Here is a 288,358-nt window from a genome sequence, read left to right on the forward strand (position 1 = left end):
TTCTGGTATGAGAAAATTGGCTGTCTGCAAGGATGTTGCACAGTGGACGCCTGGATGTTTTGATGTTTTACCACCCTTGTGGGAGGCTTCTCTCATGTCCCTGCTAGAGCTGACAGAGGGAGCTCATCCGTGCTTTCCCTAGAGTCGAACCTCTGACCTGTTGGTCTTCAGTTCTGCTGGCAGAAGGGTTTAACCCACTGTGCCACCGGGGGCAATGAATTTGTTCAAGTTATATTGGATACTGCCACCCATGCCACACACACAACCCAGCAGTACTCAATCAAAGTGTTTCTGTGTCCCTGCAGAATTACATCCACATCATTCCCCCTAGTCATGGAGGTCCTTCCACAATTGCGTGTCTCAATGCACTCTGGCACAAGGAGACTACTACAGTCATTTCCCATCTTCAGCTCCTTGGAAGATCTTTGAGTTGGGGCTCTGCGAGGCTGAAAAGGTGGGTTATTGGTGTGTGTGTGTGTGTGTTGGGGGGGGGGGTATTCGGTTGTTAACAATCATAAATATGAATTTCCAGGAGTTGCAAGATTTATTTCGTGTCAAAAGCATTGCATACATAAGTATAAAACTGACAAAAATAGAAAGAGCACAAGGGGTTAAATAATTTTTGACCAAAACTGGGAAACAGTGACCACAGGAGACGTCAGGAGAAAAATTGCCTCCAGAACATGGCCATATAGCCCGGAAAAACCTACACCAACCCAGTGATTCTGGCCATGAAAGCCTTCGACAATACAGTGACCACATTGTCTGTAGCTTTAAACCAGTGGTTCCCCATCTGTGGTCCCCAAGAACAAAAATATGGTCTGCGGCCTCACCATTACTACACCATTGCCTCAAAACCACATGGCAACGAGAGCCACTGGTCTCTCAAAACCCTCTTATAGTGCCGAGGCAACAGGGATGTCAGGAGAGAGAGGCTGACTACCCACAAAAGATTACTACTACCACATAAACTCTAGATTATTAGATATGGTTTTCTGTAGGCGAGCAAATGGCGACTACTGGGTGGCATATGTTCTGTATCAGAAAGTAGAACTGATGTGGTCTATTCAATGCCATTTTCTGAATCAGTACCCCAAATAACCAAACCAAATCTAAAGTTGACCAAAAACTGATTTGTAACCCATTTGGTACTAATGTTGGAGAGTGGTCCCTGGTCAAAGTGGCCCCTAGTCAAGTGGTCCCTGGTCAAAAAAAAGACTGAGAACCACTGCTTTAAACAATTATTCCTTGTACATGAGGCAGAGCATAGTTGCAAGATGAGAAGTTCAGCTTATGACCTTGTATTTACTGAACAGGATGCCGGGCGAGACTCTCTGGGGAAGGACCTTCCCTGTCTCATTGCATCTGCAGCCATAATGATGATCCCAAGATCTTTTGCAGTGAGCAAATTCAGCAAGAGGCAGGTCTCACACATAATTGAACCCCAAGCCATTTAACTTAGACAGAAACAGTGCCCCCCTTGCCCTGGTAGAAAAAAGGAACCACTTCACGCCATACAATTATAGCAGTATTATTCCACTTTTAACTAATATTCCTTCATATAGAATCCTGGGATTTGTAGCTTAGCAAGACAACTAGAGCCCTCTGGCTGAGAATTCTGAATGGTATTCCCTAAACTACTAATTCCAGAACTAAGCCATTTAAAGAATAATAGTGCAGAGCACTTAAGAACCACTTCCTTTCATTGGCAAAATCTAGCTGTCACATAGTCTTTTGGATATTTTGTTTTAACTTAAACACTTAACATACCACAATATTATAGCACTATATTCCACTTTAACTGCTATGGCAACAACTTGTAGGATTCTAGGGTTTGTAGTTTAATGAGGCCCAAGAGCTTCCTGGCTGAGAACTCCTAAATGCCCTTTCATAAATTACAAATCCCATGATTCCATAGGATGTTGTCCTGGCAGTTATATAGTACCATAATAGTATAATTCTATTTTTAAGTTCACCTTGTGTATATTTTTAATTCTATTGTGCTGTTTGAGTCCCAGGGGTTTTTGTTTTCTTTCATTCTTCTTTTTTTGGGGGGTGGGTGGGGGGGGGGTGAAGGATGATTATGATTAGAGCGACAATGATATACCAGTGTAGGAGGAATGGTTGTCCCATGCCAAATAATGTTCTAATCAGTGTTGCGGTGCACATTGGCAGTGTGCGTTTTGTGGCCACCATGTCCTCAAGTGTGCTTCAAACTGCATTATATTGTCAGTGTTGAGGGTCACATGGTCCCTATGTGAATTGAATCACTTTAGTGTGTATCCACCCTACAGTTACAGTTATTCACCTCCACTTTACATGCCATAGCTTCATTTGTAGGTTTACAAGGTCTTTAGCATTATCTGCCAAAGGGTGCTGGTGCTTCACCAAACTACCAGTCCTAGGATTCTGACAGATGGAGCCATGGCAGTTCAAGTGATGTCAAATAGCAATGATTCTACAATGTGAATACACTTGTACCTGTCATCATAGAAGATTCTGACCCAGAACTGTGATAGACCTACAATTACTGTTGTTCTTAACTACTTTTCACTGTAATTATTTACTTCTAAAAATACTCACAAAGCACTGCAAAAGCCCTCCTCCCCCTTATGCATCTGCCATAAAGATTAATGGTGCATGTGTGGTGAAGAATTTCCCAGAGGTCTGTATCACCGCAGTCCATTCTGTCATTACACATATTTGGCATTTTGCAAAATTTCTTCTTACTTCCTCATCTGCATTTCATGACCCTACTATTAACTCTGTAATCAGGCTGCTGGTATTTTTTGTTTCAGACATCTTAAGATTATGAATTAGGTCACAAGAGGATGAGAAAAAGAATTGGGATCAAAGATTAATTGCTTCTTTTGCTGTTTTACTTTTCTGTGGTAGGGAGTGGTATAGAACTATAAATCAGAGAGAAAAGAATGGAAGTTTATAGATTTCAAGCTTTTGTGCCTGCATTGTTCTACTGTTTCCTCACTTAATGCTTTGTTACAGTATCTTGGAAGCTGTTCATATTCTGATCAATAAGGAAATGGGGCAAAAATCCATTTTATGCATAGAACATATGCTGAGGACATAATGACGTCACTAGGAATGGTGTCACCCAATGCAGTAACTCATGGTGCCACCCCCACAGAACCTCTCCTGTACCAGAGCAGACCCCAATATTGCAGTAAAATATCAGAAAACCTTACAAAATCAGTAACCATAAAACCCAGCAATAATGAAAATAACAGCATGTGCTTATAGGGTGTGCAGATGAAAGCATTTATTTGAAGTGTCATTGTTTTAGGTGTGTTGACACAGTACATATAATCTGGTCTTTAAAAATGTTTTTTTGTGATTATATCTAACTACAGGGATAATAAGAAGACTGCACAATGTTATAGACCAACATGGGCAAACTTTTTTGCCTTGGGGCCATATGGGCCAGGAGGGAGGGAAGCTGGGCATATGCTGGGTGGGATGGGCCCGGAGGGGAGGGACTGGGAAAGGGCAGGGCCGGGAGGTGGCAGGGCAGGGCCCAGGTCATCCTCAAGTTGTCCTCCTGGCATAAGGATGGGGCTGCTCACCCCATTCTTATGTTGCGGGGAGAACGAGGCATGTGGTGACTGGCCCAATCCTCCTACCCGATCCTCCTCCCCCAATCTTTGGGCTGTTCTCTTGGTATTATGGCAGGAGGAGGGCAAGACAGAGGACGGACAAGAGTGCTCCAGAGGGCTTCAGCTGCTACATGCTTTCTTTGGGCCATTCTCTCAGCATAAGGACGAGATTGCTCACACCATCCTTATGCCAGGAAGAGGGCAAGACATGCAGTGGTTGAGAGCCCTCCAGGGGGCTCTCAGCTGCTGTGTGTCTTCCTCCCTGGTACTTTCGGCATAAGGATGCAACCGGCCACATGATGCTGAAAGGACAGGGAAAATGGGGAGAGCCTGTGGTAAGCACCTAGAGGGCCACATTTGCCCCCTGGGCCTTAGTTTGCCCATGCCTGTTATAGACAGCAATTTTAATATCACCTTGTGTCACCCAGTACAATCTGCACTCTTTTAGTGATGCCACAGCCAAGATAGGATTTTTCTTATGTATGTCTTTCTCTGTGTAACAAGTCTCAGACTTCTAACTGTGCCCTCTCTCACACTACTTGTTTTTGCAGCTTGAACAAATAATAAACAATTATTAGTTTATATAATAAACTGCATGGCACAGCTTCTGTTGATAATGTAGAGTAGCAAAGAATGATGTGAGCTTCTGCCTGGATCTGGAGAAATCTTCCTGAAGCCCACACCTGCAAGTCAAATTCACTCACAGTTTCCCCAGCTCTTTACAGACTAATTTTGCACACGTAACTGCTCGAAACCCTTAAAAAACATTAATTTTTTTTCTGTTTACTGAATTGATACAAATATGCAGCATAAGCATTCTACCCAAATAGCGGAATGCAAATGAAGGCAATCCTATCAAGTGTTTACAATATTAATAAAATCCCAGTAAAACACCTGAAAAGCTATATATTTTAAGTTCATAGCCTAATACATTTATGACCACTTTAATTTACTTCCTCCTTTTTGAAAGGTAGTAACAAAAGCTGCCATTTTTCTCAAGGAAAAAAAGAATACTGTGTCTTTGATTTAAGAACACAATTTGTTTATATGAAAACGCTTAACATAATGAGCTCTGGAGTGGGCTGGTCCGTGAGGTCATAAGAGTCAGAAGTGACTGACTGAATGAATAAACAACAACAAAAAATGATATTTCCTATGGAAAAACTTAGTAATATGACAAGACAACAAAGTGGGAATTTGTATTCCAGCAAACTAGAAGTGCACCAGATTGCTGTTTGTTCTGTCGACACTCAAAATGTTGTAGCAGGGAAAGAGATCATCTGTGAGAAATTGCTTCTCTTTTTACCCTGAACTTAGAGAATCAACCCTCAAATATTGGGCATCTCTATTAGCAAGATATGCATGGGAAGATCAACATAGCATTAACTGTCCCCAAAACACAAAAGGGAACATTATTTTGCAAATGCTATATTTGAAAGTAGACCTGGAGGCTGGTTAGTTTAGATTGTAGACAATCACTGTGACCTCATATTGTGTGCTTGCAGGTAAACTGACTCTAATTTCAATAAATTGGCTTGACTAAGTAGAAGTAGCAGGTGGTATCTTTCGCTAACCTTGAAGCTGATTAGCATGGAAACTGTGGTACCTTGAAAAAATAGGCCGATAACCAAAAGCCATTTGCATAAATGCTGTTTAAACAGAAATATCAAGACTCTCCTGCTGAAACAGTCAGTGCTAAAGTTAGCCTAATGTTTAACTCTTTGCTAATTCCTAGACACACCACTAGAATTATCATGATACTGTCCCTGTGAGTCCATTTTCACACAGTGAAAGTGACATACATGCCAATAAATCTTATTGCTAGTCCCAGCTAAAGTCATTGAACCAATTGGATTTACCTACACATTGTACCAGGTACCAGCTTGGGCTTGGTGTGAAATAGGTACCAGTTTGGGCTTGGTGTGTGGGCAGTCACTGGCAAGAAGGGGTGGATGTGTAACTCTTCAGCACCCCACTCATTAGCACTGCAGAATTACATCCCTCAGTGCAACTGGCTGGATTTTGATTTAAATTTTGTGGGGCAGATAAAGAGGCAGATTAAAGTCAAAACATTGTGACTTCTTGTCTGATAAGGGAGCCCCCGGTGGCGCAGTGGGTTAAACTACTGAGCTGCTGAGCTTGTTGACTGAAAGGTCGCAGGTTCAAATCCAGGGAGCGGCGTAAGCTCCCGCTGTCAGCCCCAGCTTTTGCCAACCTAGCAGTTCAAAAACATGCAAATGTGAGTAGATCAATAGGCGGGAAGCTAACGGCTCTCATGCAGTCATGCTGGCCACATGACCTTGGAGGTGTCTACGGACAACGCCAGCTCTTCGGCTTATTAATGGAGATGGGCACCAACCTCCAGAGTCTCCTAGTTGATCATTTTTCAAGTAGGGTTCTTTGTGCTTTATTTATTTTCTTGGCTGCAAGTAGATTCTACTTTCATTGAACTGTTGTGTCACTTGTGGGAAAGACAAGCATTCACCAGGTTTGAAGAGAGCTCATTGCGGAGTCATATTCGTTTTGCCATGCTGAATTGTTTGGTGCTATCTGCAAACCTGGCTGCCTCATTGCTCACAACCACTTCTAATTCATCTAGGAACAAGTTCAAAAGCAGTTGCCCAGTACATAGTCTTCACAAAATCCCACTCCTTACACCTCTTCATTCTAACAATGGTCCTTTTATTCTTTCTCTCTCTCTGTTTTTGTTCTTTAGCCAGTTTCTCATTCATAAGAGGATCTTTTCTCTTATCCCCTGAATGCTAGATTTATTCAGGAGCCTGTGGAAAGGGAGAAAATGCTTTTTTGAAAATCTAAGTTTGCAATATCCACTTACTGAGTTGTCCTAGGCTTGTACTTGTGACTCTTACAACAAATTGTAGAAGGTGAGTGAGACAAGATGTACCTTGACAGAAACCCTGGTGACTCTTCTTCAGTAACACTTTTCTTTCTATTTGAGTCAGGCAGCTTTTCTGGCCACTTAAGAGTTGGGTGAATGGCAAATAGAGCGACATATATTAGTGTGCAAATGTTTTCTACTTTTTTATTGTACTGTGTGTTTATTTTATGCATTGTTTTAGGCACTTGTGTAAGCCACCCAAGTGCCTTCGGGGAGATGAAGGTGGGGTACAAAAATAAAGTTGTTGTTGTTGTTGCTGTTATTAATATGCATGTACACACATCCAAATATTGTACACTTGTTGCCTGTCCCCATTCATAGCTTTATGGGAAGTATCATTCTCTTTTCCTTGTCTACTGAAAAAGTGGGAGAGAATAGCTAACATTTCAGAACGACATTTGTTTTCCTTTTCTTTTTGAGTAGCAGATAGCAATCTGTGTGAGGATTATCTGAGACACAGTAGGAACAGAGTCAGTGGTTCCCATGATGTATGGCAGGAACACTTTTAAGCACCATTAAAGCCTTGGCAGACCGTGCAAAAAGAATCTGCTAACCCCACCTCCTCCAAGATGAACTGAACCACCTCAACTGGGCTCTCCAGGCCAATGGATACTCCACCTCAGACATCAGAAGAGCTGCAAGACCAAGAACAAGCCACGAGAGTAAAGATGAAGATCCACCCAGAGGAAAAGTGTTCCTGCCATACATCAAGGGAACCACTGACCGCATAGGGAAGCTGATGAGGAAACACAACATACAAACAATCTACAAACCCACCAAAAAAATCCAACAAATGCTACGTTCAGCAAAGGACAAGAGGGATCCTCTCACCTCTGCAGGAGTCTACCGTGTACCATGCAGCTGTGGACAAGTCTACATAGGGACCACCAAACGCAGCGCCCAGACACGCATCAAGGAACATGAAAGGCACTGCAGACTACTTCAACCAGAGAAGTCAGCCATAGCAGAGCACCTGATGAACCAGCCTGGACACAGCATATTATTTGAGAACACAGAAATGCTGGACCACACCAACAACCACCATGTCAGACTACACAGAGAAGCCATTGAAATCCACAAGCATGTGGACAATCTCAACAGAAAGGAAGAGACCATGAAAATGAACAAAATCTGGCTACCAGTATTTAAAAACTCTAAAATTACAACAGCAAAACAACAAAGAGGAAACAACCAGGCACAGATTAACACCTCCCAGCAAGAGAGTTTCCCAGACTCAGGCAAGCCTTCAAATGCTAATGAAGGTGATCAGCTGAAACATTCACACCTAACTGCAGCAGGGAAGAGCTCCTTGCCCCACCCCAGCCATTCCACAGATATATAAACCCTTTGTCCTAATTCCAACAGACCTCACTACCTCTGAGGATGCTTGCCATAGATGCAGGCGAAACGTCAGGAGAAATGCCTCTAGAACATGGCTCTATAGCCCGAAAAAACCCACAAGAACCTAAGTAAGGACTCCTGGCCCAACTTTTCCAGTCTACCTTAAAGCCAGCAACTGTATTAGGTGAAGGAGGTCTGCCAGTCAAGGTGCAAGGAGGAGGATGTTTCCACCAGCCTCCATCCATCAAGAAAGGATGCAGCAATCAGGAGCAGGGCCCTTGTCACAGCCTCACTCTCCTACAAGGGGGTTAGTGGAAATGTTATTCTTCTCGTCACCCAATCTATTGGAAGCTGAATGGGATTCCTTTATCTGATTTGGTTGATAGGTCTCAAGATGGACTGGGAGGCCATTTATGTGGTTTTACAGTAGGACTACAGAGAAGTTATGGATCTAACTCTAGGTGATGAACCTATAACTAAAACGCTGAATGCCAACCAATGTCTTTATAGTGCTTTCTACAATTTACCCAGAATAGAAGTTAAATCAATTGGTCTATAATTTCTAGAATCCTTTCTTAGGTACCTGTTTAAAAACCTTTTGGTCACTTTTCGTTCCATGAGATAAGATTTTAGAGATAAGATTTTATTTAGTTCCGGCCCAGCTTACCTGTTTGAATGCATCTTCCCCTATGAACTATCCCGGAGATTAAGACCATCTAGGGAGGCCTTGCTTTCGGTCCCTCCTCCTTCACAGACGTTAACATTAAGAAAAGGGAGGCTACTGAGGATTTAACTCAGTGGTGGCCCCTCAGCTGTGGAACCCCCTTCCCAGTGACATTAGATCAGACCCCTCCCTCTTGGCCTTCAGAAGGAAAGTGAAAATGTGGCTTTGGGATCAAGCCTTTGGAGTGCAATAACTGATATGGAATATATGCAATGAATTCTGGAATGGCCCTGGATTGCGATTGTGGATGGCATGATTTGTAATGTTTAAATGTTTAAATATGTATTAGTTTTCATTTTTATTTAAATGTTTATTTTAATTTTATGTTTGTTTCAAGACATTGAATAGTTGCCTATATGTAAGCCACCTTGAGTCCCCTTCAGGGTTGAGAAAGGCGGAGTATAACTAGGGCAAATAAATAAATAAATAAATAAATAAAAGTTAGGTCAACATTTCAGTGTTTTCAGTTCCGTAATAACAATAGATATAATTCAGATTAGATTATTTATTCATTCTCATTTTGTTGATAAGATCTAAAACAATTTGTCCCAGCTGAAATAAAATGCCAGCTCAAGCACAGGTATATTCTGCAAGGAGCTAAGAGCAAAACATTCATTTGGCTTGTCTGCAACCTCAGTAGCCTCCCTTTTGTTAATTTTAACTGTTTTCTCATCCAAAAAGCTATTTTCCTGGCATCCCGAATATATTTAAATATTCTTTTAATGTTTACTGTTTAAGCAATGCATGCCTCAAAATCATTTCCAGTATTAAAAAATGTCAGAAATTCCCTGATATTTTCTCTCTCAATGGAAACCAAGTAGTGTTCCTGGAGCAATGCTTACATATTCTTGGCAGAGGGTTGGACTGGATGGCCCAAAAGGTCTCTTTCAACTCTGTGATTCTATGATTCTATTCCCTGTACGTCTTTTCATTATGTTTTTCACACCATGGCAGCAGATGGTAAGAGTCGGATTCTGTTTGGTCATGATGATATCCTGAGTTATCTGGTCATGATCCTTGGATATTACTGTATATTTTGCATGGACTTAACTTGAGGTTCCTGTCCCATTTCCATGTTTCTAAATTTTCTGATGGATCAGCAAGTCAGAATTTGTAGCAGCTTGTGTGCTTTTAATTTCTCTTCCCAGTTTCAGCTCGTGAAAGCAGAATTAGCTGTATGGGGTTACTGTCTCCCTAGCTCCCATGCTATGAAAAATGTATAACACCACCACCCTCTCTGTTTCCCTTCCCTTTTGTGTCCATCATCCAGAGTAGCTACACTGCCAAAAACAGCTCCCCAGCGTCATGTCAGCCAGGCAAATCGTATTCTTGTGAGGGCTCATGTTCTGAAATTTGAAAAGGTCTGTTCAAGCAGAGGTGCATAAATCAGCATTGCATAATCCTGGGCCCCACTGTAAAATTAAAAGGTGTTCTAATTTGAAAAATAACAGTGCCGACTTTTTGAGGCACAAGGACTGAGAAGCAATCTATTCAGCTGTAGCAAAAATAATGCAGACAGGCATTATTTTTGCCCAAAAATGGCAAGTTTTTTTTGTTTCATTTTCTTTCGTTGTGTATAAACTGTCTTAGCACAACATATACACAAACCAGCAAAACTATTTGTCTTTTTTTGACACACTTGTTACATTCCAGTCCCTGCTTGTTCCTCTTGCAATGGTGCCAAATATTTGTAACAAGCTCCCACTGAAAAAACATTCAAGCATTCATCATGTGAGCTAAGGCCACTTTTAAAATCCATATAATTTATGTATATTACAGTTTTTTATGTTCTGGAAATATTTTAACAAACAGATGTAAAATTGCATTGTTGTGAGTTTTCCGGACTGTATGGCCATGTTCCTGAAGCATTCTCTCCTGATGTTTTGCCTGCATCTATGGCAGGCATCCTCAGAGGTTGTGAGGTCTGTTGGGAACTAGGAAAATTGGGTTTATATATCTGTGGAATGTCCAGGATGAGAGAAAGAACTCTTGTCTGTTTGGGGTAGGTTTGAATGTTTCAATTGGCCACCTTGATTAATATTTGGCCTAGCAGTTTCAAGGTCTGGCTTCTTACTGCCTTTTGTAAAATTCTCATTTCTCTCTGCTTTAAACCTCCTTAGTGCCTCCTCCTCCCCCTCCCCCACCTCCTCCTCCTCCTCCTCCTCCTCCTCCTCTTCTTCTTCTCCAAAACAGTTCATCTTTGAATAGCACATGTGTCCCAGCTTTTTTCCTAGATCTTAAACAGATAAATCTGAAGCCCAATATCTGCTCTTATTTTAATAACGTGACATTTTTATACAGTGCTTTAAAAATATATCTGTGGCTTTCAATGTGCTAAAGAAGCAATCCAACCAAGGTGTGTGAGTGGGAAAGGTAGAATTCATTTCAGCTGCCATGAGATGAAGTGTAACTGGAATTAAATTCTGCAGAGCAAAAGAAGGAAAATATTATGGGGCACATGCAGCCAATGGAAAGAATATAGCTTGGCTCCAATGATAGCTATTATCAGCAGGCATGTCTAGGATTTGGGGACACATGGAGACTCCAGTAAAGCAAAATCCATAGAGGATAATTGGTTCACACTGACTAGGCTACTTCGCATTGCAACAAGAACAATATAATTACTGAAGTAATAGAAAGATTTCCAACAGTATACAACATCTGCACAAAGACATAACTCAGATGAGATAAGATGGCACATTCGAAAGCTAAGGCTAAATAAGAGCAGAAGAATGCCTTGCAAAATTCACTGGCCATACTGCATGTGTATCCACAGCTCATGACCATAGAGATACACTAGGATTCCTGGATTCAGAAAATGTTACAGCTGACAAACAGTGAGTGGAAGCATTTAGATATTATCTATGTTTTCTTGTTTCATATCATGTCCTCTTTCACAGGAGCCCCTGGTGGCGCAGTGGGTTAAAGCGCTGAGCTGCTGAACTTGCTGACTGAAAGGTTGCTGGTTTGAATTCGGGGAGCAGCGTGAGCTCCCGCTGTTAGTCCCAGCTTCTGCCAACATAGCAGCTTGAAAACATGCAAATGTGAGTAGATCAATAGGGATCTACTTCCAGTGGGAAGGTAACAGCACTCCATGAAGTCATGCCGGCCACATGACCTTGGGGGTGTCTAAGGACAACACCAGCTCTTCAGCTTAGAAACGGAGATGAGCACTAACCCTGGATATGAGTGGACTTAATGCCAGGGGAAAACCTTTACCTTCACCTTTACTCTTTTTCACAATTCATGTTCCAAGGTGATACATGCACATAGATTTATTGTTATTATCATCATAAAAATAAAAATAATTAAGCAATTCTATTAAAATCAGCTTTAATTTGTAACTCTTTGAATACATCTAAAACATAACAATAAAAGTTCAAAACTACTCATTCAAAGACCCTTCCTCAGCAAAAGCTTGTCCAATGCCAGAATAATCCTAGATTCCAATGAGACTCGGCCATTCAAAATGTCCTCTCATATAGATCCTTACGTGCCTATGACTGTGATGGAACCAAAAGAAAGAATCTCAGACTTGGACAAGCTCATATAGGGAGATGCAATGCTTAGTCTTAATGCCAGCCATATTCTGCCCAGAAAGTATGTTTATAATCAGTCAATTGGACAAATGGGACATTAGAAGAATGAATTATATCACCATTAGAAAAAGCATGCTTATGCATATGTACAAAGAAATCATGCCTCTTGATTTTAATCGATGCGACTTCAGGTATCAAATGTTGGACGACCATGTGCTGGAAGGACATAAGTGAAGCTAGAGTTGGAAGATGGTGGAGGCTTATCATGGCATGCCAGGAAATACTTCAAGAAATGTCATTTCTCAAAACATCAAAAGCAATGCTTGAAATGGCAGGCATTAGAAAACATTAGAAACATCAGGCATTAATTACATAGACGTAAGCCTTTTGGCATGGCACCATTTTGCACTAATATATCCCTCTACCTGGCTGCCCATTTATATTTCAAACTGAGTAGTGCTGACAGCCAAAGTTGAAGAATGGCAGGAGATCTGCTAATTAATGGAATAATGGAGCTTTGCCTGATCCTTTGACTTGGCAACTCCACTCCTTTATATCAGAACACATTCCACTAGGCACCTGCAACACAATAGCCAGAAACCTGTTGATGGCATATGCTGATATAACTGTGCTGCTGAACATATGTGGATGGAAGGCACTTTTCCAGAGGAGTGGAGCAGAAGAGACCATCATTGTTAGGAGAAAAAACTACCCAGTTGGCTTTAGGAAGACTCAAGAGCTAGCAAAGCACATTTTTCTTCCATTGATGGTTATGTTGGTAAATAGGATCATGACTGTTAAAAAAAATAGTACTGTGTCTGATTAGCTGACAAGAAGCATCATTTTTGTTTCATTCTACCCAGATCCTAAGCAGCAGGAAAGATAACAATGAACCCAGTGTGTTTCCTTTAGGGTGAGGAGTGGAGATATCTGTGGGCCAAATGAGATATGATGTAAAATGATGTAAAATGTGGGAATACATTAAGGCCCTTTCTTTATTTAAATTAGGTAAATAGCACTGGGGAGGAAAGTTTAATGCTTCCTTTCCTTGCCACTGCCCAACAAAAACTTACCCATCCAATAGAACTGCATGCATTTTTAGGGAACCTCATACATAATGTCAGTGGAGGCTTTTTCTGTAAAGGAAATAGCATGTTTGCACATGTAATTTGTTGGAACACTCTGATTTTAACATGCTTATTTGTAAATATAAGGGTATAATAAAGAACAAAGGTACTATACAGAAAACCAAAGTTTAATTATATTAGGCTCTCTGAGCTTGCCTTTAGAGCTCCTCAGAATTGCCTCTTGAGAGTTAGTCTTGTTTGTCTTTCTCTGGTCAGATTCGAATTAGAGAAAAAAGTATTTATTTCTTTAAACATGTGATTTTGTAATTATTACATTTCTATATCACTTCCTACAGGCTCAAGGCAGAATGTGTGATTCTTTATCTGTTTCCTATTTTATCCTCATGGTTGTCCAGTGGAGTAGATGAGGCAGAGAGGGAAAGCAAGAGAACTACCCAAGATCAACCAAATTGAACCTGGATCTATCCAATCCAGTTTTTCCAACCACTACACCACACTGGTTCCCAACTCCAAGGAGGAGTGCGCGATCTACATTTTAAAGTCAGGCAACTGATTAGTGCCCATTAAGAAAACATATTAAAAGACTGAGTCATACAAAGTACACAAAAAGTTATGCCGGCACATTGTACAAGGGACTAGATAAATAGACGGATGGACGGACAGACAAACAGACAGACAGAGATATAATCTATTAGAGTGACTAACTCACGAAAAATATTTGAATATATCCATATTGACTCAAGTCTAAAACACCATCAAATCTGCTGTGCACCTTATTTTTCAAAATCCTAAGATGCTGAAAATTTATCATGTGCTAAAGTCCGAGGTCTTGAGCCTTCTCTGCCAAGGAATGCTGATGCCTCACCAAACTAAAAATCGCAGGATTGAACAGTATTGAATTAGAGATGACTTTCCTCAAAGAGGAGTCCCAGGTGCAACTCCTGAAGCACCTTCTCCTTTTGCTTTGGCTCAGCACTAAGATGTGACGTGACTCTAATGCTCACCCTAATTTTTGTCGATGTAATTTAGCCCAAAAAGGTGAGCGTTAAGCTCAAGTAAATACAGTATTGAATTAATTAAGATTGATTGGACTACAAATACTGAGATAATGGCTAGTTTATTTTACTATTATTTTTATAACTCTAATAATAAAATAACAAATGGATCATAGAACAACAGTCATAATCTGTCTGGCAAACTACTAATTTATAGGTAACTAGCTGTCCCCTGTCATGCGTTGCTGTGGCCCAGTCTTTGTATATGTGTTTTATGTGTGTACAGGTGTGTGTGTGTGTGTGTGTATACTTGTGTATATTTTTTAATTTTATTTATATTATTTGTACCCTGCCCTTCTCAACCCGCACAGGAGGACTCATATGGAAATTAGCACCAACCCTCAGAGTTGGATACGACTGGACTTAATGTCAGGGGAAATCCTTTACCTTTTCCTATGTGTATATACTGTATGTGTATATATGTGTGTTTGTGTATATATATGTGGTTTTGTGCATGTCTTGTAATTTTTTGTTTTTGGCTTTTTAAGTCCCTTCTATTGTGTTTTTCAGTGTTTTTATGAGTGATGGTCACTTGTTGGTCTGATAGGTGTATTGTATCCAAATTTGGTGTCAATTCATCCAGTAGTTTTTGAGTTATGTTAATCCCACGAACGAACATTACATTTTTATTTATATATAGATTATATTATTTATTTACTTCGCTTGTATACCGCTCCTCTCAGCCCTTAGGCGACTCGGAGCGGTTTACAACAATTCAACAGTATATATAGTACAGTTAATAAGCATTTAAAACAACAGTATCACAATAAAAAAAACAAAGCATCAATACAAAATTACATCAGTATCGCAAATCCATCAGGTCTCATCATTAGAATCAGTATCCAATGTCGTTATCCATTATTCCGTGTTCCAATAATCAATCCGTCACACTGCTTAGCCAAATGCCTGTTCGAACATCCAGGTCTTCAATTTCCTCCGGAATACCAGCAAGGAGGGGGCCGATCTAATATCTGCAGGGAGAGCATTCCACAGCCGGGGGGCCACCGCTGAGAAGGCCCTATCTCTCGTCCCCGCCAGGCGCACTTGTGAGGCCGGCGGGTCCAAGAGCAGGGCCTCCCCAGACGATCTTAACGTCCTAACTGGTTCATAGGAGGAGATAAGTTCGGACAGGTAAGTCGGGCCAGAACCGTTTAGGGCTTTAAAGGCCAATGCCAGCACTTTGAATTGTGCTCGGTAGCAAATTGGCAGCCAGTGGAGCTGGCGCAACAGAGGAATTGTATGCTCCCTGAGTGCCGCTCCTGTTAGCATCCTGGCTGCCGAGCGTTGGGCCATTTGAAGCTTCCGAGCAGTCTTCAGAGGCAACCCCACATAGAGAGCGTTGCAGTAGTCTATACGGGATGTGACTAGAGCGTGGACTACCGTGGCCAAGTCAGACTTCCCAAGGTACGGGCGCAGCTGGCGCACAAGTTTTAACTGTGCAAATGCTCCCCTGGTCACCGCTGAAACCTGAGGTTCCAGACTCAGTGATGAGTCCAGGATCAGACCCAAGCTGCGAACCTGCGTCTTCAGGGGGAGTGTAACCCCGTCTAACACAGGCTGTAACCCTATGCCCTGTTCGGCCTTACGACTGACCAGGAGTACCTCTGTCTTGTCTGGATTCAATTTCAATTTGTTCGCCCTCATCCAGACCATTACAGCGGCCAAGCACCGGTTCAGGACCTCAACAACCTCCTTAGTAGAAGGTGGAAAGGAGTGACAGAGTTGGACATCATCTGCGTACAGGTGACATCGTACCCCTAAACTCCGGATGATCTCTCCCAGCGGCTTCATGTAGATGTTAAACAACATGGGAGATAGTATAGAGCCCTGAGGAACTCCACAAGACAAAGGTGGTGGAGTTGAGCAGGTATCTCCCAATAACACCTTCTGGGATCGACCCTCTAGGAAGGACCGGAGCCACTGTAAAACAGTGCCTCCAAGGCCCATTGCCGCGAGGCGTCCCAGAAGGATACCGTGGTCGACGGTATCGAAGGCCGCTGAGAGGTCCAGCAGAACTAACAGGGACACACTCCCCCTGTCTAGCTCCCGGCGGAGATCATCGACTAAGGCGACCAAAACTGTTTCAGTTCCATGTCCCGGCCTAAAGCCAGACTGTGCCGAATCCAGATAATCCGTGTCTACCAAGAATACCTGGAGTTGTGAGGCCACCACACGTTCCAAGACTTTGCTCAAAAAGGGGAGATTGGATACTGGCCGATAGTTGACGAATTGAGTGGGGTCCAGTGATGGTTATAGAGTAAAGATTTATATGAAAATTCTTATTAATTGATCTATGTGTGCATATATAACAACATATACCAGGTGATAATAAAGAAGCCTTTGCTTGCTGAATCGTAATATATGAGGTGGGAAGTTATGTTTAATCATAGAATTATGTACACATCCACAATAAGGGGAATCAAAATAGTTCAGGACTCAATTTATCAGGCTATCTTGCGCTTGAATGGTTATGAATATGAAGTAAATATCTGCAGTCAAAAGCCAGACATTCCATCCTCTTTTTCTACTCATGAATCTTTCTAGCCTTCATTGTGTGTTTCCTCTTGCTGTTTTCTCAATGTGCCAGCCCTTCTTCATTCTCAGTCTGCTCCCTTCTGCCCAGATGTTCTGCTCAGTCCTCACCCCATCAGTATGTGAGGTCTCAATTCCAGACACATTGACAGTTTCCTTTTCTTTCATTGAATGAAATACTAGGCTGCAACATAAGCACAGTAAATCAGTGTCACGGGCTTCAGTGTCACAAGCTTAATAAAGTATATACAGCCTGTGCTTCTAAACTTGGTCATAGATTGCACTTCTTGGCACATGATAGAAATGTGATGGTGATAAAGTGAAATATATGCAATTATGACTGGAACAGCTTTTTGACTATGGTTTTCAGATTGCATTATTTTTAATTAATTGGTTTTAAAGTTTATATACTTTTTAATTGATGTGTTATTTTATTACATGTCTGTATTATATGGTATTGAATTGTTGTCTTTTGTAAGGCCGCTCTGTGTCCCCTTCGGGGTGAGAAGGGTGGAATATAAATACAGTAAATAAAGTCCCTGTTCATATAATTAGCCAACAATTTAATTAACTGTAAGAGTGTTGTGTTTCTACATTTCTACCTACCAACCATCCCCAGATAGATAAGGCAGCTTGACATCTGGTTTAGCTGGTCATGGGAAAGATATTACTGATTTCTGCTAATGGTTCTGAAATGTAATAATAATACTGCAATAGTCAATACACTGCTATAATTTTTACTTAGGAAAGTGTTTGAGCCAAATCCAAATAATTTGCAAGCCAATTGACAATTATTTTGGTTTACTTAGCTAACCATCATCAATAAACTACCCATTTAATTTTAATCCATGCCTTATATTTCTCTTAGCATTGTGAACAATATGCCTGAGGGCTGTTATAGCGATATCTATAATCCTGGGCGATGTATCCTGTTACTCATCTGTTTTTAAAAATATGTTTTCCAGTTGCTAGTCACTAAATACTTAATCTTCTCAACAGCTGTGTATTTTTGCAATGTGTTGGCATTGTTGTATTGTTCCATTTCTTTTGTTATTACACAGAGATGTGTATAAGACATTTCAAATTGCTGAGCTGCCAAATGTTTACTCTAAGTGGCTTTGGATTCCTCCTGGAATTCCAAAGAGATTTATTTGAACTGATGCTTTGCTGTTTGCCTTGCATGTTAATTTCATGCAGCAGTCATTTGGCAGCAAAGTATGTCAATGAGACAGTTTTATTGGATTAAAAATGTCGCCAGATGCAAGCCGAAATGTTTTGCAAAGCGGTTTTAATAATACACCAGCAAGCTTGATAAATAATCTAGTATTTTACAACTGTATTTTATTTTTCACCCCACAAGATTACCATTGTCTGACCTAAAGTTGCTTGTAAATTGCAGATGGTTTGCCCATAACTACCAAATGCAAGTTGAATTTAATATTTTTTGAAAAACTCTTTGGCGCTGAACTGCAATGTTTGTACCCGCCACAGTTTAGTATTGTTTCCTAAAGCCAAACAGAGAGTGTATGGGCAAGTGTTCAGGTTTTACATAGTTCTAGTTCAGATATTACCACATGATATTCTGCTCTCCCTTCTGTTATCCAGATGTACCAGAACGAACAGCCTGTGTTTTGGTTAATTGTTGATTTTAATTATGTTGATTAGTTGCTATACAAGAGTGAAACTGCAAAAACACTTTTGGGAAGAATGTGGAGACACAGGAAAATATGGGATGATCAGCCTGATTAAACTGATGAAAAGAAGTAAGAGTTGCTGTTTAATGTTGAAACTACTTTGGACTTGCTGGACCATCGTTTCACCCTCCATGTCACTACCACTACTCCTGGCTGCTACAGATGTTATACTTTTCCCAATGTTGGAGGTAGATTAAGCTTTCAATGTGCATGGAGTTGTCCTAATGTAGTAAAATATTTTGGCTACCCCTGCTTAGACACATTTTAGACACAGATTTTATATTTTATTTACGTAGTTTAGACCCAAATACGGTTAAAACTGCCTTAGAATCGGTCTGCTTGATAGGACTATGGTGAGGCAGACTCTTTCCTTTATCCTGTGCTTCCTTGGTTTCTCTCTGTGTGAGTCACATAATGTTGAGCAACAGGCCATTGGTTGTACACCATGGTAGGATTGTCAGGTTGGGACTATCCCAGGCCCTGAGATTACAGCACCATAACATGACCCAAGTAGTGGTCGTTCAAAGATGGGGTGGTTGGTATGGTCCGCACAGGTTACAGGCAATAAGACATTGCAGGCATTGTCTCTGAGTACAAGAGAAAATGGGGAGGAATCAAGGTAGGCTTGGTTGGCAATGTGGGCGCAGGTATTGTTGGCTGGTCCCAGAGCTCCTCTCTGCAGCAGTGGCTGTAGCAGTGCCAATCTGATGACAGTATTTAAAATTATCTGCTCTGGTTATCTATGCTGGGTGTCAAATATACTGTGATGTAACAAAAGCAGCACCTCATGATGGTGTGAAATATAATAATATGTCAAGCATCAGCCATAGCTGCACAGATTATGTCATTCAAATTATGATTACTATTAATGTATTTATTTATACCCCGCCTTATCTCCCCTGAGGGGGATTCAAAGTGGCTTAACATAAAAGCATTAGCACACAATTTAAAATATTCAAACATTAAAACAGCATTAAATATAATCAGTTATAAACAATTGTATTTATAAAACCACAAAACAGTTAAAATCCATTCAAATATATTCAGTGCATCTCCTGACTGGATCTTAAAGACTTTCATCTTAAAAGCCTGACTAAATAAAAAGGTTTTAAAATGTAAAATCAACATTGAAAATACATATACATGAGCCATCCTGTGGTATCGGAAAGGAGGGCCAGGCCTTTAGATCAGGGAAACTTATATAGGGTAATCTTATGGCCAAAAATATGTTAAGGCCATAAGGTTTTGTTTTTGTCAAATGTTCTAGCATGGTTTGTTTCTTGGTCTCCCTGTATGTGTTTACTCTGTGTTTTTTGCAAGGAGTGGTTTAGGCACTATTTTTTCCAAGCATGGGCTCCCCTGTGCTTTTTTTTCACCATTGATGTCTACCTCATCATTCTGTACAGCCGTTCTTGTTCTCTTGTCCAAAATTAATACTGAAAGCTTTTGCTGCTTGGATTCGGATTGTGGGTACTTTGCCTCCTGCTTATTGTGGCTCCTAACACTAAATGTAGCCAATGCAACTAATCCAACAGAAGTATATTTTCTTTCTCTCATTTCTTGTAGTGCTTGAACAAGCAGGACTCCCTTGGATCAGATTTTAATTGTGCTATGATGGTATGTAGACATTTGTTCATTGATTATGCTGGTGATTTTTGTTCCTGTAGTCCCAGGGTGAGGACACCTTCACCAGGTCCTGGGCATGTTTGTACATGAGTTTTGTATATCTCTTTGTCAGGAAATTAATACATTCACGTAATTTTTCAAATACACTAAGGCATTTCCAAATGCTATAGATCCATAGGTATGTAGGTACTCCCAGTCTGATCCCCAAATACTTAGGGTTCTGTTTTCCTATCAATTGGTAATAATAATAATAATAATAATAATAATAATAATAATAATAATAATCTTTATTTATATCCCACCAACATCTCTCCAAAGGGACTCAGGGCAGTTTACAAGCCACTCCAAAGTGCAGCATATAACATAAACAGTGCACGAGTATAAAACAATATCACATTTTTAAAAATATAAAAACAACCACTATCGATGCATATAATGAAATAAAATTACACAATTTTAAAATGCTGGTAAGCAGCTGACTGATGTTTCGAACACTTATCCTGTGAGCAGTCTCCATTGGAACAGACAGCAACAAGGTCCTTGTCCCAATTCTCCAGCCCCTTCCACACATCTGAAAAAAATCCCATATTATCTGCTTTGAACTGGAATATATAGCAGTGTGGGCTCTGATAACCCAGTTCAAAGCAGATATTGTGGGATTTTCTGCCTTGATGTTCTGGGATACAGGGCTGTGTGGAAGGTCCCTCTGTCATGTTGGAGCTCATTTGTGTATGCAAGTACCGTATATAAATGTCAGTCAGCTGTTTCCCAATCAACAGTTGATCAGAATGGCTGATGCTTGTTATGTGGAAATTGGTGGAAATTCATATAGTATAAATCCCTCACTACAGTTCCACATTCACTTATCTGGGCTTCCAAAAACACTTCCCGCAAATGGCTAGATCAGGATTCATGCTGAGCCATCCATAAACAATGTATCCAAAAAAGTTGAGACTTTTTCACTTACAATGCACACAGTCTGTTTCCCTCTGGCCAAATGACGCCCATGATCTTCACTGCTTGGTTCAAAATGAGTTTACATGACTAAATTCTAGAACAGCTGGGCTCTGTATAATGCACAGCACTCACTTTCGTATTGACTTGAATCTCTAAAACTTTAATGCTTTTTAACTTTCATGACAGTGGAATGTCTCTAAGCAGATAAAACTATGAATGCCAGACTGGGATTAAATCTGAGAAGAATTTAGAATTTCAAAACAAAGTACTCCTTATAGCTAACTTTTCATAATGAGTATTTGAAATTTGCTTTTACAGGATGTGCTGATGGTGGCCATTTGCTTTAAATTGTAGGTTCTAAGTTTTAAAGCTTGAACAGTATGAATTTCAGGGTATTTTCTGACCTCAATGAAAGCTCCAGTTCATTGTGGGGGTATATCCAATGTCTGAAGAGGTGTTTGTGTATGCCGATCAAGTGTATTCTTCCTAAACAGAGCCAGAAAACACAAGATGAAATAAAATCAAAAGAATACACACACACTTCCTGGGTTGCTGGGTATTTCCAGTGTGGGTGCTGGTGGAATGGTTTCCCCCCCAAGAGAGTTAGTTGATAAAAACCAAAGTGTGTAAGTTGTTTTTATTGTTTTAATTTATGTTCTATTTATTGTTTTGATTATTGTTATATGGTTGTTATATGTCGTGGCATCAAATTGTTGGCAAATGTAAACCGTTCTGAGTCCCCCTTCAGGGATTGATAAGTATGGGTTAGAAATACTGGAAATAAATAAATAAATAATTGTTTGCCACTGCATTATAATTTGCCTAAAATGGCATGGTGCATTTATTTTGTCCCAGAAGTTTTTGAAACAGTTCCACAAAGGGCAAAAATTAATGTATATATAGGAAAAATTGTACATGGTAAGTGACTAGAACTGGGACACATTACAACTATGTAGGGGCCAAAGTCAAAGAATACGTACATTGTAGGTCGAGTTCCGTGTGAGTTCTGCAAAATTTGGCACAGGACAGACATGGTAGTGGAAAACTCTTCATTTATTCATTTTAAACATGAAATAACAATGTGACATAGTTAAGATAATGTTTCAATTACTGGTAATATATTTGAAAGACATATACCCTCTTGTAATTTAATTTGAAGTGCTCATTAATTGAAAAAATGTATTCCTAAGGGCCTTTCCAGACAAATGTACAATTTTAAAGAAAACATGTTCTGCTTGACCATTTGTAATTATTACATTAGGTTTGCATTGTAATGAGTGAAAATTAGCCCCTTCTATGGTATAATATTTAGAAATGCTCAGTACCAGCACATGGGGAGAAAACTGGACTATAATTCCCAGAATCCCCCAGCCAATATGGCACTGAGACTACCAGATCTGGTCCCAATCTCTGCCCAGTACAGCAATCCCATCACAATGATAAGCATTTTCCTGCTTGTTTCATATAGTTAAGTGTAGGTGGGAAATTCACGTTGTGATGTCACAGATCCATATTGTAAAGACCCTCAGATGTAGCAGTTGTGAAGAAAATGACTTGTCCTTAAAAGATTGTTTATACTGTGCTATTGTGGTAATTGTAGCACACAATTTGATTTGAAACAAGGTATTTGTTGATTCTATTTATTAGATGGTGGCTACAAAAATTCCAAATCCCCTTCCACAACAGGTTAACATTCTTGTTGAGAGGAAATTTAAGTTAAGCTACACTGAGAGATTTAAAGAGGGCTTAGAGAAATTCAAGGAACAGAAGGCTATTAATCATACTTAGTTTCCAGTATCATATTCGGTCTGTCTTGTACTCCAACTGAAATTTTTAGTTATTTTCTGGGTCATATGATTCTTCTTCTCCCCTACGTGTTTTGACTATGAATGCATCTGGTGGTCTTGATGTTGCTGGGGATTAACACAGCAACCCTATTCATCACCCCCAGAAATTTTCCCTCTCCGTCCACGTCGATCCTGGCAATCCTGACATGATCACCATTGATAGCATGCCGTTTTTTGAGATCAGAGAAAAGAGGAATAGCAGGTTGGGTAGTATAACTGGTAAAATCAAAACCAAACTTATAAATTGAAAAGAAAGAAAGGCAAATGTTTGCAACTGTTAGAAAATTAAAACCAATAGCAATATTAATTTGGATCACACAAACGTCCTTGCTAATATTTAGAAAGAAATGAAAGGATAAATCCAACACAAAGCAAATTGTACCTATTTTCCTCACCCATTTCCTTTCCCAGGTTGCTTAGTGACAAATAGACCCACTTCAGCCAGAGTGGGTATTAATATAGTGTACTTCTTGTGCACTGGTGCTATGTGCCTATCAAAAATACCCTTGATATTTAGCTATAATGGCTTATTCTAATTCATAATCTTGGCATTTTGTGGGTATATTTGGATGATAGATTTCCATGATTCTGTAAGCATGTATGAAGGGAGGAATCCATTAAGGTCCTACGCACACTCATACTATCTCCCTGGATAGTCTCCTTACTTAAATAGCCTACAGTGTAATTGAGTATGAGTAGATAAACTGCAGGAAACAGATATGTGCTGGAGTTACCTCTGGCTCCTGGATACACCCAGTTTACGGGGTGACCCTCCCTACAAGGACACAGGCTGTTATCAGGGAAGGCGTAGATGCCCCTCTGCACCACCTTATTCTTACATTGAACATTATTTAGTTTGGCAGTGCATACCTTCATATATTTATCTTTCCAATCAGTAAGCAATTGTGAGAACTCCCGTTTGTCATACTACTTTACTCCACAACAGGCCTAGTTAGAGTTCTGTAGGAAGCTTCATCAGTTGTATTCTTAATTGTAGCTTAACTTACAGTCTGGCTGTATTCTTTCTTGGTAGTATTGGAAACCAAACAATAATCCTATGTTTATAAAGTTAATATCAGAGTAGATAATTTTAATTGCTGAGATTTATTTTATACATTAAACTATGATATGAAACTATGATATATGATATGATATGATATGCTTGTGTACTGCATACTTTCCCAAACTGTGTACCATGAGTTGTTAATGCCATTATATTCAAATTATATTCAAATATTTAAATATGTTACAAGATACCTTACCAAAAATGTAAACAAGCAAAAGATAATGGTTGGAACCTTGTTGGGCAGTAATTAATGCATTATTATTTGAAGCACAACAAGATGAGTCCACAGCAGACACTCTGCTGGCTGTTGTATTGGATCACACGTCGGATCCAAGGAACTGGAAGATAGTAACCAATCTTACTCTGGAAGCATGGTACAGGGAGGTATGGAACATAGCCTTAATTGACAAACTATCAATGGAAAATAGGGTGTTCAGGGGGAAATTAAAATATTAGAATTTGATTCATATTGGTTGGGTTTCATTAAATATATTTTAGAGAGTGATACAGGAAAATAATACTACCTTGTTGGACAGGAATTTTGGATATGATGTTTGTTTACTGGTTGACTTATATATTTATGACAAAGGAAATGATACTTGTTCAAGCCTTGGTGGTGGGTTTATGTGTTTGTAAAATGTTCATTGTTTTGCATTCAGGACCAGAGCCTGCTTTGCTAAGCAGCAGAGGCAGCCAGAGGGTGAGAACTCTACTTTAGAACTTCTTCCAGGGACCAGCCTCTCCAAAAATACTGGGCACAGCCCCCATAGCTGTGCAATCTCACCTGAAGCAGCTGGCAAGGAAGAGGTGAAAAGGAGGGCAGGAGACTTCGGCTCCTCCCAAGTGGAAGGTGCAGGCTACAGACCAACTCCTCTCAGCGACAGCTACACTCCGCTGCTGCCCCCACTCCCCACCATCCTCAGTCTACTGGCAAGTGATAGTTCACACCTGACTTATGACACCACAACTGATAAAAGCTATGTTCCTCTGGACTATGTAGCCTACTGCCATTATCAGATAAGACTCTCCCCCTTTTCCCCTCAAGGACCTCATATCACATTTACCATCCCCCAAAAGGCCCAAGATGTTTTTTACCCTCCCCATTCTGTATTCGATCTTTACCTAAAGAACTTTGTGTCTTGTGGGATGGGGGGAAGGAGGAGAGAAGGGAGAGTATACAAAGAAAGGCTGAAATGCTATGGAGAGTGGGGGAGGGGAGAGAAGGGGTCTATGTTGTGAATTGCAGCAATAATATGTTTCATGCTTATGCCTATGTTTGATGTTTTTAGTTTTAATAGTTTTAATCTACAGTTATATGTTATTGATTTAGATATGTGATTTTATATATATATGTGAGGCATTTAATTTGCTGTTTATTATGTTATAAACCTCTTTGAGCCCCCTAGGGGTATGTTTTGCCTAGTTGGAATGCAAAATTCATGATCAAATATCAAATGTTGACTGGCATGTTGTTCAGTAGTCAGGAGACTGTAAGGCAGATATATGGGTTTTTTTAATTCATCATTGCTGTCACCATAGGTCACTGGGCATTGTTCTGAGTTTTAAATTGCTGTTTTTATATGCTATAGTTTTTACTTTTTATTATACGGTGTGTTTATTTTATGCTTTGTCTCAGCACCTTGTGCCATATGTAAGCCACCCTGAGTCCCTTCGGGAAGATGGAGGCGGAGTACAAAAATAAAGTTGTTGTTGTTGTTATTATTATTTTACTGACACAAAATTATTATTATTATTATTATTATTATTATTATTATTATTATTATTATTGGATTCAGATTTATGAACTGAATATGACTTCTAAAATATACCTTTATTAAAAAATCCAGTCAGTTGAAGAGTTTCCAAGGCATTGATGATCAGCGTGCTGGAAAATTTCGTTTGCAATGCTTTGAGAGAAGTATTTGCAGCAGAACATAAAAGGATCTCTCCAACTGTCAATTTTCAATGTGCACCATGATTATGAGAGCAATGACAAAGCTCTGGCACTCTAGTTATATCTATGATGCTGGATTTCAGCCATTATCTGCAATCTGTACAGAAGGCAGGATGTATAGCACAAGTCCAATTGAATGTGTTTCAACCTTATAAATTCCCAAGTAATGGATCATTCACTATGTGATCAATCAATAATTCAATAATTTATATTATGCTTTTCTTTTAGCATAGGACCAAGACTGTTTAAAACAAAAATGAAAACAGATATTATTATTATTATTATTATTAAATAACAAATATGGTTGAATGATTAAGTAATAAAAATTAACCGATAGAAAGTGCAGCACACTCTACTTAAAGACTATCTACCACAACCAGTTGCAGTCCATCCTGTCTCTGAATCATAATGGAAAGAAGAGTCAGTTCTACAGGAGATGGAGGTGAGTTGTGGAAGTAAGTAGGAAGCAAAGAAGAGTGAATAGTTCAAAAAGTCTCATTTAAGAGGCAAGGGAGAGAGGCTTGAGAGAGGAAGGGTATATAGTAGGAGAAAGGGGGAGTGAGCTGTGTGAACAGCAGCATGCAAGAAACAAGGGGAGAGGCATTGCAAGAGTGTATGGTGAAATGCGGGAGGGAAGATGAGAAGTGCAAACTGCAGCATGTAAGAAGTAAGACTGAAGGAGTGAAGGAAAAGTGAATGAAGCAGCAGAGTGCAAGAAGTAAGTGGGAAGCACTGTGAAGACATTAGAAGTGAGGCAGGTCTAGGAGATAAGGCAGAGTGTGCATTGTCGGTGGCAGAATCACAGGAGGAAGCACTGCAGGGGTGGGAGGTGAAATGATTACAAGAGAGGAAAGGGGAGTGATCTGTATAATGTGTAGAAGGAAGTGGAGTGAGATGAAAAGCAGTAGGATGTAATGAAGTAACGGATGTGACTGGTGAAGAAAGGAGATTTTATTGACCAGACAAAAACCTACAATGTTCCAATTTTGGGCAAGGTACTGGAGTGCATGATAATCCCTAGGCCTGGGTAACAACGGAAAAATTTGTTTCTAAACTTGCTTCGTTTTTAGGGGTCCATCGCGTTTCGTTTTTTTTAAAAATTCAGAAATTTTGTTTTTAAAAATTTCGAAATTTACGAAATTTCGTAAAATTACGAATTGATTCGTTAATGGTGGACGCGATTGCGCAATATGCTAAAAAAACCTCCAAATGGGACAAGGGGAACTTCTGAAGCTTCCCTCTCCCTCTGTTGTTGACTGTTGGTGTGATAAAACAAACAACAACTATAAAACTTGCACCAGACATGCGAAAATAATTACGAAATAATTTTGAAATAATTATGAATTAATTACGAAATAATTATGAAATAAATTGAAAAAAATGTTTCATATCTAATTTACTCCTCACACTATTCCTGCATGGCTCAATATTGGATCGTAAGCTAATTTAAATACGAATTAATAACGAATTACGAAATTAATGAACGAAACCGCCCAAGCCTAATAATCCCCCCAGATCCAGGGGTTTCTGGGTGAAGTAGATTATCTAGAACCATTTCAGTCTGGCTTTAGGTCTGATTTGGAAATTGAGACAATTTTGGTCATCATGGTGGATGACCGAAGATGGTATTGCTTCCGCTGGACCTTTCAGTGGGTGATGCCATTGACCATGGTGTCCTTTAAAACTGCCTTACTGGAATGGGAATTAGGAATGCTTTTCTGCAGTGGCTCCAGTCCTTCTCCAAGGGAAGAAGTCAAAATGTGGTGCTGGGTAATGCCTGTACTGGAAATTGGTATGTGGTTTCGTTTTGTTCCCTATGTTGGTCAACAACTACATGAAACTACTGGAATATGTTATGTGGAGTTTTGGAGTATGCTGGTGACCCACAACTCTATCTCTTCTTTCTAATGTCAAGGAACCTGTTATAGTGCTAATCCAATATCTGTTGTCAATAACTAACTAGATGAGGGTAAACAAATCAAAACTTGTTCCAGACAGGAGAGAAGTGCTCCAGGTCAGTTGGAAGGCAGATCAGGGAATTCAATCTGAACAGAGCTTCCTCAGAAATCTCAGGTTTGCATCTTGGGTATAATCCTCAACTCAGATTTAAATGCTCAAGTTTCAACAGTGGCCAACATCCATTCCTCAAGATGTTGGATTTGGCCATGATAATATACACCCAGATAACAACCCAGTTGCGATACAAACCACTCCGTGTGGCACTGCCTTTAGAAAAACTTTGTGTGGGCACAGATGTTAAAAAACTTTAATAGATCCAGAATGTTGTGACCAGGCTGTTTACTGGACCTGGTTATCAGGAACATAGGCCTCCCTGTTGAAAGAGTTTATCTGGCTTACTGGCCTATTTCTAGGCAGAATACAAAGTGCTGACTGTGGCTTGGGTCCAGAATATTTGAAAAATCACATCTCCCTATATGAGCCTGTCCAAGCTTAAATATCTCCAGGGGAAGGCTTTCTCTCAGCCCCACTACCATCACAAGTATGTTTGTTGAGGCCAAGAGTGTGTGGCTTACCCAGGGACACTCAGTGAGGTTTCATGGCGAAGCAGGGAAGTGAAGCTTGGTCTCCAGAGTTGTAGTCCAACCCTCAAACTACTCTATCACTCCAGCTCTGTAACTTTAGAAGAAATGATGAAGATATTGAAATGGTTCAATAGTTTCCATACTTTGACTCAGTCATTAATCAGAATGGAGACTGAAGTCAAGAAAGAAGACTAGGACCTTTTTTTGTATGTGTGTACTTCAGCTTTCTCATATAAACCTTTGCCAAATAGATCATGAAATATATTTTCAAATAAGTATAACAGGAAAATAAGGTAGGAAATGGAAATGGACAAAAAATACCATATAATTATTGCTGACTGGGCGCAATAGTAATTTTCTGCTAGACAATCTCATAAATGATAGATTGCGAATAGTTGATATCTCTACATATTAAAGATTTAATGGCATTTAGTGGCAAAACAAAATATGTTGCTTTTTTTGCAAAACAAATAATATAAAATATATCTATTCAGATGATAGGACAGGGTAGTAATTGTAACTAAGTCTTTAGAAACACAAATGGAATTAGCTTTATTAAATTATCATTGTGACTGAATGACTCAGTATGTAAATCCAAATTAAAATATACAAAAACAGAAGACATTTAATAATTTACACTGATTCTGACAATGTGTTAGAGCTCTCTTTTTAGTTTTTTCTGTTCAGTAACTCAAGCTACCATCGTCACTGCTCACATTGTCAATATGCTATCAGGATAGATAAGTACTTTTTTGAATATGTATCCGTGATCAAAATAATCAGCTGTCAGGGGTTTTGAATGATTAGAAAGTGGTACATGGGGATTAGAATAAAATGCATTTGAATGTATTGTCGAAGGCTTTCATGGCCGGAATCCATGGGTTGTTGTAGGTTTTTCCAGGCTATATGGCCATGTTCTGGAGGCAATTTTTCTCCTGATGTTTCGCCTGCATCTATGGCAAGCATCCTCAGAGGTAATGAGGTCTGTTGGAACTAGGAAAAATGGTTCCAACAGACCTCATTACCTAGTTCCAACAGACCTCATTACCTCTGAGGATGCTTGCCATAGATGCAGGCGAAACGTCAGGAGAAAAATTGCCTCCAGAACATGGCCATATAGCCCGGAAAAACCTACAACAACCCAGAATGCAGTTGCTTTGTTCTTGTAATTTCTTATAGAGCTGAAGCATACAGAGAGCCTCTATGGACTCTCCCTATTCCTTATCACTACTCCTAAGCTGTCTGTTTTGTGTTCATTTAAAATATTACAGTAATATTTGTCCCTTTTTGTTGCTGTTATTTATTGCTGGAACTGTGAAATGGCTTAAAGCTCTTTTAAAAATTATTGATCAGCAAAAACATAGAAAGGCAAGGTTACAAGGGTAAGTGAGAGTATGATCACAGGGTGAGATTTTCAGATCAGCACAAGAGGAGCAATATTGTAGGTAGGCACCTGCCATCTATCATAGTGCAACAGTGATAAAGTTCTATGCCGTCATAAATTTCAGTGATGTTAGATGTACACATACATTTTTAGTCCATACAAATCCGCTTTATCAACTTAAATAAAATGGTCTGAAGCATGCAGCCACACTGTTTACAGTAATTTAATACACAAGGCTTTGAATTGGAGAAGGAGGCTTGTTTTAGAGCAGTGGTTCCCAACCTTTTTTTGACCAGGAACCACTTGACCAGGGACCACCCCTCAACATCAGTACCAAAAGGGTTATGAATCAATTTTTAGTCAACTTTAGATTTGGTTTGGATATTTTGAGTGCTGATTCAGAAAATTGCATTGGATATATCACATCAGCTCTAGTTTCTGATGCAGAACATATGCCATCCAGTAGTCGCCATCTGCTCGCCCTCTGAAAACCATATTTAATAAGCCTCGACACTACAAGAGAATTTTCTGAGGCGAGTTGCTCTCGTTGCAACAGTGTAGTAATGGTGAGGCCATATTTTAGTACTTGTGGGTCACTGGTGATCCACGGACCATAGATTGGAAACTACTGCTTTAGAGAAAGCCCATACCAGTATGAATACACCCGATTTTGACTAATTTTGGAGCCTAAGAGAAAGATTGGATGTGTTTTTTAATCAAACAGGACACCATCAGGGATTTCCACATACAGCTAGGAAAGATTTAACAGTACTGGGCTTGATGGATCAGTGGTGTGATTCAGTATAAAGCAGCTTCCCATGTCCCTGTGTAAACTCTCTGGAGTAAATTGTTAGTGGAATTCAATGCAAACTACAGCTTCTAATAGTATTTTTTAGTTTAATCAGCAAGGCATCAATATATTTGAAAGACTATCAGTATTCATTGGGAGGTTATAAGTACACATGCACAGTTATATATTAAATGCTTGTTCTAATAGTGCATGTTAGATTGAAGTCATCTGGAAAATATAAGTAGGCACATATTTTAGTAGATTAAGTGGCACTATTTAATTAGGGGGAAATCATTTTCATTCAAATAAAACAATTCAAAATGTCTCTGGGACTCATTGTTTGTATTAATAAACCTATTTATTATGTTGTCTGCTTTGTCAATCAGTTTGACAAGTCCCTATTTTTTAAAGCAGGAACAAAAGGTGAAATATGTGTATAAGTGCTGTAAATTATAGAATTCAGCTCTGCGCCCCACTGGTCTATTCTATTATACTAAATGCTCACGTACAGAATCTATTTTTGGCCTTATGCATGGAAAAGAAACTATAGAGATTTAAATGAAAGTTTTAACAAAATGTACATAGAAGTTTCTTGTAACTCTCCCTCCAACAATAGTGTCCAATTGATTGATACATCAGACACAATACCTAGTTTTTACAAACATCATACTGTCCATTTTCACACTAATCCACCTCTATTTACACACAGAGATGCGGATTACATATATAATTTTATTCGTACTCAAACCTAACAACTGGCAATCCCAAGAATAGTGTGGTGACTATTAGCCTATGTATCTCTTCCCCCAAACAATCCGAATTTTCTTCTGACTTTGTATAGACATTTTTCACTCCTTATCTATTACAATGTTCTTTAATCCACACAAGCATTCCTGGACAGCAGAAATTATCTGCAGGATGAAGTCTTTCTTTGACCTTTAGACATTAACAGTACCACAATAATGTAGCTACCAAGAAAGGGGTAATCAGATCTGTAGACATGATTCACCATCAGTTTTTAAATTTTTTACCACCATACATATAGCTGCTCTTTGATAAATTGCAAGATGGAGAAGGAGAAATCAGTTCACATAATGACATATTTCCCTCCTTGGAAAGCCATACTAGATGTCCAGGAGGACCTCTATGAGGGTGGAGAAAGTAGTTTGAAGATTGCAAAGGAACTGTGTGTTGGTAGAAGAGACTTCCAATTCTGTTTTCAGCTTACAAGATTTTGATAGAGATGATGATGCCTCTTGACTTACCAAGTATTAAGTCTCCCATGATATTTGTGCTTTTTTTTTAATTGCAGAAGAAGGAATCCAGAACCTCCTTGCAAAATGTCACTATTTTCTGCAATTTTATACTGACAATGCTAGATGACAATGCTGGTCATTGATTTAGAAGCAGGGAGCTCCTGGGAACTATTTGGTTGTAGGCTTGTATCTTCAGGGAAAAAAACTCTGACACTTTCTCAGATTTCCAGTTTTCTCACTTGAGGTCCAGAAGAGTGCTATTTCCCCACTCCCCACATCGCAAACTTAGCAAATGCTGATAAATGGTTCCTGGAATCTCCGCACCCCCCTGACTGGCAGTACACAGCTGGCAACGGTGGAAGTCCAGTGGACATGAACTAGTGGAAAGGTACTTTTTGCCAGCAGCACTGTTGGATCTCAGCTATTGTTGCCAGGTTTTCAAAGCAGAGATAAAAGACAGTGACATTCATGACAAACAAGGAAAGCTATTAACAGGTTTCTGTTCTACCTAAACACAGAAAGAAAAAAAATGAGTTTAGTTATCCATATGTTTCTTCGTAAACTTGACACACTCATAAATAGCATGATGTACTAATTTCCTTTGCGTTTTCACTGGAATACATTACAGCTCCTCTAAGTTAGCCTATCTATATGTGTTTGACAAAAAATCCAGTAATCCCAGACCATTGGCTATGATAAATGAGGCTGAGAGTTACTGTGGGTCAAAACAGTTGGAGAAACAACACATATTGATATCTATAGATGAATCTTATCTGCAGTATCTGACACATCCTGTATTTTTTTTTTTTTGGAGAACCAAAAAGTCCCCACACCATTTACATGCATTTAGTTTTTTAAAAAATCTGAAAGCAAACATTGGAAATGCTTCCTCTTCATAGATAATAAGCCCACCTCAATGAAAGTGTGATGCTGTACATACTTACCTGGGAGGGAGCCCTGCTGAATGAACTTGAATTAATTTCTGGATAGATTTGTACATGTTAATACTGTTCACCTTACATTAAGCTCAAGTCAATTCCACATTCAAAACATTTTCCCCAGACACCTCTGTTATCAAAATAACCTTTCTAACTTCTTCCAATTGTCTTTGTTGTTCCAATTTCTATTAAAAATTTGACTCATTCTGCTTTTGTCTGTAGGCAGTTCCCACTCATTGAAGGTGACCGGTTAACTTTTTCGTATCCCTTATCATCTACTGAATGATTACTGATGTATGAATGGAATCTATGACAAACGGCATTGCCCATGTTTATTAACGTTTCAATTCATTTCATTGAACAGAAGCTGTAGAATATAGTCTACAATGGAAAAAATGAGAAAATCCTGTAGGGAAATTAATGGCATAATTGTTTCAGTCAATCTGTATGCAGCCTGCAGTTGTATGATACTGAGCAAGGATATAATGCTGTTTCTGTCCTTACTTTGCTCCTCAATTTCTGGTTTATTTATGTTAATGGTTAAATGTCATTAACTGTTGCCAAGAGAGCCATCAGCACATTTTTAGTCACCTTGATTCAAAAAGTCTGGTTTTTATTTTACAAGTATTTCAGACAGGGCCGTAGTCAGAAAATTTTTTCGGGAGGATTTGAAATTTTCAGGGGGGGGGGGGGGTTTGAAAATTTCACCGGGGGGGGGAGGGTTGAAACCTGCCTCCTAGCAAAGAGCACAGCAGGGGGCAGAGCAGCCTTCAATAGCCTGCAGCTCCGCCCCTGTCAACCACCTCCACCAAGTCTGGCCTCCTTAATGAGAGCATTCAACACACACACACACACACACACCCTATTTGGTTGCTTCGCTACATCGGCTATTGCTACAAGTAATAGTGTGAATAAATTGTCAATATTTGCTTGAGATAGTGCTTGCAGTTCTGGAGGGACTCTTAATTTTTTGCATCTCATAGACTTAGCATGGGGTTCTATGAAGCCACCTGAGAAACCATTATCCCAAATCATGCTAAATATATATCCCAATTCAGCTGTTTCCGACTTAAACTTTCTATGAAGTCAATTTTGGGTCCACAACAGCCAGTTTAGAGTGTCCTGAAATGCCAAAGTGTTCTGCTACTATTTTTATGCAGTGTATTGCCATTTCTAGTGTCAGGTGTGTCAATTTATTCCCTTGCCTAGATTTTCCTCTTTGTTTCATAAAGAAGGCAGAAGTTCACTAGCAGAGGTTACTTTATGGTGTGTTAGAGCATGAGCAAATCAATTAACTTGTGATTTTATGGATAACATTGTGAGGTTTTGTAATGAGCCTAATGAAAATGTTCCATGGGAATTTTTATAAATGTGCAATAAAAAAATTAGTTCAAGAAGTAGTTCAAATAGGTCAATCTTGTCTGATTTTTATTTTTCAATAGTACTTTATCTATGGTACTTTTCTCATTACAGTCCTGGATGTTTACACCCTTTCAAGACATTTTGCCCTTCATTACTGCTTCTGGAAGACTATTTTTATATGCAGAATTATTAAATTATTTTGTGAGCGATTTCCAAGACCCTTCCACTTCCAGAGGGCCCTGTGATTCCCACTGACTACAGCTCTGGACCAAACTTGGCACACAGAGCTCCTCATGACCAACAGAAAATACTGCAGGTGATTGAACCTGGACAATGGGAATTATAGTCCACCCACATCCAGAGAGTCCTATGAACCCCACACCGATAAAGGATTTGAACCAAACGTAAAATAACAGACCCATCATGTACATCAGGTGGGGTTTGGGGGGAACTGACCCTCGTTTTTGCGATTTGTAGTTCACCCATAATCAAAGAGCACTGTGAACCCAAGTGACAATGGATCTGGACCAAACTTGGTACACACACCTAACTTTAAATACTAGTGAGGGTTGGAAGAAGTTGACCCTGGATGTTGGGAATTATAGTTAACCCACATCCAGAAAGCAGTGTGAACCCAACTGATGATGGATCTGGACCAAACTTGGTACACAGACCTAACATGGCCAACTTTGAATACTGGCATGGTTTGGGGAGAACTGATCCACGATGTTGGGATTTTCTAGTTCACCCATAATCAAAGAGAACTGTGGACCCAACTGATGATGGAATTGGACCACACTTGGCACACAGACCCAACATGACCAACTTTGAATACTGGCACAATTTGGGGGGGGGGGGGATTGATGAATGATGTTGGGTGTTTTAGTTCACCCACATTCTTATGCAACCAATAAATACCACTACAAAAGACCTAACCCAGGCATCACCAGGTACCTAAGGTAGGACATTAATCTGAATAAATAAACAGTATTTATAAATGCATAAGATATCAACTAAAACTGATACTTGAACTGTACATTGTTGAATAACACACAATTTAGGTACTCTTTTTTTAAAAAAAAGTCTCCTTGTGAGGTTAAAGAGCTCTACTGATTTAAACTGTCAATACTGATAAAAGAATTTAGTATCTTTGAGTGAAAGGAAGGCTTAAGTACACATGTGCCAGAATCAATAGTTTAAAGTAATTATCCCTGGAAAGATGGGTAGTTTGCATTTTAAAACAATCTGCTGCTGGAAAGTTTAGAATAGCTTACACATGCGACTGCAAACAGTCTGATGACTTATAGAAATTCAATCTCTTTTGTACTTCTGAAACATATTCCAGGCAGCCGACAAGATGACTAGAAGTTTGATGCTAATGAAGGAAAGGAGTTTGAATTATCTGTGTAGTGTTACAGATAAACATATGTATAGCTGAGTCTGGATCACAGTACAGGAATTAAAATAGGTTTCAGACATTTGGTGCAGGATTTTTTTTTCATGTCAGGAGCGACTTGAGAAACTGCAAGTCACTTCTGTTATGAGAGAATTGGCCGTCTACAAGGACAATTACCCAGGGGATGCCCAGATGTTTTGAAGTTTTACCATCCCTGTCAGGGCCATAGCCAGAAAAAATTTTCAGGGAGGGTTGACAATTTGGAGGGGGGGGGGTTGAAAATTTGTGGGGGGGGGGTTGAAAATTTCGGGGAGGGTTGAAATTTTTTTGGGGGGTGGGTGGGGTTGAAACCTGCCCCCTAGCTCACGCTGAAGCAAAGAGCACAGCAGGGGGCAGAGTCTAGTGGAGGTGGTTGACACCTCCTCCTTAATGAGAGCATTCAACACACCCCCCCAACTTGGTTGCTTCGCTACATTGGCTATTGCTGCAAGTAATGACAGTGGGAATAAATTGTCAATATTTGCTTGAGATAGTGCTTACAGTTCTGGAGGGACTCTTAATTTTTTGCATCTCGTAGACTAAGCATGGGGATTTGGTTAACCAGTTAAAATTCATGAGTAAACCAGGGTTTTTTTAAAAATCTGAAACATTTCGGGGGGGGGGGGGTTGAACCCCTAAAACCACCCCCTCGCTACAGGCCTGATCCCTGTGGGAGGCTTCTTTCATGCCCCTGCATGGGGAGCTGGCTCTGACAGAGGGAGCTCATCTGCGCTGTCCTTGCATTCAAACCTTCAACCTGTCAGTCTTCAGTCCTGCGTGCACAAGGGTTTAACCCATTGTGTCACCGAAGGAAGGAATGAGCGTTGGAAGCAGGAAGTATGTGTGCCAGTTGTAGGAGTGATGAATTCAGAGGGTGACTCACCGTTCAATAATTACTTGAGTTGGTCTACTCTCTTTGGGTCTAACTAACAGGATGACAGCAGGCATTTGAAGCAGAAGCAGCAGATAGGATGGTGATCATTGTGGATGGTGGTTCTCACCCTTTTGTCCTCCAGATACTCCACACCCTCCAATATTTCACAGATTAAAACTAAGACACATGTGGCTAACACTCTAGCATGGTCAAGATGGCAAAAGTTATTAATAAGGAAGAGGACACAAGCTGGGAGAGGAGGCAGGAGTTGTTTTTGTTTGAAACTATTGGGAAGGGCAAAAATTTGCTTCCTTCTCTCACCTCCTACTTAGTAAGTTATTAGAGCAGAAGCTACCTTTGCACTTTGAACTAGGACATTTAAAAGTAGCTGAAAAAGTGGGAAGAAAAAGGACTGTTCCTGTCAAATCAGGAAAATTGGAAACTATTATATTTTTTATTTTATCATGCAAAAACTTGAGCCATTGGTCATGCCAGCGGGGGCTTCTTGTGTCTTATAAATTGAAATCACAAACATCTGGAAGGCTAAAGATTGGGAATCATTGGTTTGTGATAGTTTTATGATTGGGACAAATTATGACACTATAGGAGCCTCATAGTTTTGAAGTATGCAGAATAAGTAATACAGAAATAATACAATACTGGTTCTACACCAGATCTTAATCCAAATATATTTAAAAGTTGTGTGGCAATTCAAACGTCAAGTAACAGGAAAGGTTAGCAGGCTTTTATAGCTCTGTACTTATGGAACTCTGAACTAGGGATTGACAATACACTCTGAAAACAACTGCAAAATGGTTTATGTGAGAGTTCTGAATATCAAGTAACATAAGCAATACCCAATAGTTTTTGAAGAACTGTAATACAGGAAACAATAAATGTTTTATATAGTTTGGTCAGCTCATGAGATAAGGAGCTGCAGTGGCACAATGGGTTAAACCCTTGTGCCAGCTGAACTGCTGACCTGAAGCTCAACGGTTCAAATCCACAAGACAGGGTGAGCTCCCATCTGTCAGCTTTAGCTTCCCATTCGAGGATATGAGAGAAGCTGCCCACAGGATGGTAAAACATCTGAGCGTCCCCTGGACAACAACCCTGCAGATGGTCAATTCTCTCACACCAGAAGCAACTTGCAGTTTCTCAAATCGCTTCTGACACGATAAAAAAGCTCATGAGATGGTTTTCTTCATAAAGTAGCATTTAAAGTGCTGTTTCTGATTTTAGATGTGGAGAGTCGGCATCCCTCAACTGGAATTCCAAAATCAGAAATACTCCAAAATTGTTCATATAGGTTGCTGAGATAGTGACAGCTTTGCTTGCTGATGGTTTAATATACACAAATTTGTTCAATGTTTCAAAATTATTAAAGATATTATGCATTAAATTCCATTTAGGTATGTGAATGTATGTGTATGGTGTGTTTATGGCATAGAAATTAATTTCAAATTTAGACTTGGGTCCATCTCTAAAACATCTCTTCATGTATATGTAAATGTTCCAAAATCTTCAGCCTTTTCTGCCTAAGGGGTTCCTAAGACCATCAGAAATATGTTTTCTGATGGTCTTTGGCAACCTCTCTGAAACCCCATTGCAACCCCCCCCCCCCCCCGGGGTCAGGTTGAGAAACGCTGATCTATGCCAAAGAATATGTTAGCATTCAGACTATAAAAGAATGCCAATACTAGGTACTTATGTGTTTTCCCCCTATTTGGGGGGGGGGGGGGGGAGAAACCTCTCTCTCACACACACCTTCTCTCTCTCTCTCTCTCTCTCTCTCTATATATATATATCTCAAAATAGAGTTTTTGAACAAAGTTAAAAAGTAGCAATTTTCTAAAATGATAGGTGTTTCAAAACAGAAAGGGAAATGTTTTATCTATTTTCCCTTACTAATCTATTTAAATGACAATTTTCTCTGTATATATCACTTTTCACAGGAATAGAAGCACGAGTGAAACAGAAGCAAGAGATAAACGATTTTACAAAGAAAGAAGTATGTCATTGTATCCTGGAAGAACTTTGTATAGAAATAGGTCAAATTGCAGCGGATGAGCAGACATGTATCCTACTCTATGAATGTTAAGAATTAATGCCTGACAGAACTAACTAGGAGGCAAATTCTTTCTAGCTCATAGGCTGCCTTTTATTTCTGACCATGTTGCAAAAGAATAAAAAAACAACAACAAAACAAATTACTTCCAAAATAATAAATCATAGTTTAACATTAATTGCATCGATAATTTTGAGAGAAAGCAGCAATTTTGATTAAAATATATATTAAAATTTCATTCATGTGGTGAATGGCAGAAGACAATTTTGTAAGATGGTCAAAGTAATAACAATGAGTGAATTCAAACTTGCAGGCCTTTATTTATAATTTATTTATTTATAATTTATTTACGGCGGCTTACAACACAGGCAATAATTCAATGCTTTAAAAACAATATACCTCCAATACACAATTAAATAAACATTTCAATTAAAATTTAAATGAGATTAAGAGCATTAAAACATATAAAACATTGCAATTACAACTATAAAACCACATTATCCGCAATCATAGTCAAGCCGTTCCAGTAATCATTACACATAAATCCAAGTCCATCTATTGCACTGTATTATTTGCCATGGAGAAATTGGAGAAATTTTGCAAAAATTATCTGTTAGGAGGAAACACCTCAGAATAGTGGAGGAGTGTGAATGTTATTCCCATCTTCAAAAATGGAAAAATAAGAACCTGGGTAACTATCATAATCAGGCTGACATCAATAGAATGAAAGGTTCTAGAAAACATATGTAAACAGCCATTCTTGAGACAAATGTGGGATAAATAATGCCGCTGTTAAGTGGTACTTTTTCCTGAAATTTTCCTTTTTTCTGAAAAAAAGATTTAAAAACTCTTCTCTCCCATGGCTTAAACATTTCCAGATATTTTATATTTGAAATAATGACAAGTTAGAAAGTGTTCAGAGGATGGCTAAGATAGTGAAAAGGCCTGGAAATCAAAACCTATGAGGAATTGCTAATGTTTCACTTGCAGAAGAGTGAAAGGTTGTTTGACAGCCATCTTAAAATATCTGAAGGGATGTCATGTAGAAAATGGAGTGAGCTTGTTCTCTATTGCTCCAGAGATTAGTACATGAATTGATGGACTCGAATTACCAAAAAAGGAGATAAACCAATGTAGGAAAATCCTCCTGATGGCTAGAGCAGTTTGACAGTGGAATAGATTACCTCAGAAGATAGCAGACTCTCATTTTTGGAGATTATTAAACAGAAGCTGTAGGGCCATTTATCAGGAATGCCTTAGCTAGTGATTCCTGCATAAAGATAACCTCTTTGGACCCTTCCAACGCCATGATGAGATGCTTCTGTGAGCGTTCTAGTAAAGATGGATGAAACAGGAACTTAATTCATCCTTAGGGTTTATTCTTATTCTTAAACTAGTACAACCTGAATAAACAGTGAACACAAATAGTTAATTACTCTAATAGTTAGTCTGTTATATTTGTGTTTGAGAATTTGTCCACATGGTACACTGAAGAGTAACATCCTATGGCAATGTTAAATAATTCAGTAGATTTTCCTTGTGATATTTTATTTATTTATTTAACAGCATTTTTACCCCGCCCTTCTCAACCCACCCCCCCGGGAAGGGGGCTCAGAGCGGCTAACAAAGGCAGCAATTCAATGCCACAATCAATAACACAGTATAAAATCATAAATACATACAAAGTTAAAACCCATTTGCCATGTTGATTAGCATTTAATGGCTTGCAGCTTCAAGGTCTGGCTGCTGCCTGGGGGAATCCTTTGTTGGGAGGTGCTAGCTTGCCCTGATTGATTCTTGTATAGGATTGTGCCATAGAGATGAATAAAAGTTAGAAGCAACAGGTTTCAAGATAACATTCACAATCCTCAGAATAGGATGCAAATTGTGCAGTCCTCCAAATATTACAAAACTGCAATGCTTAAGCGGCTGAAGGGGGAAAAGGAAGGGGCCTGAGGCTGTGAGGAATGGTGGGAGTTGAAGCCCAAAACAAGACACTACACTTGGAGGACTATTACCCTTGGGCTATGAGGGATTGCCTAAGTAAGTATGTGTCAATGTAGCAATTTGCCATGTTGATTAGCATTTATTTCAAGGCCTGGCTGGTTGCTGCCTGGGGGAATCCATTGTTGGGAGGTGCTAGCTGGCCCTGATAGATTATTGTATATGACTTTTCCATAGAGATGAATAGAATCAACAGGTTTCAGGAGAGCATTCACAATCCTCAGAATGGGAAGCTAATTGTGCAGCCCTCCAAATATTGCTAGACTGCAATGCTTAAGTGGCTGAAGGGGAAAAAGGAAGAGGCCTGAGGCTGTGAGGAATGGTGGGAGTTGAAGCCCAAAACAAGACACCACACTTGGAGGACTCTTATCCTTGGGCTATGAGGGATTGCCTAAGTAAGTATGTGTCAATGTAGCAATTTGCCATGTTGATTGGCATTTAATAGCCCGCAGTTTCAAGGTTTGGCTGGTTGCTGCCCGGGGGAATCCTTTGTTGGGAGGTGCTAGCTGGCCCTGACGGATTCTTGTATATGACTGTGCCATGGAGGTGAATAAAAGTTAGAAGCAACAGGTTTCCGGAGAGCATTCACAATCCTCAGAATGGGATGCTAATTGACTGAAGGGGGAAAAGGAAGGGGCCTGAGGCTGTGAGGAATGGTGAGAGTTGAAGCCCAAAACAAGACACAACACTTGGAGGACTATTATCCTTGGGCTATGAGGGATTGCCTAAGTAAGTATGCATCAATGTAGCAATTTGCCATGTTGATTAGCATTTAATAGCTTGCAGTTTCAAGGTCTGACTGGTTGCTGCCTGGGGGAATCCTTTGTTGGGAGGTGCTAGCAGGCCCTGATGGATTCCTGTATATAGAATCATAGAATCAAAGAGTTGGAAGAGACCTCATGGGTCATGCAGTCCAACCCCATTCTGCCAAGAAGTGGCAATATTGCATTCAAATCACCCCTGACAGATGGCCATCCAGCCTCTGTTTAAAAGCTTCCAAAGAAGGAGCCTTCACCACACTCCGGGGCAGAGAGTTCCACTACTGAACAGCTCTCACAGTCAGGAGGTTCTTCCTCATGTTCAGATGGAATCTCCTCTCTTGTAGTTTGAAGCCATTGTTCCGCGTCCTAGTCTCCAGGGAAGCAGAAAACAAGCTTGCTCCCTCCTCCCTGTGACTTCCTCTCACATATTTATACATGGCTATCATATCTCCTCTCAGCCTTCTCTTCTTCAGGCTAAACATGCCCAGCTCCTTAAGCCGCTCCTCATAGGGCTTGTTCTCCAGACCCTTGATCATTTTAGTCGCCCTCCTCTGGACACATTCCAGCTTGTCAATATCTCTCTTGAATTGTGGTGCCCAGAATTGGACACAATATTCCAGATGTGGTCTAACCAAAGCAGAATAGAGGGGTAGCATTACTTCCTTAGATCCAGACACTATGCGCCTATTGATGCAGGCCAAAATCCCATTGGCTTTTTTCCCCCCGCCACATCACATTGTTGGCTCATGTTTAACTTGTTGTCCATGACTGTGCCATGGGGGTGAATAAAAGTGAGAAGCAACAGGTTTCAGGAGAGCATTCACAATTCTCAGGATGGGATGCTAATCGACCGAAGGGGGCAAAGGCAAGGGCCTGAGGCTGTGAGGAATGGTGGGAGTTGAAGCCCAAAACACCTGGAGGGAGAGGGAGGGATGGCCCAAGTTGGGCGGGATATAAACAAAGTTATGATGATGATGATGATGGTGGGGAATGGTGGCGCCGCGCGCGCGCGCGTTCCTCCGCGTGGCCTGTTGGGGGCGCTGCGGGGGCGCGCGGGGCACCAAGGAGAGGCGCGCGCCCTCCCTCCCTCCGTTCTCTCCCTCTGAGGAGGCGCGCAGGGCGGCGAACATGGCGGCGGCGGAGGCTGAGGCGGCGGCGGTGGTGGGGCGGGACACTCTACCTGAGCACTGGTCTTATGGCGTCTGTCGAGACGGCCGCGTCTTCTTCATCGAGTAAGGAGGGGGAAGAGGGTGTGAGGAGTGTGAGGAGGGGGGGGGGAAAGGCTCTCCTCCTTCCCTTGTTTCCTGCCCGCCTCACAAAAGGCGCCACTCACTCAGAGAGTGACTGACTAACAGGTGCATGTTGTTGCCGCTTCTCTCTTCCTTCCTCCTCCTCCTCCTCGTCTTTCTGTAGCGACCTGGCGCGCGCCACCACCTGGCTGCACCCCCGCACCGGCGAGCCCGTCAACTCCGGACACATGATCCGCTCAGGTGGGACCCCCTAATCCCCTCGCCTTGGACCCCCTTTCCCCCCCATTGGGAGCCCTCCTTTCCCTCCTCCTCCCGCCTGGGATTTGCCCTCGCCTTTCTTGTTCTCTCAGGGGAACACAGAGGGAGGGGAGGGGGAGATGGGGATAACGACCTTTGTGTGGCTGGGATTTACCATAAAGACCTCTCTCCTCCTTCTCCTCCTCCTTTTTCTCCTTCCCCCTCTTCCCCACTTTCTTCCCGCCCTCTTTCTTTTTCTTTCTTCCAGACCTTCCCCGTGGATGGGAGGAGGGTTTCTCAGAAGAAGGAGCCAGCTACTTCATTGAGTGAGTATCACATCCCTTCCCATTGGGAAGAGCTAGTCAGAAGGAAGGGACCTCTTCTCTTCACATTGTGCTCTTGTTGGTCTGAGTGGGGGGGGGGGGCACCTCCTGGTTTTTCAACACTGTCTCAGGCTCATGTGTGTGTGTGTGTTGGAATAGGCAGCTAGAAGGAAGTAATCCTTTCGCCTTCTCGTGTATGTTCTTGTTTGTCTGAAGTGGGAAAAACACCTCTTGATTTTCACATAAATGTCAGGAGAGAATGCTTCTGGAACATGGCCATACAGCCTGGAAAACTCACAGCCACCCATTCATTAAACCTCTTTTTAAGAGAGTGGGTGCATCCAAAGAGGGGAATTTAACCTCTTTTTAAAAGTGATTTGGGATTCTGGAAGGAAAAGACGCCTGTTGCATGAGCAGGAACATGAATCCATGCCCTTTTGTGTGGTGCTTTTTCCTTTATTTTTTCCTCGAAATTGTTTTAATTATCGCAATGCTAAAGTGATTTGGGATTCTGGAGGGAAAAGGCGCCTGTTGCATGAGCAGGAACATGAATCCATGCCCTTTTGTGTGGAGCTTTTTATTTTTTTCTTTCTTTCTCGGAATTGTTTTACTCATCTGTGCTTCCATACGCCAAGTTTCACCTTTGTGGCTGTTTACATTGCTCCTGGATTTCCGTGGTGCTGGAGAGAGAGAGAGAGAGAGGTTGGCTGAATGTCAGCCAAACTTGGCTGCGTGTCTTACTAACACACTGGCTGGAACCTGTTGCTCGCCGCTGAGTGAGTTGAATGAACGGGGGTGGCAGCAAAGAGGTTGCCCCAAGGCAAGCCAATGGCATTTTAAGGTGTGAAAGATTGCCACCTTGTCCTGGGCATAAGGCGTTTAGAGCACGTAAAACAGTCACGACTCCATTATACCGTGGGTATTTATATGAGGCATACTCAAGATATAAACAGCTTTGTAAAAAGCAGTGGCACCATCACGATTTATGAGTTCTGACAGGGGCTTGTTTTGTTTCATAGAAATACATGCAGTGGATCATTGGGTATATTTTATGAGGTGTACTGAAAATACAAACAGCTTTGCAAAAAGCAGGGCTAGTGTCACACTTTGAATATATACCAGTTCGAACAGTGGTTTTGTTTCATGGAAAAACAAATAGATTCTGTCTTCCTAATCTTGTAGCTTTCCTGTGGCATTGTTTTCAAGTGAAGTAACATTTGTGACACTAACTGTTTTCTGGGTTTGTATCTTTTGAGAATCTCTTTTTCTCGGCTTCATTCTGAAAACAGTGGGAATGTTGTTCTTGAGCCAGATAACTAATAGCCAACTATTATAGCTATTATAGCTGTGTAACTTTTGTGGTCTCTAATTCTGTCTTCCACTTTTTCAGAAATGTGCCTTTGTTGTGTTTTTTAAATTTTTTTGATTAGAAATGATACAAATACATTTGTATATGAATAACATTCTAAGCATTTGAGGGAGAGTAACAAATTGTTTTGGACCATCGGCTAAAGGAAGGAATTCCTGCCCTGATGCATTAAATTTGAATGGTTAAGATGTCACCACAACAAATACTTTGAAAGGCATGAATGGTGCAGAGTTACAATAGCTTAGTACACCTGTACAGTATATAGTATTACTTTAGAAGACCTCATATTTTTCATGGCTGTAAAAGGAAGATGTAGTAGAGGCTTCTTCTTTGGAGGCTTTTAAACAGACTGGATGGCCATCTGTCAGGAGTGCTTTGAATGTGATTTTCCTGCTTCTTGGCAGGGGGTTGGACTGGATGGCCCACGAGCTCTCTTCCAACTCTATGATTCTATGATTCTAATTTGGGATAATTTTAAAGATAACTGGAGTACTGCAAGTAATGGAGGCGGATTTAGTATGTGGAATAAATACTGTTGGATTGGCATACCAGGAATATGACTGTTTAAAAAAGTGGTTTCCATTTTGTGTTGAAGAGAAATTAAATTTTCTTTTATAAAAAGCTGATTTTCTAGTATACCATGCCTTTTATCATATTCCAGTGCATTCTATACCAAATTCACCAGGTACCAATAGCAGTTTCTAGTTCTGCTACTCCCCCACCCCCCATACTACTGTGGAATGTAGTTTAAGGCAATCTGTTTCTTCCCTCATTTGTTCCCTTCTACCTTAATTTGCTTCACTTCGTGATTTAATTGTTTATTTTTCTTGCTTAAAAAGATTATCCCAGTAACAACAAAGATGAATTTCCTTGGGTCTGCCTTCCTGATTTTAAATTAATAAAACCAACACGTTTGAAGCTTTACTAGATTGCCAGCATTTCTGCCCACGTATTAAAGTGTGATTTGCTCTAAACCTATTCAAATTCTTAGCCCTGCCTTGTGAACTAACATTTTGGTAAAAAGTGTATTTGCACTGCTCCTGTAAATCTGTTGCATTTTTGTATTCAGTGTCATGAAGATTATACCTTCAGAAGTTAAAATTAAACATAATATTAAAGTTAAAATATTTTAAATGTATTTGGAATAAAAGTTTTCAATGGCTGTTGGCATCCCCTTGTATGAACCTGCCCGGGCCCTGAGATCTTCAGGAGATGCCCTTCTCTCAGTTCCACCTCTATCTCAAGCTCGGTTGGTGGGAATGAGAGATTGGGCCTTTTTTCTCGGTGGTTGCCCCTCCCCTTGACTCTGGAACTCCTTGCCCAGGGAAGTCAGAATGGTCCCCTCCCTGCTGTCCTTCTGATGGCAGGCTAAAACCTTTTTATTCAGGCAGGCTTTTAAGGAAGAAGGTGTTTAAGATCATGTCAGGGGTTGGTGTGGGTTTTTAATGGATTTAATTTGAATTGTTGTTTAATATTAATGATGTTTAACACTGTTTTAATATTTGTATTTTTGTATATTTTAAATTGTATTGTAATGCTTTTAATGTTTTGGATCTCCCTATGGAGAGAAGAAGCAGGATATAAATAAGCATAATATCAAGAAATTATTACATTTATTTCCTTTCTTCTGATCAGTAGGAAGCTAGCAACAGTTCAGTGGAATTCAGTGAAATTTATTCTGAATAGATATGCATAGATTTGTGTTTTAATTTCTATCCCATTTCAACAACTGCATAACTGCTTCAATACCTGTGACTACAACAACACATCTGAAAAAGTGGATTGATATCCATGGAAGTGCATGCTAAAAATAAATTAGTCTTAAAGGTGCTGTTAGATTCTTTCCCTCATTTCCACCTCATCTTTTCTTTTCATGTTTAAATAGTGTAACATAGTTGTCTCTTTCATAACTTGTCTTTATACTCAGATTGGGATGGCTTCTCTAGCTGAAAATGACAATTGACTTTTTTGTTCAGAGGGCACCACTACTGGGGCCCTGTAGGATCTTCTCTACATACATGTTGTCTGTGTGTCAAAAAAACCTGGAAAAACTGTCGTTTGGGCTGTTTTCTATAAAATTGCAAATGCTAGCTTACTGGCAGGAGTCAGATTGTCATATGGGAATGTCATTATGTGAAGGATTTTATTTCTTGCACACCAGAAAAAATAGGGTTTCTAGGAACTGACAGTGTTTGCAACTTATTTAATCTGGCAGTGGCAGTACCATTAAAAGTCTAACAGGTGACAAGTATAGAGCAATAACATGTTTCAACTATGAAGAAATGCCAGTTAGCCTGATAGGTAAATTTACTTTGTATTGATTCACTGTTATGTGTGGATATCCTAATTTTCACAAACTAATGCAAACAGGTTGATCCATTGTCAGGTTCTCATCTCTTAGTATCTCAGCCTCAAACACAGCAAGAGCCCAAAAGATATAAATGATGAAAAGGGGAAATAGTATTGATAGGAATTCCTATTGTTATCCAGTGTCTTTCAGATCTTTACAAGCAGCTTAAATTAAAAACTTGCAACCTTGTGCACCCATAAACCTATATTTTTAGAAAGATTTATAGGAGGTTTCATGATTTAAACTAATGTTCAGCTAAATTAAAGTTCAATAAATATCCAACTTGCAGGAAAACCATATGATCATGGAATTTAAAATACTGAATACCTTTCAGCTGCAAACCTTTGAAATATTTCATTGTTTTAGAAGGTTTAACAATGTAGAGTTGTGGCCTTTGTGACCTCATACATACATTCTGGATGAAAGGACAATCTTCTGTCACAAGAAATAATATACTTCTAAAGCTTGTATAAGCATATCCAGTTGCAAATCCAAATGGCTGGAGCTTGAGAGTTTAGTTGCAAAACTTTGAAGCCCAAGTCATTTGAATGCGTAACTGGATATGCTCATGCACTTCATGTTGGCAATTCTATACATTATTTCAAGGGAGCAAGTTGAATGTTTAATGTTTTCTTCCCTAAATCAGAGAGCAAACTATTTCGCATATTTGAAACTTGGAAGCAATTACAGGTTATCTGTTGAGATTATATTTCTTACATTTCTTATTTCATATGAAAAGAATATCTGTTAGCATCTGATGATGCTTTTGTGAGGCCGCCCTGAGCCCCCCCTCGGGGGTGAGAAGGGCAGGGTAAAAGTATAGGGAAATAAATAAATAAATAGAAACCTTTGTGTGTTTTAAAGCTGCAGTGGCTGAGATATTGGAGGCATCATGGGCTACACATGCTTTGCTTCTCTGTATCAGTTAGAATACAGCTTCATAGTCTATGAACAAATGCTTCTCATTACATACAAATAAGTAATTATGAAGGTGAATGGCGGTTTTAGAATATGAATATGATCACTTGGAATTCTAAATGTGCCTGGAATTTTGAATGGATATCATGTACTAATGCTTTGAGTTGGTAGTTGGAGCATGAGACAAGCATGAGCTTTTGTTATGTACGTACTGTATGTATTGGATTTAAATATTTGTGGAACACTTCAGAGAATTTCTCAGGAATTTTGAATTTGGATGCTTCAAATATATGCACTCTGCAAGAACTGGCCTTTTATATATTGGTATTTGAAATGTGGCATTGACAGTTTTAGTGTTAGAATTGGATGGTGATATGTTATGTTTTAAATTATGTTGTAGTTGGTAAACTTTGTTGTTGTCTCTGGGCTTGGTCCCACATGTAAGCCACCCCGAGTCCCTTTGGGGAGATGGTGGCGGGGTATAAAAATAGTTATTTCTTAATTATTATATAGAAGTATTATTGATGGCCTCACCCTGTTAATCTAAAGTAAATACAAATGAGTTTACAATATGATGTAAATTCAGATATATCATGTGCCATGAAAATGAATAATAATGTTTAACTCTTTTGCACATTTCAGTAAAAAATACAATAGTCTCTGTTGTGAGAAACTCCTCTGGGATTTGTTTATTTATTTCAAATAGTATTTTTAGTGTCATTTCATGTTTAAAATTAGTGTTCTTATTACTGTTTTTGGCTGATGGCTGTCATTTTATTTGCCATTATGTAGCATTGCCTTTATGGTTTGTTTTAATGGATACATTTTGCTTGTATATTTTTCGGATGCTACTAGGGGAATAGTAACTAAATATTGTTTATTTATCTACAGTACACATACTATTCCAATTGTAGATACGGTTAGGTTCCATTCATTGTGAGGAGTGTTACCTTTTCATGCTAGGCTGGTAATCAGGAAGTAAAAGTAAAACGGGAGCGGCTCAGGACTTCATGTCTACCATGGCGACCATGGGTCTGTCCCAACAAGTATCTGGCCCCACCCACAGTGCTGGACATACATTGGACTTGGTTTTCTGTCAGGGATGGGAGGAAGGTGGCGGTGTTGAGGAGTTATCCATCTCTCCGTTGCCATGGACCGACCACCACCTGGTCAGCTTTAGACTTACTGCACCCCCTAACCTCCGCAGAGGTGGAGGACCTATTAAATTGGTCCGCCCCAGGAGGCTTATGGATCCGGAGGGATTCCTGATGGCTCTTGGGGAATTCCCCGCCACCTCGGTTGGTGATCCTGTTGATGCCCTGGTCGCTCTCTGGAATGGGGAGATGACTAGAGCAATAGACACGATCGCTCCAGAACGTCCCCTCTCAAGTAGCCGAGCTAAACCAGCCCCTTGGTTTACTGAGGAGCTGGCGGTGTTGAAGCGAAAGAAGAGGGAACTAGAGAGTGTGTGGCGTTCGGATCCGAGCGAGCCAAACCGAACACGGTTTGTGTCCTTTTTAAGGTCATATGCCGCGGCAATAAGAGCCGCTAAGAAGACCTTCTTCGCGGCCTCTATTGCGTCTGCAAAGAACCGTCCGGCTGAACTGTTCCGGGTTGTCAGAGGCCTTTTAAAACCCACCATCCAGGATGGGTGCCCTGATGACTCGGCAGCTCGCTGTGAAGCTTTTGCTCGGTTCTTCGCAGACAAAGTCGCTTTGATCCGCTCTGGACTGGATGCCACATTAACGGCAGTCTCTGAGGATGTAACACGAGCATCTGCTTGTCCGATTTTGATGGATTCATTTCAATTGGTTCAAACCGAGGATGTGGACAAGGTGCTTGGAGGAATGAGAGCTACTACATGCATCCTAGACCCCTGCCCATCCTGGCTTCTAAAGGAGGCCAGAGGGGGATTGGCCGAGTGGGTTAAGGTGGTGGTTAATGCCTCCCTTCGGGAAGGCATTTTTCCAGCCAGCTTAAAGCAAGCTGTGATAAAACCGCTGTTGAAGAAACCATCACTGGACCCCACTCAATTGGTAAACTATCGGCCTGTTTCCAATCTTCCCTTTTTGGGCAAAGTCATGGAACGTGTGGTGGCCTCACAACTCCAGGCATTCTTGGTAGACACGGATTATCTAGATCCGGCGCAGTCTGGCTTTAGGCCGGGACATGGTACCGAGACAGCCTTGATCGCCTTAGTGGATGATCTCCGTCGGGAGCTCGACAGGGGGAGTGTGTCCCTGTTGGTGCTTCTCGACCTCTCAGCGGCCTTCGATACCGTCGACCACGGTATTCTTCTGGGACGCCTCGCAGGAATGGGCCTCGGAGGTACTGCTTTGCGGTGGCTCCGGTCATTCCTCGAGGGTCGGTCTCAGAAGGTGTTACTGGGGGACTCCTGTTCTACCCCACAACCGTTGTTTTGTGGGGTTCCTCAGGGTTCAATATTGTCCCCCATGTTGTTTAACATCTACATGAAGCCGCTGGGCGAGATCATCCGGAGTTTCGGGGTGCGGTGTCATCTGTACGCAGATGATGTCCAGCTCTGTCACTCCTTTCCACCCGCTACTAAGGAGGCTGTCGAGGTCCTGAACCGGTGCTTGGCCGCTGTGACGGTCTGGATGGGGGCGAACAAATTGAAATTAAATCCAGACAAGACAGAGGTGCTCCTGGTCAGTCGCAGGGCCGAACAGGGTATAGGGTTACAGCCTGTGTTAGACGGGGTCGCACTCCCCCTGAAGACACAGGTTCGCAGTTTGGGTGTGATCCTGGACTCATCGCTGAGCCTGGATCCCCAGGTTTCGACGGTGACCAGGGGAGCATTTGCACAGTTAAGACTCGTGCGCCAACTGCGACCGTACCTTGGGAAGTCTGACTTGGCCACGGTAATCCACGCTCTGGTTACATCCCGCCTTGATTACTGCAACGCTCTCTACGTGGGGTTGCCTTTGAAGACGGCCCGGAAGCTTCAACTAGTCCAACGAGCGGCAGCCATGGTATTAACAGGAGCAGGGCGCAGGGAGCACACAACTCCTCTGCTGTACCAGCTCCATTGGCTACCGATCAGCTACCGAGCCCAATTCAAAGTGCTGGTTTTGACCTTTAAAGCCCTAAACGGTTCTGGCCCTACATACCTATCCGAACGTATCTCGGCCTATCAGCCCACCAGGACCCTAAGATCTTCAGGAGGAGCCCTTCTCTCCATCCCGCCTGCTTCACAGGTGCGGCTCGCGGGAACGAGAGATAGGGCCTTTTCTGTGGTGGCCCCCCGGCTTTGGAATGCCCTCCCTATTGAACTAAGATCAGCCACCTCGCTAATGGCATTTCGGAAAAATCTAAAAACTTGGATGTTCGAGCAAGTTTTTAACTAATTTCCGATGTAAGGTTATTTTGACCATGGACTTGCAACCAAGGATAACGAACTGAACTACGATTTTAACTATGAGATGTTTTCGACTTGTATTGGTGGCCCGATACTAAGTATGTTCATACTATGTATGTTTTATGTCTTGTATTTTGATATCTTATTTTATATTTTTAAGTGACTATTGTATTTTAACAAGTTGTAAACCGCAATGAGTCGCCGCACAGGCTGAGATATTAGCGGTATACAAGTGTATCAAATAAATAAATAAAATAAATAAAAAGTGTTCAGTTTCTGATTGTCCTAGGGCTGTTGAACCTGGGACCATCCAGAATTTCTTGAAATCACATATCATTGGGTTCATCCAATTTGGTCAATACTGTGAAGTGAGGTGAATTACATTTCAGTGACATATTGGATGTGCAGAAGTTTCTTACTCTTCATTTAAATCAAATACTTGAAATTGAATATCTTTTTTGATGTGCAAAAGGAAGTAATGATCATTTTGGGGTGTGAGTGTGTCCCCCTTTATTTTGGTTTTATGTGGCAAAGGACCTTGAAGGCCCTTATCCTGGCAAAAGCCCAGAAAGAGTTCAGTAGCAAAGATCCATCTATAGAAGTTAGTTTTGTCATTTAGACTATTGGGAAAAGGAGATACTTGTTTAGCTAATTTTATGGTTTTTGGATTACACGTTTTAAAAATAATTATTCGTATGGCACATGTTGTTAAGTATTTATTGACAGGCATTGTAAAAATAAAGTCAATTAAGTTTTAATTATATCTCATTTAAATGACATGTTCTTAGTTATTATTGGAAGCCCCTTCACCCTACCACTGTCACAATAAGATTGAAGTATGTAAAGAAATAATGGGGGCTGCCATATCCACATTGGAACTGTCCTTTTGGAAATGTCTTGAGGCTTCATGTCTGCCATGACACTGTTCCATGTGGTATGTGACTCAACTTTAGACTTTGCTTTCTGTGCTGGATTATGATAGTTATCTAAGAGTGGACAAACTGTCTATGTTATCATGGTCAGATCACTACTGTGGTGGCGGCGGCGCTAGAATTGCCTGAACTCAGATGGGAGACCCCTGAAGATGGTCTGGCCTAGCATACTTAAGGATTTGATTAGCTTCTCTTGGGTAGTTTCCTGCTGACTTGTCAGGTAATTTTTGTGTTCTTGTGGCAGGTGTCAAAGTCTTGGTTGACCTCTGGAATGGACAATGACGAGGTTTGTGGATACAAAAGCTCCTTAGCATCTCCTCTAACAGAATGGAGCCAAAATACTACAGATTTTCTAAGGAACTCATAATGATGAAAGAAGTAAATTTGATGTGAACCTCTGGGTGTAGACTAGACAACCAACTGTTTTAAATTTTGTTGTCTCCCATTTTTTGTCTTCATTATTTCATAATTGGTTCTATCTTCATGGCTGACAATCTGTATAGCCATAACAATAATCATAACTACGAGAAATGGAGATAAAAACAATTTTCAAAGTTAGCAGGAATTTTTGCCACATGCATTATGGTTAAGTACTTTTGTACTACGTATTTATGATTCTACTAAGATAACAATGAAATGTGTAAACACTAAAAATCTGAAAATTTTAAAGATCCCACACATATTAACATAATTACATGGCTGTTAAAGGAAACATGAATTGTTGACATTGCTCATGGGCATATGTAACTCCTTGCATGCTTTTTCCTTGTTTCTCCTATCTTAAAGCTGTTACATCTTTACTCTGCAACACATATGAACTAATTATTGGAAGCAGGTAAAACCCATTTCTCTGAAGTGAACAGAAGCATTTAAACAGTTGTTGAGAATTTTCTTCTTTAGATTTCAAATTCATGTATCCTTTTGTTATTGCTAATCATGGTAATATTTAAAGAAATGATGTCTGATTGGGTCAAGCTTTTATTCCAGCAGGTAGAACTTTTCAGCAAACTGCTAGCGGGAAGAAAGGAGATTATTCAACCATTTCCCCTATACCACCTTCAAGAAAAACCATTCAGAGAATTTTCAGTGAGTGCTCTGGAACAAGTGTTAGGCAGCAAAGAGAATTCTTCATGGAGGGAGATATCAACAAAGTATGCCTACATCTTTTAATAACTGCTCAAGCCTCTTCCAACCCAAATTTTGGTGTTAAAAAAGAAAAGTCTGAAAGCTTAAATTGCTCTTGCAGTTCTTCAAGAGGTATGACTAAGTTAAAATTACCACTCCCAAATCTCTTAAAATAGACGAGAAGAACCTGGAAGATGCAGGAAGCTATATCCTGCCATTGTTTTAGATGAGGGTGGCTTTTCGTTTTGGCTAAAAATTGCGTGTTCCACATAAGACTATAAATTGGCCCTTTGGTAGAAGGAACCCTTATGCAGCCCAAGACACTGGGGATGAGAATCTTTCCTGGGACAACAGTGGCATATGTTCCATTTATAGCATTTCACAAAAGGAGCTTGCATTGTGTCAATCCTGAATACTGAACAAATTAAAACTTCCAAGTCTTCAGGATGCAAAGGAACGAATGTATGCTTCCAAAATTAATATTAAACAAAGGATGTCAGCCTCTTTATATGCTGAAAAGGGAACCTTATGCCCTCTGATTTGAGATATGGTGATTGATCTTTCATCTGAAAGATTATATTTTCACACAGTATTTCCTTGAAACTAATTTACTGAAGTAAATGTTTAAGGTTCTTGACCTTGGTACTTAGCATGAGCTTTACATGCCTTACATTCTTAATTCAGATATATAAGGTTGTCTTAATAAAGCTCTTTAGAGTTTAGCTGGGTTCAGATTTTGTACAGATACTATGTTGAGTAGTTGACTGCTATTTAGACCAAAATTCAGAATCTTAGAGTGTTAGTTCTATAGTTGTGTTTACATGACTTTGAAATTGTTTTTCATTCAGAAGGCATTGTCTTTCAGATGTTAATAATGAAATATTAATTTTGTTTGCAACTAATGGGTATATAAATAATTTGTTGATCAGTGAAAGAAAAATGTTATAGTATCAACACCCCTAAATAACTGATGGTATTTGCAACATTTTTCAATTCTGAGCTTGATGAGCAATCAAATTTCAAATTTAAGTCTCCTTTCTGTTGCTGAAATAAGCTAATATGACAGTATTTTATTCCCGCTTTTTCACTTTAAAATTTGAAAGAAAGGTAATTCATTATCATCGTCTCGGGTCATTTTTTTGGTAGTTCAGAGTGTTCATTGGTTGCAGGTGAACTATAAATCCCAGTACCTACAACTCAAAAATGTCCAGGCCAATTCCCCTCAAAAACCCACCAGTATTCAAATTTGGACATATCGGGTATGCATGTCAAGTTTGATCCAGATCCATCATTGATTGGGTTCATAGTGTGCTCCCCAAACCTCTCTAGTATGTTCCATTGCTGATCAATTCCTCTGTTTGCTGTGTGCTATAGAAAATAATAGGAAAGGGCTAAGGGAGAGGAGGTGAGTGGGGTCATGCAAATTTCACATCAGTTGAGAGAGTAAGAAACACTGGGTGGAAGAAAACAAAAACAACCTAGGATTAAATTGTTCTTGTATGAAAGCCTTCACTTGGTGTGGGAAGTATGGTGTTTGTGGAGGACATTGGCAGGACTCTTGTACATGTTAATGGCACTCACTGCAACCTGCAATGTAATTGAGAGAGAGCTATTGCTGTCTCCTGAGAAGTGGAAGTTATAGCTGTTTGTGGAGGCAGAAGCTTGTCTGTGTAAGTGGGCACCCCAGCCACACACACACACACACACATTTCACTTTTATTATGTGTATAATATTGGATGCTCATGTAATTTGGCAGATATTTAAAGGGTCTAAGCATGGTACTACCTGCTGTTGTTATTCAGTGTTACTATGTAGAGGAGAGCCACAAGTATATGCCTATATATTGCTCCCAGAAAAAGTAAAACATCTGCCTTATTTTCCTGAGGTGTTTTCATTCTAAAAGTAACTATTGATTTTCCACAAATGCAGTTTTCATAATAATTGTTTATGATTAAAAGCCCAATTAATTGGCACAGCAAGAAGTAAATAAATGGTAATGGTTTCTAAATGGCAAGTATTTTTCCTCATTAGACAATTGTCTACAACAGGAGTGGGCAGTTCTTTTTCTATTGACGACCATATACCATTGGGTATATTCTGGGGGCTGCATGCCAGCTGTGAGTAGCCCAAAGCAGATAGTGAAGCCAGAGTATAGGAATGTATACCCAGTTGGTTTTTTCAGCACCCCTTTATCTCTTTCTATCAAAATAGTGGATTGCTGAGAAAGGGTTAGATTGCTCTTTGATACCAGGGCAGAATAACATGATTTTAAATCTCATGGTCAGTGGTAGGATCACAGAAGATATCTAACATCAGTGGAATGTAAATGCTTCTATTCATTTCAAGCAGGGGTGCATTTTTTTAAAAAATGTGCTTTTAGATTTTAGAAAGCTCAGAAATTGTCCTTGGAAGTTGAAATGCTTACACCTAAATATCAGTGTCCACTTAGCAGAGGCCATCCAACACCTTGATATACTTCTGAGCTGAAAGTGATGAAGCAAGGGAGAGTAAAGCACAAGTGAATGAAATTGTTTGCTGGATTTGATCACTCCTAGGTTGGCAGTGGTATTTAAACTGGGGGGCTGTGGATTTGTGCATGAACCATTCATTATGATGAGTTTTAAGGCAATAGAATAGAATAGCTTTATTGTCATTGTACTATTTCACAACTAAATGAAATGCCTTCCCCAGCACACACCACAAAACAGCACACCCATCCCTCCACACCCCAACCACCATTGCACAGCCCTCAATGCCATATCAATGCGAAACCATGGAGTTCAACATAGTCACTTATGATAAAAGCTATCTCTCAGTCTGTCATTGTTTTTGTCACACTGTACCATGTGCCAGATGGTGGTAATAATCATAATAATCATAATATGCTGGGTGAGATGGATCCTTAAAAATGCTCTGAGCTTTCTTAAGGCTGCAGGACCTATAAAGTTATCTCAAAGAGGGGAGAGGGCAACCAGTGATTCTCAGTGCAGTAGTGGTGATCCTTTGGAGCACCTTCCTATCACTTTGCAGTTACCAAACCATGCATAGATGCAGTAGGTTAGAACACTTTATGTAGCACAGCGGTAGAACATTTTTCATTCCTTAGAATAGCACAGCGGTAGAAAAAGATTTCATTCCTTAGAAATCTCGGGTAGTACAGTCTCTGCTGGGCCCTCTTAACCAACATTGTTGTATGGGTGCCCCAGGTCAGATCCTCCTTAACAGTGACACCCAGGAACTTAATACCGGCCACCCGCTCCACTTGGTCTCCATTTATGACCAAGGGCTGTATTTATAGCCTGTCCTTTCTGTACTCCACTACAAGCTCCTTGATCTTATTGATATTAAGAACCAAATTATTGTCCCTGCACCACAATAGGCAGACCCATCCCCTTCAAAGATAAGCCCCACCATGGTTGTATCACTTCTAAATTTGGTGATGATATTGCTATGGTGGAGAGGGGTGCAATCATGTGTGCAAAGTGTAAAGCAGAGGACTCGACACACAGCCCTGTGACATCCCAGTGTTGAGGATAAAACTGACAAAATATGATTACCCAATTTAGCCCTTTGGGAACATCCACACAAGAAGTTCATAATCCCCGAACAGACTGAATATGACAATCCAAGTACAGTAATAATATGGCATGAATATGGAACTGGTTCCCAGTACATTGGGGGAAAATGTCACTCTGCCACATCAGATAAATGAATTCTTCCCCACCTCAACTGTATCTTCATTGTGTCATCTTGTAGAGTTTTTCTGGGTGCCTAGAAATTCTTTCCACATGGTCTAGAAAGGAATTCGCTGAACCTTTAATGGAATGTTGTGATTGATTTGTGTGGCACTTTGAAAATAAAGGTGCTAATGTCTGTTCTGATAGTCTCCCTTGCCAATTCAATTTCTGTAGTGAAGTTGTTTTTTGTTGTCTGTTTGCCTGCGTTTCAGGGGTCATCTTAGCTCTGTTGTTCTGACTGGGGGATACAGTAGAGCTGATATTTCAGTCCTACCCAACAGAACAAAATCAGTGACTACTGATCACATTGTTATTTTAGGCCTGAAGGAGAGTTCAACACTAATGTGGGGGATATATGTGTGTGTGGGTGTGTGTGTGTTATATGTTATATCCATGTAACACATACGTAAAATTGGGATGATGAAAATCAAATGCCCAATATACTTAGTTGCAGTTAGGTTCTCCAGAATAGCAAGTTAGTATGTAATTATTAGATACAGTTCTGATATGGTCGCAATGGAATTATTTAAGCAAAGCCTGCATTACTGGCCATGTATGGGAGAGAAATCCTCAACCAAACACAGCACTGAAGTGGAAGAACTGCTGTAACAACTTGTTCTGACAGGATATTTCACCATTGTATTTACCGGATGATGTTCATTCATTTGTTTAATGTTCTGAATGGTGCTTATGTTGGCTGCTCTGAGAATCTGAAAGCAATTGGAAAAATAGTTCAAATTCTTAGCTTCTAGCAAAAAAGTTTAATAGCTGGATAAAGGTCTGGCATAACCTGAACAAAAAACCTGTCTCTGGTATGAATCTGAGGTCTGCGAATATATTAGTTGTATTTATTCTATCAGTCTAGTCTTTCAACAAAACAGTTTATAGTGGAAAGTATCAGCAGGCAAATAATAAAAGAGTGTCCATAATGTCTGTGTTATCTTGAAAAAGTGTATAGACTCTGAGAGTTGATAGACATTTTTTCCTTCCCACATTGTTTTTTTGCTCATGCCTCTCTCCTATTTTTCACTTTGTTCTCTGTGGAATGCAAATACCTGCGTTAATGAGGTTAGGTATCGTGCCTATGATAGAGGAAGAGGTCTCACCTCTTCCTCTATCCCAGGCACGACTTGAGGGAAAGAGGGAGAGAACCTTCTCCGCTGTGGCCCCCCGGCTATGGAACTCGCTACCTGGTGAGATTTGGCAAGCCCCCACCCTAGCAGCCTTTAAGAAAGATCTAAAGGCTTGGCTTTTCCAATGTGCCTTTGGAGAGTGATCATATATTCCAGTCCTGTTGTTTCACCTACATTGTTTCCCTCATATTGCACTTTCCCCCACCTTATTGAAAGTCTAATTCCACCGTTCAGTCCCCATGAGCTCCTTCCCCACAAATGTATCTTTTCATTGCTATTTCATCCAGTGTTATATCATTTTATGTTGTGCATTTGGCCCGCCCACTGTGTTTTATTTTCCGTTATGTTACTTTGTACTGTTTATTTTACTTGATTGGTTTATTTATTTTATTGTGATGTTATTTTGTTGTTTATATTTTATGTTGCTGTAATGTATCATTGGGCTTGGCCTCATGTAAGCCTCTCTGAGTCCCCTTTGGGGAGATGGTGGCGGGGTATAAATAAAATTATTATATATTATTATTATAGGTATTAACTCCGAATCTCACTTGGTTTATCACATTGTTTCCTACCCCTAAATCATAATTTACAGAATCATATATTTGCTAGATACTCTAAATATTAGTAACAAAATTTGCAAAAACTATTTATTTAGTTTAATGGACTTCTTCACAATTGAGCCATGTATATGAAACACATCACCTTTAACATAATTTTCTTCCTTTTAAAAAACTGTGTTTTTATCATCACTGTTCCCTAACAGCCATACAATTTTAAAATGTTTTCCCTTGAACTAGCCTAAATACAGTTTATGCCTAGTAAAATATATATTAGCAGATTAAATATTGTGAAACGCATCTCTTTTTCTACTTAATTATGTTGAAGCATACTTAAGGTGAAAAGTATTTCATGATATGCTCTTACAGTTTATATATTTTAATGTATTTAGCTAATCCATGTGATGTTAAAAAGTTTTTTTGCAATCACTTGAGCAATCCAGAGTCCCATTAAAATCAGTGTTTGTTAACATGACTGAATATGAAAATATGTTTTCTGTGACTGAAGATGCAAGCTTCTTTTTTCCTGTGCTCATTTATTATCCAACAATAATGCTCTTTGTGCTATGACCAAACAGTTTTCATGATTTTCTATCTACTGGCCAGATAGGTCTGCTGTTTAGACTCTTCCTTTAAAAATCTATTGTATTGATTTTTGAAAAATGTGCAAACAAGAATGATAAAGAAGCTTTCAAAGCAGACTTCACATGATGGGAAAAATGTTAACATGAATTTGAGTGTTCAACAAATGATGTTGTTAAATGGTATTTTCTAGAGTGTTTAATAGGGAGTATTTCCCAGCCCATTTGCAAAATAAATTTCTTTTTACTCAAATTTGGTTATATAGTAGTTAATGTTTTGGAGTTCTAGGTCAGTTCAGAACAAATCGGAAGACCTTATTTATTCCAAGCTAAATGTCCAACATGGCCGGTTGCCTGTGACAACCTGACGGCAATACCCATTGAACTCACAGAGACCCAGACTGAATAAGAGGGCGGGCCAGTGCCAAAGGCCTGGCCCTGGCCCCGCCCCCTTAAAAATAGTTCCTCCGGAACTCATTACTGTCTCTTCGGGCGAAGAGGCAAATTGCTCCACCAGCTGCGCCGGTCATGTAAAGTCCCCTGGTAGAATTGTGTTAACCTCTACCCACCCTTTAAAATAAATACACTGGTGATTTTACAATGTACATCTGTATTTGGGAAACAAACTTTGGTGGTTCATCTTTTAAAGAAGTCTTAATTTCATATTTATATTAAGAGACGGCTTGGTTTTAAAAGATGGACACTAGGTTAAATTCTAGAATTAATTAATATCTCTCTCTCTATATATATATATAAATGCTCTGTGCATAATGAGTACCTTAAAAACAAAAGAAACAATGAACGATATCACACCAAATTTGGCAACAAAACATCTCACAACACAAGGAGTGACCATCACTCAAAAAAATATGATTTTGTCATTTGGGAGTTGTAGTTGCTGGGATTTATAGTTCACCTCCAATCAAAGAGCATTCTGAACTCTACCACTGATGGAATTGAACCAAACTTGGCACACAGGACTCCCCTGACAACAGAAAACTAGAAGAGTTTGGTGGGCATTGACCTTGAGTTTTGGAGTTGTAGTTTACCTACATCTAGAGAACACTGTGGACTCAAACTATGATGGATCTGGACCAAACGTGGCATGAATACTCAGTATGACCATATATAAACACAGATGAGGTTTGGGGGAAATAGACCTTGACATTTGGGAGTTGTAGTTACTGGGATTTATTGTTCACCTATAATCAAGGAGCATTCCAAACCCCACCAATGATGGAATTGGGCCAAACATCCCACACAGAACCCCCTTGACCAACAGAAAATACTGTGTTTTCTGGTGGTCTTTGGTGACCCTTCTGACACCCCCCTGGCGACCCCCCCCTGGAGTTTTGACTTCCCAGGTTGAGAAATGTTGCCTTAAGGCCATCCAGTCCAACTCTCTTCACCAAGGCAAGAAAACATAATCAAAGCCCTCCTGACAAAGGGCTATCCAGCCATTCACTCACACACACATATGTATATGACAGATGCAGTATCAAAGATTTGAAAGGGACCCCTATAGAAGGGCAATGATATGTTGCATGTTCCAGAGTAGGCAAACCAGACAATCTCCACATCAACACTGGCAAAGAAACAGCAATAAATACTGTTTACCCACAAGCATAAAGACATCAAGGAATTTTTCCATCTAACTTGAAGCAGGCTGTGGTTCGCCCACTGCTCAAAAAAGCTTCCTTTGACTCCATGGTGCTGAGTAACTACAGACCGATCTCCAACCTCCCCTTTCTGGGCAGGGTGCTGGAGCGGGTGGTCGCCTCCCAGCTCCAGAGTTTCCTAGACGACACCAACTACCTAGATCAGTCACAGTCTGGTTTCAGGCCTGGTCATGGCACCGAGACAGCCTTGGTCGCCTTGGTGGATGACCTCCGCAGAGAGCTGGACAGGGGGAGTGTGACTCTGCTGGTTCTCTTGGACATCTCAGCGGCTTTCGATACCATCGATCATGGTATCCTTCTGGGTCGTCTCTCCGGGATGGGCCTTGGGGGCACGGTTTTGTCATGGCTCCAGTCCTTCCTGGAGGGACGAACTCAGATGGTGAAGCTGGGAGACGCCTGCTCTAACCCCTGGCCTTTGACCTGTGGGGTCCCGCAAGGCTCTATTTTGTCGCCCATGCTTTTTAACATCTACATGAAACCGCTGGGAGAGGTCATCCGGAGTTTTGGAGTTGGGTGCCATCTCTACGCGGATGACACACAACTCTACTACTCTTTTCCACCTAATTCCAAGGAGGCTTCTCAGGTGCTAGACGAGTGCCTGGCCGCTGTGTCGATCTAGATGAGGAAGAACAAGCTGAAGATCAATCCCGATAAGACAGAGGTCCTCCTGGTCGATCGTAAACCGGATCGGGGTATAGGGTGGTCACCTGTGTTGGACGGGGTTACACTCCCCCTAAAGCCACAGGTCCGCAGTTTGGGCGTCCTCTTGGATTCTTCGCTTACACTTGAGGCTCAGGTGTCGGCGGTATCCGGGAGGGCCTTTGCGCAACTGAGACTTGTGCGCCAACTGCGACCATACCTCGTGAAGGCTGATCTGGCCGGGGTGGTCCACGCCTTGGTCACCTCTAGAATGGATTACTGCAATGCGCTCTATGTGGGGCTGCCCTTGAAGACGGCTCGGAAACTTCAATTGGTCCAGTGGGCAGCAGCCAGGATGCTAACCGGGGCTCATTATCAAGAGAGGTCTACCCCTCTGTTTAAGGAGCTCCACTGGCTGCCATTTATTTTCCGAGCCCAATTCAAGGTGCAGGTGCTCACCTACAAAGCCCTAAACGGTTTGGGACCACCCTACCTGCGTGACCGCATCACCATCTACGAACCCACACGCTCGCTTCGGTCATCTGGAGAGGCCCTGCTCGTGATCCCACCCACGTCGCAAGCGCGCTTGGTGGGGACACGGGACAGGGCCTTTTCTGTGGCGGCCCCCCGACTTTGGAACGCCCTCCCAAAAGATCTCAGACAGGCCCCTACTCTAGCCGTTTTCAGAAGGAATTTAAAAACTTGGCTGTTCCGTTGTGCCTTCTCAGACTAGGAATCCCCACCCCAAGTCCTAGTAGCACCTTAGCATAACTAATCGTCGCTGCACACCGCACTTTTAATCCTACGTGCCTCCTGCCATTTCAGCACTTTTAACCCTTGTACCCCAGTGCGCCGGCCGAACCAGTTTTTAATAATGTCTTGATGTACTGCCATTGTCGTTATTTTGCTTATTGTTTTGATTTGCTTTGCTATTGTTGTGTTATGTTCTCTATTGTATTGTGTTTTGAGGCTTCGGCCTGTGTAAGCCGCATTGAGTCCTTCGGGAGATGCTAGCGGGGTATAAATAAAGTTAATAATAATAATAATAATAATTACATATATTAGAAACCAACACTTTCTCATTACTTTATTTTCCAGATCACCAGACTGGGCCATAGCAACGCGTGGCAGGGAACGGCTAGTAATTTATAAATGAAATAACCATCATGGAACTCTTAATTAATATGCATAATGACAACATTTATTAATGAAGTGAAAAAACTTAGAAAAATCTATAGTAAAACAAGTTTTAATTCATTTTTATAATACCATTTAAGTTGAATCAAGGCTTTATACTCGAGATGCTACATGGGATAAATCATGAATTTTCTAGACATTGGGTTGAACTGTTTCTTTTTCTTCTAATGACATTTTCTTCCCATCGTTTTCATAATATAGAGTAAAAAGACACACTTTCTGAAGAGTTAGGAACTGGATCTCAGCAGCAGGGTTCCCATCTGGACAGCATGGATGGAGTGAAGCCATTGCAGTATCCCATTTTGGAGCAGGTCTGTGCTCCATAGTTAAACAACAGGAAAGAACACTGAGAGAAAAGATCAAGATGCCATATTTGGGGAGCAAGAATTATGTGTGTCTCAGAAAGTAATTCTTGCTGCAGAGTGGAAAAATATAAACACTAAGGTATAAGACCCTGAAAAAGCAAGAAAACACTTTGAGCAGTTTAAATAAAACCTGTGAAGTGTGCAAAGGTTTCGGTTTTCTGCCACGATAGAACAAACTTACTATAGGACAGCTTTTGGTGTTCTTTTCAAAGCTGTTAGCATATTTAATTTGTTTGTTTCAGAATTTAGCATAATGTTTTAGTATGGTCATAGTACAGACCCAAATGGAAACATATAAATGGGGGAAAATATAAAGAAAAAGGTGTGCACCTTATGAAGATATTGATTGCAGCACCCATGCATTTTGGAAAAAGGGAATGTTGATGTTTGCCAAGTAACTTTATAATGGATTGATGGAAAATTGCATTGCATTCCAGAAAAGAAAAGTTTACATCTTTCATTTGGGGCATGTAGTAATTGCTTCCCAGGATTTAACAATGTTGTCTTTATGGAGAAAGATGTGGGTTGAAACAGAGTGATGTGAGAGCTAAGTTCTGGAAAGCTTGACATTGCAGGCTAATGTCTTGCTTATGTGCTCCCTGCCTTACCTCCTGTAACCTCACTGTGGTGTTTTCCTACTTTGCCCTTCATGGATGTCATAAATTTTTGTAACTTTTTGTAATCTAGTCAGTTTGTGCATAAATTGGAATAGCAATCTTGTGAGAGACCAATTAAGGCTCATTATGTGTGCCTCATATATTCCATTCATGCAACTGGGCTGCATCATCAGGAGAAAAAAATAGGAAGGGTGCTATGAGGTGGAACAGTCCTGTAGGAATGCATAAATAGAAAATGTTGTTGGGGGCAGATAAAAGCATTCTGCATTCATGACCAGTCAGACTGTATATTGGGAAAATACTACCTGATGGAGTGGGGTAGAAGAGGAGGAAAAGTAGAATTTATGACTGTAAGCATACAAACCGTATTCAGAAATTTCTAACTGGTTGCTTTTTGAATGAAAGAAGAACTGAAAGATGGAACTAGGAGATTGAAGAAAGAATATTGCACTTTAACAAAGAAATATCCAGAATTAAATGGTAGGATAGATAACTGAAAATAGTTTTTTGTATTGAATCTCTACATGAAACATCAAGACATAAGGTACTGTAGAATCTGTTTTCTGTGAGTTTTAAAGAAAGAAATCAGACTCTTCTGCTTTTTATTCAAATTTTACTCAGTACATTAAACATGTATAGGTTTTGCTTGTACGTTCCAATGTGAATTATATCCGCAACTTCTGTGAAGGAGAGCAGAGCAGTTCTAGCTATAAAGAGATTCTGTGAATTATAGCAGAGCATTACAAAGAGAAAACTTTCTGATAGTGCATTTTACTGGCAATGTGTGAAGAAAGTATATGCAGATTAGGCACAGTATTCTGATAAAATGTTGCTGAATTGTTCTTTGAAATATTTTGTCCTACTTAGTCAGAATGCATATTTCATTCTTTTTGATGACCTGTGTGACTGTTCTGATAGTCCTCAGTTACTCAGTGTTTGAAGCCATTTTTTGAAATAGTGCTGATTGGTAAACTTCAGCCCCCCTGCCCACCCCATGTCAAATGAAAATATGTTGTGGGAAATATGAATTTCTAAGTAATAGCTTTTCTGTAACTATTTCAAGACATAGCATCTAAAAGTAAAAAGTTGAACCTATTAACTGCTGTGAGTGCTCAACTGCTAGTAACATTTAGCCTGTTTTTGTGGCTTAACTAATCCTTGTAAATCATTTGCATGTTGCTGACACTAGCATTGTTTATTGCTTTAACAAAAAGGTGATTTTGTCACAATTGGAAGGGTTATCATTCATAGACTATAATTTATTTATTTATTATTTGAACTTGTATGCCGCCACTCCCCTGGGGCTTGGAGCGGCTTACAAGAATGGCTAAAATCTAATAAAATTTAAAACAATTTAAAAACAGCAATATCAAACATTAAAAGCCTGTCGAAACAGAAATGTCTTACATGCCCTGCGGAAAGCTGGTAAGTCCCGCAAGGCATGGACTTCAGGTGGCAGAGTATTCCAGAGTGATGGTGCCACTGCTGTGAAGGCTCTGCGTCTGGTTGCTGTTAGATGCAAGGTCTTGACACTGGGAATTTCCAATAGATCTTGGTCCTCAGAATGGAGGGATCTCTGGGGTTGGTAGGGGGTGAGGCAGTTCCTCAGATACATCGGCCCCAGACCATGCAAGGCCTTAAAGGTGAGTACCATCACTTTGAAAGTGATCCGGTGCTCAATTGGTAACCAATGCAGCTGTAATAAGATTGGTGTTATGTGGCATCTCATCGGAATTCCCGCAAGAAGCCGAGCAGCTGCATTTTGTACCAACTTGAGCTTCCGGATCACTGACAGAGGAAGGCCAATGTAGAGGGCGTTACAGTAGTCCAGTCTTGAGATGACTGTGGCCTGGATCACCGTAGCTAGGTCGTCCCTGGACAGGTAGGGGGCCAGCCGTCTAGCCTGCTGCAGATGAAAAAAGGCACGCAGCCATCCAGTAACGGCCTTGAGGGACTGGTGGAAATAATCGGGTACAGAGTCTGGTCGGCCTTCCATCTTCAGCACAAGCTGAGTGTCATCAGCGTACTGGTAACACTCAAGGCCAAAACCTTGAACCAGCTGAGCAAGTGGTTGCATATAGATGTTAAACAACAGAGGGGAGAGAATGGCCCCCTGAGGAACCCCACAAGACAGAGGGGACCTATAGTCATCTTTAATGAAGTCAAAGCATTTTATAGAAACTATCAGTGTTTCAAGGCTAGAGAATATGAACACTGAGAAATAACTTTTGTAGGTTAAACTGAAATAGTCCTGTGTTCCAATGTACATGTAGATTTCTATCTATATTCTGCAAATGTCAACATAGAACCTTTAAAAGAATCTGATTTTTTTTCATTCTCTCAAAGAAATATATAGGCCATGCTTTGTATTTCTAAATGTCTGAGGCTAAATTAATTTTGAATATTATCATATAAATAGTTTCTTCACTAAAATATTATAAAACTAGTGTGATCCAGAAAAGCCTGCATTCCCCTTCCTCTCCCAACACGAGACTTTTGTCCCACCACCTAACTTCTAAAAGTTGGGAAATGTCTTGAAACAACATCCAGTGCGGCAGCCTGAGGATTTGCTTGAATGTAAAATTAGACACTTTACATTGGCTTTTAATATCTAATCCTTTGAGTTTATTTAATTTGTAGCTGATGATTTGATACCCAATTAGGTCTTGGTGATTTACTGATTACATATACTTAAAAGATTTCAAAATATGTAAATAACTTTCTTTGTTTACTTTTGCTGCCCAAGTGCTAAAAGTCAGTACTACTACTTCTACTACTTCTATTACCACTAATATACACATTTTGAAGAGTTCATAGAAGTTGTCATTCTTGGTGGTGCTGCACACTCTTGAGACCAATTCCGTAATGTGTTTAACACTCCTTGAAAAAAAATCTTTCCAATCAGCCATCTCCCCCAAATCCTTCTAAAAAAATTATTGCAAACTTTGTATTTGAATTAATTTAAAACAATGTTTGCATTCGTAAAATATCCAAAGAAAATGATTGCTGCTGTCTTGTCTAGTAAAGATATCTGAGAGTGATGAGTTAAAGAGATAATATAATACTTACTGTGGATGAACTATGAGAATCATGCCTCAGATGGTATGGTCATACTCTCCAAGGTGAAGATGAGTCCATTTGCAAGATTGCTCTTGATTTAGAATTACCTGTAAAGAGATCAAAGGGACGACCAAAGCAATGCTGGCTGGACATGTTGCACAACAATCTGAAGACTGCTGTTATACACCCTGGCCAGGCACACAACCGGGTTAAATGGCGCCAACAAATCAGTAAAGCTGACCCATCAAGCGGGACAAATGCTGAAGAAAAAAAAGAAAGAAAGAAGACAGACAAGACCACGTAGAACATATTTCAGTGTATAAAAAATGGGTATTCCATTAAATTTAATATTTTTAATTGAATTTAACATAAAACCTCAATAATGGATTGGTATCATTAATAGAAGACAGAGCTCCACATACCAGGCTCATGATGACCTGTTTCTCGTTTATAAGTTGGTATGCAGTGTATTTAGATCAACACAATGGAAGCTCTGTTCAAGTGCTGAAGCTTTACCAGAGTAGAACGTTTTAATGTGAGATGCTGAACCCACAATGCTTTACAATGTGCAAGATCTTCTGATACTATATTGAATAACACTAGTTAAATAGAGGAGTGAGAAGTTGCCTTCTTAAGCACAAATCTATACATCCTTTTTTCTTTAGCAGATCAGCTATAGTTCATGCTAGAGATTAGTGAATATTCATACTTGAAGTGACAGTTTTTTCCTCTCAGCATGTTACAAGAGTCTACTAGATCAGACCATAGGTCTGACTTGTCTTTACAATATGCATTTATTTTGTCAGAGTTTATTTTTGCATTTTATTTCCTTAACATCTGCTTTGATCTATGGTGACTCTATGAACGAGAGACCACCAAGATACCCTGTTCTTAATAGAACTTTTAAGATCTTGCATGGTGGCTTCTTTGACTGAATCTGTCCACCTATAATATGATATTTCTCTTTTCTCACTGCTTTCCATTTTGCCAAACATTATACAGGCAGTCTGTGGTTTATGAACAAGATACCGTAGGTTTTGTAGGTTCATTTTTTACTGGAATTTATATGTAAGTCAGAATGTACAAATTTCGTGGGGCAGCCATGCATTCCTTTACCCCTCACTGTCCACTCATAGCTGGCTGGGTGATAAATATGACACGAATTATATTCAGGGCCACTGAATTGTAAGCAATCCTCTTTCCTTCAGGGAATGTCCCTCCTTCCTAGGAACGGCCTGGGGTTCTCGCAAGGCTGAGCTGTGCCTTGAGCATATGCGCCTTGCTCTGCAAGGGCACAGCCTTTGCCTGGGCAGGAGGAGGTTATACGCAGACCCTCTTTTGTTTCCTGTAAATGACACCAGGCATTTGTGTGTGTGTGTAATATCAGCAGAACCCATTCTATTCAGGATTGGGGTGCCAAAACCCTCTCAACTCGTCTTTTTAATCAGTTGCTATTCATTTTTAAATCTGTATGTGATTTATATAAATTTACTTTATATTCTACTGGTAAATATGATTTTAAAAGAGGGATAGTGAGGGAGGTTTTGAATGGGAATTTCACTGGTTAACTATTTTTGGTTCATGGGCTTTTCAGCAATGGGATATAGTTATTTTCAATACATTAAATGCAGCTCTGCCCTAAACCTCTAGGATTGATGTTTATGGGTTGCGTTGTAGAAGTTCTTGTGTTCAGCAAATCATTCTGGCTTGCCTCACATCCTTGTGTTGTGTCCCCCACCCACGTATTTAATGTTTCTTATTGTTGAGATATTATACAATTATTTGAGTGTTGTTGTTTTGCTCTTTTGCTCTGATAACCTTTTCTAAAGACTTGTTGCATGTCTCAGCTCTCAGGATCACCCAAGTTTGCTGATACCTGTGTGGGTGCTGCTTTGGCTGCAGACTAACTGGAAAAGAAAAACTATATATATGATTATGATTCAGTATGCGTGGGGATGTTTTTCTAATGAGACTTTCATTGGCAAATGTTATATTTTGGTTTTTGTAAACAGGAAATAGAACAACTATTCAAACTTACTGTCTGTAGGAAGATATGAATTCAACTTGAGACATCATTTTTTGTTTCATGTGATTACCACTGGTGACATTTAATTAAAAGTTTTGGTATCATTATAAGGAATATAAGGAACAAATATGTGTTTATAAGTCTGCCCACAAAATAGGAATCATAAGAAAGGTGGAGGCTGGTAAAAGAAAAAAAAATGTTCCTGGATACATTTTGGAAGATCTCACATCTTGTTTAGAAGATTGGAAATGTTTTGTTTACTTATGCAAGGCTTTTTCGCCCTGGGTTGTTTCATTTCATGTGCATATTGTGAAATCTGTATAAAAAGTTTACTGAACTTAAAGAAATGCTATTTTTTCATGTTACTTTTGCCTCTGGTATCAACATTTCTGCTAAAGAGGTAATTCGCAGGAATGTTTTTTTAAAAAAACTTTAGTATACCTGTATTCTAGAAATGGAAATTACAAAAGGACATTGTTCCATAAATATATGTTTTCCAGATGCATCTGCGTTAACTCAGCCATTTTTAAATATGACTGACACCAAATGAATAATGTGGTAGAAAATTTTCCTGAATAAGTTTTGCATTTTAAGTCCAGTCATCTAAATTCACTTGTTACTCCCAACTAATGTAGACCTATTAGATCAATATATCTTCCATAGATGTTAAATTGTTACATTCTCATTGAGTCTCCTTGGGATTAACACTAAATGTAGGCTATTTTGCTTCTAACATTTACATAGTTATTTGAATTTATTGTTCCTATGATTTTTTAAGAAATAAAGTTTGTAACTCTAAGGCTGATAGATAGTCCTGGGGTATTTCACATATACTTATCTTCAAAGGCACAAATTTCAAAATGGCATTATGACCATAAACCTGCCTTAGAAACTTTCTAGCTCACAGATGTTATAGGCCACGGTTAACAGGTTAGGGCTGATGTTGAATAGGTTGACTCAGCCTACAGATATTACTTGCTCCCAAGTGACAGCATCAAAGTGCACATCAGCTCCATGGTGTTTTGAAGAACTGAAGCACCTGTGCTAGGAATTACAAATGAGACAAGATTGTAGTGTGAGCATAATTACTTTCAGAATGTTTGGATGTGACATATAATTACCAATTAAAGTTAACCCTTCCACTACTTGTGTTCTGTACACAAATAGGGGTTGAATTTCAGTGGTCCACTCTTGTAAACTGATAAATTCAGATCATTTTCCTTAAATCATTGGGGATTTTCTGACACCATCTGGAAGGCCTTTTGAGATTTTGGTCTGTGGAATATGACTTGGCCTATAGCTATTTGGGCTCCCACATAAAAATGCAGACCAGCTCCATGGTGATTTGAAGAACGAAAGCACTTGTGCCAGGGATTACAGATGGCACATGACTGTACTGTGAGCATAATTTATAAAACAGTGCACATCGTTCAGATTATTCTTTTGCTATGCCAGAGATGATGAAAGTCAGATTATCTGTTGTGTTTGTAAAGCACTGTATAATGCTTTATACATCTCTATTACAGGCATTGGTAGAAACTGCATGTAATGGACAAGTGATCCCTCAAATATGGCTTTGTGAACCATTTGTTCTGTATGTTAAAAATTAAAATAGTTCCTATTCATGCTGGTGCTTTAGCAATGCACATTTTGTCAATTCTGTAGTAACTAGCCTTACAACAGGATTGACCAAAGAAACATGGATATTTCTTAAATTATTTGTCTCATTTTTAATTATGTTAACTTTCTCATTTTAAATGCATACCCAAGTGCATTTATATAACATATAAAACCCGATTTTATACTTTTACCCCACTGACTTATGGCAACCTAAAGTGTAGTTATCACAAGAGGGTTTTTTGTTGTTGCTACAACAATGTATTTATGCTAAACAAGCTGAAATTTTTGTTTGGACTTATTTGTTTTAGATTACAGGTTTTGATTTACAGAGAATGTTATACTTAGGACAATAAAAATGTAGCCATTTGCCCTCAATTTTTAGAGATCACGGTTGTCTGAGAATATTACATTTTTTCAGTCACTTCAAGTATTGCTAGGCCCATCAAATAACTTTCATTTTTAATTAAATAATATTTTAAATTACCAGACCCCCATGCAGTTCTGAACCGAAACATGGACTCTTCATTTAGCACATTACCTTAAATATTTAATTTATATAATATGAAAAGAGTTTCTGCAAAGGCAGGGTAGACGAGATATATGATACATCTAGTTGGTGGAGCCCCCGGTGACTCAGTGAGTTAAACCCATGTGCTGGCAGTACTGAAGACCGACAGGTTGAAGGTTCAAATGTGGGGAGAGTGTGGATGAGCTCCCTCTGTCAGCTCCAGCTCCCCATGTGGGGACATGAGAGAAGCCTTCCATAAGGATGGTAAAATATCAAACATCCTGGCGTCCCCTGAGCAACGTCCTTGCAGACGGCCAATTCTCTCACACCAGAAGAAACTTGCAGTTTTTCAAGTCGCTACTGACACAAAAAAAATCTAGTTGGTTACTTGGAAAACAGAATACTTTATGAGAAAAAACCTGATTACTATAATCAAACGTGATTTATAACTGTGCCGTGTTTTATGTTGTTTTAAATGGGTGGGTATCTATTTCTGTTTCCATCTTTCATGGCTACTGAAAATAGAAAATCTCATCACTTTGCCACTACTTCCTAGTACAGGTACTTGTTAATATTAGCTAGCTTTAGGCCGATAGTTACAGTCCTATTCCAGTTATGTGTACTCAAAAGGAAAGAAAACTGTATACTGTTTAAGGGGTGCTTTGAATGTCACATTTCTCCATGTGAAGAAAACACTCAGGTAGTGAAATATGTGGGAATGGCTTTGGAAGTGAAAATCAAGCAAGAGGCAGTTTGCTGTTAATGAAACTGTACTTTCAGTTTTGCAAAAGCAGATTAGATTAGATTTCAGCCAAGTGAGGGTTTTCACTGCCTAATCGCATTCTAATCAAGACAATGGAATGTAAGCGATGCTCCCACTTAGCTAATTCGTTTTCACTAAATTGATTTGTTACTGTTTTAAACTTAATTGTGTGTGTGTGTGGGGGGGGGTTCAACAACTGTGTTAGTTCCCCTGCTTAGATCAGAACGTTATACTGTGTTCTTAGTCCCTGCACTATGTTCATGAATAGAAGCAAAGGGGGACTAAAAAATCAGGTACAATGGCACATGTTTAATTTTTTAGTTATTTTAGATTAAGAACTATATAAGCTTTAGTTTGTGTTATAAAACAAATACACAATTTCTGAATTTTATGACAAAGTTGCTAGGCATATCTCTTGGGACCTCATCACACTAGAACATAGATTCACTTTAAATCCAGTTTCTGCCTCCTGCAAAGTTCTGGGGCTTGTCGTTTATGGAAGGGTTTTTAAACTGCTCAGCCAAAAAGGTCCATGGTCTTACTACACTACAAACCCCAAAATTCTGCAGGAGGCAGAAATCAGTTTAAAGTGGATTCATTCTCTAGTGTGATGAGGTTGGGCATGCTAATATTTTTTTGTGATGCACTGTCCAAAACAGCTTTACGTGTATCTTGTTAATATAATATTGATGTATTTTTAAAAAATAAACATTGACTTGCTGCAGTTCTGTCAATGCATTCACCTGGTAAAGATGAGGAAGAAGGATCATGTGATGGCATTCTGAAATGGATACTGTATTGTGTTAAAAGCAGTCACTTCAGATCCTGACTTGTTGAACTAATCACAGTTAGAAACAGGTAGCTGTGGCCTGTTTAGAGTCCAAAATATTCTTCCTTCAGATGCAAAGGAAAATGAGGGGAGGGAAGGAAGAAATATACAAGGCACTATGTATGTTTTTAATCTGTTTTATTGTATTTGCATGTTTTAACTATTTATTTATTTATTTACTTACTTACTATATTTATACTCTGCCCTCTCGCACCCCGAAAGGGACTCAGAGTGGCTTACAAGTGTTTGTATGTTTTAACTGTTTATACTTTGATATGGTATGTGTATTGTGGTGCAAATGATGTGGCATTGAATTTTTGCCATAATTTGTTAGCTGCTCTGAGTCCCCTTCAGGGTGAGAAGGGCAGGGTATAAATACATCAAATAAATAAATAAATAAACAAATAAATAAATATTTTAGCTCACTGTTTCTCAAACTTTGCTCCTCCAGATGTTTTGGACTTCGACTCCCATAACTCCTAACAGCTGGTAAGCTGGCTGGGATTTCTGAGAGCTGAAGTCCAACACACCTGGAGGAGCCGTGTTTGAGAAACACTGTTCTAGCCAATTCTCAATATAAAAAACAGAAATCGGCTTATAAAGTGCAGCTTATTTGTTTGCTTCTGATACTTTGAAATTACCTGTTAAGATTGGAAAAACCAATTTAACTCTTCATGTAAACTTTATATTCTGTTCCAGTACACTATCGGTGACAAGAATGAAGAAGCACAAATATTACAGGAAAGATTCTGTATTCATGAATCATTGTCAGATGACTGCTTTAAAGTGGACTTTGGCCTTTTACTCTGCACTTACACAGACTGAATTGCTAACATTAAACAAAGTAACTAAGGAAACATTTAGTTGGCCAGAAAATCTTCCCCACACCCTGGGTGCTTATACATCTCTGTGCAGATGGCACATATGTTGAAGCAGTATTGCTCTGAAGATTGGAACAAATGGGATTTCTAAGTATAATGGAATTATTGTAGTGATGTGTCTTCAGTCTCAGGGCTTCCTGCCGAGCACTGGCCAAACCTCCTCTCTACAAATGGAGGTGAGGAGTAGCATTTTCAGATGAAGAAGCGAGATCCTTAAGTATAGAAAAATAGCTGCTAATGCAGAGGGGCCAGGGGACCCAGGAGAGGAAGAGAGATGCTGGAGAGGAGAGACAGAGAAGGTTGGAGCCATGGAAAAAGAAGAATGGGAGGGAAGCCAGAGCTATCCTGATGATTTCAAAGAAAGTTGTGTAGGGAAAAGGATAAAAAAGGGGGGCAGGGAGACGGAAAAGCCTTGGCAAAGGGAAGAAAGCAAAGAGAGCAAGGCACGAGATGGCAAGAATGAAGGGAGACTAAGGTTGGGAATTTAAAAGATTCCCTCAAGGGCCATATCCTGAATTTCAGCAAGTTGCAACTCCCTGGATCAAAGTTTCCTAGGAATACAACGGAGTCAGCTAAACCCATTTCCTCATACCTCATTTAGTTCCATAAATGGAAAGAACCCACAGCTTCCTCTCCAACATCCAGACCTCCTAAAGAGAACAGAGGCGGAGCTTTGGCAGGCAAATCTTGAGGATGGTAAGAAGGGAGTTAATGATGGATTGGAGTTTTCCAAAAGTGAGATACTGAAGGCACAATTGCTAACAGTGCCAGCAAGGAGGAAAAATAGGAAACGTGTAAAAGGACCAGTATGGCTGTCCAAATAACTTTTAATTGAGCTAAGATTTAAAAGAGACAAGCACAAGAAATGGAAAAGTGGGGAATTCACCAAAGAGGAATTCAAATAAATAACCAACATATGTAGGGGAAAGGTTCGTAAGGTTAAGGCACAAACTGAACTCAGGTTTGCAAGAGAGATTAAAATCATAAAAGGGGGTTCTTTGGCTATGTCAGTAGAAAAAGGAAGTAAAAGGAAATGGCAGGGCCTCTGCATGGAGAAAGTAGTGAAATGCTAACAGGGGATAGGGAAAAGGCAGAGCTGCTCAACACCTTCTTTGTCTCAGTCTTCTCCCAAAAGGAGATTGGTATTCAACCTGAGCAATACAGAGTGGATGACGTAATAGGGGAAATGCAACCCAAAATAAGTAGTAAGTTGTTACTACTTATTTTGGGTTGCATTTCCCCTATTCCCCTAGTTGTTGAGGAATACCTGGCTATTCTACATGAGTTCAAGTCTCCAGGGTCAGATGAACTACATCCAGGAATATTGGAGGAACTAGCAGAATACCTCATCCACTCTGTATTGCTCAGGTTGAACACTAATTTCAGAACAACTGGCAATAATCTTTGAGAATTCTCGAAGAACAGGGGAACTTCCAGCAGACTGGGGGAGGGCAAATGTTCCCTGTTTTCAAGAAGGTTAAAAAAGAGGATCCAAACAATTACCGTCCAGTCATCCTGACATCAATACCAGGAAAGATTCTGGAGCATATCATTAAGGAAGCAGTCTACAATCACTTAGAAAGGAATGCTGTGATTACTAAAAGTCAGTGTGGATCTCTCGGAAACAAGTAATTCCAGACTAATCTTATCTCTTTTTTCAATTGAGTTACAAGCTTGGTAGATGCAGGGAATGCTGTGAATGTAGCATATCTTGATTTCAGTAAAGCCTTCAACAAAGTCCCCTATGACCTTCTTCTTGCAAGCAAACTAGTCAAATATGGGCTAGGCCAATGATGTGCAACCTTTTGAGATTGGTATGTCAATACTTGCCAGAAAAACCGAGCATAACTTGAGTGGGGTGTCACTTCGAGAAAAAAATGATAATTTCATGATATTTATAGTTTAATAACAAAAAATATTATTGTCATATATAACTGTATTTAATAAACCAAAAACTAATTATTTAACTTACCTGCTTTTTCTATAATGTCATATATCTCGGCATTATAGAAAAATGCTGGTGTAGGAGCCGAGGATGAAATATCCTTCTTGGGATGTGGCCCCATCTTCTCTGTATGCGGCTGCATGCAGCTGTGTGTCATCAAAAATGGCTACGCGTGTCAGTGCTGACACACGTATCATAGATTCGCCATCATGGCACTAGGCAATGCTACTATCAGGTGGAACTGTAATTGGTTAAGTGACCGAACCCAAAGGATGCTCACCAATAGTTCCTCTTCATCCTGGAAAGAAGTGACTAGTGGAGTGCTGCAGGGTATGGTCCTTTATGAATGACTTGGATGAAGGTATAGAGGATGTGTTTATCAAGTTTGCAGATGACACCAAATTAGGAGGGATAGCTAATACTCCAGAGGACAGGATCAGAATTCAGAATGACCGTAACAGATTAGAGAGCTGGACTAAAACTAACAAAATGAATGTTTGCCTTTTTTGTGTGTAAACCACCATGAAACCCCTTGGGGAGAGAGGGTGGTCTACAAATTAGGTATTATTATTATTATTATTATTATTATTATTATTATTATTATTATTAAATAAGGACAAATGTAAGGTACTACACTTAGGCAGAAAAATGAAGTGCAAAGATACAGAATGGGTGACAACAGTCCATGTCAAAATGATCTTGAAGTCTTCGTGGACAAGTTGAGCATGAGCCAACAGTGTGATTCAGCATCTTAAAAAGCCAATGGGATTTTGAGCCGCATCAAAGAGTATAGTGTCTAGATCAGTGGTTCTTAACCTGGAGTCCCCAGATGTTTTTGGCCTACAACTCCCAGAAATCCCAGCTGGTTTACCAGCTTTTAGGATTTCTGGGAGTTGAAGGTCAAAAACATCTGGGGACCCCAGGTTGAGAACCACTGGTTTAGATTGAGGGAAGTCATTGTGCCTCTCGATTCTGCTTTGATTAGAACTTACCTGGAATACTGTGTCAGTTCTGAGCACTACAGTTCAAGAGAGAGATTGACAAGCTGGAAGGTATCCAGAGGAGGGTGACTAAAATGGTCAAAAGTCTGGAGACCAGCCCCTATGAGGAATGTCTTAAAGAACTGGGTATGTTTAGTCTGCAAAAAAGAAGGTTGAGAGAAAACATGATAGTCATGTATACATATGTGAAAGGCTATCATATGGAAGAGGGAACAGGTTTGTTTTCTTCTGCCCATGAAACTAGGACTTGGAACAATGGGTTCAAATTACAGGAAAGGAGATTCCACCTGAACATTAGGAAGAACTTACAGTATGAGCTATTCAACAGTGCCTTCTTGGAAATTTTTAAACAGAGGCTGGATGGCCATCTGTCAGTGATACTTTGATTGTGCTTTTCCTGCATGGCAGAGGGTTGGAGTAGATGACCCTTGTAGTCTCTTCCAATTCTATTCTATGATTCTAAGCTAACTGGAGGGGAATGAGCCTGGGCTGTGGATGAGGGAGAATTTGGAGAGTTTCTGCTCAGGGAAAACATGATACAGTGATTTTATTTACTAGTATGTATGTGTGTGTGCCCTCAAGTTGCCTGTTGAGTCTCATGAGAGTTTTCTTAGCAAAGGAATACTGGGACGTGTTTTTCCTAATCCCATCCTCTGAAATACCACTTGAGTATTTCTTATCCAAAATGCTTGGAACCAAAAGTGTTTTAGATCATTAATTATTTTGAGATTTTGGAACATTTACATTTGCATATATGAACATAGTGAGATATCTTGGAGATGAGACCCAGGTCAAAATACAAAAGTCATATAGTTACATATACATCTTGTACAATAGCATGAAGGTAACTTTGTACAATATTTTAAAAATAATGTGCACTAAATAAAGCTTATGCATATTGAGACATCAGAAACTAAAGGTGTCACTATCTCAGGCACCCATATAGACAATTAAGTATTTTGGGTTTTGGAATTCCAGATAAGGGATGTTGAACCTGCATAGCATCTGATATTTGTTGGCAGTCTCTTATCCAAGTACTAACCAGAGCTGACTGTATTTAAACTTTTGAGATCAGACAAGCTCTGGCACCTTTAGGGTATTTGGGCTGCTCATTGTTACATCCTTGCTTTTCCGTCTTATAGCTTAACAGTACAGTGTCATTATAATGAAAATTTCTCATTTTTCTCATGACTGCACTGGAGAAAGAAAATACATAGCCTGGAGTTCATGTAGGCTTATTCTCATCACAGTAAACTGTGGCTGAAATCACTGAATATAATGAATTACAACAAACTATTGCTATTGTGATGTGAACTAAGCCAGTGAAAGCCACTAAATACTCTTCTTGATAAGCAGCTTTATATGTTTTCATTTTTTTTGTCAGGTATACTGACAAAGTTGTTTCCAAGAGAAATTGCAGTTTTCTCTGTATCTAGTGCATACATAGCGTACTGATTTTTGAACTGTTAGTTTTCTGTGTTATCAGTAAGATTTCATCTTCCATACAAGTAAATTATTTTTTGAAATTCATTAAATACACTTTCATTATGCTCATCATTGTTAACCAAGTTGATATATTCCTAAATTTTGCAATGTAGAGTACACTATCTGACAAACCACCTCTCCTCATACGAACCTGTCTGGATGCTGCGGTCATCAGAGGATGCCCTCCTCTCAATCCCACCCCTGTCTCACACCTGGTTGGTGGGGACAAGAGAAGGGAGGCTTCTCTGCAGTTGCCCCCTTCTCTGGAACTCTCTCCTGAAGGAAATTAGAATGCCCCCCTCCCTACCCTCTTTCAGGAAGTTACTAAAACCCACTTATTCTCCTAGGCATATGAAGAGCCTAACGTCTGCAGATCTAGCTTATTAAATGAGGACTGCTTTACTAGATATGGCTTTTAATTCTGGACGTGGCTTTAAACTTTTAACCTTGATTTATTGTTTTAATGTTGTGTGTGTAATTGTGTTTTATTAACTTTTATGATGATTCATTTTATGATTGTTTGTATTGTCTATTTGCTTGTTTATTATTTCATGTTGTTAGCCGCCTTGAGTCCCCATGAGGAGATGGGGTGGGATACAAATAAAATTTTGATTGATTTGATTTGATGTTTGGTTTGCTCTTTATTTCTACCAGTTCTATAAATGCCAGCCCTCTCTTTCTCTCTGCCTTAAGTATGTAGTTCTGCAAACTAGTTCACTTTTGAAATTAGGAAAGAAACTACAGATCTTGATTTCAGTATTGCATATTACTCCTTCCTTTTAAAACATTTTGGAACTGGTAAGTACATAGAAACCGAAAACAATTGATTTAGTAATAGTAAAGGCTATCCTTTATGTGGTAATGAATCAGTGGAAACTGATTCAGGCTCCTGTTTGTTTTATTAGAAGTCAAGGCTGTATGTTAAATGTAATCTCTGCCACAATTTATGTGATACTATGTTTTATTTAGCACACATGTTTTAAGCAGTTGTTGTAAAATAATTTTAAAACACTATTGCATAAATTTTGCAACTGATCACTATTATAGATAATTTAAAATCTTAGAACAGCAGTCTTCATTACAAGTTAAAATTCAGTATGGTTTATGCTGCCATCATGAGGAAATCTATAAAATGCCATTAACAAGTATTACTTTTAAAAAACACACCCTGATTGTTACTTGTAACACCAGCTTGGCTATTATTGATCTTTCTATGTTACAAATATGTTTTTTAAATTCATGTTGTAGATCAACTATAGGGTAAAGCACGAGACCAGGAGAATATGCTTCTTTTTTAAAATATTTTTTATTAGACATTTTAAACACCAACACAGGGAAAGAGGGAGAACAATAATAAAGAGGATAGAAAAGTAGGAAACCCAATCACCCATTTAAAAAAGAAGAAGAAGAAAAAAAGGGGGGGGGGGCAAAATGGCCAAAAATAAAAATAAAAAGGGTCGAAAAAGCAAAAACACAAACCATTCTAAAATGACTTCCACTCCAGCATCAGGGTCTTCTCTAAATACTTCTTAATCAAACTTGTGTATTCTTAGCTTCTAATATTTTTCTATTTTTTTCATAGTCATAAAAAAGGGTCCAATCCGTCCTTTTTACCGATTTTCCGGTATTCTTTCTCATCAAAAAAGTTAATTCGTCCATGTCTCTTATTTCTTTAACCTTATCCATCCATTCATCAATAATAGGAATCTGTTCCTTTTTCCAATATCTGGCAAAGGTAATCCTCGCTGCTCTTGTAAAATATGTTAATAATTTGTCTTCGTTTTCTTCAAGTTGTAAATCTGAGTGTAAAACCTAGTAAATAATACTCCGGCTTCTTCTTAAACTTCCTTTTCAATATTTTTTGTGTTTCCTCATGTATTAGTGACCAATACTTAGACGTTTCTTTACAGGTCCACCACATATGGTAGAATGTACCAGTTTGTTCACTACACTTCCAACATTTGTCTGAAACGTTTTTATACATATGACTTAATTTATTGGGAGTCAAATACCATCTATAGAACATTTTATACCAATTCTCTTTTAAGTCCATGGCATAAGTATATCTCAGCTTTTTACTCCATATTTGTTCCCATTCTCTAAATTGAATGGGCCTTCTTAAATTTTCTGCCCATTTAATCATGCATGTTTTAACCTGTTCTGTTTCCGTTAACCATTGTAACAATTTGTAACTCCTTGGCCCAAATCCTGGGTAAAAGACCACAGGAAATAAGACTAGAAGCCATAGTGTGGTTATGGAGGGACTACCAATCATCTGACCGTTCCTCCCGTCTTCAAATAACACCAGAAGACAATTCATGGCTCGGAGAGCTTATGGCAAAGCGCTCTGACTTAAAGAAATGGGGCATTACCATTAGGAGGGTAGTTGTGGACCCTCAGATACGCCCCTTATTTGCCTCCGGGGTTCCTTTTTGTCATACTCCATCAGGTCCCCGTGCATCCACAACTAGCTCACCGGTTAGCCCCCCCCCTCCTGGTTCATATCATTTTGAGACTCCATCTGTCCCGGTCGCCCCCACTCAACCAGCTACACTCCTTCGCTCGAGAACACTTCCCTTATTCAGTCCACTCAGCTCCCTTGATGTTTCACTATCTACCTCATCATCAGAAACATCTCTACCCAACGCCCAAGGGAGATTATTCCCCAGCCCGACTTCTTCCTCTGAGAGCTGACTAGTTACAGATCCCGGCCATGTGGGGGGGGGGGGAGGGTTCCGGAGGAAGGGGGTGCCATTCAAGTCGTGTGGGGGAGGAGAATAGCAGGTCACCGATATCCCAGGGAGAAGCGCAACAGAGTCTTTACGACCCTAGGAGAAGGTAGGTAGTGGTAGGCTCCTTGGCAGTCCCCTCGGTCTTAAGGTCCTGCTGATTAATGCTAGATCCGTTAATGGTAAGACTGCGGCCATCCAGGACTTGATCCTGGATGAGAGGGCGGATCTGGCATGCATCACCGAGACCTGGCTGGACGAGCTGGGGGGAGTAAATCTCACTCAGTTGTGTCCACCAGGTTTTGGAGTGCATCAGCAGGCCAGACAAGGGGGGCGGGGAGGAGGGATCACAGTAGTCTTTCGGCAATCCATCGCCGTGATCAGATGCGCTGTTCCGCAGGCTTCTGGGTTCGAGTGTGTCCACCTGAAAGTGGGGAGCCGTGACAGTGTGGGGTTCCTGCTGGTGTACCGCCCGCCCCGCGACCCAGCAGCTTCCCTGTCTGAGCTAGCGGAGGTGGTCTCCAATTCGGCCTTGGTTTCCCAGCGCCTGGTGGTGCTGGGAGATTTTAACATCCACGCTGAGACCACCCTATCTGGCGCAGCCCAGGACTTTATGGCCACCATGACGACCATAGGACTGTCACAGATAATATCTGGTCCCACTCATCAAGCTGGACAAACTCTTGACCTTGTTTTCGTGGCGGACAACGAAATGATTAGAGTGGAAGATCATAACATCCTTCCAGTGTCATGGTCTGATCATTATCTGATCACTTTTAGACTTGCTGCGTCTCTTAACCTCCGCAGGGGTGGAGGACAGATTAAAATGGTCCGCCCTAGGAGACTGATGGATCCGGACGGATTCCTGAGGAATCTTGGGGTTCTTCCTGCCTTGGAGCCTGGCGATTCTATCGACGCCTTGGTAACTCTCTATAATGGGGAGATGTCCAGGGCGATAGATACGATCGCACCCGAACGCCCCATCTCGTTGTGTCGTGACAGGCCATCTCCCTGGTTCACCGGGGAGCTGGCTGTGATGAAGCATACGAGAAGGGGGCTAGAGCGCAAATGGAGGAAATCTCGGAACGTGTCTGATCGAGCACGGGCTAAAGCCTCTCCTAAGGCATACTCCGTGGCTATACGGGTGGCCAGGAAATCGTTCACGACCACCCGTATAGCGTCTGCAGCAAACAGATCATCGGAGCTGTTTCGGGTTGTGGGGGAACTCCTCCACCCACCTGTGGTGGAGGAGGTCACTGATGAACCAGCAGCTCGGTGTCGCGATTTCGCACACCATTTTGCAGGTAAAGTCGCTCAGATACGCCTCGAGCTCGACTCCAATTCCATCGCAGTGCCAGAAGAGGTGACGGAGGCACCTGCTTGTCCATCTTTGTGGGATTCTTTTAGGCTTGTTCTTCCTGAAACCGTAGAGGAGGTTCTTGGGACTGTGAGGGCGACCACCTCACCTCTAGACCCATGCCCATCTTGGCTCATTAAATCAGCCAGGGAGGGGTTGGTTGATTGGTTTGTGTTGATTGTCAATGCATCGTTGGAGCAAGGGATTTTTCTATCTAATCTGAAACAGGCTGTGGTTCGTCCACTCCTCAAAAAAGCTTCCCTTGATTCCACGGTGCTGAGTAACTACAGGCCAGTCTCCAACCTCCCTTTTCTGGGTAAGGTGCTGGAGCGGGTGGTCGCCTCCCAGCTCCAGAGCTTTTTAGACGATATCAACTACCTAGATCAGTCACAGTCTGGTTTCAGGCCTGATCATGGCACCGAGACAGCCTTGGTCGCCTTGGTGGATGACCTCCGCAGAGAGCTGGACAGGGGGAGTGTGACTCTGCTGGTTCTCTTGGACATCTCAGCGGCTTTCGATACCATCGATCATGGTATCCTTCTGGGTCGTCTCTCTGGGATGGGCCTTGGGGGCGCGGTTTTGTTGTGGCTCCGGTCCTTCCTGGAGGGACGAACCCAGATGGTGAAGCTGGGAGACGGTTGCTCTGACCCCTGGCCTTTGACCTGTGGGGTCCCGCAAGGCTCTATTTTGTCGCCCATGCTTTTCAACATCTACATGAAACCGCTGGGAGGGGTCATCCGGAGTTTTGGAGTTGGGTGCCATCTTTATGCGGATGACACACAACTCTACTACTCTTTTCCACCTAATTCCAAGGAGGCTTCTCGGGTGCTTGACGAGTGCCTGGCCGCTGTGTCGATCTGGATGAGGAAGAACAAGCTGAAGATCAATCCAAGACAGAGGTCCTCCTGGTCGATCGTAAACCGGATCGGGGTATAGGGTGGCAACCTGTGTTGGACGGGGTTACACTCCCCCTGAAGCCACAGGTCCGCAGTTTGGGTGTCCTCTTGGATTCTTTGCTCACACTTGAGACTCAGGTGTCGGTGGTATCCGGGAGGGCCTTTGCACAATTGAGACTTGTGCGCCAGCTGCGACCGTACCTCGTGAAGGCAGATCTGGCCGGGGTGGTCCATGCCTTGGTCACCTCTAGAATGGATTACTGCAATGCGCTCTACGTGGGGCTGCCCTTGAAGACGGCTCGGAAACTTCAATTGGTCCAGCGTGTAGCAGCCAGGATGCTAACCAGGGCTCATTATCAAGAGAGGTCTATCCCTCTGTTTAAGGAGCTCCACTGGCTGCCATTTATTTTCCGAGCCCAATTCAAGGTGCAGGTGCTCACCTACAAAGCCCTGAACGGTTTGGGACCACCCTACCTGCGTGACCGCATCTCCATCTACGAACCCACACGCTCACTCCGATCATCTGGGGAGGCCCTGCTCGTGATCCCACCCACGTCGCAAGCGCGCTTGGTGGGGACACGGGACAGGGCCTTCTCTGTGGCGGCCCCCCGACTTTGGAATGCCCTTCCAAAAGATCTCCGACAGGCCCCTACTTTAGCAGTTTTCAGAAGGAACCTAAAAACCTGGCTGTTCCGATGTGCCTTCTCAGATTAGGAATCCCCCATCCCAAGTCCTAGAAGCACTTTAGCACAACCGATGTTACTGCACACCGCACCTTTAATCCTATGTTCCTCCTGCCATTTCAGCACTTTAACCCCTGTACCCCATTGCGCCGGCCGAACCAGTTTTAATAGTTATTGTTGTTATTTTGCTTAACTGTTTTGATTTGCTTTGTGTATTATTGTGTTATGTTTGTTGTATTGTGTTTTGAGGCTTCGGCCTGTGTAAGCCGCATCGAGTCCTGCGGGAGATGCTAGCGGGGTACAAATAAAGTTAATAATAATACTAATAATAATAATTATAAAGTATTGTGACTATTTTCTTTTCCGTTTTTAAAACTTGTCCCATGTATTTTCCTCCCAGTCAAAACCAATTTTTTTGTCTTGTTTAAAATATTCTTTGATTTGTATATAATGTAACCATGTTATGTTTCCATAAGTACTCTTCAGTTGATCAAAGGGTTTAATCTCAATTTTTCCTTTAAGCAGGATGTCCTTATATCTTGGCCATATTCTCCATCCTAAAAGTCTCCTTTGGTGGGCCTCCATTGCCGAGACCCATAATGGTGTAGTTTTATAAAAAAAAGTTTTATATCTCAACCAGGTCCTTAATAGGGAGGCTCGTACAAAATGGTTTCCAAATTTGTTTTCCTTGGTTTCTCTATTATACCAGACATACGCATGCCAGCCTACTCTCAAATCATGGCCTTCTAAATTTAGACATTTCTCCTTATTAAGTGTCATCCAATCTCTTATCCATAGCAAAGCACACGCCTCATGATAGGTTTTCAAATCAGGAAATCCCAAACCTCCTCTTCTTTTTTTGTCAATTAAGTTTGTGTAATTTATCCTTGGTCTTTTCCCTTTCCAAATAAACTTTAATAAATCTTTCTTCCATTTTTTAAATAGAGTTTGATTTCTTATTACCGGTATATTTTGAAACAGAAATATGAGTTTCGGTAGAACATTCATCTTAAGTAGAGATATTCGACCTAGGAGTGATAGGTTTAAACAGCTCCATTTTTGTAAATCTTTTTGAATTTTCTTCCAAACTGTTTCATAATTATTCTTCAAAAGTTGGCCATTTCTCGCTGAAATCCAGACTCCTAAGTATTTTTTTTTAACACTTTCCACCCCAAATTGTTCTTGGATCTTTTCTTGTTTCTCCTTTTCTACATTTTTAAATAAAAGTTTCGTTTTCTTCATATTCATTTTAAATCCTGCCACTTTCCCAAATTCCTCTATTTTTATTAGCCAATTTTGTACATTTTTGCATGGGTCCTCAATTATTCCTAACAAATCATCTGCAAATGCCCGTATTTTATATTCATATTTACCAATTTTTGCTCCTTTGACATTTTTATCTTCTCTGATTTTCTTCATTAGGATCTCAACTGCCATTATAAAAATCAGTGGGGACAATGGGCATCCTTGTCTAGTACCCTTTGAACCAGGAGAATATGCTTAACATGGTTTCTAGTAATTTGAAAGTTAAAGGAGTAGTATGACAAAAAACATTACAGGAGAAGAATAATTCATTGTTAATGAAAAGGCTGCAATCTCAGGGCTTCCATTCAAAGCATGGACCAAACCCTGCCTCTACAATGGGGGCCATTCTAAGCACCTCTCAGAATTTTATTGCCTCTGCCTAATTTTGGGGGTCGTCTTTTACTTTAGTTCCAGTTCATGGTTTACTCAAAGTCCCTTTATCTTTGAGAGTTCTGAGGACTATCAGATTAGTTCTGAGGACTTTCAGATTAGTATCTGAAAATTCCTTTTTGTCTATGATACTGCATCACACTAAAACACCCCAAGTGTTCTGAATTTTCTCACTGTGACTTTTTTCTGCTTAAAATGTGAAACAGCTGTAATGATTTCTCTGTAGGGGAAAGACATCTTTGAATAATGTCACTGATAGTTGATCATATTCTCACTAAATTATAAATTGCTATACGTACTACTGTATATTTTGATGTGAGAAAATGTTTTCATAAACTAATCTTATGGCCCAGACATAGGTATCTTATCCATGGTTTCAGAGAGGTTCTTGAATTTAGAATGAATTAGTATTGATTTAGGCATACAGATTTTCAAGTTATATAGTTTTGTTGCACAACTGAGCAATCACTTGCTTTGATGGAGAAAAAAATGCCTTACTCATGAATGTGCGTTAATTTGCTTTGTTTCACTCCCATTACAGCCTGATGAAGCTTACATCCAGATATTCCTTTCACTGTCAGAAAATATTAACAGATTAAAACAATTATTTTTCTTATGAAGCTTCTACTCCTATGAAGGATTATATTTTGCAAATCAGAGTTGAGCCAATTACCTTGATAATACTCCGTGATTTCTGTAATATGCAATACTACCATTTGCCTCATTTCTCCTTTCACATTTTTAATTTAGTCTCTCTTCAGAGTTAAGTCTTTTAAATCTTCTTTAGACTTTTTAATCTCTCCATATGGAATGTTCAAGATTCTTTTAACCTACAAAGCATTCCTTCAATGTTGATTGTTATCTTACCATTTTGTTTGTATTTTAAAAATGTTAATTGGTATCTTATAAAGTGGAAGAAAGGCATATCAAGTTATACAGTGTGGTGTGTGCTTATCTTAAAAGGCTTTTATTAATATATTTTGATGTTTAATTTACAATTAAGAGTCAATTTGATTCAAACAGTAATCTGTTTTTGAGTTGACTAGTTATGTTTCCATTACTATATAGCATCAATTATTACCTTTCCTTCTAAAACCGAATGAACCTTGATTGTTATTAAGTGAAAACAAGGATTAATTATAATATGAAGCTTTATTTTCTAAGTTTATTACCTGTAGACATCCTGTGCAAACTGCCTCTCTGATTGTTTTTACAATCCTTTCTCAGCCTTGGAAAGTCACTGTGTGATTTTGAGTCAGTTCACCTCTCTTGACCATAGAGGAATGCAGTGACAAACTTTCTTTAGCTAAATCTTGTCAAGAAAATACTGATAGGGTTTTCATACATCAGATGCTAATTTAAGGTACATAACAATAACAAAAATATAGAAAAAATGGAATTGTTTACTATAAATAGAGATGAATTGCAAAAATCTGATTTTTGATAAATGTATGATGTAAGCAAAGGAATATCTGGAATATTACTAAGATGATGGTGCATTGACCAAGAGATTGTGACATCTAATTGTCACAGTATTAGTGACCATTTTAAAAAAAAGGTCTTACTACAAAAAACTATATATTTTACTCTTATTCCAGGAGATGTTGATTAAGGTTCAAGCAGGAATTATCCTATATATATTCATGTAGACTAGAAATTTTAGTCAAAAAATACCCCCAAATTACTTAGGTTAGCTTATCAACTGGTCAGTGGGCGTACTGTACCTTAACTCTTGCCAGAAAAGGAACCATCTCCTTCTCTGAGTAGCGTGGTGAAAGGTGAGAGCTTAGTCAGTCCTGGAAAATCTAAAAGAAGTACCAAGCCTCTCTCCACTCCCCACTGTAGGAATTCTTCTGTGCTTTGGAAATGATCACTTCTGCCATATTTGATTGCCAGCCAGAAGTATCAGTGCTAGTTGTTAACCTTAAAAGAGTTCTATGAGATTGCAACAACTAATAGGTTCATGAACTAAAGTAGACTTAATCATATTCATGAAGTGGTTGTCATACTTCAGGTGTAGATAAAGTGCTCCTAGTTGAAAGTGGGATGATAATTGTGTGCCTTCAATTTGTTTCTTAAGGCAAACCTGTCACAGGGTTTACATGGCAAGATTTATTCCGAAGGACTTTCCCCTCCCCTTCCTCTAGGTTTGGGAGAGTGTAACTTGCCCAAGGTCACCCAGTGGAGTTCCCTAGCTGAACTCATGGAGCAACAGTTACTCCCTTCACAAACCACTACCTGAAGCCCACACAACAGCAAACTTTGGGAGGCTTCCTCTCAAAGTGCAGGGCTGCTGTGTGAATGTGCACACAACATTCACACAGCAGCCCAGGCATCAAGAGGGGGGTAGTGACTATAATCAAACTCTCCTTCCTGAATGAGTAATAATAATTAGATTGTAATCCACAGTTTATTAGTAGATCAGTGCAACCACATAATGGCAATTATAATCCAGTTCACATAATAATGGTTGGTAAAAGTTCCTTTCAATCTACACCAGGGGTCCTCAAACTTTTTAAACGGGGGGCCAGATTACTATCCCCCAGACCGTTGGAGGGCCGGATTACTATCCCCCAGACCGTTGGAGGGCCGGACTATAGTTTTTTTAAAAAAACAATGACCAAATTCCTGTGCACACTGCACATGTCCTATTTTGCTACTGTTATGAATCGTATTGTAAATATCTGATATGCATGATCTATTTTTATTGTTACAATCTGAACATAAAGCATAGTTTTAGCATTTCTGAAGATAAAATAGTTCCAATTAAAATGAGGAAAACATTCTATTTTCTGTCTTTTTGAAAGTGGTTTTTGGAATATGTAAGCATGAGTCCCCTTTCGGGGGGAGAAGGGAAGGGTATAAATATAGGAAATAAATCTATATAAATAAAAATGTAATGTTCGTTTGTGGGATTAACAGAACTCAAAAACCACTGGACACCTAACAACCCAATGTATGTCCTTCACTCAAAAAATTATTTTGTCATTTGGGAGTTGTAGTTGCTGGGATTTATAGTTTACCTATAATCAAAGAACATTCTGAACCCCATCAACGATGGAATTGAACCAAACTTGAATTCTCCCATGACCAACAGAAAATACTGGAAGGGTTTGGTGGGCAGTGTCCTTTGGTTTTAGAGTTGTAGTTCACCTACATCCAGAGATCACTGTGGACTCAAACAATGATGGATCTGGACCAAACTTGGCACTGATACTCAGTATGCCCAAATGTGAACACTGGTGGCGTTTGGGGGTTGTATTTTCTGGGATTTATAGTTCACCTGCAATCAAAGAGCATTCTAAACTCCACCAATGATGGAATTGAACCAGTCTTAGTACACGGAACAACAGAAAATACTGGAAGGGTTTGGTGGGCATTGACCTTGAGTTTTGGAGTTGTAGTTCAACTGCCTCCATAAATCACTGTGGACTCAATCATAGATCTGGATCAAACTTGGCACGAATATTCCATATGCCCATATGTGAACACTGGTGGAGTATGGGGGAAATAGAATCTTGACATTTGCGAGTTGTAGTTGCTGGGATTTGTAGTTCACCTACAATCACAGAGCATTCTGAACCCCATCAACAATAGAATTGGGCCAAACCTTTTCAGAGCAGCACTGCGGGGGCTCCAGGAGCCGCTGCTGGTCCAGATAAGCGCGCACCCATCACTTGTTCTCCCAGCGCGGCTGGGAGTGGAGCGGGAGGCGCCTCGTGGCCACTGAAAGTGCAGCAGAGCAGACGCCATTGCTCTGCAACAGAAGATCCCTCATGGCGAGGAAGGTGTCCACGATTGTTGGAGGCGGCGCCGGGTGGGAAGCCAGCATCGCTTGGCCACGCCCACCCGGCGCCACCTCCACCATTCGCGGACACCCTTCTCGCCATCAGGGATCTTCCGTTGCAGAGTAATGGCATCTGCTCTGCTGCGCTTCTCCCTCCACAGGCTTCTCCCTCCACATGGGAGGGAGAAGCCTGTGGAGGGAGAAGTGCTCTCTGCTCTCCCGCAGAGAACAGAGAGCAAAGCAGAGCGGATGCCATTGCTCTGCAACAAGAGATCCCTGATGGCGAGGAGGGTGTCTGTGATTGGCGGAGGCGGTGCCGGGTGGGCATGGCCAAGCAATGCTGGCTTCCCACCCGGCGCCGCCATATTCCAAAGCCAGGTTTTTACTAGCTTTCTAAAGGTCAGGAGGGAAGGAGCAGCTATAATTTCTGGTGGGAGGGAATTCCAAAGCCGAGGGACCACCACCGAGAAGGCCCTGTCCCTCGTTCCCACCAGACGCGATTGCGAGGGTGGTGGGACCGAGAGCAGGGCCCCTCCGGAAGATCTTAGTAACCTTGATGGTTCATAGGGGAGAATCCGTTCAGACAGGTAAACTGCTAATGAACATTTGCATATGTTCATTAGCAAGAAGCACAAAAATGTATTATTTGCTAAACTACATGTATTAAGACAGCTGTTATTGCAAGGAGAAATGATTAGAAATAAATATGGGAAGTGACTGAAGTTCACCTCTTATTGCATCTGGGACGTCACTGTCCTCAGGAGCAGGTGGGGGTACATCTACACAAGGTGCTATAAGAACAATGAATACCCACAGGTAAAAAGTCTGAAGAAATTTGGAAGGACGTTTGCTCGAGGTAAAGAACCATTGTACATCCATGTAGGTGTTACCCATAAAGAAGAACCATAGTGTATCAGAGAAGTTTTTACATTATTGAGGGCAGTCAATAGAAGATATAAAGCATTTTAATATGCACACAAACAAATGTGTGTATTTATTATTATTAAATATTATTTCTATTTTGAAGATTAATAAAAACTTTACCAATTTGTTGGTTCGCTAGACTCTGTGCTTTTACTTTGTATTGTAGCTGTAGAAGTAGATGGCATATTCACAAACAATTCGATGCCTCTTATGGAATGTTTTTGGAATACTCTGGTATCATTGTTGTCTTATGTTCCATGTCGTTAAAGGTTTTATCATTCTGGAATGTGACACAATCTTTGCTGGATGCTTTTCATCATGTGTTGAAATGTGTAAGTGCAGAACTGGATATTAGTTTGTGAAATAATATGACAAGAAGGGACATAAAAAGCAACAATTACATGTAAATATTGTTGTTCATTCGTTCAGTCGTCTCCGACTCTTCGTGACCTCATGGACCAGCCCACGCCAGAGCTCCCTGTCGGCCGTTACCACCCCCAGCTCCCTCAAGGTCAGTCCAGTCACTTCAAGGATGCCATCCATCCATCTTGCCCTTGGTCGGCCCCTCTTCCTTTTGCCTTCCACTTTCCCCAGCATAATTGTCTTCTCCAGGCTTTCCTGTCTCCTCATGATGTGGCCAACTTTGTCTCTAGTATCTTTCCCTCCAGTGAGGATGGACTGGTTGGATCTTCTCGCAGTCCAAGGCACTCTCAGAACTTTCCTCCAACACCACAGTTCAAAAGCATCGATCTTTCTTCGCTCAGCCTTCCCTAAGGTCCAGCTCTCACATCCGTAGGTTACTACAGGGAATACCATGGCTTTGACTAGGCGGATCTTTGTTGCCAGTCTGATGTCTCTACTCTTTACTATTTTATCGAGATTGGACATTGCTCTCCTCCCAAGAAGTAAGCGTCTTCTGATTTCCTGGCCACAGTCTGCATCTGCAGTAATCTTTGCACCTAGAAATACAAAGTCTGTCACGGCCTCCACGGTTTCTCCCTCTATTTTCCAGTTGTCAATCATTTTTGTTGCCATAATCTTGGTTTTTTTGACGTTTAGCTGCAACCCGGCTTTTGCGCTTTCTTCTTCCGCCTTGATTAGAAGGCTCCTCAGCTCCTCCTCGCTTTCGGCCATCAGAGTGGTGTCCTCTGCATATCTGAGGTTGTTAATGTTTCTTCCAGCAATTTTCACCCCAGCTTTGCATTCATCCAGCCCCGCACATCGCATGATGTGTTCTGCATACAAGTTAAAAAGGTTGGGTGAGAGTATGCAGCCTTGCCGTACGCCTTTCCCAATCTTGAACCAGTCTGTTGTTCCGTGGTCAGTTCTTACTGTTGCTACTTGGTCCTTGTACAGATTCCTCAGGAGAGAGACAAGGTGGCTTGGGATGCCCATCCCACTAAGAACTACATGTAAATATAAGTAACATAGCAACATGTAAATAGCAACATGTACAGAAAAAATGTTGTCCTGACCATTCATGTTAATAATTTACCAATGCATGTTTTACTTGTTACATGTAAATATAAGTAACAAGTAAAACATGCATTGGTAAATTATTAACATGAATGGCCAGGACAACATTTTTTCTGTACATGTTGCTATTTTCAAATTTCAATATATAGCTTTCACAGTTAATATTTTTTATTTTTCAATAGTCTTAAGTGTCATTGTTCATTAAATAGTGTAATTACATTATTCTTAGTTTAAGAAATGTATTTAAAACAGTTTTTGCTAGCATCCTGTTTGTAAGTCATGACTAACTTACAACAATCCTAAGGTACCCCCTTCATGAGATTTTAATTGGTAAGATATGTTCAGAGATGCTTTCACCTTTTGTTCCCCTGAAGCTGAGAGAATGTGATTTTCCAAAGATCACCCATGAATTTCTATGGCTGAGTGAGGATTTGAACTCTGTTCTCCAGAGTTGTAGTCTTACACTAACAACAACAACAACAACAACAAGAAAGAACTGGTGAGATCACAAACCGGAAAAAGTTACAGAAAATGAACACGTCAAACTCCTCTGGGACTTACAAATTCAGACAGACAGAGTTTTGGAGCACAATACTCCTGACCTCACGATCATGTTAAAAAACAGAGTGTCGATTGTCGATATTGCAATCTCAGGTGACAGCAAGATTGAAGAGAAACAACTGGAAAAGCTGACATGATATGAGGATTTAAAGATCAGACTGCAAAGCTTCTGGCACAAGCCAGTAAAGGTGGTCCCAGTGGTGATCGGCACACTGAGTGCAGTGCCTAAAGACCTTGGCCTGCACTTAAACACAATCGGCACTGATAAAATTGCCATCTGCCAGTTGCAGAAGGCCACCTTACGCCGATACATCACACAGTCCTAGACACTTGGGAAGTGTCCGACGTGTGATCCAATGCAACAGCCAGCAAAGTGATCTTGTCTGCTGTGGACTCATCTTGTTTTGTTTATAATAATAATAATAATAATTATTATTATTATTATTATTATTATTATTTATTTTTTACCCACCTGTCCTCATGGCTTGAAGCAGCTTAAACCAATACATTGTGCTAGCTCCTATATCAAGAGTATTTTTCTCTAATTTATTATTTTCTTTTTGTTGAAAATAGTATATGTTCGATTTCAGGAAACAGCATCTAAAATAGAACTACAATTTATTTTAAGTATTTATAACCCATTCTTTTGCCAGAAAGGCTCTCAAAGCAGCTTACAAATGGTCAGTTTGATGGTTCGCTGCCTTCAGAATTACAATCGAAATAAGACAACATACAAGGAAAAAGAAATGTCAGTGCAGGAGGGGATTAAGTTCAGCAGATCTTCACCCCAGGCCAGAACAAAACAGTGGCAATAGGGATGAATGAAGGGTCTTTCATCTGCTTCTGGGCCAAAGCATGATGGAGCTGTGTTTGCTTCTTCTTTTCTCCCTCTGGAACAGGACAGAGGCAGTCGGGATGTAGGGATGGCGTTTCTTCCAGTGGTGGTTAAACCCTTGTGCCAGCAGGACTACTGACTGAAAGATCAGCTGTTGGAATCTGGGGAGCGGGGGGAGCTCCTGTCAGTCAGCTCTAGATCCATGCGAGGAAATGAGAGAAACCTCCCACAGGATGGTAAAACTTCTGGGCGTCCCTTGGGCAATGTCCTTACAGACAGCCAATTCTCTCACACCAGAAGCAACTTGCAATTTGTCAAGTTACTCCTGACACGTAATTTTTTTTTAATAAATCTGGAGCAAAGCTTGTTCTCGCTCTCTCCCTCCTTTCTTTCTTTTTTGAAAGAAACCTGCTCATGCTGCAAACAAGAACAATTCAGCAGTATGCAGCATCCCATTACTCATTCGTGAAGAGCCACATCTAGAATCAGTGGTTTGCTGTCTTGTGCAATAGTACCTGTGTGCCCATGACTACTGTATGCCCTTATTCAAGGACTGATTCAGAGTTCATTATAAGTGCAGAGATTGCACGCTAGATGTTTGTTTGATTTACCAAGAGAGTCCTTACACGTATATTAACATATCACACCAAACACATCCTATTTTGACTGATTTCAGGAAGCTGGGCTGTACTTGGTTACTATGTGGATGGGAAACTGGAATAGTAGGTAAAGCCAGCAATCTCCTTATAAGGCTAAGGAAAGCATAATGTCTAAAACTGGATACTTACTGATAGTCATAGTTGACAGTACTGGAGTAGATAGCCTGATCTAGTGTAAGGCAGCTTCTAAAGTTGCTTGTGTGTGTGTGTGATTTATATACTCAGTTTTAAAAAATGAAGCTCTAATGTTTTCATGAGCCTTGGCTAGGCAAAAAAAAAATTGCTTAAAATGGTACTAAGTCATAATCAGATGGTTGAATCACATGCCTTTTCATTAATGGATATGTACAATTTAGCATATGTCATGTGCATATTATTGTTCAATTCTGTTAATTTCTGAAGTATTTTATTAATTCACACATCCTATCAGTTTGTATACCTACGAGTTAGCACATCCTACACTAAGAAATAGGGTCAAAGATTGTAATGGGTCAAAAATGAATGGTGGCCAAATGAAACATAAGCAAATATCAGTCCAGCTGCTGTTGAGAAATAAACGTGGATAACATAGACTTGGTGAAGTAGGAACGTAGGTGGGAATCTCAGAGGCTCAAAATAGGAGAAAGGAAAGAGAGCGTACATATCTAAGAAGTTCATTCACCCAATCCAATATATTGCTGTCTGGGACCGTGTTTCCATAAACACTCCTATCAATTGTTCACTAGTCTGGAAGTATTTTATAGTTTGGCTGTTTTCATAATGCAGCATTGATGCTGAAATGTTACGTTAAAGAAAACGTAAGGCCATTTCTAATTTAGAGAAAAATTATTGTAGAGCATGGTGATTGAGTGGATGTGTGCTAGAGTATGTAAAAGGAAGAAGTACAGTTTTGCATTCAGCAAATTTTTTATTCTCATAACTAGAAAATAGTATCTATATCTTAAAATGCTTTCAAAATGTTGTCTTTATTTTATTTTAAATTTTTATTTCGGATTTATTTTTTCTAGGCTAAAATGACCTTGAGTCTGCTTTTGACAGGCTGATGCCAACTAGTAGCTGTTCTTCAGATACTTTATCAGGAATATTTTAGACTTGTTGGGAAAGTGATGGTAATTGAATGTCAGCCAGCAGTTTCCTAGCCTTAATAAGGAAAGCTAATTTTGGAAGCTCTCTTGTTATCAGTCAGGAGCTCTTATAAGCTGTATCAGTTCCTTTTACAACATTTCAATGAGGGTCTTTAAATGAGACCAAAAGGGAAAGACGTGTTGACACCTGTGTATGAATGCCAATAAAATATTGAAAGTGTCTAACTACAATCATTATTTTAATGGGAAAATATATGTTATGGAAGGCCAACACTCATCTCTGAATCTAGCTCAGTTAGCTTTTACATCGAACTACTTGAGAAATCTTGTGACTCAGAATTTGCTCACTTCTATTGCTGCCAGTTGGTTTCTGTTACTTCTTCTTTGGGACTTCATTTATAACTAATGCCACTTCTGAATTCCACCATCTTCCTGAGTTTGTCTAATCTGTTATGGTGAGGAAAACATAAAAAGCCTTCCTGAAATTTTGTTTGACAACTAAATAATCAAATAAGACTTAGCTATTCAGGATAATTTTTTATTCCTAATATAAAATATGAAAGGCATTCTTCACACTCAGTCCTTGTCTAAAAATAAAAGGTAAGTTGTATGCTCAGACAAAACTTCATTTGGAACCTTCTAGAGCTTAATATTTCGGTGGTCAGTCTTCCCCTTAAGTGCACATGAAAAAAATTGTGGCTCTTAAACTGCTGTTCAGCTTCCTTTTGATTGTCCTTACAGCTTGTCTGAAACATTCTCTTCTTCCTGCATTACACAAATGGATCTCACACAGAACATTGTAAATATGAGTGGCTTTTGGCAGGAACCTCACCCTCTTCTTCGTTATGGGCATGCTTCAGCATGCCAAAGCCACTTTCTCGCAATACCTTTTTGTCTATCACTGAGGCAACACTGATTGAAGGGTTCTCTTCATGGAATATTGCTTAGTAGTTTATCTCTTCTATATAGTTACCTATAGTTACCTAGCTTCTTCTTTTTCAATTTAATTACCTTGGAGTTTTCATCCCTTCATTGTTTGAGGAATGTACCTCATATGAGAGTTAAATTTCTCCTTGAGACAACCATTGTTTTTCTATTTGCTGCTAATAGTATGCTATCATCCGTACATCTTAAGTTGTTGATGTTCCATCCTCCAAGTCTAATCCAATTTTACATTTGACATACTAGATAGGGTGATAAAATGTAGTTTTGCCTGACCCACATGCCAATTGGAAAACATTCTGATTCTCCATATTATGTCCTGACAGTGGTCTCTTGTGATTATAGATAAGGAATCTGGATAAGATGTGGTGACGCATCAGTTCCTTTTAGAGCAATCCATAGTTTTCATGGTCTACACCACTGGTTCCCAACCTGTGGGACCCCAGGTGTTTTGACCTACAACTCCCAGAAATCCCAGCCAGTTTACCAGCTGTTAGGATTTCTGGGAGTTGAAGATTAAAACGTCTGGGGACCCACAGGTTGAGAACCACTCACTGGTCTACACAATCAAAAGGTTTGCTATAATGTGTATGTGGGAAATGACTTTGTGGTTCATATTTGTTGACAGATTTTAGTTGGTATTTGAATGGAGTTTCTTTAGATTGAAACGGTTCTATTAATATGTCATTTAGTAATGGCAATTTCTGTCTTTGAGATCAATTTCCAGTTCTTTTTCTAAAAAATCTTTTCAAATGTCTCCCATGAATGCTTGAGTGCTATCATCATATTTAGTCCTCCTCAGACCTTTTTAGAGCTGGGGAAGGGTTTATCAAAACTAAAAATGATCGGAAGTCGCCTAAAACAAATCTGAAATGGATTAAAACATTGTAAATTGAGTCCCATGTTCCTGAGTGGGCAGGAAATCCCTTTCCCAATTAAAAACATTCTTTGCTTTTTGTGGAGCATGGCATCTTGGCCCATAGGCTGCAGTTCTCTTCCCTTTGCATAAACTCTCTTTCTGCCTTTATTTTCCTTTCTATTCTTTCTTCTTTATATATTTTGATCTTTGTGTTAGTATTTTGTATGTTTATTTTTATCATGATACATTGGGATACTTTTCCAAGTCTTTAAGGCAGTGTTAGAGGCATTTTTCTGCAAGTGTACAATCTGCGCCAACTGAGAGCCAAATGCAATATTTACAGCCTCTTACACAAGAATGAAAACGTTCCAAACGGTAAACTGAAAAGTTCTGGATATTAACTTTGGGTTAGAAGTCCACTTCTCATCAGTGTGCCCACCTAAAGGCTATAATATCCGCTCTCCTGGTTATTTTTAATCTGCTCTTTATCTTGCCACTACTGCAGTACTAGAATTGACCCACAGAGTGGAAAGTGTGTCCTTTAGAGGTGTATGCTAGGCTTCCAGTCTAAAAGTTCAGCTCTAGATAAAGTTCTCCCTCCACAAGCATGCATTATATATGTATAGAGATATATAAATAGCTGGCCATAGTACAGATCAGAAACATAATTATTAAGTCCCTTGGCAAACCCCAGACATGATCAAGTCAACATATATTTGTAACATTCTTGTAGAGTCTTTATCCGGTGAAGGACATCTATGTGCAGAAACAATTTTAGGCACGTGGTGTTGGTGCACATATAGATGCAGGCTCACATTTGGATGTTACTGAGATAATTAGATGTATTTTCACTTGATGTCCCACTTGGGGAAAGGTAGGATATGAATAAAATAAATACATAATTTTAATGTAGATAGGGACGTGCACCTTCATCTATAGTCATAAATTTACATTAGCAGAGACAGGGTATTCTCTTTGTCTAAACACATTCTTTAGAGGAGAAAGAAAATACAAATAAGAAAAGATATACAATTTCATCCAGAATTTTGTTTAATATTCTGCTGACTTACCACAGTCAAGCTGAAGACATACAAGATGCACCAAGCAGATTATCAGTCTGTTGTTCACAGTGGTGCAGGTGTTTTGAGAATTTTACTGACTCCCAAAATGTTTGCCATGCAGTATCTTTTGCAAAGTGAGAATGCAAACATTTGTTTCCATGTTTTTAAATATGTTGTCTGTGTGCCCTTGGGTTGGAGATTGCTGCAGAAAATGTTTTACTTTAAGCATATTTCCAAGTGACAGAGTTGTCTTAGCTCTACAGAGAAATAGTCTCCTTCAATTTATTATATTTTACTTATCAATTGTCCTTCCACCTGCTTTTGCTGAGCACTTGAAAATAAACTGTCTCTACAACCATATAATATCAATTTCCCATAATGACAAAAGAAACTAAAGGTGATTTTGTTCAACTAGAATTGTGAAAATGTTAAGGAGTCCTGCCTGTGTTGTTTATCATTCCTAATTTTCAGTCTTGGGGGCAGCAATTGGTTTAAAAATGGAAAAGTCACATAAAAGATACACCATGACTACATATAATTAGTAGTTTTGGACTTTTGATTATGTTTATAAAACATATTATAAAAAATGTTTAGGTTCAGACTTTAGGAATTGCCTGTGTAGATAAAAAATGCCCGTATAGTGTCCTATATGATCTTTGATGTAAAACTACTGACTTTCATTGACCTAAATAATAAAAATGGGTTGTGGTCCAAAGACTGTAGAGTAGTTTGCATTTTGATTCTCTTGAATTTCCCTGTTTTCCCTTTCCTTGTCCTTTTTGATGGAAGTCCACCACTGAATTATACCCATTGTTATTTGCACAAGAGATCAGTCTACCCCAATCTGATAGCTTCCAAGATTGCCTGAGCCCGCTGTGCTGTTAAAATAATGGGAGAGTTGTGGTCCAGTGCATTTCAAGGGAACTAAGTTGGAGGACGCTGTTATAGATTATAATAATAGCATTTCCTAGAAGAGCATATGAAGTCAACAAGGGTAATGGAAATACTATGTCTCCAGTGTCCCACTCTAATAGAAGGTAGGCTGCCATGTTGTATATTAGTTTCCAGTCTGCATTTGTAGAGTCAGACAGATGAGCTCCAGGATAACAGTCTTGCGATTGAATGGTGAGCACTCATTAAATAGGCTTTCAGCAGATAAGGGTTGGAAAGATTATTTGTTTGATGGTGTTGGTAAAAGATATCCTTGCTTAGTGTGCTGTTTAGTCATTGGAGTGAATTTGAATGATCTGTGTACGCAAAGCTGGAAATTAACCCACACAATGGATATTCTTCAACCCCTGTTCCCCAGCCTCAAGGTATGTCATCAGTACTTCGGTCTTGTGTGAAGTCATGTTCAGATATTAGTAAGCAATTAAAGGAGGAATGCAAAGAATGTTCATGAAACTTTTGTCTCTGATAAGAAGTGTCTTGTGACAATTGGAGACATGTTGTCAAAAATTGGAAATCAGTGCCAAGATATTTCACTTTCTGTGTAAGAATCAAATGTGTGTTTTTCTCCTGGTCAAGATCATCATGTTTGCAAGAGACATTTACACAAAAGTAGCCTCATTCCCCTTAGTCAAGCAAAATGTACACACTCAGCAAGCACAGAAAGACAGGACTATTGATCAAAAAGCCAGTTCAGCAAACCAGAGGGTTATTGCAAGGATCACAACTACATAATGCATGGTTGGTGCTTTGATCACTTGGATGTGCAATATAAATATTAACAACAGTTAAATTCAATCACTTTTTTAAAATGGCAGTTAATTGGCTGAATGGATGAACAAATTACAAAATAACCCAATTTCCAGGCAAGTGCTAAAGAAAGTATCAGAGGCATAGTTTATAGCTCTTGGATAGCATGACTAATAGTTGCGAAACCTTGTTTCATCTGGCCAATTTTAAGTTTTCATTCCAAGTATCGGCATGCAGCATTGATATGGAATTATTCCTGATGAAACCTGATTCTTTGCTTCCATTCATCCTCACTGCCTCTATCTGTTTGAAAGTATATTCTTGATTCACAAAAACAATGCATATAGTTTCATTTCTGTGGTAATTTTTCAGCATCTGAAAATGTAATAGTATTTTCCATGAAATTAGCTTTCTAGTCATAGTTTGGGAAGATTAATTTTTAACCAAGGCCTTCTTCATAGCTTTGGGCCAAAAGAGCTGCAGGGCGTTTTTAAAATGTTAATGTGATCTTTTTGATCAAAATGAGGTAGAGATTTTACCAGTTGAAAAATATACCAGAAAAAAACCTTAACAAACTGTTAATGATTCTAAATTTAAAAGGTTTTAATATACTCAGGAGACCAGAATCATAACTACAAGAATGTCAGTTGCTCTGTTAGGTGCTTCTTCCCACCTTCAAAACTCCAATTTGTGTGTGCATTTCTTCATGCCATCTGTTGACTTTTTGCAACCCCATTAATTTCATGGGGTTTTCTTAGGCAAGGAATACTCGGAAGTAGTTTTGTCAGTCCTTTCCTTTGACATATAGCCTACATTACCTGGTATTCATTGGCCATCTCCCATTCCATTTCCCAGTCATGGCTTACTCTGCTTAGCTTGTAGGATTAATTTTGATCTAATGCCTTTAGGATATTTAGGTTGATTCCAAGCTATGTACAGCCCATAGTTCATTGCAGAACTCTGTCTAAGCACAGTTTTTCTCATTATAGCTAAATCTTGTGATAGAAAACGAGCAGAATGACCCCAAGTTAAAAGTTAGATTGCTAGATGACCACATGTATTCTGTCAGAATGCTAAATGCTGCAAAATGTTTAACCTCGTGAAGAAGGATAATCTAAGATCAGTGGTTCCAACTTTTTTGGGCCATGGGCAGATTCTGGGTTTTTTAATAATTGTAGTGTAGAAACAGAAGCTAATGTGTGGACTCCGTAAGATGACTGCAGATAATGAGGTCATTCAGAGAATAACAAGAGGACTACTGTGTGCTTACTTTCTCTCACACACATAAAGATAAAAAATACACATACAGAGAAGGAGAGTGAGGAAAACAGAGGTGATTTCCTCCTGTATGCAAATGAAGAATGATTTCTCAATTATCAAAGGAGGAGCTTTACTGCTGGAAAAGTCATAGGTATAAAGCTCTCATCACCCAAGGTCTTTTTTGAGAAGTGGGCTCACACCAGTTGTGTTTCAGCACTGACAATTTCTCCCTTTTGTTCAGATGATCAGATAAATTTCTCCAATGACTTTCATAGTGCAAAAAAGCATTGACAGCCTGGTGGATATCTCAGCAGTGCTGTTAATGTATGCCACATTAGAGGTACCATTCGTAATGTGTATTTTTCATTGGCCATTCATACCATCTACTACCAGCTCTGTTTATCTGGAAACATAATACATTTTAGTGTTTGTTGCACAGTTGCATTTCTCACTTGAGCATATATTGCTCTATAATCCACTTTTTACAATATATGCTTTCACTGCTCAGATCTGATAATTTCAACCCTTTAACAGGTAGCTGGAATATATTTTGATGATCTTGCGGAGAATGGTGAAGAGCTGTATTTCCTCTTAATATATTATATCAGTTAATTGTTTTTATGCATGGCTCGGTTTATTGTTTATGAACCTAAGAGTATTATTGTCCATTGTGTTTGGGACATTAAACTCACATTGACAGCAAGTAATGCAGTTGACTTCGATGGACAATTTGGTTAGTTCTAATACTTTCTAGTGATAGTTGCATATTTTTATTCATCTGTGAGAAGAGGCAAGCGACAAGAGAGGAAAAAAGACTCATACTGCACTTTGAGCTCATTGTAACTTTTTTAAACATTCAAATGAATAGCTTCAGCATTATTTTACATACAGTCAATTAGAATGTATAATAAAGAAAATATTTTAAGGAGCTCTAATATTAGCATGAAGTTATTAGAATGGTAGACAATCTTTACCTCCTCTGTTGTGTGGAATGGAACATATATACAGTTCAACCTCCTGAAGTCTTCATACTGCTACAAATATGTGGAATCATTATATACGGTAGATAGAAAAAACATTACTAGTATTATTTGGGTTAAACTGTCCTTTGGTTTTTTTTCTTTTTGATAATTTCCTTTACAGAATTCAAGGTCATACATCTTTCCATTTTCAAGGGAATACTTGTCATGGTGATAAAAATCATGTTTCACCTGCAGTCTTGATCTTCATTAGCTGATAGGAGGGATTTGCAGCATTGGCAATAAGTTCTGCTGGTTGCTGGCTGGCTGCCAAACCAGGCTGCTGTTTAAGATACCAGGTCCTCGCTCTTTCTCTGCCTTGTTCTCTCTTTCTACATCATTCCGTGCTACGTCTTTGCTTGAAGCATACTGTAAAAGCTTTTGTAACCAGATGGAAGTAAAGCTGCTGCTACTTGCTTGGAAAATCATATGTATGTAATCCTGAGGTTTGTGCTATTGAGGATGGAATTTTTGCTGTTGGAGAAGAAGCAATCAGATATGCAGTCAGAATTTTAAGACCAGCTCAGAGTGCACTTGATTTCTTTGGCTGGCTGCTGAATGTAGCAATACAGATGGATGTGTATTCTAATACCCCAGTTTTAATGTATGGAATATGAAAGCAATGTGATTTTAGAAAATGAAACCAATGGGAAGTAAGTCTGCATTTTCAAAGTCTGTTTCTCAGCCAGAACATCCATTCTTCCAGGTGTCATGCAGGTATGTACATGTTTTGGTTTTTGTGCTCTTAATATATTTAGCCTTGCAAAACTGCATTAGCGTGCCTGTTTCTCCAGTGGCAGTAGGAATGTTTGTCTTGAAAACTCCTTGAATTGGAGAACAAAGGCAATATTTAACAATGAAATTTGATTTTCTTTCTCTGCAGTCTGGGCAGTTTTTTTTAAAAAAAATGATGTTATACTTACATGCAGATGACCTTTCATAATCAGTTATGAGGCTTTCTAATGTTTTAAACACAGTGATGCCTGAAAATGATGCTTTTATAATAAATTGTTTTCCAAATAACCCTGGTTATTTCGTCATGCTGTGGCAAAGATGTGTATGCTTCACTGAATAGTATTCTGTTTCTATTAAAATACTGTTTAGTCACAGAGAAATTATCCTGGTAGATCAATTTTGTGCAGGCTAACTTGATTATACTTTCAAAACTGTTAAGACAAGACAGATTAGAAATATTAACACATAAGGAAATACAGACACGAATTATTCGTCATGCATTTTTGTGCATTTTGTCTGTTTAGTCAGCTATCAATATTGCCTTTGAAAATAAGTTTTAATGTAACTTTCCAGCTATATTGTGATATGGCTTGAAGATCCAAAGGCTTATGTTAATTGGCTTTTTGTTTTGCAGATGACTGAATTGTTACAAAGAATAAACAGAAGTTAAACAAGTTTTATTCTCAGCTTTCAGTAGCTATCTTGTGTTTCTGGCACACCTTTCCAAAGGAATGCAGTCTTTGTTTTCTGGCTCAGTATTTGAAGCCTCTGCCTTTTTCTGGTGCAAAACTGAAAACCAGAGTAGAGGTAGTTTCTACATAATTACTCATGTGTTTGAAATGTATTTGCGACAGAGAGAGTGAGTACAAGCTATTGATTAATGCATCTGAAATGTAAGAATGTGCCCTGAGCCAGGAGTTAGGGTATTTGCATATAGGTTTTTAAGACTTATTATGATAAATATTATTACTTTGTTGGGTTGCTAGTTCCATGTAAGTTGTTTCACAGATTAGAGAGCATACATCATCTGCTCTTATAGCAAATGGAGGTGGTCAGGTTCCCATCAATTAAAAGTGAAAGAGGGCCATCTAAAAATAAGGTATTTTATTTATCAGATTCATATCCTGCCTTTCTTTCAAAATGAGATCCAAAGTAGTATTTAGGTGTTTCTTTTGTTCATTTGTTTGTTTTTACAATACATATTTTTAGGTCAAAGATTTATGGAATGTTACCACTTGAGAATAATCTATAAAGAGATAACACAAACTTGTGTCAAGATCTGAAACTGCCTTGGTACATTTAAAACATCAAAGACAGGCACTGTTGCCTTTGTTGCTTCTTTTGTTTGGAAAAGATCACACCACTTAAGAAATGGGAATATATTGTTATTTAACAAGCCCTGCATGTTAAAATCTGTTTTGCAACTCACTCAGATCTATTGCCATGTTCTATTGCGATTTTTAAAGGGGTAGGAGTAGGTTTTCTGTCACCCAAATCCAATTGGCATTTGATATAGCTATAATTAAGGAGTGCTACTTGGATCTCCTTGTAGATCTTAATGTTGTGGTGGAAGTTAGGAGCCCCCCCCCCCCCCCCCCGGCCTTTATATAGCAATACTACTCAAACCAGTGGTTCCTGGACTGGCGCTAGTCCCATAGCCATTGAATGCTGGTCCCTTGCAAAGAGGAGACCAGGAAAGGGGGGGGGGGAGGAATTATACTGAATAAGCACAAATATGGCACCAGTCACTCACATCAGATGGCTTGAGAACCACTGGTGCATAGGACTTGGAGGTAAAGGGAAGATTCATAATTAGAATGGATTTAGTATTAAAATAATTATATAGAAAAAGATAGCCTCAGGTCTAAATCTCTCTTAACCATAAGTTCACTGAAGTCCTCCGGCAAGGTCTTGTCTGTCAACCACACTTCTTGTTCTAAGGCCTACTGCAATAAAATATGTGAAAGGGGCACTGTAACTAATAATAGTATGCCTTACTGTTTGTCTTAATAATCAAAGTTTGCAAAGGGAGGTGGTAGGTGAATTGTGAACAACTTACAGTTCCATGTGTACTGAGAATATTATGGTGATAGATCGGACATGAATCTTGTCACAGTTTTTGTTGTAGACTAGAATGATATTTGAATCCAAGTAATTCATATGCATAATAGAATGATGTATATGGATTATTTCGCCCTTGTGCCATGCAGAGAGGCCTTTGTACAGACACTGTGGAAAAAGACTACAGTAACATGTTTATTAAGTTTATAATTCTACACACACGGATAGATACCTACTTAAAAACTCCAGTCATCACCCATGTAAAAAAAAAAAAAGCACAATAAAAGCCCTCTCAGACCGTGCAAAAAGAATTAGTGAACTCCACCTCCTCCAAGGTGAACTGAACCACCTAGACTGGGCTCTACAGGCCAATGGATACTCCACCACAGACATCAGTAGAGCTGCAAGGCCAAGAACAAGCCACGAGAGTAAAGACAAAAATTCACCAAGAGGAAAAGTGTTCTTACCTATACATCAAGTGAGCCACTGACTGCATAGGGAAGCTGATGAAGAAACACAACATACAAACTATCTACTGACCCACTAAGAAAATCCAACAAAAGCAAAAGACATGAGGGATTGTCTTACCTCTGCAGGAGTCTACCGTATACCATGCAGCTGTGGACAAGTCTACATAAGAACTACCAAATGCATTGTTGCCCAAACACAAATCAAGGAACATGAAAGGCACTGCAGACTAATTTAACCAGGGAAGTCAGCCACAGCAGAGCACTTCATGAACCAACCTGGACACAGCATATTATTTGAGAACACAGAAATGCTGGACCACTCCAACAACCACTATGTCAGACTACACAGAGAAGCCATTGAAATCCCCAAGCATGTGAACAATTTCAACAGAAAGGAGGAAACTATGAAAATGAACACAATCTGGCTACCAAAATCAGGACAGTAAATAAAGAGCAACACCTAAAAAGCAGGGGAATTCCAGATAAGAATCAATCAGGGCAGCTAACACCTCCCAACAAAGGATTCTTCCAGTCAGGAAGCAGCCAGGCTTTGAAGCAGCAAGCTTTTCAATGCTAGTAAAGATGGCCAATTGCAACATTCACACCTACCTCCAACAGACAAGAGTTTTTTCTCCCACCCTGGACATTCCACAGATATATAAATCTCATTTGTCTAGTTTCCAGCAGACCTCACAACCTCTGAGGATTTCTGCTATAGATGTAGGCGAAACATCAAGAGGTAATGCTTCTGGAACATGGCCATACTGCCCGGAAAACTTACAGCAACTCATTTGTAAAGATTGCTTTTCTATGAATGAATGAGTGGGTTTGTTTCGTATACACTTCCATCTGAGTAATTTCATCGATCTGAAATATATGTGTCTGATTCTCAGTATAGGGTTTATTTAGGATGAACCTTAAAGTAAGCCATTTGGAGAATGGAATTTGTGCATCTGTCTGCTGCAGTCTACAGTTCTGACTGTTGTTGTTTTTTTTTTTTTTTTTTGATAAAAATGGAAGGAATTTCATTTGTTTCTTGTTTGGCTACACTCTGGTGTAAAGAGTATCTGAAATCACTATCATTGTAAACTTCATACACTTCAAATTTATCTTGAATTTGAGATTCTACCTCAGTGAGTGTCTATATATGGCTATATATGGTTTTATGGGTCTGAAGTAGCATGCATTTCTGTGGGACCACTTCCATGTGAAAGTCATTCGCCCATACTTATTCCTTACAAGAGAAAACATGCTGAAATAATGGGAATTTGGTAAATTAATATTCATATAAATTCCATTGATTTCATGGCTGTATTCTAGTTAAGACTAATGATGGGATTTAGCTCAAATAATGGACTAAGATGGGAACAACAAGCAGAATAGAGGACTGTTTCAGGCTTGTGAGCCAAGGCAGGCTACTAGATTTGGATTCTCCTTCACTGCTTCACAGCCAATAAAATTGAAATACTGGTGCCATAACCTAACAGTGATATGTGATGCTGCAAAAGTTTATACCTTATCTCTTCAGTTCTGTGTGTGCAATTTTCTTCTCCCTTCCCCTTAAGTACTTGAAGGTGACTGATTTCTCTGGAATGAAAGGAAGGCAATGGTTGTCTCCCCTGGCCTTACAAATCCTGAAGCCTTCATATATATTTTAGTACTGAACATCCAGTACAAACAATGTTAAGTAGCATACAGTTGGGGACATTTGGCCCTTCAAGTTTTTTTTTCATAACTCATAGTTTTGTAGGTCTATTTTTGTCATGCACCAGAAAATACGTTTGTCTAGAAAATGCATTATACTTCTCTTTACCAAGGTAGTTCTTGATAAGAATTTTAGTTGTGTTTTAGATTTGTTTGATTGTATTCAGAAATTCTATTTTTTGTCTATCTGAGAAAGATTTCATAATGAAGAGAGAGGAAAGTAAAATATCATGTTCAGCACAAGTAACCAAATGTTAAACTAGTAGATAAAATTATGCTTTCTTCTGGAATGGGAATTATGCAGCTCTCCAGATATTATTGAACTACATTTCCCAGCAACCCTAGATAACAGCTCAAGTGCTGAAGAATGCTGGGACTTACAGTTCAGTAACATCCGATTGGCTACATAATTCCTTTGACTGTATATGTGCCTTCAAGTTGTCTATTGACTTATGGCAACTTCATTAATTTCATTAGGTTTTCTTATGCAAGGAATGCTCAGAGGTAGTTATGCTAGTTCTTTCCTCTGAAAAATAGCACAAGTTCCTTCCCCTGCTTTAATTAAACAAATTAAGTAATTCAATATCGGTTTTATACTGGTCATAGTATGATTTGGTTCACTGTGATGTTATTGCAGAATGACAGTAGTAGTACTAGTAGTAATATTAACAATTTATTCCATTCTGCTTGTGAGTATGCATACATTGGATTTTAAAAATAATAAAAAAAGAAATATGGCTTCACCCTATTGTTGGAACTTTGTATACAAGATAAATTTAATGAAAGGGTAAAAAATATAAGTAAGTTTCCTTACTGGTAATTCACAAGATAGATTCTGAGAAGAATCATTCTGTCAGAGAGTTGAAAGATCAGTACTTATTTGTACCTGTCAGAATAAACAACACAATAAAGGTTGTGTATTGTATGATGTACTAAGTCTGAATATTTTTTGAAAATAAGTACCCTGATTTTGCTTAAAGTGAAGAATTATATATTTTCAAAGAGAAGTAATCATGGAAGAAGGTTTGGAGGAAGCAGTGTGTTGGAGAGCAACATTTTATTATGTGTAGTCGTGTGAAAACAATGAATCAAGGAAGCATAGGAACCCTGGATTGTTAATGTGAGCAGTTGAACAAATCATGATTGCAAGTGAGTGCTTTCTCTTGTTTGGTGTTTGTCCCACTACAAATCAGATAAACAAATCTAAAACAAATCCTGTATTACTCCAGGAGAAATAAACCAGAGAAACAATAACATCTGAGTTTGAACAACATAACAATCACAGAGCAGTATTGTATTATTTTCTTACCAGTTTTCTGCTGAGAACAAGTGGGCAGTGTGCACCAGCCCATGACTAGAACCAGTAAGTTAGAACCTTCTTAGATACTTGTCATGATCTCTGAATAGATCTGAATTTGGGCTGTAAAATTACAGCATTTGGTCAAATCAGGGATTGTAACTACATTTCAGATTTATAGAAGAAATATCACATAATAATTATACAAACATCACATTTTTAACAAAACTAAACAGAAGGGTGCTGTGTGGTTTCTGGATTGTTCTTGCAGCAATGTTCTAGCAGCTAAACATTCAGGAGAAAATGCTGCTAGCACACAATCGCACAGCGTGGAAACCACACAACACCCCAGTGATTCTGGCTATGGAAGCCTTTGACAAAACTAAACAGAAATCTCATTGTGATACAATTGCATTATTCTTTTTCAAAAGGAGAAAAAAGAACACATGCATTCTAAGTTTATATAAAAGCCAACAAAGTGTCACATAATTTGCAAATAGACCAAATAAATATATTTGTGTTTGTGTATAATTATTTCAGATATTGCAAACATTGCTAGATCCTATTTGCTGGAAAAATTATTTTTCTCAATAATTAAGTATCAATCTTTCAGCAGTCAAAAGGGTATAACAACTGTTTTGTTGACCATTTGTTAATTTTTAAGAAAGGTCTAAATCATTCAAAAGAATGTGTGTGCCCCTGAATATCAAGGAACTTTCCAAAACCAAATTTACTTATGTGATTATTTCCTCTTAAATGTAGCTATAACACTGGCTGACACACATTTTGGTACCTCAAACGTTAGATCTGTTTCTGGGCATGTTTGATTTGCTGATTCTAAAAATGCTGCCAGTTTTCTCCTATTGGCTCAAGTTTTTGAGATGCAGAACATATGGCATCTACCAATCACCATATACTTGTTTATAAAAAACCATGATAACCATATCTAAGAAACTAGAGCTGACGTAGTTAAGCCAGTGCAATTTCCTGAATTAGCACCCCAAATAACACCAGGAATAGGCCCAAAAAACATATCACATTTCCAATGTTTTGGTCATTTAGAAAGCTTCCTTGAACAAACATCACGGTGACCAAGATGCCCCAAAGAGCAATTTCTGCTGCATAAGGCATGATTAGAAATCTATAAACATACTAGCTATAGATGTTAAAATTTATGGCCATTGATTAACGAGAACTAAATATTTCAACCTCTGCCGCCCACCCCTCAACCAGAAAACAATCGCTTATGCCAATGTGGGTAGAGGAGCTGTTGTGATTAACTCCTGGATTTGCATATTTCTTATTGCTATTGTCTACATTATTTCCAATCATATCAGCATAATTTAATGTCTGTACACATGTGTAAGAAGTGTCATGCTAAATTCATTGATGTGCTCACAATCACAGGCTCATATTCATGTGAAGAAAAATGAGAAGAATTCCAGTTGTTTATGTATTGGAAAAAATCCGGTTCCTATCTGGAAAGGAGATTCCATCTGAACATGAGGAAGAACTTCCTGACTGTGAGAGCCATTCAGCAGTGGAACTCTCTGCCCCGGAGTGTGGTGGAGGCTCCTTCTTTGGAAGCTTTTAAACAGGCTGGATGACCATCTGTCAGGAGTGATTTGAATGCAATATTCCTGCTTCTTGGCAGGGGGTTGGACTGGATGGCCCATGAGGTCTCATCCAACTCTTTGATTCTATGATTCTATGATTCTATGTTTTCTTCATATATAATGTAGTTCTGGCTTATTCCTAGCTGCACTGCTAGATTTTGTACAAGTTAAAACTTATTGTGAAAATTCAGTCATGATTAATGTAACAAAGTTGCAGCAATTTATTATGAATCATGCTGTCAGGCAAAGTGGTTCTTGGAAAGAAGGAACCCTAACCATTCTAATGATGTCCTGCATTCACAAATGGTTTTTAAAGAAAAATAAATTACATGTAAAGTGTGATGCACTTACTTTTCATGATTAATTGACTAGCATTATGTCCCCACCTAATTATCAAATGGTGAAACAAACAAAAATGCTTTTGCTCTTTGTTTTTGCTTTTTGTTTTTTTCTTTGAAGTTTTATGTGATTACATTTTCCTGATATTCCTTCCTAAAAATCACTTTGTTGTGTGCCTTCAAATCATTTCCAATTTGCACCAAGGATTTCCTTGGCTGAGCAGGGGTTTGTTCTCTGGTCCTCAGAGTCCCCTGCCTCAAACTGCCACACCATGTTGGCTATTCGTGTATAAATACTAGAGGATTTTCTGTATTTCCCACAGAAAGTTTGGTAAAAATATATAAAATGGGGGAACATCCTGCTTTACCAATCTCAGGAAGCTTCTTCATGAATATAAAAACATCCATCCATCAGTAACATGTCTTATCTCAGAATGGAGCTTGGAGATGTTCCTTTCCTAGATTTCAAAGAAGTCTTTTGAGTCTGTGGCATTTTGTAACACATTCTTGAAAAACAGCCTTCTTCTTTGCCATTACACCAGCCAAATGGGCAAGTGAGTTGTGTACACCTCTGGGCATACCAGCACTACCTGCACTTCCATTGAAACAGAGCTGTACTCAGATTAGACATCTCCTTTCTTCCAAAAGTCGTGTCTGCCTTTCATCTTAATCAGAATATAGTGCTCCTATATCTGTTCCAGATTCCTACGTCTGATTTGGAATGTAATCTTCATTGCTTAGATGTACTGTGGGCTTTGGCATTCTATGTGCAATGAACATCAAATCACAGGAAATCTCTAGACTTTTTCAGTGTTATTCTTCCAAGAAGTTGGGTTGACCTGTTTCATCCTGGAGACTGTCTAAATGGGTTATTTCTACAATTCCCTTAGCATATGATCTGATTGGCAAGTGGCTTCCTCAGAACTTTAGGAGCCACTCTATCAGAATAATTACTCCATCCACCTTCTTCCTGTAGGGTACCCCTCTCTATGATGTGTATAAGGCTGCCCTGTGTCCTGGACATTGACTTTAATATCATACTATAGACTCAAGGTTTCAGAGTGATGCTACATCTAGGAGGGCTGTTGTTTTGTCCTGTGTGGCATGATTATGATTAGTAGCTCACTAGTCTTCTATTTGTGTGCCTCACAGAGACTATGAAAAAAAGGACAGGTAATGGTAGTTCTGTGAAATCACACAACCCCACTTATTGTCACCTCTTTGTGCCCTGCCTCTCCCGTTTCTTTTTGGCAGGCATGAAACTGGGGATTAGGTGAAAAGTATCCATATATAGGGCATGGAGATGAGCAGGGTTACCGCCAAAATGTTTTAATAAAGCTCTAGAAAGTGGTGCTCTGTGCAGGCACAGGATAACTCCATTAGTGTCACTTTACAGATTACCACTGTACAGTTACAGGTAGGCAACCTGTCATTATACTCATATATTTTCAAGGAGAAAAGCATCCACATTTATAATGGCTATTCTTCGATTTGCATCCTGTCCTGAACATGTCTACATAAGGATTGTTTGTTATATTTGGGTGTTTGCCAGATGGATTTCCTTAATGTAATAAAATGTTATGCTTGCTTATTGTTGCTAGCTTAATGAGATGTTTAAAATAGAGGTTGTCTATACCACAATTTTAGAGCAAGCAGTTCTGTGCTTAGCCCTTGAGGCAACTCTGATTTAAGTTGTTTTAAATATCAAACTTGTGTGTTTTTGGGAACTGAAAGCTCAATTTTCTTATTTTTCATACTATATTTAGGTGTCTCTGGATCCTGGTTTTCAAGAGGTTATTCATTTATTTTCCATCCTTTTCTGAAAGACTACCTCCTGGAAACTATCCAATTCAGTGTTGGAGATATAACAGTTCTGTACATGTATCTTTTTTTAACATATTGTTCTTAAGATTTAACCCCAATATTAGTAAGAAGAGTACCTGAGATAGCTGATTTGAGTGTCATGAAAAGAGTTAATTACTAGGTATTTAATATTTCTGTAGCTTTACTGCAAGGAAGGGAAAGAGTGTAAGATGCGTTTGTTTGTTTTTATTGAAAGGTCAAGAAATTAAGATGCAATTGAGATGCATAATATGTTTTGAGTATTGGGAGGGATAGCCAATAGTCCAGAGGACAGGAGCAGAATTCAAAACGATCTTGACAGACTAGAGAGATGGGCAAAAACTAACAAAATGAAGTTCAACAGTGACAAATGCAAGATACTCCACTTTGGCAGAAAAAATGAAATGCAAAGATACAGAATGGGGGACGCCTGGCTCGAGAGCAGTACGTGTGAAAAAGATCTTGGAGTCCTCGTGGACAACAAGTTAAACATGAGCCAACAATGTGATGTGGCGGCAAAAAAAGCCAATGGGATTTTGGCCTGCATCAATAGGAGCATAGTGTCTAGATCTAAGGAAGTAATGCTACCCCTCTATTCTGCTTTAGTTAGACCACATCTGGAATATTGTGTCCAATTCTGGGCACCACAGTTCAAGAGAGATATTGACAAGCTGGAATGTGTCCAGAGGAGGGCGACTAAAATGATCAAGGGTCTGGAGAACAAGCCCTATGAGGAGCGGCTTGGGGAACTGGGCATGTTTAGCCTGAAGAAGAGAAGGCTGAGAGGAGATATGATAGCCATGTATAAATATGTGAGAGGAAGCCACAGGGAGGAGGGAGCAAGCTTGTTTTCTGCTTCCTTGGAGACTAGGACGCGGAACAATGGCTTCAAACTACAAGAGAGGAGATTCCATCTGAACATGAGGAAGAACTTCCTGACTGTGAGAGCCGTTCAGCAGTGGAACTCTCTGCCCCGGAGTGTGGTGGAGGCTCCTTCTTTGGAAGCTTTTAAACAGAGGCTGGATGGCCATCTGTCAGGGGTGATTTGAATGCAATATTCCTGCTTCTTGGCAGGGGGTTGGACTGGATGGCCCATGAGGTCTCTTCCAACTCTTTGATTCTATGATTCTATGATTCTATTGAACCCAATGCTTCATTGAGAACTGTTTTGGTTTTAGGTGCCATAATAACCTGACTAGTCTTGGATACTATGGACCTTGATGTGCATGTATATGTATCCAAAACCATTATAAAAAACCTGAATCTTGAATCTTACCCAATATATCAGGTAGCTAAAGCTTCCTGATATATAAACACTTAGGTACCTATTATGATAGCACCCTGTGAGACAGGCCCGTAGCCAGGATTTTGTTTCGGGGGGGGGGGTGAGTTTGGTTCAGGGGGCCTGAGTCTGAGTGAAAGAGGGTCTACCCTAGCAAACCTTTTGTATCGTTACCCCAATACCCCCATGCATATGGGATATATTGAGTATAGTGATCAGATCATGATATGAATAAACATAGCAGTTTAAATAATGCACCAGTAAAGCCTTCTCGTGGACCACCATCAGAATTTCGGGGGGGGGGGTGAAGCCCCCAAGCGCCCCCCCCCCCCCCCGGCTACATGCCTGCTGTGAGAAGGTCCAGCATCCCCCATAGGCAGGGGAACATCATAAGCACGTTCATCCATTCTGTTGGTTTGCTTATGATAAACAAGTCTCAAGCAGCCATTTGAAGTTCTCTCAGCAACTCCTTTATTTCAAACATGCCAGCAACTCAAATCCAATGGAGCCTCCTGTTCCTCTCTTATTTATGCAATTATGTACTTCATCAGCTCTGCTTGTCAGTAAAACAGGGCAGGGAATAGATCAGTGGTTCTCACCCTGGGGTCCCCAGATGTTTTTGGCTTTCAACTCCCAGAAATCCTTACAGCTGGTAAATTGGCTGGGATTTCTGGGAGTTGTAGACCAAAAACATATGGGGACCCCAGGTTGAGAACCACTGGAATAGATGGACCCAGGCTGCTAGGTTCCTGATAGTAATGTATTAGAAGACAGAAATCTGACATAGTACTCCCATAAAGCCAGAGATATGTTATCTAGAAGGAGGAGAAAATTACTCTACCTCTCAAATGTAGATTTAACCTTCCTCAAATGTAGGTTCATGTCTAAATGAGAGTGCCTGAGCAGAAAGAATTAAAATGTGATGCTGCTTGGAAATTAGCTGTGTTCAAAGCAGAATAAAGTGGTAAGGAGGACTTGGCATATGAGTTATGCTTTATTTTCTGCTCTTTTTATATTATATGAACGGATTTCCTTTGTCTAAAATACATTAAAGGTACAAATTATTTCTCTACATTTAATCAGTTATACCCTGCCTCTTTTTGGGATGAAACCCAAGACAACTTACTTGTAGAGTCATTTGTTATGAATATTCTCAATAACCTTTAAATATTTGTGGTGAATTAATCTGTATTAGGGCATGTTGATGATTTTTTTCTTAAACAACAAAGGTTGCTTCTTGATGGGTGATTGAGATTGCAGAGAGGGGGTACCTAACCTACTTTCCTAACTGTTCTCCCAATGGTTCTTCTCCAAGTACCATTTTAAGTTAATTGGAATAATTGTATACAAATTTTCAGAGCAAGTAGTGTGGTTTGGAATGCCTTTGCGCTATCCCCCTATCTTTAATTGACCACCTAGCAGTGGTTTTTGGCTTTAAAAGGACAGTCTGAAAAAGCTTGTATTCATTTATTATCTGGTGTAGTTTTCACATGTTGACAACAGAAACATTGTTTTAAAAAATGAGGTGTAAATTTCTTAAAAGCTCCAGAGAATATCTGAGTAGCATTACTCAGATGGCAACTTTATTCTTGCAGTCTTAATTAGTATTTACTACCTCTTCATTTTTGGCAACATTTTGTTTAAACATTTTCATTCTGAGTGCAGAATGAATGGCAGTAATTAAAATTTCTATTGTCTTTCCAGTCAAGAGAAGCTTTTCATTGTTGCCATGGTAATAGCTGAGTGACAGTGTGAAAGTAAGTGACTGTTTCTGAGAATAATTAAAATATAATTGAAACTATTTTGCAGATAAAATTGTATAATGGAGCTTTATAAAGTTATTTTAAAAATGTGTATGAGCACACTGCAATATTTGAGACATATCTCTGGTGCGAACATGTACAGACTTGGTCACCATCAGCTGTGTCTTCCATTCCAAAAATGCCTGAGAAGATCAGATTGCTAGCTAGGACAGCACGAATTTCAAGGCTCCTTTAGCCACGGGTTTATCTGCTATCTGATCTGTATCAAGTAGCAGGTTACAGTGTTTATCCATTCCATGAAAAAAAATTAACATTTTGATTTTTGCATGTGAGACGATGAGAGAGGCAAAAGAACAGGCTAACCATGGATTTTCCACCATGGCAGACCCCTTTGTGAGTTTGTAGGGTTGTTTTGAGATGAGCGTCTGATATTAGACTTTGTGGGACAACAGTTCAGGATCTTTTGGTTTTAGTGGTAGAAAGTGATGCTTTTTGACACAGGATGTTGCATAGCAGTGCTATGCATGTTTGCTCAAAATCGTCATCTATATTGACTCAATAAATTTAACCCAGTAAGAATTTATCAATATGGTAAGCCTGAATATTCCAATTATTTCTATGAAGTTTTATGTTCCTGCTGCTCCATTTATTGAAATATTTGAAATAATTGGAAATGGAACTCATTTCCTGTTTATACCTTAATGTTTTGCTTTTCTTATCCTTTCAATCTCACACCTCCTTACAGTCTTTATTTTATGTACTCAGGAATGCAGAGCTTTATTGGATAGGCCATTGCATTATCTTATACAATGATGAATATATGGTAAAAGGTAAAGGTTTCCCATTGGCATTAAGTCTAGTCGAGTCTGACTCTGGGGGGTGGTGCTCATCTCTGTTTTGAAACCGAAGAACTGGCGTTGTCTGTAGATGCCTCCTAAGTCATGTGGGCGGCATGACTGCATGGAGCAATATTACTTTCCCACTAAAGCGGTACCTACTGATCTACTCATATTTACATGTTTTTGAACTGCTAGGTTGGCAGAAGCTGGGGCTACCAACAGGAGCTCACCTTGTCCAGGAATTCGAACTGCTGACCTTTCGATCAGCAAGTTCTGCGGCTTAGCGGCTGCACCCATATAGATATATGCAAAATAAATTCTTATAAACATTTTGGGATTGACATTCAATGGCCATGCCTAATGTGTGGTTACAAATAGTTTCATTTCTAAATAAAAGAAACAGCAAGTCTCTGCATATTTAATATATGTCTGTCTCTTCTTAAAAAGTAGATTCAGGAAGAGCAAGCTACTGCTAAATCTCTCCTGAAAAACAGTGGAATGTATACATATGCTAAAAACCATTCTGCCCATTATATTGAATATTATTAGTTCTAAAAATAGTGTGTAGAGAGTGGTGTGCCTCCAATCACACAGAAATTGGCTGATCTCTGACACCTAATCTTCGTGTACTTGTTTCTTTCAGTATTTTAACAATATTATTTGTAGTAATTTTTAGAGCTCCGCACTGTATTTCCAGTTAGTGGGAAACATACATTCAGTAAATATTTTGGTCAGTTCTATTATATACTCGCTTGAGTACTTGGTAATGCCCGGGTTATTTGAGAAATGCCTAGTTTGTCTTTGGTTGTTAGGTAATATCACTTAGGTAATTTCTTTTTGCTATATAAAAGTCAGTCTTTGCTTTTGTTTTTTGTGAATGCTCCCATTAGATAATGCAACAGGATGTGGATAAACTGCAATTCTCAAATTTGTGGTTCAGTCTTTACCAAACCCTGCCAGTATTCAAAATTGGCCATGTTGGGTCTGTGTGCCAAGTTTGGTCCAGATTCTTTGTCAGCTGGGTTCAGTGCTCTCAGGAAAAGGGTGAACTTCAACTCCCAGAATTCAAGATTAATCACCCCCAAATCCTGCCTGTATTCACAATTGGCCATGTTGAGATCCATCATTGGTTGGGTTCAGAATGCTCTCTGGATGCAGGGTGAACTATAACTTCCACCCACCTGGGTCAGTCCCCCAAACCCCTCCAGTATGTTCTGTTGGTGCTGGGGGTTCTGTGTGCCAAGTTTGGTCCGGATCCGTCATTGGTGGGGTTCAGAATGCTCTTTGGATGCTGGGTGAACTACAACTCCCACCTCAACCCCCCCCCCCCCAACCCCTCCACTATGTTCTGTTGGTCATGAATGGGGGATCTATGTGCCAAGTTTGGTCCAGGTCCACAGTGGCCTGTGAAAGTGAGAGCCAGTCAGAAAGCTGAGAGAAACATTGCCTCACCACCACATACATACATACACTTTTATTATATCCTAGCTTGGAGACCTGACAATGTCCAGGTTATTTGAAAAAGGCATTGTTTGTTTTTGGATGTTAGGTCATATCAGTCTGGTAATTTGTAACACTTTTTTCAAACAAATGCTTTTTTTAAATGAATGCTCCCATTAGAAAATTCATAAGAATGTGGGTTAACTACAATTCCCAAAATTGCAGATCAGTCCTCCCAAAACTCTGCCAGTATTTATAGTTGACCATCTTGAGTCTGTGTGCCAAGTTTGGTGCAGATCTGACATCTGCTGGATTCAGTGTTCTCTGAATACAGGTGAACTATAACTTCCTGATGCCAATGTCAATCACCCCCAAACCCCACCAGTATGCAAAGTTGGTTGTGTTGGGTCTCTGTGCCAAGTTTACTCCTGAAGGAATTATGACATTTACAATGTTTCTATAGTATCTTAATAAAAGTAGTTGAAGTAAAAAGGATAATAATGGCATTTCATATCTGGATACAGTTTCCTTTTTAAATTGAAACTGTATGTGCTAACTTTTTCAAAAGGAAATCAGAATAATTTTGGGGTTATTCTTGCTATAAAAACTTAGACGATGTTTCTGTTATACAATTTAATGAGAATATATTGTTTTGTTTATTTCCTCTGTTTCTATGTTGCATCTTGTTAGAGGAAAATAAATTATTTATGAATTTTCCTAGCTGATACCTTGGATAACTATGTTGACATGGACATTCGCAGTTGTGATCCTGTAGACACTTTTAATGTTAAATTATTCTAGCGATCTATAACAACACTGTTGTTTTATATATATATATATATATATATATATATATATATATATACACACACACACACACACACACACACACACACACACACATACACACACACACACACACACTGTTTAAAGATTCTTCTAGCAATGACTACAACAAAAATCTACTGATGATGGCCCCATAGATTCATAATGTAGGATCTATGAGTGACAAATATGGGCACCCTTCTCCAGACTTACTAGAAATCATCATAGATGTCTTTGAGGCTTTGATCTAGTTTTTTCATTGGCTTCACTCAGAATTATGAGTCTCTTAGTCCCTATCTACACTGACCATTTAATGCAGTTTGAAGATACTTTCAAGCTGCAGTGGCCAAACAACAAACTCTTGCAAAAGTGTGCAATAGAAAACCCTTAATATGTATCAGTGTTCTTGAGTTTGTGTAGTCACCACCTGGGCCTCAAACTGTTTTCCTGTGTAATGATCTACACAGTGAAACTACTTTCTTTAATACTGATTTGCAACTGTATTAAATGGTCCGTGTAGATGGGACCTTGGAGACTCCATTGACCCTAGGTGGCATAGGAAATTCAGTTCTCTCCTCAGTGAGAAACTTCGACTTAGAAGCTTTCAGTCATTTCTTCACAATGGAAAAAGAAGCTTTCTCAAGCATAATTTGTAATGAACCTATATTAAATTAATTAATTGGCCCCATTATCACCCAAGTTTACTTATCATTTCCAAATAATGAAAATGAAAAAATGATGATAGAGTGGTCCAAAGTAGAGTAATGGAATCACTTGCTGGTCTGACTTTCTTGTTATCACAATCTTGATTGATTTTTGAATTTTTGATGTTTTCAGTTCAATACAATTGAATTCATACTATAACTTTATCCCAGCAAGGTATCAAAAAAACCCCCTCAAAGCATGATTTTAGTTCATATTTGAGCAAAATAGCTACAACTACTTCAAAATAAAAAATGTGATATTCTTAACAATTACTGTTTTCTGTTGCTTACAAGAGAATATCCATTTAAGCATCATCCATTATAACTACTCAGTTTTTTAAAGCATGTGATTGGTGGTAATCATCATCATCATTCAAAATTACTTCTGTTTCTGCACAGATGGAAATTCTGTTAGAGCCTCAATTCTGTCCTAATTGATGTCCAGTTAGAATGGAAAACCGCGGGATGCATCCTAAATAGAAAAAAACGCAGAGCAAATATGGAGTCAAAGATGGCGTACTCAGTTTTTATCATGAATGCCTCCAAGTTGTTTCCATGTTACAGTGACCATGGGGTTTTCTTGGCAATCTTTGTTCAGGAGAGTGGTATTGCCTTTGTATTCTTCTGAGGCTGACAGAGTGTGATTTGCCTAATATTGACCAATGGGTTTTCCTTGCTGATTGGGCCATTATAAACCTAGCATTCTCCATATCCTTAGCTGTTCTTCTAACATTAAAAGTAATTTCACACTTGTTCTAGCTTTTAGTTATTTCATAAATTATTTGAACCTGTTGTGATCAAAATGGCAAATTATTTTTGTTTTGACAGTCTCTAGGTTATGATCTTAGGAATATATGTTACTTGTTCCCCATGTAACATAGTTTTTCTTTCATTTGGGAATTAAAATTTCACTGAAAAAGTCTTATAAATTCAGAAAGCCCATTTAGTGCTGCAAATCATTAATGTGGCATTGTAATCATGGTAATTATAGCAGAGCTATGCAGTCCTAATCCACTTTCCATGGAAAATTGGTTGCAAGCAGTATTGTCTTTATAAATCCTCCACATTATGGTTCACAAACAATTGAAGACTGCAACTGCTTTGAGGACATTCCTGATAGCTTATTTCAGAATATGGTTGTGATGGGATGACAGCATCTTAAGACCAGAACCTAGATTTTAAAGTCTTTCCCATCCCCAGAAGACATGCAGATACATAATCTTAACAACACAAGAAGAGGAGACCAACAAAGGAATGGGGAAAATATGATTGAAAACTGTTTCTTGAATGTCAGGAAACCTGATGCAGAGAATACGGGGGCCATAGAGTGAAGCAGGATGTCTAGCTACAGTTTTAATGGATTGGGGTTTATTATGCACAACATAATATTAATAATAATTTATTCATCCGTCTTCCTCCAACATTTTCTGTGCAGCACAAAATAGAGAAATAGTTTCTGCACAGGAAACTGCGTCCTGTGTAGAAATGCTGTTTTCTACAAAATAGCAACTGTGTGCAATTTTTATGCAGAAATTTATTTATTTATTTATTTATTTATTTATACTCTGCTTTATCTCCCTGAAGGGGACTCAAACTGGCTTAACATAAAAGCATCAGCATAACCATTGACCGTCTGCAAGGATGTTGCCCAGGGGACGCCCGGATGTTTTGATGTTCTACCATCCTTGTGGGAGGCTTCTCTCATATCCCCACACGGGGAGCTGAAGCTGACAGGGAGCTCATCCATCCTCTCCCTGGATTTGAACCTCTGACCTGTTGGTCTTCAGTCCTGCTGGCACAAGGGTTTAACCCATTGTGCCACCGGGGGCTCCTCTTTAACTAAATGTCCCCTACCCTAATTTGAGAGGTGTTTTGGTGTTTGAGCAAGGGGTGGAAAGGCTTATCTTTCATATGGAAATTGTTATCTGAAAAAAGTGATATATGACCTAAAGTACTTGCTAAAGAAGTAGGCAATAGAGAAACAAATCTTGCTTATGTTTTCAGCATGAAAAATGCACACAAAACATAGGAGAATTACTTCAAAGAAAAGAAATATTGTTTCTCTGAAGTAAGATACTCTTGTATGTGGCTGGAGACTCCCCCCCCCCTCCCCTTTTGCTTCTTCAACACCATTGGAAAACAGGATTTTTGTGCACTTTCTACAATTATAACCACAGCTGATTCTCTTAAAATATTCAGAGTATTTAGAAACAGTTTGATTTCAGTTGTTGTCATCCTACATGGGCCTTAAAATGAATATTTTATATCTTTCTCACTGTTTGATATTGTATTTATGTGTTGTGTGTGTTGGAGAAATTTTTAATTGCTTATATAGCAGCAAAATGGTACTTACATTACAGTAGTGTAAGTACAACAAAGTTTTTGAGTGCAAGTGGGCATTGGCAGTTTAAATCTATAGATACATAAGTAGATTAAAATAAAAAGTAGGATTGTTTTTAGAAAATAATAAAACATGATATGGCAGCCACATATGCAAGAATGCTAAAATCTGGGTATAAAGTAGATCGGAGAGATCTTCAGCCTTCTCTGCCAAAAGGGGTCCTAAGACCATCAGAAATGTATGTTTTCTGGTGGTCTTTCCTGACATCTCTGAAAACCGCTCATGACCCGCCCAGGGTTCCGACCTCCAGGTTGAAAAACACTGGTTTAAACAATCGGTTCTCTGAAGCATTCTGTTTCAGGCTCTTCTTTGTTGCATACAAACACTCTTTTCAGTCTAATACATTACTGCACATGTACTCAATGCAGACTGATTACACACTTCAGCATACTGATACTGACTTCTAAACTATATGGTTCCAGCCCAGCTTACTTGTCTGAACGTATCTCCCTCTTCGTCCTGCCTTGGAGTTTAAGATTGTCCTGGGAGGCCCTGCTCTTGGTCCCGCCTTCCTCACAAATGCATTTGGCGGGGACGAGAGACAGGGCCTCCCCGGATGATCTTAAACTCCGAGGCGGGATGTAGAGGGAGATATGTTCGGACAGGTTAACTGGGCTGGAACCGTGTAGTTAAGAAGTAAAGTGAAATGTGCTTCCCAACGAAATTAGGTCAGCTCCATCCCTCCACTTTTTCAGGAAGAAGTTGAAAACATGGTTCTGGGACCAGGCATTTGGACAGCAGATTTGATAATAGTTATGATGTTTTTAGATTGGACTATGGACAGACTCTGGACTGGACCATTAGTCATTGAATCAAACTTGGATATAGCTATATGGTTAATAATGTTTTAGGTTCTTGTGGGTTTTTTCGGGCTATAGAGCCATGTTCTAGAGGCATTTCTCCTGACGTTTCGCCTGCATCTATGGCAAGCATCCTCAGAGGTAGTGACAGACCTCACTACCTCTGAGGATGCTTGCCATAGATGCAGGTGAAACATCAGGAGAAATGCCTCTAGAACATGGCTCTATAGCCCGAAAAAACCCACAAGAACCTAGTGATTCCAGCCATGAAAGCCTTCAACAATACAATAATGTTTTAAATGGATTTTAACTTAATGTTTTATTTACTGTGTAATGATTTTACTGTAATGTTTTGCATGTTGCCGTCATCGAATTGTTGCCATTGTAAGCCACGCTGAGTCCCCCCTCGGGGGTAGAGAAGGACAGAGTATAAATGTTTGAAATAAATAAATAAATAAATTGTACTGCTTCTGATGGAAACCTGACTTCTAAAATGGAGTCTCAGTCTGAATAGTCCCAGATCTGGTCACATCGTCTGTAGTCTCTCCCACGAAAAGGGAAAGTCCCAGATCTGGTCACATCGTCTGTAGTCTCTCCCACATAAAGGGAAAACTGCATATCAAAATATACATACAATACAATATAACAACAACAACTTTATTCATATACCCCACCGCCATCTACCCAAAGGGACTCGGGGAGGCTTACATATGGGACAGAATGTCCACAAGACACAAAAGCAAAACTATCCATTAAAATAAGAAGCACAATTAAGATAAGAACATAATGAAATATAATAAGCAATCTGAATTATATACATAACAAATAACTAGTATAGGAGGCTTGTAGAAGGTTGCTATTTCCAACAGGCGATAGGTAATCGCCCATGCCAATGCAATGTATTTTAAATGTTATACTGGTGTAAATTAGGATTTCTAGAGTTTCAGTACTTTGCAGAGTTGGTGGTAAATCAATTTGATAAAATTATGTCCCTGTAGAAATCTATCATAAGAGCAATATAGTACTTTAATCATATACCAAAGCAATCAATGTTGATTGCTGTTTGTTTATAGTGTAACATTAATCTCACACTTACAATAGATGCAGTAGATAGTGCATGTTCCAGCCACTAATAACTTAATCTTTGCATTTGAAGAAATGACATACCTTAAACCAAGGAAGTGTTGAAATATTATCTAATAATACAGTACATTATTTGGAAGAATTTTAATGTGTGTCCTTATACATTACTTTGCCTAACCACGTTGAACCTGATGTTATTGCTCCTATGCAAATGTATATTTGCAACATTATACTCTCACTTTTTCTACTGTGTTCATACAATCCTCTGTAATATGATCTTGATTGATATAATCCTGAAAGAAATCTGAAGAGAGATTAGTCCCATGTCCCCTCCCCGCCCCCCAATATTGAAATTTTGAAGCAGGTCACTGTAACAACAAATGGATTTGGTAGCATTAAGTGGTATTAAGTGTCTCCCTAGTATGTCTTTCCATCAATTAGTGTTTGACCAAATGAAAATACAATATGAAAGTTTTAAGTTCCTGGGTATCATTGTTAAGGAGATCTGACCTGGAGCACCCATATGGCAGTGCTGGTTAAGAGGGCCCAGCAGAAACTGTACTACCTACTTCTAAGGAATCAACAACTGAATGAAAAACTGCTGGTGACTTTCTACTGCTGTGCTATAGAGAGTGTCCTAACCTCCTGCATTGGCACATGGTTTGGTAACTGCACAGTGACAGATAGGAAGGTGCTCCAAAAGGTCACCACTATTGCTCAGAGAATCATTGGTTGCCCTCTCCCCTCTTTGGAAGAGCTTTATAGGTCCCGCAGCCTTAAGAAAGCTCAGAATATTCTTGTGGATCTATCTCACTGAGCATTTTTTAAATTATTGCCATCTGGCAGATGGTTCAGGGTGACAAAGACAAGCACAAACAGACTGAAATATAGCTTTTATCCTAGACCTGTGGTTATGTTGAACTCGATGGCTTCACATTGATGTGGCATTGGGGGCTGTGTGGTGGTGACTGTACTGTGGAGATATGGGTTTGTTTTTTAAATAAAGCAATTTAAAACAGTCGTGGATAGTGAGATCCGATCCACAGATAGTGAAACCTGAAGCTTAGATAGTGGTACCAGCAACAGGCCGCCCTGTAGGTCCATGTGCCTGGCAAGATGAAGAAGCCCAGTATTTCCGAATAAATCTCACCAAATTGAACAAGAAGCCACTGAAGTGTTTATTAAATCAGCTGACGTGATACCAGCCCACATTTATCTGCCAAAGTAAGCTGAGATGCTATACAGTACAAAACATGATTTTTTATACAGTCAACCCCTTTCAATTCCCTGTGCCCGTGCAGCTGGATCTGGCTTCACCATGATTGGCTGGGTTCCAATGACATCAGGAACAGCTGAGGGAGGGTTCCCTGCAGAGGCAGGACTGTGCAATAGAAGAGCATATCCTGCTCTTGGTGCAGATTCCCGCTTTCTAATGGCTGAGGGACGGGCAGTGCAGAAGACAAAGATGCTGAAAAGAGTTATGAGTGGATTACCAAGTCCCTGCTGAGGGACAAAAAAGGGGGCCTTCAGGTCCCATCCGTTCTATTGTTAAGATGATTGCAATATAAGTCCCCAGAAAATGGGTCCAGCGCCTCTGGCACTACTTTCTAGTGAGTCAAAAAGCAGAAATATTGTCCACCTTTCCCCTGGGAAAGAGGAAATGTCATTGTTGGAAATGGGTCATGACCCCCTGGTGTACTGGATGGTCATGCCAGATGATGGGTGGTATTATGTCCAGGTGACTGAGACAGAGGACAGGCAACCCAACAGATGGATCCTGTTGTCATCTGCCCAGTCAGGGTTTTTGGGACTAGTAGAGATGGACTGAGTCCTTTTCACATAGATCAGTGGTTCTCAACCTTTTTAATACTGTGACCCTTAATACAGTTCCTCATGTTGTGGTGACCCCCAACCATAAATTATATTAATTGCTACTTCCTAACTGCAATTTTGCTACTGTTATGAATCAAAATGTAAATATATGATATGCAGGATGTATTTTCATTGCTACAAATTGACAATAATTAAAGCATTGTGATTAATGAAAGATCTGGACCAAACTTGGCACACAGAACTTCTATGACCAACAGAAAATACTGGAGGAGTTTGGGAAGAATTCACAGTGATTTAATAGTAATAGAGTTGGAAGAGACCTCCAAGGGCCATCCAGTCCAATCTCTTTCTGCCTTGATGCAGGAAAAGCTCAACTAAAGCCCTGACAACTGATGGCCATTCAACCTCTCCTTAATAATAATAATAATAATAATAATAATAATAATAATAATAGGATCTTTGAGTTGGAAGAGACCTCCAAGGGCCATCCAGTCCAACCTCCTTCTCTGTCTTGATACAGGAAAACCAGAACCAAACAACTCCTGACAGATGTCCATTCAGCCTCTGCTTAATAACAATAATAAGATCCTAGAGTTGGAAGGGACCCCCAAAGGCCCCCCAGTCCAACCCCCTTCTGCCATAAAGGAACACAAAGCCCTCCCAACAAATGGCCATCCAGCCTCTGCTTAACAACATCAACTGTGGAATGCGGAAGTAGGGGGACAGATTCAGAAATGCAAAAGGGCAGACATGGACACAAAGCTAAGGATAACCATATTTATTAATGGTAAAAGACATAACTAACAGTAAAGGGAATGATCGCTGTCCACAGTATCCAAGGTGCTGGTAGCTACTGTTGGGTTTCTCCCTGTACTGGTGAGGCCAATTCATGGATTCCTGGCTGCCGCTACGTGTGGGACACACTGCTGCAGAGCCAAGTTAATGAATATAGTATTTTGACCGGGGGGGGGGGGTTTCTGTGTTTGACATCATTATTTTGTGATGTGTGCTGGGGAAAGCATTTAATTTCATTGTGCAATAGTACAATGACAATGATGCTTTTCTATTTTTAAGCTATTCTACACTTTACTTCTTGATTTGAAAAGTTATTGTTTGTAAGTTGGAATGTAATGGTTGGCTCTTGCTATCTGTAATTTCCCCCACCCCAGATTCTAAAAGTGATCATGATGCAGAAGGCGACCGATTCTCTGGAGGAGTTTATATTTTCTGAATATCAGCCATTAGACCAATATGCCAAGTACCCCACCTATTGTTATAGCAATTGGTTTTGTGTCAGAGCTTAGAAAGTTATTTTTAAAAGCAGTCAGTTCCCTCTAATTATTATACGGTTTGGAAAAGTAACTTGTTGCTGTTATGCAATACAGTGTTGAAAAGACTTTTGTTTTTGCAATTTTTTTGCTGCTTGTTACTTTCCCACTGCTTTTTGATACTTTAGGGAAAACAAGAAGGGCATAAAACATCTAAAATGTCATTTAAAGGGAATTTTTGGCAAATACAAGAAATTGTTAATTATTGTATCTATGTAGTAACTGCACTTTTACTTCTTATGCTGCTTTTGAAATGTGACTCCATTACCCTCATTACCTCAGACAGCAACCATCTCATTTTTCTTCAAAGAAATATTTTAATAAATTCTGATGGACTCATACAAGCCCTGCCTTGAAGTAGCATGTTTCATTGCATCTCCTGTAATTGTGAGTGTATAGTATATCTTCAGAGCTTGATTCCATTAGATAAATTCATGTTACAAAATATTATTTAGATAGACTTACAACACATGCTGGTAGTTTTCTGAGTTCTGGGTGGTTATGTCGAAATAATTCAGGAACAGTAATCTCATTTTAAATTGCTATGTACATTTTAAAATAAATCATAGACTTAGATAAATATCTAAAACAAGTTAATTAAGAGATAAAAGATAAAGAAATGTAGGGGCATTTCATTGAGTTATCTAGGATGCAGTTTACAGAAACAGGAGAATACCCAGGTAGCTGTGCAGTCTTTTTTATGCAGTTGTATTCAAGCAGTTTGAGTATAGTATAATTTTTTTAGCAATTAACCTTGAGCCATGCAGTAATAATTAACCAACTGGAAAGGAAAGAATTTAAAGTGAGCATGATGGCAGAAAAGAACAACAGCCGACCTTTCTCCAAAATCAGGTGTGTTTGTTAAAATAGACTATAGCCAGATTAAACAGCTCTTCAAGGTATGAGATACTAATTGAACTTTTTAAAGGTCTTTGGAGGGTTTTGGACAGAACTGATTGCCATTTTGTCAGCTTACTTAAGGACTGTTAATGACTATTTAAAGACAATTTTAGACAGCAGATGATTAGCATTTTGTGATTTTTCTCTGTACTTTGGTTTGCTTCCTATGGATACTGTATTGAATAATAATTTTGAGATATACATAATAGCCACTAACTGGGAGAAAAGTTAATACTTTTTCACTTCACAATCTTGGGAGAAACAATGTTTTAAAGAAAACAGCTTGGGACTAGATATGTTAGTCTCTTCGATCTTGAGCATTTAATTTCATCTTATGCCCACTTCCTTTTCTTTCCCATTCTCTGACTAGCTGGCATTTTTAGCAGCACTCGCATAGGAAAGGTGGTGAAGAAGGGGTGAGAAAAGCAGACTTATTGTGCTATTTTGAAGTGGTGTTTATGCTGTAAACAATGCAATAAAGTTTGAGTTGGGAGACAGTGGAATCCTACACAATCAATTCTACTGTAGACATGTGTTTCTGTCTACCGCAGGCTGCCTTGAGCAACCCTTATGAAGCCTGCATAACAACAAAACAGAAAGAGAAGGGAAACAAAATAGCCTGCCTCACCAATTACTCTCAGCATGTTTTAAAAAGCATTTTGGCGACCAATTAGTTTGGTCACCAAAATGAAATTAATAAGAAAGATAGAGGCTGACGAAAGAAAAAAAATCTAGGTGCATTTGGAAAAAGCTTTCAAGCAGTATCCAGAAGATTCATAATGGTCTTGCCTAGTTATGTAAAGCTTACCATATCTGGCTGTTTTATTTTGTGTGTGCATATTATTAGTTATAGATAAAAAGTTTCATGAAAGATGTTAAATTGCTTTGCTTTTGCAGCACAGAAATCTCAACCTATTGTTTCCATGTTATGTTTGCCTCTGGTACCAAGTTATCTACAAGGTATAGGAACACATCTGCTTCATTAATTGAGATTATATCTGTATGTTAATTCATAAAATCATTGGACTTATATGTACCTGTTTTGAAAAATAATTGGCAAGTGAATCTGTCTGCAAATATTTTCTGGGGTTAATAACACACTGCCCTCCCCATAGAAGTTGGCTGCACAGTAGTCATAGCTTATTCAGAATTCTATTCACTAAAAGTCAAATCTATATTCAGGAAACAAATGTTGGCAGCAACATTTTATATCACTTAGAACTACACAGCTTGCATGATATGACATTTATTTCCTGGTGCAAAGTTTTGCTGTCTGAGAATTTTGGGTTCATTTTGAAAAGAAATCTGCAGACATTATGCTTGTACATATACATGTAGGATTGATAGACTTTTGAAGAACCCATAACCAGTTTGTCTTGTCAAAAATGCCAGTACAGTATCTGGAACAATCCTGCCATTTATTTATTCAGCTTCCTTTCTGTTATAAAATGGCTAATAATTGCAACATTCAAAAACTTCCATTAAAACATAGAACAGGTTTTAAACAGGCTTAAAATGCAATCAATAAAAAACAATGTTTTTCAGTGAAATACAATCAGAGAAGGCTAGGGTGAAAATTGCTGGAAGAAAATTAACAACCTTAGATATGCAGATGACACCACTTTGATGGCCAAAAGCGAGGAGGAGCTGAGGAGCCTTCTAATCAAGGTGAAAGAAGAAAGTGCAAAAGCTGGGTTGCAGCTAAACCTAAAAAAACCAAGATTATGGCAACAAGAATGATTGACAACTGGGAAATAGAGGGAGAAAACGTGGAGGCAGTGACATACTTTGTATTTCTAAGTGAAATGATTACTGCAGATGCAGACTGCAGCCAGGAAATCAGGAGACGCATACTTCTTGGGCGGAGAGCAATGTCTAATCTCGATAAAAGAGTGAAGAGTAGAGACATCACACTGGCAACGAAGATCCGCATAGTTAAAGCAATGGTATTCCCCATAGTCACCAACGGATGTGAGAGCTGGACCTTAGGGAAGGCTGAGCGAAGGAAGATAGATGCTTTTGAACTGTGATGTTGGAGGAAAGTTCTGAGAGTGCCTTGGACCGCCAGAAGATCCCATTAGTCCATACTTCAGGAAATAAAGCCCGACTGCTTATTGGAGGGAAGGATATTAGAGGCAAAGTTGAAGTACTTTGGCCACATCATAAGGAGACAGGAAAGCTTAGAGAAGACAATGATGCTGGGGAAAATGAAAGAAACAAGGAAGAGGGCCCGACTAAGGGCAAGATGGATGGATGGGATCCTTGAAGTGACTGGGTTGACCTTGAAGGAGCTGGAGGTGGTGATGGCCAACAGGGAGCTCTGGCATGGGCTGGTCCATGGGGTCACGAAGAGTTGGAAATAATTGAATGAATGAACAACAACAAACAATCAAAGAAAAGCATTTTGCCTTTCCCTGGGGTTTCCATTATCTTTCTGTATTGCCCTAATTCATTGTGCATCCATACCTATATTACTGTATACAGTTATGGGCCATTTTCACTCTACACATTTATAGCTTTGTAATGTCACTTTAATTATTTAATTATTAATACCTTTCCCTAAACTGCAAATTCCAGGATTCCATAGGATATTGCTGTGGTTAGTTGGAGTCAAATAACAACGCTATAATATTCTAGTGTGAAAAGTCATTGAAGTGTTTAAAAAAGAAAGAAAGCTACCAGAGGTGACTAAAATAATTGGCAGGAACAATTCCCCTCTGCTGAAATATTGCAATGTGTGGATCTGTTTAGCTTAGAAAAAGATAAGGGAATGCTGGACAGTGCTGCATAAAATTATACATGTTGCGGAGAAAGTAAACAGAACAAAGATTTTAATGCTAGGAGGCAATATAAACTGCTGGAGCTAAATGGTAAGAGGGGTAGGACAGATAAAAGGAAACACTTATTTACATAGTGGGTCATTACATTGTGAAATTTACTGCCAAATGTAGCAATTGGTTCTAACTTGCATGGCACAAAAAAGGAGATAACTTCATAGATAAAAGATGCTGCCTGTGGTACTAGAGATAACATGTAGCTATTGGTGTAGTTATACTTATGTCTTCCACTGATTAACCAATGTGTGAACAGAATGTTGGATTAAATGATAAGCCTTTTTCTGATCCATCACAGCTCTTGTGTACTTATTAGCACCACTAGCTCTTTCTGTAGCAGTCCTGGCCAGCCCCCCCCCCCCCATTCTAGAAAACCTACAATTTGAAACAGAGTATATACAGTGGGTTACTGTGAGTTTTTCAAGTTGTATGGCCATGTTCCAGCAGCATTATCTTCTGACATTTCATCTGCATCTTTGGCTGGCATCTTCAGAGGCTCTGTTTGCATTGAGGCAAGTGGAGTGTAAATATCTGTGGAATGCCCAGGGTGGGATAAAGAACCCTTGTGTGTTTAAATAAAGTGTGAATATTGTAATTAGTAAGCTTGAATTAGCATTTGAGTTACCATGAAGTCAACCAGCGAGGTTCTATGCATAGAGGTAGCCTGGTCTTTGTTGCCTAGATGTATCCTCTGTTTGAGGTGTTACTTGGCCCTTGTTTGCTTATTGTCTGGAGTACTCCTGTTTCTGAGTGGTCATCATTATTTACTGTCTTGATTCCAGTGGTTTTTTTTTAAAAATATTCGTAACCTGATTTGTTCATTTTCATGGTTTTCTCCTTTTTGTTGAAGTTATCCACGTGCTTGTGGATTTCAATGGCTTCTCTGTGTAGTCTGACATAATGGTTGTCAGAGTAGTCTAGAATTTCTGTGTTCTCAAATAATGTTCTGTATCCAAGTTTGTTTATCATGTGCTTTGCTGTAGCTGACTTCTCTGGTTGAATTAGTAATCAGTACCTTTCGTGTTTTTTTATTTGTGTCTGGGCGCTGTGTTTGATGGTCCCTATGTAGACTTGTCAACAGATGCATGGTATACGATAGACTCCTGCAGTGGTTAGAGCAGGGGTCCTCAAACTAAGGCCCAGGGGCCGGATACGGCCCTCCAAGGTCATTTACCTGGCCCTCACTCAGGGTCAAGCTACATTTGAAACGACTTGAAAGCACACAACAACAACAACAATCCTATCTCATCAGCCAAAAGTAGGTCTTATATTTATTAAAATTATAACTAAGTTTATATTTGCTAAAATTGTTTTTCATTTTAATTATTGAATTGTTTGGGGAGATGGTTGGCTGGGTATAAAAATAACATTGTTGTTGTTGTTGTTGTTGTTAACTAGAGCAGAGGTCCCAAAACTAAGGCCCGGGGGCCAGGATACGGCCCTCCAACATCATTTACCTAGCCCTCACTCAGGGTCAACCTAAGTCTGACATGACTTGAAAGCACACAACAACAATCCTATCTCATCAGCCAAAAGCAGGCCCACACTTCCTATTGAAATACTAATAAATTTATATTTGTTAAAATTGTTCTTAATTTTAATTATTGTATTGTTTATAAGTGGTTTTTGCACGACAAATAAGATATGTGCAGTGCGCATAGGAATTCATTCATTTTTTTTCAAATTATAATCCGGCCCTCCAATAGTTTGAGGGACTGTGACCGGGCCCTCTGTTTAAAAAGTTTGAGGACCCCTGGGTTAGAGTATATACACTTTTTGTACCACCCCAACAGTATTAATTTTAATTGCTACTGTATCAGATTGTCTTCTAAAATGTTTTAATCAAAATATATGAACAATAGTAAACAGAATATCAACTTGAAAAAGTATGTAACCAATAACCACTTTTTTTGGAGTTAAAATATGCTAGCCTTCTCTGTGAGGGTCAACTAGTGACAAAACAAATGAAAGTCTCTCCTCCCTTTGGTGTATTGCATGATACATTATGTCTTGCAGGAGCAGGAGCTTGTCAGAAGAAGTAATATATTTGAAAAATTCTTACATTCTGACACCTATGCGCTGGCTTTGGTATTAAATCACATTTTGATTTTTGTTTCAGCCACAACCAGCAGTCTACAACATTTAGGCATCCTGTGACTGGCCAGTTTTCTCCAGAAAACATAGAGTTTATTTTACATGAGGAGTAAGTACAAGATTTGTCTTCCTGTTTTTCTCAAAGCAGACATTTGAATATGTGTGTTTATGCTGTAGTTGAATGCAAAATCCTCTCAAGTGCAGAAGCTATGATGTTTCATATCCTTTTGCACTGATACTAAAATAGTTTTAGAAGTAGTGACACTAATGATACCAGTTCAGAAACTGTGGTGTCATTTCTTTGTTTGTATGCAGGGGAAATCCTTTCCAAAGAGTGGTGTTAGACTAGATGTTTTTCCACTTGTATCTTCACTGCTACTATATCCTCTTGCAGATGTAGGAAGATGTTCTGAATCTTTTCTGTACAGTTTCCTGACAGTGAGTTTCCTTCAGGGTTTTTCCTCACTATTACAGCCTCCTTCATTTTCTTTGGCAATTTTTTTCCATTTGGTTTTATATGATCCCTGTGTTCTCTCCAGGAATGCTTTCTGTTCTTAGATGCATTGATGAGACACAATACATAGCTGTGGTTCACTGATCTTACCTTCCAAGAAAGTTAGCAATTTGTATTTGCTGCGGGTGTAATGGCAAGAAGACAAACATTGCACATACACTGCAGCATACAATTATGGATCCTGCTGTTATTTCTCTACCATTGCTCTCTTCTTTAGAGTTGGATTGTTTCTCAGTTTTTTCCTGTATTTCATATTTAACATTTATATTTTTATTACATGCAATGCACTTCAGACTTTTCTTTTGTAACTAAGCATATCAGAAGATGAAGGTACTTTTGACTTGAGTCTAGTGTCATTGGACACATGGCTACTCATTCTTAAATAGTGGTTAGACAAGTGCCTTCCAACCTAGTAGTCTCATCTTTCAGCACTATCTCTTCTTTCATTTTGAAGTGTCTTATTGTTGAGGTTTTGAGGTAGGAGAGCTTTTTTAAACATTGCCCCTTTATATGCAATATTAACAAAAGTTAGTTGAAGTGCCATTGTCTCTGAGAAACCCTCCACCAATGTCATACCCCACCAATGCCATGCCCCAGTACTCTTCCTCAGTTAAAGTTAGTGCCATGATAGGGCTTGGTGTGATTGTTTCACAATGCAGCCCCAAATGCTGCTGTACATACTTCTGTTTAAAAATAGATGGAAGAAAACTGGAAAGTAAATCTTATTGCTGCAGTTGTACCCACGTATCTCCCACAATCAAACAGCTGAGCAGCTATGGCAAAGTTAGTATTTTAAATTCTTTTTGCACCCTCCCACTGTGGACGGTCTAAAAAAATCCCAAAACCACCTCTACAACCAGACAGTAAAGGTGAATGTTTCCCCTGACATTAAGTCTAGTCATGTCCAACTCTGGGGGGTTGTACTCATCTCCATTTCTAAGCCAAAGAGCCAGCGTTGTCCATAGACACCTCCACGATCATGTGGCCAGCATGACTGCAAGGAGTGCCATTATCTTCCTGCAGAAGCGGTACCTGTTGATTTACTCACACTTGTATGTTTTTGAACTGCTAGGTTGGCAGAATCTGGGCCTAACAGAGGGAGCTCACCCCGCTTCCCGGATTCGAAACGCCAGCCTTTTGCTCGGCAAGTTCAGCAACTCAGCGGTTTAACCCACTGCGCCATCAGGGCCCCCCTCTATAAACCAGATACACAGTAATAAATCTTCCTTGTTAATTTATTATTCTTTGCTATGGTATGGAAATCCTTGCCATTTGCTTAATTTAAGAAATAATTAATCTACAAACAACAGATTGTATTACTCATAGTTCATTGTACATCTTGTCACTGGTTCTTTATGCCTAGGATGTAATCTTTCATATAATGTTTCTTTCGAATGGTGTTTGAGATACTGAAAATCATAGGAGTGATGCTGTAATCTGCAGTAGTGTCAAAGTAAGGATGTATCAGGAGGCTAGTCACTGACACTGAAATTGACAATAATCTCAACCAGAATTCCCTCAAAGATACATTTTATGTGCCCGATCTCTCACTAACTGAACATTTGAAAGGCTTAAGTCTCTTTCATGGAGAAAGGGTGATAGTGCCTTTGATTAAGCAGTCCACCAGTAACTATCCTGTCCCTACTTTGAGTTCTGCACCTTATATCGGTCCTCTTATTGGCTACCTCAATACTTTCAATAATAGTGGCCCTGATTTTGGCAGGTTCCTTGGGCTCCTTTCAGGATTTATTGCACTCATTGAGCCTGTATCTCAGCTATGTTCTTTTATTTCAGCCATATTGTTTTCGATGTTGTTATGACTGTTTGCTTTATTATTTTATCTGATGATTTTAATTGTCTTTGTTTTTATCTGTAATTATTGGGCTTGTCCTTTGTAAGCTGCCCCGAGTCCCCTAGGGGAGATGGTCGGCGGTATATAAAAATAAAGTAGTAGTAGTAGTAGTAGTAGTAGTTGTTGTTGTTATTATTATTATTATTATTGGCTCAGTGAAATGTGAAAGGCCACTGAATACAATTCATGAGACATTTTATGTGCCATCTCTGCTCAAATTAATGGAAAATGCACAAAAAGCATTAGCTCTTTGTTGTTTCATACAGTATTTTCAAACATTGGCAATTATTTTACAAGGCATGGATGCTAACAAAAATGTGATGTTCTCTGGATACAGCTAACAAAGACCAAAAAATTTAAATATGATTAATTGGCCATATAAGAGTAACTGCAAATAAAACGTGCTTATGTAAAATATCATATGGTGTCTCCTGACAGAAGTTGATTTAACAAAATACTAGAATATTTTTCTTCTGATGTAGAGGAAACAGGAACTGATATAACTCTGATATTTACATAAGACAAATTATTCAAAAAGTTTATGAACTCTAATGCATGCTATTATTAAAGAGCAGTCCAAACTCCTTAAAAGAAACCAAATTGAACCTAAATAGAATGTGTTCATACTAATTTGGCATTTTAAAAAAATACAGAACAAATCTTTTTCTTTAGAACCTCATGTTTTGAGTTATGAATCAGCTGTGCTGTTGAGTGTTGAGACATCATTATATGATTCCCAAGTAGTTGTTAAAGGTTAACATGTAGTTGGTTTTAGTGACACCATGAAATGGTTTGCCATATTCACTAGCTGTTTTCCTCTGATAGTTTGTTCTAATGAATCAATGAACAATGACCTAAGAATAGCTCTAAAACTCCCTATTTCCTTTATTCTTTGACTGAATATCAGTGACAACTATGGTAACATTCAGGAAAGGCAATTTGTCGGACTTTTCATTTTACTGTGTTAAGACAATTATTAAATTAATTTTTTAGATTTACTATTAGATAAAGGATTTAAAATAAATAACTTAATAGATAATGTATAAAATATAATTATTAGAGATAAATTTAATAGATAGTTATTGTACATAGATAATTGTCTTTCCACCTTTTCTTTAACCCCTTCACTCTTCTTTTGTGGCATATTTAATATTTGTCACGGTCTAATCTACTAATAATAATGTTGTCTCCCCTTTTTCTTCTTTTTTCTCTTTCCTGTTTTTCTTTTCTCCTTTTTTATTGTATAAATTGAAAAAAATTAATGACAAAAAAGACAAGGAGCATTGAAGCAGGAGGTTATGTTTCAGTGTAACAGTAGGTTGTATACACTGAATTTATTTTATGTCTCCTCTTTTCCATTTGCAAGCTGTGCTAATTATTTAAGAAATTATTTGATCCAGTCTTTAAAGTGTAGTCTGGCACCAGCACTTACATCCAGAGAAATCACAGCAGCAGCTACGGGCTAGAAACAGTTACTAACATGTAACTGTTTCTAGCCCTGAAAAATGAAAATAAATTGTTACCAACAGACGGAGGTGTCTATTGCAGATTACATTTGTAAAACAAATTGTGTGACGTACTTATTTTTCTTTAACATATTATGGTGATATTTGTGTGAGCCTGAATGCACTGAAAGGTAAAAAGGTTTTTTTAAACTGACAAACTGAGTTGGCATTTAAATGCAAAATGTGTGCTCAGTAGTTTGTAAAGGTTGTGAAAATAACTCTCGCTGCATAAAAACTTAATTGAGTTTTATTAAGTAGATGTGTTCAATTACGTTTGACTTTAACCAGCATGTTATGGCTTGATTCTGCAGGAGATAATTGACATAATGTGGCAACATTTTTCTTTTAATAAAATTAAGCATCTTCCTTGTCCTTCAAAGACTTTTCCCCTTTAATCTGCTTTCTTCCTCTGTAACCAAACAATACTTCATTGCTGTTGCCTCTTTCCTCTTTCTGGGATGATTTTATGAGACTAATAGTCACCTTTCTTGTGGTATAATGGCATTAAGCTTTGGTTACAAAACTGCAGTGCGGATTTTGATTTCTAACTACTACAGTACTTTAAATAATGCAGTCTGCCTTATCTTTTCACTTGCATATGGATAACTAGTATTCTGCATAAAAAGAAATTGGAAGTTGGTACTGTATTACTGGAATATTAAAAACACATACTTATTAATCTAGGACAGTGTTTCTCAACCTGGGGGTCGGGAACCCTGGGGGGGTCGCGAGGGGGTGTGAGAGGGGTCACCAAAGGCCAGCAGAAAACACATTATTTTCTCTTGGTCATGGGGGTTCTGTGTGGGAAGTTTGGTCCAATTATATCATTGGTAGGTTCAGAATGCTCTTTGATTGTAGGTGAACTATAAATCCCAGCAACTACAACTCCCAAATGTCGAGGTCTATTTTCCCCAAACTCCACCAGTGTTTACATATGGGCATATTATGTATTTGTGCCAAGTTTGGTCCAGATCCATCATTGTTTGAGTCCACAGTGCTCTCTGGATGTAGGTGAACTATAACTCCAAAATTCTATTCTTGATGGGGTTCAGAATGCTCTGTGATTGTAGGTGAACTATAAATCCCAGCAAATACAATTCACAAATGTGAAATCTATTCTCCCCAAATTCCACCAGTGTTCACATATGGGCATATTATGTATTTGTGCCAAGTTTGGTCCAGATCCATCTTTGTTTGATTCCACAGTGTTCTCTGGATATAGATGAACTACAACTACAAAATCAAAAGGTCAGTGCCAACCAAACCCTTCCAATATTTTCTCTTGGTCATGGGAGTTCTGTGTGCCAAGTTTGGTTCAATTCCATTGTTGGTGGAGTTCAGAATGCTCTTTGATTGTAGGTGAACTATAAATCCCAGCAACTACAACTCCCAAATGACAAGGTCCCCCCCCCCCCACTCCCACCAGTATCCAAATTTGGGGATATCGGGTATTTGTGCCAAATTTGGTTCAATGAATGAAAATACATTCTGCACATCAGATATTTACATTATGATTCATAACAGTAGCAAAATTACAGTTTTGAAGTAACAATAAAAATAATGCTATGGTTGGGGGTCACCACAACATGAGGAATTGTATCAAAGGGTCGCAGCATTAGGAAGGTTGAGAAACACTGGTCTAGGATGTAATGAGCCCTAGGTTTATGGATTGTCTCTTCTCACTCCTTCCTTTCACCCACATGGTCAGATTTTCTCTTGTGTGAACTGTTGTTTTTTTTTTTTGGTGTGGTGGTGTGCCTTTAAATAATTTCTGCGGTCTTTACACAAACAGGGTTATCTGTGCCTTCTAGAGGTATTATGTAAGCATTTTGGTGGTAACCACTTGGAATTTCTCCTTTCTCTGTCCAGTAGATCTCCCCCTTTCCCCTCTCCCTCCTGGCTCTTTCTCCCTCCCCCTCCCCCCCCCCCGCTTCATTTCTCCCTTTCTCCCTCTCCACATCAGGTATTACTTGGCAGTAATATTGTCTAACTTCCAGATCATGAAAGCCTTTCTATTTCCAGAACCCATAGATTAAGATGTTCCTGAAGGATTACAAGAATTGTCACTGTTTTTATTATTTAGTATTTATTTAAAACATTTATATTCCACCCTTCTCACCCCAAAGGGGACTCAGTACATCAATAAACAAAAGCAATAAACAAAAAAAAATTAAATACAATATAGTTAATATAAATCACATATAAACAATAAACAATAACACACAAAGATTTGAAAACCCATGGCCGGGCCAAATGTAATAGTTTAAAAAATTTAAAAAAAAATGCTGGGCATGAACAAGGTAGGATATAACTGGTATAGGGCTTTCAAAGAGAGATGAGGGAACACAGTCAATTCTAAATCAGTGGTAAAGTGCATTTTGAGGGCGTATTTCTGAGAATTTTCTTTATTCTGGGAAGGAACAACCACGTTTTCAGGCTCCTCCTAAAGACTGCCAGAGTTGGGGCATGCCTGATGTCCTTGGGAAGTGTATTCCAGAGTCAGGGGGCCACCGCTGAGAAGGCCCTCTCCCTCGTCCCCACCAATCGCGCCTGCGAAGGAGGTGGGAGCGTGAGCAGGGCCTCTCCAGATGATCCAAGAGATCGTGTGGGTTCGTACACAGAAATGCGGTCGTGCAGGTAGGCGGGTCCCAGACCATTCAGGGATTTGTAGGTAAGAACCTGCACCTTGAATTGGGACCAGAAAATGAATGGCAGCCAGAGGAGCTCCTTAAACAGGAGGGTTGACCACTCTCTGTAAGTCGCACCAGTTAGTAACCTGGCTGCTGCCCGTTGTACCAATTGAAATTTCTGGGCCGTTTTCAAGGGCAGCCCCACATAGAGTGCATTACAGTAATCCAATCTGGAGGTGCCTAAGGCATGGACCACCCTGGCCAGATCCGACTTCATGAGGTACGGTCACAGCTGGCCCATAAGTCTTAATTGTGCGAAGGCCCTCCCACCACCCCCGAAGCCTGAACTTCAAGCATAAGAGCCGTCGCAAACTAGGTTCCTGCGGGAGAAAACCTTGCTAGCAAGTCCCTGACGTCAGGAGCCTGCGCCTCTCTCCCCGCCCCTTTCTCCGCCCCTTTCTCTTTGCCAGCGTGGTTTTTCCTTTGCTAGGGCAGCATTGCCCGCATTTTCTCTCAGTTGAATTCTGCCAACTGAGAGAAAATGCGGGCAATGCTGCCCTAGCAAAGGAAAAACCACGCTGGCAAAGAGAAAGGGGCGGAGAAAGGGGCGGGGTGAGAGGCGGAGTCTCGTGACGTCAGGGACATGCTAGCAAGGTTTTCTCCCGCAGGAACAGAGTTTGCGACGGGCCTAAGTGATGAATCCAGGAGGACACCCAGGCTGCGGACTTGTGACTTCAGGGGGAGTGCAACCCTGTCCAGCACTGGTTGCCACCCTATACCCCGATCCGGCTTACGATCGACCAGGAGGACCCCTGTCTTGTCGGGATTGATCCTCAACTTGTTCCTCCTCATTCAGACAGCCACAGCGGCCAGGCACTCATCCAGCACCTGAGGGGCTTCCTTGGAGTTAGGTGGAAAGGAGTAGTAGAGTTGCGTGTCATCTGCATAGAGATGGCACCCAACTCCAAAACTCCGGATGACCTCTCCCAGCGGTTTCATGTAGATGTTGAAAAGCATGGGGGACAGAATGGAACCTTTATTCAGAGGATAGTTGCCACTGCCTTCCTCTGAGGCTGAGAAAATATGACTTGCTTAACATTATCCATTTCTGTGGCTGACCAGGGATTTGAACCTTTGTCTTCCAGAGTCCAACTTTCACACCACTATACCACATTGTCTCACCTGTTCTGTTTTGTAGTACAGCTTAATTCCTATGTCCAAATCATAACTAGGGACAGGGAGAGCAGTTCTGAGCTGTGAATTATAGTTCTGTGCTCAAAGCATAGGATATAATTTGCTATATTTACCACAGATTGAACCATGCAGAGGCAAATAAGGGTGAACACATTTCTGAGATCCAATCTCAGTGGTTGAACTTTAGCTTGACTGTTATGTTCAAAGCAACCAAATAGCTTAATAATTGTTAGACACTTCTTGACAATCAAAAGCAGCTTGTTTCCTGTGACATTCCAGGTAGACGTACTGCAGTTGCTCTTAATAAGAGATTGCCTGTGATAATGATTCAGATCAGTGTTTTGGAATTTGTTTAGAAACCATGGTTTGGAGACAGTTTGTCCATAGTGTACTCAATTCAGAAGTCACAGAAGAAATCAGATAAATCCAAGAAATTGTCTGAGCTCAGGAGGATTGTTGAGAGAACCATATGGACAAGTTTACACTGCTTTTGACTACCTGACCATGGTATTGTAATCAAGAGGCAATACTTCTGAACTGAACCAATTTGTATTTATTGTTTGCTCATTATGAATATCAGAATAAATAATGCCATCTCACTTCAACACAATTTAGACTGACTGCAATTTAAAATCAGCATTGATTGTATCATGCAACCAGTTCTCTTTCTGGACCTGTAATGATGCAAGCATAGCTAATATAACCCATTTTCCTGTAATGTAGAAGTTTACGATTTGTTAGAAATATTATGAGCCAATAAATTGTGAACTTGTCAAATTGGAATGCCTTGTAGAATAAAAGACAAAGCAGTTTGCCCCTAAAACTGCATGAAGTTAGAAATTTTTTTATAGTGATTACGTATAATGTGCTGTAGAATTTTTCTTGAAAGTTGGATAAGATTACTAGTTTTAAGTTCTACATTGCTGTTGATTATTTTTCTGATTTTATATAAGGGAGCCCCCGGTGGTGCAGCAGGTTAACCCGCTGAGCTGCTGAACTTGCTGAGGGAAAATCGGCAGTTCAAATCCGGGGAACGGGGTGAGCTCCTGCTGTTAGCCCCAGCTTCTGCCAACCTAGCAGTTCAAAAACATGCAAATGTGAGTAGATCAATAGGTACCACTTTGTCGGGAAGGTAACGGTGTTCCATGCAGTCATGCCGGCCACATGACCTTGGAGGTGTCTTCGGCTTCAAATCAAATCAAATCATTTATTTCAGTCATTGACCAGCACAGGAAATAGAGTCACATTTTCATACAAACTTGGTATGTTTGTACATTAAAAATATAAATATAACTACTAAAGCACAATATGGGTGAGGGAGCAGAAGGGGAAACAGGATAAAAACATACAATGCCCAGATCCATCACCAAATTGCAGATTCAGGGAAGAGTGTTAGCAGTCAGACTCTCCAGTCTCGGCACAGCAAGCGTGTGGTTTCAAAATAAACAAACTCAGGCAGCATTCTTCTAAGGTAGCTTTATTTAAAGCGTCTATACACACAGAGACTACATCGTGGAACTAAAAGATGGCGACGAACAAAGCATAGCAAGAAGACACAGCAAACATAAGAACCGCCCTTCTGTCTTATCTATGTTCTTGGCTGGTACACTCCTTAATTTCTCTCAGGGCAAAGGAATTTCGTGTTATCACAGTTTCACTGTCTGGCCTGTAACTTTGTAACAATAACATATGTGAGCTGAATAGGAAATGAACATGACAGAATCCATCTTTAAGAAGCAAAACTAATACATTATAATACTAATGCAAACACATTGAAAAACATACATACATATGACATAACTATTCTGACAATTCCCCCTCTTTTTCAATGTGTTACAATACCTCTATTACATACATACATGTGGTTTGCATAATAGTAACTTCTTCACTCTTAATTCTCAACTTCAATATTCACTTATTCTTACTCTTTAACTTTCAAACATTTGTCTACTATACTCAATTTCTTTAATTACTTCATCATACATTTGCTTCTCTTAACTTCTTTGCAATCTAATAACATTTCTATTACATACAATCATGTCTACATGACCCGAGTCACAGGGGCAGAGTCTCTCTGGGAAAGGGATCTTCCGGTAGCGGCCTTCGAGTATAGCTGATGGGAGAGCATGGCATCGAGCCAGGGTGAAAGCCCTTCGATGAATGGGAACCTCTAAGTTTGTTAAATATGCCATAGGGGAGGCAAGATATCTGCTGTCTTCATTTATAAGGAAGGTTGGAACCGAGGCCAGATATAGTTGGCGCTCTGTGTCTGTGATACGTTGTTTAATAAGTGCTTTAGCTTGATTGTAATCCATAGCTAATAGTAGACCTGGAGAAAATCCCAATGAGGAGATTTTGGATGCTACCATGGATCCTCCATGGTTAGTGGGGCAAGGCCAAGGGGTGCACGGGACAGTCTGAGCCAGAGGTTGAGTATGGCCACCCACACCCTGGCCTCCACTCTCATAAAACCTGTCTCTAGTCTCAGGGTGGCATTAGAAACGCATTTAGGGACCTGCAAGGCCGATCTCAGAAACTTTGACTGAACCAGCTCTAATGGGGCAAAACTGGGGAAGGGGCCCAGCTGAGCACCATACAAGAGTTGGGCTAATGTCTTAGCTTCAAACAGCTTGAGTGCTGCCGGTGTGAAGTGGCCCCCTCTTGTCTTGAGATATTTAAGAATGGCAATTGAGCTCCTCTGCGCGGTGTTGGCTACTTGATCCCCATGAGCTCTTCTGCTACCATTAGATTGGAGAACTACACCTAGATATTTGAAGGATGTAACTTGTTCAATTTTATGACCATTACAATAAAATTAAGGCTGACCATAAGTTGAATATATCAATGACCGATGTTATTGGTAGTATTAGCCGCCGCCACCTCAGCTTTATTGGTCTGAGGAACCAAAAGGTGTGAATGTGTTGTAGGTAAAGGTGTGTTTGCCCTGGGTATCTTCTATTACTCCTTAACTGGCTGACTGGACTTTAAAAGTGCTTGACAGACCGGAGCTGACACCAGTTAAAAGTGAACTAGAAAAAGTTTATTGAGCTTTAAACAAACATCTACTCATAGAATGAGCGGTACAGAAGCGTAATTCAGTTGCATAGACTTAGTTGGATTAAACAGTTAGTTCTACTGACCAAAAAGCTTTTAAAACTGTGAGTTTCCTTAAACACACTGTTCTATTTTTAGAAACAGTATCTCTTAGAGAACAGACTCCCGTCTGTCTCACACACAGGGCAATAAGATATCTTAAACTTCTCCTAAGTTTAATAAGACAAACTTTCTTTTACTGGTCCTCTCAACACAGTAAAACCCTAGCCTTTGTCTCAACCTTATTCCCTAACCTAAAGGCTCACTTTTAAAACTCTTCTTCCCTGTCAGAACTCTATCTAGCTTCCTCTCCTAAAATCCTATCCTTCTGTGTCTGATGTCAAGACACTTCCCTCTCCTGTCAAAAGCTGACAGCTTTTTCCCTCTCTCAACCGACTCCTCCCCTAATTGCTCTGACCAATCAGGAGTCGGCTTGACTCCTCCTCCTGCTTCTGCCTGCCTTTCAAGATGACAGCTACTGATATTCAGGCTTCAGCCTGGTCGCCTACAAGGTAGATTTCACTACAACCATCTATGCTCCAAGAGTGAGTTCTGGGCCTATTAGCAAAAGCCATGATTTTGGTTTTATTGTAATTAAGTTGGAGCTGATCTGTGTTGCAATGTTGTATTAATGCTCTCAGAGCTCTTTTGAGCCCAACGGGTGTTCTAGAGAGTACAGCAGCATCATCTGCATAAAGCAGGATGGAGATGTGTCTTCCCGCCAGCTTTGGGGGGTGGAAGTCCATATTTTGAAGCTGGTCCACTATGGAGTTTATAACAAAGGGGCCAGGATGCAGTCTTGCTTGACACCCTTGCATATTTCAACAGCCTCAGTGAGGTGGCCCTGTGGGTTGCATCTTACTTTGAGTGTGGTCTTTTCATGAAGTTGGCGTATTAGATATAATAGACGGCGATCAATTGTAGAACTCTCCAGTTTTTCCCAAAGTTTAACTCGCGAGATGGAATCAAATGCTGCTTTAAAGTCAATAAAAGCAGCATATAGTGATGTTATGTTTTGGGAGGAATATTTTTCCACAAGGTGTTGCAGCACTAGGCACTGATCTATGGTGAATCGACCTTCCCTGAATCCAGCTTGCTCCTCAGCTAATATGCTTTCTTGTTCCAACCAATCTTGGAGTTTCCATTGGAGATGCCTAGCATATAGCTTGCTGATAGTGTTAAGGAGGCTGATTGGTCGATAGTTCGCAGGATCATCCTTTTTCCCTTTCTTTTTATAGATGGAAACAATGATTGCAAGCCCCCAATCCTTGGGGATTTGGCCATGATTGTCAATACATGTAAAAAGTGTCTTCGGCTTAGAAATGGAGATGAGCATCACCCTCCAGAATTGGACACGTCTAGACTTAATGTCAACATCACCTTTACCTTATATTTTAAATATATATATTGATATTTTTGTATTTTATATTGATTGGATTATTGTTGTAAAATTTACATGTTGACATTGTTTAAAATTAAGTTTTTTTCTGCCTATTTTTTTTTTTTGGTCAATATTGAAGCTATAATTTTATGGCTTTATGTTTCTGTGTTATTGAGTAGTGATATGAGAGGCATCTGAAGGTGAAGGGTTTCTCCTAGGGACCTTTAGAGATTTAGTAACGATATAATGTACCAACTTTATAAACTCCAAGGTGGCATGTTTTTTATTTTGTAATCATGAGACCAATCTTATACCCCACTGAGTTCTGAGTAACAACCCATGAAGAATTATTTAAATTATTTTATCTGTAATTATAGCCCCCATCACATCTTATTTTTTTTGTCTGTATTTCCCTTATGAAATCTAGATCTAAGATGGAAGTTTTTGCACATAGAAATTGGTACAGTGAAAGAAATACAGCTGCTGCAGATATTGCTTCTAACACCTTTTCATCCTCTATAAAAATAGATTTTTGTTGTGGCATGCCTTTGTTATAGAGTTTTCTTGACAATAATTGTTCAGAGGGCATTTGCCTTGCTTTTCCTCTGAAGCTGAGAAAGTGTGACTCATTTGTTTCTTTGTTGTTTTTTGCTTTTTTCTTCCTTACCTGACTGAATGTATATGCCTGAGTCCCAGGAATGTATTAAATCAGGTCTGAATGAGAGTTGTATGATAGTAGTTGTACATAAATTGTGTGGGTGCACTCCATCAGCTTAACAATGCATGATAAAAGACCAAAATGTGTTGGCTATGAAGCAACAGAAAACAATGAAAAAATCTGTTGCTTGTAGCTGGCAGGGTTATTATTTTAACCTTATTTTGCCACTTCTGTATGACCATGGAAAAAGCACAGCCACCAGAATTGTGTATAAATAAGATCCCACCCTTAGTTTCTCCAAAAGGTCTCCTTTGAAGTAAGTAGCTAGCTCATTCTTGTCCAAAGCCCAGTGCTCCAGTTCTGCCTGGAGTCACATCTGAAGTATCAGTTGTACTCTGTTGTGCCTATATCTTGCCTGGAACATTTCCAAAATCAAAGACAGTGTGCCTCTCAATACCAGTTGCTGGGGGAACATGAACAAGAGGATGTTACTGAGTAGCTGGATTAAATCACTTGATACTATTTCACTTCTGTTCAGCTTATGACCTTGCCTCAGGCATTTTATTGGGCACTATGGAAAAAGAATGCTGGATAGGCCAATGATCGTGATGGCTTTTCATGTATTCTTATATGCATTGATGCATATTACTGTCTCCCATGTTTCTAAGGATCATGATAACATTTAATTTGATTATACAATGAAATGATTATATACAAGAGCCAAATTAATTATATATTCTGTTTATTTGTTTTGGTACTGCAAGTCTGGGTAGTACGTTCTAGTCTGTGACTCAGCTCAATTAATGTCTAGCAGATATTAGGTAAGATATAGCAAAAACATTTAAGCATAATATTGCCCTGTTTTTGGATAAGTGCATATGTAACACTTAAAGAAAATACAGTGCACCCTCCAAGAGATATATGATTTTTTTCTTCCTGTACTTACTTATGGACAACAGGAAAAGCCGATTGGCTAAATACCAAAGGAAGCAGCTGACTATGCTTGTCATGCTTAGCATATCAATGCTATGCAAAGATGTGCAGTCAGTACTAGTAATGGACTACAAGTTTAACTGTAATAGGTGACTCCTCCCCTTGTGTACTAGATTTTTGTCCTTCACAAAGGTCTCCAATATTCCATTGGAAGGACTACGGCCTTTGCTATAAAGATCAGCCTTTCCCAACTTAGTGCCTTTCTTGGACTGTAGCTCACCATATCCTGATCATCGGTCATAGTGGCTTAGTCCAGACCATCTGCAGCATAACTTATTGGAGAAAGTGAATAAAGATTAACCTTATCTTTTGAGTAAAATTTAGGAGTTTTTGGAGACAAAGTGATTGTTTTGTTTTTGTTTTGTTTGTCAGGTTTTTTGTACAAACCTAAGGGTTATGGTGTCAGTAAGAAAGGTTGTATCAGTAAGGTTTCCGCTATAAATCACACTGGTTAAGACCAAAATACATTTTTTAAATGATGAAAATTACATACTTGATATCTGTAGTGAAGTTTTCTTGTTTTAGTCTGTCTTTTTATTAGAGTTGCAGGTTTTATAGAATGTTTATACAGGAAATGTCTCCTCATGATGTGGCCAAAGTACTTCAATTTTGTCTCTACTATCCTTCCCTCCAGTGAGCAGCCGGGCTTTATTTCCTGGAGGATGGACTGGTTGGATGTTCTCGCAGTCCAAGGCACTCTCAGAACTTTCCTCCAACACCACAGCTCAAAAGCATCTATCTTCCTTCGCTCAGCCTTCCCTAAGGTCCAGCTCTCACATCCGTAGGTTACTACAGGGAATACCATGGCTTTGACTAGGCGGATCTTTGTTGTCAGTCTGATGTCTCTGCTCTTTACTATTTTATCGAGACTGGACATTGCTCTCCTCCCAAGAAGTAAGCGTCTTCTGATTTCCTGGCCACAGTCTGCATCTGCAGTAATCTTTGCACCTAGAAATACAAAGTCTGTCACGGCCTCCACGGTTTCTCCCTCTATTTTCCAGTTGTCAATCATTTTTGTTGCCATAATCTTGGTTTTTTTGACGTTTAGCTGCAACCCGGCTTTTGCGCTTTCTTTTTTTTGTCCTTCACAAAGGTCTCCAATATTCCATTGGAAGGACTACGGCCTTTGCTATAAAGATCAGCCTTTCCCAACTTAGTGCCTTTCTTGGACTGTAGCTCACCATATCCTGATCATCGGTCATAGTGGCTTAGTCCAGACCATCTGCAGCATAACTTATTGGAGAAAGTGAATAAAGATTAACCTTATCTTTTGAGTAAAATTTAGGAGTTTTTGGAGACAAAGTGATTGTTTTGTTTTTGTTTTGTTTGTCAGGTTTTTTGTACAAACCTAAGGGTTATGGTGTCAGTAAGAAAGGTTGTATCAGTAAGGTTTCCGCTATAAATCACACTGGTTAAGACCAAAATACATTTTTTAAATGATGAAAATTACATACTTGATATCTGTAGTGAAGTTTTCTTGTTTTAGTCTGTCTTTTTATTAGAGTTGCAGGTTTTATAGAATGTTTATACAGGAAATGTCATAGCAGTGGCAATACTAAAACTATATAGAAAATTACCTGATGTGTATTATAAAAGTTGAAGCATTTAAATAACAACATATATTGTAGTTCATTCCCCTGTAATTACAAGGTCTGGTTAAAATTAACTGAGTAAGTTTCCTGGCTGGCATTGTGCTGACAGTTACATCACTGATAGTAACAGCATCTTACACTGTAGAAATATGCCAAGTGTGAGCTCCCTTAATTAACATAAAAGTGCGAGCTGAAATGTACAAAAGATGGTGATGTTGGGTAAACTGTATGATGGGCTGAACTGAGCCTGCTCCTGTTTGTTGTGGTATATGAATAAAAGCTATTTAAACGGAACAGTTTACTGCATTGGCGCAACTGTGAGAAAGCTTAGAAGTGTGATTTATGCAGGCTACAGTTTTATGCAAAGGTGTAAAAATACCTCTTAGAAGGAAAGGTGAAATACCTTGCAAATGTTCCTCTCTTTTTTTTCTAGGCAGAACTCACATATGTCAAAGCACCAGATAAACCAAAGACCCCCAAGCATGGTCAGTGAATCATCTACTGCAGTAACTACATCCACTGTAGATATAAAACCTGGCTCCAAGGTAAGTCTTTTGGTATTTTCCTTGTGTGTTTGCCTGGATTTTAAAGATTCTTATAAAGGTGAAGGTGTTGAGCTTGGAAATGTTTTATCATACTGACAAATAAGACATGTCTTTCATTTTGAGGTCATTCAGTAATTCATAGTTGAATTGTGACTTGAACCAAAAGCTTCTCCTTCTCTTGCCATAGATTCTGCACACTGATTTTACCTATAACCACTTTCTGGTAGAAGTGCATTTGTTCCCATAGCATCTCTCATATATTCCTTACAATATTGTGCAGTATAAGTAGATGGGGGTTTACTTTTGTGGAAGGAAATATAATTCATTCTATCCCACGTCTTAATATTTTCATTTTGTAGACTCTGTATTTATACTGTTCTCTATACATTTTGGGAAGATACTAGTAATTTTAATCCCTTCCCTAAATTTCTGTCCATTTATTTTCTAGCCTTTTATTTTCATCTGTCATTTAGAAACATTGTTTCATAACTACATATTAACATGAAAACAAAATGCATGTAAATATTTGGTTATTGTTTTATACAGTGTAAAGAGTATGCACATACATTTGATGGATTCATTAGTACTTTATGAAGTGGCACATAGTTTATTATTTGATTTCTTCAAAATGAATAGCTGAAGAAATTCTATTCTTGAAGAAAAGGAATTATCAACTGAAAGGCCAAATTGACAGCTGTGGTTTGAAAAAAAATGTTATTTAGTTTTAATTGTATATTCACATTTCTCTTTTTAAAAAGATTTCTTTTAAAATGGAGGCAGTTGTTGCAGGGATGATTTGCATAATGGTTTTGTTCTTTTTTAATTGCTGCTGCAGCAGAAAGAAAATACATCACATTAAAAAATTACTCTGACATAATTTGATAAAGTAGTGTTTTTCCTTTCATGAAATAGCAGTACTTCAAGTAGCCCCTTCCAGAGAGTAGTCTCAATGTATTGGCTGTTCTATTCATTTTAAATCTGTTTTTGCATAACTTGATATGACATTGGTTTTTCATCCAACATGCAGTTCACACAACCGAACATGGGACATGGGTTGAATTCTAATTAGGTGAACAAAAGCAACTCTTCCATTCGGAAAGAACATTAACCAGGAAAGGACAGAAAGTGCCCCCTCCTCCCCAAGTCCAATGCAACCTGCAGGCTTTGTGGAGCAGGTCACTAGGGAAGAAAAAGTGTAAGGTGAAAGGAGCAACTCAGTTTGTGTCAAATTGTTTTTTTTTAAAGGTTCAGATAATCCCAGTTTACTTTAATATTTGGACAGTGTCTGAAGCGGATGCACAACCTTACTAGCTATGCATTTTGCCTATATGTTGTTGTTCATTCGTTCAGTCATCTCCGACTCTTCGTGACCTCATGGACCAGCCCACGCCAGAGCTCCCTGTCGGCCGTCACCACCCCCAGCTCCTTCAAGGTCAAACCAGTCACTTCAAGGATGCCATCCATCCATCTTGCCCTTGGTCGGCCCCTCTTCCTTTTGCCTTCCACTTTCCCCAGCATAATTGTCTTCTCTAGGCTTTCCTGTCTCCTCATGATGTGGCCAAAGTACTTCAATTTTGTCTCTACTATCCTTCCCTCCAGTGAGCAGCCGGGCTTTATTTCCTGGAGGATGGACTGGTTGGATGTTCTCGCAGTCCAAGGCACTCTCAGAACTTTCCTCCAACACCACAGCTCAAAAGCATCTATCTTCCTTCGCTCAGCCTTCCCTAAGGTCCAGCTCTCACATCCGTAGGTTACTACAGGGAATACCATGGCTTTGACTAGGCGGATCTTTGTTGTCAGTCTGATGTCTCTGCTCTTTACTATTTTATCGAGACTGGACATTGCTCTCCTCCCAAGAAGTAAGCGTCTTCTGATTTCCTGGCCTATATATATATATATATATATATATATAGATAGATAGATAGATAGTCAAATGTAATTCAGTTGACACACACAGTGAAGTTTCCTTATTTCAGTCTGCCCTCTCCACCTGATCCTGAGGGCACAGAGGGCATTATCAGAATAGGGAAATCAGTGGAAGTTACTTTTTGCTTAATTATACACAGCTGCTGGTATTTGCACATAGACTAAATTTCAAGATGATGGACATAAATAAAGCACTGTACCAGCAGATTTGGAACAGAAGAATAGGAAATGTAGGGCAATGCCACAGAACAAAACCATTTTTAAAATCCAAATGAAATTAAATCTGCAGTGCTATTGGTCTCAGGCCATATGATGAATTGAGATTTCCCTCTGAGTTGTCAATGACAGTCCCAATGATAGAGCAGATTTTTCTCTGCATCCCACCTTAAAGCCCACACAGCATTAAATATGTTTTGCGCTAGTTTCTTTCTAAGATTGTTACTTGAAACTTTATAAGGAGAGGAAAATGTTGGGGTGAGGTGGGATACAACTTGATACTGTTGATTCACAGCCATCTTCGTCTGTAGCCTGATCTCAAAATTAATAGAAATGTAGGTGGGGACTGAAGTGTGTTTAATAGTATAACCTCATTTACTTCTATTGTAATGAAGGATATATTTTTTGGTAAAAGTGAGAAAAAAGACCCATGTCTGGTTCAGGGGTTGAATGGAGCCTTTAGGATCAGTGTCTTTATCAGGCATCTCATCATTAGGATTGCTCCAGAAATCATTAGGATTGCTCCAGCTGTCAGTGGTAGCATAATTGTCTCTAATAAGTTTGGGAAACAGATGATAAACATTGTTTCAATTACAGAAAGATAGAACATATGGCAAACTACCCAAACTTATTCAAACTAGTATAGATTCACATTTTGCATTTTATGAAGTAATAAGCTTTAGTTCTTGTGGGTTTTTTCGGGCTATATGGCCATGTTCTAGAGGCATTTCTCCTGACGTTTCGCCTGCATCTATGGCAAGCATCCTCAGAGGTGAGGTCTGCTGGAGCTGGGAAAAAAGGGGTTTATATATCTGTGGAATGACCAGGGTGAGACAAAGGGCTTTTGTAAGTTGGGCTAGGTGTGAATCTTCCAACTGACCACCTTGATTAGCATACAATGGGCTGACTGTGCCTGGAGCAAACTCTTCTTGAAGGGTGATTAGGTGTCCCTGCCAGTTTTTCTCTCTGCTGTTTTTGCTGTTGCAATTTTAGAATTTTTTAATACTGGTAGCCAGATTTTGTTCATTTTCATGGTTTCTTCCTTTCTGTTGAAATTGTCCACATGTTTGTGGATTTCACCGTATAACATGCAGCTGTGGACAAGTCTACATAGGGACCACCAAATGCAGCGCCCAAACAAGAATCCAGGAACATGAAAGGCACTGCAGACTACTCCAACCAGAGAAATCAGCCATAGCAGAGCACCTGATGAACCAACCTGGACACAGCATTTTATTTGAGAACACAAAAATGCTGGACCACTCTCACAACCACCATGCCAGGCTACACAGAGAAGCCATTGAAATCCACAAACATGTGGACAATTTCAACAGAAAGGAAGAAACCATGAAAATGAACAAAATCTGGCTACCAGTATTAAAAAATTCTAAAAATTGCAACAGCAAAAACAGCAGAGAGAAAAACTGGCAGGGACACCTAATCACCCTTCAAGAAGAGTTTGCTCCAGGCACAGTCAGCCCATTGTATGCTAATCAAGGTGGTCAGTTGGAAGATTCACACCTAGCCCAACTTACAAAAGCCCTTTGTCTCACCCTGGTCATTCCACAGATATATAAACCCCTTTTTTCCCAGCTCCAGCAGACCTCACCTCTGAGGATGCTTGCCATAGATGCAGGCGAAACGTCAGGAGAAATGCCTCTAGAACATGGCCATATAACCCGAAAAAACCCACAAGAACTGAGTGATTCCGGCCATGAAAGCCTTTGACAATACATAATAAGCTTTAAATTATGCTTTACTTATAAAAGTGGAGATTACACCCAGTGTGATTCCTGTGGGACAACAGGCATTTCTAAGCAGTGCCTGTCAAGTGATTGTGCTTAAATCAGCCAGCAGGGTCAAGTATGCTTTATTCTTTCTTACTATGTCCATGATTATGGAGAGTTTTCAAATGTATTGCATACTGAGAATGGCTGTCTCTTCTTCTTTTAGGCCCTTGCTCTCATCTTCAGTCTTAGGATAAGAGAACAGCTCGCTAAATGTACATAAAAATCTTGGTTGGGTGGGAGGATGCCTCCAGAATCCATAGCTGGACAAATACCTCTTTCAGATCCATCCAAAATGAGATTGAGGTAGGGGAAAGATTACAAAAATTAGGCCAGATGTTGTTACAGTGAAGTCTGTATTCTAGATGTAGTTTCAGTTGGAGATTTGAGCTGCAAGTATCAGATTATACTAAGGATCCTGAGACAAAGAAGGAGTGAGTGATCTCATTCTTGAAAACATAAAGGCTGGCTGTTATCCAGATGTTTCTCTGCCTTAGGCGAAAGAGTAGTAGAAAGCAGCAGTAAAAAAAGAGACACGGCAGTATTTAAATTAGGCATGCTACTGATTGCTTCCCCTCATACACCTCTACTTCCCTCCCTCTTCCCTTGTTTTTCTTTCTTTCTTCCTTCCCTTTTCTCTTCCTTTCTAGTCTCTTCTTTCTCTTTCTTCCCTTCCATCCACTCCCTTCATACCTTTCTCCTTTGTTTTCCTTCATCCTGCTTTTTCTTTGAAGTCACAGTCTCTCAGCCTCAGAGCATGGTGCAGGTAGACACAAATGTATGCAAACACACATCCCTTCCAAAATATAAGTCTTCATTAAATTACCGCATTTACTCAAATGTAATATGCACTTTTTTTGGCTAAATGACCTTGACAAAATTGAGATTTGATGGAGCATTACAGTAGTGCACCAAAAGGTGTCTATGCCCCTCCGTCAGGCTGAGGCTAGTGAACTTGTGAGTCTCTGCATGGAGGGGGGCACTTCCAGCTGGCTTCTCCTTCTTTTCCCATCTCTGAGAAGTGCCAGAAAGCCCCCTCCCTTCCTAGCTGACTTCTCTCTTGTCTCTCGTCAGATGGGAAAGGAGGCAAAGAAGAAGCAGCGCCCTCCCCCCATCCAAGGCTGCAAGTGGAATTGCTTCTGCTTGCACCCAGGTGGGAATGGGCACAAAATTGATAGAAAATACATTTGGAGTAATTACACCTAAAAATTGAGGTGCGCATTACAGTTGTCCCAACTGTGGCCTTCAGAGTTGTTTTGTAGATTTCATTGTGTGGCCATTTTACCTTACAATAGCAAATCCTTTCTATCTATATAATTTCCTCTTGTGATTGCATCTTGGAGCCAGGGTCTTCTCATATAAGCATGGTTTGGAAAACCATCTGTGCTCCAAGACAGGTAGTTTCCCAGTACATCCTTGACAGACCTTCCTAGCACTAAAGACTCATCCAGAAGCCAAGCAATGGAAAAATAAATTGGTCAGAGACAGCTTTCTTACTCACCTAAAAATGACATGTGATTTTATTGTACTTCTTTGTGATTACTGGGTTCATTGCCCATTGCCTTTTTGCTTCTGCTGGGTTAGCATAGTTACGCCAATGTAGCAGTGGTGCTACGGCATGGACTATATGTGACCACCACAATGTCACTACAAAAAAAATGATAATGTGCCACTGAAGCTTCTAGATGTGCATTAAAACTGGGAAACAGGGACAACTGGTTAGATCCAGAGTTGGCTGGCTAGCCATCTCATCTTTTATTGTGGGGGGCTTTATAGTGGCCTCCGGTGGGCTGGCCATTGAAGTTGGCCATCCCCATGTTAGTGCAATGCTTCTACATTTGCAGAATGCGTGTTACATTCAGTGCAGTACTCAGTGTAAACAACAAAGATTCTTGTGGCACCTAATTAGTGAAACATTTTATTAGACATAAACATTGTGAACCTCAGTCTATTTTATTTAGTGTGCAGGATAGGCCACTAAATCCAATGCCAAATAACACATTTTACTCTAACTTTTGCAATAGCCTGACATGGTTATCCCCTTCCGCACCCTAAGTGTCATTACCTGAAGTGATGTATTTAATAAATATTTATTATTCTTATATTTCAAGGTGGTAAAATCTGGCAATAAAATCCACAGCTTTGGGAAGAGGGACCAGGCTATAAGGAGAAACCCTAATGTTCCTGTTGTAGTAAGAGGATGGCTTCACAAGCAAGTAAGTGTATGATTATATTGTTGTAAGTATATTTCAACTGCTTAGTCAGAATTGCATTGTAATAATTAGATAATCTTCAAATAAGTTTTGAAAACATTGAAGCTGTGAACCTAGAATGCTTGTTTGCTATTTGAAATTGTATGTGATCATGGTTTCCCATAACTCATCATTTAAACTTTAACTATATTTTTAGAAATCGGCTTTATCTTTTCTATGAGTCTAAAACCTGTACAGAAAATCTTGAGTTTTGAATTTTCTTGCTTTTGTTTGAAATGTGAGATCCAGATTGGGGTAGTCCTCTTTGTGTTGGACTAGAACACCGCTTCTTAAACTGTGGTTCCTAACCCCAAATGGGATTCCCTTAGCTCAGTGTTGGTGTCACGAAAAATCTGGCAACAGTAAATGGTTTCTGAATGCCATCTAGGCATTTGCTGAAATCTGTTAGTAACTGTGTACAGTAGACTCTGCAGAAAATCTTTCCACTCCAAGTCACTTACTTAGGTGATCCCTCGTAGTTCGAGGATTATGGTCTTCCAGATATGGTGTCTTGGTGGTGGGTCTGTAGGTAGCTGTGGAGTCCTATTCTTGATCCGCATGTTCTCCCAGAGTGAGGACATTTGTTTCCAGGTGGAAGGCGGTCTGGTCAGGGTTGGCTTGATGTGCGTTCCTCTTTGCAGGTTTCTCCCTTTCGCCCTCTTCAAATTCTGCATCACTGCTGGTCACAGCTGACTTCCAGTTAGAGTGCTCAAGGGCCAGGGCTTCCCAGTTCTCTGGGTCTATCCCACAGTTTTTCAGGTTGGTTTTAAGCCCATCTTTAAATATCTTTTCCTGTTCTTGAGTTGGGAGTAGAATAACTACTTTGGGAAATGATGATTGGGCATACGGACAATGTGGCTGTTCCAGCGGAGTTGATGGTGGAGGCGCATCACTTCAGTGCTGGTGGCCTTTGTATCTTCTAGTATGCTGACATTTGTTTGCCTGTCTTCCCAAGAGATTTGCAGGATTTTTTGGAGGCAAATCTGATGGAACCGTTCCAGGAATTGCATGTGAGGTCTGTAGACAGTCCATGTTTTGCAGGCATATAGCAGGGTTGAAAGGACAATGGCTTTATAAACAAACACCTTGGTCTCCCTACAGATGTCCTGGTCCTCAAACACTCTGTGCTTCATTGGGAAAAATGCTTCACTCGCAGAGCACAGGCAGTATATTTCAGTGTCAATGTTGACTTTTCTAATGTTACACCATTCAGATGTATTTCTGGCATTGCAAAGGGATCGGCTGGTGCCTGCTGGAAGAACACTTTGGTTTTCTCAATATTCAATGAGAGGCCATGTTTCTCATATGCTTTGCAAAGGTGTTTAGAGTGGCTTGTAGGTCTTCTTCTGAATGAGCACAGACTACATTGTCAATAAAATTTATTTGATTGATTGTTGCCCCTTTTTATCTTTAATGCTGACTTTGGGATATCTCAAAGTGGTTCTACCACTTTCCTTCTTTCACCCTAGGTAGATACCCAATTTTAGATTCTTTGGGTTACCATGTTCTTGTGTGTGAAGTGACTCTTAATCTCTGAACCTCCACCTGTGTCAGATCCAGTTTTCAACATGCTGTAGTCAACACCACGCACTGTCTGATGCTCCCATGACTTTCAGCCTTTCTTGAACTACTCAGAAAATCTATTATGATTATGATTATTATTATTCTGACACAAAACCACAGTATGTCACAGCAAACGAGTTCTATATGCCGGACTTCGTATTACAGAATCACAAGTCAAACACTTCCCAAGCATCTAGAACTGTGTGATGTCTTTTTGAATGATGCGTACAGATGGGGACTTCCGGTGGAGGCTTAATGGCGGCAGCAGCGAGTTTCTGATGCTCCGTGAGCTAAAGAAAACTCGTGCCCTCCCTATTTGGGTTTGAGGTCGCAGAGACCCCACAGCCGATGGAAGTGAGGTCGGCTTGAAAGCTAGACCCCAAGGAGGTTCTGCGGGGGCGGGAAAGGGCGGCCTCCCCTCAAGGGAGACCGCGAATCCCGCCTGGCAGCCTCCCGGGGTTCGCGCCCAAGGGAGAGGCAAGGTTCGAAAGAACCACCCATGCCGCTTGCCTCCACTCTCAACAAAGATACAAGGTGAATACTTTAAGGAAGAAGAAAGAATGCAAGAATCATAGAAAGCGGGACCAACAGTCTGCTCTTTCGCTGGGAAAGATATAAAGAGAAGGAGAGAGAGAGTTAAAAGGGAAGATAGCCAAGAAAAACCAAGACTGAAAGAATGAGAGCCTAAAAGACTGAGAACGAGGCAAAGGAATAAAAGTCAGAAAAGCCAGAGAAAGTCAGAGAAACATAAGAGAAACCTAAGAAGAAAAAGAGGAGAAAGAGACAGAAAGAACGTTAAGGGAAGGTAAGCCCCCCACCTTTGCAACCCACTCTCAAAGCTCACCTAAAGCCTCATTCACGCCAAGGCAAGCCCTCCCCCCTCCCTCCCCTTCAAGTCTTCAACCCCCTACCTCCCCCCCCCCCGGGGAAAGGAAAAAACAAACCAAAACAATCTAATTTAAAAATTGGGTTGGTACCTTTAAGACCCAGAAGGGCAGAAGGAAGGGCGGAAGGAGAGAGAAGGAGAGAGCGGAAAGCGGAACGCCCGCCTGGAGCGTCAGGGAACGTCAGGGGTGGAGACACGCAGGGCTACGCAGAGAAACGCGCACCACATGGAGAGAGGCTGAAAGGGGAGGAGCCTCAAACAGGAGAGAGGAAAGAAGACGCATGGTGGGGGGAGGACGTAAACAGGAAGAGCGAACAAAGTGAGAGAGGGAAAGAAAGCAAGGACAGAAGAACGAAGATCAGAGTCACAGCCAAATAAAATTGAAACGAAATAAAGGGGGGGAAAAAGGAAGAAAACTAAACCAAACAACTCAAACAAACAACAGAAAATATATAAATATTTAATACTCCCTAACACATATACTAAAATATAAATTATATATATATATATATATATATATATATATATATAAACAAATAGGTTGAATACTAATAATAATAATTATCACAATAATAACAAAATAACAATAGACAAATTAATTAATTAATTAAATAATTAATTGAAATATCGAATATATATATAGAATAATAATATAATAATAATAATAAAAATATACAAACATAAATAAACAAAAAATAAACATATTTAACATATTTTTAAAAAAAGGGGGGAAACTAATATATATATATATATATATATATATAAACTAAATTAAAAAAAAACAACAATAAATAATAAAAATAATAATAATAATAAATAAATAAAATAATCAAATAAATAATATTAAAATTTGGATAAAAGGGACTAGAATAAAACAAGAACAACAATAACAACCAACAAAGATAAAAATAATAACAACAAATATCAAGAACAACAAAACCCAAAAAAAATAGAGCAGAATAATATTTTTGGAAATATACAAAATAAAACAAATAAAAAAAATGGCTGATAATAAAGGGGATAAAAAAAATACAGCTACAAAACAGAATAAAACAACGACCCCAATGACAGCAACGTCCACAACACCACCCTCGACACCAACCCCAGCAAGAAGACTTTCAATACAACCCGAACCCTCGTTACTTGACTTAATGCAGGAAATGACGAAGATACATGAACACATTGAAAAAAAAATAGAAGACAACCAATTGAAGACACAGCAGAACATGGAAAAACTCTTCCAAAAAGAGATGGGGAAACTAAGACAGGAAATGAAGGAAGATCTGGCGGGGATCAAAAAAGAGATGAATGCCATCCAGGAAGATATAAAAGAAGTCAAAAAAGATAACGTTGTATTAAAGAGAAACCAAGGCAAAGTAGAACATAAAATAAAGACACTAGAGGCCGTAAATGAAAAACTGGAAAGGCAACAGGAAGTATGGGCCAGCAAAGAGACCGAATTCCAGCTTAGATTCAGGAACATCGAAGAAAATGAAGAAAGCTCCTTGCGAAACATTGTGATTGGGATAGCCGCTGAGGTCGTCAATATGACCAAGGAGGAAATGGACAGAGAAATTGACACGATTCAACGAGTTAACTCGAACTATGCCAAGAGGAACAAAGTCCCTAGGGACATCGTGGTCAATTTCTGTAGAAAAAGCTTTCGAGACGAGATTATTAAAATGAAAGCTAAAACCCAACCCATGTTTAAAGGAAAGAAAGTGATAATACTCAAAGAATTCTCTGCAACATCTATGAACAAAAGAAAAAAATATTACTTTCTTACTGACGAATTAAAAAAACACAAAATAAAATTCAGATGGGAGAAACTGGAGGGAATCTCGGTGACCTATAAGGAAAGCAAAATTTGGCTGACGTCGGAAGACAAAGCTAAGGAATTCTATAAAACTTTCCAAAAAGACCTAGAAAAGGAACAAAATTCAGCTAAAGAAGAAGCGGCCAACACAACGAGAAGCGAGACCAAGAGAGAAGAAAGGAAGGAAAAAGCGTGGAGACAAAAAGAAAAGAAAAGACCCAGACCAGATTCCACTGAAGATGACGAGGGAGGAAACGGAATGGGAACCGTTGATCAAGAAAACCGACAAGAATATGGCAATGAAGAAACTGACGATTTATGTTAATAATGTTAATGGCATGAACTCGCCAAATAAAAGAAAACTAATCTTCAATGCACTTAAAAAGGGGAATTTTGATTTTATGGCACTACAAGAAACACATATTACACAGAGACACAGCTATCTTTTGACACAGACACAATTGGGTAAAGAGTTTCATTCACTAGCTTCACAAAAAAAGGGCGTGGTGATCTACGTTAAAAACACAACGAATGCATCGTTTGCGTTCAAAGATGAGGAAGGAAGAATGATAGGAATTAAAACCAAAGTAAACGAACAAGACACCCTCATCTGTAATATCTACGCCCCTACCGGTCCAAAAACAAAATTCATAAAAGAATTGAGAAAGAAAATACTAGAACAATCTTATGAAAATCTAATTCTAGTTGGTGACTTTAATGGTGTGCTCGATTGCAATTTGGACAAAACAAATACAAATAGAAAAGACCCAAACGGAGGGAAACTACCGACAAATTTCCTCCAACTTAAAAAAGAACTATTCTTGAAGGACGTGTGGAGAACGAGAAACCCGACCGAAAAGGATTTCACATTTCATTCCGGGAGATATAACACATGGTCTAGGATAGATATGGTGTGGGCAACCAACTCCATCTTAACCACAATAAATAAGATCCAGATACTGCCCAGAACTAATACGGATCACTGCCCGATAAGAGTCGAACTACAAGGAGAAAGACATCAGAGGAAATGGAAACTGAATGAATTCCTGCTAAAAGCAGAAAAAGATGTAGAGAACAACAAAAATCATATTAAGGAATTCTTCAGATTTAACAGCAATAAAGGAACTAGAATTGAAGTAGTTTGGGATGCTTGCAAGGCAGTGATGAGAGGGCACTTTATACAACAAGGGGCGGCCCGAAACAAGAAACGAAATGAAGAACAAGCAGAACTTAAGAAGAGAATAGAAGAACTGGAATCAAAACTAAAAAGAAGACCGGGAAACAAGAAAATCAAATTAGAACTTGAATTGACAAAGAAACAAATGAATTCAACCCAACTAGAACAAATCGCAAAAAATCTCAAATATACAAAGGTAAACTATTTTATGAACGCTAACAAACCAGGGAAACTCCTAGCTAAAAAACTAACGAAAAGAAGACAACAACATTTTATAACGAAGATAACGAAAGAGGGAAATACTTATCACACAGAAGAGGAGATCAGGAAACAGTTTACAACATTCTACAAAGAATTATATAAAAAGGATGAAATAAAAATGGAAGAAATAGTATGCTTCTTGTCAGAACACAAGCTGGAAAAAATAAAAGAAACACAAAGAGAAAATCTTAACAAACAGATAGATGATGAAGAGATAAAGAGAACGATTCAAAACCTACCCAACAATAAAGCACCCGGCCCGGATGGACTAACAACAAAATTTTATAAGACCTTTCAAGAAGAACTTACTCCACATCTGAGAGAGCTATTCAACAGTATCCTACACCATGCGAAAATCCCGGAATCATGGCAGGAGGCAGTCATTACATTAATTCACAAAGAGGGGACTGAAGCTGACAACGTGAAAAACTATAGGCCGATATCGCTACTTAACAACGATTACAAGATCTTTTCTAGCATAATAGCCAATAGATTGAAAACATTTTTAAGCGATATTATTAACGAAGATCAGACAGGATTCCTGCCGAACAGGCAGATGAGGGAAAATCTTAGAACAGTACTTAATATAATAGAATATTATGAAGCTAATCCCCAAAAAGAACTGGGACTGTTATTTGTCGATGCTGAAAAAGCATTTGACTGCGTCAATTGGAATTTCATGCAGCAGATCATAAAGGAGAGAGATATGGGATTCTACTTCACCAACGCAATAAACGCCATATACACCAAACAGAGCGCAAGAATCAGAATAAATGGACACGATACGGATAAAATCGATATTAAGAGAGGCACCAGACAGGGATGCCCACTGTCCCCCCTGCTCTTCATTATGACACTCGAAATACTATTAGATGAGATAAGAAGAGATGACAATCTAAGGGGTACTAAAATTAGGAACGAAGAGTACAAGCTAAAGGCGTTTGCGGATGACATCGTCTGCATAGTCGAAAACCCATTAGAGACTATACAGAAATGGACGAATAAAATCGAAGCATACGGAAGAGTAGCAGGACTTAAAATCGATAAGACCAAGACAAAAATTCTAACCAAAAACATGAACAAAATCAAAAAAGAAAAGCTACAGGAAACCTCACAATATGAAGTCACCAATAAAGTAAAATATCTGGGAATACAATTAACAGCCAGTAACTCGCAGTTGGTTAAACATAATTTCGAAACAACATGGAAAGCCATCCAGAAAAAACTAGAAAGCTGGAACCATCTAAGACTAAGCCTGCTCGGTAGAATTGCGGTAGTCAAGATGAGTGTACTACCGAAAATGATTTTTTTATTCCAAACGATCCCCATCCTCAGAACTACCCACTGCTTCTCTCAATGGAAAAAAGATATCCAAAAATATGTATGGGAAGGGAAAAAAGCAAGGGTCAAGTACAAAATAGCAACAGACGCAATCGAAAGAGGCGGACTGGGCCTTCCGAACTTACAGCTTTACTACGATGCCTGTGCCCTATCTTGGGTCAGGGACTGGGCAACCCTTACAAAGAAAAAACTTCTAAATCTGGAAGGTTTTGACATCAGGAGGGGCTGGCACGCCTACCTATGGCTTGGAAAAGCAAAAATTGAAAAGAACTTCACACATCATTTTGTAAGGGCTGCCCTGCTGAAAACATGGGAGAAGTATAAGAGGAACTTCTACGACAAAACACCAACCTGGTTCTCCCCGACAGAAGCCCACCATAAAAGAGAAGTACCAAGTGCCAACTGGTATACCTATAAAGAACTCTTAGAGAAAAAAGAAGGCAAATGGAATATAAAATCTCTGGACCAACTAAGAAAAAACGAAATGAACATCCCATGGTTTCACTATCTACAAGTAAAAGAAAGCTTTAAAGATGATGAAAAGAAAGGATTTGCCCCGCAAGATACGTTCTGGGACCAAATAATGAAAAAAGAAAAGAAAATAATAAAAGTATTATACAAGAAGCTGCTCGAATGGAATACGGAGACAGAGTTAATCAAGGATAATATGGTAAAATGGGCTACAGACTTCGGGCATTCCATCCTGCTTAGAGAATGGGAGACCATATGGAAGATTAAAAACCAAATATGCCAAATCAGCCAATATAACAGAAAACTGGAAAAAAATGTTTCTTCGCTGGCACATTACGCCGCAACAACTTGCCAAATTCCAAAAAGGAACAAATAACAACTGTTGGAAATGCGGTAACCATATAGGCACCTACTTCCACGTATGGTGGCAGTGTAAAAAGGTAAAGAATTTCTGGTTAGAGATACACAAACAAATACAAAGAATATTACAGATTAAATTTGAACCCAAGCCGGAGTACTACCTCCTTCATTTGCTAGACTTCAATTTAGACAAAAACAAAGATAAGTTACTCTATCACTTGGCAGCTGCTGCAAGGATACTAATCGCAAGCCAGTGGAAAAAGAAAGAGCTACCTACAATAGATAGCTGGCTACTAAAAGTAAGAGATTTGATGGAAAACGATACTCTGGCAAATTTAATATATGACAAAAGCAAGAAAAATAAGATAGACTGGCAACCGTTAAGAATGTTTCTAAAAGAAAGGAAAAACATAACATTATCAGAATAAGAAGCGAAAGACATAAGGAAGACAAGAATTACATATCGACAAGTCTAAGAACTTAGAAAACCCGCAGCCTTGATTGGAAGTCAACTTTGTTTTTTAAATATATTCACCTACCACCACCCCTGTCGAAACCCTCCACTCCCATTTCCAACCACTCCCCCTCCCCTCCTTCATTCCTACCCCTCCACCCCTCCCCCCTCCTTTAGCAGTAAGTACTTCGTGTTGTTTGTTTGTATGTATTATGGAAAACTTCAATAAAGATATTTAAAAAAAAAAAAGAATGATGCGTACAGATGCAAGTAAGGTGGTCTTTTGCAGTTTACAGATCATGATTTTATCAATGTTTATTGTTTCCAAATGCCGCCTGAGATCTTTTGGCACGGCACCCAGTGTGCCGATGACCACTGGGACCACCTGTACTGGTTTATGCCAGAGTCTTTGCAGTTCGATTTTGAGGTCCTGATAACGACTGATTTTTTCCTGTTGTTTTCCTCAATGTGACTGTCACCCGGTATGGCAAGATCAATAATCCAAACTTTTTTCTTTTCCACAATCGGGGTGTCTGGCTTATTGTGTTCCAAAACTTTGTCAGTCTGGATTTGAAAGTCCCACAGTATTCTTGCTTGTTTATTTTCCACTGTCTTTGCAGGTTTATGATCCCACAAGTTTTTTTACAACTGGCATGTGGTACTTGTGACATAAGTTCCAATGAATCATTTGAGCCAAGAGTTGTGCCTCTGTTTGTAGTTTGTTTGTGCGATTTTCTTGCAGTAGCTGAGGATATGATCAATGGTTTCATCAGCTTCCTTGCACAGTCTGCCTTTTGGGTCATCAGCTGATTTTTCAATCCTGGCCTTAATGGCATTTGTTCTGATGGCTTGCTCTTGGGCTGCAGGAATCAGGCCTTCTGTCTCCTTCAGTGTTCCATTCATGAGCCATAACCAGGTCTTCTCCTTGCCAACTTTTCCTTCAATTTTGTCAAGGAACTATCCATGCAATGCTTTGTTGTGCCAGCTGTCAGCTCTGGTTTGTAGTGCAGTTTTCTTGTACTGATTCTTTGTCTGCTGTGCTTTGAGAAGTTTCTGATTATTGACTTCAATTAAAGCAGGTTCTTGGCTTTCTTTGACATATTCTGCCAGGGTGTGTTTTTCTTCTTCGACTGCTTGTTTTACTTGTAAAAGTCCTCTGCCACCAGACTTTCTAGGCAGATAGAGCTGGTCAACATCACTGCGAGGATGTAGTGCATTATAAATGGTCATGAGTTTTCTTGTTTTTTCTGTTCAGATTGCCCAATTCTGCCTGCATCCAGTTTATGATGCCAGCAGTATATCTTATGACAGATATGGCCCAGGTGTTTATGGTCTTGATGGTATTGCCTCCATTGAGCTTGTTTTTGAGAATTTTTCTGACCCTTTGAATGTATTATTTGCTGACCACAGTTTTCACATGTTCATGTTTGATGTTGTCCATCTGTAGTATTCCCAGATATTTATAAGCCTCTGGCTGGTGACACTTTGTTGCTTGGCCATTGAGCATATTTATGCCCTCACTTTCAATGATTTTTCCCTTCTTCAGTGCCACTGTCAAACACTGTCGAATTATTATTATTATTATTATTATTATTATTATTATTATTATTATTATTGTCTTGCTTTATCTCCTCCAAAGAGGACTCAAAGCGACTTAATAATAATAAACTTTATTTATACCCCGCCACCATCTCCCCAATGAGGACTCGGGCGGCTTACATGAGGCTAAGCCCAACAACACAATACAATACAATAAATAAAATCAAAACGCAAAACAATAACATAATAAATTACATAAGACATTATGTAATTAACATAAAATTATTCATAACACAGCAACAGTGAGCGGGCCGCATGCACAGAATAAGATACTAAAGCTAAAAATGCGGGGTGAGATAGAGGTGGAGCAGATTTATTTAACTTAACATAAAAGCATCAGCATAACCATTTAAAATACTGTATACAAATATGTATATTCACAGTTAAAAACCATTAAAACAAATGTAAAGTTGAATACCAAAGCACCCCCTGAATTGATCTTAAAAACCTGTACCAAATCATCACTCATGATGCCTCTTTCTTGCAATATTGAAGACTTGTATAGAATGCAGAAGGGAGAGGTCGGCTTTTTATTCCAGCACAGCCAATTTAATTCCTTCATACTGGGGACAGTGCAAGCTAAAGTCAGCAAGAGAGCCTGCTCAGCTCCTCTGGAAAAGAACGGTTATAAATTGGACTCGATGTTTAGATATGCATATCATCAGCAACCTTATCAGAGTGAGCAGTTATGAGGCCTGTGTGACCACCTATCAACAGTTTTTATGGGAAAAGATTGCTTTCTTCCTGAATACTTTCTTGGATGACTGTGGCAATGGCCAAGTCGTAGTAGCTATGTGATATCTGCATGGTTGTGGATATCACTGACTGTGCCAGATCACATATCAGATATGTGACCTTTGATGGTCTGAACTTGTTTAATGGCTTAGCTGGTAAGATTTTAGATGATGGACTCACATGCATATTCACCGAAAGATTTTGGTTTTTCTATCAACCTGTAAGAGTCACAATTCATTCCCACCAGGTCCATCCAAATTCTGATAGAATATGAATGTTCCAAGAGCTTTGGTATTTTTACTTCTGGACAGAGCACATAGATTAATATGTCTTTATATTGCATTTCTCATGTTCCTATGTGCAGAACCCAAACTATGCCACAACTTCTAGGCCTTAAGGCCACTACTACAAATTTTGTTTACCTATTGAGGCTAATGGTGGGAATTTTGCTGTTATGGTTCCTTGTGAGTTTTGACATGGAGGAAGATAGTCCTCCAAAAAAAGTTTCTATCTACAGCAGTTAGTAGGGAACTTCTTTGGTGAACTTTCCTGCCAAACATTCTAGAAGGCATAGCATTCCAGCATCCAGTTAGTCCTCATCATTACTGTACATACATCACTGCATGGGACCACTCTGTGGATCACTCCACATTAATGGCTGGTGGTAATACTAAGAGAGGTCTTTTACCATTTTTATAAGATACTTTCCAGGATATTAATAAGGAGAAGATGTGGCATAACAATGGCTTTTATCTATTCCATAGTCTTAACAACGCATGTCTCATAAAATTATTAAAATTTACAATAATTTCTTGACATTTTAAAAGCTCTCATGGCATCTGAAAGTGTTTCCTATGTCAAAGTCAAAAACATATAATCCATGGTCATGTATTATCTCGACAAACAGGATGGTACACATTTCAGAAGGGTCCTCAGGCTGTCGCTTCCCATTTGTGAATGATGCATAAGAATACATGTTATTCCCAATGACATATATATGGCAGTGACAGGCAAAATCTTGGCAGGCATGCTGAGCAGGACAGCACAGACAAGACATAAATTGTACACTCAGAGGTGCCTTTGTATTCAGATGGAACAGACCATTTTTCCATATGGTCTTCTGGGACTAATTTTCTGGACTATAATCAAGATCAGAATCAATAATTGGAAGTTGCCTTGCACTCTTTCCGTGCTATGGGATATAGAGAAGACGATGCTGGTCTTGCCAGATAGATTTTGGACACAGTATCCTTAACATATCATTTCACTAGATTGCCTCCAAGAGTTCTTCAGGAATCATTAAAAAGGTGTCACATATCTGACCTTTGTAAAGTATGAGTGCACTCTCTTCGGTCCACTTTTAGTATTCTCTGCAGAGTTGATGCTTGAGCATATGCTGATGCTTCCTTTGCACAATTGACTTTTATTCAGCCACTGGCATAGCAGCATCTCCTGTAAGTTACCAATTTGTGTGAGTCATAAAGACCACAACAATAGTTCTTAGAGAGATTATCTGTGAACTCACAGCCTGACCCCCTCCCATCTGCTTCTGTTCTGCCCTGTAGTTTAAGCAGTGGATTAAATACTAAGGAAAGTATCTTGGCATACTCCACTATGTGTGGGAGAGTATGAATGTGGGATTCCTGTCATAAAGCTACTCAGCTCTAGAGGGTTCTGAACAAGACTCTATTTGCATGGTTTCACGGATGACCACCTGGAGTAACCAGAGTTACAGATAAACAGTCTATTATCCCTTATATCAGTATTGCCATTACAATCATGCAGAACCTTTTTTCCCATGTACTATAACAAAACACCCCCAAATGTATATATATTCATTTAATCTATTTAGAATACAGAATTAAGGAGTTCTATTTGGAATACATTTACGTTGTTATAAATGTAATGTGGCATCTATTATCATTTCTGTTTTCAGGATAGCTCTGGGATGAGATTATGGAAAAGACGCTGGTTTGTACTTGCTGATTATTGTTTATTTTACTATAAAGGTTAGTGAATAAAGTTCTGACTTTAATATTTTTTTGGTAATGGAGAACAATTCATGAATCCTGAATTTGCTCCTCTAGGTTTTAGATATCTAAGATTTAGACCTTATATTCTTTCAGATTTAACTCATCCAAAAACTACTAGATTTACCTTTTCCATATACGGCACTTCCATTTAATTCAGGGATACGTATGGGGGAATTCAGAGATAAGTTGGAATTGCTGTTGATAGATTTTGCCTTTTCATATCTGTTAGCTATTTGTTTGGAGGATAAGAATTTTTTTGGCTATGGCACTGACAAAGCAATTGCCATACCCAGTTCTTGATAACAAAGCAAGAATCATGATTGGACAATAATATTTCCTTACTTGTGTCCTACCAAAAGTTCTTCTGAAAGATTAATCATCACAAGAGACTGCAAAGTACAGAGGCTCTAGTTTGTCTGTTCTCAGTGGAATAAAACGAAATATTAAAGTGTAGATTTGTGATGGTATCAATTCCACACTTCTTTAACATGTTATCTCTTATCACTTTGTGGATAGCAGTTAACTTGATTAAAACACAAACAAATATTGTAAAAATTGATAAGTATACTCTATTAAACTGGATTAATTCAAGTAAGGACATTACTAAAAAAACTCAATAATGATTAGAAAAGTTGAACATGTGTATATCTTTGGATTCCAGTTACTGCAAAGCAAACAACAACAGAGAGCTGCTATATTTGTCCATGCTTCAGGCTGCAGCTCTAGTTAGTGACTGTTGGATAGGGGTGTAATGCTTTGTTGATTTGTTTTCAAATAAAGCAGAAAATAATTTTGGCAGTTTTCTTCCTGCTGTGAGAAGTATCTAGAGTTTTGGAGACTGCTTGAAGGTGGAGATTCTGTACAAAATTTACATATATAATGTTTGTGTAAAAAACACAATTTACTGAACATAAAATAATATTTATGCACCGAAACAAAGAAATGTTACTTTCTATGCAAAAATTGCCTTTTCCTCCACTTTTCTGTGCAAAAACAGCAAGATATATTTTTTATTCTGAATAAGTCCCCAAATACAGGATTTTCTGTTCCAGAAACCACGTTGTTGTGCAGAAATATTGCAATACAAAAATATTATCATCAGTGCTGAAAGCTTTGTCTCCTGCATGGAAAGTGTCTTTAGCCCAAGGAAGTGGAGATCAAGTCTTGAACTAAGACTCACGTCAGTCTTCTCATCATAGTCCCTTGATGCTAGAGAAACACATTTTTCTATCATTTTGTAAATATTTTCAGGTTTTTTCCCATCACTATTGAATATTTGATGCTTTCTTAAACTGACAACCTGCAGAAATAAAAATATGAAATTAGACGTTTTGAAGCCAAAGGGAAAAGATTCGAAAAATCAGAAATGTTTCAAAAATTGAAAAAAAACACACCCAATATTTACTGCCTTTGCAAATAGAGAATTACTTTGTGACTTTAAGGACATTAAAATGTCATGTATTTCTTGGTTTAGCATAAAATTGTCATATTTGATATATTAAAAATACAGTTTATTGAGAAAATAATTAGAAATTGAATGTACTTAAAAATTTCCTTTAAAAACTTTTTTTACTTTAAAAACTTTTTAAAACTGTTTTTACTTTTTAATTTTTGGAGCTACAAAATCCTGAGCTGTGTGGACCACTTGAACTTTAAGGAACTTTTTTTTGTCAGTTTTTGAGAATCAAGCAAAGAAACAGAACACAATAATCCATGTTTCAAGCCAATATAAAGCACCAATTCCCATAAAATTAACTGAGGAAAGTAGGAATTACGATGATCTAATACTATACTAGTATAGTTGGAAACTCACTCTGTACTACCACCAGTTTATAGACTACCACTTTAGTTAGGACTGCTGTAAATGGTCTGACATAAAGGTCTGTCTTCTATGTAGCCCATACAATTTGTCAATGTAATAAATATAAGAAGAGGTAGGTATTGATTTTTTGTTCATCTTTTTTAAAAACATGCAAAATTCTAAATTTTCAGTTTTTCTGGAACAACAAATGTTGGATAAAAGGGACAAAAAAGTGTAGCCCCCCTCCCCCTCCAGACCTTCACATCTACATAAAAGCAGGACTCTGCCTATGTTTTTTTGGAAATAATTCCAGAGATATTGTAATCTCCACCTTTAACACAAATTCTGTAACCATACAATTGATTGCTACAAGTGTGAAGTCACTTGCTTGTTAGGACTGATTCGTTAGCTAATATACAGGAAAGGAGTCTTGGTCACTAGATGCTTTGACCCTCTCGAAGTTCCATGCAGTCTGTGGTCTGTTTACAAGGACAATTCAAAGTATGACTTACAAACCTTGTACATCATGAAATCATGCTCTTTGAAAGATGGCCTTGTTCTATATGATGCTGCCTGAGTTTTTAAGATCTTTATGAGAGACTCTTGGTCCTACTGTTATTAGAGGTACAACTTTGGGTAAAGAGTGATACATAGTGCCCTTCTAATTCCTTTGACAAGAAAGACAGGGTATAAATAAATGGAAGCTGTATTTGATAATATAATCAGAAATAATACCCTGACTTGATATATTGTTTTGACAGTATTGTCTAATCTAACCAAGCCATTTATTCATGATGCTAGACATTAAAAGCATGTATTACAATATGGGCACTGGTCCTTCCCAACCTTTACATCAGTCTTTAACCTCGTACTGTTGACAAAACACATTCAATATAATCAGTGTATTTTAGTGTTCCAGTTTCAATTTGGAGATTAATTTGACTTTTTCTTTATTAAAAAGACAGCAGAGAAGAATCTGTTCTTGGAAGTATTCCATTGCCTAGCTATGTGATCTCTCCAGTGGGACCTGAAGATCATATAAATCGCAAGTACTCCTTTAAGGTACATTTATTGATGGAAAACCTTGTAATTAATTTTAAGCAGCAAACGTACCACAGTTTTAGAAATATCCTTTTACTGTTAGAGGCTGTGTGACGATCATATCATTTCTTAGCATATATTTCATGTATGTGCAGGGAACTCAAAGAACCACCGATAAAGCATTCTATACACATATCGGAAACCTCCTTTGCATAGTGTTCTTACTGCATTCACACCCAGACATACCCACACATTCTATCACTCTTAAAAGTATCTGTATCATTTGATTACTTTTGAACAAACATGTAGTATTTCAAGGTTGCTGCTGCAGTGTGTTGTTATTTGATAATAGCATTCATACTCTAGAACAATGGTTCTCAACCTGTGGTCCCCAGATGTTTTGGCCTTTAACTCCCAGAAATCCTACCAGCTGGTAAACTGGCTGGGATTTCTGGGAGTTGTAGGCCAAAACACCTGAGGACACACAGGGTGGGAACCACTGTTCTAGAACATGTAATGCTGGATTTCATAAGTGCTCCTCGAGAATTAAAATCTTTATTAAAAAAGTAACAGCAAGGTACAACAAATTTACTTCATTGTAAATGAAAAGGAAGTGTCAGTACAGATTGTTCTAAAGTAGATTGAGATTGTTTATACTTCACAGACAGACAGTGTTGGAGATTAGAAGTGTGCACATTTATCAGCACTAAAATACTTTAAGGAGGTAATTATGCCTGACAATGGTTTCTATATGTAAGGTTTGGGGTATATGAATAGTGTTGTGGAAGTCCTTAAAAGAAATACTAATAAATATTTTTCACATTCACACTCCCCTAAGTAAACATATTTTTCAAAATTTATTTCTATATTGCAATGTCATTTTTTGTAAGTCTTGACATAAAAATGAATCAATAGAGATATTAAATTGATTTCCTGTCGTAGTCACTGTGAATCGTACATTTGGTATCCCTGCGCTTGCGCAACACAACTTTTCGGAACCTTCTAGAAAGAAAAAGAAACTTTCAGCCCTCAGCTAGGCCCGCCCCCCCTCCTCCCGAGTATATATAGCCCGAGGGCGGGACTAGCCGTCAGTTCTCTTAATCCGCTTGTGACAGCTTTGAGAACCTTCTGTGACATTGCGATTCTCTATCTACTTGGACTTTGGACTTCTCTTTTGACGATTCTTCTGCTTAGCCCTCTTGCTTGACGTTAGATTGGACTGATTATAAGGTACTCGACCCGGATTGGAATTGACTAACCACTGCAGTAGCTTCCCACTATGGCTACTACTTCTTTTAAGAAGTGCATCAAGTGCCCGAATATCCTGCCGGACACAGATGGGCACACGCTGTGCCTCACTTGCTTGGGGGAGGCCCACCTAACCCAATCTTGTGCCATTTGCCTCTCCTTTACGCCTCAAGCGAGGAAAAATAGAGTGTCCAGGCTTCGGGCTGCACTCTACGAGAGGGCCCTCATGCCTCCCGCCGCCCCAACGCAAACCGCGGAGCGGCCGGACTTACCGTTTCTGTCCTCCTCCTCCGGGCCGGCCAAGAAGAAGGCCAAGAGGCCTAAGTCTGCAGGGCCAAAAGATGGCGGCCAGGCGCTCACACAGAGGAAAACTGTGGAGGAAAGAGCGGGAAGACCGCTTGGGGCCCACCGCGCCATGGCGCTTTTGCCGGTCCCGGAGACTCCAGCCGATGCGGTGCGCCCCCTGCAGGCAGCCGAAATACCTCGGGTGACGCTCTCGACGTCGATCCCGCTGCCTGCGCATGCGCCCGCTGCCGCACCGGCCTCCCTGACTCCTCCTACTGTAGCGGGGCCGATGCTGTCGCCCCCACCGCTGAGCCGGGCCCGAGAGTCCGCGATACCGCCGATATCGGCGGCGACTGCTGAGGCGCCCATGCTCCTGTCCCCGCTGCCGATTCTGCTCCAGGATGGAGCTCTAGCGACCCCGCCTCCTTTGGGCTCGAGGGAGGCAGCTGAAGGGACCTCTAGTTGCGGCCAACCAGCAGCCGAGGGCGTCCCAGGAGGAGAGATCCCCGAGACTGAAGGGGCTTCTGATGCGCCGGTATCGGCGATGCCGGCCCAACCTTGGCAGCGACCCCCCTCGCGCCGCCATAGCGCGAGGCCCAGGAGATTGAGGTCCCCATCCAGGGGAAGTACGAGGTCGCGCCGGCGCAGGCGTCGATCGGCCTCCAGGCGATCCCGTTCGTCCTCCACCTCGTCCTCCTCGTCCTCCTCCTCTTCGTCAGCGTACTCAAGACGGCGCAGGCGGTCCCGAGCCTCCAGGCGCTCTCGCTGGCACCGTTCCTCCATGGCTCCGCCTCCCTGCCCGGGCTTTTGGCAGATGGGCCCCTCAGGCCAGATGGTATTTGTGCAGGCCCCTCCTCCTGCCATGCCCATCCCAACGCTCCCGGTAGCGACGACGTCCAGGGCACCACCTCCACCAGCTGCTTGCCCTTCGATGCCTAATGAGCTGCCTTCCACTTCCTCTCAGCATGATCCTGGGAGGGCCCCTCCATGCAGAGCCTCCTCCGCACTGAACTCTATTGACATGAACTTACATGGTGCGTCCTATGGGGCAACATCGTCCCATTCTACATTGGCCTTACCTGCTTGTGTCCCAAGCGACTTGCCCGGCAATGCCACCACCACCCTGGCCACCCCTCAGGTCAACCTGCAAGGTGATTCTACTCCCATAAGACCGGCTTTGTTACCCGAAGGCTCTGATCAAAGGGGCGCTGATCTGGATGGTTCTGACTCTGATCAGGAACCTGCTGACATTGCCAACCAGGGGGAGGGGGAAATACCTCTTTTATTCACCCTGCGGATGTCAATAAATTTGCTGCACTCATTGATAGAATGATCAAGGCCTTAAACATTCCTGCCCCCAAACCTCCAGAGCACGTGGAGGACCCCATGTTTCAGTCGGAGGAGCAGGTCATAACCCCTGCATCCCCTCTGCCTGTGCTTCCCTACTTCCTAAAATTAGCAAGGGTCTCCGACATGTCCCCCTCTCTCGTCCCAGCTATTCCTCGACGACTGGACTTGCTATATAGAATTGATGTGGCGTCGGCCAAATGGGTTTCGGCTCCTCCCAGACCGAATACGGTGGTCGCCGAGGTAGCAAAGACCAAGAGGCCTAAAAATTCACTTACCGCCCCCCCGGATAGGGAGGGTAAGAAAATTGATGCTCTAGGAAGGAAGGCACACCTTTCGGCTGGGTTGTTCACCCGGATGGCACACTATGCCACTTATGCTAGTGGCTATCAAACATTCCTGTGGGGAAAGATGTTGGAATACATCGAGCTGTTACCGGCCGATCAGCAGCGCTTTCCTAGAGCCATACAGGGGGAGGCACTTGTGTTGTCAAAGATGCAAAAGGACGCAGCCAAGCATATGGCCGAGGCTGCAGGTAACCTATACTCCACTGCGACCTCACTGAGAAGACACGCGTGGCTGCGTGCGTCTAACCTGTCTGAGGAAGGGAAGGCCCTTGCAGAGGACCTCCCCTTCCATGAGGACGGCCTTTTTAATCCGCAAACGGATGACAGGCTAAAACAAAAACAAGACGTGAGACAAGCTGCAGGGAAATTCGGATATGCTTGGCAGCCCTACCCCCAGCAACGCCAGAGGTGGAGTTTACCTTCTCCTGGTTTCCGTAGGGGTTATGGAAATTCTTATGGTAATTCCTTTAGGGGCAGGAACAACAACAACTCTTCCAGGTTTCAGGGTGGTCGTCGATCCTCCTATTTCCCTAGATCTCGCAACCAGGGGTTCGGAAATAAGTCTAAGACCCAACAGGGACCCAAGAAGCGTCTTTGATGCAGAGGCTCCTGTGACTACTTTAGGGGAAAGTGACCAAATTTCGCCTGTTGCGACTAACCTCACCCCTGTTGTCCAGGTTCCCCTACCCGCTGTTCCTCTAGTGTTTGGTGATAGATTGCTTCCATTCCGCCAGTCGTGGTCTAACATCACCACGGATGGCTGGGTGCTCTCTATTGTTACTCATGGTTATGAAATTGAGTTCTCTGACTCGCCTAGAGTGGGCCATATCCGATGCACATTACCATCGGGTCCCCTGTTACAAGAGGTACAAATGTTACTGGAAAAAGGGGCTATTTCCCCTCTGGATCCTTCTGTTTTCAAGTACTGTTTCTTTTCCCGTTATTTCTTGGTTTCTAAACGCGGAGGTGGGCTGCGTCCCATCCTTGACCTGAGACACCTCAATAAACATATTCGGCCGAAAAAGTTTAGAATGGTCACTCTTGCCTCCATTTTACCTTTGTTGTCTAGGGGGGTGTGGTTTGCTACCGTCGACTTAAAAGACGCGTACTTCCACATATCAATTGCACACCACCACCGGAGATTCCTTGCCTTTATGGTGGGAGATAAGGCTTACTGTTTTAATGTTCTCCCCTTTGGGTTGTCAACAGCCCCCCGAGTGTTCACAAAGTGTATGTCGGTGGTGGCCGCATACCTACGTACAAGGGGCATTACGGTGTACCCATACATTGACGACTGGCTGATCGTGTCGAGGTCAAGAGACCAACTTCAAACCCAAATCTCTTGTGTTCTATCCCTTCTCCAGTCTCTCGGCCTGGTGGTCAACCTCGACAAGTCGTCTCTGTGCCCCTCCCAGCGGATCAGCTTCATCGGTGCCACGCTGGATTCGGTCTCCCAGAGGGCCTTCCTCCCGCCAGACCGCTTCGCCAACCTGAGGGAGCTGGTGTTACAGGTCATGCGATCCCCGTCGGTGTCAGCCAAACAAATCCAGATACTGTTGGGACATATGGCCTCCACCACGTCTGTCACCCCGTATGCCAGACTACGCATGCGGCCCCTCCAGTCATGGTTTGTCTCAACGTTCAACCCACTTGTGGACAACCCTTCCATGCGACTCACATTGTCAGCAGCTGTCCGTCACTCCCTTTACTGCTGGCGGGATGCGCTGTGGGTTTGTGCGGGGCTGCCTTTTCACCCGCCCCGCCCCACTCGAGTCATTACTACGGACTCGTCTCTCAGGGGTTGGGGTGCTCACTCCGAGGGCCTCATCGCTCAAGGCGTATGGGAAGGAGAAGAAAACGCTCTTCACATAAACGTGTTAGAACTCCTCGCGGTAGAAAGGGCGCTACTCTCCTTCGAAAGAGTCGTAAGGGGCCAGATAGTACAAATTCTCACCGACAACACCACGGTGATGTACTATCTCAACAAGCAGGGGGGCACCCACTCCCTCCCCTTGTTGAATCTAACAATCCGAATTTGGGATTGGTGCCTGGATCGGGGAGTGCACCTCTTAGTAACACATCTTCCGGGGGAACAGAATCTGCTGGCAGACACACTCAGCCGGAGTCCTCTGACACACCACGAGTGGTCTCTTCATTACGGAGAGGCCCGGAGGCTCTTTCTGGCATGGGGCACACCGGAGGTGGACCTGTTTGCGACCCAGGCCAATTCAAAATGCGACCTGTTCTGCGCTCGGACCCAGGCCTCATTAGAGACAGGATGCCTGGGGGATGCTTTCCTTCTAGACTGGTCGACTCGGCCTCTGTATGCGTTTCCTCCTTTCCCCCTCCTTCTGAGGGTAGTGGCCAAGATCCAAAGGGAAAACGCGCGGTGCATTTTAATAACCCCGTGGTGGCCTCGCCAACCATGGTTCTCCCCACTCCACCAGATGGCGAGAGGGATATTCTTCCGTTTTCCCGACAGGATCGACCTTCTAACTTCACAGGGCGACCAGGTCTTGTACCCGGAGGTGGACAAGCTAAAGCTCACAGCGTGGAGGATTCTTCCACTCCACTAACTTCATTTGAGACATTGTCTTCTCCGGTGCTAGCAATCATTGACGCTGCACATAGGCCTTCAACGAAACGCTCCTATGTCTATAAGTGGGCGAAATTTAGTTCGTTTGTCCGTTCGAAGGGACTTGACCCTGTGACTGTTCAGACTTCTGTCGTTTTGGATTTTTTGGTGTCCCTAGCGGACTCGGGGTTATCTCATTCTTCGTTAAAATGTTACCTGGCGGCGATTTCCTGGTTTAGGAGGAAATCGGGTTTGCCGTCGTGTTTTATGGACCCATTGGTCAGGACCTTTTTGAGGGGATTCGCCAATATTAGGCCTTCAGTGGCCCCAATCGCTCCCTCTTGGAGTTTAGAACTTGTGTTAGCCTGTTTATCAAAACCTCCCTTTGAACCTTTGGCTAGGGTCGACCTTTCATTCCTGTCATGGAAGACAGCCTTCCTGGTGGCTATTACATCTGCCAGGCGCGCCAGCGAGCTATGTGCGCTACGAGTAGACCCACCCTATCTTAAGTTTCACGGTGATAGGGTAGTCCTACGTACAGATGTGGGTTTTCTCCCTAAGGTTGCTACTCGTTTTCACATATCTCAAGAACTGGTGCTCCCCGGGTTCTTTCAAAACCCAGTTACGTCCACAGAGCGTGCTCTGCATTTGCTTGATGTACGCAGAGCCCTCGCGTTTTATGTGGATAGAACGGCACCGATGCGAAAAACCCCCAGGTTGTTCGTGAAATATCGTAAAGACGCCATCGGTCTTCCTTTATCTTCTCAGAGATTTTCTTCGTGGATAGTTTGTGTTATCCGTTTGTGTTACCGCCTGGCTGGCAAAGATCTGCCGTTGCAGATACGGGGTCACTCCACCAGGGCTGTGGCAACGTCGACAGCCTTTTTACGGGGAGTGTGTTTAGATGCTATTTGTCGGGCTGCTGTGTGGTCGTCCCCTTTGACTTTTGTGTCACATTACAAGGTGGATGCTGCTTCCCAAAGGGACATGGAATTTGGTAGAGCGGTACTGTCTTCGGCGGTGGCATGATCCCGCCTGCCGAGATGGATAACTTGCTAATCTACCAAATGTACGATTCACAGTGACTACGACAGGAAATTATAAGTTGCTTACCTGTAACTGTAGTTTCCTGAGTAGTCACCTGTGAATTCGTACATACCCGCCCTTCCTCCCCTCGAGTATCATGCCACGCCGTTTAGCTGTTTTTTGCGGCTAAGAGAACTGACGGCTAGTCCCGCCCTCGGGCTATATATACTCGGGAGGAGGGGGGGCGGGCCTAGCTGAGGGCTGAAAGTTTCTTTTTCTTTCTAGAAGGTTCCAAAAAGTTGTGTTGCGCAAGCGCAGGGATACCAAATGTACGAATTCACAGGTGACTACTCAGGAAACTACAGTTACAGGTAAGCAACTTATAATTCTACAATGGACTTTAGTGTTTGCAAGTCTTCTTCTGAAATAATCCACCAGGTCTTTGAGAACAGGTTTTACATATAAGATATCTAACATCATTAAAGGTAGCATATCACTATCAAGAAATGGAAATCATTACATTTTGTTGGATTTTCAAAGTGATATTTTCAGAGGATTTATTGAATGCTACATTCTGTAAAGATGAAACGGTACAGATTGTCAGAGCCCAATTTTATTACTAATTAGTTATAGTTATGAAATGTATCCATCTGTGTTTTTATCTTGCTGGAAATGGAAGCAAGAATCAATGTAGATTTCTCTGTGTATATATGTATTTTCTATATAATCATATGGAAGAAATAAGTCTTATAATAATAGGTTGTATAAATGAAAGTAGTACTCCTCTAGAAAGATTTATTTCATTGGATAAATATTGATGGAGAACTTTGGGACTCAGCCAACTAATATTAGCCTATATTTATCAGAAAGATGGAGAACAATCAAGTTTAAGAAGTATTTAATGTGTTTATTGTGTTTATATACTGTCTTTCTTTGCAGCTTCCATTTGAATGAGTTGCTTCTGATTTTGAAACTGTAACTTAAGATACTGATTAGATGGGAATTCACAATGGTAAATAGCAACCATAGTTCTCAGTCCCTGTTTAAATCCAAAAATGTGCAGAAGTATGGGTGAAAAAACTTTAAAAGTGTGGATGACTTATCCCGAAATGGACTCTGCTTCCTGAGATGTAGAATTAACAGAGTTGTTTAAAGAATGTACTTGGTTTCTCAGCTATCATGTTAACAATTATTTGTTACATTGGGGACTAACTCCGATTTTGACCAGGTGCACAACAAACACCATTTAAAACTCTTCCCATAATTAGCTCCAATGACATTTGTCAACCCACAGATTACAACTTGGCTTGATGCTCTGTTTACTGGTGTGCACATAATCCTAAATCACAAATAGCACCAAAACTGAAAAGAAAGGGGTGATTCCTCCACAAGAGGAGAGTGGCTTATGAACCCACCAGCAACTCTCAACAGCCCAGTTGCATAGGTCTTGCACCATGTCTGTAACCTCTATCCAATAACATGTTAGGGTCTTGACTACTAGCATGTCAGAACTTCTTTCTCCTCCCACCACTTGCAAAACAAATACGAAAGGTTTCAAAGACCTCTGGAGGACATTTTGGAGATGCATGGGGCTGTGGGGACAGAGGTTTGCTTCCTTCCCATTTCCATTGATAATTACTTCAGTTGAACTATTATATTGAACAAAGGAAAGGGTATGTTAGTATTAACAGAGTGATTCCCATGTCCAAGAAAGTATAAAGCATAAGCAAATACGTATTGATCTTTTGACCATAACATAATGCATACATATACCATCCATCATTTCTTTCCATAGCAGATATTTATTACATTATACATTTGAATTCTGGAACATAGTATTTGTTAAAACAGTAAATTATATCATTCACATTTTCCCACATCTTGAAGATTATCCTGTAAAAAAGAACAAAATGTGACGAGTGGATTACTTTCCCAAGCTGCCTGTTATGCTATATTCAGGAATTATATTTTCTTTTCAAGGCAATAAATCATAGCAGAAAGAAACATCTATTAGTTTTATCTCTAGCTTTCAGCATTTCCCTAAGTAGAAAAGGTAATAGCTAAATTAGTTCTTAAAGGCAAACTGTCTGATTATTTGTCTTCTCTGCAATATCATTTTATTTCTGTGTCATAGTGCTCAAAGTATTTCATTTTCTGGTGTTTCATTCCCATTAATACACATGTAACAAATTAACACTTTTGTATTGCCACTTTGTGTAAAACATCTTTTAATGTGGCTGTAGTCATAAATGTACATTTTAAAGAATGTATCAATCGGAAACCATTTCAAGAAAAAATATTTAGTCAATTGTTAACTCTTAAGAAATGTTTATAAGTATTCTTTTATGAAAGGGTTAATCACAGTAAACTTTCGCCATAAAAAATGTTCAAGATCTAACTCTCCTCTGTCTCAGGGTGTGCATTTGAGTGGTTTCTTTTCAAAAATGTTTATTCTATCACAAATAATTCTTACAAAATGAATATGATTCTTTATGCATGAAACAGTGTTAAAAACATAGTGTTCCAGAACAGAGAAGATTATAAATAATGTTATCAGGGGAATCTTGTATCTAATAAGAAGCAATGCCTGTTGTGTTCAGTGGGAATCTATGCCATAATAAGAGTGTATAGGTATGCCCTCTAAAAATAAAATTTGCCAGATTTAAAATATCCCAATAAAGCTAGTTCCAAAAAATAATAATAATCTAGAATATTTAAGATTTCAGTTTCTTGCCAGATTAGATACTTTTATCTTTTTGCATGTAGTAGAACCCAAAGCTTATTGACTTGGTTCTGCTCATCGTCTTTCAAATATGAACTGTAAAGGCTAATATGCTGCATGATAATTAGATTGCAAATGCCTAATTTAATAAGATAAGATCAAATGTTTCACATTTTTCTGGCTTTTTGAGCTTCTGCCTTTATTGAAAGTAGTTCTATGAAGAAATCTGGAAGGTGGAGTGATAATAATTGCTCAGCCCTTTTAGTTCTGCCACAGGTAAAATTAAATTTGTTCAACTACTTTTACAACTAGTGAGCTGATTGACTACAAAAAGACAGCACACTATGGGGGCAGGGATAATGTGGATTGATTTCTGTACTGAGGAGCTGACAATGTGTAGGGCATTTTGTGAAAACAGGTAATGATGCCTGCTTTTAAGGATGCTACCTATTTCATTATGTTACTTTCTATGCATTATTTAGGATTCCTGCTCATTTACCTTGCTCACTTTTTTGTCCTTGTTTTGTTCTTACTGGTATGCTCTTGGGGTTTGTTCTCCATTTCTTCTTCTGTGCAATACGGGAGAGAGACTGCCTATCCTTCTCCCTCTTTCCAGCATAAGGGCATCTGAATGCATGAATAGGTACCAATATTACTTTTTTCATCCCTCTTGTGAACGTGTTTGTGTTGTCTCTCAGATATATTCTATACTTTGTTGTGATTTAGAAATACCTAGTCATAATTTAAGACTTCACAAAACCCATCTGTGTCCTCACATTTAAAACCACACATGTTTGTGTTGCTTATTTGGTGTGTTGCTTAGAGATAACACATTTGGACAGTGCTGCTTTATTTAATCAGTTTTACATGCTAGAAATAACCCAGTGGCAAAGGTTTTCTGATAACACTGCATTCATTTGCTTTTTCAAATATAGTAAACATGTTTTCTTTAGCAATTGAATTGGTTGTATGCAGTATTCTCTCTGCTGCCATTTTGACTAGATAATCAAATAGTGTGCAGTAGTTATTTCTGTTTTTATATTTCTATTTGCTACGTTGGAGGGCTATATTTAATGCAGCGGTTGCTCTTATGGAAGTGGCTTCAGCAACTATAAATGAAACAGGAATAATCACTCTTTTTTCCTGAAGTTTGTGATGACTAAAAGTTTCCTTTGGAAGAGCAAAACTGTACTCTTATGTTTTTGGTGCTGGACAGGGCAGTCAGAGAAGAGGCTGAAAATTCTAGTGCCACTGCAATTGGCACTTTATGTGTCAGTCTTTATTATGGCTGTATGGCCTAGTTAGGTTAAAATATAGATTGCAACAGTTTAATTTATCAATTTTAAAAGTAAACTATAAAAAGAGATTTTTTTTTTAATTAACAGGATCCTCCAAAATCTGTTATGAATACGTGCCTTCAAATTGGCCCTCAATTTATGGCAACCTCATGAATTTCATAGGGTTTTCCCAGGCAAGGAAAATTCAGAAGTGGTTTTGGCAGTTCTTTCCTTTGAAATATAGTCTACATGACCTCATATTCATGGACAATCTGCTATCCAAGTACTAATCAGGGCTTGTTCACTTTCCAGGATTGGTCGGGATCAGCTAAGAATCATTATTGCTGTATGCCTTCAAGTAATATATGCAATGTGGCAACCTATCTCTGAGGTTTTTGTGCAGAATTGGGTTGGGTGTATGTGTTGCCACTAAGGCTACTAGAGTATGTTTGCCCAACATCACCCAGTGGGTTTCCATGGCTGAGCGGAGATTCAAACCCTGGTCTCCCAATGCCATAGGTACTTACTCATGGTTAAGTATGATTGTCTTCCAGGTGTAGATTCTTGGTGGTGGGTCTGTAAATGACTGTAGAGATTTGTACTGTCTTTCGCAGCAGGGACATTGATTTCCAGATGGAAGGCGGTTCCAACAATTGTTTGATTGACATTCCTTCCTCTTGGCATATTTCTCCCTTTTGCCCTTTATTTATGTCTCTTCAAAATCCATAGCACTGTTTGTAATAGCTGACTCCAACAAGAGCAATCAAGGGTCAGAGCTTCCCTGTTCTTGGTGTTTAATACAGAAACCAATACACCATACTAAGTATAGTCTTTCATGTATTGAATTTAGAGAGAATTTACATGCATACTCAAGCAATTTCAGTTCTGCTCTTCAAAAGGAAGTGGTGAGTTCATAAATGTAATCATACTGGGAAAAGACAGTTCTGAAAAAAATTGACAATATTGGTAGATGTGTTGAGAGATGTTTTTACGAGGCATTAGTAGTCTGATAATACTCAGCAATTTGAGCATTATGTGTGTTTGAAATATTATGAAAGATTTCATACAAGATTAGATAGATTTTGTGCTGTCAAAACTATCATTGTCCTTTTGAAGCCGGCAAGAATTGTTAAGTTATCTTTTGGTCTAATCCTCTAGCAGGAAATAGACTGCCCTGTATAAACTGGAGTCTTTATAGACTGCACAGGAATTGTATGCATGGCAACTTAGATTGAATGTTTAGCAGGCAAGTTGTCTCACTAGTCAGCAGTGATTGAACACAGACATTAAAGGAAGTTTTACAGTTACAGGAAACAGTTGGCATCTTGTAGAAATATTGGTGGTTTGTGTATTTTGCTTGTGGCACTTTGCTTCATGCATCATTTTTTGTTATTTTTTATTTCAAATACTGTAAAAAGTTTTGTTTTGTTTTATAAATTGTAATTTTCCAATTTGTGTTTTGGACTTGTTGACAGCATTTATTGCTATTTTTTCAAGTCATGTTAATGTCTTCATTATCTTTTCTGAATCTCCTCCCATTTTTAAAAACTAACTATGAATTTTAAAATTAGTAATGCTGTGTTTTCTTGGCTTTCCTTAGATATACAATATGACATCATTGCTCTTCTAAATTTGCCTCTTTGTTTCACCATGTATTTTAAATTTACTCTCTTGGAAGGTTGCCTATATTATGTAATTTTTTACTTCAGTATTAAAAATAAAGCCAGTCTGTAATTTTCCTTTCTCTCACAGAATCTCCTGAGGTTCCTCAATCTTAAAATCTGTATTTTTTTCAAAGATATTATAATTGCTTTTTTTCTGCTTGTATTTGGGCCTAATGGGAATCTCTGGTTAGTTTAGCGTAGAAAGTTTGACATTTTGATATCTTTTTCTGGAAAATGAGAGATTAAAAATGTACGTTCAAGGCTTGCTCCATTTCATGAATATACACTAAAACTATTATTTAATATTGCATTAAAATAGATCTTATATTCATTTCTTCCTGCATGTTCAGAAATGCAGTCATTTACTGCTTTGGTATTTTTCTCTCCGTCTTTTGCAAGTCAGTTGTTTAAATATGCTTTAAAAATGGAGCCTAATTCCCACAAAATAGCGTTCTTGCAGTCGACTGAATGAGATAATAGTTTTGTTCATGCTCTTCAGCCTCTGTTTTGTTCTCTTCCGATGTCTGTTTTGATGGTTGTTGACTTCATCCCTCAGCCAACTTTTAAAGGCTTTTCAGCTGGATATATCACCTCTGCCATCTGAAATTTTTTGACCTTTGTTCATCTTGAAATTCCTACAGTTTCATAAGCACTGCCTGATTCTTCCCCCTTTTCCTGCCCTTGTGGCTTAAAATATATTTGAAATCTATCGCATCATTATTAGGTGATCCACTATTTTAATATGTAAAATAAAACTTTAAATAAAACAAAAATGTGGAAATGCCACATTTGAGACATCACTCAAATACTGATTTCTGTGGTACAAGTTAAGCACCCTTTATCTAGAATTTCAAAATTATGAAATACCCTAACATCCAAAATATTCCACATTTGTGGCTGAGCTAGTGATATCTTTGCTTTGTGACCTGGGTCCCATCTCATTTGGCACGTATATTTATTTATTTATTTATTTATTTATTTAAAAGTTTTCTATACCGATCTTCTCACCTACAAGAGGGACTCTGATCCGGTTCACAACATGTGTTCATATACAAAAATACAAACCACACAATGCATCATCATTACACAATTAAAAACATATTACAATACAACATCGTCATCATCACACTTATATAGCCACGTCATCAAAGCATTCCTGGTCATAATTCACAGTTATTCATTCTCCTTCCATGTGGACCAAAGTTGACTCAGTTATCAAAGGCCGCATTCCATAGCCAAGTCTTTGTTAGCTTCCTGAATGTCAGGAGGGAGGGAGCAGTTCTAAAGCCGGGGAGCCACCATCGAGAAGGCCCTGTCTCTCATCCCCACCAACCGCGATTGTGACAGTGGTGGGATCGAGAGCAGCCCCCCCCCCCCCCCCCGGAAGATCTTAAAGACCTTGATGGTTCGTAGGGGAGAATCCGTTCGGACAGGTAAACAGGGCCAGAGTCGTTTAGGGCTTTGTAGGTCAAAACCAGCACTTTGAATTGTGCTCAGAAGCTAATCGGCAGCCAGTGGAGCTGGCGTAACAGAGGGGTTGTATGCTCCCTGTACCCAGCACCTGTTAGAAATCTGGCTGCCGAGCATTGGACTAGCTGCAGCTTCCAGGCAGTCTTCAGAGGCAGCCCCACGTAGAGAGCGTTGCAGTAATCTAAACGGGATGTAACCAAAGCGTGGACCACCGTGGCCAAGTCAGACTTCCCAAGGTACGGACTTCACCCACTCTGTAAATAAAGGTATTCCAGAATCCAAAAAATTCCAAAATACTTTGGATCTCAAGCATTTCAGATAAGACATACTTAACCTTTAACAGGATTGAGCAGATAAATAGAGAACAGTCCACTCACAGAACTATGTAAGATCATTTCAAGAAATACCATAAGATGCATCCTGTTTCAAGCATTCAAGATCGGACTATATCACTTATATTTCCATGAAAAGTTATCCCTGTTTTTATGTATGTAGTAGCATAATCTAGACCCGTGTTTCTCAAACTGTGCACCTCCAGGTATTTTGGACTTCAGCTCTCAGATCCCATCCAGCTTACCAGCTGTTGGGAATTGTGCGAGCTGAAGTCCAAAACATCTGGAGGAGCACAGTTTGAGAAGAGACATGTTCCTGTCAATGTTCATTATGTATGAAACTTCTTTGTTAGATAGGAAGTAGGATCAGTTCCTTCATTTTATTGGTTGCCCACCTCTATTAACGGAGGGGTACAGCACAATCAAAACAAAGCAACATAAAATACATACAATAAAATACATATATCACACCATTATGAAAAATATCAAAACACGGCATTATGAAAAATATATATCAGACACATGGTACAGTGATAATAGAATGCAAATCCAAAAATTATGATTTAGAGTTGACTGGGTAGGCCTGCCAGAAGACATAGGTCTTCATTTGGGTCTAATGATGATGGTGATGATGATGATGATGATGATACTTTATTTATACCTCACCACCATCTCCCATAGGACTGGGGCGGCTTGCAAAATAGTACACAAAGATGCCATACATAAAATACATAACACATAGAATGAAATATAATAACATGAAAACAATAATAACATTACATAAGGGATAAAAGGGATAGGGGTGGGATAAATTAGGTACATATCAGCTGATAATTGCTTGACAGTCACTCGGAGAGGAGGAGGGATATCTAGGGATTTTTCTAGACTGTGCTTGAAATTCCAACAGGTTGGCCTCGGTCCCTTGACTTAGATTGATGATATAGGATTCTATTGCATATTGCATAAAGCTTTTGTGTGGGAAACATACCAACAGTAATAGGATGTTCTTGTCACCATTGGTTCTTTACTTTGGAATATACCAAAGTTTCTTGCTTTGGATGTTTAATAATCAGGATGTTCACTGCTGCCAGCTCATGAATGAGCACATTCTGTTGGTGTTGAGGTTCTCTGTTTGTATATAGCCTTGGTGATATAGATAGAAGATGAAAATATTTGTTTTGATTTTAGGGTGTGTTATGTTGGCATCCATCTTGCTGTAACATGCCATTCTAACCCAGTTGTACTGATTCTTTACCATTTTTACTCCTTGTTATTTTGTTTGCTCCTCTGGCGTATGTTTCTTTGCATGTTATGCCGCTGGTAGCATGGCTCATGAATCTGTACAGTAAGACATTGTACTTTACACTAATGGCTCTATCGTGATGCTTATTATGATGCTTCTAAGTCTTTTTTAGCAGTTGTTTTGCATAGTTGCATATACATACCTATTACGTATGGACAATGTTAATAACATCCTACTAAATATATAGTCAAACTTTTCATAATTTTCATCAATCTCTTGTAATTTTGCAACAAACTTTTAACAATATCTTTATATAGTGTAATAAAAATGAAAGTTTGTCTTCCTTTAAAATGATACTTTAAAATAGATTGATGGCACAATAATTCCTTCATATATTTCAAATTCTTCATATAATGATTGATAAAATATATTGACACAATAAATCATAAATATATCAAAGGAATGAACAAATATAACACCTGTTAGCCTGTTAGGGTAGTGGATGTAGTAAGTAGAGTGTAGTAGAGTACAGGAACACCATAAGAGATTAGAGTTATAAGTAGAGAAATAATTCTACAGTGGTGTCACAGTGATATGAAATTAAAATGTAAACATGCTCTACCAGAAATGCTCTTAGGGAAAAGCTGCAGCATGCTAAATTGTTGCAGTATAGTCTTATGAGTAATGCATCTTTCATTTTGGCTATTCTTTCATTATTTAGCAATTTTGTGGCATTTTTAAAATAACCACGCTACGTTAATAAGCACACAGGGTTTTTGGTGGGATATCTTTTCTCTTTTAAAGTTGTCTAATTCTTCTGTCTCTACTCTTACAGGCTGTCCATACAGGTATGAGAGCATATATCTGTAATAAGAATTCTATTATTGGCTCTCAGGCAGAGCATTCAGGGATGCGCACATACTACTTTAGTGCAGATACTCAAGAAGATATGAATGGCTGGATCCGGGCTATGAATCAAGCTGCCCTTATGCAAACACGGTCATCACCAAAGAGGTAAGTCCAGGGATTTACATATGTCTTAGATAAATTGTAAACTGTGTGTATGCATATGCCTTCCCCCTCTCTCTCTTTCATTAGTAGTGTTAAAAAGTACTTTTTACATTAAAATGTTCCCAAATGCTCTTGATTTTAATGTACAATGATTAGAGATGGGCCAAAAACTAATAAAATGAAGTTCAACAAGGACAAATGCAAGAGACTCCATTTAGGCAGGAAAAATTAAATGCAAAGATACAGAATGGGGGGCGGGGGGGATGCCTGGCTTGACAGCAGTATGTGTGAAAAAGATCTTGGAGTCCTCATGGACAACAAGTTAAACATGAGCCAACAATGTCATGTGGTGACCTTCATAAATAGGAGTATAGTGTCTAGATCCAGTAAAAGTCATGCTACCCCTCTATTCTGCCTTGGTCAGTACACACCTGGAATACTGTGTCCAATTCTGGGCACCACAATTGAAGGGAGATGTTGACAAGCTGGAATGTGTCCAGAGGAGGGCGATTGAAATGATCAAGGGTCTGGAGAATAAGCACTATGAGGAGCGGCTTAAAGAGCTGGGCATGTTTAGCCTGCAGAAGAGAAGGCTGAGAGGAGACACGATGGCCATGTATAAATATGTGAGGGGAAGTCATAGGGAGGAGGGAGCAATTTCTTTTCTGCTTTCCTGGAGATGGAACTATAGCTTCAAACTACAGAAAAGGAGATTCCACTTAAACACGAGAAAGAACTTCCTAACTGTGAGAACTGTTCAGCAGTGGAACTCTCTGCCCTGGAGTGTGGTGGAGTTCCTTCTTTGGAGGCTTTTAAAGAGAGGCTGGGTGGCCATCTCTTGGGGGTGCTTTGAATGTTATTTTCCTGCTTCTTGGCAGGGGGTTGGCCTGGATGGCCCACAAGGTCTCTTCCAACTCTATGATTCTATGATTAACTAATGCTCAAGTAATTTTAAAATTATATGTTCAGATGTTCTTGTTGAGACATACCAATACGTTTTGAATTGTGTTTCTCTGAAGAAAATTATCAGACTAATAAGAAATACATGGTACCCTGTATGTTTGTGAAAGCAAAGGATTTTGGAAGGCATTTGTATTGTTTAGAACCACATAAATAGATTTTGTGGAATTTTTAGGGGCTGCCAAATATTGATGGGATCAAACTGTACAAGAATACATTTGCTTTATTTCTTACAGTTAGACTGTGTGTGTGTGTGTGTGTATCACTCATTAATAGTACTTTTTATGATTTGTGTATTTTATGGCTGCATTCAGTCTTGTTTTTTTTCAAAAATATAAAGGCATAAGGAATATTTGGTTTAGGACACAAGCTTTCTGTGTCTCAAAATGGTCTTTTGGGGAAGCAACAGGAGGTTTTGTATTTGTTGTCTAGGAAATTTTATCTGTAGAAAAGTATGCATAGCCTTTTCAGTAATTATCTTTAAGTGGACTTTAACACCATTTTTGTTTTACCGAGTCTTTAATAGACTTTTTGTGTGAGACATAAAAATACAGAGATATCTGTTTTGGGCATGAGATAAATTCCAGACACCATATTTTGGTAATCTATGTATGAACTCTATTAAAATTGGATAAAAATATGTGAATCAGCAAGTCAGCAGTTGCTTGTCAGAATATGTTTGGTCTTGATTGGTTTTAGTTGTATTTTTGTTTATTTTCTAGGTTTTTGTAAACAATTTTAGGAGGGTTGTTGTAGGTTTTTTCGGGCTATATGGCCATGTTCTAGAGGCATTCTCTCCTGACGTTTTGCCTGCATCTATGGCAAGCATCCTCAGAGGTAGTGAGGTCTGTCACTACCTCTGAGGATGCTTGCCATAGATGCAGGCGAAATGTCAGGAGAGAATGCCTCTAGAACATGGCCATATAGCCCGAAAAAACCTACAACAACCCGGTGATTCCGGACACGAAAGCCTTCGACAAAATTTTAGGAGGCCTTTTTTCCTCCAAAAGGCAGCACATAAAAATATTAAATAAAACATGTTGCCTAGCCTTTACTGCCTTCCACTTCAGTTCTATGAACACTGGTTCTTGAAATGACTTCTGAGACCATGAAAGATCTCTATTATACAATCTTAGCTCTGGTTTTATTTATTTATTTATTTATTTATCGTGTCATCAGCAACCATACCGTTGTATTACATTTCTAATAGAACAAAACTAACAAACAGATAAAAAAACACAAATTTTGCAAACTTGGTAGTTGATTAAATGTCCTTTGACCAGTATCTGGCTACTTGGAGTGCCTCTGGTGTTGCTGCAAGAAGGTCCTCCATTGTGCATGTAGCAAGGGCTCAGGTTGCATTGCAGCAGGTGGTCTGTGGTTTGCTCTTCTCCGCACTCGCATGTCATGGATTCAACTTTGTAGCCCCATTTCTTAAGATTGGCTCTGCATCTCGTGGTGCCAGAGCGCAGTCTGTTCAGCGCCTTCCAAGTTGCCCATTTTTCTATGTGCCCAGGAGGGAGTCTCTCATCTGGTATCACCCACGGATTGAGGTGCTGGGTTTGAGCCTGCCACTTTTGGACTCTCATTTGCTGAGGTGTTTCAGCGAGTGTCTTTGTAGATCTTAGAAAACTATTTCTTGATTTAAGTTGTTGACGTGCTGGCTGATACCCAAACAAGGGATGAGCTGGAGATGTCACTGCCTTGGTCCTTTCACTATTGGCTGCTACTTCCCAGCAGATGTCAGGTGGTGCAATACTGGCTAAGCAGTGTAATTTCTCCAGTGGTGTAGGGTGCAGACACCCTGTGATAATGCGGCATGTCTCATTAAGAGCCACATCCACTGTTTTAGTATGGTGAGATGTGTTCCACACTGGGCATGCGTACTCAGCAGCAGAGTAGCATAGCGCAAGGGCAGATGTCTTCTCTGTGTCTGGTTGTGATCCCCAGGTTGTTTTTTGATGCAATTTTTTTACAACAATGACATTTTTAAGGTATCTATTGGTAAAAGGGGCGTGGAGTCTTCTCAGAATGGAACAATACCCTAGAAACTATAAAAATAGAGAAAGTTAAGGAGCTGAAGTAAGATCACTCCCTCAAAATCACTTTTCCTAGGTAGGCTTACTGTTCTCACAACAAAGAATGCTCTTCCGGGATGAGCACTAAGGAATGTTGTGCCAGGATGAACCAAATTTAAAATAATTGTTCTGTAATACTGGCAATTACTCCTCAAACCATTCAGCTAATGGCAAATATCACACCCACTGCAATCAGTAGTACTATAATAATTGACCAAATAGCTACATTTTGTAAATGTTAAGGAACATCAAAATGTGTTTTTTTCCTGAAAGCTGGCTTAATTAATAGCATGAAAAAGCCATGTTTATTACAAATAATAAAATTGGTTTTTAATTCAACAGTATCTCAAATACTATATGTTTCTACCCTAATTGCATACTTTCATTATTCAAATGATAACATTTATATTTTTGTTTTTACAAGAAAAGTCAAATGCAAATGAAAATGGGTTCAATGAACTCCAGTAAAGATGCCTGCTGTGCTACCATGTGTGGTAGACAGTAGGGCTGGGCAACCACGGAAAAATTTGTTTCTAAACTCGATTCGTTTTTTGGGTTTTTTTGCGTTTCGATATTTAAAAGAATTCCGAAATTTTTCTTTAAAAAAAGTACGATATTTACGAAATTTCGTAAAATTACGAAACGAATATGAAACGAATACGAATCGATTCGTTAATGGTGGACGCGACCGCGCAATACGCTAAAAAACGTCCATATGGGACAGGGGAAACTTCTGAAGCTTCCCTCTCCCTCTGTTGTTGACTGTTGGTGTGATATTTATATTTTTTTTTCACTGATTAAACAAACAACAGCTATAAAACTTGCCCCAGACATGCGGAAATAATAACGAAACGATTTCGAAACGATTTCGGAACGAATACAAAGCAATTACGAAACGAATTGAAAAAATCGTTTCGTTTTTTAGATGCTCCTGAATGGTTCGTTATCGCTTCGTAACAAAAAAAAATAACGAATTTTTAACGAATTACGAAATTACGAAACGAAACCGCCCAGCCCTAGTAGACAGCCACTGCTTTCCTTATTTTGAGTATGTAACAAAATACTTCACCCAGTTTTTGTCTAATCTAAATAAAGTGTTGACTTTAGTTGATGTATTTGTTTTTTCCATAGAGAAATAGGAAAAATAGACCAGCAAGCTGTTCCCCAGGCTAATCACATAGATGCCTGCAAAGATTGTACAAAGTTAGATCTTGCTGATTCAAAAGGAAACTATAGAAAATCACCTGAAACCTCTGCATATAATAAGCATGAAGAGAAGAAAAAAACAAGAGAAGATGGACATTATACTATCAGGAAGAACACTGTGGAATCAAAAAGGGAGAAATCTAAACGTCTGTTAGAAGTTGGCACATTGAATCCAGAATCAAGTGTGTCTCGGTCCCAAACAGCTCCGCCTTTTGAAAAGAATGGAATGCTTTCCAATTCATTAAATGCAAGTACTGGGCCAGTAGAGCAGAATGGTGTCAGTTTGTATAAACGAGGATTTATTCCCAGACCAGCTCAAAATAAGCAAACACAAAGGAAAAACAACATGGCTCATATAGAACACTGGGTGAAAGTCCAGAAAGGAGACACAAAAAGGTTAGTAGTAAGCCATGCTTGCCTACTTTACTGTTTAAAAGTTACACTTTGGCACCTTGCTTCTTTTTTCACCCACTATCTCTTGGACTATTCTTATAATATGTAATTTGTATGAATTCCAAGATAAATTTTCTTTTAAAAATATTATAATAGAAGAAGGAAAATAGTATCATTCTACAGTGCCTTGCCTGGCTGTTCCTATAGTATTGTGTCAAACGGATTCTACAGCATGGATGAGCAAATCTATAGGGCATTGGGGGCAAAACTTCCCTCTACATGACCTTGCATGTTCCCCACTGCTACAGCACACAGAGATATCACATCATATGTGTTTATGATTTTCAGTCTGAAAAAATATTACTGTGAAGGCCTTAAAGGATTGTTGAAGGTTTCCAGAAATAACAAAAGTGGCATTTGGGGGCTGCATGTATCCCATAGCACCCTCATTTTTGTTATGCAGTAGTTTGGTGCAAAGGGACAACTCATGATTATAGTACAGCACCATTAAATCCAACAAGATGTCTATGGTTATTCTTAATCAAACCTATTTATTCAGTGTAAATTGAAATAAATATATAGCATTTCAGAGAGTTCCTTTGATTCTTAGATTTTGCATAGTGAACTCCCAATACCCAGTAAATATTACAGCTCACACAGTTCTCTCTGGCTGCATGCAAGAAGCCAGGCAAAGCTAGAACTCATTTTATTGGAGGCTGGTCATCCTTCCTAGGGGAAGACATGATCCCCATGGATAAGAGATTAAAATAAAACTAGACTTTAGAACCAACAAAAACAAGAAAGGAACTTGTTTGTCTCCTATCAGCTATTTAACATTTCATGAATACTCCTGTTTCGGGGTTTGTTAAAAAAGGATATTAAGTGGCACCTCATTGTGTTTTATTTTGGCCTTGATTCGTAAATGACAGTTTTTACACCTTGTTTGAATCACAGTATCTGATAAATTGTTTTTGGAGAGGTATACCAATCAGAGTGTTATTCTCATCTTATCGGTGTTCTCTGTGTAGCTTATTTTGGGTAATTTGTTGCCCAACCCTAGTTGCAGTGTTGGTTGCAACCCAAGTGCTATGAGTCTCTGCTTGTTTTCTTCCAGGCAAAAAGAATGTTTCCTTGAATGTTAATTTGGCAGAAAGCCCAGCAGAGTCACTTGATGCATGAAATCAATAGCTCCTTAATTGTGCAAAAGATGAGGCTACTTATGTGACATGATGACTTCCTGTTAAATTAGTTAGTCAGGCTCTGAGCTACTTTTCAGTTGAACCAGAATTAATCATTATGCCATGGAGCCAGGTAACTATTCAGTTTCACTTGAGGTAGTACCTTGATTCTGCTTGAGGTTTTTTTGTGTGTGGAAGATACAGGTATACCTCAGTTAACAAAGCAGATGTGTTTCTTGGCATTTCTTCTTTAATGGAAAATTCGGTACCAGAGGCAAAGATTCAAACTAGATCTCTTGCAATCTTTTCCCAACACTCAGCTTAAAAAAAGTGCTAGAGCATTTCTTACCCAAAACAGATGGACGGCAAATTTAATGACTTCATATAAGTAGTGCTTCCCATGGTGTGAAAATTTCATTTTGTTTGTTTCACTGATGCTTTGATCAACTGCAGAATCCCTTTTCCAAGAAGCAAAACTAACTTGAGGGTACACACCATTACAGGTCAGCCTGAAAAAAATATATATACTGATTACTGAGGCCAGTAAAATTTAACTATTGTTTATTCCTAAAATTAATTTTGTGGCATTTCACCATTTTCTCACACAGTCTTGTATCTGATCAGACTCTTACTCGACAAGCACCAAGTCATTCGGTATCCTTTCCTGAAAACTATCATACATTGCCAAAGAATACCAGGCAGCCTTCAGGAAGCTCACCTCCTACAAACCGTAATTTGCCAAGTGACTACAAATATGCTCAAGACCGTGTTAGCCACTTGAAGATGTCCCATGATGAGAGAAGAGCAAATAAAGATGGTACTGTATGGCAGCTATATGAGTGGCAACAAAGGCAGCAGTTTAAACATGGCAGTCCGACTGCACCTGTTTATATTGGTTCCCCGGACTTTACCGACCGTGGAAAGGGAAGAAGTTCACTAGATGTTCCACGTTCAGTTTCTGTTCCTCCATCTCCTTCTGATATCCCTCCACCAGGACCACCTAAAATCTTTCCTCCCCGACGACCACATACTCCTGCAGAAAGGGTGACTGTCAAACCACCTGATGAGAGACAGATGATAGATATGCCTTTTTCTGGATCTCCAAGGAAGATTCGAAACCAAACTAGAAAGGTAAATAGCCCACATTACTATATTTTCCTGTTCTACTAGTCAGCTTGTTAATATTACACTGAGCCACAGAGTTCCTGAAAGTAAAGCTATAGATTGCTTGATAATCTATAAGAATTTTATCTTTTTCATTTATATTGATATTATCAAGGTCAGCTCACCTCCTCCTCAGCAGCTAGGCAGATATAGGTTTAACATATAGTTAAACTGGGGATATTGGCTCATCCATGCTAATAGCCTATGAATGAAATGCAAGCAGTTGTTCATAGAATATCTGGGGGAGAAAAAGAAGTTCATTGTAAACTTGTATCAATTGCAAATTAACTTAGTTTATTGTTTAGGCTAGTTAGATAGTATCTGCCATAGGATAGGGTATATAGGTGTCAAGAGAAGTTATTTATTTAAATCAGTTCACTCCAGTGCAGGAGTTTGGAACTGTGAGTTTGATATGTGTAAAAAGATCTAAATATATCTTACAGCTCGAGATTTCTGTTCATGCTGTTTTTCCATTTATGCAGAACTCAGCACACATAGATAGGCGTTCTATGCCTACAATGGGATATATGACCCATACTGTAAGTGCTCCAAGTTTGCATGGTAAATCGGTAAGTATAAGCATTTACTGTTTCCTTCTCTTCCTATATCCCAGCTGATTCTACTATAACTTCTAAGGATGTCTGAATCCAAAATGGTCTTCATTGATTTTTCATGTCTTGTTAATGGAATCAAGTAACTTGAACTTCCTGGCATTAAGGGTGGCCTGTGTTCAACTGCCACTGGAATCATTGTAAGCAGAATTGTTTACTATAGTCAGGAGAAGAATTGGCCTTGCTTTGCTTTTTTCTGTGTTCTGACATTAAAATACAGTATTCCAGCCAATGGAAAAAATATGGAATAATTGCTAATCATGCCAAATAAACATTTTCTGGACACCTTAGGTGAAGAATTATACCTACAGTGACTCTCCCTGAAAATTGCTAATTTCCTCTTTACAATGTGTCCAAATACCTACAGCCTGAAGAGCTAACATTGCTTCTCATTCGATTAAGGAGACATCAGGCTAAGTTGGCTAGTATACGAAATTACACTATCGCCCAATTACTGCAGCACTTGCCAACTAATTCCACTTACAAGGTCAGCTGCTGATTGGGTCATCTGTGCTGTACATGGCGTTCTGTGACTCTGCAAGTGCTTCTTTGGTGCCATGCTTGAGTCTGTGCTTTCTTGCCCATTCTTCAAGTCTGAATCATTTGTGGTTTTACATTGCTCTGGCATGTGCTGGAGATTATGAGCATTTTTAAACTACATGGTGCTATGGCATATGATTAACTGCTTTATGAATATTATTTTGCTTTGTTATTTTTGTGAATGTTGCTTTTTAAAAAATATGTTCAAATACAAGCTTACTAGTTTGCAGATTTATTCATTTGGGCTGAAAAGTAAGTCCTTCCTATCATTTATGATGGAAGTTGCTTGCTTTACCACATCCTGCTTGTTTTTTCTCTCTTTCAAACTCTGATATATTAAAAATGGGGGACAGTCAATATTACTTCAGCCTTATTTCATTTTCTCACACATACATTATTGTATCGTACTCAAGGTTTTTTTTCTTTTTGTGCTAGTCCTATATATCCAAGGAAGAAGTATATAAATAATGCTACTCTTCATAAACTACAATAAGAGAACTTTAGTTTTAAAGTTTGGAATGAAAATGCAATGCATTAGAAAGAGTTGCCTCATAGACCAGAAAGTACTAGACCTATCTGGAAATGGTCTCATAACAGCTGGAGAAATTAATAGCAAAAAATATATATGAATATTTTGTCAGTTATTTCCACTAATTAATTGCAGTTTTCCAGTTAAGGAAATCTAACAATAAAATGTAGATAAGAAACAAATCATGTCATTAATAAATTATGACATGAATTTTGTCATAAATAATGGCATAATTTGTATCTTGTCTACATTTTATTGTAAGATTTTTTTTAACAAGAGGAATCTGCAAATATAGAAGGGAAATAATGGACAAAATATTCTGAATATAAGTTTGAGTAAATCAGAATATTAAAATAGGTTTCACCTGACATAATGAATAAAAAATGTCTTAGTCACAGTTGCCTAAATCCAGTTGATCAGCTCAACAAGAGAATGGACACATTGAATCAATAGCACCTGAGTAAGTACTACCAATTAAGTTTCTACTGGTTCAATCATTTTATTCTCTTGGGAACTAACAATTGGATTTTGGGTCAAATAAACAGTCATAGAGTTGGAAGAGACCACAAGTGCCATCCAGTCCAAATTTCTGTCTTGCAAACACACAGTCCCAACAGATGGTTATCCAATCTCTGTTTAAAATCTCTAAGGGAAAGAGACTCCACCACACTCAAGGCAGTGTATTCCACTGTTGAACAGTTCTTACCATCATGAAGTTCTTCCTAATGTTTAGTAAGAATCTAATTTCCTGCAGTTGGAGATTAAGAAGACTAATGATTTGGATATGTAATCAAATTTTTAAAAAATTGTAATCGTTTTTATAATTAACTTGATTTAATTCAGATATTAGTTTATATCAATAGAACAAACAAACATTATAAAAGGAAGTTCAAAGAAAAGGGTGTTAAAATGGAGAGTAGAAAGGGTAAGAAGAGTCTGTTAATCAGTTTACTGAAAACAATAGATATTTGCAAAATTGTAATCTATGAAGAAGCTATGAAACTTCTCTATTGGGATAGTTTTAACTATGAAAATTTTAGTATAGATAACACCATAACTTCCTCCTAAAAGTGCCTTTGTTATTTAAAATAATTTTATATACCTGTAAAAAGGAAAATAACCTGTTGTCTTCATGTTTGGAGGATAACTAAAGGTGATAGATTGCCCTGTTGCTGCACTTAAAACATTTGTCATTCACCCATAAACATTAGTGATAATATTTATAAATTCTGATTTTCCTAGTTGGCTATGCTTTTGCTGACATTTCCAGAACTATTTGCCAGATAGTAATCAAGTCCAATAATGTGATACATTGTGTTGTATTATTGTTGTGTACTTTCATTTGCAGGCTGATGATACCTATATCCAGCTGAAGAAAGATCTTGAATATTTGGATCTGAAGGTAAAACATGACTATACAAAACATAATTGTAGTAATTCACCTTGGTTGTCTCATATTACCTTATAGTACTCAGATTTTTTATTCATTGAACTTCAGATCCCCCCCCCCCCCCCCTTACAAACTATACAGGAGAAAGTAAAATTCAACCTGTTTCTTTCAGCAGGTTCTAAAAAAACGTATTGCATTAATTGTAAATAACTTTTAGTCATACTTGGGGTAGAGTAGGCATGATCTCCATTTTGACTGATTTCTAGATGTTCCCTCAATCTTCAAAAGGTATTAGGGACTGCAAATCAATAGAGAAAGCAATAAATCAATTGTGCACTAGTGGAATTCTGGTTAGAATTCGCTAAATTCTTTCCATTGTAATTTAATTAGCAAATTGTAAGCGCTTTCTAAGAAAAAAAATTATCATATCACAACCCATTTGAAATAATCTCTGAAACGTTTCTCATGATAACAATTTTTATTATTCATTTGTTCGTTTAGAATATTTGCATCCTATCTTTCTGATACCAGCCTCCAAGCAGCTTATAAGACAAAGTCCTAGCAACCACCTATAAACCACATATAAACAGCAATATTTAAAAAATTAACACCACTTATAACTGAAATATACCGCTTTTCTCAGCAATTTGGTTTGTGAGAAAGAGTTAAATTGAGTTAAGTGGTGCTATTTTGAATAATTTCAAAGGTCTTCATGCTTTTTGGAGTAAACCAGTTATTTATTTATCGTATCAGGAGCGAACCGAGGGTACAGTTATAATGTATTTAAAAACACAAAATTAAAAAAAACTTGGCATTATATTAAATGTTCTTTGATGAGTAGCTGGCCACTTGGGAGTGCCTCTGATGTTGCTATAAGAAGGTTCTCCATTGTGCATGTGGTAGGGCTCAGGCTGCATTATAATAGGTGGTCCACTGGTAAACCAGTGTGGTGTTTTCACAACATGAATCACCACATTAAAATAGTTCTTTTGAGGTAAAGAACATGTTCTTAACTTGATAAAAGGTGTTTCTGGCCATGGATAGTATTTATGTGTCAGTTTACATGGGCAGTCTCATAGCACTCACCCACTGTAAATCTAGTCCTTCAAGATCAGTGCACTCCCACTGAAAAGTGACCTAATAAACAGTTAAACCCTAGACCCTTAATATCTGCATGTTTTTTGGCCTGAGTTATGTTGCTGGCAGACAGCCACCCATTCTTTGTTTTTAGGTACTTGTTTAGGATGTGGAGGAATCCACCTCTGAATTATTCTTCTCCTAATTTTGAGGTCCCACTTGGTGTGTGTATGTGTCTCAAAGTTAACACCTGTCAACTTATAGTGACTCCATTAATTACATCGGGTTTTCTTTGGCAAATATTATCTCAAAAGTGATTTTGTCAGTTCCTCCTTCTGAAATATAGCTTACAGGACCTGGTTTTTGTTGGTGGTCTCCTGTGTAAATGTAAACCAGAGCCAACCGTTCTTTATTTATTTATTTTAATCACTTCTATCCCGCCCATATCAGCCTGAAGGCGACTCAGGGCGGCGCACAAATTGGCACAATTAGATGCCATATATAAAAATACATACATCGGTTAAAAGCAAAAAAGAAATCACATCACAATACATTTAAAAACCATAAAAGCAATAAACAATAAAAATTATAAAAACTATGTTCTCAACCGTTCCATCATCTTAGCCTTTTCTAGTTCATATTCCAATTTGAGTTTATCTGGTCATGCTGAAGTTCCAAACGCTTGCTCAAAGAGCCAGATTTTCACTCTTTTTTGAAAGGTCAGGAGGGAGGGGGCCGATCTAATATCCCTAGACAGGGAGTTCCACAGCCGAGGGGCCACCACAGGGAAGGCCCTGTCTCTCATCCCCACCAGACGTGCCTGTGAAGCAGGCGGAATCGAGAGCAGGGCCTCCTCAGACGATCTCAAGTTCTTGGAAGGTTCATAGGGAGAGATACGTTTGGATAGATAAGCTGGACCGGAAACGTTTAGGGCTTTATAGACTAAAGCCAGCACTTTGAATTGTGCCCAGTAGCAAACTGGCAGACAGTGGAGCTGGCGCAACAGTGGAGCTAGCTGCCGCACGCTGGACCATTTGAAGCTTCCGAGCAGTTTTCAAAGGCAACCCCACGTAGAGTGCATTGCAGTAGTCTATACGGGATGTAACAAGAGCGTGGACCACTGTGGCCAAATCAGACTTCCCAAGGTACAGGCGCAGCTGGCACACAAGCTTTAACTATGCAAATGCTCCCCTGGTCACCACCAAAACCTGGGGTTCCAGGCTCAGCGATGAATCCAGGATCACTCCCAAGCTGCGAACCTGCATCTTTGATCTTTGATTTCAAGATCAGAAGAGATGTGATACCTTAAAATATGTTGGCCAGGACTCTCATTGTACTATATAGATTTATCACAGCGGTATTGAAAATTTATTTTCCATTTAAATGGACATCATTATTAGTCTATAGCTGTATTTCTGGAATATTGCAAACTGAATTGGGGGAGGGGGTTGCTTTCTTTCTGCCTTTTTCAGTAAATCTTGCACAGAATTTAAAAGGTTTTTTTTTAAAAAAAATCCACTCCAGTATCCTCATATAAAAATGCAATGGTGTTGTTATGACAAGAACAATTTACAAAATGTTGCAGTAGTACAGTAATTTTTGTCCCTAAAATGTATACAGCTGGCCCTCCACACTCACAGGTTACATTGTTGCACATCCAATTATTCACAAGTAGATAGTACCATGTAATCCATTCCCTTATCCCAATCTTTCTGCTTCCCTGTCTCTCCAAAACTGACAATGCCAATCCCTTCCCCACCTTCCCATTGGAGCCTCATCAAGATTTTAAACTTCTTCCTCCCTTGCCCTTTTCATACCTTCCCATCAAAATAACATCCAGCTTTTAAACCATTTCCTTCAATGATCCTTCCCCCACTTTCCCATTAAAGCAGCATCCAGGTTTTAAGCTCTTTCCTTCCATACTGAACTCCCATTACCTATCACCCCATCACAAACCTCTACCTGAAGTTAAGGGCATTCCCCACTGATCTTCCTATTCCTGTGCTCACCCCGTCAGTTTTTCCCCCCATATCCTGAAGCACGTACCCAGGCCTGGATTTTTGACAGACCCCCTTACCTACCACTAAGGTTAAGTGGAGCATGGTGCTCTATGGGATTGGGATAAAATAAATCAATTTAGATGAAAAAAATTAAAAAGAAAATGTAAAGAAAATGTAACCAGAATTGAAGAAATAAAATATTACAAACATTGAATAAAGATTACTAATAAAATGTAAATTTAAAATTAAAATATCTATAAATGATGACACAAAAGTAACATTTATATTTATATTTATTTTAAAAACTACCAGTATAAGAATTTACATAATAAAAACTTACAATAATATCAAAAATCATCTTAAGGTATATTTTCTAGATTTTGTCCAAAGAAAAATTTCAGTAATTTCTGTAAAATTAACTTCTAAAATATTATCTCCAAGAAGCATTCCTCTTGTTTATCTACTGCAGGCTTTTCCCTTCTGGAACCTCATAGGCAACCCCCCCTCTTCCCCCCCCTCATGCAGGTGGGCAAGGTGGTCCTTTCCCACCTCTCTTCCTTACCCCCAATTCACTTGTTACTTTCATTTTCTCATCCCCTTTTGAAGATTCCTTGCTCTCAGACTCTTCATTTTCAAGATCATTTACATCTAGAGAATAGCAGGGCCAATTCCAAAGTCATGGAAAGATGAAGTATTCATGAGTGCTAGGGCATACCTCCGCCTCAGTCTTTTAAATCAACAGCAAGTCCCAGGACATAATTCTATGATTCTATAACTGCCACAAATTTGACAATGAAAGATACCTCCCCCTCCTTATGTCCCCAGTTGGGAGTGAATCCAATGGCAAGGTGCTGGGGTTAATCCTGGCATAAACAGGGGGAAAATGAGAGGCCAAGAAAGAGGAAGTGATTCATCTTCTTCAAACAGGTCCCAAAAGTGGGAGAATTCAGACGGGCCCCACACTCTGTGGAATTGAGTGGAATGAAAGTGGGATGGGGTGGTGACGAAGTGTGGGCCCACCTGAATCACATGGAGGGCTCTCAGAGAAATAGAGAAGAAAGGTCTCCCAAGGGTATGTTTGGTGTGTGAGTGTGTTTGCTAGAATTACTCTGGAATGGTACTCTGCTTTGATTTTATTTCTGCCCAGTTTAGCACGCATGTACAAAACCTGTTCTCCAGTTTCAGGTTTTGTTCTCCAGTTTCAAACAGTGAAGCCAGAACTCAAGCAATAACACAGCAATAATGAATAGAAATTGAAGGAATCAAATTATTCCTGTAATAGTGGCCCCCCACTGCCACTATTACAGTGGTTTCCAACTTTTTTTTTTTACCAGGGACGACTTGGCCAGGGACCACTCTCCAACATTAGTACCAAAAGGGTTACAAATCAATTTTTGGTTAACTTTAGATTTGGTTTGGTTGTTTTCTGAAATTTGCATTGGATAAGCCACATCAACTCTAGTTTCTGATGCAGAACATATGCCATCTGCTTGCCCACTTAAAACCATATTTAATAGGTCTAGGCACTATAAGAGGGTTGTGTAAGACCAGTCACTCTTGTTGCAATGGTGTAGTAATGGTGATGCTGCAAACCATATTTTAGTTCTTGCGGACCACTGGTGGTCCAAGGACCACAGTTTGGGAACCACAGCACTATTGGATTAGATGAAAATTAGAAACAAAGCTCGGTGTTTTCAAAATACAGATAGCCCCTTAGTCCTGGTTCCTGGTTATATATATTTAAATTGTATGAGATTGAATAGAAACTGTATCACTTCATAATGTTAATATGGTGGGTCACAAACAAAATTTATCTATGGAAAAATTGTCTATGGAGAAAAGTTGGTTGTAGTACTGCTTGTCAGTTTCCATTTAATTTAGTGAATTGCCCAACATTAGGTGCTTGGGGAAGCGGGAGATTCAGCATTCCCAGTTACCTATAATAAATTAGATAGATAGTAACATCCTCATTTGCAAATAGCTATATGCAGCAAAACCATGTCTGAAGAAGTAAAGTTTGTAAAAACTGAGAAAAGTAAAACGTCTTCTGAATTATAGGGTGGATGATCTCACTCACAAGAGTTCTTCTTTTACAATGCAGTTTGATATACATCAAGGATTAGGAAATGAACTTTCCAGATATTGTTGGACTTGAACTTCTATCAACTCAGTCTCCAGAGTTAGTAATCTGGAATGATGCAGATTGTAGACCAACAGTACTTGAAATGTTCAGGGCATACTGAAGTCTTTGGGGTAGATAGGAGTGTAGCTTTAGGTTGTGACCCAGTGAGTTACATCTAGTGATGAAACTGAAATCAGAAGCTGGACATCTTCTTTCTGGTCTACATCTTTCCCACACCCAAAAAATCCCTGTTCCAGAATGCCAGGATTATCTCTGGAACCTTTTTCCAGTTGTTGAAGCTTTTAGGAGTGGGAAGAGCTCAGTGCTTCAGTACTTCGAATTTAGGCATTAGAATAAAAACATTGTAAATATAGAGAAATTTCTGTCATCAGCCTTTAACACAGAGAAATCCTTTTATTTGTTTAGACAGCATCACTGCTTGTAACACACTCTTGTAATGTAGTAAACCTAATGTTAGCTTCATCATATGTTTAATACATAGCATTGTTGGAAGAATATTGCTTTTAGAAACAGCTGCAGTATTACTGATTCTGTGTCTATTGAGTTTAAAGCACCTCAGTTGCTATTTCTTTTGTTATGACATTTTGAAGAATGGTTCAGATTATATGCTGCAGAGAATATAGCCAATTGCTAAACTAAAGCATATTCACTCTACCGTGGGGTCTCTCCAGCTGAGGTTTGCTCATATTCTCCTATTTGAACAATATTTATGTGCTTAGAATGAGAATGACGAAAGGTGCCGAGAAAAATACACAAGAAGTAATTTACCTGTGAGTAGTTTCCAAGAGCTCCTTTGGATTTGGAGGACATGATCTATACTGCTGAAAGGACCTTAGGTATGGAGAGTGTACCTCTCTATGTATATCTTTCATTTTACATGTACTGCTATTAATTCTTCCATGAGTCTTTCCATGGGCAAAACACTATTGAAAAGTTCATTTTCAGATGAGCCTTTTCAGAGTCCCACAGCCTCCCTCATTTTGAAATTCAGACTGAAGAGATCCAGGTTGTTGATGACCATCTATTCTATCAGACGTACTTGCATTTTCCACCCTTTTGAGTGTGGGAAGATTCAGGCATCTTCAGTACAGTATCTATTTGTTAGGGTGTGTGTATACAAAGTAAAACAGCATCCCTTATATAAAATGGCAAAATCAAGTTTTGCTTTTTAGATTTGTTTCCAAATACTTTCAACTGTGGATGGTTGAACCTGGGGATACCAAGGTCCAATTGTATGCATGTGTTTCTTTTTTGTTCATTGGAGCAGGATGGCAGAATGTGCAATTCGCAGAATGGTTTTAAAAAAAAAATTAGCAGTCAGAGCAAACTATCATATGAAATGGCATTTTGTATTAAAACATATGTGATCAGACATGTAAAAAAGCAGCCTAAGAGAATTAAGTATGTTTTTAACAGAATGACATTTTTAAAATATGGAAGCCCTGTACAGCAGTACAATCAAGCATCAGAGGTTAGCAGTTAACAAAAAACTTAAGTTATGATTTCTAAGGTGATTATCAGGTCATAGAGAAGAGCATATGAAAAGGAAAGAAGTATTATGCCCTCCTTCATTTTCTTGAAATTTGTGTTAGGCATATATATGCAGTACTCAGCACGGAAAATAATTATATTCATATATATATATATATATATATATTAGTTTGTTCACTGGCTTTTGTTGTCAACTTTCCTCTGTAACAAGATATGTATTAAAATTTTGTTTGAAACAGATAAAAAATAATGGACCTCTGATCAACATGGTTTACAAAGTGCTAAAGAGCTCAGCACAAGGGTTACTGTCCAGTATAAATGTAAGAGTGCCTGTACCGGAAAATGTAGCCATCCCATTGCTTTCTCAAATGGCAATCAGTGTTTAAACAGCTAAGCATCCACAGGTGTTTCATGTGTGTACAGCACCACAGCTTTCTGCAACTGTTTTTTGGAGGCTTTGTGCAATATTATTGGCTGGCCTGATAGTGCTTGGTTTCATTTTCTCATTGTTGGAAACTAGTGATGGTGATTCCATTTCTATATTTATGAAATAATGAAGCATGCTGATTATATTTTGATTTTGCTGCTTTGACAATCAGTTAATTTTACATGTACTGTACACAATATAATTGCATATATTCTTCTTCACATTGTTATATATTTTTTAGATTTCAGAAAGGTCCTTTGCTTGCACATTTGTTGTTTCCCCAATTATTTTTAGTCTGTTCATGTCAATGTGTAGTATGTCTCAATTACATGTTTATCTTAAATTTTTGTTACAGTCACAAAATATTTCAGGGTAATTTTTATATAAAAAGTTGTTTTACTATAGTGGAAAAACCCATCTAAATCTAGATATTGCTAAAAGGCAACAAGCCGTCCTGTATTTGATGATCTGGCTTCCATTTTATCAGTTTACAATGATGGGAACTTGAAGATGGAGCTGGGACAAATTTATGGTAAATAAAACTAATAATAGTACTAATCCTAGCATACATATCTATAGCGCTTTCTGTATGTTCAAAGCGCTTCACATCCATTATCTCATTAGCTTGCAAAAATCCAATATGGAGGGTTGCCATTATAAGATCCACTATGTAGAAATGTATTTGCAGTTGAAAGATAGCAGTTGTTTGGGGTTACGATTGACTTCATGGATGAGGGATAATTTGACTGGTTATTTCCCATCCCCTTCATCATGATCTTAGGGTCTACATTATAGTCTCGTGTCTTGACTGTTGCCTCCAAAATTGAGTAACATTTTAAGAATCTTTTGTATAGTCCCTTGTGGCATTTCTTGAAGGTGATTTCATGCAGTGTTCAGAGATTTTACCACATTTTAATTGAGGTATGGTAAAACATTTGTCTAGTGTTTCTTACTTTAGAAAAAGGAATATTTCTTTCCCCCCAAAAATGGAATTACTCTTCACTTTAATGATAACATCACTTATGCATGCAATGTGTAAAAATGTAAATGTATAACCACATATGTGGTTATAGTATGAGCAAGAATCATCAGCAAAGAGCTGATTATATTTGGAAATATGAAAATGTTTTTAGAATTATACATTTTTAAAGAATAAGAAAAACCTTCCCAAAAATGGAGCACAATTTTTTCACATTTTAGATATAATATTCAGGATCTATATCCAATACTTTCCTTGATGAAAAGATAGAATCCAATGTAAGTCCACTCAGGGAGATAGGGCGGGTTACAAATAAAGTTTATTATTATTGTTATTGTTGTTGTTGTTATTATTATTATTATTATTATTATTATTATGTATTGTTCTTGTTTGTGGTGATATTCAAAAGTTTTGTTTAGGATCCCTATGTAATAGCCATTGCATACATGGAGAGTGGGCAGCAGTATATGCTAGACTGCATCATTTGTTTATAATACTGTTGAAATAGGTTTTGTGAGGTAATGTAAGATGTTTTGTTTTAAAATACAGGAATTTTTAAGTAATATAATTGTAATAATTGCATTAGTAAAATAGTCTATAAATGTGGAATAAATAATTAATTAAAGGGTTTCCTGAGTTTCATATGTTTTTCCCCAGTTATGGCTTCTAATTTTGCTTTTAAATCTCACTTTTTTAAAGATGACAGGGCGTGATACCATAAAGGAACGCAATACAAAACCTATCAAAATTGGAGAAAGTGATGTTGATGTAAGTATTGAACACAACTTTGCAAAGAATTCAGTTACATTTCTGATCCAACATAATTCTGTCCTTTAATTGATCTAAACTTCTAAAAATGTATATTTTTTGTAGGTGAAACTAAGTGTTTTCTGTGAACAAGACAGGATTCTGCAAGAGCTAGAAGACAAAATAAGAGCTCTGAAGGAAAACAAAGTAAATACTACAGTTTTCACCATTTCCTTTTATGTGTACTAGGTGATACAATTGAAATATGAAAATCATATGATATAGTGTAGTTGTTTATTTCAAAGAGCATGTCCAGTTATTGTGCTTATTGTGAGTATACCGATTAAATACAATAATTTAGCAAATATTTAACATGTGCCACAGTGCTTTTATTCTCAATCCAGCTGGCTTACAAAGTGCTAAAGAGCACTTGGAAACAGGATAAGAATGAATGAATCTCAAATTTAATAGGCCTCTATATGCTTTCTGAAATATATCTATCCAAATGAGAACAGTAGTGGGCTAAATCAAAACTGAAGTGTTTATAACATCACCAATAATTTATTGGAGCAAAAGGACTCAAAAACTGAGGTTTGGCTAGTAACATCCGTAGGTTGAATTTGAAATTAAAAAAGTGAAAAATAAAATTGTTGAATTTGCTTTAGTACGCTGTTCCCATAACATTGTCGAAAAGCGAAAGTGGTTGAAAAGTGAAAAACAGTTGTTATACTATTGAGATCCCGCAAAAAAAATTCTCATAGGTGGGAATCATACCAGAAAGACAGTCTTTCAGAGATGCTGATCCTAAACCATTCAGGATGTCATGACTCAACCCCACTACTTGACTTGTACACAAAAATAATTTTTGACTAATTTAGTTTTTTCAAAACAGAGTCTACTGCATTCTGGACTAATTGTTTCTTCTGAATGTTTCCCTGGGCATTTAAAGAGCATTTTGCAATCATGTCTGATATAACCAATGTGATATAATTAAAAAACATAGCTATGTTAGTCTGGATCACTATGCAAAAGGATTGTGTAGCACTTTTGAGTCCAAGGCCCCATACACACTGCTATATAAAGTCCATATTATTTGCTTTGGAGTGGATTATATGGCAGTGTAGACTCATGTAAGATCAAAATTATGAATTTTGATACTATTCATGGATAAATTGAGGTTTATTCTATGGAGAGGGAAAAGCATCAGATGTCCCAGCTGCCACTGCCTTTTTCCCAGCCAAGTATTCAAAAAGGCCAGAAAGAGCACTGTGGTGGAGAGAATAATGGCGGTTGGGGCATTTAGGTTCTCCCATGATTGGACTGAGCTTTCACCTTTTCCCATTTTATCCAGGGAAAGGGAAAGTTCCTTTCTGATAAAAGTTTAGGTACAGTGCTCACATTGATCCATGGATAAATGGAACAGGTTTTGGGGGTTGATTTTCTTGACTAAAATTTCTGGACTTATACATGAATATATGGAGTGTTTTAACAAAGAATTACAAGAAAGTAGGTAAAATATAAATACGCATTTCCCGGACTAATGTGTTATTATAAACATACATTCACATTTATTTTAAATTTTAGTAAATATGTTGTTTTTAAAAAATCATTTGTTTAGGATCAGTTGGAATCCGTCTTAGAAGTGTTGCACAAGCAGATGGAACAATACAAAGATCAGCCACAACACACAGAAAAGATTTCATACCAGCAGAAACTTTTGCAAGAGGATCTCATACACATCCGGGCTGAAATTTCCAAAGTATCTACAGTAAGTAATTGGTGTTCCTAGAAATCGATTGCATAAGAATTAACTTCTGAGCAAATGACCTAGCAGTCAAGCATTCCATTGCAATTTCTAAATCTGGTTTACTGAAGTAGGTTTAGGCTATGCTGCAGCCCGGTCAATAATTATTTATATACTTTGGCTACATAAAATAAAAGTATTTGTGTTTTTCTGGCAATTTCCCATGCCCATTCCCTTTTATTTATTCTAAGTATATGTACCATTAGAAAAAAGTCCCGATTATATTGTAAATATCCTTGTGGTCTATACTCCTCTTAAACTATTAGACAGTACTTTACAGCTTTACTTTTGTTAACAGGAAATGGAAAATGCCTGGAATGAGTATCTGAAATTGGAAAAAGATGTAGACCAGCTGAAGCGAGCCTTACAAGAACAGATGAACCGATTATTTTTATCTCAGGTGAGGCTCTTTTTAAAGATGAGACTCAACTAGGTTTTGTATAATTTGCCTAAACTTAAACTTTGTATAATTTGTCAGTGTAGTGTTTGGCATCAGATCTGGATCTTCAGATAAATGTGGGGCTTTCTGTCTGTGAAGAGCCACAGCCAGAGCTAGCACCACAGCATAACAGTGCTCGGTTACACAAAGATCTGCATCAATGGATATAAGGTTATCTGAACTTTGCAGCCTTCCTTCATAACCATGATGTCTAATGCATCAATAAATGCTATTACGTTGATACCCATACCAGGACCTGGGCCTTCTTTGTGGTATAACTATATTTGGAGGACATTTTATCTTGCAGAAATGATCTTTAGTAGAATTTTTAACAACTTATTTCTTCCATTTAGTTGATTTTAATATACTGCTTTTTATGTCTGGTTTTATCTTCTGCTACTGGTATCATATATTAATAATGACAATATTGTATATGTTGTAGCCTGCTTTGTGAATTGTGTTGCTTTAAAAACAAAGAAAAAACTCCTTTAAATGATTTTTTTTAAAGAAAAGCCTGCAGTTACAATATTATCTTTTAATCTACAAACTATCTATAGTTTTTCTTTAAGATAACCCAGAATCTCTAGACATCGCTTCGTTCTCTCATCTTTTCAGCTGTCAGAACAAACTTCACATTACATAAAAATACAGTAATCTTTTTCCTCTGAACGACAGGATGCTTTCAGGACAGTGTAAGTGGGAGTAAAGAAGTACATGGAAAGAGCAGTGGGGAAGCAGTGCCAGTTGTTTCTAGACTTTAAGGACAGAAGAAACAGCTTTTGTCCCCTTTTAATGTGGCACCAATGCTTTTTCATAGGACTTAAGGATTAATCTTTTAAAATATTTAATAGCGTTAACTATTTTGTACATACATAACCAATATTGATTATCTACCTTTTCTCTAAGTTTTCTATCCCACCTCACCACCTTGTCTCTATTCATTAATAGGAGAAAGCTCAAATACAAAAAGATTTGTGGAGAATTGAAGATGTTACAGCTGGCCTAAGTGCTAATAAATCCAACTATAAAGTCATCATAGAGTCTATAAAGAATCCAGGTAAGAAAAACTTGATGCAGGATTTTAAAAATTAATTTATTCAACGGATTGTTCCAAAGTGTTCAGTTTAGCAAACACATTTGGTCTCTTGGGCTATTTCTACATGGTACTTTTTGACTATCATATGTACATCACAGAATTTCTTGGCCTGCTTCTTTCATAGTTTTTGTGGCATTTAACTATATAACAATATTTCTCATTCTTTTTATTTATTTCAAAAAAGAGCGGTTTAGTGTAGTCTTGTGAAGACTCATATTTCTCATCTACATTTGCTTGTAATATGTATTCTTCTTTGCAGAAAGAAAAACAGTGCCTTCATTTTCAAAGCCCCTAGTGCCTTCATTATCATCTACTCTCATGTCAGCAGACAACAAACTTTCTACTCAGCAAAGCCCACCATCTAGCCCTATTAAGCCATCTTTGGAAGTCAGACTTTTTCCTCAGCCTTATACCCAGCCTAGAATACTCTCTCCATCTCAACAAGTGAAAAGAGTTGAGCCTCCAGTTCAGTCACCAGTAAAATTAAAGCCAAAGGTTGTAAGTGTCATAACTATTCTATCTTGTACCTAATGGTGTAATGCGTTTAAGAATGGGTTTATTTATTACAACAAAATGATAAAATCTTATACCAGATGGAAATACCTTCTAGATGTCTACAACAGCTGTAAAGCTTTTTGATTGTGATTATGTACACAGGGAACAAAAAAAGCTGAAAGGAACACTCTTAAAGGTTATTGAGTTAAAATGTATTTCTAGTACAAGTGGTTAAAATTAAATTCTGGTGTATCTTTAAAAATAATTGAAGTTCTTTTATCATTTTGCATGTTTTAAAATGGTGCTGTTATTTAACGGTAATTCGGAGCCATAAGCTTGTTTTTTAAACCTTAGGAAGATGAAGCGCCACCAAGACCTCCCCTTCCACAACTGTATAACCCAGATGACCCCCCACCCGCCGTACCCCCCCTTCCAAGGGAAGCCACAGTCATCAGACACACATCAGTGCGAGGCTTGAAACGGCAGTCAGATGAAAGGAAGCGAGACCGTGAACTAGGACAGTATGTGAATGGAGATTACAGGGTAAGCGAGCAGCCATGACAAAAAAGACAGCTTCACCAGTGTATCAGTCCATATCAGTTATATTGAAATGTACCATATAGCCCATTCTGAAGAATTTGTTCATCACTTTTTAGATAAAATTGTTCAGATTCACTATGACTTGGAGGCCAGTCTTGATACAGTTGCACTAGATGTAACTTTGGCCCATGTTTGTCCAGTACATACATTTTCAGTTTTTGCCGCCTGGAGATGTGAACAGGACGCTTGGATTACAGTGCATTACAGCTTTTCCCTTCCTGGGTTTTTAAACAGGCCAGAGGAGGACTCACCCCTGCCAACACCTGAAAGAGGCTGTGATAAGCCCTCTTTGAGGGAGAAAACCTCCCTGGATCCTACTATACTGGAAAACTATAGGCCAATCCGAAATATTTATTGAGACATGGGTGCGAGATCCAATCCGTCTCTGTCACTCTGGCGAGGACTCAGCAGCTTGCAGGTCCCACGCAAACACCCATCAATCACGGCAGCACTCCACTTTTGGGCAATATACTAGGACATGTTCTGACTTTTCAACTTCAGAGACTCCTGGATGAGGCAGATTATCTAGATCAATTTCATTTTGGTTTTAGGCCTGGATGTGGAACTCAAGCAGCTTTGATCATCTTGGTGGAAAACCTAAACAAGAAACTAGACAAGGAAAGTGTGTCCATGTTGGTCCTACTGGGCCTCTTGGTGACTTTTGATAACATCAACCATGGTACTTTCTGAGTTGCCTCTATACAACAGAACATGGAGGTTCTGTTCTATAGTGGCCCTGCTCTTTTTTAGAAGGTGGTGCTGGGAGATTCCTGCTTGACTCCTTTGCCATTGCTCTGTGGTGTTTGTTTGGCTGTCTGTGCCCCTGTTTCACCTCACTTTTGTCGCTGTGATAACTGGATTTTGAAAAACTTGGCTTGTTGTGGAAACAAGGATTGGAGTCAAGCTTCAGTGGAGACACCTTTTCCCCATGATAACTCTTTCAGGAGTGGGTTTTCCTTCCTAGGGGAAGATTTATTTAACTTCCTGTTGTCTCACCCCCATTCTTAACTATGAGTTGTTTGCAAGTTGGATGTTTGTAACTTGGGGACTGCTGTTACATAGTTTTTGAGAGATTTCTAGAGTTTTAAGATATTCTGACAACACAAAGTTTTAATATTTTTTCCACCTAATTCCAAGGAAGCTGTCCTTGTACTAAACTGATGCCTGGCAGCTATATGGACTGAATGAGAATGAACAAATTCAACATTTGTCCAGGCAAGACAGAGGTTCTCCTGGTCAGTCAAAAACAGATCTGAAATTAGGGATCCAACCCATGTTAGATTGGGTTACACTCTGTTTGAAAACTCAGGTTCCCACTTTGGGAATATTCCTGGATTGAGTGGTGAGTCTGAAGGCCCAAGTTTTGGCAGTAACCAGGAACACATTTGCACCCATTTTTGGAGAAGGTGGATCTGGCTGAACTGATACATGGCTTGGGTACATCCCACTGTAATTACTGTAATGCCCATGAGGCTGCCTTTGAAAAATGCTCAGAAAACTCAGTTGGGCCAAAGTGCTTCAGACAGATTAACTGGGCTTGGCTATAGGCAGCACACAACTCCTTTTTGTAATAGCTCCACTGATAACGAGTCTGTTCCAGGGCAACATCCAAAGTGCTGAGTTTGAGCTACAAAGCCTTTATACAGCTTCAGCCTGGATATCTCTCTTTATGATCCCTTTAGAGCACTAAGTTAACCCAAGAGGCCTTTTTCTCTTTCCCATTACTTTCGGAGGAAGTAAGGGATAAGGACTTCTCTTTGGACCTCCCTAGTGAGGCCAGGATGGCCCTATCCTTGCTCTCCTTCCATCAGCAGGTCAAAATGTTTTTATGTCACCAGGCTTTTAAAAAACTGTGTGAGGTGGGGTTTTAATGCTGTGCCATACTGTTTTTAAGGCTTGTATATGATCTTTTAATGAATTCTAATGTTTAGTGTTTTGACTTTCTAAATTACATAATCATGGTTTAAATAACTGTTATAATCATTTTTAATTCTACATAAAGTTTAATTAGAGTTATAACTTTTGTAAAATGCTAATTCTTAATTGTTTTACATTATACAAACCTCCCTAAGTCCCAGACTGGCAAAAGGGTGGGAAATAAATAAATGTTATTAGAAGAACAATAATTCTGCCTGTTTTGCCTCTTAGCATTAAAATGTGACCCATAGAAGAGCATCCATTGACAATGGATGACGTATTACTGCCATTGATCATTCTCCTAAATCAGGGAAGGGGAAAATATATTGTTCCTGGACTTTTAACACCCTGGAACTCCCACAATTGGCTATGCTAGGTAGATTGATGGGATTTTCAGTCCAGTAACATTAGACAGCTATGAATTGTTTACCTCTGTTATGAATGTTTAAAAACACTGCTTAGCAAAATATAACTTCTGGTTCACTTATCAGAATCTTCAGAGACTTTCTGAAGTGAACCAGTAAGAGTGAGAAGAGCCTTCTGGGAGATACAAAAGCATGAAAAAAAATTCTTGATCTCTAGAATTTCCTGAGAGTGATAAGTTGATGTAACCGCCCTTCTAAAAAACTTGTTTTGGTTTTTACAACTTTGGTTTCTGTTATTAAGCATTATGCCACAGATTTTGAAATATTTTGTACTGTGTCAAATATTATTGTATCTATGGTATCATCTAACACATTCACACTACTAGGAGACAGTTGTCTCTCAACAGAATTGTAAAAATGTTTCTTTGCAATTATATTTAATCAAGTATTTATCTGTATAGGTAGAACTCCGCTCATATGTGAGTGAACCTGAATTGGCAACTATAGGCAGTGAGCTGAGCCAACCTTCCCTTGGATTGCTAGGTACTGATGGTAGATACCAAACGTTACCTACCAGAGGTAGGTCAAGAGATGACTTATCTATATCTCATAGGAGTATGGATGTTACGGCTTCGAAGGTGTATAGCTTAAAGATTTCAAGAACTTACTGACAGTTTGTTTTTCCTCTCATTTGACCTGTGACTGCACTGGGACTCCAGATATTAATTAAAAGAGTGGGAACATCCTGGTCCGACCCCATCTTTAATGCATAAACCTTCATTGTACAGGGGTTCCAAAAGTCATGCCTGATAGACAATTTAGTATATACAGTACATTAAACTCAATGTTCAAGATGGCTGCCATGTTTTAAACACTTTTGTACTCATGACACATAGTCTTTGAACATTCTTAAGTAACATTTTCTGTAATCATTATGGCCTACTCTTCAACAATTGACTTTAATACGGTATCTCAATTCTTCCTTTTGTTAATTTATAAGCCATGGTATAACAATCTGTAACAAATAATAATTATGATAATAAAATATAATAAGTTCTCAATTGGGCATGACTTTTGGCACACCTTGTATTCATTTTCCTATCAGATTAACCTCATGTTTCAGATTATGATAGCCTAGAATCAGAGAACCATAGTTAAGTGTGGTGGTCCTCACCAAAGTTCACTGTACAATTCAGTAAAGAATTGAATAAAACCATGTAGTGTTTCAGGTGAACCACAATGCAGGGGAAACAAAACACACAGAAATTCAGAACAGTTTGACCTGGAGGGAAAATCTGATGTAATGAACTGCACCTTTTGGCCCTCCCAATATGACATCTGTTCAACACCTGACTCTTCTTTGTGTGGGTTTTACTTCAGATTCCTATTTCTTGATGTTTGCTATGACATCTTCAGTACACACTTCAGAAGCAAATCAGATGTATATATCTAGGTGCATAGGACACAGCCTAATAGACTTTAAGATTGAAGAGTTTGTAGTGCAACAAATAAAGAAAACTAACTAGAATAACCTGAAATCTTTCACATTTTTTGGGTTCACATCATAGTGAATTTTAATCATTGGAACATATGATTGGTATTCTAATAAAATAAAATCCTGTATCCTGATTCCTGTGGTACCTGAATGGAATGGAAACTGTGCCACCAGAATCTAGAGCCAAATCCAATATATCTCCTATGAAACTTCTCTGTTTTCCTTTACGTTCAGTTCATTTTGATGAATCTACTCTAGATAGAACTAATTCTGGGCTTAGAAATGCAGCTGTTGCTTCTCCATTATAGTCTTGATTCTGTCATTCTTTTTCCCTTTTGGCAAGGATTGTCCGGCTCAACGTCTAGATTACACCAGTCATTCACAGTTTCATCTTATGCAACACTTCGAAGAGATGGTTCCAAGGTAACTTTGCATATGTGTTCATGGTTGCTCAACCTTTCTGAACAACTTTATTAATTTACATAAGTTTTACTTCAATATTTTATACCACACTGAAATTTAAGACAATTTACCAAGATGGATAACTCAGAATATATCACAAGTACAGGAACAAACATGGATGTGGTTATAAGTGCAACTTCAAATTATAGCTTATACTGGTTCTAGTTGTAAAAATTGTATATTATCAATTCCAATAATCCAGAAGATGTCTGAAGTTAAAGGAGAGGTTAAAGACTCTCACTCCTCTCCAAGTTATATTATTTCATTATTAAATGTTAATCCAATATTGTTTTTCCAATATTGTTGCAAAATGTTGTCTTAGAAACATGAAGGAATTTGAGTTTATCTAGTCGATTTTGCACTGAAAGAAGAAACAGAAAGGTGGTCCTCAGTTTTTTAAGGGACTTATATAATACAGGTATGGAGTACACTGACTGTAGGATGAAACCTGAAAACTGGCATGATGTATTGATTTGAATGTTCAGGTTGCCCAGAGCCCAGAGTTTGAATCTTTGCTCAGACACAGAAACTCACAATGTGATCTTTTGCTTATTGCAATCTCTCAACCATAGATAAAGGAAATGGAAAACTTCCTTTGCCTAAATATTGACAAGAAAACCCTGTAATAGGGTTGCCATAATCAATTTGTGAGAATGTAACAACAGCATGTGTGAAATTCTGGGTAAGACTTCTTTTGGTGACATCAGTAGGATTAAATTCCATTTATGACTGTGCACTTCTTTTTAAGGTTGTTGTGGAAGGAGATATGTAGTACCTCCTTTGTGCAGTGGCCACCACGTGCAACCTACCAGTCAGCTACTGATACGTGTATCCATAGACAGTTCATAGAATCATAGAGTTGGAAGAGACTCCGTGGGCCATCCAGTGCAACACCCTGCCCTGCAGGAAAAGCATAATCAAAGAACCCCCGACAGATGGCCATCCAGTCTCTGTTTAAAAGCCACCAAAAAAAAAAAAGCCTACACTCCAAGGCAGTGAGTTCCACTGTTGAGAAGCTCTTGTGGTCAGGAAGTTCTTTATGATGTACAGGTGGAATCTCCTTTCTTGTAATTTGAACCCATTGCTCTGAGTCCTAGTCTCCAGGGGCAGTTGGTGATCAGAAGAGGCAGGGAGTGTCCAGGCAGTGTTAGACTGCATTTCTGACATCCTCTCTGACCTTCTAGAGGTCACTCAGAGGCCAAACTGCTGTAAAATCATGGTGCTAGAATACATTTTCAAAAGTATTAATTGTTTGTGTTGTGTGTCACATTTAACAGGAAAGACCAAAGAGTGCCTTGGAGCGTTTATACTCTGGAGACCACCAAAGAGGCAAGATGAGTGCCGAGGAACAGCTAGAGAGAATGAAGCGACATCAAAAGGCATTAGTTCGGGAACGCAAGAGAACTCTTGGCCAAGGAGAAAGACAGTCTGCCTCATCACGTTCATTTGCCCGGCCACTTTCTGCAGACATAGGCTCAGTATGTTAGACATGCCTTAAAAAGGACTAGACTAAAAATATGATCTGTAGATTCTCTAGTAAGCACTTTTATTTAAGAGTGCATGACTCCTTGTATTATTTGATTTTACTGTAATAATAGCAATTTTTGGAGTGCGAATAATGGAAAATGGCTATAAGTAGTCACAGCGTAATGTAGCAGGTGCAGAAGTATGTTGAAGAAAGAGAAGAATAGGAAGGAAAACATTAATTTCTCGGAATGCATTCAGATGTGAATATTGGGCTGGTATTGGCTGCTTCCCACCCCCCCTTCCCCTTTGACTCTGTGCTGTGAAAGCAGAATACGCTTGCTGTTTTTTTTCCTGATTGCATCATAAAAGAATGAGCCCCATAAATGATGATAGGTAGTGCACTAAGAGTAGATATGGATATAGATAAAGATATAGATTGTATGTTTAGCAAATTTAGTATCTATAGTTCTGTTGAGTAAAAGATTTTTAAAAGAGCATTTGACAAATTTTATAAATAACCTATTAAAATAGAAGAAAAATTAATAATGTTTATACAGCTGCTAATATCTCTTTATAATTTATGTTTAAAAGACCTAGAATATTATAGCAAAACTTGGCATTTGGTTAGTTAATAATAAATTATTTCAAAGATTAAATCAAGAATTAAATATAAACTTATGTGGATTCATTTAGAGTCATTAACCAAAATAGCCCTTGTTGGTTATAGTAGGATCTACTTCCAAGGAATGGCCTAATCCAAAGAAGTGATGTGTGTATGCAGAATGCCATTTAGCATTTCTACTACAGCAACCTCCAATACCAAAAGAGAGAGTTGCATTGTTTTTAGCAATAGTAATTGTTACAAAAGCACTGAGGAAATCCTTTCTGCATGTTTCCATTATGTATTTAGCATTGTTATGGGTAACAACCACTCTGTTTAGGATCAAGTTCCAGGCTGTTGTCTTCAGCATATTTATTTGGAAACAACCTTAATTTGATGGGATTTTCTTCCACTATTTGGTCCCAGGGCCCTTCCACACAGCCCTTTATCCCAGAATATCAAAATAGAAAATCCCACATTATCTGAGTGTGGACTCAGATAACCCAGTTCAAATCAGATAGTTCATATTTACTTGGTTGGCATGTTTCCAAGTAAATACCCTAGATTCCACTTGAACTCAGAAGCCAAGCAGTGTTGGCCCTCATTAGTACTTGGGATGGGAAGCTGCTAACAAATAGCACGTGCTGTAGCTATATTTCTGAGGGAAGAACTGGACAAGCCACTTCTGAGTATATCTTGCCTAAGAAAACCCTGTGAAACTCATGGGCTCACCATAAGTCAACAGGCGACTCAAAGGCACACATAAATATTTGGTCTTAATCCAATGTGAATGCAAGTCATTTTGAAATCTGAAATTTAACAAATCATTGGGTATTTTCGAAATGATCCTATAAATTCTTCCTTTTCTGAAATGTCTCCCAAATCAAAAGAGAGCTTAAAAAAGGATGGACATTCTATTTGCTGTGGATTTTAAATCTGAATAATAGATATTCTGAAAACAAAACTGTTTTTTCTGAAAACAGCCATAGGAGTTTACTAGACCATAATCAATGTGTTAGGATTTTGAAAAATTCCAGGATACTTCAAATGAAAATGACAACAACTGTCAAATTTGATGTGGTATATGTTTTTGGAAACTAGAGCTTAGGTGATGAGATGTATAAAGTGGTCAGCTAAGAGTCAAGGCAAAAGGTCCTTCTAATACTACCAGCAGGAGGTCCCTAGCACTTCTTCTCCACACCCTACTCAGTCCTCAAAGCTGGGACTTGCTGTTGGTCAGAACCTCCATTTTCTCATAGGATATACCAGCTAAGCAGGGGAGGTAATTTTGAGACTAAGGCATAGGCAAACAGGTTGAAGGAAGTGCTGACAACTGCATTGAGTCCAGAGACTAGTTTCTCCTCCAGTACTGATTATCTATTACCTAGTGCTGTTTTCACACTACCCAAATTTGGAAAAGTTTTAGAGCCTTTAGAAATGGTCTTGAGGCATTGCGTGCAAGATACCGTACTCTCACTGGGGTTTTCCCAATTCTCCATTCTCAATTTTGATCATACCCCAACACACTGTGCTGTTTAAGTAACAAGAATCCATGTTAAATGCACCCATGCATTTCGCATATTGTCCAGTTTTGTCTTAGCAAACTAGGTTTGTGTATTATGAACATTGAAGGGCTTTCTCCTTTTTAATAAAGTGAGGTCTGCAAGTAAAATGATGCAATTAATAATAGTAGATGAATTACAGTGTTATTCCTAGGACATGCAATTACAAATTCAGATAATTGTGGGAGTGGTTTTGAACCCCTCCTGGTTATATAATAGTAGATAAATAGAGTTATAATTTCCCCCCATAGTAAACAAATCACTCCAAAAACTTTGTTAAGTGACAGATCTACTAATGCATTTCAGTTCAGTGGCTTCAAGTTGGTTCTTAACTTCTTTAACCTGGTACCCTCCCCCCCTATGTGTTGGACTAGAACACTGGTTCTCAACCTGTGGGTCCCCAGGTGTTTTGGCCTAGAACTACCAGAAATCCCAGCCAGTTTACCAGCTGTTAGTATTTCTGGGAGTCAAAGGCCAAAACATCTGGGGACCCACAGGTTGAGAACCACTGGGCTTGAACATCTAGGAAGGACACCATGGGAGATTTTCTTACTGTATCCCCAACTTTCAAGCTCATAGGAAATCCTGTCCCCAAACGCAAGAAACAACAAGCCACCTTAACAATGTGTGACTAATTACAATGCCAAGTCTGTTCCCATGTGTACTTCATGCTGATTTCATCTGTATTCATTTCAATTGGATTCTGTATTCTCTTCTGCTCTGCATAGCACTGTAATACATCTACAGATAGCATGAGCTATTGGTCTCATTTTGTTGAAATAATCAAGCAATATTCTGCTTTCCTTTGATTCTTTGGTTGAGATTTGGTCCATGAAAACTTATGAAACAGATAATGGATTTTTGGTCTTAAATGGAAGAGGACTCCTTATTGTTCAGGATAATGACATGTTTATGTTACTGAAAGATTTACACAGTCACAGCAACATTAATATTTTGTTTTTTCTTCTGCTTTTGGTGCATTAGAACTATATATGCTCATCACCTGCCTAATTCATTGCACAAGGTCTCTTGCTTTTAGATTTGTCACTCATCATACATAATGCCTTTTTGTTTGTTTGTTTTCAAGTTTCTAATTATTTAAAATAATTTCTAACTAGACTACTCAGTTTCTGCCAGGCTTAATTGCATTTTAGTGGCTTTTTATCAAATTTCGGCTGGTTTTATTGTTTTGTTGCAAGGAGCATTCTTTAACTTTTTTTGTTCTCATTTTAAATAGTTTAGTTACAGTAATTTGCAATTCATATTTAAGTTATTAATTTACTAAATAACCATATGGACATTTAAGGACTTGATGGGTTCAGATTTATATCTTTCAGTCTCATTTTTAATTAAGAAATAATTTTAAATTTTGGAAGAATAAATTCCTGCCATATTCATGATTTTTAGTAGCAGAATTTAAATCTGATCATCAACAATTCTATTGCTTTTCTACACACTTATTTCTAATGCAAACATTTCATAACTTTTTAACAATTTAAACAAATAATGTTACATATTTGCATGCCATATTGCTCTGTGATCTTGCTATAAGAAACAATAATGGCACAGAATGGCCCAGAAGATGTTTCCTGGAGATTTCTCCAAAGGACTCCAGTGCACAAAAATTAATGTTTGATAGCACAATTTACAGCACGATAATAATATAACATCCCAAATGGAAAACAATGATATACATAATTGGTGTGCATATTTTATACCATTGCATACATTATATGTGTAAATCTACTTTTAATACAATGCACTGATATTTTTTTAAAATGATCACTTTTAAAATGTAGTATGACATTATAATGTTAAGCAAAATACATGGATTTGTCATTTACTTTTGATGTAAAAAACTCCGTATCAATGCCAATAAACCTGCTTCATAATACTGAATTCATGTTTTTTTCCTTACAGAATAAACTTAGTTTAGAATATTCTATTTATATGATACATGTTCTTGCAATCAGGCCTGGTTTGAACATTGAGTAGCTATCTGGTTACAGGGCACTCTAAGTGTGACAATGGTTCTACCTTTCCCCGTGAAAATTTGAACAAATCCTCCCATTGCTATTTGAGTAGCAGCTTTTTAAAAATTAAGCCGCTGGATTCGTATTTCTAACACATTAAAATTAAATGTGATTTGAGTGAAAATCAAGAGCTTGTGCATGAATACTATTTTTCTCCCCAAAACACTATCACTGGGGTTCCATGAACTAAAGAGTTATTCCAACAGAGGGAAAGGAATACTATCCAGTGGAAGCTTCTGCAATGTTCTGTGATTATTTATTTATTATTTATTTATTTACGTCACTTATATCCCGCCCATATCAGCCCGCAGGCGACTCTTTCTTTGCCTCTTTCTCTGCTATTTCCCACATTGTTCTAGAGCAGGCATGGGCAAACCTTGGCCCTCCACGTGTTTTGGACTTCAGCAACCGATAGGCTGTGAGAAATTGTGGGAGTTGAAGTCCAAAACACTTGGAGGGCCAAAGTTTGCCCATGCCTGTTCTAGAGGAACATCCAAAACCTTCCAATGCAGTTTGACATGGGATTGTAGCAGAAAGGGCAAAAGAGCAAACATCACCTCCATTTCTGGCTGCAGTGGAAACATTCTAGGAGTGATATTCTGCCAGTAGGCTGAATTTTTGATCCAACCCTATATTGAGTCAAAGGGTTTTAAAACAGTACCTTCCTCTTTCTAATTATTAATAAGCTGTCCTAACATAGCTTGTCTCTCGTCAGCAAACATTTTTTATAACATTAAGAATACTGGGGTAGGGGATATATTCAAAATGCAGTGCTGCACATTCATGGTAAGATTTGGTGGTTCAGCGTATGCGTGACCATATAAAATACTTGTGGTGTTGTTTGGGAGCATATTATCCAATCGTCTTTGAGAACTTTATGGTCTATAATCCAGAGAGCTATTGTGGGTTCCTCAAAGAGTTGCAGAAACTCATCAAGACTTGCTTTGCTCCTCTTTGGAAAATAGACTCAGTGTTAGAAACTGCAATTTGCTATCTCACAGTTGACTATCCAACCTGTTGGGAAACTGTGGAAGCAATGCCTGTCCAAGGACCTAAGCCTCACTGGGCCTGTAGACTTTGGATTGTAGACTGGGTTGAAATTGTATATTCATCTGAGGGAAACCCCTGTGAAATATTTAAAAAATTTAAAAAATGCAGTTCTTCTATTCAAGCCTTTCCTTATTTTGTAATTTCTCCAAGTTTATTGTGTCAAGTCACTTCACTGATTTATGTATGAAATAAGTGTTTCAATTTAAGCATGTTTTTATAAGGTACATCACAGTTAAGCTATCCTTATCATGTACAGAATATACATTTTGGGATATTTACTATATTTTCATGTGTCCCTTCAGATAAACAGCACATTTGAAGGAAATTGTTCAGTCACTCTCAAAAGTACTTCTAATGGAAATAATGTGTAAATAATTATGTACTACATCGAACAAAAGAAATGTTAGAAAAATGATGACTATTATTTGGTTTTATTGGACAGTTTGCTAGATCATGTGACTTATGGGGCAGCTCTACAAACCACAGTACTAGCATTTCTTCATTACATCGCTTTGGCTTATAATTTGTTCAAGTTAACAGAGTTATGACAGATTGTTTTCTCTAGAAGGTGAACCTACATGGAGTACTCATTCTTTAAAACCAGCAGTTTTAGCTACACCCCCTCCCCAAAATCAGGAAAATCTTACTGCACAGCCTTAACACATATAGATAGAAATAGGCTCTATTGGTTTAAATAGGAATAACTTTTAAGTAAATGTTCTTAGAAGTGGAGTGTAAGGGAATCAGAACCAGAGCCTTCTTGTCAGGCACCTGTCATCTCCCTTCACAGTTTTTCTTCTGTCCACAACCTCTTGTTAGTCTGAAAGACCTCCCTCTTCGTATTTATTTCACTTAAGTTCTTTGTTCCCCTTGTTTTCTTTTAAAGTTTAACCATAGTCAGGTGTTCTTTACATGTGAACGAGTCTGCAAAGAACCCTGCCTTTCTGTCCAGCATTTTTCACTGTCTGCTTGTAGAGGCTAATGTGCATGAAGACAAAGAGAAAACACTCTTTTCCACAAAAATGAGCAAAATCAATGGTTCTCTACTTTTAAAAAACAATATATATATTTATTTTAGGACATACACATATGCAACATTTACAGTTCCCACCACCACGAGGATTATTTTCTTTTACATATTAATCCTTTTTGAGTCAGTCCTTATAAATTTAGATACTATATAACATTGGTATCCTATTTCTTATGGCCTGATCTCTAGACTTATTCATAATACAATTCTTGACCCAGTTCCATCTTTCTTCAACTTTTCACATTCTGTTTTCATTATCCTTTGAATAATTTAATTTTATATCCATAATTTTGAATTCCATTTGATCCACTATATACTGATACCATTTATTTATTGTCCACTTTGATTTGTCTTTCCATCCCAATTCTATCACTGCTTGTGTGCACTCAGTTATTGCTTCCTTTATTTTTCTGTATTTTCCCATTACCTCTGTTTGTACTAAGACCACCATTTGTTTTGTTGTCATCCAATCGATTCCTAATATTTGGTTTGACACATTTTGTATTGTCTTCCAGAAGTATTGTACCTGTTTGCATTCCCACATCGTGTGCATAAATTGCCCTTTCTGTTGGCATCCATGACAGCACTGACTGCTCCCCTTTTTATGATAATACACTAATTGGCAGGGTGTATGATACCACTTAATGGTTCTCTGCTTCATACCGTCTTCTGCCACAAAACCAGAGACGGGGAAGATAGCACTCTTGAATATTCAGCACATATAGAGAATATCTCAGCATCTCTTCAGTTCAGCTATGGTGTTCTTTTTATGCATAAGAATGGCTTCCAGCCATACCAAGTTTAGAAGTTCAAGCCTGGGTTCATGATGAATAAGATGTCTCCCTTGCTAAAAAGAAAATCTACCCTCAGAAGAAGCTCACAGGCAGTTCCTAAACTTTTATGATTTCTAAATGTTTACACAACCTTTAATTTAAAACTATGAATGAGATTTCATGGTATTTCTTTGTTCCATTGACCGATGATATTCAGGAAGTAGACGAGTCAGTCATATTTTTCATAAGTGAAGGCTACAGTGCTACAACTTTCCCCTTCCCTCCAAATTTCCACTCATTGAAATGTAGAAAATGTATTGCCTTCATAATTGCATTGTAAAACGTATTTGGAGAAATAGCAGAGTTGTTCATACATATTATATCCCTGTCCTCAAGTGCTCAATTTTTGTAAAAAGAGTTTTATTTTATGCTTAGGTGGAACAGCTTCTAAATTACTATTTTTAAAGCTTCTGAATCAAGATTGTCACTATTTGGTGATTTCTCCATAGTAATAAAATACAAAATTTGAATATACTGAATTCTGCTGAACTTTCTCTAATGATAGACCTTATTCATACTTCAATTTATATCATTAGTGTAGTTTAGTGTGGTTGCTCTTGCAACCCCTCCCCAAGATCATGCATTTATTTGAAATATCTGTAGCCAGTTTAACCTGTCTCCTGAAATCTGTTTGCTGAGATTAGATTACCCTCTGCTGGTCAGAGAGGATGAGTACTCCATCAAGGGAAATCCAGAAACAAATGTCGTGCTGAGTCCTACTTTCTCAGTCATCAGTTCAGAGCTGGAGGTAATGGGAGCAAACATTTCTGCACTATTTATTAGTTGTAATAGTCAAACCTGTCATTGTTTCCTATCTGTCATTAGTGGAAGCGGGAGCAAGAATTTGACTTGCAGCTACTGGAAAGAGCAATGCGAACAGAACAGAAAGAGGAGAATAACTGGGTTAAAATAGAGCCTGTGTCAGTGACAGAAGCAGACCTAGAACTTGAAGATTACAAATTGGATATTAGCAGAGAGGTAAGGCTACTTGTCAGTTCTCCGTTTCTGTCAAAAATTGCTTCTCACCTTGTTTACAAGATTGACGGTGGACACTGTCAGAGGGTTTTGGGACCAATTTCACCTCTCTCCGATTGGCACCACTCATTTTTCTGCCACAATTGCTAATATCTTCCCTTTCTCCTTCATCAAAAGACTAGAAAGCAAAGAAACCTACTTGTCCCTTCCTTGACCAGACCTCTTTCCTTATAAAATGGTGTCAGTTCTCTTATACAGAGGAACTGTCTATTTCCTGCCTTTGGCACTAGCAATCCTAGTCCTCCCACACTGCCTGGATTGAAGTACGGTGTTCCCTCACTTATCACAGGGGTTCCGTTCAAGGATCACCCGCGATAAGTGAAAATCCACTAAGTAGGGACACCATATTAATTTTAATATTTATACATTATTTTATATATTTTATGTATTATTTTCTTACCCGCGCTTCCTTACCCACCTCCCTGGCCTCCACAGAGCCTCCGGAGCCACACAGGCAGTAGCAGGCCAGGGAGGCAGGCCTTCCCCGCCGTGCCTCTGGCTGCCGCACTTCCGGGGTTTGTAGAGGCCAGGGAGGCAGGCCTTTCCCGCCGCGCCTCAGGCCACCACACTTCCAGGGTCCCTGGCCTTCCACTGGATGTAAATATTTTATATTTAATATTTTTATTAATATTTTCAAAAACGTGCAAAACAGCAAGTCCACTAAAAGCAAACGGCGAAGTAGCATGGCAACATTGTACCCAGTTCCTCTATACAGCAAAACCAGGATGTAGTGGTCAGAGTGGCATTTTACAAGGCACTCAGGTGGACACGGAGAGGAGAATGAACAAGCCAGTGTTCTCTACTGGCTTCAGAGCTGTTTTTGTCTTCCAAAGAGAGTAGATGGCTGTATTTTTTCAGGAAATCAGGATTTTTCTGAGAGACATAGTGGTGCAAAACGTGGTTCATTTTCATTTTGGACAAAATGGCAGTGATTTGGCAAAGCGGGCTAGGTGAGCCACGTGATTCCTGCAAGTTCTTCAGTTTTCAGGTGACACCGGCGATTGAAATCTTTCTTTTTCCTTTCTTTTTTTTTATAATCTTTATTCAATTTTCCACATACATTTAAAATATAGATTAGTAGCCAAGGCTACCAGAAACAGGTAGAATGTGTGTATGTAGTATATTCCCGAAACAGAAAAGGATATAGTGCATAAGATAGGACAGACGAGAGGGAAAAAAGAAGAAAAGAAAGGGAAAGCAAAACAAAAAATAAATAAATAGAAAAAATAGATTTATAGCCCAAAGCCCATTTTTTAAAAGATTTAAGTAAAGTAAACTTTTTCTTTCGACTTCCCGGGGTCTTCACAAGGTCTTCTCTATCATTCTTCTAACCTTCTTCCCCTCTTCTTCCTCTTCCTCTCTCCTCGTATTCTTTCTCTTCCTCTTCCTTCCCTCCTACTCTTCCTCGATTATATCAGGATCTTTTTATTCTTTGCTTAAAATATTCCATCACTTTTTCCCAGTTTGTTTCCTTCAAATCTTTATTTTTCCTTTCTGACAGTTTCTTTTAATAGAGGGGAACTGTTTCAACCTGTTATAACAGTCTAACTGAAAAAAAGAATTTTAGTTTCTGTTTTTGTTTTGAGAGGAGAAAGGGCTTATTCTTGCGGAGAAGGATTTATGTCCGTTACTGGGGATAAAATTTAATTATATGAGAGGTGTCCTGAATATTGAAGTCTTAAATGTGTTTTTTAGAGAAGAGGAGATAAAGTGCACATCATGTGCTAGTCTTTTCTAGCCTGGTGCTTCCCAGATGCTCACAGCATTCCCATTCTCCATGCCTGATGGTTCATCTAGCTGGGAATGCTATGCCTTGAATCATATACACATTTTCCAACCTGCTGTAAGAAGGCAGCAGGTTGGAAAATGTGCTAATTGAATTACTACTGCAAAATTATTAAAAGTAGAGCAAAATACACAGTGTCAGTGTGCAGAGCCCCTATTAGCTGCAACAGTTCAAATTGTGACTCATTCGAAAATGGAGTGCACAATGGCTTCTACGTGTTCTCCCAAAAAAGAACATTTGGTACTACAGATAAGCTATATGGAAAATAAAAGGATATTGAAATTTATTTTCCTAAGGATGTATTTGAAAGCTATAGCACCATCTGGTGGTCCTAAGGAAGAATGTCATTTCTTTGTAAAATGGAGAAATGGCGATGGGGGGGGGGGTGGTATGCTGAACGTAAGGACAGTGTTTTGTGTTTGAAAAAGCAATTAGATCCTGAGATCCTGAGATATCTATAAATCCTACCACATTTAATTTGGAAACCTAGTCAGGCTTTTAAAGTTGACATTGACTCTGCATTCAAGTCTTGATATTTAATCAGTGAAGGTCTGCACTTGTAAAAAGACCTCCCTTTCATAACAAGGAAATAAGCTATTTCCATTTTATATGTCTTGTTCACAGCCCTGATCTTACTTAATTGAATAATGGTAAAATAGTGTTTCAAAATCACAATCAAACTAGCATTATTCATGGAACCCTGAGGGAATGTTCACATTTCTGGATAAAAAGAAGGAAATACTTACTATATCTGCATACTGTAGTAATACCAATTGAAGAGAACCAATGTGATGTAGTGGTTTGAGTGCTGGATTAGAATACAGGAAGACCAGTTTCCTAATCCTGAGTATCCTGCTCAGCCATGTAAAGCTATGTTGTGACTTTGGGGCATGTTATACTCTCTCGGCCTGAGAAGAAGTCAGATTCAAATCCCCTTTGAACAGATCTTGCCAGGAAAACTTCATAATAAGTTCACCTTAGGGATGCCATAGGTTGGAAACAACTTAAAGGCACACAACAATACCAACAGCCATGTAATTATTGATATTAGGTAGTAGTATTAGTAAAACCAGCTGTTGAATAGTTAAGGCTAGTGTTTGTAGTAAATTAAGTGTTTATAATATAGTTCTAGACATCCTAGAGGTTTATAGCACAATACTATAGGGAATATTTTTTTCTTTCCAAAAACATCATTTAAAAAAATGAACATTCGGAAATTCTCACACAAGTTGAAAGATTCAAATGCTGGGGTTGCACTTTCCCCCTTCTTTTTGTAGATCTGAAAAGTTTTATTTCAGTTGATCATAACATTTTCTACATATTGCTGTAACCATTTATAACAATTTCCCCAGTTGTCAAAACCTGAAAAGGTTGCAATTCCAGAGCGTTACGTTGAGCTGGAGCCAGAAGAACCTCTCACCCCAGAAGAGTTAGCAGCAAGGCACCGTACGGCAGAAAAAATAAAGAATATCCTTACCAAGTCCAGGTCAGATTCCTAAATGTCGTACCTTTTACTCCTGTTTATTTTCAATATTTGAAATTAAATAGAAAAGGATCAGTACTGTAATACACTAAAAGAGATAAGGTTTGGGTTTTTTTACGGTAGCAGAGTAATATGGATATCTTATATTCTGCATATAAGTAGAGTGAAGGCAAAGCCTTTATATACTTTTCATTTTTGTTCCTCTGGCAGTTTATTTATAGTTTAAATGTGAAGATTAGCTCTATCTTCTGTGATACAAGGGCCAGCTAATGCTGCTGCAGTTAAAGTAACCCCTTAATTCACAACCCATTAGTTCTGTTTTTTGTGCATGTGACAAAGAAAGAAATTCACTCGCACAAGAACCCTCTTCCCTTCATAATATTGGCCAATATAGCTATTTAGTGACTGGTGAGGTGTAGGGTAAGGTGGAGAGAGTGTCATAGAAGCATCTTCTGTGCCCCTATAGCTGGGTGTAAGACAAAGGCATCCTTCGTAGGAGGAAGATGAGCCCTGTGGAGGTGAAGGGAAGAGGGGAAATTTAATATAATTGTGTCACCCTGTGTCTTCTGCTATTCAGGGTCTTTACCTGTGTGTGTGAGACCCATCTTTTGCAGGGTGTGAGCATTTGATTTAGACTATAAAGTGACATGAAGCCATGCGTATCAGTATTTTAGCCTGGATTCTACAACGAGCAAGGTGTTCACTAGCCAAGGTCATCCCTATGAAAATAAAATGAAGAGTTGGATGGGAAAGTTTATATTACCGTTGATTGTCTTTCTAATGAAATTGTTCTTGTTAACATAATCTTTGATCATAAGGTTCCTTGAGCAGAATTTCAATTCTTCATAGGCCTCCCCAAATATGCTGTGGGGAGGTGATGCTGAAAGAGAAATGTGTGTTTGTGTGTGTGTGTGTGTCCATTCCCATTTTCCCATCAACATGGAGTTGGAGTCATTTTATGAAAACAAGGGAACCTTATGTTTAAGTGTCCCTTATGATTTAAACCATAAGGTATGAGGTTGAGTGCAAAAACAAGGAAAAGGGGTATTTCTTTTGAAAATGTATTTAATATGAAGTTTTGTATTCTTGTAGATGGCTTCACAAAACCTTTATGTCTGAAGTACCATGAAGGGAAAGGAGCTAGTCTATGCTCCCTTACTGGGATTTGGCAAACACTGGTAATAAACTGACTACAGTATATAAAATGGCCCTGTTTCACCTCAGGTTTGCCTTAAATCGTAAAGACCCAGATGTTGATCACGATGAAAAATGTACATAGTGTCTCCTTTCTACTATTTCAAGTTTGGGAGAGAAAAATAAATCAGTGAAAGTTTAAACATAGTCTACAGATTATACACAATTTATTCTTGAATCCCCAGCTTCATAATCCTGAGGTCTATTCCATTGTGGATCATAGGTGTGTCTCTCTGTGTTCATACAACATTGTTTAAAATTCAGTTTTCTCCCCCTCCCCATTTTTTGCCATAGTATGCACAATCTACAGCCTCCAGCTCAGGACAATCACATCTCTGCAAATTTAGACTCACAGTTACAAGAGCAAGAACGCATCATTAACATATCATATGCACTGGCTTCTGAAGCCTCTCAGCGGAGCAAGGAGGTGGCAGGTATTGCTCAGTTATTCATAAAACTATGAATATATCTGTATGTTTTCCTGACGTAGTCTTGTAAGATTTTATGTTCCTTCCGTACTGCAATACTTTACTTTCAAAAAAGGACAAATTAGGCTGTAGAAATGAAATGTACAAATACAGAATAGGTGACATTTGGCTTGACAGCAGCATATGTGAAAAGGATCTATGAATCTTAGTAGACCACAAGCTGAACGTGAGTCAATGATGCAGCTGTCAAAGAGGGCAGCATGTTAACAGGAATGTCCAGATCAATAGATTTAATAGTACTACTGTACTGAGTGTTTGTTAGACCTCACCTGGATTACTGCGTCCAGTTTTGGGCACTTCAGTTTAAAAAGAGGTAGGACAACTAAAATGATAAAGGGTATGAAAAACTAGTCCTATGAGGGACCTGGGAATGTTTAGCTTGAAAAAGAGAAGACTGAGAGGTGAAGGGATGCCATGTTGAAGATGAAGCAAAATTATGTTCAGCTGTTCCAGAAACTAGGACACAACCAGTGGATTTAAATAGCAAGAGAGGAGATGTTGCATAAATATTAGGAAGAACTTCCTGATAAATAAGTATGATTCCACAGTGGAATAGACTGCATTTGGAGGGTAGTGGAGACTCCTTCAAACAGGTTGCAGGATTACTCTGAGAGGGTGTACTGTATGACAGGGGTTGGACTAGATGGCCTTTGTGGTCCCTTCCAACCTCTGATTCTATTATTCTAAAGAGCATACCAGAGGCAATATTGAATCCATAATGGCTCAGGTCTTTAGAGTTTGCATAGCATACTGTTTTGATATGCACCAATGTAGACCATTTCTGTTTCTATCATCTACTCTCCATAAGTAGCAACATTTTTGAATCACAACATAATAAAATCCCTCAAATATCAAACCTGGAGCTAAACCCTATGGCTACTCTCAACTACAGTAGTTCCACTAGATCAGTAGTATTCACAGAATTAGTAGAGCCTAGCAATAAGATTCAGCTCCTAGTTTTATTTGACAATGATAAATATTGAATGATTTATTCATAAATTTATTTTTTAGAAATCATTAAAAATTGATTACAAAGATTTTTATCCTGGCCTTCAAATATAACTCACAAAAAGAAAGTCAACACTTTCAGATTGCTGAAACTGGTCTAAGTCAACATACAGTTGTCCTACTGCAACATTTAGGCTGGCTTCCCCTTTGCATTCAGGCACATAGTGGTGGTTACAACCTAGAAAGGCCTGTAAAAGCTCAAGTCTTAAGTTATCTGAAGGATCCTATTTTCCATTATGGCAATGCCCATATTTTAAGATTTTCTGGGGAGGTCCTTCTCTCTGACCCACCACTCTGGTGAGAAACACAAGAAAGTGTCTTCTTGACGATAATCCCCAGCTGGTTTCAGTCCAATGGTCATGCTTTTAGCTACTTCTAATTACAGTAAGACCCTGACATTGTGGAACCCATATCCATGATTTCTCTTTCCCATGTTCCAGGGGGAAATGGCTCTCTGAGAGTTTGCTAGGTCCCCCAGGTGACCTGGCACTTGCCATCAAATTGCCTTAGAAGATCTAGCAAATTCCTAGAGGAGGATATCTCTTTAGAACTCTAGGTCCTCCAATGCAATCCTGCTATTCTAGAAATGGAAGGGGATAATTCAATGGCATTTGGTTTTATCCATGTTTTCATGTAACCATGGTCCAGCCAGGAACATATCCCTTAAAACAGGGGTCCTCAAACTAAGGCCCGAGGGCCAGATACGGCCCCCAAAGGTAATTTACCCGGCCCTCGCTCATGGTCAACCTGACTCTGAAACGACTTGAAAGCACACAACAACAACAACAACAATCCCATCTCATCAGGGAAAAGCAGGCCCACACTTCCCATTAAAATACTAATAAGTTTATATTTGTTAAAATTTTCTTTGTTTTAATTATTGTATTGTTTTGTGTTTTTGCATTACAAATAAGACATGTGCAGTGTCCATAGGAATTCATTCATTTTTTTTCCAAATTATAATCCGGCCCTCCAACAGTTTGAGGGACTGTGACCTGGCCCTCGGTTTAAAAAGTTTGGGGACCCCTGCCTTAAAATATAAAGGTCTTACTGTATATTGATAGTTTAATTATATTTCTAACATCTGTATGATGTCAATATTTTTAGCTCTGTATCTTTTAACTTTTGAAAGGTAGTTTAGGCCCTGGACTGAAAGAGTGGTGGGATATAAGCAAGCAAGCAAATATTATAATAATATTTTAGGTTCATATATGAGACTTCCTGAATTCCTTAAGAGAGACTTTCGCCACTTTTATACGGCAGATTGAGGTGTTTCTTTCCTTGCACTACTTTGGGATATGTGCCTCTGCTTCAAATGCATAGAAAGCCCCCACACGAGTGATCCCTGTGTGAAGGGTGTTCAGTGTGACATAACAAATTTAGATTTTGCTTCTGCAGCCATATCACTCATTATGTATCTCTTGACTTTTTTCTAGTTATTTAGTGGGGATAGTTGAACTACTACATGATATTTTCACAGATCAGAAGAGAAAGTTCTCTTTTGCAACAGATTCAATACAGTAAACCAAAGATAATGAGTTTTTTTGTAAATATTCTTATTATGAGACTGGCTTGTCATGGTTCAGAATTTGCCATATTGGCACAGTTTACTGCTTTTAGTGCTCAGAGTGCTAAATGTGTTCAGTCCCATGTGCCTGAGCCTGCTGTCTTGCAGTCATGACCATGCAAATCTCTGTGTGAGAGAAAAATGGGGAGGGAGACAGACAGAGAATACGGTGCCTAATTCCTTTGTGTGATCCCTTCTAGCTCCGCAATTGACCTACCCATCTAAAGCACCCTCACCTTCTGTACCTCAGCCACCCCCTTTAAGCAATGGATTTCACTACACATTTGTCTAAACACCTTGAAAGTAAGAACTAACTGCTCTTGGTTGCCTGTTTTGCCATTAATTTTATGCTTTAACCTTCTTGGAAGCTGGCTGCCTTTCATTGTGAATTTAATCCTGATTAGTGCATGCAAGCTTTTGCAATCTAAAATGTCACTTTCTCTTGTAATTAAAAAATTCTCTTATGAAGTGCATATGAGCCTGTGGAAATGTCCAGCTATTGCTGTGAGTCTGTGAGAAGTTAGTATTGATAGCAGAAAATATACAGCATATGCAATGCAGCACAAATAATTTCCTGTCATAAAGTGGAAAAATTAAAACTCTTACATCTTTTATCAAAATACACATTGATTGAAAAGAGATGGAAAATCGACCATTTGTTGAATGCTTTCTATCGTTTTCCTAACCAAATAAGTTCAAAGTGTTCAATCAAACAAATGTTTGCTGCAATTTAGGGAATGTGTCTCCAACATGCCTATGGCAATCATAGTTACCCTAAAATAGCAAATATTGCTGCACTTTCCTCTCTATATTTGCACTTTATTTGCTGTGGTGCAGATGCATCTCCTGTCTCATGCTACCTCCAAAGTCACAATTGATCATTTTAGCTCTGTCTTCTTTGAAAGGATCTAATCATGAATGTTTAAACTTTTCTTTATTGATATGTATTAGAAATGTTGCTAGACATTTTGAAAGAGTCTTGGATTCTGAGTACAAGTAGTCCCCAAGTTACAGACAAGATAGGTTTTGTAGTTTTGTTCTTAAGTTCAATTTGATTGTAAGTTGGAGCAGGTACATTTTTTAAAGTGTAACTCCAGATATATAGATATAGATGTAGTTATAGATAGCTTTGGATAGCATAGGGAAGGATTAACACCCCTCTGATGTTTGTTTGGCTGTGTCCCTGTTTAGAAGATTGCACCTCATTTTATGTCCCTGTAATAATTGGATTTTGAAAAAAATGGTTTGTTGTAGAAACAAAGATTGGCGAAAAAGCTTCCTTAGAGGCATCTTTTCTCTATTATAACTCTTCCCGGAGTGATTTTCCCTTCCTGGGGTTAAATTTATCTCACTTCCTGTTGTCTCACCCCTGTTCTTAACTATGAGTTGTTTGTAACTCTGGGACTGCCTGTACTTGGTTTTTGAGTTTACAGCATAACATTCTTGAACCTTAGAAAGTAGTATGAAGAAATCTTAAGCTTCTTAAACTGTGGTCCTAACTCCAGATGGGGTCCCCTTAGCTCAACGTTGGAGTCCTGAAATTTTGTTTCTGAGGGCTTATCCAATGTTTGCACTGGACTCTGCAAGAAGATGCTTCACCTGTACTTCATAAAAGCTGAAGCTTTACTCAATTGCAATGCTGATTTCTTATCAGTAAATGTTTGATTTTTACATCTATTTTACATACATATATATATAAATGTAAATATTTATTGGGTGGAAAGAGGTCGCGAGTGGAAAAGTATAAGACACCCTGATTTATACCAGTGAAATATCAATTTATTCCGCCTTAGGGAACTGGTTCCCAGCTGTTGTATTATCATGTTTCTCTACACAACCTAGTTAGGAAATCTAACCACACAACATTAAAAAAATTGCCATGTACCTTTTACACTTGGAAACAAGGTTGCCCCAAAGGTATCTACACCATCTCAAGGTTTTCTAGCATTCTTTCATTTTCCAGTTGGAGCAGTGCCTGCAAGGTAAAAACTAGTATTTTCTTATCCCTGCTGTGGATTGGGAAAGGTTGAGAAAGTGGGGTAAAATCCAGTGATATTCTAACTCTGGCCATAGGTTAGCAGTTCACTATCACTGAGTTATATTTGTCAGTTAATTTAATATATTGTTTGTTAAAATGGAATGGACTTTGCTATAGGGGGCAAAATGGTAATAACATTTGCACAATGGTTGCACAGACAAATGGGGACTAAAATGATAGGAATTACTCTTTTATTTTAAGGATCATGGTCATCACATTTAATCAAAACATTTATTGAGGAAAAAATGGAGACAATGTTATTGATATAAAATAAGGATTTCACAACTTATATATTTTAATGGGTACTGATCAAATAAGCTCCCAACTCCTTTAAGAATGGGTTGTTGTAGGTTTTTCCGGGCTGTATGGCCATGTTCTGGAGGCAATTTTTCTCCTGACGTTTTGCCTGCATCTATGGCAAGCATCCTCAGAGGTAGTGAGGTCTGTTGGAAGTAGGAAAATGGGTTTAAGAATATTCCTTTTCTGATCCCTAGATACAAAGAATTGTTTCTTGAAGCCTCAACCTAAACCCAATTGTTGGTCCAAGCTAAGTTACACCCATTAAATCAGGGGCAAGCAAGGTCTGGCCTGTGGATCACCTGTAGTAATGTTTCTGTGGCTCCCAGGGTCCATTAGGGGTAACTAGATATTGCAAACAAATATTTTGCTCCAAAGTGACCCTATGCTCTTTATGGAGCATTTCAGTCCACCAGGAGTCCCACTGACCTCCAAGGAGTCAATAATCATTTTGCAACATTTTTTAAATGCTACAAAATAACCTCCATTTGGGGTACATTTTCACCATATTAAGAGGTAGATTAATTTAAGCCCAATAGAAACCTTTTTATACTCGTATATATAGGAAATGATTTCCACTCAAATATGGTCTGGCTTAAGGCCCTCCAAGGTCTGCTGGGGCTCTGATGTGGCCCCCTAGCCTTCTGCAATTGCCCACCCTTGTATTAGATCAATTCTATTTATAAATACATTGATATTATTTAGCAACTGTTTCACTGGGAATTCTCTAACTGAAATAGCAGTTGGGTTTTTATCATCATCTTAACGCTGAAGTTACACAATGATTTGGAATAAGAAAAGTCACTGTACCTTTTCTCCTATGTATTCATAAATTCGTATGACATATCTCTACATGGTCAGATGTATAGTTAACAAAGCTTTGGCCCCTAAGACAGTGGTTTTCACCCTGTGGGTCTCTGGACGTTTTGGCCTTCAATTCCCAGATATCCTAACAGCTCGTAAATTGGCTGGGATTTCTGGGAGTTTTAGGCCAAAACACCTGGGGACCCACAGGTTAAAAATCACTACCCTAAAACATTGCCCATTCCGTTAAGCATTGTACATGATGGTGAAACTTTAGTTGAATCCCCAACATGGAGGACTTCTCAGAGCCATCAGACCCTTTGACACCCAGCACAGTTTAACTCAAAAAATGTAGCTCTACCAGCAAATTAATGTAAATAGACTTCCAGAAGAATCCCCATTATTTTTTTTCTCATTTTAAAAATGCTAAAGTGAGCTCTACAGTCAGAGAGAAAAATGATTTCAAATGTAAGAGTCGGTACCTATTATTTCTTTTTCTAAGTTGTAGAACTTCATAAAGTAGATACTTAAAAATGGTTTTATTGCTCCATTATCATGCTGTTATCTTTCTTGTGTATCTCCTTGTCTAAAGGCTAACTGCATTGTCTTTCCATTTATATTAGCCAAAGCAGTTACCGAACGCTGATTTCTGATGTACACCAGTGAACAAAGACCTACTGAACAAGAACAGCAAGGATGAAGAAAAAAAATCCTGACATTAGCTTTCTCTGATATTTTTTTATTTGAATACATGCTATAAGTACTGTTTATAACTGCACAGAAATATTTTGTACAAAATAAGAAAACGATTTAGTTTATCTGCATTTAGTCATTTTTAAAATACAAACTGCACTTTTAATGTACAATGTAAAATATTGACACTGGCCGCAACGCACCACATAGTTAAGCGCATTCGACTCCTGTTGTTGTTAATAGGCCTTCTGGGTGTAATTACCAGATTGTTAGCCAGTGTATTTTTAGGAACAGAATAAATATTAGATTTTTTTTCTTTAAAAAAAAGGGCTACATTCATATCAAAATTTAAGCGCATACTGTAAAGACGGGATCTTTGTTTTATTTTAAAGGAGGACGATTTTTGAAAGCACATCAGAGTGTCTAAGCAAAAGTGACTTGAGGTCTTTTTCTATTTTTCTCAGAGCAGACAATTCCTTTGTGACCGCTGGTTCATAATCAGGTGGAATGTTATTGAGGCATTCAGAATTGTAAAGATTCTGAAACTCCATGTAAAAACTAAAAGCAGCTGCAAAACACACAAAGAACTTTTTGTGTTTTAATAAATATTGTACACACATAGTTACAGAACTGTTGTATTGTTGCATAACCTAGTCCAACCTAATGAGAGTTGGGTTATAAGTTTTAAATACATTTTATATTTCAAACTTAGAATCTGGGTAGTGAAAAACCTAGGGTATAATCCAGTCCTTATTCTAATTCAGGAGCAGCTTATTTGGCCTAAATATAAAATGTTTGGACCCTCTTTTCTTCCTAATAGTCCTTGGTGCAGCTCAGCAACCAGCTCTGGTAGATGTATAAAATGTTGATTCCTCCTCTTCCTCTTAGGACCTGCAATTGTATGTCCCAGTAGGCAGCAGTGAAAAGCTATTGATATACTGAGCCTGCACTGGGTTGCAAGCCTGGATTCCAGTTATTCGCACTCCTGAGTTTGAGTTGCATGTTTCATGCCAATATAGCAGGTTAAAAAAATACAAAAGGCCCGCATTTCCCTTAGCCCTTTGAGCAACATGTTGGAGCAAACAGGGAGTGAGGAAACTGGTCTTTCTTGAGCTCAGTAGGAATCCTCTCCGTATGGGTCCTGCATCTAAGGTGGATCACCCACTTTAAACTGAATTATATAAAGCAATACAATGATAAGAGAATGTATCATTTTAATTATATATTTATACACACACACACACACACACACATATATTCTCTTTAACCAATATTTTTCAGCAGGAAAAAAGAATAAATACAACTGTCTATTTAAACTTTATTAATTCAGCTACTGCCTTAATTTTCTTATATCTTAAACAGAAGATAATTTGTTATATCCTAGTCTAGAGATTGGCTAATGGAAAGATATAATGACTAACAATTGTTTTGAACTTGAAAATGTGTTAAAACACAAAAGATTTGATCCCAATCTAATTGTAACTCTAATAGATCAATTAAAATAAGTGGGAATTAAGACCTAATGTGAGTTGTTTGCAAATATCCAAAATATTTATAATGAATGAGTTGACACATATTTGAAGTGCACTGTAAAAAGTATTTCCACGTTCTGGTACAAATATAAGAAAAAAAATCATAATTTGAACTCTTTGGTAAATTTAATAATTTAAGCTGTCATGTCGGATCTATATGTTAACCTCTCTACATGGGTGTGCTGTCAGTAGTCCTGACAATTTCACTATCATATCTCCATCTGCTGCTCTGAGAGGCTTTCTAGTTTTGCTTGCAATTCACACAGATCTTTAAGTCATGGCAAATCTCCACCTGATAATTTGGTCTCGATTTACAAAACTGGATTCTAGATCTGCAGATCTAAAGCCTCTATTTGAGTATAGAGAGTTTTGAGTGGCATTCATGTAGAGAATGTAACATGTAACTGGACTTTTCTAACAATTTTATAGTTATTAAAGGCTTTTAGAACACGAACCTCCCAGGTGCATTTTTGAGAAGAGACAATTTGGTGTGAACAATGGGGAAAAGGGAACTCTGCCTTCTCAAAAACTGAGATCCAGAAAAATCCAGTAACCATAATGCCCCTTCTCTTTTGGGCCGCTACTTCTATAAGGAACTGAAAAATAAATAGAATGCACTTTAAAAATGAAAATTTTGAAAAAATATTTCAAAATGTTTTTCCGTGGCCAGGATCAAGTGATTTACTTTCACTATATCTTCAGAATCAGTGATCATCCTGTGGCTCCCCATTATACCTTGGAAAGGCCTTTTACAACAGGTTTTTGTTTTCACAAAGGGCAGGAGGTCTAATTCCACTAGTTTTAGGAACAAGAACATGCCTTTGGTTCTTGGCCCATGATGGTTTTCCAAAATAAGAGCTGTAGAAAAGCTGGTTGGTTGGTTTTGTTACTTTGACCAGCAAATTCCCTGCAGTGGGTTGCAAGCTAGCATTGCAATTTTGGAATAGACTTCGAATTTTGGTTGCTATGCTGCTTGGGTTATTTTACAATGGTTAAAAGGCTTCCAGGTACCTTAGATGAGCTTAGATGAACTTTCTGCACTGTAACCCACCAAATTTAATGAACTTACCTCTGAAGTCAAATGAATTCTTCATGATATACAAATGTGCTTCAGAGTAGAGTAGAATGCTCAGAAAAAAATGTGGCACGTTCAGGCATCCAAAAGCAGGTGGGAAATAGAGTACTTTAAGAAACAGATGAGGAGGTTGGTACTACCAAGAGCTTGGTACTAAAACCAGTCTTTTCTCTTTTTGAGATGCAGTCTTGGTCTTCAATTTTGTGTGGATCAACCTGTATTTCTTGCAAAATGCACCATGTTTCATGTGTTGCAGGTGTAAATATTTATATCTTACACAGAAATAATCTCTGTAAGAAAAATTCATGTGAATGCTGGCATTAATCTTTTTCTCAGACTCAGCTCAATTGTCTGCATTTCTTAAAAGAATAGCAAGTACAGTCTAATATGAGCCAGTTTCAGACTTTCTTTTATTAAGAGTAGTCAAGAGATGGATTCAGGCTTGTTTTCTACTCACTGAAAAAAAGAGTTTCACATAAGAGAAACAATTTATTCATGTTCTCCATCAGTAAATTATTTAAGTAAAAACACTGTTCCCACCTAACTTATGCCTCTTATGCAAATAAATAAATACACAACTGCAGCTATGTTTAAGATTATTAAATAAAAAACTTCCTCTATTTTGGCTACGCTCTTCTTGAGAAATGTATTTAGAAAAGTCAATCTATTTTTAACTAACAGAAAACTGCCAGTGTCAAGTCTGTAACATTTTGCCAAAATGAAATTATTTTATTTTTGCCTTTATTAAAATGTTGAAATAAATATTTTGTAACAAATCATTAATTTAAATGTAACCATTTGGGAATAATGTACATGTACATATTAAACTATTAACATAATTTTGGATCTGCCTTTGGATTTTCAACCATTTTTCATCAAATTTTGATTCAATTTAAGTTTGGTTTGAATTTGATTTGGTTTTTACTGCTCCCTAATCTTTGGTTCAGATTTGCAGAGAAAGGTTTTCTTCTAATGTAAGGAATTTGAATGTATGGCTGTATTCGTAAATTGTACTTGTTTGTCAAGATCCCTGTGCATCAAATGTAGGGATCTTCTGGTCACCTGACCTTTCTTCCTTATTTGCTAATTCCCTCATCTGTTCAGTTCTACTTTGTCTCCCACAAGGGTTACACCTACAGTAGAATCTTTTGGAAATTTTGTTGAGAATTTTTATTTTGTCAATTGCTTTGTCTTCAAATTCTTAGTTGTAAACATTGCTGTCATTAGAGAGAGTTCTCTTTATTATGGGACAAGATTTGATTGGAGGCATCTGCCTTATGGGTTCTCTTCAGTTATCATTGTAAGGTTTGATTTTCAGACAGACATGGTGTGTGTCTACTCTGATGGAATCCCATGATGTCTGTGTGCAAAATCTGTTTGGGATTTAATAGACAAATATGACCAAATGGGACTGCAAGTACTGTGTAATCATGTAAGGTTATGTCAGAACCAATGGTTTGTTGATCACACAATAAGCTGAACGTTTTGTTGTTCGCGCCCAGGTAAATAGTACTTCTTTGGTACCATTATTGATGTTGGAACAGTTGGCTCAGCTAGCCTTCATGACCATCAGTCATTTCAGGGCACACTGAAACAATGAGAACAAACTCAAAGATTAAGCACTCATCATGCAGAGAAGGCACCACTAACTTTGAAACAATGGAACGATTCTTGATACTGATACAGGCCATCTTAGTCATGGTAATGGTCATTGTTCTTCCCCCATGCTATCTAACTGCTTGGAAGGTGAAATGGTTGCGCAGGGAACACATGGAGGACACTTAGCCAAACAGTCAACAAGATTTAGTAACTGAAAAAGGCTTCAACCCCTTTCTCCTCCCTAGTCTTAACTGGCACTCCTCCCTCGTCTTAACTGTCTTCGGAAGGGAGTTAAAGTCACTGAGAGAAGGGCACTGAAGTACTTAACTTCTGCTCTGTTTCTTCTCTTATTGGTGTCTGTCTGTCTTTGCAGTAATGCTTGATTTGAACTAATTTTTACTTTAACGTTAACTGTCTCTCACTTGACTCCAACATAACTCCATCTGGACGTGCTCTTTTGTGGACCTTCCTGACCTTTGTCTCTCCTCACCTTCTACTTCTAAGATGGCTGGTTCTCCAAGGAACATGGATTTTATCTGAGGCTCCATCCTTGGGAGGATTCTTAAAGGGGTGGGGGTGGCTTAAAGGGAAAGAGGCTATCCAGACTGACCCCCCACAAATCAGTAAATGAAATGCTAATCTCTAACTAAAAAGGGCTTAAATTGGGGTAAACAGTGAGCGTCTTTATGGAGACACAACAGTCAGAACCAGTTAGGATGCAGATCACCATGAATGCCATGGCCCTCAGAAGGTTTTGTGGTGAAAAGCAATCTCAGAAGCACAATCTTCAAGGAAATGAAAACCAGCTCTTCTCATAACCATTTTCTTAATGTAAATATCTTGATGTTGCCCAATTATTCAGATGAAGATCCACAGAATTGCAAAGGACAGCCCAAACATTGTACTTTTCCTTACATCAGAAGCCTCCTCCCCTTTTCCAAGAGATAGAAAGCTATTTCTTCAGGATGGCAGAAGAGTGGTTTATACAGAAAAGGTCTGCTATGTTCACTGCCCCCCTCACCCCAGATTTCCTTATTTGCAGCTTCCTCTCCTGCTTAAAATGTTACTTACATTGTGGAATATCCAGGTCCTTCTGTGAAAATACCTTGCTTGCCACATGGCCTGTGTTCAGACCCATATTCGCAATGACTATAGGTTCACAGTTATTAGCAGCAATATAACATATTCTTCTAACTAATCTAAACTCTTCATGATCTTAACCCAACTGCCAACAATGTAATAATATGTGGCTAATCATTGTCATCTCTGGCAAATGTGTTCTCCCCTCAGTCTCAGACATATACCTATCCAGAAAAAGTGTGCTTAATTTGCAAAGCTTTTTTTTGTTTTACTTTCAGTGGCTTTGTCGAAATATATTTGGGGTTGTGGGGGAACTTTGTATATCGTTCCATAGCAATTTATTTCATTACACTTGAGAGAGAGAGAGAGAAAACAAGCAGCACTAAGATATACACTTCTGAGATTGGGAAAAGCATGCTTTTGAGGCCCAGGTCTTCTTGATTTTTGTTTGTTTTTCTGTATTTTAAAGCATCTACTAATGTAGTGTGTATGAATTACATAGTTAGAAGTAGTACAGAGAAGGCGTCGGATGCTTGTATGCTTTCGCCTTGTAAACATTGCTATTGGTTGGCGAGCTGCATTCAAAAGGGTAAGACTTTTATTGCCGACTACCAAAAGGAACCTTTCTTCATAGTGCAGAGTACAAAGGGAGAGCACAAAATGTACATACATCACAGTGACTGGAATTCTGTTTGAACAAGTGTATTGATTGGGTCTGACCTCTTTACACTTTTTTCTATTATTTGAAAAGGTGCATCTAATATGTGTAGCTGAATTGAACCAACTGAGATGAACTTTCCATGGAAACTTCTTGAGATATTTCTTTTAGTTCAAAGGTTTGGAATTTTTAAAGGGCATTTTTAATACAGGCTGTTGAGGTATTCTGTGCCAAAGCTACACTTTGAATGTTTTAAACTACAGGTAAGTCTGAGAGAAAGAAAGGGAGGAATGGAGGTGTTGCAAGAGTATTATGGTATGAGGATGTGGCAAAAACCTTTTGACCCATGGAATAAATAAAAATGTCAAATAATGCTTTGAGAGAGAGCTTTGTACTACTGGGTGCAGCATTAGCATGGGGCATTTGAAATCTTTCTGTTTAGGAAAGTAACTGACAGATATAACACGATCAATTCATTATGTGATGAGACCATCTGTAACTATCTCATTTCTAGCATCTTCACCCCATGTTTTTTTTTTAAAAAAATAGGTTTAATAGGAGATTTCCATAATAGCAGTAGAAAACTTTCTTTCCTAACCCATGTAAAACCATGCCCATCTCCATGAATTTATAAAAGGCATAAAACAAAGCGGAGATGTAAATATGCACATGCATAAACATATGTATGTTTGTACATGCATGCACACATACACACATATAATTTACCTACAGATAAAGTTATGTGAAAAAAACAAGTATGGTGTTCTAATTTTAAGAGAAGTTTTGGTTAATAGGCTTACATTGTAGTGGAGATGTAGAGAAGAGGCAAGTGTAAGGGCGTTGGGAAAAAAAAACTATTCTTCTAATTAGCCAACAACTTTCAGCCTAGTAATATATAATGGTGCTGTTAAAAGAAAGAGATACTACATAAATAAAGAGACAAAGTACAATTCATAATATCAATCTTAGGTACATCTGTTTTGCATCAAAATGCATGCAAAAAGTCTCGATTTTTTTTAAAAGTCTGTTAAAATAAACGTACAGATATAAGCTACTCACAGCACAACTTTATAATTGTCTTCAGGGATACAAGAAGAGCGTTTCCAAAGATTATGCCTGGCAATGATTGAGAAGAGGAGACAAATCATTATACTGTTCCATTTTTTTTCAAGTTGCACTAAAAACATCCTTATCCCAGAAGTTCTACAGCACAATGGAAAGTTAGGGAAGATATGAAAATTCGAATATTAAAGAATATAGATGTACAATCCATATTTAGACTATGGGGGACTAAAGTATCAGGTTTCAATATCCATGTTTTTCAAGCAAAGCCCTCTGATGCTGAGGGGAAAGTTTCTCAAGCACCCACAAGCATAGATCATTGAAAGAATGATCATGTTTCAGAAAATGATCAGTCAAAGGGATACTTCATCTTCTGTTCCTGTTTAAGGCTGTCGATCTCTATCCTAAATGGGGGCAGAGGATATGTTACATGGATGTAACCCAGATAATGAAAACCATGGATAATAGCAAATGCTGTGCCACTTCTCCAGGCAGTTTTGAGGACTTCTAGAGTGACTATCATGACTTCCAGCAGAAGCGTACCATAATAACAGAAAAGTTAAGGAAGGGGCCAAATTGGGTCCAGCCAACTGGGCGGTTGGAAATCTGCACCTGGTTTGAAGCACCAATGTTCTGGACTGGCCCCAGATTTAGGTGATCATGTAGATGGTCCCCAAGTCTACATCCTCAGATGCATGCCGCCACATCTTTAAAAATTGAATGTTATTTATAAAATTGACCCACATGAAAAATTCCTTCAAAACTACCAATTTTTCCACCTGGATAAGGAACACGTCGTCAATAAATCTGTACTGGCTCCCTGTTTTCTTTTTTTAAAAGGCTGATAGAGCAAAATATTTTATCTCTAGAAACCTTCCATATACTTCTAGGCAATGGCCATCCCTTTGATTTGCCATTAAAAGTTATCATGTTATCTGAGGTATTTTTTGAATAAAGCCATTTCAGTCAAGGTGCTCAAAAATGATGTGGATGTCCATCAGTTCTGTTTTCTAATGTTTTTATTCTCAAGCCTGGTCCGGTATAGTTGTGCAAAATTTTCTGAGATCCATGGTTGCCATAATGCTCTGATATTTTATGACAAAATGAGCCTGCCTTTTAGAGTAAAATTCAGTACAATAGGATTTTTAATATGATAATCATGTTTGAAAAGAGATTCCAACCAAGAATTGCAGCCTGAATCAATGGAACGACATAGAAGAAGATGAAGCTCTTTTGAATCTTAGGTAAAGGATTCTGGGATTGGTGTTCAAAAAAATGTTATTTAGAGCCTTAACACATTAGTCCCCATGGTCTAAATGTGAAGTTAAAAGTACATCGATCAACTTTTAAACCTGAGTTTTCACATATCCCTTACTTTCTACTCTGTTGTAGAATTGTTATGATAAGGATGCCCTTGGTACTCCTTGAAAATACAGAGCAGAATAATGCTCTGCCTCCTCTTCTCAACCTATCAGTTGCCAGGCATAAGATTTGGAAACACGCTTTTTGGAATCCCTGCAGGCGGTTTTAAAGTTGCACTGTAAGCAGTATTTTGTACTTATGTACGTTTATTTTGTTTAACAAGCATTTTTAGAATTCCATTTAGATGCATCATGATCCAATATATATGTACCCAAAGATGTTGCATGTTGTTACTTGTCTCTTGCCATTTTTTTTGTTTATGTGTTGTCCATTTTTTAACAGCTCCTGAGGAAGGTTATTAAATATTACTAGGCCAAAACACATTGGGCTAATTAGGAGAATAAGGCCATCCTCAGCAGCTGAACACTTTATTTCTTCTCTCCATACCTTCTTTTGGGAATTACGGCTCTTTGATTTCACATTTCATTGTCTCAGGGACAAAGGGAACAAAAGATGGTGTATGGAGAAATGTATTTATTGATGCATTTATTCCTATCCCATCTTTCTCCCCAAAGTGGAATTCAACAGTGGCTCAAATTCTTTCTGAAGTGAAAAAAGATGTGACTAGTGATTGCTTTATTTTCAGGACTGTAAAAACATTTTTAATTTTAAAAAATGGCATAAAAACTATTGTTGCAAATAAATCTATATTTACTTTCTGGTTAAATTATTTTGACCTGTAGACTAGTGTCGGAAAGAAAAATGGCTTTTGCAAATCTTCAATTCCTGACTCCCATGTGTAGAACCGAACTGCAAGTTAATTTTACAGAAACATTTTAAGCACCATTCTTGAGAAGCAGCTCCATTGTACTAAAATATTTGCAGTATGCAAAGAAATATGGATATCTAAATTGTGCTAGAGATCACAATTGGTCATATAGCACGGAGTGCATACATGAGTGCATTTAAAACCAAGTCTGCCACGATATGAAATTATAATAGTCTAGTTAGTTTGTCTTTTTAATGTTCTCCAAGCTTTATTAATAAACTACAGCATAATCAAATTTCATTGCTTGCATCCAATCGAAAATGCAAGAAATTGATAATTATTATTTTCCTTATGTGTCAAAGACAAGATTAAAAACCAAAGGTTTTTTAACAGAAACTTTGGAGGGTACGAAATTTCTAACTTGGCCAGAAACCTAAAGCAATGTTGAAATTACCTTTATTGACCATGTTATGAGTGTAAATTTGTATGCTTCCTGTGCAGTATTACTTACCTGTTCACTCTATCCATAAGATACTTGATTCTAAAATATAGTGCTTCTTGTTTTTGCTTTTATTTTTTATTATAGGCTTTTTATTATTTTTATTACCAGCACCCCACCTTTTCCCCGGTCCATTGAAACCACTATCTTCAAAGGGCACCTTACAAATATTAAACGCATATAGCTTTCCTACAACAGCATCAACCCCCCCCCATAGTAAGGTAGAGACTGTTCTGGTGTAAATACCTCTCCCTCTCTATAATGTATCTATCAGTTTGTGTGTGTGCATGGGTGTGAACACACAAAAGAGATTACTTTTTAAATTGCCATTTTTATTTAGATAACAAAGTATACATTATGTTGTTGTGTGCCTTCAAATCATTTCTAACTTACAGCAACCCTTGGGTGGACCTGTATGGGTTTCTATTAAGATTTGCCCAGAGGGAGGTTGCCTTTGCTTTCCTCTGAGGCTGAGAGAATGTGATTTGCTCAAGGTCACCCAGTCAGTTTCCATGGCTAAGAAGGGAATTGAGTTATAATCCAATGCTGAAACCACTACATTCAAAACAGCAAAAATGCAGTCCCAAACCCTTAGACAATCTATCTAGAGTCAAAGAGAATAATTAAGTAACTGAAGAATCTATCCATTGATCTAAAATTAAGAGGGGAATACATAACTTGAAAGCCTGACACATAACAACATAGCTTGAAGATCAGATCCGCTTGCTCTTTTGCATTCATATAGAGCGGTGTTTGGCAGCCAACGATGTGCGACATGAAGAATGTTTGCACTACCAAAGAGTTAGGATCCCAGGTCCTTCTTCAGCTAGACTTTCCATAAAGCCACATTTCCTGTGGGAAGGAATTGTATTATAATGGCTTTTGTATTGAATTTTCTATCTCATGTTAAGATTGCAAGTCTTGGTAGCAATGTAGCCAAACCAGTGCCACCAACCAGTGGAATGCCTTGCCAGCGGAAACATGAACTCTCCGAAACTGACTATCTTTTCGTAGAGCTTGTAAAACTTATTTATTTAGGCTGGTATTTGAATCTTATTGATGGAAATTTTTCTTTGATTTTAAATGTAATGTATCACATATGTATATTGTAAACTGCTCCAAGCCTTCGGGGAATGGCGGTATATAAAATTGATTAATAAATAAAGAGAGAATTGTGGTAGTTACAGAAGTAATTCCCTTATTTAGTTGGAAAAGGGGAGAACCTTCAAAAGGGGAACCCCTAAACCCTTAAATTGCTGAACTGTTATTGTTGAGTGGAGTGGATGGTATCTGGAAGGGCAGGACTTCAAACCTTACAATTCTTAAAACTTGTCTGTATTAATACCAGACCCATTTTGATTTGCTGCTCTTTGTGTAAGCCAAAACAGTAGCATTTGTAACATCTGCGTTTGAAGAAACTTTTCCCAAAGTACAGGAACATTGGAAGCAGAGGAACAGTGGCCAAAATTATCCAAAAACAAAACAAAACAAAAAAAACCCAGCTTGGTACTGTATACTGACTGGAAATGGGAAGGGGTGAGGGATCGAGGTGGAGGAAGCTGGAAGCATGATAGGAACATCATGCATCTTATTAGTTAGTTTTGGTTTGTTTGTTTTTTTGCAGTTTTTTGTGATGTGAAATATATTTACTCTAAATTCAATTGCTAATTTAAACCAGCTAACCCATAGAGTTGACTGCCAAATAGTACGTCAACACAAACTTAAATCCAATTAATGCAATGGGTTCATCTCATTGTTCATCTCTCATGTGGCAATTGGATCCCTGCTTCTATGATTCTATGATTTCATCTTTTATTTCAGAGTTTCTTAAATTGCTCCTCCAGAGGTTTTGGACTTCAGCTCTTAGAGTTCCTAACAGCTGATACTCTGCTTGGGATTTCTAGGAGCTCAAGTCCACTGTGTTATTTGATATTGTTATTATTATTATCATTAATTTATACACACCATCAAGTGTATGTGGTGATTTGTATCCTGAAACATGAGATATAGTCACAAGGAGACCTTCAAAATATTCCAGAAAATGGCTACAGAAAGAAAAGGAGAAACAAATGATATTATCTTGTAATTTGTGTCACTGGAAACAAACATAGAATAATTACTTTGACCAAATACTAAGTTTATTACAATAATGTAAACCTAATAAAGGTATATTTCTTGGTAGGGGTGTGCTATGAAAATAAGGGAAATTGAAATATGTTGGTTTTGGGCCATACAAAGAAGTTGCAGATTAGTTTTGTTCCAGCTGTCTGGCCATCTGCCTTCTCCCAAATACATCTGCAACATGGGCCACAACAGTACAAACAGTAATGAACTGAGCCACATACTTCCCTGATGGCATACTCAAAGACTCCAAGATTCAGGGGGAAGCCAGATAAAAGGAGCTCCTTTTTCTCAAACCCAAATGCACCTGCTGGCCCTTCCATGTTTCCTGAACACTTCTTCCCTTTCTCCCGACTCTTCCTCTGAACTCAAAGCAAAGAATGATGCCAGGCTTTGATTATGAAACCAAGCCGTGGCATTGATTCTCTTTGTCTACTACATTTTAGAGAGGCGGCTTCAGTGCATAATTTAATCTCTTCTGGGGACTATAGTAAACCCACAAGAGATTTCCAGGAGCAGTCCGCCTTGACATAAGAACTAACATGTGCATACAATCTTTGATGTGAATTCCCCAACCATAGCCTTAGAAGGACCTGTAGCTTTGATGCTGGCCTAAAATTGTGCTTTCTGAAAGAAACTTTTGAGAATCCTTTCTTAGGAAATGTTGTATGAAGTGAGAGCACCTTGTAAGATCCTTCCTTTTTGACCCAAGGGACTCCTTTTTACATAGCGAACTCTGGGAGAACGGGTTTTCCCTTGACAATTGGAAGCCACTTTCTTTCCCCTTTGATTGACATGTATCTTGCAGTTGAGGTTACCGAGAAATGTAGCTAAAATCTTAAGTGTGGCCTGAGCCACTTCATAGGATGAGTGAGCTGGGGAATGCCTGGCCTGAATGCTCCTTCCTCCCCTCCCTGCCCCCCCCCCCAACCCGGAAAAAAAGAAAACCCAAATTAGAAATGGCTGAATTTTATTACAGATGCCTAGTATGACACAGAGGATGCTGAACATTATACTTCTTCCAGGTAACTGGTTTTCTATGACAATGAATTTTGTATAGGGAGCATCAAATAATATAAGTGCTGGTCTGGAATGGGATAGTACAGACAGAAGTTCACTTCTTAGCCTAACTTTTGAGATCCTTTATGGAAATGAAATTAGTAAAGCAGCACACACTAGTGTTCTAGTCACACAGATAATATACTCATTCTGAAAATTAAGCCACAGGGTGAATTAGGTTGCATCATTCTACACTGTGGAATTAGAACAGTTTGATCTTTCTTTAACTAGTATGGTGAGGCACCAGAGCTCTTTGGAAGGCTAAAGATCTTGTAAGGCGACAGCTCCTATAATTCCATTGAATCATAGCAGGAAAGGCAGTGGCTCGCAACCTGTTTGTTCCCCAGGTATTTTGGCCTACAACTCCCAGAAATCCCATCCAATTTACCAGCTGTTAGGATTTCTGGGAGTTGAAGGCCAAAACATCTGGGGACCCACAGGTTGAGAACCACTGAGATAAGGGGTGTAAAACTGCATTAATTCTACAGTATAAATGCACCCTTATTTCTTATCAGACGCATCATAAACAAGCAGGGAGAGCGCATGATTTTCCCAATAAATTCATTTGTTGACAAACATAGAAACTAAAGAGAGAATACCTATGACTGCTTATTTTTATTGTATTAGTTCTGCAGGTTGAGAAAAGAGCAAATTCTTGGAGATAATAGCGGCTGGCAAGAAGGAATCTGAGCTCTCAATTTCTCCACACAACAGTCTCAATTTAGATCAGGCCATTTTTGTTTAATACAGCAGACAGTTTAACTCAAAGAAGTATTTAATCTAGAATGTTATACTCAAGTCAAAAGGATTAGTATACGATAAATACAAAGGGAAAGGATATTGAAAATGGGAAAGTGGTATAAAGCGAATAGTCTCTGTTCACTTCGTCTAAGGAACATCTAGTTACCCTAGTCCAGGCATGGGCAAGCTTTCTAACTTGGGGGCCGCATGGAGGGCCAGAGCGGGGTGTATGGGCCGGGAGAGAGGGGTTTCTTCCCAAGACCCCTTGCTGCCCTTTCCTCCCCTTCCTTTTCTCTTTTGGAGGCAGAAAATGAAGAAAAGACAGGAAACATTTGGATCCCAAAAGGGTTGGCCTTGGTCAGGATGAGATGTTAGACAGCAGAGAAAAAGTGTATCCATTGGACCAGTGGTTCTCAACGTGTGGGTCCCCAGATTTTTTGGCCTTCAGTTCCCAGAAATCCTAACAGCTGGTAAACTGGCTGGGATTTCTGGGAGTTGTAGGTCAAAACACATCGGGACCCACAGGTTGAGAACCACTGCATTAGACCCTGTATTGCCTACTGCTGATATAGAATCCTAGAACTGGAAGAGACCCCCAAGGGCCATCCCGTCCAACCCCCTGCCATGCAAGAAGGCACAATCAAAGCACTCCCAATAGACAACCTCTGAGGAAAAGCCTCCAAAGAAGGAGACTTCATCACACTCCCAGGCAGTCTATGCCACTCTCCAACAGATTTACTCTCAGGAAGTTCTTCCTAATATTTTCAGCTGAATAATAGTAACAACACCACCAACAACAATAACATTTTTGTATCCCACCTCCATCTCCCTGGAGGGACTCGGGGTGGCTTACATGGGGACATGCCCATTCAACATAGTTAAAATATAACACACTAAAATTCATAAAACAATATAAACAACCACAGCATAACATAGTATAAAGCAACCATCGATCAAACCACCAGTATCTTTCCCTGCTATTTGAAAACATTGCTCCCTTGGGCCCTGGTTTCTAGACCAACAGAAAGTCGGTTTCCCCCCTCCTCCTCAATGGAACGCCCTTTAAAATCTTGAAACATGGTTCTCATGTTCCCTCTCTACCTTCTCTTCTCCCTGCTAAATATCCCCCAGGAGGAAAGGCGGAATTATAATGAGAAGGAAGGGAGGGAAGGATAGAGGGAAGGAGGGGAAGGGAGGGAGGGAAGAAGGAAGGAGGGAGGAAAGAGGGAAGGAAAGAAGAACAAAAGGGTGGAAGGGAAGGAGGTAGGGCAAAAGAGGGAGATAAGGAAGCGAGAGAGGGAGGGAAGGAGGAAGGAAAGGGAGAAGGAAGGAGAGGAGGGCCTGACTAAAGAGCCCAAGGGGCCGCATCCGCCCCCCGGGACTGGGTTTGCCCATACCTGCCCTAGTCTCATACAGCCATAGGCTAAGATATTAAGAAGGTGAATATTCTGCAGCAAAATTTAATGGGTGAATTGAGAATATGTCATAATAAAACACTTTTCATTAGTAAATAAATTAAAAAAAAACAGTGGAAGTAAAATTCAGCAATATTTATTATCACCTATAATCAAAACAGAGTAACTGTTTTGAACTTGTTAGAGCTGCTTTTGTAATATAATTGACCATGTTTATTTGCTTTGAGTTGTGATGGTTTTCTGTTTACCTCCATCCACCATTTTACATGAATTGATATCAAAATATTTCCGTTCTCTTTTCCTCATGACTTTTGTAATGTCCACTTTTGTCTAGTTAGGAATATTCCCTTGTTGTCTCCAATTTTCCTATTGTTATTATCAGAGGCCTCGTTCATACATTTATTTATGTATCATTTTCACGAAGTGGATAATTTCATTAAAATGATTTAACACTTAAAAAACACAACAGCATGATTTCAAAGCAGCATATTTTCAAACATACCAGTTGAAAGTAAAGAAAGTAGTCAGCAACATTGTTTTTTTAAATCTACATATTCTAGATAGCTAGCATTCTACAAGAGAAAACGTGAAACAAAAACATTATCCCAAAGCAAGTATTTTTTAAAAAATTGCTTAAAATGTATATATTCCATAAATATAGTTGTCTTTTGCCCACCAACTGAACTCTCCTAATGGAGCCCCTGAGGCAGAATTAGTGCTGAAAAAAGTTCATTCCAGTGCAGACAGTCCTTCAAGGCATCTCATTTCATGCTGTGTATGTATTTAAAGGTCACAATCAGTAATTATTAAATGGGTCCAGAATCAAGTATCTGTTCTTCATTCAGCTAATGCACTGATAGGTTGTTAAATAGATCAAGTGGATAAGTAGTACTAACCTTAAGGTGCATAAGCAGTTTTATTGCCTTTCTATTCCAGATACAAATATTTTCACTGGAGTGATTTTGCAGTGTGCAACCAGTTTTACTCTTGAGTTTGGGGCACTGAGTGCCAAGACTGGCTGGTCCTATAATTTCAGTGTTCAAACTGCATTATCTATACAAGTCTGGACAGGCAAGACAAACAATGCTTGGAAGAACAGGAAACTAAGTATGTTTAGGCTCAAGTTTGAACTGTTTTGCAGTCTCCACCCTGACGTTAACATACCAAAGTGATCTGGAAGTTCAGAATTAGTACAGTGACAATCCTACTTATATTCATAGGCTAAGTCCCATCAAACTTTGGTTTATTATCGATTCCTAAATACACCATTTCTCTCTCTGGTGAAACAGAAATGAATAAGCGAGACAGCATCATTTGAGAAGGTCTGCCAGTAATAAATTCAAAGGCAAATTTGTCTCTTCGGCTGCTATCACAAGGCAAGGCTACAGCTACAACAGTTTTGTTCCTCTTCCCAATATTTGACAGCTAATAAACACATCCAGATTATCTTATGATCATTATAAGGTGGCTATTGGAAGCACCAAAGCCCTTTCCCCAACTATCAATGGTACATCTGGACCACTCACTTGTATCACTCAAAATCAAGTCACAACTCCCCCTCCCTCTTTCTTTCCCTCAAGTTTCTCATAGGTTGGATAAAATTCAGTTGATGGATTGGCCCGAACATGCAATAGCCCATTTCCTCTCCTGCTACTCATTTCCTTACTCTCATAAAGCTTCAGCTATTGACTGTGTGTGTGTGTAGACAAAGTAGCAAGACAAGCAACTGCAGACCCAGAACAGAAGATATGCACTCTTCTTACCCACGGCAAGCCCTCCCTCTTCTTCTGTCTCACAGCAGAGTTAGTCTGGTTCATGAAGTTCCCCCCTCCTACAGCAAAACTCCATATTCTCCAGAAATCACATGCCTTTAAAGTGTGCCTTATCTCAGTCTTCTCTATTACAGGTCCCTAACTGCAATCCTGCTTGGAAATCAGGACAGGGGACAAAGAGGAGACAACAAATAGCAAGGAAGAAGAAAAATGGAGCCTGCAGTAGTGAGGCCTACCACAGCTTTCAGTGCTCTCCAGTCAAGCCAATGCACCACAGAAGCCTTTTTGCACCTGGGAAGTTTGCCTCTGCCCCACAACAGAAAATTAATAGCAACGCATTCTGCTTCTTGCACCAACTCTGCCATCCTCTCGATTCAATGGCACAGCTGCTGCTGCATCCTCCAGAAAATACAACAGTGTGGGGAATAACAAATTACACACAACCCCAGAGAGGGAAAAGAGCCACTGAGGTCACCTCACTACCTCTGAGGATGCTTGCCATAGATGCAGGCGAAACGTCAGGAGAGAATGCCTGTAGAACATGGCCATATAGCCCGAAAAAACCTACAACAAGCCAGTGAGGTGTTTAGCAGATCTCTGAGGGGGCATTAACATCTACATATGCCATACTGTCAACATCGGTTCTACAGTATTGAAAGAACAGGTACCTATTCTTCCTTGGAAGGAAAGGATACAAAATGAAATATTCATCTCATTCTGTTAGACCTTATTAACCCAAACCTGACAGTTAATAGTTTTCACTATAGCCAAATAAAAGGTCATTCCCAAACATTTGCTTAGAAAGATTATTCCTGCCCAAGCAGTCTTTCTATCTCAATTCTTTTTTCAAATGCTCATGGACATGGAAAAGCTTTGATCCCAGAAGCTCAACACAAGTGAAAGTAATGCGACATATTGTAGTTATCTTAAAATGTTGTTCTTTTGGAACATGAGCAGGACAAGAGCAGCTCCAATTCTCACTCTTTAATAAGTACATCATTCAAAATCTGAACAGGATGCTGGTTTTAAAAAATAAACCACATAAGGACATCAAGGATCATTTGAAGAAATCATTTTAACAAGCTTAAAAAGGTTCAATAGCGATCATGGAATAGGAAGACAGAAGAATAATGTCAAAGTAGGTTGAGAACTAAGTTCACCTCCCACCCAACTTTATTTTTATATTTTACAAAACAAATGGATACAGTCATGCTGATAAAAATAGTTGCATGGCATTGGGAATGCAAACGCTACTCTTTCTCTAAAAGGGCCTTATTAAAACCATAATAGAAAGGTCTGTGCTGTAAGCAGTCCAATACTTTGCACTGTAACCATAAGGCTTACTTTGCTCAAAGGCTAATTTGATTAGTAGTTATGTCCCACTGGATTTCACAAACATCATTTTATAGTTGCTTTTCACATCTTTCTTGGCCTGAGAATCGTCTTCTGCATTTCTGTGCTTTTCGGGAGGTGGTGGAGGAGGCGGAGGCGGCGGAAGCTCTGCAGTTTCTTCTTCTTCTTGCTCAGAGTCAGAGTCGCTTTCTGAGTCCTCTGAGCTTTCTGGCTCCAGGGAGTCTCTCGTATCCTCTTGTTCTTCTTTATCGTCATCCAACTAAAATAAAGAAGCAGATTAAATATCAAGAAAAAGCTTGGCTCCATTTCTAGAAGTAGGTCTCCTGCTGACAATTGTAATTTTGCTCCAATCACCACAGGAAAATTCACGGAAGCAGTAAGTGCACAAAAGCCAAGTAGAACCGTCTTAAGGAACTTTGCACCAAAAATAATTATATTACAATTACGAAGTTACGAAGACTATTCTATATAGTAAATACCACAAAGCATCATACAGAACAATAATTCATCCAGATGAGTACTCTGGCAAGCTTTAGGGGTTATTACATTACCCCTTTTCAGAATCCAAAAATGTGTTGATAATTATCAAACCACTGACATTGACTCTTATAGCACTTCTTTTTGTAAAATAAAGTGGAACACATTTTCTTCCTCAGTTTGACTTTTCACTTGCATGATCCATTCCTTACTCTTGGACCTTCTTGGCTATGACTTCTAGGAACAGAAGCTCGAAACATCTGGAAGATAAAAACTTCCCCAACCTTGTTTTTAAGGAGAAAGTGAGAGAAAGGGACACACAACTGAACTTTAAAAGTATAGTTAAGATTAAAAGTTAAGCACATTGCAATGGGTAACAATACCATCTTCCATAGCAAATCTGGCAGTTCAATTAGTATCAACAACACATTTCATCTGTACCTATTTTTTTTATTTTTTTTTATTGTCGTGTCAGGAGTAACTCCTGGTGTGAGAGAATTGGCCGTCTGCAAGGACGTTGCCCAGGGGACGCCTGGATGATTTTGATGTTTTTATCATCCTTGTGGGAGGCTTCTCTCATGTCCCCGCATGAGGAGCTGGAGCTGATAGAGGGAGCTCATCCGCCTCTCCCCGGATTTGAACCTGCGACCTGTCGGTCTTCAGTCCTGCCGGCACAGGGCTTTAACCCACTGCGCCACCGGGGGCTCCTGGCCATCTGTACCTATGAAATCAGCTCCCAAGAAAAATAAATTGATAACATTTGAAAGATAAACACTTTTGCAATATTTGAACTTTTTTTTTTTACAAATACAATACTGACCAAATAGTAAAACATGGTGTAGGTTCAAATAAAATTGTTCTGTTGGCTGATTTAGTCCCTTGGCTTTTGATTGGCCATCCTTGTCCTGTCTATTTCACTAAGTTATGAATCGAGGGCACAAGCCATGAAACTCTGTAACACACATCTCTAAATTATAGCTGACTCACTGACAATGAATACTTGAGAAAGTCCAGCCAAGTAGCGTGGAGCACCTAGGAGCCACAATTCCCGAGCAGGCACTTTCCAGGCTGCAGCTAGAGCAACCCACTACCTGCAAAAACGTGTGTGCAGTGTCGACCAACATAAGGGCAAACCCACAAATTCCATAGGGTTTTCCTAGGCAAGAAATCCTCAGAGGTGGTTCTACCAATTCCTTCCTCTGAAATATAATCTACTGCACCTGGTGTTCATTGGCGGCCTCCCATCCAAAAAACACAATGATTATAAAAAGTGTTATGAATGAAGGAAGCAGATATATGAAGAATGGAGAGCAACACATATTTTAAGCATTCTGGCTTATCTAAACCATTACCCAGGGGTCCTCAAACTTTTTAAACAGAGGGCCAGGTCACAGTCCTTCAAAGTGTTGGAGGGCCGGATAATAATTTGGAAAAAAAAAACAGGAATGAATTCCTATGCACATATCTTATTTGTAGTGCAAAAAAACCCCACTTTAAAACAATACAATAATTAAAATGAACAATTTTAACAAATATAAACTTATTAGTATATCAATGGGAAATGTGGACCTGCTTTTGGCTGATGAGATAGGATTGTTGTTGTTGTTGTTGTGTGCTTTCAAGTCGTTTCAGACTTAGGTTGACCCTGAGTGAGGGCCAGGTAAATAACCCTGGAGGGCCGTATCCAGCCCCCAGGCCTTAGTTTGAGGACCCCTGCCATTGCCTATTCTACAACACTGTCCTGTTATTTTGTCATTTGCACAAACTCTTTGAGAACCTTATTAGGTGGCTCTTCTCAGTTTAAATATCATTACCTCACTGAAACCAAGTCCACAATGCCGTCGGTTCCTTCCTGACATGGTGCTGTCCATGCTTTGCTGAAACTGAGTCTCAAGTTCATCATTCATTTTCTTGTCTTCTTCCCCTAAATGTTCACAAATATTGATTACCACCTTATCAAATTAACAAACATCTAATTCTCATCCAAAAGCAGAATCAAAAGCCATTTAGGAGTCAGAAGTAATTCTTGTTAGGGCTTAGCAAACATATAACACAATGGCTTAAAAGGCCTCGCATAAGTTGTCTCCCATGCCTCTCTATACAGGTAATGCATTTATCTAATATTCAAAGATGACTATAATTTGAGAAACTTTAAATATCTGCTTTATGAAGTATAATGGGTAGCCTTGAGAATGTTGCTAATCAGGCACAAAAGTAAGATTCTCTGAAATTTATATACATTTTCCAAAAAATTACATAAAATGTATTATCAGATTATTCTTGTTAACTGACCTGTTCTAAAATGAGAAGTTGATTTGTGGTCTCCAATAACAAGGCGCCCAGTATGCTCTTTCTAGAAGAAAGCAGAAATTATTATTACAGCAGAGTGGCTGTGTTAGTGTGTTGTAGCAAAACAGAAAGATTTTGGCCCATAACTTGCACATTCATTGTGGCCATAAGCTTTCATGGGCTACAGCCCACTTCAAGACATCATTTGTAAGTACCACAAATGATGATGCATGTGAACAACTTAAAGGGGGAGTTACAGCAACATTGTGACATTTCAGAGAAGTCGCCTTGGGATTTGTCTACTTGGCATGTTTTTCACACAATTTTCCTATGCCTACATATAACATATTGAATCAGAGGATGAAGCCACTCTGGGGGAGGGACAAAAACAAGCTAGCTGTTCATCATTTTGATTGCTTACATCACAAATTCAGAAATGGCATTGTAAGCTACATGAGAACTGCACAAAGTATTAATGAAATCAAAATTTATTCTTAGTGGCATTCGTTTCAATATGCTTTGCCTCAATCCCTTGTAGAAGGTGAGTTACTCTTAACTCTTAATTCTGACATAACTGACACTAATTCGGGCTAAGAAAGAAAAGGCTTTGCTTGCCTAAATGTACAGAGCTTTAAGCTAGAATTTACATATCAAGCATATTATCTAAAACTATATCCAACAGCTAGCTCTAACAAGAACTTACCCAAAGTATCAATGGGATTGATATAAAGCTTTCACTTACCATTCAACAGCAGATTCAATGGCCTAAATACTAATGTTAAGTCTCACTAGACTAGAGCCATCAAATCAATTGGATTTATCTATTTGTTGACCTGCCATTCTATAACTGATTCCATGGATCTACATTAGTTGTCACTATTGGCATTCTGGCCAATATATTTACTCTAGTTGGACCTAGTAACTAGATTTAAATTTATGTTGTAAAAATGAACAGTTGCTGCATTAGAACTTATTCTGTTCAGGATTTAGAGGATTGTTTTATGATCAAATTACCTCTAATATCAGTTAGGTCGTTCCTGCTCAGTGGACAGAGTATATTTCCCATATCAATTTCATCCATCAGATGGCAAGGTGCTTATTTAAACACACATCTAAACAGCAGTATTACCGACACGAGTGTGCTACAGGTGAACTATTTTTTCCTGTCATACATATGCATGCCTTAAAGTGACATCAAGATGAGCGGAGACCCTACTATTTACATGGTGTAGCAGTCCATAACACAGAAAGGTCATCATGTGCATGTGGCTATAAAGAACAGCAAGAGAAAAAGTTCAAAATTACTTGTTTATAAAGAGATGCGTTCGTAAATCTCTGTGATTATACATGATGGTGAAAAGTCATATAGGAACAAAGTAACAGCCTGACAATAAGATTGATTGCAACATCTTTACCACCAAACATAACATTATGACATAAGCTTTTGTGAACTTATGTCTACTTAGTTATGTATTCTGATCCACAAAAGCTTATACCAGAATACATTAAAATCTTTGAAAATGTCACAAGTCTGTTGTTACAGAGATATACTTATCTTAGACTTATATGGTGACATCTGGCCACCAGTGTCAAATATAAATTGCTGGCTACAGCAAGAATACCACAACTTTGTATTCTTATTCGAAACCTGCACTAAGCACAATCAGTGAAAGTCTCTTTTGTTACATCAACAAATTGCTTAAATAAAAGTCCAAGTCTCACCTTTCCAGCACCCATAAGTCTTAAGAATTTTTGCTTTCTCTCTTCATTACCTAAGTCAGCTGCCTCCCAGCTGGTTGATCCAGGCTGCAAGAGAGAAGACAGTCCTTGGTTACATCAGAAGAAAGTTATGAACCAGTTACATGCACACACATTCAACATGAAATTGTTACGCTTTTTCAACATGTGACATAGCATTACATTTTTACTCCAATGACATAACAATAGTTGTGTTATAAGTTGTGTTTACATCATGTTCCCGTGCCCAATTCAGCCAATTCTAGTTAAGAAGCATAACTGGGATTCTAAACAGGATATTCAGATTTATGCACGGCTTACAAGCATCATTACATCTCAATCAATTAAATCACAAAGCTTCCTGTCAACATTATCTGGGACTAGAAATAGAAACTAAAGCTCCAGAAACAGGATACAGACTGTAAAGAAGACAATCTTATTTCTAGAAAAGCAGAGGAATACTGTCATGTTTAAACACACTAAGGAATCTGTCTTAAAACAGCTGGAAACGGCAAAATAAGTGAAACCTATTCACTTACCTATAAACTAAGCATGACTGCTAATAAGCCCAATTAATTGATCTTTGTCATATGAATTTACAGCTGGTGTGACTGCACTCACACCCTAAGCTAAACCTGATTCCATCCAGTTATGCACTGTATTTGAACCAAAAGAAAGTTTTCAGAAGAGGAGTGGAAGAAGCAGAGAGAAGACTAAAGCTGGATCTCCACTGCCAAATAATGCAGTTTGAACGGTGTAGAGCAGGGGTTCTCAAACTGTGCTCCACGGAATCCTTGGGACTCCGTGGGTGATAGTGAAGGGCTCCATGGCACCATACTGCTTCCCACCTCCTCCTCATTGCTTCTCCTGAGAAATGCAGGGACATTAACATTTTGAACTGCTGGAAACAGCAGCAGTGTCCTTTTGGGGCACAGATCCTTTCTCTCCCACCTCCCTCACCACCTAAACCCTTTCCCTTGCAGCCCAGACCCTTTCCCTCACCTCCCCAACTGCCCAGATCTTTTTCTCACTGCCCAGACTCATTCCCCACTATCAGAGATTATCCAGACTTCTTTTATTGTTGTTTGTGAAGGAAACAACTATGGGCTGTTTATGAACATACGTTGCTTCACAGACTAGTGAGAAAGAATGATTCTAAGGAGAAAAATAAACTGGGGGAAGAAAGGCAGGCAGAAGGGACTCTGGCAGGGACAAGCGTCTTAGGGTGAATCAACACTGTAGATGTAATACAGTTTGACACCACTTTAACTGCCATGGCTCTGTGCTATGGAATTCTGGAAGTCAGTTTGGTGACATATGGACACTGGCAGAGAAGGCTAAAGAAACTACAACTCCTTTGATGCCGTAGCAGTTAACATGGTGTCAAACCACATTAGCTTTACAGTGTCGATGCATCCTGAGACCAGATTGTATTTATCACAGAAAACCAGAGACATATTTAGCCATCTTTTCTGGGGGTTGAATTGCTCGGTTTCATCCAGGACAGTGCTGCTCAAAATGGCGTTCCTTGGACGGAGGCTGGTTCCTGGATAGTTTACAGCAGTGGTTCTCAACCTGTTTTTGACCAGGGACCACTTTCCAACATTAGTACCAAAAGGGTTAAGGTAAAGGTTTCCCTTTGACATTAAGTCTCACCATGTCCAAAACTGGGGGATGGTGTTAATATCCGTTCCTAAGCCAAAGAGCCGGCGTTGTCCGTAGACGCCTCCAAGGTTATGTGGCTGGCATGACTGCAGGGAGCACTGTTACCGTCCCACTGAAGTGGTACTTATTTATGTACTCACATTTGCATGTTTTTGAACTGCTAGGTTGGCACAAGCTGGGGCTAACAGGGGTAGCTCACCTTGCTCCCTGGATTCAAACTGCTGACCTTTCAGTCAGCAACTCTGGGTCAACTTTAGATTTGATTTGGTTATTTGGGGGGGGGGGGGAGAGATTTTCTTGTTCAGCACTGGACTTGGTCTCCTGAATGTTTGAAATTTCTGACAGCAACCAGTAGATATAAACTGGCCCATCTTTGGACTCATTCTGTAACTGGAATATTTGACTGGGCTCATCTCGGAAGACAGTGAACAATTTAGGAACTTTTCTCCCAATTCTGATTCTGTTGTGTAGAATAAAGGCAGTTGGTCTGGGACCTGCAGCAAATTGTTTCAGTGTAAAATGCTTCTATTCAAGATCCAAGCCGTTCTACTCCATGTAACCATGTGGATTTTCCTTCTATCCTCCTACAGTCAGTATTCTGTGCTCACTGAACATCCTGTGACATGTCTGGATCATTTCCCATCCATCCCCTATATTTGGGCTCCCTTCAGCTAGAAAATATATATACATATACATACATATTATGGTAGTGTGCATGGACTAATCCTAAAAACATTCTGTTGACTTGATGCCTGGATGCCATAATATATACATACATATTATGGTAGTGTGCATGGACTAATCCTAAAAACATTCCATTGACTTGATGCCTGGAGGTAGTTCTTTGTTCCGTTGCTGACAATATTTTTAAGTGGCTTTTCAGTGAAAATCAGAAATGGATCTATCCAGACCAAAAATGGATGCTTTCCACTCTTTTCATATAGCTCAGTGGTTCCCAACCTATTTTTGACCAGGGACCACTTAACCAGAGATAACTTTGAGCAGGGATCACTCTCCAACTTTAGTACCAAAAGGGTTACGAATCAATTTTTGGTCAAATTTAGATTTGGTTTGGTTATTTGGGGTGCTGATTCAGAAAATTGCATTGGATAGACCACATCGGCTCTAGTTTCTGATACAGAACATATGCCATCCAGTAATCACCCACAGAAAACCATATTTAACAAGCCTTGGCACTATAAGAGGTTTTCGCGATTCCAGTCACTCTAGTTGGAACGGTGTATTAATGGTGAAGCTGCAAACCATATTTTAGTTGGGTTGTTGTATGTTTTTTCAGACTATATGGTCATGTTCTAGAGGCATTCTCTCCTGATGTTTCGCCTGCATCTATGGCAAGCATCCTCAGAGGTAGTGAAGTCTGTTGGAACTAGGAAAAGGGTTTATATATCTGTGGAATGACCAGGGTGTCACAAAGAACTCTTGTCTGCTGGAGCTAGGTTTCAACTGACCACCTTGATTAGTATTTGATGGCCTGGCTGTTGTTTGGTGTAGCTTGTTAGTGCCTAGAGCAATCTTTTGTTGAGAGGTGATTAGATGTCCCAGATTGTTTCCTCTCTGTTGTTTTGCTGTTGTAATTTTAGAGTTTTTTTTAATACTGGTAGCCAGATTTTGTTCATTTTCATGGTTTCCTCCTTTCTGTTGAAATTGTCCACATGCTTGTGGATTTCATATGTTAGTTCTTGCGGACCAATTTATTTTATTTTATTTGTCGTGTCAGGAGCGACCGCTCCTGTTGTGAGAGAATTGGCCGTCTGCAAGGACGTTGCCCAGGGGACGTCTGGATGATTTTTGATGTTTTATCATCCTTGTGGGAGGCTTCTCTCATGTCCCCGCATGAGGAGCTGAAGCTGATAGAGGGAGTTCATCCACCTCTCCCTGGATTCGAACCTGCGACCTGTCGGTCTTCAGTCCTGCCGGCATAGTGCTTTAATCCACGGACCACAGTTTGGGAACCACTGTTTTACAGGAAATTAAAAGAAGCAGCAAAGAGGCACAAACGATGTGCCATATTGGAGAACAAATACAAGTTGGACATCTCTTATCCAGGTATCTGAAATGCTCCAAAATTTGGATCGCTAAGCGAGTGACACTTCTGCCTTCTGGCGGTCCAATTCACACCAACTTTGTTTCATGCACAACATTATTAAAAATATACAGATTGAATATCCCTCATTCAGCAGTCCAACATGCCCCAAAAAACCATAACTGTCCAGATAGGTGGCTGAGATAGTGGCAATTTAGCTTTTAAGCAGCCACAAACTTGGTTCCATGCACACAAATAGTGAAAATACTGGGCTTAAGATTACCACACAGTTAGTGTATAGTGTCTAGAAGAGGCCTGGGCAAACTTGGGCCCTGCAGGTGTTTTGGGCTTCGACTCCCAGCATTCCTCAATGCTTAAGCGGCTGAGGAGGGACAGGAAAGGGCCTGAGGCTGTGAGGAATGCTGGGAGTCGAAGCCCAAAACACCTGCAGGGCCCAAGTTTGCCTGCTAGGAATGGTGGGAGTACAGGCCCGAGGCCTAGAGGCGCCTCCTCCTCGCAGGCCTTTTCCTCACCTCAGGGGAGGCCCCTCGCTTGACGCCCCGCTCGCCCCGCTCGGCCTTGGACTCCTTGGCGGCGCTCATCTCGCTCCGAAGGCCCCGTCCGCGGGCCCCACGCTTCGCGGCCCTTCTGCTGCTCCTTCCCTTGCTGCGGTTCCTCTTCGCTCTTCCACCCCGGCCTAGGCGCCTCACTGCGCAAGCGCGCAGGAGCCAAGGCGGGCCGCGGTGGCTCCTGGGAGTCGTAGTCACTCCCTTGCTCAGCAGAGATCCCCCCCAGAAGTCTTTGCGGCCCGCCTGGCCCGGGATTGGCTAAAAAGAAAAGAGGCGGGGAAGGGAGAGCGATTTGATTGGTCGCTGCGTTCAAGCTTTGCTAATGAGACCCGTCGGCGACGAGAACCTAGCATTCGTTGGTCAGACCCTTTGGCCCGTAGTCTGGAGGTAATGTTATACCATAATTTTATGCAATATTTTAAAGAAATAATCATTTTGTTTATAACCAGCAGCAAAGACGCCGTTCTCTCAGCCACGTTTCCGAGTTTGTGGTTTCAGCCTACAGTGTAGGCCCTACACAATGAAATATAACGTAGTACATACACAAAAAGTCTATAAGGCAGGCCTGGGCAAACCTGGGCCCTCCTGGTGTTTTGGACTTCAACTCCCACCATTCCTAACAGCCTCAGGACCCTTCCTTTTCTTCCCTTCCTTCGCTTAAGCGGCTGTGGGGGAAAAGGAAGGGGCCTGAGGCTGTTAGGAATGGTGGGAGTTGAAGTCCAAAACACCTGCAGGGCCCAAGTTTGCCCAGGCCTGCTATAAGGGGTTTCCAGTCTTTGAAAAGTGTCACTAATGATTCAGGCTGAAAGCCTATCTCCATTTAAACATCAATTTTATTTATCGTGTTGAGGGTACAGTTAAAATGCATTTAAAAATACAAACAAGCTTTTAAAACTTGGCATTATGCTAAATGTCCTTTGACCAGAAGCTGGCCACTTGGAGTGCCTCTGGTGTTGCCACAAGAAGGTCCTCCATTGTGCATGCAGCAGGGCTCAGGTTGCATTGTAATAGGTGGCCTGTGGTTTGCTCTTCTCCACACTCTCATGTCATGGATTCAACTTTGTAGCCCCATTTCTGAAGGTTGGCTCTGCATCTCGTGGTGCCAGAGCGCAGTCTGTTCAGCGCCTTCCAAGTCGCCCAGTCTTCTGTGTGTCCAGGAGGGAGTCTCTCATCTGGTATCACCCACAGATTGAGGTGCTGGGTTTGAGCCTGCCACTTTTGGACTCTTGCTTGCTGAGGTGTTCCAGCGAGTGTCTCTGTAGATCTTAGAAAACTATTTGGGGTTGGTGATGGAGTGCCTGCAGGATATTTACAGTCATCCTCATTCTCTGCTCCATCAGGGCATCCTTCTCAGTCTGTCTTGAATCAGTCTGGTAATTTTCATGCAAACTGTGGTACTGAGGTGTGGACTTCTGGTGTCTCAAATAAACTACTTCTTGATTTAAGTCGTTGATGTTCTGGCTGATACCCAAACAGGGGATGAGCTGTAGATGTCTCTGCCTTAGTTCTTTCACTATTGGCTGCTACTTCCCGGTGGATGTCAGGTGGTGCAATACCGGCTAAGCAGTGTAATTTCTCCAGTGGCGTAGGGCGCAGACACCCCGTGATAATGCGGCATGTCTCATTAAGAGCCACAACTACTGTTTTAGTGTGGTGAGATATGTTCCACACTGGGCATGCGTACTCAGCAGCAGAGTAGCACAGCGCAAGGGCAGATGTCTTCACTGTGTCTGGTTGTGATCCCCAGGTTGTGCCAGTTAGCTTTCATATGATATTGTTTCTAGCACCCACTTTTTGCTTGATATTCAGGCAGTGCTTCTTGTAGGTCAGAGAATGGTCCATAGTAACTCCCATGTATTTGGGTGTGCTGCAATGCGCCAGTGAGATTCCTTCCTAGGTAATCCTCAGAGCTCGGGATGCTTGTCTGTTCTTAAGGCAAAAAGCATATGTCTGTGTTTTAGATGGATTAGGGATCGGCTGGTTTTCATTGTAATAGGCAGTGAGAGCACCTAGAGCTTCGGAGAGCTTCTGTTCAACCATCTCAAAGCTCCCTGCTTGAGTGGTAATGGCACAATCATCAGCATAGATGAAACTCTCTGTCCCTTCTGGCAGTGGCTGGTTATTTGTGTAAATGTTGATGGAGCAAGCACGCTCCCCTGAGGCAGGCCGTTCTTCTGTTTTTGCCATCTACTTCTCTGGAACTCAACAAAAGAGCTCCTGTTTTGTAGCAGATTTCCTATGAGGCAGGTGAGGTGGTAGGCCTTTGTGATATACATTTTTTTCAGGAGGAGGCAGTGGTTTACAGTATCATAAGCTGCTGACAGATCTATGAAGACAGCTCCTGTGATCTGCTGCCTTTCAAAGCCATCTTCTATGATGATAATAATAATAATCTTTAATAATCTATGCCTTTCTAAGCCATCTTCTATAATAATAATAATAATAATAATAATCTTTATTTATACCCCGCCATCATCTCCCCAAAGGGGACTTGGGACAGCTAAAATGAGGCGACGCCCAGAATGATAGTACAAAATAAAATAAAATACAAACAGCAAATAATAACATCAAAATAAAATACAGAAAATATCAGAAAATGAAATAAACAGATGCAAAATAACGTGATGAAGAAATAAAATAAAAGCACGTTGGGAGGGCGAAATGCACAGAATAAGATTGAGAAAGCCCTGGGTGAGATAAGTAAATGAAGAAGTATGTGTCAGTGGGGGAGCTCAGAAGGGGCGAACAATGGGATTGAGCCTTCATGAAAGACAACGAAAACTGTGTCATGAGGACAGAACTATAGTTGGGACTGACATGTTATGGGGATATGTGTTCACTTGTCAAAGGCACGCTGGAAGAGCCAGGTTTTTAGGTCTTTCTTAAAGGCCGCCAGGGTGGGGGCTTGCCTAATCTCTCTAAGTAGTGAGTTCCAAAGGCGAGGAGCCACAATGGAGAAGGCTTTCTCACTTGTCCCCACAAGTCGTACTTGTGATAGAGGTGGGAGCAAAAGGAGGGCTTCCCCTGAGGATTGAAGAGATTGTGCAGGATTGTAAAAGGAAATACGGTCACGTGCGTGGGCAGTCCCGAACCATTCAGGGCTTTGTAGGTAATAACCTGCACCTTGAATTGAGACCAGAAAATGAACGACAATCAATGGAGTTCCTTAAACAGGGGGGTAGAGCGCCCCCTGTAATTTACTTCTGTGGTCTGTGGTTTGCTCTTCTCCACACTCACATGTCATGGAATCCATTTTGTGGTTCCATTTCTTAAGGTTGGCTCTGCATCTCGTGGTGCTAGAGCGTAGCCTGTCCAGCACCTTCCAAGTAGCCCAGTCTTCTGTGTGCTCAGGAGCGGGTTTCTCATCCGGTCTCAGCCACTGATTGAGGTTCCGGGTTTTTACCTGCCACTTTTGGACTCTCGCTTGCTGAGGTGTTTGTGCGAGTATCTCTAAATGTGTCCCTGTTTTCCTCTGAAATGCTGGAGGTTATGCAATGCAGCCCATCAAAGCCTGGCTCACAATTCCTAGCTTACTGCAGCCCATGTAAGAGTGACTACATTTACAGGCCATGAAGCTCAACCCTATATATATTTATCTTAGTCTGACTTGGCCACGGTAGTCCACGCTCTGGTTACATCCCGTCTTGATTACTGCAACGCTCTCTACGTGGGGTTGCCTTTGAAGACGGCCCGGAAGCTCCAACTAGTCCAACGGGCGGCAGCCATGGTATTAACAGGGGCTGGACGCAGGGAGCACACAACTCCTCTGCTGTACCAGCTTCACTGGCTACCGATTAGCTACCGAGCCCAATTCAAAGTGCTGGTTTTGACCTTTAAAGCCCTAAACGGTTCTGGCCCTACATACCTATCCGAACGTATCTCGGCCTATCAGCCCACCAGGACCCTTAGATCTTCAGGAGAAGCCCTTCTCTCTATCCCACCTGCTTCACAGGTGCGGCTCGTGGGAACGAGAGATAGGGCCTTTTCTGTGGTGGCCCCCCGGCTTTGGAATGCCCTCCCTACTGAATTAAGATCAGCCACCTCGCTAATGGCATTTAGGAAAAAACTAAAAACCTGGATGTTTGAGCAAGTCTTCAATTGACCTTCGATGTGATGTTTTATCTGACCATGGATTAGCAATCAAGATAACGAATTGGATGATGATTTTAACTATGAGATGTCCCGATCTGTATTGGTGGCCCAATACTGTGTATGTTTTTTGTATGTATTTTTATTTTAATTTTATATGCTTAAATGAATTGTATATTTTAACATGTTGTAAACCGCAATGAGTCGCCGCACAGGCTGAGATATTAGCGGTATACAAGCATACCAAATAAATAAATAAATAAATAAATAAATACTGAGATCAAATTTTAGTAAGTTGGCAATAAGATATTGCTGTTGTTAACTGACACTTGGACAATGCAACCGCCTCACTCATTACCCGTTTCTGCCGTTCATCCCCATGATCCATCTGTGTAGTTTCTGAGCAGTCAGCGATTCCAGGTTTTAACTAGTTTGTAAATTTTCAGTTCTACATGCTTTACCCATCCACTCATGATTTTTTTTAATTGCAGCATTTTAATTCCTTTTCTCTGTTCAGCTGTTAAAATGCTGATCCATATTTTAGTTTGGGGAGATTAGGTGAGATTGTTGTAATTTATTTGTTCAGTCGCTTCCGACTCTTCGTGACCTCCTGGAACAGCCCACGCCAGAGCTCCCTGTTGGCCGTCACCACCCCCAGCTTCTTCAGAGTCAAGCCAGTCACTTCAAAGATACCATCTATCCATCTTGCTCTTGGTCGGCCCCTCTTCCATTTTCCTTCCATTTTCCCCAGCATCATTATCTTCTCCAAGCTGTCCTGTCTTCTCATGATGTGGCCAAAGTACTTCAACTTTGTCTCTAATATCCTTCCCTCTAATGAGAAGTCGGGCTTTATTTCCTGAAGTATGGACTGGTTGGATCTTCTTGCAGTCCAAGGCACTCTCGGAATTTTCCTCCAACACCACAGTTCAAAAGCATCTCTCTTCCTTCGCTCAGTCTTCCTTATGGTCCAGCTCTCACATCCGTAGATTACTATGGAGAATACCATTTCTTTAACTATGCGGATCTTCATTGGTGAGGGGTATAAGTTTTAAAGGCCATTTCAAGTGTATTTATTTTATTTTAATTCTGTTTTACTACATTGTTACTATGTAATTGTTTTTTAACCTTTGTATAGCACTTGTGGGATTGTTAGCTGCTTTGAATCTCCGTGGGGAAAATGGTGGGGTATAAATAAAGTAGTAGTAGTAGTAGTAGTAGTAATAATAACTGCAATCAAGTTGACTTTGACATGACATACCTGTGATGGGAGACCTTCAAGTTACCCCATCATCAACAGCCCAGCTCAGGTCTTACAGATTCAGGACCATGGTTTTCCTTGATTCAGATAATCTATCTGGAATATCATCATCATCATATTTAATTACTTATTAATCGCCCTCCATCCGAGAATGCTCTAGGCGATTTACAGCTAAATTGTAAAAGATAAAATATATACATACAGAATTTAAAAATTAACAGAGATGAAATGGTCTTCCTCATTTCATACTGCATTCTACCTAACAAATCATTATTGTCTTTTCTGGGGATTCTTGTGTTCTCATTATATGGCCACTGTACAGCAGTGTCCGCTAAATCATCTTGGCTTCTAGGGAGAATTCCGGCTCGATTTGCTCTAAGATCCATTTATTTGCCTTTTTAGCAATCTATGGTATCCATAGAACTCTTCTTCAGCACCACATTAAAATAAGGTTATTTGTTTCCTATCAGCTTTATTCACTGTTCAGCTTTTATTTTCATACATAGAAATGGGAAATATGATGGCACGGACAATCCTAACATAGGACCCCGATATCTGCAAGACATATATTCATGCCAAGACTGCAGTTACATGAAATGTTAGTATTGGACCTGAGCATGGGGTTTATGGAGAACAGCACCATGGGGGATCATAGGGTAACACATTTTGTTATACATTCCTTCAAAGGGGACCATTTTTTCCTTTTAAAGTTGCTTTCCTTTAGCCTGGGATTTTATCCCAAATTGACTACAAAACCCATAATATGGTGGTTCTTGGAAATGGTAGAGTCCAAAACTTCTTGTAACTGATTGGGTCACCCAAGGCCAAGGGATTCCCATCTTACAACCCCTTCCATTCATGAATAAGTGTGTTCTTCCTGCTTCTATCCTTCCAATGAGGAAGGATAGAGCAATGCCTCAATCACTCTAACTTTTATTTCTTTCACAGCTACTGGACTATCTATGCATGATATGATAGAGGTAACCTTACTCTACTGATACAGTCTTTTCTTTTTCAGATTGACTGATTAGAACTATGAATCTGAAGCTAAAAGAAAGAGTCGTAATTGAATTTCTGGCAAAAGAAGGTTGTGCACCTAAGGAAATCCATAGTCGCTTGAAGAATGTTTATGGGGACACTGTAATGAACATCAGCAATGTGCGGCGTTGGGTGAAGAAGTTTGAAAACGGAGAAACGGAAATTGTAGATAAACCGAGAAGCGGCCGGCCATCAACATCAGTCACAAATGCAAATCGAGAACGTGCTGATGAATTGATTCGAAGAGACAGACGTATTACAGTTCAGAATGTTGCTGATGTATTGAACGTCTCATATGGCTCTGCCCAAGGAATCATTGCTGATTTGGGATATCACAGAGTGTGTGCTAAGTGGGTTCCCAAGCAATTGACTGAAGATGATCGGAGGAGGCAAGTGGAAATCATGGGTCACAAAGCAAAACACTGAATATTTCTGGAATGATTTTGATGACTGGGCTAAATCATGGCACAAATGTGTACAAATGGATGGTGACTATGTTGAATGGTAGTTTTCTGTAGAGGATAGTTCAGGCTATGATCTGTAGTAACTTTTGCTGTTATATGTTCACATGGAACACATGTGTTGTATACAGAAACTAGGTCAATCTGTGACATCCTCAATTTTCATTTATCAGGTGTAGATAATAAGTCAACACTTCTCTAGAATCATCTTAACTTAATTGTATCATTAAAAGGGAGTGCATGAAAAAGAATGTGAAGGAAAGTAAAGAGCAAACTGAAAAGCATATAGGAGAGGGAGAATCCAAGAAATAAAGTAATAGTAGTTGCGTTTAAGAAAAACATTTCACCTTATTATCCAACTGCATAGCAAGATTACAAAGGAATTCATTAATTGCAGCTTGCCCCAATAATATTATAGAAAGTTGTATTTTATACCCTAATATACAATATAAATCAGCCCAGAACATCATCAGTGAAGAAAGAGGTTACCGAAGGGAGTCACACTGTGCCTTTTTAAAACGATTCCAAAAAAATTCTTTCTGATGGAGGTACATCTACCTTTAAAGCCTAAAAACCCTGACATTCAGAAGAATGGTATTCCACGTAGTAACCTATAGATTTGAAAGCTGGACCTTAAGGAAGGCTGAGCGACGGAAGATAGACGCTTCTGAAGTGTGGTGTTGGACGAAAATTCTGAGAGTGACTTGGACCGTGAGAATCATAGAATCAAAGAGTTGGAAGAGACCTCATGAGCCATCCAGTCCAACCCTCTGCCAAGAAGCAGGAATATTGCATTCAAATCACCCCTGACAGATGGCCATCCAGCTTCCAAAGAAGGAGCCTCCACCACACTCTGGGGCAGAGAGTTCTACTGCTGAACGGCTCTCACAGTCAGGAAGTTCTTCCTCATGTTCAGATGGAATGTCCTTTTTTGTAGTTTGAAGCCATTGTTCTGTGTCCTAGTCTCCAAGGCAGCAGAAAACAAGCTTGCTCCCTCCTCCCTGTGGCTTCCTCTCACATATTTATACATGGCTATCATATCTCCTCTCAGCCTTCTCTTCTTCAAGCTAAACATACCCAGCTCCTTAAGACGCTCCTCATAGGGCTTGTTCTCCAGACCCTTGATCATTTTAGTCGCCCTCCTCTGGACACATTCCAGCTTGTCAATATCTCTCTTGAATTGTGGTACCCAGAATTGGACACAATATTCCAGGTGTGGTCTAACCAAAGCGGAATAGAGGGGTAGCCACATCATGAGAAGACAGGAAAGCTTGGAGAAGACAATGATACTGGGGAAAATGGAAAGGAAAAGGAAGAGGGGCCGACCAAGGGCAAGATCCTTGGTATCCTTGAAGTGACTGGGTTGACTTTGGAGGAGCTGGAGTGGCCATGGCTGACAGGTAGCTCTGGAGTGGGCTAGTCCATGAGGTCACAAAGAGTTGGAAGCGACTGAATGAATAAACAACAACAGCAACAAATCTATATATCACAGTTTTAATTGCCTGACTGTATGTTCCATGATGCCTGACTGTTTGATTCGTATTACCAGCCAATATTTTAAAATTTGTTTTAATCTACATGTATAAATGTATTAATGTTGATTTGATGGCATTGAATGTTAGCCAATTTTATTTTTTATGTTTGAAAGCCGCCCTGAGTCCCTTCAGGGAGAGAGGGCGGGTTACAAATAACCTATTATTATTATTATTATTATTATTATTATTATTATTGATATTATTATTAAGAAGTCCTGCCTGTTTGAGGAAATAAATGCCCCTATTCCATCCCAAGATTCACTCCTCCTTTTTTTCTATTCTTTTTATTTTATTTCTCAAACCCACGTCATTGATCTGGTCTCCAGAAAGTTATATTGCATCCTTTCCCTGCTGCCTTCCCAATGAATCATACAAATTAACCTGCCTAATAGCAGAGCATTATGATGAACTTTCTGTGGTTCTTTTTTTTCATCAAGGTAAAAATCTATCTGTTCTGAATGTGACAAATAGATGCCCACCCTAACAAATTCTAATTCACTAAAACTTATATTCAGTTTTAATGTTAATTGATTAAACTAGTGGGAGAAATTGCAAAAAAATAATAAAAATAAACAGCAAATCCAAAACTTTGAGTTTAATGCCCAGATCTTGGGAAAAAGAGAAATGCCAAGTGGCTGTCTGGGACTCCAGGAATACTGGAGATTAAGACCAAGTACACAATGCTGAGATTGTATGATGGAGCACCAATATTCTCTAGCTGTTAGAAGTTCTTGTTTCTTGACATCGTGCTAAGGATCCTTTATGGCTGGCATTTACTTTTGAGAGTCTTTATGCTGCTGCTGGATTTACAAGAGAGCTAGCATGGTGTAGTGGATTGCATATTGGATTCTGGGAGATCAAGGTCTGAATCTCTGCTGAGACATGGAATCCTACTTGGTGACCTTGGCCACATCACACTTCCTTAACTGCAGAGGAAGACAATGGTGAGCCTCTTCTGAAGAGAAAATCCTCATGTAGTCTCACCATATGTCAGAATCACTTGAAGGCACATAACATCAATAAGAAGTTAAAAGGGCAAAGCTGGCCCAGTTCCTTTTCATATCCACACTGCCACACTTATGATTCTACCATTAATGTACTGTCTGCTTCAGATTAAGCACTATGAAATGTGTTTCTACTAGTGAGTCAGTCTGAGCATATCAGTAAAAAAGGAATGGATATACACCAGCAACAGCAGAGCATACTAATAGTAAACAAAAACTACAATGAAAGTTTCAGTCTGTTCTTATTTTATGAGACAACACAGCACAGCTTTTAACCATAAAAATCATCTTCCAAAAATGTATTTACTGTTAACATTTGAAAGCTATTTCAAGGCCTATGAACATAAAGGACAGAAATATTCCCATTCTAAAATGGCTTTTATATTTTTGAAACTATTATAAAAGCCCTGCTTTAGAACGCTTCTCTCATTTTCACAAAATAGTTATGAATGCATCAGTGTTCAAAACTGCTTTCACATATCTTGATTTCTTTTTGAGTGCTACTTTCTTGAGAGCTACTTCCATATGATATGCCTTGATTTCTTTGCTAGTGGAAGAGCATTTTATGAACAGCGCAAAGAAGAAAGGATTGTTGCGCAGTGTGCTTTTATACTGGAGAATGGCAGCAATAAAAAGGTCAGGAGGAGAGTTATCTTTGAAAAGTGAAGTCCCCTGCCTTGTGAAAACAGAAAGATCTCAGCTTTCTTTCATTTTGTCCCTCTTCTTGATAGTAACATGTATGCACACACTAAACTGTTTCACACAGGCAACATTGTTGCATGACTATCTCAAGCGATGGAGCCCTTGGTGGCACAGTGGGTTAAACCCCTGTGCTGGCAGGACTGAAGAACGACAGGTTGCAGGTTCGAATCCAGGGAGAGGCGGATTAGCTCCATCTATCAGCTCCAGCTTCTCATGTGGGGACATGAGAGAAGCCTCCCACAAGGATGATAAAAAACATCAAAATCATCCAGGCGTCCCCTGGGCAACGTCCTTGCAGACGGCCAATTCTCTCACACCAGAAGCGACTTGCTCCTGACACGACCAAAAATAATAATAATCTCAAGCGATGACTTGCACATGTAAATGAACCAACGCAGGTCAAACATCACAGGATGTCCACATAATCTGACATTACAAAGGTTTTCAAACAAGACAGTCCCTATCCCCAGCTTGTCATGTAAATATGGTAAAAATTTGCTTCTGACATGAAGGCCCCACTGAGGGCCCTTCCAGACAGGTCCTATATCCCAGGATCTGATCCCAGGTTTTGTGTTTATCCCAGATTATCTGGCCATGCGGATTCATATAATACAGTTTAAAGCAGCAAACCTGGAATCAGGGCCCTGAGTTGCATCTAGAATGACTTTTCTATGAATTGAGGGGCTTCCTCAGTTTTAAAGAAGGATTGAGATCAAGCAGACTCTCCTACTAAGGAAGAGGATTGGAATAAATGTATCCTATAATCTGAACCATCACCCACATTGTTCAAGAAGGTATCTCAACCCTCCAGATCAGAAGGGGAATGGGAGAAAATCACCCCCAAGCCTTTTGCCAGTGCCAACTCCCTCAAGTGAAGTTTCTGTACATGGGTATGAATTAACTGCTGGCCCTATCTAGAGTGGACCCATTGGATAATTTGCTAAATCGTAAATCAACATGTCAGTCCCAAATTTAATAAATCTCCTTTTGGATTTCAGCTATAGAAAGTTGGATCCAATCCATGTTTTTTTTTAGATCTCACATTTCTTTAAAAGGTTCACATAATGTTTCCAAAATATATGCAGTAGAGTCTGCTTATCCAACATGAATGGGCCGACAGAACGTTGGAGAAGCAAAAATGTTGGATAATAAGAAGGGATTAAGGAAAAGCCTATTAAATATCAAATTACATTATGATTTACAAATTCAGCACCAAAACATCACTTTTTACAACAAATCGACAGAGAAAGCAGTTCAGTGCACAGTAACGTTATGTAGTAATTACTGTATTTACGAATTTAGCACCAAAACACTGTAATATATTGAAACAGCTGTGGATCCAGGTGGAAGGCAGACTGCGTTGGATAATACAGAATGTTGGATAAGCAAAGGTTGGATAAGCGAGACCCTACTGTATATTGAAAAATAATAAGTATAATGGCATGGTTCATGGTAAACAAGAGGTGAAATAAACATAGCTTATAGCTCTGTGAACAGCTTTAGGAGTTACTGTTTAATTTCTAATTATCTTGTCTATATCATAATTCGTGATGATCCATGCCAGTAAGGAAAGGGTCATCAGGGCAGAAATGACTTCCTCTTCCCTAATAGTCACACATCATGATATTTCTCCTTTTGTTTCTCCAACACATTCCTCACTCTTGCTCCTCCTGCAAATCAAGAAAATTTTTGAACCTGCCCTTGGTGTTTACATTCCTTAAGAGTCTTCACTTCGGGGCAAAACAATTCTTTTTGAGCTCATTAATTAAGGTCTCATCGCTTTCTTGGGGGACTTTTCTGCCCCAGGACAGTTCTGGAGCTTGATGAACAGCTAAAAATGTCTCCCTAATGAAAAAAAAAAAACACATCACAGTTGCTTGAAATAAAAAAATGGCATTTTTCTATATCAAATTATGTAAAAGGCTGTATTATCTCTTTTAAAAGAGGGAAATGCTTCTCCAGGAGATTTCCATGCTGGGATGCAGCTAATGAACAGGAAATGTGTGCATTGCCCTGCCCCCCCCCCCCCATAATTTTTTCCCCCTCAATGATATTTTCCTTTACTTCCCAGATTTCCAGCACTGTAGTAACTTAAAATGTCAATTGAAGTTCTAGGACTGGTTAAGCATCCAAAGAAAAACAGCGGCAGAAGATATCAAAGGAATGTAAACAAAGCAAATATAAAAGTTCTAGGTTTGATGAGAGACCCCCAACCAAGACCAGGTGTTGTCAGAAGAAGGGACTAGCAAAAACACCTCTGAGTACTCATTGCCTATGAAAGCCCTATGGAATTCATGGGATCGCCATGAATCAAGCAACTTATTTTCAGTATTGTACCCTTGGTAATCCTAAAACTTTGGTGACTGAGTCCCCTTGGGGAGAGAGGGTGGTTTAATAGTAGTAGTAGTAGTAGTAGTAGTAGTAGTAGTAGTATTTCATAGCTGTGCAGTTTTCTGGCACTGTATATTTCTGCCGCTTCTGTGACTGTTCTTTTGTACTTTGATTCTGTAGCCCACTTGTCAATGAAGTCCAGAATCAGCAGCGTCCACCGCCCTTTTATCCTGGGCGTCGACCGAGCCAGTATAGACTTTGTTTTGGGTTGTTTCTTCATAGTGCTAATGGGTTAGGTGCTCTTAGTTCCACTCCTCAGCTGAGACCTCTCTGACTTGGCTGGACCTGCTGGTAGTTACACGACTGCCAGCACAGCTCTCAGCATCCTTGGAGCAGTTAAGCCCCCCACCATGGCAAGGTGGTACCCATGGGGGGGGGAGGTGTCAAGGGGAAGACCTGCTTATGGCTCACTAATGGAACACTGAAGGAGACTGAAGGCCTGATTCTTGCAGCCCAGGAGCAAGTCATCAGAACAAAGGCAATTAAGGCCAGGATCAGCTGATGGCCCAAAATACAGACTGTGCAAGGAAGCTGATGAAACCATTGATCATATCCTCAGCTGCTGCAAGAAAATCACACAGATGGACTACAAACAGAAGCAAAACTATGTGGCCCAAATGATTCATTGGAACTTATTGGAGCCCCTGCTTCCCTGCCAAGTGAATGTCCCCAAACCTTTCCAGACTGAGTTCTCATGGGCCAACTGCTAGTGGTGGGTGTGGCTAAAGGAAACTTGTGACCAAAATGCCAGCATATTTTAGTTTAAACCACTTCCTTCCCATAAGTAAGCTTTAGCAGAGTCGAGGAGTTTTAAAAAAATTGGGGGGGGGATAGGAAATGCTATATAAAGGTTGAAGAACCACTGAACAATGGTGTATCATGAGAAGGAAGTGCCAAGGAAGAAAAGGCAGGTTCAGCTCAAGGACTAAAGTTTCCCCACTCCTTTGCTGTTTCTCCTATTTGTCTCCCCAATGTTAAGGCAAGACCGTGCTTGTAGAATCCCTCCCCTCTTACTTCCCTTATATAGTATGGACAAAACTGGGAATAGTTATGTTTTGGATTACAACTCCCAGCGTTTCCCAGATATCATGATCATCAATGGGAAAGATAGTGGGAGTTACAATCCACTCCCCCCCCCCCCCAACTACACACACACAAACACATAAATATATTACAAGCCCTGAGTATAGGGGCAATGGCCCATAGTCAGTTATGGGATTTCTATTCCAATATAATCTGTGTAAACTGCATGGCAACTTTCCTGATAGGCTCGCCTGAGGGTGCATTAAGGGTCATGTGGTGTCTCTGCCCATAAGCAGCATGCTCACAGGGGCTTGCTTGCTGGTGATGTCACTTTTCCTAGTCAGACCACTAGGTGCCTTGTTGTTACCTCACCAGCAAACATCTGCAAGGAAGCTGCTTCTGGCTAGTGACACAGTGGTGGGTCTGTTGAACACATGGACAATGCTGTCCATTCCTCCAAAACTCTAGGATCACTCCTGAGTTTCCTGGAAGCTCCAGAGTAAATCCCATTTCCTCCTTTGCTGGATTAACAGCTGGATGCAGCATTTCTACGTACTTCATGTGGGCTCTCCAATGATACGTCACGTGGACTTTCCGCAGCAGTTTTATTTGATTCTTGTAGACATGGCCCACGACAAAAGCTTAGTGTCTGAGTCAATTCCATGGTGTTCTTGCCCTTGCATCAATAAAAAATGTATTGTAAACAAAACAGAAGGCTGTTTTGTATAAAGTGAAATAAACTCATTGTGCTACTTGCTGTTTTGTCAGACTTTTGGCAAGCAAGCAGGGCTGACCTCCCAGTTGGCAGAGTAAAACTTTGGATACTATTAAATGCTTATAAATTGCAGTCATGTATTCACAATATTTATTTATAAGTTACTCCACCTCCTAACATAAACTTCCCTGAGCAGTTTATAATATATACAAACAGATACAACTTAGATACAAAATACAACATGAAATTGTAAATCCAGAAGGAGGGAAAAAAAAACCCACCTCATAGCAATACTAACACAGAATTTAAAACTGAGAGGCTCAGACTACATTGGTTGTCATTTATTTATGGGTTGGTGACAGTGAAGGAAGGCTTTCTTGGAAGCAAGCCATTTCACAAAGTGTTACCAATCTTTTAGTAAATGTGCAAAGGCTCGGGTGGTATTACTTTAGGCCTTTAACATTCTTGGAGGATCAGGATATAGATTTATGAAGTGAACGGACATTCCTTTTTTATCTCTTTTGATAGTTCCAGAATGCCAGCTCATCCAGGGAAATGAACTGGCAATAGCTTCAAGACTCCTAAACATAATGCAAAATTAGTGTACATAATTCACTATTATCAGATGTGGAAAACGTCAATTCTTCAGCAGAAGAATGGGTTCTGTCCAGTAGATTTTGGTCATAAGCCTCCAGATTCTGCAGCAGTAATCCTGCAGTAGTAATCCTTAAATATCAGTACCTGAAGAACACCAACCTTCACTCAGTTCTTGTAAGTTTCTTTCTTAGCTATTCTAAGAAGTAATATTAGACCTTGGTGAAGACAGATTTTTGGACTGATGCAGAAGAACTATTCTCATACATTAGTGAATAGGCCTATTCAGTATTTCTGTTGTACAGGAGCATTGTTGAATCACAACCTAATCTGAAGCATATGGAAGCCATGTATATAAATTTGTGATGCTCTGCAGCTGATCCAAAATCCACTTAGAGCACTGCAAATCTCACAAAATCTGGGGTTCCAGCAGAAGGACTTCATGTTGAAAGGTACAGTTGACTCTTGGTTAACCAGAACACAAGTAAATTGAACTCTGAAGCAACTAGCAAAAGGTTGAAGAAATAACACTTTTAAAAAGTGACATTAAGTCTAGTCATTTCTGACTCTGGGGGTGGGGTGGTTCTCATCTCCATTTCTAAGCCGAAGGGCTGGCATTGTCCATAGACACCTCCAAGGTCATGTGGTCAGCATGACTGCATGGAGCACCATTACCTTCCCGCCGGAGTGGTACCTACTGATCTACTCACATTTGCATGTTTTCAAACAGCTAGGTTGGCAGAAGCTGGGGCTAACAGCGGGAGCTCACCCAACTCCTCGGATTTGAATCAGCAAGTTCAGTAGCTCAGCGGTTTAACCCACTGTGCCACTGGTGGCTCCAATAACACTTAAAGTTCATGTATTATACAGTAAAACGATATTAAATTAAGTTTGTCTTTATTTTTCCTAATTTGCTTTTAATTATTGCATTTCAATATTAGTATAAATTCAGTACAGAGCTTATGGAGTGTAGTATTAGGCCAATTTTAGTAGTAACTCTCAAGCAACCAGAAGCAACATTTATCCTACTTCTACCAATCCCTTAGGGTGCTGGTTAACTGAAAGTCTACAGCATATAAAAAGTGATCATTCTTCATGGTCACCTTGTGCACACAAAGCAAGAATGCAGTCCGAGAAGGAGAAGCTCGGGATTTCTTGGGGTGTTGAATAGAGCAAATATTCCTCTGGCTTGCCACATGTAAAAGGCACAATGCCCACTTTGGACAGATGGGGAGAGGTGCCGCAATGGCAGGAAGCCCAGGACAGGCACCCAAAGCTCAGATTTCTCTCCAGGAAAGTTGAAACATCAGCACATGGAGATCCTTGGTATCTGAGGCACACATGTTTCTTGGCAACAATGAGGGCTTCCTGCTGAATATTTTGGCACGGACCACAAGGAACTTCAGTGTGCTTCTGTGGCTTCCATGGCTCTCCCCACCATGAGAACACATATAATTTTTGCCATCATTGCTTTATGCCTATAAACAGAAAAAGAACTTGGTTTTGCAAATTAGACTTTCTTAAATAATAGATGAAGAACTGTTAAAATGCCATCCAAGTTTTCACGGACTATGACTCTTTTATTAGTTAATGGTTGGTTTATTCTGGTCAGAGAGAGCGCTAGAAAGTGTGGTTTGGCATTCAGCGGAAACCGTAAATGTCACAATTTAAAACTTTCCTGTAGTTCCTTCTCCTGTTTTAATTCTTTTTAAAAATATATAATTCCTCTTTCCTCTTTAAGAAATGAGGACTTTGGGGGTCTTCCCATATGTACAAACTAAAATGATTTAAAAAACTTTAGGAGATTCCTTTATATTTCTCCCTCGAAGGCAATTCTGTATGGTTTATTCCACGTATTTACTTTTTTCGTTAGGAATTACAGTAAAGGTTTTCTGTTTCATCCATTACAGCACAGTGTTTTTCACATTTGAATAGCTGCATCAATATGAATCCTTTATAAGAACCTTAAAAAACAAACTTTGCCAAGTCCCAGAATACAGAAGCTAATTCACAGCCCTGGTACTCAGCTGCCTCATGAATAAGGGAGACTGTGTGGCTGACACTTTGAAGCTGTAGCTGTTAAACCATACAGAATATTTACCTCAATAAATCATTATAAGAAACTAAGGTACAATTATACCCACAGAGAAATAAAATTCAAAACACTGATTTATGTGGTTCAGTTGCCTGTTCTCTTTTCCATCATGTTTTGAATTTTATGCGTGCTTGTCATCTTTGGCTGTTTCCATGCATCTTTAAAGTAATGGGCCCTGCCTTTTTTTAACATTGCTCATTAGGGTTGTTATTTCACTTTGACATCTAGGAATGGTTTGCACAGTGTACAAAGTTTTGCATCTAAAGTTAACTGTACCTTAAGGTATAGGCCAGTAAATAAATACATTTAAAGATGGAAAGGGAGCATAATTTACCTCGAGTGCTATAGCAGTTACCCCAGTTTTGATAGTTTAAGTTGAACAGACAGGTTTGTTTTGGGCTTAATTTTGGAAACTCGAGTTTCCAGACCATGATGGTCGGAAACATAAAGGCAACATTGTGTTCAGATAATACCGGAATATTTTGGAATACAAAGTCTATCAACAATAACATATTGATGTAACAGACTGTTACAGACACATTATGTTGTCCTTAATTATCATTATCATTGCAACCACCACCAGCATCAGCAACAATTTTTCACAGTAACAGTTATCCTTTTATTGCCAACCAGTCTATCCAGGATAGGTTATGGAGAAGAATAAATGCCATATATATAAAAATGGCGCTCCATGCAGTCATGCCGGCCACATGACCTTGGAGATATCTATGGACAACGCCGGCTCTTCAGATTAGAAATGGAGATGAACACCACCCCCCAGAGTTGGACTGGCTAGACTTAATGTCAAGGGGAAACCTTTACCTTTACTTTGAACATAAAAATAGTAACTAGTAAAACAGTGATTAAAAATACAGAAGAATATAGACAATTGTCAGTTTAAAAACAAGCATACAAGCCCTTCCCAGTGCATAAAAGGACCACAGAAGATTAACAAGATTTGATGTTTCCAAGAATGAAAGACCTTGGAAAACAGAGAAGCCTTTGTACTGTCGAAGGCTTTCATGGCTGGAATCACTAAGTTCTTGTGGGTTTTTTCGGGCTATATGGCCATGTTCTAGAGGCATTTCTCCTGACGTTTCGCCTGCATCTATGGCAAGCATCCTCAGAGGTGAGGTCTGTTGGAACTGGGAAAGGGGTTTATATATCTGTGGAATGACCAGGGTGAGACAAAGGACTTTTGTCAGTTGGGCTAGGTGTGAATATTTCAACTGACCACCTTGATTAGCATACAATGGGCTGACTGTGCCTGGAGCAAACTCTTCTTGAAAGGTAATTAGATGTCCCTGCCTGTTTCCTCTCTGCTGTTTTTGCTGTTGCAATTTTAGAATTTTTTAATACTGGTAGCCAGGTCTTGTTCATTTTCATGGTTTCCTCCTTTCTGTTGAAATTGTCCACATGTTTGTGTATTTCAATGGCTTCTCTGTGTAGTCTGACCTGGTGGTTGTGAGAGTGGTCCAGCATTTCTGTGTTCTCAAATAATATGCTGTGTCCAGGCTGGTTCATCAGGTGCTCTGCTATGGCTGATTTCTCTGGCTGAAGTAGTCTGCAGTGTCTTTCATGTTCCTTGATTCTTGTTTGGGCGCTGCGTTTGGTGATCCCTATGTAGACTTGTCCACAGCTGCATGGTACACGGTAGACTCCTGCGGAGGTGAGAGGATCCCTCTTGTCCTTTGCTGAACGTAGCATTTGCTGGATTTTCTTAGTAGGTCTGTAGATTGTTTGTATGTTGTGTTTCCTCATCAGCTTCCCTATGCGGTCAGTGGTTCCCTTGATGTATGGCAGGAACACTTTCTAGATAAAGAGAAGCCTTTATCTAGAATCATGATAATTGCAAAATTAATATTTATTTAGTATTAAAGTATTTATATCACATGCGTATCTGCCTTCAAGTCGCTTTTTGACTTATGGCAACCCCATGGATTTCATAAAGAAGGAACACTCAAGAGATGGTTTTGTCAGTGCCTTCCTTTGAAATGTAACCGTCAGAACCTGGTATTCATTGTCAATTCAAGGACAAACCAGGGATGGCCCTGCTTAGATTCCAAAAGCAGATGGGATCAGGTGCCTTTAGGGCATTTTAGCCCCATACCATTCTGTAACGAAGATTTCACGAAGGCTTACTTATCAGCCTCTCCTTCTTCTCCACTCCACCTATGCTTTGTTCCCTCATATGCTCTGTCTAAATGTGGAGGATCAAGCAGCTAACAGGTGGACAATTGTCTCCATGGCTTCCTGTTTGGCATCTCCATAAAAAGTAATGCCTCCATCGCTATAACTTATATTTCTTTCACATCTACTGGACTGCATGTTATGATAGAAGTAACCTTACTCTACTGATATAGTCTTTTCTTTTTCAGATTGACTGATTAGAACAATGAATCTGAATATAAAAGAAGAAGTTGTCATTTAATTTCTGGCAAAAGAAGGTTGTGCACATAAGGAAATCCATAATCGCTTGAAGAATGTTTATGGGGAGACTGTAATGGACATCAGCAATGTGCAATGTTGGGGGAAGGAGTGTGAAAACAGAGAAATGGAAATTGCAGATAAACTGAGAAGTGGTCAGCCAACAACATCAGTCACAAATGCAAATTGAGAATGGGCTGATGAACTGATTCGAGGAGACAGACACATTACAGTTCAGAATGTTGCTGATGCATTGAATGTCTCATATGGCACTGCCCAAGGAATCATTGCTGACTTGGGATAGCGCAAAGTGTGTGCTAAGTGGGTTCCCAAGCAATGTTGAGCTATGTTGATTGGTAGTTTTGTGTAGAGGATAGTTTAGGCTATGATCTGTAGCAACTTCTGCTGTTATATGTTCACTTATAACATTTTTATGACACAGGAGGCAAAACGTTTTGACTCACCCGCATAGTTTAGGAGACATGCAACTTTAGGGAAGGCTCCTGATCACCAGCTCCAGGTTGAGGGGCCTCCAATTCAAGTCAGTAGCCTGAACCATATTCCCCAGCCAGAAACTATGCATCCTTGAGCTCAGTCAGCTTTTTCCCCTCCTCCTTATCTGACTCCAAGTTGGATGTGGGACCATTTCCACAAAATACTCATGGCTCGATAAGCAGCCTTAGGCGGTGTCCCTCTGTTCTTTAAAGAAAACTGGTTGAGCACCTTGAATGGTTGGATAATCTATCAATAGCACCTTTGTCTCACTCGGAACATGTTGCAGTTATTATTGGACTCGAGACAGTGTATCAGGTCTTCCAGATCCTTGTCCACAACCTCTTCTATGTCACACAACTCAAACGTTAGAGCTGTGTGTCACCTGCAAATAGCAAACACACTCTGAAAAAGTGTCACAAAAGCCTCTTCATTTGTTTGGAAAGTTTTGTTTGTTTAAGAAGCTATTAAGGGAAAAGAACTAGTAACAGAAATAGCTGATCCTCTGTTTAACTGTAGCACAAAGTAAACCAATAAGGTAAAAATGAGTTGCATCATACTATTCATATTCTTATATGAACCGATTTGTAATGCTGTTGGAGTGGCCATGAAGGAGGAATTCAAAATTCAAGGGCATTCACATTGATATAATTGTACTTAAACTGCCTTAGTTGATGCTAATAGGGATAAATTATCTCTAGGACAAATTTAGAAGTAAATACATTCTATTGGTCACAAATCCAGAATCTACACACACACAATGTAATATAGTAAAACACAGGACAACTATCCATACATGAAAACAGAGATCAGGTTGTCTCACATTAAATCCACATTTCAGGTTATTCCCAGAGAGCAATAACTTGAATAAAAATAGGAAATACACCAAGACACTGTGGGATATTACATGTGTCATTTGGATCAATTTATAGTAAATCGCATAATTCCAGAAACCAAACACCCATCTAGACTTCTAATTACAAATCGGATCTGATTGAAAACTGTTGGATGCAGACTGCTGAATTACATAAGAGATTCACCAGATGCTCGCTAGGGCTGGGCAACCACGGAAAAATTTGTTTCTAAACTCGATTCTTTTTTGGGGTTTTTTGCGTTTCGATATTTAAAAGAATTCCGAAATTTTTCTTTAAAAAAGTACGATATTTACGAAATTTCGTAAAATTACGAAACAATACGAAACGAATACGAAACGAATACGAATCGATTCGTTAATGGTGGACGCGACCGCACAATACGCTAAAAAACCTCCATATGGGACATGGGGAACTTCTGAAGCTTCCCTCTCCCTCTGTTGTTGACTGTTGGTGTGATATTTATAATTTTTTTTCACTGATTAAACAAACAACAGCTATAAAACTTGCCCCAGACATGCGGAAATAATAACGAAACGATTTCGAAACGATTTCGAAACAAATACGAAGCAATTACGAAACGAATTGAAAAATTCGTTTCGTTTTTTAGATGCTCCTGAATGGTTCGTTATCGCTTCGTAACAAAAAAAAATAACGAATTTTTAACGAATTACGAAATTACAAAACGAAACCGCCCAGCCCTAATGCTCGCTTCTATTGCAGACAGGCCACTGGTGCACCAAAACCCTGGGGGCAAGATTAAATGATAAATAAACTGTGCCTAAGCAGTTCCAATTTTTGTTCCCTTTACTCAAACTAGAACTGGACTGCAGTCTACTTTCCATGGTCCTGGATGGGTGAAAGGTAGCCACATTTCTAGATGGAGCATCAAAAGAACCAAGTGGAAAGCATGTATTTTCTTGGAAAACAACCTAAATTATAGACCACTAAAGTAGTTCAGCAAACCCAATCATGCACTGCCCTCACTCTCCTGGTGTAAATGCTTTCAAAAACAACAAACCACAAACTAATTAGTAAGCCAAACTTCTGCTAACTCATATGTAAAGTGTTAACTCCTTGTCAGAGATGGGCTACTGGAAAATATAATCTGAGAATCAGATGTTTGTTGTTGACACTTTTATGGCCTTTCCTGGTTGGGGAAGACAGATTCATGAATCCCTTACTCTCATGCCCTGGCAGCTCTTAGTAGCAACTTTGCTGGCCTTTGCACAATAGTAGTATGAGTGCTACAGCCTATGCAAAAACAAAATGAGATCTCTGCCCATGACCAGACCAGACTGAAATGTTAAATCAATCTCTTGTTAGGCAGATCACACAAATTTGTATGCATGTTGATTTTCTCTTATGACATACAGTATTATGGAACTGAAGTGTCACCTAGTAGGAATGGGTGACTAGAGTGCTGCTTTACACTGAAACATACTTGTTGCATGTATCAAAGGAGCACTTTGGGATATTTCTTTTAAAATTCAGACTAAAACCTAGGATGGATTTGTTGTCTCACTATCATGCAAGCAGCCCACTTCTATCTGGGCAAACACAGACTCTTCAGCTGACTCACATATTAGCCTAATACATGTTGGATGGGAGCAATAGGTAAAGTTACATCACAAAACAGAGAGATAGGAAGAAGATATGCTATGGAAATGCTATAATTCTCATGTTTTGATGTCCTCGGCAATGTATAAAAGGAAATATTCTTTACTTGTGATGCACATTACTCAAACCAAGATTAAATGTAGGCATTTTGGTGGAGACTGTTGGGTGAGTGGGCTTATACAAAATACCCTCCCCATAAATGTATAGCAGAATAACTTATTAGCAGCAGTGTAACCCAGCACCAGTAGCCAAAATCCTTAAAAGAACAAAAACACACAGCTTTACACACAAGGCCTTCAACCTGGGGCTTCTCTCACCAAAGTTCCTTACATCAGGCCTTCTCACACTTGGCCTTCTCATAGACTATGGCCTACCTCACACCGTGAGGCCTTTCTCCCACTGAGATCTCACTCCAACTGAGGTTTACCTCAGACTGATAGATATTTAGCTACAGGCACACCTGCTTATATAGAACTGCTTTTGCTGAGCCATTGCATCCATTTAACCCTTTAAGTGTTTGACTCACATTTTTGTAATTAAAAATACCTTGTTAATTTTTAATATTTATGACAGAGACATACAGGTTGTATAAATGTATATGCAAATACTGGTATCCCAAAATCGGGAGATGGGGAATCTAAAATCCCAAAAATGTTTCTGGTCCCTAGCATTTGGGAAGTATTTGCACTATCAAGCCTCTTGGATAGATTGAACTTCCCTGGCATCAAATGTTATCCCTACTACTTCTAAAAACTCAAAAACTCTTTCCTACAAGGTTATAATCTTGTAAACAAAATGCAAAGTGTAGCAAATGTTTGATTCTTTTGGATGGACAGCTGATGCTGAGGATTGTTCCACTTCCGCTAAAGCCCCCTCTCTCCTTCACTCCCTTGTCACTCTGGTGCCCTGGCTGATGTCACTCCAGGTGGGATTCACCAGCAGGAAGGAGAAGGGGAGGGGATGGCAAGGGTGGCTGTCTGGTGGGACTGAATCAGGTTTGGCACCAGTGGTCAGTGAGGGCCGGTATATATATGTGTGTGTGTGTGTTTATAGCTGATCTGGGGCTGATCTGCTATATGCCATGCTGGATTGGCCCTGAGATAATAGGCCAGTGTAGAGCTGCCCCAAGTTACCAGTGAGGAAGTCCTCCATTTTATTCACTCACTGCCATGAATTCACAGCACAGCCATGCACAAGTCACAGTTCCAGACAGCAGGTTTGTCCTGAAAACACTCAAATGGCACTGTGTGACTATTTTGTCCTTTCTTCCGTATAGATTTTTTCAGATTAAAAAAAAGATGGAAGAAAAATTGATGCAGTGTGATTTTTTTTCATGTCAGGAGCAACTTGAGAAACTGCAAGTCACTTCTGGTGTGAGAGAATTGGCCATCTGCAAGAACATTCCCCAGAGGACGTCTGAATGTTTGATGTTTACCATCCATGTGGGAGGCTTCTTTCACATCCCCACATGGGGAGCTGGAGCTGACAGAGAGAGCTCAATCCACTCTCCCTGGATTAGAATTGCTGACCTATCCATCAACAGTCCTGCCAGCACAAGGGTTTAACGCACTGCATCACTGGGGACTTCATATGCAATGTGATACTAAGCATGGATGGCACCTGTGAGCACCCTTAGGATCAGTTCTCCCACCTACAATATCACAATTTAGGAAAGTTACTTAACGAGACCACAGTTTTCCAAATCCCAACTGGCCATGTTAGTTGAGCAATTCTGGGGTTTTTTCAACAGTATCCTAAAAGGAACATAGCAGCTCTTATTCTCAGGGGCACCATTTTGGGGTAGTCTGTCCTGACACATTTTTGTTCTCGTGTGATTGTGTGATTGGAAGTACATATATTCTTGCTAAACCCCACATTCGACACACTCAAGGGCCCCTGTTATAAATTACATAGCTCTGTGTGTTAGGTATTCATGCCAAAGGTGCAAATCCCTTTGCCTTAGAAGAGAGCGCCTATTTGTCCTAGGTGGATAAGGTTGCTTTAGTTATTATGAATCATCACAAATAAAACAGTCTTGAAAGAAATTATTTCTTTACAGTTTCCCCCTTAGCGACTCTCAGGGCGTTTGGAATGTGCTGAATTTTACACAGCTCAACATCTCTGGTGCCTTCCCACTGAAATCCGAAAAGGCATCCCTGTCTGTGATCTACGTTTTACTCCATCGCACTATTTAAAACAAAAACAAAAACACACACACACACTTTAACGGGGGAATTTAGGGACTGCAGAGTCTGGCTCCCCCAAAAAGAATTTTCACACAGCAATGAAAACATCTGAAACAACATTATTTTTGAGGTTTCCATATAAAACCAGAAATGAAATGGTGCCAGCTATTTAACTGCAGTTTGGGAATATTCCAGTGACTACATATAGTACTGTTTACTTTGTCCAGCAACGGTGCTTGAAAATCTAGTTAACTTTTCAAAATGAAATGTAGCAAACAGACACATATAACATGAATCACAGTTCTCAGTGCTTCTAGGAAAAAGACATGCAGGGCGTGAGGGACCCACATCTGTCTGAAATATGCTCTCTAAATTTGACTCTCTTCTTTTTAATATAGTGTGTGCCAGGACTCTCAGAAAGTACTGGATATGAAATGCACCCTGCATCTGCTCAGAAACACTCTGTTCTTGCCTCCGGTCCTTGCATTGAAATAGGGACTCAGACTGTGTTGACGAAGGCTTTCATAACTGGAATCGTTGGGTTGCTGTGAGTTTCCCAGGCTGAATGGCCATGTTCCAGAAGCACTCTCTCCTGACATTTTGCCCACATCTATGGCAGGCATCCTCAGAGGTTGTGAGGTCTATTTGAACCTAAGTAAGTGAGGTTTATATATCTGTTGAAAAGCACTCTAACAGCCACCATATCAGACTACAGAGAGAAGCCACTGAAATCCACCAGCATGGGGACAATTTCAACAGAAAGGAGAAAACCATGAAAATGAACAAAATTCAGCTACCAGTATTAAAAGAAAACTCTAAAATTGGGACAGTAAATAAAGAGCAACATGCAAAAAGCAGAGAAATTCCAGACAAGAATCAATCAGGCCCAGCTAACCCCTCCCAACAAAGGAGTCCCCCAGGCAGCAACCAGCCAGGCATTGAAGCTGCAAGGCCATTAAATGCTAATCAAGGTGGCAACCTAGATACTTAGACTGCTTGGAAGAGTTCCTCTTTGGACTACAACTCCCCAAATATGAGATTTTTTAAAAGTGTAGTTTCTAGAATTCTGGGAATTGAGTCTAAAAAATACTTCCTGAGATTTTGGAAGAAATGTATCCCTGTCTGTTCTTTGGCCTCATGACATTCTGAATTGAAATTAAAAACTGGAAGAGATTTTTTTCATGTATTAGTTTGCAGCCACATACTGTTTTTACCTAATACCAAGTTACTTTCTTTCTGCTAAAGTCCTGACTGCATTTCACAATGCAGCCTGCGAAAGGCCCCTGCTGTTGCTGATTAGAGAGAGCCCAACTTCCTGCCCCCCTCAACCTGTGCGACTCCCTCATTTTCACTACCCTACGGAGATAAATAATGTATACCCATCTGAAAGTATCAGGAGCAGAATCCCTTAAATAGTGTTTGCAAAAATCAAACCTCCCTTCAAATCAAAATGAGGCACCTCTCTTAATTTGGAGGGAGGGAAGAAGAAAAAGTCAAGATCTCCATGAAAAGCCCTTTGAAAAGTGTTAGATCCCCATCCTTGCAAAGGTACATTATGTTTAATATATATAGCCGGGAATACATTTCTGAGAAACAAACAGCCTTGAGGCTATGCTCGAGAAGAGGGGGGAGCTCTTTCAGGAGGAGACTATAAAATTAAAAAATTGGCAAGGCTGGGTCTGTTTTGCTTGCTAGGCCCAAGTCATTAAATTGGGTAATGTAGAAAAACAATTATTTGCATCTTAATTATCTGAAACTTCTTTATATTCCAAAGCACATTCCGCAGAAGCTGAGAATGCTTCGGGATCCTTTGTAGAACCAGCAGTGGGAAATCTGCCCAAACAGACCCTACTGCCTGGCAGGCAGAATCGCTGCCTTGTTTCCCGGGTGGAAAGGAGACCCTTGCAGGACTGGCCCTTCCCCTTCCCTCTCCTCCTCAATGCCCAGAATTCATCACACCTTTGCCTGCCCCTAACAAACAAAGGCTTAAATATCCCAACGTCCCAGTAGGATTTTTATTGGTGGCTTGCATGCGGATTATGCGGGCCTCCACAGGGTTGTTGCACTGCAGCTCCTAAAAGCCCTAGCCAGCACACCCGATGGGCAGGAATGCTGCATGCCAGCACCCCAGATGGGAATGCTGGGTACTACAATCCAAGAACATCTGGAGAGCCACATGATTTTCAACCCTTACCAGGTATAAATCAATGTTTAATGCAAGGACTGAGAAATGGCAGCCATCCAGATGTTGATGAGATCCTGTGCCCACTATCCTTCACAATTGGCCTTGCTAATGGGAATTAGAGTTCAGGGATGTCACTGGTTTCTCAGTGGATTGACTGGGGACTTGACCTGCAATCTTTTATACCACTACCTGGAAGTAAGGTCATTTGGACTGTACCATCTAATGCTATTGATCTCAAGCAAATTAGAACCATTTAATTAATGGTTGAATGATGAGTGGACATTTTCCTTTAATTCTCAACAGGTCTGGTTGGAACTATACATAAGAGTCAGGCCAATGGGACTTATTTCAAAAGTAGCACTCCACAGGAGTGTATGGTTTGGGAAGACGCAGGCACAGATCCCTTTTGGGGTGTAAGTGCTGTCCCAGTCTAGCCAACCAAAGC

At 39.3% G+C, this 288,358-nt stretch overlaps 2 protein-coding genes and 2 long non-coding RNA genes across 13 annotated transcripts in view; 2 read left to right on the forward strand and 2 right to left on the reverse strand.

Moving 5' to 3' along the window:
* The first annotated feature begins 42,460 nt into the window (after window positions 1-42,460).
* On the forward strand, window positions 42,461-235,959 carry PLEKHA7 (pleckstrin homology domain containing A7). Of its 10 annotated transcripts, none has more exons than XM_060767735.2 (29): window positions 42,461-42,580; window positions 42,762-42,838; window positions 43,104-43,161; window positions 131,596-131,679; window positions 147,416-147,527; window positions 153,568-153,672; window positions 166,308-166,380; window positions 169,167-169,267; window positions 185,618-185,796; window positions 189,963-190,433; window positions 192,217-192,739; window positions 193,255-193,341; window positions 195,801-195,854; window positions 202,793-202,873; window positions 204,659-204,727; window positions 204,833-204,913; window positions 206,325-206,474; window positions 206,809-206,910; window positions 207,898-208,006; window positions 208,305-208,543; window positions 208,895-209,083; window positions 211,884-212,001; window positions 213,261-213,340; window positions 214,657-214,857; window positions 222,781-222,933; window positions 226,129-226,262; window positions 227,748-227,887; window positions 230,717-230,819; window positions 234,279-235,959. In XM_060767735.2, exons 1-28 carry the CDS (start codon window positions 42,477-42,479, stop codon window positions 230,806-230,808), a joined length of 3,966 nt encoding a protein of 1,321 aa, XP_060623718.2. In that variant the 5' UTR covers window positions 42,461-42,476; the 3' UTR covers window positions 230,809-230,819; window positions 234,279-235,959. The 10 variants fall into 10 exon arrangements, 8 of the variants coding, with proteins under 8 accessions (XP_060623718.2, XP_060623726.2, XP_060623736.2 ...); XM_060767743.2 differs by having other exon boundaries at window positions 185,678-185,796; XM_060767753.2 differs by lacking the exon at window positions 230,717-230,819.
* A 13,481-nt stretch (window positions 235,960-249,440) lies between these two features.
* On the reverse strand, window positions 249,441-261,387 carry C1H11orf58 (chromosome 1 C11orf58 homolog). The gene is made up of 5 exons (XM_060767723.2): window positions 261,191-261,387; window positions 256,934-257,017; window positions 255,215-255,275; window positions 254,737-254,846; window positions 249,441-252,704 (listed from the first exon to the last, which is right to left on the reverse strand). The coding sequence occupies exons 1-5, from the start codon at window positions 261,257-261,259 to the stop codon at window positions 252,465-252,467; spliced, it is 564 nt and encodes a 187-aa protein (XP_060623706.2). The 5' UTR covers window positions 261,260-261,387; the 3' UTR covers window positions 249,441-252,464.
* A 71-nt stretch (window positions 261,388-261,458) lies between these two features.
* On the forward strand, window positions 261,459-267,768 carry LOC132770582 (uncharacterized). Its single transcript, XR_009631011.2, has 2 exons — window positions 261,459-261,613; window positions 267,592-267,768. It is a non-coding gene; the product is annotated as an uncharacterized lncRNA (long non-coding RNA).
* A 12,443-nt stretch (window positions 267,769-280,211) lies between these two features.
* LOC132770586 (uncharacterized) overlaps window positions 280,212-288,358 on the reverse strand; it is a 28,135-nt gene continuing 19,988 nt past the window's right edge. The window contains exon 3 of the long non-coding RNA XR_010908927.1: window positions 280,212-281,435. This is a non-coding gene — a long non-coding RNA (uncharacterized lncRNA). The remainder of the gene's footprint in view (window positions 281,436-288,358) is intronic.

Source organism: Anolis sagrei, chromosome 1, assembly GCF_037176765.1.
Source record: "Anolis sagrei isolate rAnoSag1 chromosome 1, rAnoSag1.mat, whole genome shotgun sequence".
NCBI lineage: Eukaryota > Metazoa > Chordata > Lepidosauria > Squamata > Dactyloidae > Anolis > Anolis sagrei.

Coding starts and splice junctions, on each gene's coding strand:
- PLEKHA7 (XM_060767735.2), top strand. CDS start 42,477: ATGGCGGCGGCGGAGGCTGAGGCGGCGGCGGTGGTGGGGCGGGACACT. Junction 43,162..131,595: donor GGAGCCAGCTACTTCATTGA/GTGAGTATCACA, acceptor TTTTTGTTTCAG/CCACAACCAGCAGTCTACAA. Junction 212,002..213,260: donor CCAAACGTTACCTACCAGAG/GTAGGTCAAGAG, acceptor CCTTTTGGCAAG/GATTGTCCGGCTCAACGTCT.
- C1H11orf58 (XM_060767723.2), bottom strand. CDS start 261,259: ATGAGCGCCGCCAAGGAGTCCAAGGCCGAGCGGGGCGAGCGGGGCGTC. Junction 257,018..261,190: donor AGCGAGGGGCCTCCCCTGAG/GTGAGGAAAAGG, acceptor TCTCTCTTGCAG/CCTGGATCAACCAGCTGGGA. Junction 252,705..254,736: donor GTGGACTTGGTTTCAGTGAG/GTAATGATATTT, acceptor TCTTTATTTTAG/TTGGATGACGATAAAGAAGA.